The 278,257-nt window shown below is 37.6% G+C and overlaps 6 protein-coding genes across 14 annotated transcripts in view; 5 read left to right on the top strand and 1 right to left on the bottom strand.

Moving 5' to 3' along the window:
- The window catches only part of LOC121387108 (multiple epidermal growth factor-like domains protein 10), a 12,432-nt gene extending 440 nt beyond the window's left edge, over nucleotides 1–11,992 (top strand). The window contains exons 2-7 of the mRNA XM_041518131.1: nucleotides 339–580; nucleotides 1,746–1,961; nucleotides 3,081–3,278; nucleotides 9,643–9,771; nucleotides 10,958–11,064; nucleotides 11,945–11,992. Coding sequence (XP_041374065.1) covers nucleotides 339–580; nucleotides 1,746–1,961; nucleotides 3,081–3,278; nucleotides 9,643–9,771; nucleotides 10,958–11,064; nucleotides 11,945–11,992 — 940 coding nt within the window. The remainder of the gene's footprint in view (nucleotides 1–338; nucleotides 581–1,745; nucleotides 1,962–3,080; nucleotides 3,279–9,642; nucleotides 9,772–10,957; nucleotides 11,065–11,944) is intronic.
- A 973-nt stretch (nucleotides 11,993–12,965) lies between these two features.
- Nucleotides 12,966–38,328, top strand: LOC121387538 (receptor-type tyrosine-protein phosphatase epsilon-like). 2 transcript variants are annotated; one of them, XM_041518691.1, is made up of 23 exons: nucleotides 12,966–13,100; nucleotides 13,698–13,844; nucleotides 14,840–14,983; nucleotides 15,935–16,078; nucleotides 16,416–16,559; nucleotides 17,067–17,169; nucleotides 18,248–18,318; nucleotides 21,156–21,466; nucleotides 22,551–22,638; nucleotides 23,518–23,594; nucleotides 24,255–24,291; nucleotides 24,850–24,947; nucleotides 25,658–25,783; nucleotides 26,879–27,024; nucleotides 27,250–27,385; nucleotides 28,182–28,328; nucleotides 28,970–29,000; nucleotides 29,899–29,963; nucleotides 30,393–30,509; nucleotides 31,429–31,554; nucleotides 32,500–32,657; nucleotides 32,897–33,035; nucleotides 34,644–38,328. In XM_041518691.1, exons 1-23 carry the CDS (start codon nucleotides 12,992–12,994, stop codon nucleotides 34,713–34,715), a joined length of 2,736 nt encoding a protein of 911 aa, XP_041374625.1. In that variant the 5' UTR covers nucleotides 12,966–12,991; the 3' UTR covers nucleotides 34,716–38,328. The 2 variants fall into 2 exon arrangements, with proteins under 2 accessions (XP_041374625.1, XP_041374624.1); XM_041518690.1 differs by having other exon boundaries at nucleotides 17,064–17,169.
- A 41,570-nt stretch (nucleotides 38,329–79,898) lies between these two features.
- On the top strand, nucleotides 79,899–93,400 carry LOC121387441 (protein FAM207A-like). Of its 2 annotated transcripts, XM_041518555.1 has the most exons (6): nucleotides 79,899–79,930; nucleotides 82,255–82,379; nucleotides 83,777–83,975; nucleotides 87,517–87,667; nucleotides 88,003–88,059; nucleotides 91,084–93,400. In XM_041518555.1, exons 1-6 carry the CDS (start codon nucleotides 79,900–79,902, stop codon nucleotides 91,205–91,207), a joined length of 687 nt encoding a protein of 228 aa, XP_041374489.1. In that variant the 5' UTR covers nucleotide 79,899; the 3' UTR covers nucleotides 91,208–93,400. The 2 variants fall into 2 exon arrangements, with proteins under 2 accessions (XP_041374489.1, XP_041374491.1); XM_041518557.1 differs by lacking the exon at nucleotides 79,899–79,930 and having other exon boundaries at nucleotides 82,250–82,379.
- A 5,229-nt stretch (nucleotides 93,401–98,629) lies between these two features.
- Nucleotides 98,630–152,150, top strand: LOC121387396 (cilia- and flagella-associated protein 65-like). Its single transcript, XM_041518499.1, has 43 exons — nucleotides 98,630–98,742; nucleotides 101,545–101,797; nucleotides 102,904–103,042; nucleotides 103,970–104,100; nucleotides 104,817–104,931; nucleotides 105,683–105,767; nucleotides 107,284–107,429; nucleotides 108,251–108,364; nucleotides 109,494–109,602; nucleotides 110,174–110,289; nucleotides 111,319–111,468; nucleotides 113,069–113,197; nucleotides 115,173–115,241; nucleotides 119,970–120,065; nucleotides 120,606–120,686; nucleotides 121,059–121,113; nucleotides 121,956–122,041; nucleotides 122,407–122,533; nucleotides 123,638–123,806; nucleotides 124,502–124,640; nucleotides 125,258–125,397; nucleotides 127,317–127,401; nucleotides 128,526–128,684; nucleotides 129,354–129,516; nucleotides 130,111–130,245; nucleotides 131,042–131,198; nucleotides 132,678–132,746; nucleotides 133,133–133,261; nucleotides 134,868–134,952; nucleotides 135,880–136,038; nucleotides 137,115–137,225; nucleotides 139,421–139,498; nucleotides 140,055–140,168; nucleotides 141,251–141,409; nucleotides 142,131–142,274; nucleotides 142,937–143,053; nucleotides 144,656–144,796; nucleotides 145,247–145,324; nucleotides 146,363–146,565; nucleotides 146,990–147,109; nucleotides 148,180–148,471; nucleotides 149,605–149,735; nucleotides 150,424–152,150. Exons 2-43 carry the CDS (start codon nucleotides 101,559–101,561, stop codon nucleotides 150,599–150,601), a joined length of 5,442 nt encoding a protein of 1,813 aa, XP_041374433.1. The 5' UTR covers nucleotides 98,630–98,742; nucleotides 101,545–101,558; the 3' UTR covers nucleotides 150,602–152,150.
- An 8,845-nt stretch (nucleotides 152,151–160,995) lies between these two features.
- On the bottom strand, nucleotides 160,996–243,723 carry LOC121387641 (advillin-like). Of its 7 annotated transcripts, none has more exons than XM_041518818.1 (27): nucleotides 243,629–243,723; nucleotides 205,653–205,732; nucleotides 205,247–205,321; nucleotides 203,663–203,704; nucleotides 200,799–200,807; nucleotides 195,327–195,395; nucleotides 194,374–194,504; nucleotides 188,653–188,761; nucleotides 187,662–187,772; nucleotides 186,985–187,089; nucleotides 185,411–185,526; nucleotides 184,424–184,502; nucleotides 181,830–181,928; nucleotides 180,156–180,300; nucleotides 179,228–179,328; nucleotides 178,828–178,965; nucleotides 177,808–177,894; nucleotides 177,467–177,538; nucleotides 176,568–176,756; nucleotides 173,775–173,830; nucleotides 172,257–172,353; nucleotides 171,737–171,829; nucleotides 169,927–170,040; nucleotides 167,917–168,039; nucleotides 166,858–166,929; nucleotides 166,047–166,157; nucleotides 160,996–163,923 (listed from the first exon to the last, which is right to left on the bottom strand). In XM_041518818.1, the coding sequence occupies exons 2-27, from the start codon at nucleotides 205,722–205,724 to the stop codon at nucleotides 163,810–163,812; spliced, it is 2,529 nt and encodes an 842-aa protein (XP_041374752.1). In that variant the 5' UTR covers nucleotides 205,725–205,732; nucleotides 243,629–243,723; the 3' UTR covers nucleotides 160,996–163,809. The 7 variants fall into 7 exon arrangements, with proteins under 7 accessions (XP_041374752.1, XP_041374748.1, XP_041374749.1 ...); XM_041518814.1 differs by lacking the exon at nucleotides 243,629–243,723 and adding an exon at nucleotides 210,398–210,641; XM_041518815.1 differs by lacking the exon at nucleotides 243,629–243,723 and adding an exon at nucleotides 210,398–210,641 and having other exon boundaries at nucleotides 188,659–188,761.
- A 5,343-nt stretch (nucleotides 243,724–249,066) lies between these two features.
- On the top strand, nucleotides 249,067–274,174 carry LOC121387858. Its single transcript, XM_041519087.1, has 5 exons — nucleotides 249,067–249,212; nucleotides 251,533–251,652; nucleotides 256,253–256,366; nucleotides 258,022–258,106; nucleotides 273,188–274,174. The coding sequence occupies exons 1-5, from the start codon at nucleotides 249,149–249,151 to the stop codon at nucleotides 273,753–273,755; spliced, it is 951 nt and encodes a 316-aa protein (XP_041375021.1). The 5' UTR covers nucleotides 249,067–249,148; the 3' UTR covers nucleotides 273,756–274,174.
- The last annotated feature ends 4,083 nt before the right edge of the window (nucleotides 274,175–278,257 follow it).

Below are 278,257 nucleotides of genomic sequence, written 5' to 3'. Positions count from 1 at the left end.
TTAGCGCTCATTGAGTAAACTTTTTGTAATGAAGTACAACACCCGTTCTTGTTGACCCTCTAGAATTTTTCCTGGATTTAATTCAATATGTATTTAATCATCGTATGGAGTTAAATAAATTGTATATAATTTATATAGCTGTGTGTACTCTGTGAACACAAATCCTGAACAATACATTTATTGAGGCGACTTTATCCGGTTATGATTCCAGTACGCGTTCGTGGGCACAATACATACCTCAGTTGTAAGTTTGTTTTTTGTGGTTCATATTCACAGACAGTGGATAGAAAGAAAGCGCCGTTTGATTATGTTTTCTCTCTGGTGGTGCAATTCAAAAGGTGGACTTCTTTCAAAGGTGAAGTATTGTTATATCCTGAAATAAATCTTATTCATTTTATCTATACAACATTTCAACTATACAATATACTTAAACACATCTATTGTCTAGGAGCTTGCACAGCAGGAACGTATGGTTTGGACTGCAGCTACACCTGTCACTGTGGCACTGCCAACTGCGATGACATCACAGGATGTTCTGGTAACTGCGAGGAAGAATGGTCAGGACCAAAATGCAATAAAGGTAAACTAATTTGTTATGTGAAGTTCAGTCACTCAGTTGGGTCTCAGATGGAGGACAAACACAAATTTTAGTTATCTACATAATTAATTTTTCTTTCTGTTTGGTATTTCAGGTATGTCCGACAAACACTTAAGATATTTTAGGGTTGAGCATTTTGAAGGCAAAGAAAACACATTTTAGGATGTTTATTCTTTGGCACTTTTATTGTTTGAGGTAGTTTAGTACTTTCTATTAGTATTGTAATATATTTATACATAGTTAATCGTGTGCATAGTCCAGTCGCTGAAAGAGGTTGTGTGCACACGTTTTGCTACATACATACAGAGAGAGAGAGAGAGAGAGAGAGAGAGAGAGAGAGAGAGAGAGAGAGAGAGAGAGAGCAAGAGAATCGCATATAAAAAGAGGGCAGACAAAGTTGATATTCGAATTAATTTCCATCGAATATTCGAATACCATTTTCAAGTCGAATACCTAACACTACTATATAATTTTCATGTGATTGGTAGTATATAGTTTTACTAGCTCTCGTCTTGTTCAGAGTGCAACATGTGGTGCTCAGTTGTGAAGACGTGTTACTCGTCTGTATCTCAACACGACACAATGGCACTAGAAAGGTAGACAGTCACTAGCCGCTCGATTCGTACAAAGTAATATATACTTCGCATTTCGTAGACAGCATATATACCTATATTTGTTATTAAACCAATATCTTTCGAGTTATGTTTACCTGAGCTTACTCTATGCATAATTAAGAGTTTGCTGTAAATATATTTGAAAAATGAAAAGCGTATCAAGAATTACAAGTCATTTCCTTATTGGCTACAATCTTCTGCAGTTTGGCCACGAGTCGCCAAGTGGTGGATCCATTGATATATATAATAGTATTTTTGACCAACTGTTCACCTGTAGTTCCTAACAATTTCAGTTTTCATTTGATGTTTTTGTTAGTGTATAAATCTTATATATCAAAACAACCTAACCATTTTATATTCCATACATATTGTTCTTCATTTTCAGATATCACATTAGTCATATACATTATATTATTAATATCGTCAAAAACGCATGATCCTTACTATAGTAGGTTAACTGGGTGCGATCATAATTTGCTTATGTTGTACATACGTTTTGTAATGTGAATAATAAAAATTAATCTATATTTCAGGAAATATAGCTCTGAAGAAAACTGCCTACCAGAGTTCATTCTATAATGGATACACATCGTACCGACCAGATTTTGCGGTAGATGGCGATCTTACACAAGGATGGTATGCAGCAAATTGCATTTTAACTGGATACAGCCAGTCATACTCCTGGTGGGAAGTAGATTTACAGAGAGACTACTACATACATAATGTAGTTGTTCACTTCCGCACCGACTGTAAGTACCTGTTAAGACTTCGCAATAACTGAATCACCGGTAACATGCCTACTCGACCCTTATTACTTTTTCGAATTTCAAAATGTCTACAAAAGCAGAATGTACCTGAGAAAATAATCAACCATATCCGGTATACTGTAATTAATAATTATTTATTTTTGTTTCCTTCTCGCCCGCTATCCCTCAGTTCAAAACTAACTTTGACTGGCATATTATGAGGTATATTTATTAGGTACACATATTCTGAAACTCACTATAATATTATGTTCCCATGACATACAAAATTACTAAGACATAACTGATACCCTATCATTGGAATCAAAAATGCTTTAAAAGATAGAAACGTTTGTCCTACTACAGACATTAGGACACAGACACTATGGATGAATGAATGAATGTTTAACGACACCCTAGCACACAAAATACATCGGCTGAATTGAATTGTTAAATTGAGGTAAATGCATAAATGAATTCATAATCAACATCAATATAAAAATTCAAGAGTTAAATTAAAATACAATTTAAAGAACTGTGGACAGAGACACTAATTAAAACAAGACAATATACTAACATTATTTTTCCTTTGTGGAGAACGGGAGGGGGGGGGGGGGGGGGGGTTGCAATTATTGAACGTTTGCGTTACGGTTATCAAAGAAGTTGGAGCCAGATATCGCTGTGTCTGTTTTTCTCCTTAATAAATAGTGTATTAACTTTCCGACATGACGGGGCGGCATTTATCTCAGTCGGTAGAGCACTTGCCTGAAGTGCTTGCGTCGTAGAATTGAACCACTTATGTGGACCCATTCTCTTATTGGGCTTTTCTTGTCCCAACTAGTGTTCTACGACTGGTATATCAAAGGCCGAAAGTTCTTATAAAACATAAAACAACATTTTCTCCTAACGGGAAAATATAGCGAGTTTTCCTTAAAACTAAAAGTAAAAAAATACTAAATGATTGACATGTAATAATCGATGATTAATAAATCAATGTGTTCAAGTGGTATAATTAAATAAAACAAATCATTTCTTGTTAGCATATTTCAAAACGTGCTGAGCATTCTTAAGTAGTAATTTTATTTTCTACTTGTCAGGAAATGTCATTTATATTTGTTTGTACAGACACAGTTCGTAAAACTGGTGTACAGGTATACAGTTCTCTGAGAGAAAACCAGAGTAACGCAGGACACTGGTGTGGAAACACATCCTTCAGTAGCCCGGTTATAACAACCTTGACCTGCGATGACACCGCTAGATACATAACTCTCTACAGAAGTGCAGGTGACAGGGTAATGGACTTCTGTGAAGTCGAAGTGTTTGGTAAGACCAATTTTTATATCTACTATCAACACGTATTATCTTTATATAAGGGTTTGAATATCTCTGTCTCTCTGTCTCTCTCTCTCTCTCTCTCTCTCTCTCTCTCTCTCTCTCTCTCTCTCCTCCTCTCCCCTCCCTCTCTCTCTCTCCTCTCTCTCTCTCTCTGTATGTGTGTGAGTGTGTGTGTGTGTATATGCAGCATTTGGGTTAAATCCCTCTAATCAGAAAGACAACAACAATGCTGGTTAGGATTCGGTTTATTCGGCAACCGTCAAATAAAGGTCCTGAAAATAGTATATAAAATATGTAATATAATATAATTGGTAAAACACCGTGTCATCATCATACAATGCAAATGTTATACATCTCACAACTTGACAAAATACACATCGTCAAGGATACCAATTTATAGATTACTTAACAGTTATACGTTATCAGAATCAAACATGTATATACATCCAAAACCTCATCCGTGGACATAACCCACTGATTCGATACAACATAAATACACTACTGGTCCATCGATCCAGCTTACAAAATGACAAGCGCTGGCCAACACGCTTGTGAAACCAACAACACACAAAAAATGCGTGCGTTGTTACCAAAAAATGTACACACAAACACCTACAAATAGTTAAGTTACACACCTTGGCTGTGGGCTATGGACCGAACTGGTTGCCGAGTATTAATGACAATTCAATAATCCTATAAACAAACATCATAATATAAGCGAAAATATATAATGGTTAGACCTATATATATTTATCGTTATTGTATACAATATAATTACCCTAATAATTATTGTCTTTACAGTTAGTAAATTAAGAATATATATTTAAAAATACATTAAAATTACATTAAATATACTTTTAAATACTTATAACCACTACCTTTCCCTAGTGTCAACTACATTATCAATTTATATCTATCCATAGTTAATACAGATTATGATTTTATATCTATCAATAGTTAATACAGATTATGATTTTATATCTATCAATAGTTAATACTTAAATCATAATGGAACATAATGTGCACAATAATTATATAAATATATAAATTCATGTTAGTAAAACCTGTGTAACCGTCGCAGAAAAGATGAAAAAATAATCAAGAAATAGTTGAGAATTATGTCATGTGTTGATGGCTTGCTGTTCAATGTGAATGTGGCACGGACTAGCCGTGACCAATGTCACATTACACCAGAATAAAATATCATTGGCTAAACTCCAATTTGACGGGAAAGAAAGGTTAGGGCGTTGTCTAATAGGGTATTCTCTACGACGAATATCCTAAATAAAATAAAACATATATACATACAGTGCTATATATTTTTACCCCGTTACATACTCCCCCCAGTTTAAAAAATGACGTCCTCGTCATTTGACATCAAATTGTTTCGACACACTCAAAACAATTTGTAAAACAGCATTCACTGCGTCTGAAGGCATCTGTTCAAATAACCTGTTTGAAGCCATGTTATCCAGGAACCCAGCCCGATCTCTCCAATCATGATTCTGCATCATGGCAAAATCTCCCTGGGTGAACCACTTAGGAGGACGTCTCTCCCTCGTAGATCGCCTGGGAACCGGTATAGGGCTTCTTGAATTGGTATCAGATTCCAGAGTTGAATCAGAACAAGGAACATCTTCTGCTGGCTCTTTTTCAACAGGTCTGTGATCTGTATCAGCGTCTTCTAGAAATGATTCCCCATCTTCTACTGTAGAAGAGCTGCCTGAACGCACCGTACTAACAGATTCCGAGTCAGCAGCGGAAGAGGTGCTGACCTCTGTTAGTGGGACCGTTGACTCCATAACCGACACTACAGAATCCCCATAAAGATCAACATTATCTTCATCTACTGATGAGTCCAATTCGTCATCGGATTCTGGTGAAGGTATCCTTGCCGCAGGTATTGTTCGTGGTTTTGACTTTGGCTTAAGTGTTCCAGATTTGTCGTCTGCGGAAACCGGAAGAGATCCTATTGGCAACAACAGATTTCTGTGCAGTGTTCTGCATCGACCGTGTCCATCCTCTTTACGAACTACAAAGACAGGGATATCCTTATTCGGCTGGTTTTGCACAATATAAGGATCCTCTTCCCACTTATCTGCAATCTTGTGTTTGCCATCAAACGCCAAGCAACGAACTAACACTCTATCCCCTAACTGTAGGATTGAACCACGCATCTTGAGATCATAGTTTTTCTTTTGATGCTGTCGACTATGTTCTGCTGCTCTGACTGCTAACCCATAAGAATCCTGTAATCGTTTGCGCAAGCCTGCTGTGTAGTCACTCAGGTTCTTCTCACCCTGGATCGATTCCAACCCCAGAGCAACAACTACAGGAAGTCGTGCATTTCTGCCAAACATAAGAAAGAATGGTGAAAAACCTGTCGGCTCATGTCTAGTACAGTTATAGGCATGAACTAAGGGTGCTACGTGACTCTTCCAATCAACCTTCTTACCTGGATCTAAGGTGCCAAGCATATCCAGTAAAGTTCTGTTGCATCTTTCTGTCATGCTATTACCCATAGGATGATATGGCGTTGTTCTAGACTTATTGATACCTGCAATGTCACACACCTCTTTCAACAGTTTACTTTCAAAGTTAGCACTCTGGTCGGAATGTAAGCGCTGAGGAAAACCATAGTGAACAAAGAAATGATTGAACAAAACGTCTGCAGTGGTTTTTGCAGTCTGGTTCTTTGTAGGTACGGCTTGAGCATATCTTGTGAAGTGGTCTGTAATGACCAACATGTTTTGAAAGCCACCTTTGGACGTTTCTAGTGTTAAAAAGTCAATACAAATAAGTTCAAGTGGCTGACTGGTGGTTATGCTTACAAGTGGAGCTCTGCTGTTCGTTGGACCCTTACGTCGCAAACACCTACCACATCTCTTCACCCACTCATCCACACTCTTGGACATAAACGGCCAGAAAAAACGATCTTTCAAAAGAGAAAGAGTTCGCTCACATCCCATATGACCAATATCATCATGCAAACCTCGCAATGCTGTGTCTCTAAACTTTGTAGGAAGCACTAATTGCATCTTCTCTTCTCCCCTGACAGTAGTCGAGCGATAAAGAACACCTCTATGCAGCGTCAAGTGATCAAGCTCCCTGTGCATGGACACGGCTTCTGCTGTACGAGGTAATGCATGCAATGGTGGCCGTCTACCTTGAGTCATGCTTCTCAGGAAAGGTTCAATAGTAGAATCTTCAGTCTGGTGGCATCTCCAATCTCGGGACGTCATGCTGTTTATCGAGGCACCCTCTTCATCATCATCGTCAATGACACCAGCTGACATACAAAGACTCTCAACATAACAGGGAATTTGACATGCTGCAGAGATAGCTTTGATGGATTCTGCTGTAATACCAAATGTTGCATCACCTGTATCGTCTCTACCTGGAAGTCGAGAAAGAGCATCAGCATCCGAATTACTTTTCCCTGGCTTGTACAAAATAGAAACGTCATAGGATGCTAAAGCTGCTAACCACCTGTGCCCTGTGGAGTCGAGCTTGGCCGTTGTTAAAACGTATGTGAGGGGATTGTTATCGGTATACACCACAAACTTATGACCATAAAGATAATGACTGAATTTCTCTGTGACGGCCCATTTCAAAGCTAATAATTCAAGCTTGCGTGCAGGATAATTCCTCTCAGATCTGGAAACTCCACGACTTGCATAAGCGATAACCTTCTTCAACCCATCTTGTTCCTGGTAAAGAACCGCACCAAGCCCCGACGCACTTGCATCTGTGTGAAGCTCAAAAGGAAGAGAGTAATCAGCATAGGCAAGTATGGGTGGCGATGTTAAGGCTTCCTTCAGTCGTTGAAAGGCAATCTGCTGGTCTACACCCCACATCCACTCAAACCCAACTCGCTTCATCTTTGACTTTTTCTTCTGTTTGGTTCTGGTCGGTGGAAGAAGACTGTTGAGGGGTCGAGCTATTGCTGAAAAATTGGGAATATATTTGCGATAATATCCCATAAATCCGAGTAACTGTCGAAGTTGATCAGGATTTGATGGAGCTGGCCAATTAACAATCTTTTCCACTTTCTCTGGATCGACTTTAACTCCTTCAGCTGACACTATATGACCAAGACATTTCACTTGATCTTGAAAGAATGGGCTTTTTTTTTGTGCCAACTTTAGATTGTAGTCTCTCAGACGTTCAAACACCAGTTTGAGCCTTTGAAGATGCTCTTCAAACGTGGTTGAAAAAATTATGAGATCGTCTATGAAGATACAGCACTTCTGTAAATAAAGATCCCCCAGGCAATCCTCCATAAGACGCTGGTAAGTTGCTGGACTGTTAGTCTGTCCAAAACCCATCCTGTTATATTCATAAAAGCCAAGTGGTCCTACTGTGAATGCAGTCCTGGGTTTATGCTCCTCTGCTATCTCCACTTGGTGATAACCACTCTTCATGTCGACTACCGAAAAAAACTTAGAACCAGACAAGCAGTCGAATAGTTCTTCTGTTCTTGGCAAGGCATAAGAGTCTTTCACTGTGCGCTGGTTTAACTGTCTGTAGTCAACACACATGCGAAGTGAACCATCTTTCTTCTTGGCAATCACAACAGGGGAAGCCCATGGACTATGTGACTTTCGAATAATACCTGCAACCAATAATTGTCGAAGATGTTGCTTGACTTCGTCATACATAGATGGAGGTATCCGGCGATGGCGTGGTTTGATGGGCGTCTCATCAACCAAATTGATCCGATGTTGTACTTTTGTACAGTGCCCAATGTCAAGGTCGCCAGACGAAAATACATCCTGATACTCTAAAATCAGGTCTGTACCCCTTTGTAGTTGGCCCTCAGTAAGACCTTCCTTCGGGAGTGTCATCTTCTGGAGTAACCAATCACCGTTTGTATCATTGTCAGATGAAATATGATCTTCCAATGTTACCTCATGTAACTCGCATAACAAACCCTTGGGTGGTATAACAACTGTCCTGGTCGTAACATTAGACAATCTAACTTCTGTTGGAGCAACAGAGTTAAACTCGTAATTAACAACCACTGGAGCAACTTCCAAATCAGGTTGAACACACTCTCCGGCAGCTACCATCATAGCACAAGTACTCCTGAAAGGAATCTTCTTGTCTATGAAACCTGAAAGAGTAACACAAGAGTTTGGTGAGATGGCCATACTATTCCTCTGTGCACTTCGAACAAGTCCCAATCTTCCTTTACTTCTAGAAAGTCCTTTGTCCTGTAAAACAATACTACGAAAGGCTAGATACCATGGAGTGTGTAAGTTTGCAACCTGTAAAAACCTTTCGCCATGTTTATGACGGCAGTCATTCAAAGCTGGAATTAAAACATTAGTCCCCAATAAAACAGGCACAGTAGCATTGTATGCGCTGTTGGGAACCACTAAGCACAAACAACACATTGGTTTATTAGTAAACCCCTGTAAAACCAAAGAGAACTCCACATAACCACTATATGACAAAGACTCCCCATCTGCACATTCAACGTTCAAAAGTTCAGTAAGTGGGTGAATCTCTTCATCCGACAAATACTCACAGTAAAACCTTTCACTAACTGTAGACACTGTCGAGCCAGTGTCTAACAGAGCAGTGCATACGTGATCATTAACCAAAACTGATACCTCGTTGGCTTTTCCTAAAAGACCATCGGGTACAGAATTGGCAAATACAGTGGAGCTACTGTCCTTGTTTACCTTTGTTTGCTCCGCAACAAACGTTTTGTTCAGTTTAAATGAACGGACTCACTTCTGCAACCTCGGGCAATGTGACCTGGCTGACCACACTTGTAACACTCTATTTGTTGTCTGCGTCTCTGTCTTTGTCCATTGTCCACGGTAGACTGTCGTCCCACATCTTGTGAAATCGATGTAGATATCGGTTTGGCTGGAGAATCTTGATTTGTAGTCTTGGGCGCGGTGTCATTCAACCTGTTCTCAAGCTTATCAAATGGTGCTGACAGTTTGTACATCATAGCTTCCAATCTTTTAATACCATCTGCCTCGTCAATCGATGATGCATCTACAGCAACAGTGCTTCTCTTAGCGGGGATTGGTTTCTTGCTAGGAATAGATTTCTCTGTCAAAATAAACTCATGATGATTCTGTTCTACCCGACGTAACTCAACTCTTAATCTATCAAAGTCCTGAGTTTTATCGAAGATGTGTCCAAAAGATTTTTTCGTACGTATACAATTATTTGAAGACAAAATCCAGTTTGGGCTTCTTACAAATATTAAGACGACCTGAAACGCATTGAATATACAGACGCTGATATTCTAAAGAGGAAAATACAGTTAATATGTAAGACACCTTTCCTTCGTTTATGTTGTATATAAAAATGTACTTCTATATTTCAGTTTGTGATGCTGGAACTTTCGGTGAAAACTGCAACATGTTCTGTCACTGCCTGAATGGACCGTGTGACTACGTAACTGGACAATGTACTGGAGGATGTAAACCAAACTGGACTGGTGATACGTGTAATGGTATGATATATATAAATACATTTGATAACAATAGGCACACACACAAACATGTTGCGGGTGATTCGGTGCTACAGGTTACAGTCCCAGCAACGGTATGATACTATGTTTGAGGTCAAAAAGGATCTAATTATCCACTGCGCCAGTGCGTTAATATCTATGTATGTAGTAGCCAAACCCGACATACATACAATATATAGATATTCACACATCAATACATACTATCCAGTGCCAGGTTTGCCCACTGTTTCATACACGTAAGCGGGATCGACCGCGTAGCTTGTAGGCCCCATGCATATGGTTGAGTTAAAGAGCAGCCTTTTTAAGGCTGACTCAATAGCTCAGAACGTATCGTGGCAAGTCTGCAAGTTGCGGGCGATTCGGTGTCACAGGATTCCCAGTAACGGCATGAGAAAATATGTGAGGCCAGAAAGAATGTAATTATTCCCTGCGCCAGTGTCTTAATATCTATGTTTGTAGTAGTCAACCTGAACATACATACAATATATAGATAATCGTACATCAGTAAATACATATGATACATACATACATACATGCATACATGCATATGTGCATACACACATGCGTACGTACATACATAAATACGTACATAAAAAAAATACATGCATAAATACATACATACATACGTACATGCATACATACATGCATAAATACATACATACATACATATAATATTTGTATACAAAAAACAAACACAAAGTGTATAATGCACTTTGTTATAATTGTACCGGCCTCGGTGGCGTCGTGGCAGGCCATCGGTCTACAGGCTGGTAGGTTCTGGGTTCGGATCCCAGTTGAGGCATGGGATTTTTAATCCAGATACCGACTCCAAACCCCGAGTGAGTGCTCCGCAAGGCTCAATGGGTAGGTGTAAACCACTTGCACCGACCAGTGATCCATAACTGGTTAAAAAAACAACAAGGTTTTTGCTAACCTGCCTGTGGGAAGCGCAAATAAAAGATCCCTTGCTGCCAATCGGAAGAGTAGCCCATGTAGTGGCGACAGCGGGTTTCCTCTCAAAATCTGTGTGGTCCTTAACCATATGTCTGACGCCATATAACCGTAAATAAAATGTGTTGAGTGTGTCGTTAAATAAAACTTTTTTTTTTTTTTTTTTCTTTGTTATAATTGCAGTCTGTGATTCCAATCACTATGGTGAACTGTGTAGTGAAGACTGTTTCACAAGACATTGCGTGGGATCATCAACGTGTGACAGCATTGGACGATGTGACAACGGATGTACAGCAGGATGGCTTCAAACAGATTGCAAGACAAGTGAGACAATCTATAATATGTCTTCTCACCCCTTTGTGTATTCTGTATATGTGTATGATCCATATATTTCCCTAACACAAGTCTCTACACCTGAGAACCTACTCAACATAATATGTCGTAAGTTCTACTAATGATGGTCGCTTGTCGCACCATTTGTTTCACACATCTCATGTTTTTCTGTAATATTAACACTTCTTTGTTCCTTCGAGTGAAATGTTTGCCCCCCTCCCCCGCATCATTTCGAAATGTAATTGTTGTGTCCCCTGACAGCAGTTATGTGGACTATACGATAAGGGACTGTCTCTCCGATAAAAAAAAAAATGTTTTGTTTAACAACACCACTAGAACACATTGATTTATTAATCATCGGTTATTGGATGTCAGACATATGGTCATCTTGACACAGTCATAGAGAGGAAACCCGCTACATTTTTCCATTAGTAGCAAGGGATCTTTTATATCCACCAACCCACAGACAGGATAGCACATACAACGGTCTTTGATATACCAGAAATAGCCCAATGGGCCAACCGACGGGGATCGATCCTAGACCGACCGCGCATCAGGCGAAAGCTTTACCACTGGGCTACGTCGCGCTCCGTGTCTCAGATAATGGTGATAATGGTCGTACTATTTTCGTTTGAAGTGCTTTAGAAGGAAATCTCGACCTCTTAATGGCGAAAATAGATATCTAAGAAATGATAAAATGCTTATATGAAAACATTTCACTGTTCTGTATTGTATTTGTTTCAATTATACGCTATGTTAACTGTTTGACTGTTTTTCTTTTTGGGGGGATGGATGGGTGGGGGTATTATTATTATTTTAATTTATTATTATTATTATTTATTTATTTATTATTATTATTTATCCATTTCAGAATGTTCCCAGGGTCTGTATGGACAAGGATGTAGCGGTTCCTGTGTAAACAGACGTTGTCACGTAAACTCTGACTGTGATCACGTGACTGGAGAGTGTGTCGGTGGCTGTGACAGAGGATATAATTCACTCGACTGTACAATATGTAGGTGTTCAATATTAGTTGGTCAAGTGTGTGTTTTTTGGTTGGGGTTTTTTTTTTCCATTTTTGTTGGTGCAGGTAGATACTTGTTTGTTTCATGCCCTGATGTAAAACAATTTGTGGTGCTTGTTCACTGGATATTTTGGATGTTGGTGTACAATTCCATAAGTATATTCAGGGGCGAAATTTTGGGGTTTCCCAGTTGCACGCCCCCCCCCCCCCCCCTCCCCCCCGGCTAAAATTAATGCAAGTAACTGCATTAAGTAGCGCTGATGTACGCATCAGTTTGGAACAGTTCACAATAAACAGTCTCTCTCTCTCTCTCTCTCTCTCTCTCTCTCTCTGTCTCTCTCTCTCTCTCTCTCTCTCTCTCTCTCTCTCTCTCTCTCTCTCTCTCTCTCTCTCTCTCTCTCTCTTCAAATTTATTTTTAATCGCTCAACTAGACCCGAAAAAACCCTTTAGTTTACAGGCCCGTACGCAGGTCTGCCGAGGTCCGTCCGTGGATGTGTAAAAAATATTTTGAGGCAAAGAAACATTTGAAATTTACTTCCTAGAATGCAGGAATATGCATTCTCGATTTTAAAAAATTTCGGGGGGAGGGGGGGGGGTATCCCCTAGCAACTCCGGCCCTTTGGGCCATCGATTACGCACCCATCCCCCACCCCACTTCCTTGGTACTAAATATGACGTCATCTCGATTTGGCAAACATAATCACCTACTTTAATATGTCTGTAAGTTTTTAGTGTTAAATTTGTAATGAAGCGTTATTTTAATACAATCCATTACATATTTTTAATAAGAAATAAAGATACTTTTTTTTAAGTTACATGTGAACGTGAGTAAACTACATTAATTTATTGTATACATTTCAGCATGTGAGAGTACCTATGGTTTTAATTGTAACATGTCATGTGATGCCAGACACTGTCTTGGTAGTAAGTACTGTGACGTGGTTTATGGAAAATGTACAGGTGGTTGCCAAGCTGGCTGGGAGTTACCTGACTGCACAACTGGTAAGTGGTTCAGATAATTGCTGGTGTCTTTATTTTAATAGTTTATTTTATTGCTGCTATTATAGATATAGTTGTTGTTATTATTGTTATTATTATTGTTATTAGTAGTAGTAGTAGTAGTAGTATTCCTCAACATATGCTTGAAGTGTTTGCGTCGCAGGATCGAACCACCTCGATAAATCCATTCAACTGATTTAGTTTTTTCTGGTTCCAACCAGTGCACCACAACTGATTAAAGGCTGTAGTGTGTGATTTCCTTTCTGTGGGAAAGTGCATATACAAATTCAGTATTAAATATTCAGAATAATTGGTCATTGCATTTTTCACTTTTCATCTCGTTTTAATTATCGTTATTATTATTATTATTATTATTATTGTTACTATTATTATTATTACTGCTTGTAGTAGTAGTAGCAGTAGTAGTAGATCTTGTAGTAGTCGTAGTAGTTGTAGCAGTAGTAGTAGATCTCGTAGTAGTAGTAGTAGTAGTAGTAGTAGTAGTAGTAGTAGTAGTAGTAGTAGTAGTAGTAGTAGTAGTAGTAGTATGACAGCTGTTGTAATCATTTACTACCAAAAATATGTTTTATCTGTATACAGTATGTCAACGAGGTACATTTGGACCCGGATGTCAGTCAAACTGTAGTGAACGACATTGTAAAGGAGACGGTTCATCTTGTGATGTACAGAATGGAACATGTCAACACGGCTGTGGTCCAGGCTGGAAGAGTCCAAGTTGTAACATAGGTAAGTATTTTTAACAATATAAATTGTTTTATTTATTAACTTTCAGATATATACTTTCATTTCATGTTTAACAAAAACAATCAAACTGTAGACTCTTCAATGGTTACCTTGGCCTGTACTACGTTCTAATTACGTACTTAATTAGATTGTTCGGGAAACCATCACTTTGTAAAACATTTAAAAATAGTCACCATCAGTTTACAATATTAAAGGAACCGTCCTGAATTTTCTGCCATTACAATATGTTTTGGTGACTACAATTACATTTTAAAAACAGTTTCTTACTTAGTATGCCACTGTCTGTATCAAAAAGGCTCAATATGTTGTAAACATAGTACAATAGCACCAAACTCAGGAATGAATGAATGAATGAATGAATGAATGTTTAACGACACCCCAGCACTAAAAATACATCGGCTATTGGGTGTCAAACTATGGTAATGCAAATAAATAAAGTGATGATCAACATCAATATGAAAATTCAAGGTTTAAACAAAAACAGTGTAAAGAACTGTGCAATAATACAAATACAAATATCACAGAATTTTACGGATACTGAATTTTACTCTAAACTTCAAATTTGTGCTGTATTGGCCATTCTCAAAGAGAATGTTACACCCCTGCACCACGGTGAGGTTACAGCACGCGCAGGGGCCAAACTCAGGAAGTCCCATTAAATCTATTCAACACAAAAACCATTAATTGGAATATTGTCGTCATACCCTAAATGCATGTATTAGTTTCATAATAAATATTATTTTAACAATTCCTTTAATATTTGCTGACGACTTATTCTAGTCATGATTAGTTGGAACTTTACTGTTAGAACTATTCGATTAATTAATATTATATGCGAGTCATTAGTAGGTGGCATTCGATTTTTATTTTATATGTCTTTAGCAGACTCTATTGTGGTTCGTATGGCGTTGATTTTGAATTAATGTCTATAAAACGATGTCAACGGAATTAAGACTAGCTGTGACACTATATTCCAGCATGTGATAGAGGATCCTATGGCGCTGGTTGTAAATTCAGCTGTTTACAAAGACACTGCAAAGTGAGTACGACGAGCTGTAACAGTGCCAGTGGTTCCTGTGAAGGTTTGTGTCAGGACGGTTGGATGGGAGTCGACTGTACAGGTACACTGGCTTTTATTGATATAGCTGCTTTAAATTTTAAATAAAATCCAAAGATAAACGTTTGAAAACAAGTAACTGCTTGTGGACCAATATGGGAAAAGACTGTTTTATATATGTAAACAAAATCCAAAGATAAACGTTTGAAAACAAGTAACTGCTTGTGGACCATATTGAAAAGACTGTTTTCATATGTACAACAAAATATCAGTATAAACGTTTGAAAACAAACACTGTTTGTGGAAAATAAATAACATTTGATAAACTTATGATTTATACTAGTATATATTTATTTCAGGAGTCAATAAATTTACTTTTAAAAACACATGAACAAAATTACGTGGTTCTTCATTTTCATCTGGCTTATATATTGTACATATATGTATCACTATAATTAATGTGATTAAATGCCATACTGTAGAGCCAAACTTCATTATTCTATAAATGTGCATATGGTGATCTAGGCTATTGTGTTGTACGCAGGTAGTCTTAGTTCCCTTTTTCTCGAATGTAGTTAATCCATCATGTTTGGTATGAACATTATATAACACCAGAAATAAGGTTTTGCATTATACTTCCAGATTTTAAGCGACATATAATCAGTCATTCATGCAACAGTGAACTGGACGTATAACGACATTATTAGTTAACTAATATAAATAATATTATAATGTAGGGGAGGGGAGGGTTAGTTGCGACACCTACTGACAGCTTGTGACCTACTTTGTCCATGGCATATGGATGAATCATCTCGGTCATTTCTGTAAAGTTTGCGAAGTAAAAGAAATATTTTCACGTGTACTATATAAAACGTTTTTTTTTCATTGCTATATGTGTGATATGTTATTCGTATGCGTGTTAATGTCAGTAGCCTTGTTGAGGTTTGGTCAGTCTTAACAAAGAAATGACAACATCAGTTGCATGAATGAATGAATGAATAACTTTACAATACAGGATGTGATGGGAAATATGGACCAGATTGTTCATTATCGTGTGATGCCAGACACTGTAAAGACAACAAGGCACCGTGTGATCACATGACCGGATCTTGTGAAGGAGAATGTCTACCTGGTTGGCGAGGTGCTACATGTACTGACAGTAAGTACTGCGAAGACATTCATTTTAGTGGAATGTAGTGAAGCTCTCGAGTTTACTGCCAAACAATCCCATATATATATATATATTATAGTGGAAGTAATGGTTTATGATTTCCATCATTAATCAGGTTCTCATCTAGTCTTTATACTGACACCACATTATTAGCATTGCTGGCAACTTTGTGGGGTTTTTGAACTTTGTTAATCTTTTGTAGTGTTCTGGTTTGTTTTCTGTAGGCTTTAGTTGTTGTTTATTGGAGTTTTGCTGTTGCTTCATGTTTTGCTTATTGGTGCTTTTTTATTGTTCCTTAAAAGAAACAAAATGTTGTTCGATTCAGATTGCAATAATACGACCTATGGTGATAACTGTGCAATGCTGTGTTCAGACAGACACTGTAGTAACACGGACTCTTGTCACCATGCGACTGGTCTGTGTGTTGGTGGATGTGTATCTGGATGGAAAGGAACAACCTGCTTGAAAGGTATACACTATATATCATGCATTTAGTAAACATAGTACTTAACGGAAGTCAATATAATCTGGCTTACAGAATAACAGGTAGAGATAACTACGTTTGGCTGTGTGTATGTGTGTGCGTGTGTGTGTGTGCGTGTGTGCGTGTGCGTGTGTGTGTGTGTGATATGAATGGATTGAGCAATGCCAGCTGTCATTAATGTTTCTAGCCATCAACAAAGATATAATATTTAATGTCCTGAACAGATTTGATTCCATACCATACCTTACCTGTGGCTTAGGCACTGGTAGAGTTTTATTTAAAACAACCTGCCCCTAGGTAATGTAATGCGCCATTGACAACAAGGTCAAACATACTGTTTGGGGGATTGCTTGTTGTTGTTGTTGCTTGTTTTGTTTTCGGGAGTTCTGGTTGTATGATCATTACTGTATAAGATTATGCAATCAATACCTGTTAAATAATCCATTAGTGCTCTGAATGTGTGGTAATTACAGTTTGTGTATATTGTAGTAGAGTCTGCAGCCTCAACTGATTTCCCAGTCGGACCTGCAGTTGGTGGCATTGTTGCTGCATTGGTTGTCATAGCTGTGGTCATCGTTGTTATCGTATTTGTCAGGTAAATTTTTCAATTTGGTTGGAAATGTATCTTCAAATTGGAAATTGGAAAGTTTTTTATATTAAGATAATGAGATTGATAGGCAGTTGTGACGTTGTTGTTCCAAATTTGATATAAATCTGTACGTGCTGCTGTTATTCAATTCAAAACCTATTATCCAATTTCCATGGCTGGAGGCAGGAAGTAGATCGTAAAGCGCCCGCCTGATGGCCAACAAACCTAGGATCGACACTCCACAGTGGGGCCCATTGGACTATTTCGTGTCCTAGCCAGTGCTCCACCACTTGTGTAACAAAAGCCATTGTATGTACTATTCTATCTGTGAGGAGGTGCCCACACACACCCAAAACAATAACAACAACCAAACAAACAAACAAACAAACGAACGAAACAAACAATCCTATGTGTGCAGATAACCCTACATTTGACATTAAATTAATGGAAACAAGCCACGTTCCAATTATCGATTATAATTTTAAAAATGTATCGGTCTCTACCGATGTTATGATCGATAATAAAAGTCTATAATCTATGGTAACAAATGCGAACTGTAATTGTATGTTATCTTTTCGATGATGGAATGGATATAAATGATGATGTTGTTGTTTGCTTTCATGTTATAGAAGCAGATATTGAATAGATGTTAAAGCATATTTTTGACTATTAGAGCCGTTTTTGATAACTTGAAATCATACTTTACTTAGATTTTATTGTTTAGGTTATCCATTTCCGTACATTCGAAGTGTTTTTGGTCATCCTGGTGTTTTTAATATTACGAAATGCATTTCTCATATTTTTAACAACGCACGTGCGTCTGACAAGTATCAGCTATGGACTCAGCTATTTTTAGAGGGTATTTCACCATTTCAAAGTCATAGACCCATATTTTACTCAATTGTAACTTTTTCCAAATGTGTTACAGGTTTGTAGATTAACTAAACAGAGTGTTAATATTCACGGGTTGAAACTAGGGTCTGTTTCTTTAGAGATACGATTATCGATTTGTATGATCTATCCCGTTGAACACAACAACTGGTGAATGGTTTTAATCAATTTTAACTTTAGTATTTCATTTCAGGAGACGAAATCTGAACAAAAAAGATCACACTGAGCACAGACCTCTTCCAGAAAATACTGAAAACACACCAGGTAAAGTATTGTGTTGTTTAACGACACCACTGGAGCACATTGATTTATTAATCATCGGCTATTTAATGTCGAACATTTTGTGATTTTGACGTATAACCTTAGAGAGGAATCCCGCTACATTTTCCCATTAGTAACAAGGGATCTTTTATATACGTCATCCCACAGACAGGATACAACATACCTCAGCCTTTGATATACCAAAGGTGTACTGGCTGGAACGAGAAATAACCCAATGAGCTCTTCGATTGGGGATCGACCCCAGACCGACCACGCATCAGGTGAGCGCTTTACAACTGGGTTTCATGCTGCCCCAACACACGAGGTATGTCTCATCGACATTTATATTCACTAGAGACCTCAAAACAGCAAAACCACTGTCATGGTCAAACTAAACTTCTGTTTCTGCACAAGACAGATTTGCAGTACAAATACGCATTGTCCTTCTTACTTCATATGAATAAACGTCATTCCTAAAATTGCCATGACAAAGCTGTATCCCTGTATTCACACAACATAAAATATAGCTATACTTCGTCAACAGGATTTAGATCAGTCGGTTGAGAGCTCGCCTGAGGTTTTGCGTTGCAGGATCGAACCACCTCGGTGGATCCATTCAGCTGACTGGCTTTTTTCTCGTTCCAGCCAGTGCACCACAACTGTTCAAACGCCATGGTATGTGTTTTCCTGTGTGTGGGAAAGTGTATATTAAATATCCCTTGCTGCTAAAGGAAAAATGTAACGGGTTTCCTCTGATGACTACGAGTTAGAATTACCAAATATATGACATCCAATAGCCGATGATTCATTAATCAATGTGCTCTAGTGGTGTCGTTAAACAAAACAAACTTCTAATGACTACGAATCAGAATTACCAAATATATGACATCCAATAGCCGATGATTCATTAATCAATGTGCTCTACTGTTGTCGTTAAACAAAACCAACTTTAACATTAAACGTTCTTACTTCATCTGATTGAACGTCATTCTTATAATTGTCTTGACAATGCTGTATTCCTGCACATGACATGGAAAATGGGGTGTCTTTACGATATAGTTCAATGTTGCTATGTCGTCTACACTATAAATCATTGTCATTGTCAAATACGAGAACGCGTGCCTCTGGGGCTTTTACCTATCACAGCTTGCTGATCATATACACGTAAAACCGAGCTACGAACCAAACCTTGAGTGACGTTGGGATATCTTGTTTTATTTATATTGCTACATGTCAACATACACAGAACATACACTAACATACACCCAGGAACTAAGCAATCCACTAAAAGGAACATTAACAGGGCCCATTTTATAATAATAACATGCTTCGAATGTACTGCACAGATTCACATAGATATTTGGTCTTAAGTGGGCAGGTGAACTGAACGATTAAGACAGAAATCAGTATACCAATGAAGCATGTTTTTATTGTGGCTTCCGTCATATATTTGATGATAGTTTTGTATCTTTTATTAATTTGTGCGGAGTACATGTGACAAGAAGAGTGTTAACTATGTAAGCTCAAACCAATGATCTTTAATTAGGGAAGGCATATATTTTTGATGGAAAGAAGAAATGTTTTATTTAACGATACAACTCATTTTTATTTATGGTTTTATGGCGTCGGACATATGGTTAGGGATCTCACAGATAATGAAAGAGGGAACCCGCTGTGCCACGCCATATGCTGCTCGTTTTGATTGGAGTGATCTCATGCATGCCCCATTCCACAATAAGATATAATAGACTATGGCCTTTGTTACAGCAATTGTGGAGCACTGGCTGGAACGAGAAATAGCCCGATGGGCCCACCGACGGGCCCACCGACGGGGATCGATCCTACGACCCATTTCAATGACATACATGCTGTTATTTTTAAAGATAATGCTCTCTGAAAATGATTTGAGCAATATTTCTATAAAATATTCACAGTTCATTGCTACAGACAAAAAAAGAAGAAGTTTGTTTTGTTTAACGACACCAATAGAACATATTGATTTATGAATCGTCGATTATTCGATGTCAAATGTGGTAATTTTGTTTCAATTATTTGTTTATGTTACTTTGGGGTATTTTTTACTTCATGTTTGCAATTGCCATAGTTTGACACCCAATAGCTGATGCTATTTCGCGCTGGAGTGTCGTTAAACATTCATTAATTCCATTTTTTCTCATTAGGTTATTATTAAGAGGTTGATGGCTTATAAACTAATGATATAATTGTTCCAGAAAATGATACAAAGATAAAAGGTAATGTACCATCCATATTACATTTGTTCTAGTGGGTGTGGTTGTTGATTGTTTTTGATTGTTATTAGGGCCTCAACCAGTTCACAATAGTGGACTCGAGTACTCGAGGGTCAAACTCGACCCGGACCCGAGTACCCGACACTTACACTAGATGATAATGGGACTAAGGAATAAAGTAAAATAACATTATGCATCTTAATTCCAACGCTGAACATGGATAATCAATCATACCACCGTACGTATTGCATTCAAAACATTCGACTGTTCTTCCCTCTATGTCTCATAGCCCTATAATGGAACTGGCGGGAAGCATAATATGGCTAAATGACATAAAACAAATATAATTAAATGAGAGTGCTCGTCGTTGCACGGGTACTCGAGTCCTGTGAGCGGACTCGAGTGTTGCTAGACTTAACCTTGCCCGAGTACTTGAGTACTCGTGGGGACCCTAATTGTTAGTATCATTGTTGTTTTTATTATTTTTGGTCTTTTTTGTTTTTAAATATCAATACTACTGTAAGAAAAACGTAACATAGTATTGAGGAACTCTCATAATTCTATATATGAGAACACTATAATAATTTACAGAAGAAAAGCACGGTGCAGTTGAGGGACCTGTCTACATCAATGTTGAACCATCTGCAAGAAATTCAACTGAAAACCTTGAAGTAAATGAGACTAACGTCAGTGACGTAGTACCAGTCGTGGATGGAGGAGAGCCTGAAGACCAACAGACTGACGAGGAGGAGGAGGTTCATGATTCTAACACGTACTACAATGCTGATCAACCAGCTCCTCCTCCGTTCAATCTGCCAGAAGAAGGTTTTGACGTCTCAGACCTTGAAGGTATCATAGAAAACATCAGGAATCAGCCTGGAGGATTTGATGCAGAATACCTTGTAAGCCATTTTCAATTATTTGTTTTTGTTATTGTGTTTTGGGTATTTTTGATTTTTCTCATCAGTTTACTTCATGTTTTCAATTACCATAGTTTGACACCCAATAATCGTGCTAGGGTGCTGTTAAGCATTCATTCATTCCATTTTTTCATTAGGTTAGTTTTTATTCAGTAATAAAGGGTTGATGGCATATAGTAATGGAATCAGTGTTTATCTTCTTTAACATCCATAGGTGTCTGAAGATGATAGAATTTTTAGGGGTAGGAGGGATCAGCTGTATTTTAATTCGATTTCCAACAACAGATTCATTATCTTCCAACATGTGGGTCTATAATATTAGTATTAATAAATTGGTATGGTTGTGTCTTGAAAATGATGAATTAAAAATCACCAAATTACTTATTATTGACAGCACAAAGCGTAAATCGATTTTGAGTTAGCATGCATAATTAAAATATAGTTATTTCAAACATTAATTAATGACAAAGTATTGGTGTACGTAGTACACACTTGAACAACAAGCATTCGTGAATGACATAATAATATCATTACCTGCTCCGCCGGTTACGCATTTAGACATGGACTATTAATAATTAATAATTATTAGCATATGTGTGCATATTTTCTAGATCAGTCAAAACATGTATGTGTACATGGCTTTTTTGTTGTTACATTAATGTCTTTTTGTGCACATTCTGTCTCTGTCTCTGTATCTCTCTCTCTCTCTCTCTCTCTCCTCTCTCTCTCTCTCTCTCTCTCTCTCTCTCTCTCTCTCTCTCTCTCTCTCTCTCTCTCTCTCTCTCTCATATATATATATATATATATATATATATATATATATATATATATATATCTGTTTTGTACTTGTGTGTATATGCGTGTAGGTGTGTGTGCGTATATGTGTATGCATGTGTGTGCGTGCGTGCGTATGTGTGCGTGTGTGTGTGTGTGTGTGTGTGTGTGTGTGTGGCCTGTAATGTCTGTTCATGTACCTACCTATTTGTGAACTTACGTGTTTGTTTTGCAGGCTTCATCAGTATAGTAAAAGGTAAAACAAAACAGTAAAATCTTATTTTGATTCCAGAAACTACCAAGTGGTTTCAAGCATCCGTACACCGATTCACAGATTCCAGATAACAGGTGCAAGAACCGATTTGCTGGTTACTATCCATGTGAGTTCATGCTTTTTTGTGTGCTGACATATTAAAATATAGTTATTGTGTGCGTTGCTGGAAGATTGTTTTGTTTACACTTGTTTGAGGTTTTCATGTCGATTTTAGTTTGTCATTGCTTTATTAATCATCGGCTATTGGATGTCAGACATTTCGTAATTCTGACATATTGTCTTAGAAAGGAAACCTGATATATTTTGTGCATTAGTAGCAAGTGGTATTTTATATACACCATCACACATACGGGATAGCACATACCACGGCTTTTATCTACCAGTCTTGGTGCACTGGCTGGAACGAGAAATAGCTTTACTACTGGGCCGTGTCATTAAAATGGAGTAAGGAAATGAATATATGTAATTTATGATTTAACGATTTCATTATTGGTTCTTCATTAAACGTTGTACAATACAGTGTGTATATCGTACTCTCTCTCTCTCTCTCTCTCTCTCTCTCTCTCTCTCTCTCTCTCTCTCTCTCTCTCTCTCTCTCTCTCTCTCTCGGTCTGCGGCCGGTCTGGCTGGTCTGTTCTGTCGAAACTTAATCTCTATATATGTCTCTGTCTCTGTCTCTCTCTCTCTCTCTCTCTCTCTCTCTCTCTCTCTCTCTCTCTCTCTCTCTCTCTCTCTCTCTCTCTCTCTCAAAATGTAGCAGGTTTCTCTGATGACTACGTGTCATAATTACAAAAAGTATTACCAAATATATGACATCCAATAGCTGATGATACATTAATCAATGTGCTCCAGTGGTGTCGATAACCAAATTTGTTTTTATATTTTTTATATTTTATAAATTTATTATATCCATAGTGGAAGGGAATGTTTATTTGACTTTCCTCAACACCTTGTATTGATCATCTATTTTTTCTGTTTATTCTAGATAACAATAACCGTGTCAAACTATCTCTGCTGCCAAACAATTCACATTCCGACTATATCAACGCCAGTTACGTAGATGTAAGTGTTTACAGTAATATCACAATAATAATGTAGTCGATCTTTTGGGCTTCCATTCCACGTTGTAATGTAAAACTTATCTTCAGTTAATCGGGCTTCTATTTTTGTAGAAGAACCGATGACATTTGGTGGGGTTTTTTCTATTTTACATGTAAATTGTGATTACAAAATCACCAAGAATACACACACATCAAATAACTACCTGGTTATTAGCCTTAAACATTAATTGAATTAAAGGTTGATCAGATACATAATTTCGATCATTGTAGAATATTTTGTCTATTTGTAATAAAGCAATTATAATATACATAGTACATGTTTTGTTTTAAAATTTCCAGTCGTTTAGTAAAACTTTAGTAGTACAGCCTATTATGTTGATTACTTGAATTATTCAGATAAAACTACATTTTTTGTTAAACTAAATTGCATTTCACAATATTAAGATATTGTTTCACAATACATTTGACACCTCACCTTTATATAAATATTACTGATGAACATCTGAGCTACATTAATTCATGATATACCAATACGCTTTGTATTGCACGTATACTCACTCATTCTAAAGCACATGCTGTGTTAATTTCGATCACTATTCTAAACAATAATATTGAAACAGTAAATCAGTTCAGATTAATTTCTTTTATTTTTTATTTTCAGGCATACGGAAAGCCAAATTACTTCATTGCATCGCAAGGTAGGATGTATAAGTAACAGATACGCATCATTAATAAAACTGTTTAAAACAGCAAAACAGAAAGTGAAACTTAGAAAAACTTTTATATTTTGTATCTGTCTCTAAACACTGGCACTTGTACATATTAACATTACTGGTATATGTAAAGTTGTAGTATGCGCTATTCTTCGACTGTGAAAACAAAATATTACTTCTAAGACTGTTTTCGAGGAAGGCTTGTTCCGTTTTCTGTCTGTTTCACATACAATTATGTTTAATTACTATAAGCATCAGGATGACCAGAAACACATGACGTTTTCCAATACTGATACCTGAAACAAAATATTGTAAGTAATATGTAAGTTAATGGTACAAAAGCTGCCATAACTGAACATGAGAACTATGGTCTACAGCTTTAACAAAATAATTGAAAGTGACTGACTGATGTTACTGTTAGACATGTATTAATTGTTAACTTCGTGCTTTAAAATAAGTGTTATATCATAATACATTATTGTTCAATGAAGTTATGGACTAGAACAAAATTGTTAATATTTGGACACCATCATTATATTTCAGCTCCAAATAAAGGGACTTTACCAGATTTCTGGAGGATGATCTGGGAACAGGACTGTGGACAAATTGTCATGTTGACAAACCTAGTGGAGGCTGGAAAGGTTCGTGTTTGGTGTTTATTAAAGCGACAATCTAGAGTTTCTAGCCATTATTTTAGGCACTGGATTTCTCTACTCAAATGTAATATTATATTTCTGGGTTTAAGACTTAAAAACAAGCTTTATATCGAAATACATATTTAGGGCTCCCTCGTGTCCAACTGCTTTAAAATTATGTTGGCAGTTGATACAAAATCTGCAAAAGGTTACTGCAGAGAAAAAATTGCAATGAAATAATAAAATCAATATGATTATCACAAATGCATCTATACAAATATTCATATTCTAAGCAAAAATATCTGTGAAGTATATATAAATTTTAATAATTACAAAATGTTATATTGGCTGAAAACAAATTAGCGTGGCTACAAATTCAGGATAGTTCACACAATAATAAAATAACTGGGGGGGGGGGGGGTTCAGTTTTTAAGGAAGAGTCACTTTAATGTATGAATATCCAGCATTAATTAAACTGTATGCAGTATTGATAATCATTTCCACGATCTTAAAATCTCAACAAACTCGATGGGATCATTTGCATACTCTAAATTGTGAAACTATAAAACACTACTATTATTGTTTGAAGAAATACGTGTTGAATAAAACATTTTTGTCATATTTATGGTTACTAATAATCATGCATTTTTCTTCATAATCACAAAAACTTGTCTTTACAATAATGTATCACGTGAAAACTTTCATTTGTTCTTCAGCATAAGTGTGAACCGTACTGGAAGGATTTGGGGTTGATGAATGTTGGGTATTTTGACGTGGTAGTCAAAGACATCACTGAAAGAGCAGATTACACCGTAAGAAAGATAGAAATCACCCAGAGAAAGGTAAAGATAGTTTACGGTAAAGAGCGGTATGGGTCTTTATGGATTACTAACTATGTATATTATTTTAGATACATGTGCACACCTCATCCACGAGTGTTCGGGTCCAGGTTTTAGTTTCTGGGCGTTTAATTAGTACCACTCGATGGAACAAGTCATGTCGTAATGCAACAATTTTCATGTCATATTCACCGAAAACTCGCGAAACTTTGTGTCCAAAACATCAGGAATCTGAATTAATCAGGTGACACAATGTGTGGAACAAGGCCGCTAAAATATCTGCTCTTTTTAACTCTTCAAAACCCGGTCACCAATGTACCATGTGTTTATTGAGCTGGAGTTCAATTTTGCCTTCTGCAGTTAAGGGATAAATCATCTACAGCTTAAATACAGAAAATCTGAATCGGCAGGTTCCAGTTTACTCAGGGTTTTCATACATTGAGTACATAGCAAAGATTTGGGAACTGAGGAATTTTGGCAATTTTAATAAAAATACAGTTCTCTATAGATTTATGTTATGCATATTCTAGTGTATATAGTTTAAAATTAAGCAAAACCATTCAGCTCCATAATCAACTTTTCGTTCACATGATTGTAGTTGCCTGTAACTTGAGTACGCCACATTGTATGTAAGCGGTGTATCCGGAGTGCTACTGTAATGTTCAGTTTGGATTTATCAAGATTAACAATCTTTGTAGTACAGTGCAGTTGTAACTGTGTCCTGCTAAGTTGAAATGAGGGGCCACATTGGGTGCTGAAACAAAACCATTCAGAAATCTTTGGAGCACCTTCCTTTTTTGTTTCCATTAACGTTACCAAATATTCGTTCTTCTCAGAAAACATTTTATTGGTCCATTGTATACTAAACATTTAGACTTGTCTACAGTATACAAGTAGAGAGTATTTTTGCTTTCTTTCAGGGGTTTTGTTTTTGTTTGGTTTTTTGGTTGTGTTTTTTTTAAGTGACATAACAGTTTTTCATCTCAGAAAGTTTAATATTTATCCACATAATATATATATATTTTAAATATTTTTCAAAGTACTTAATTGTATTGTATTATTCTAATGTGAAATATTTATTTTGTGATTATTTCTCAGTCTAAGAAATGCAAGACATTTGACCATTACCACTTCACGTCATGGCCTGACCACGGAGTTCCTAAAGTGTTGGACTTACTGGAATTCTTCTGGTTGACAAGAGAGATACCCCCGTCCCGCCCTGGTCCTGTCCTGGTACACTGCAGGTAACGAACGCTTATTAATAGACACTTTGCTTACTCCGTCCCATTCTTTTCTGCGTTGCTGTGGAAATCAAAACAATAAAAATAAAATTGCTTCGTCTCTAGCTTAGCTTAGTAACTGGTTTAACGTGTCCATATACCACTAGGGTTTCGAACACGCCTATCCCGAGTCTGGCCTCCGATAGCTAATACAATTCTGACTGACTGAAACCATTTGTTTGTCACCAGTGCTGGGATTGGTAGGACTGGAACGTACATCGCTCTGCATATCCTGACAGACGAGATGAACAAAACTGGAAGAATGAACATATTGGAAATGATGTCCAAGATCAGAGATCAAAGAAAAAACATGGTCCAGACAAAGGTAGGTTATTAATATAGGACTTTAGCATTCAGAAATGAAATGTTTGTTACCTAATGCCAAAAAAAAATAGTAGTTGTGGTTCCAATTATCCGACCATCCCAAGAAAAATGCGTGCGACTCTAATGTTTTAAAAGAAAAGCACACCCCCCACCCCACCCCCATACCCCCCAAAAAACAAAACTAAATGCAGTCCGACTGAGTCTAAATAGATATCATCAGCAAGTGGATTTGTTATTTAACTTTAGCACAATATTCAACTAAGAAATAACTAGCGTTCAGTTTGACGTCCATCACAGCCGTGTTTTGAAATTCCAGAAAATACTGAAACCGAAAGGAGAAAATTGGTAGATTATCACCGTTACGTACTCTAAAACTGAATACTTTGTAGGACCTAAAGCTGAAAAAAATTAACAGCATGTCGGTGTACACATGGAAACATGCTTATCCATGTGACAATCTGTTTTCTTTGTGTGTATTGTAATGTTAATGTGTTTAAACTGTATTATATTATTGGGTGTCAAACTAGACATACCGATATAAAAAAAAAACGTTTCCATGGTGCTTAATTATTTTCCTTTATATCACACTATCTGTGTGATATATTAATATCTATATTAATCTTATGGCAAACTTTAACATCATATATTAATTTTAAAAACATTATATTAAATATAACTAAACTAAAGAAAAACCTTGCTCTGTTGATACATATATCTCAATATATAATTGTTCAGTCGTTAGAAAAGTTTATACAATGCCTACCTACGCTAAATAATTTGCCTCAAATGTTTTTCAGAGTCAGTATGAATGTATTTTCACCACAATGCTTGAGGTTGCAAAATATGGACAAACAGATATGACCACATCTGACTACACACAGAAATATGCTGAGTCGACAGGATCTTTGAGAATGGGTCATAAAACGCTTGATGAGCTAGCTGAGGTATTTTACCTGCTACTGTTTTTTTATCATTCTACAATATGAAATATCAAGTTCCTGATACTAACTGAAGGACCTCCTTCATTTTAGTTCTTTGCAATACATTCTGTCTGTAATTTCGGGAAATATATTTGCTTTTGCACATTCTTTTGTATCTTATTTTGTAAGCTGAAGTTTTTACCGTTATTTAATTTCGTCTACAGAACAGTGCTTTCAAACAAATTATGGTTTAATAATATAAGTGTTGAACACAAAACGTTCTGATGTTCTAAAGCTATGATATTGTAATATGCTATATTGCTGCACCCTTTGAGATGTAGCATCATATCTACTCATTTGGTGTAAGTCTTGGGGTAATTAATATATTAGTGGCATCAGTAGCACTGCCAACTCTTTTTTTTTCTTCTTTTTCTCTTTACATGTTGAACACAAATTATTTCTGATTTTCTTAATTCGAAAGATATAATTTTGTAATATGTCATATTCCACCCTTTCAGATGTAACATCCTATCTACTCGTTTGGAGTCAGCTATAGGATAATTAATATACTGGTGGCAGCAGTGGGATTATGAACATTTTATATTGGTGTTGATTTCTTTTTCATATTTAGATGTTTACTATTGTTTGTGAATTTGTTATTATAGGTCATTGCCTCCACTGACACCTCTGATAAAGGTATGTATGGTATCAATGCATGATCTAATAAAATTTACATATCTGAGAAAAGTTGAATGTTCTTCGCCTGGATTTTATATATGAAAAGTTCTTTTATGCAGCCCTCAGCATAATTTAGGAAACATACAAGTATGTTAGCAAAATCACAATATATTAATTTATTTATTTAAAATTGAGTAAAATTTAGTTTTAAGTAGATACTTCTAATACTTGTTTATGAAGGAAGGAAGGAAATGTTTTATTTAACGACGCACTCAACACATTTTATTTACGGTTATATGGCGTCGTACATATGGTTAAGAACCACACAGATATTGAGGGAGGAAACCCGCTGTCACCACTTCATGGGCTACTCTTTTCGATTAGCAGCAAGGGCTCTTTTATATGCACCATCCCACAGACAAAATAGCACATACCACGGCCTTTGATGTACCAGTCGTGGTACACTGGCTGGAGTGAGAAATAGCCCAATGGGCTCACTGACAGGGATCGATCCCAAACCGACCGCGCATTAAGCAAGCGCTTTACAACAGGGCTACTCTCTCGCCATGAAAAATTGAATGCAAACAATTGATAATGCATATATTATTTTATGCGGCCATGTGAATAATCTAAAAACATGCAAGTGTGTTAGCAAAATCACAATATAATAATTGATTTATTTAAAATTGAGTAAAATGTAGTTTTAAGTAGATACTTCAAATACTTGCGTATGAATGTATGAACGAATGGAGTGACGAGTGGGTGAAAAGGGAAAGGCAGTGAGGGATGAGTGGATGAAGATTCAGACTGGCCGATTATGAATAACTTTAGTTTTATATTTAATACACTAATACATATCAAGTGTTTAAACTGTGTAAAGTATTGTATATTTTAAAAATGCATTTCAACTCTCTAGGTATTCCATTGGCGAACAAACTGTGGGTTGGTGGAAAGGATGATCTTTTTGTTATGCAAGCTCCAGTAAGTTAAATTTCATGTCTTCAAATTGATTTTAAAAAAATGTAGTATGTAATAATAAGCTATATATCAGTATTAGTTACAACCAAAATATTTGATAATGATGTCTGTGTTGGATAATCATACTTTTTTCAATGTTACATTCATACAAAAATTATTTTTATATTTTATTTTTTATGTTTGTCAGGGACGTGCCTAGCCTAAAATAACATGGGATTCTGTAGAAAAAACAACCCGACTACTGTAATATTTTTTTTATTCTGGTAGAAAAATAAGGCCACTTTACCAGACTTTTCAGGGGTTGTAACTGCACTCCCTTGCCTTATTATCAGTATGGCCGAGTTTGACTTTGCATAATTAAAATTTATGTCCACTGTATCTTTAATACTTTTGTTATTTTTGAATATGTGTACTTCTCTTTTTCCCCTCAAGTCAAAGCTGCTGAATATAGGCTATCTGTTGGTTTACACTCCACAACGAACAGAGAATCTGCTGTGGAAACTGATCATGGAGAACGATTCGTTGACTCTCGTGACTCTGGGCAACAAGGTAAGTCACTGTCACTGGAACCATTGTTATTGGTATGACTAATTATAAAACAAATAACAGAATATTTCTCATACAGTTTTAATTCGATAATTCGTAAACTTGACACATATTCGAAGGTGATCTTTAAAAGTTGTTGAGCTATTTCTGCTTCCAACCAGTGCACCATGACTGACATATCAAATGTCATGGTATGTGCTATCCTGTCTGTGGGATGGTGCTATAAAATAGCCCTTGCTAGTAATGGAAAAATGTAGCATATTTCCTCTCTAAGATCAAATGTCTGACATCCAATAGCCGACGATTAGTAAATCAATGTGCACTAGTGGTCTCGTTAAATAAAACGAACTTTAACTTTACTACTGATAAAATTGAAAATTAAATAGTGAAGCTTTATAGTCTGATAGATCTCTTGTTTCCAAATAAAGTTACTGAAAAAGTATTCTTCCCAGAAAGCATGTTCTTTGTCCATTGTATATAGAGAATACTACATGAGTGGCCGTTAATTACCCGTTATGTTACAAAAAGTTCTTTAAAACGTATCTAACGAGCGGTATCTAACGGACACATATGTAGTATTATATTGCTTACATATCTTCAGAAAACAGTTTTAACATAACTGTAAACACCTTTTCCAAGTAAAACTTATGTACGGCCCTAGCGCTTATAGTCAACTTATACGTCACAGGTAAGTCAGTTTCAGATTAACTTGTATGTCACAGAGTGATCGATTCGACAGTAATTTCTTTCATTGGATGGCATTGGTCAAGGATCCAAGGATTTCAAATGCTATCCTGCTAATTATCACTTTTTGTTTTTTAATATTATGTTCACTTCCTTCCAGATGCCACAGCTTTAGGTATTTAAGATTTAAGATACAGAAATAGAGTTATATAACAGAATATAATAATTCGTATTGCAGAAAGATGCGAAATTTACCCCACGTACCAGCCATTCCAGTAGCTATGGAAACGCAACTGTGACGTCAGTGACTGAGACGTCTATCACGAAAGAAATAACATTGAGAATTCTCAATGTTGAAATGAAGGTGAGACATTTTAGAATAGAACACACTGTAATACACGAAAGGTTTGTGCTTTACGCAGAGTATCAAATCCTCATAGACTTGATAGGCAGACTGATAGACCGAGGGTCAAACACATCCATCTAGGTTGATCTACTGAGGGTTCAACACACCTGTCTTCATAGACTACAACCGGCCTCGGTAGTGGTGTGGTTAAGCCATAGGATTACAGGCTGGTAGGTACTGGGTTCGTAGACTGGTACCGACTCCAACCCAGAGTGAGTTCTTAAGGGCTCAATGGGTAGGTGTAAGACCCCTACACCCTCTTCTCTCTCACTAACTAACAACTAACCCACTGTTCTGGACAGACAGCCCAGATAGCTGAGGAGTTTGCCCAGGACAGCGTGCTTGAACCTTAATTGGATATAAGCACAAAAATAAGTTGAAATGAAATGATAGACTACGGGTAAAATGCACCTAGTGCTTATAGACATAGTGGAAAATACATCTGGTGTTGATAGTCAGATGATCAGACGTGCCTTTGATCGGTGCATAGTCAGACCTTCAAATATACATGGATTTGATATACAGAGGGTCAAATACACCTGGGGTGTGATATATGATTATATACAACTAGCACTGGTATATGGAAGGTTTACTGTGCCCGCAGATGACAAATGGATATCTATATAATAATGGTTTACATTTTTTGTATGAAAACATCTGGACGTTTAAAGAGATGAAACTAACTATTAAGTAGATGATATGTATGTAGATATTGATTCCTGGAAAGTCTCCCATACATGGTATTCTGTTGTGTACAAATTTATGACAGGATATGATACGAACTTTTATCGTATTTGGTTTATGTTATTAACAATTAGCTGCGTTAAATATCTGATCGTGATGTCTTTCAGGGATCAGAATACATGTCAAATAATTTAAAGGTTTGATTGTGATGTTTTACAGGGATCAGATGAAAAGAAAGAAATCGCCAACTTTTCCGTGCCATCTTGGAGTAACATGTCTAACACTTCCACAGTGATAAGTTGCCTGACATCTCTGACAGAACAAATCCTAGACAGACAGAACAATCTGAAATTTCACCCTGTCACGATCGTCTTCGAGTAAGTCACACAGTTACCAAATGATCTTGACAACGTGCTGGGGCGTCACTAAAAACTCCCATCCCTGTCCTTTATTATCTTAAACTGTAGACCACCTACTAATGACTGATTCCAACAAACACATCGGCTGTTGGGTGTGAATGAATGAATGGACGAATGGATGAATGACCAGTCTGGGTAATATGCCTTCAAGTGTCCGTCACAAATACACATACTGACAACTTTGATATCTGTTTCAGTGAATCTGACAAAAAGGAAGGTCTGTCATTGTGTATACTGAACAACATCATGTCTGCAGTTTCCCTTGACAAGCGAGTGGAGATATTTAACAACGTCAGAAGACTCCAGTCAGTTCTGCCAGGTGTTCATTTATCAGTGGTACGTAGTGAAGTCATCCATATTCACTTATCAGTGATATGTAGTGGAGTATTCCATGTTCAATTAATGGTCAGTGATATGTAGTGAAGTATTCTATGTTCACTTACCAGTGGTATGTACTGAAGTGGTCTGTGTTCACTTATCAGTGGTATGTAGTGACGTGATCCATATTCACTTATCAGTGGTATGTAGTGGAGTATTCCATGTTCAATTAATTGTCAGTGATATGTAGTGAAGTATTCTATGTTCACTTACCAGTGGTATTTATTAACATATACCAGTCAGTTCTTCTAAATGTTCACTTATCAGTGGTATAAATTGAAATAATGGTTTCTGATTCACGTTTGTTGAGATTATTTAGTATCTTATTGATATTAACTGCTTTCTTGTTATTTAAGTTACTCAGATAAACTACTAATAACGCTTTACTGATAATTGATTTCTCATTTTTCTTCATAGTAAAAGTTTAAAAGTTGTTTGCTGAATTAATTTATTTGTAATAAATGGTTCGTGATTTAAGTTACTTAGAATGATTCAGAATAATCGTTATTAGTTTAATTGGTTTCATGATTTAATGTATTGACAATATACAGTTTCTGGTTTACATTATTAAAAATAACTGATTTTTAATTTACGTTATTCCGAATTACCGATTTCTAGTTTAAAACGCAATAACTGGTTTCTGATTTCGGATAAGAGTCATGTATAGTTATTTAGAGTATCTGGTTATTGATACTTTTATAGTCAACAACTGGTTCAAAACATTGAAAATAACTGATTACCTATTTCAAGTTATTGAAATGACCAGTTACTGTTTTATATTATTTAGATATTGATAATTCATTTAAATTGATTAAATTAATTTATTGCTTTCTAAGACACTAAAGGCTAAATATATTTAAAGTCGCAGAACCTAGTTTTAGCCTGTAAAAGTGGATATTACATTTGGTTAATCTACAATCTACACATCTGTATACAGTTAGGCCAAACAAAATAAATTTCTGGTCTCTGGTCAGCACGCGTATCGATTTTGACTCTCACGCGTTAAAAAAAAAATTCTTCTGCGGTATGATATCGATTTTTGTCAGGCTTTTTTTGCTATGACGTAAAATTGTATTTGCAGTCTTCCGATTTGAATTTAAATATGCCCCTTATTTCGGTATCAAGTATACCCACCTTTTCTGTGTAATCCATGTTTTTGTTTTTTAAAATGGGGGAACAAATCGGCATCGCGTCATCAATTTTGGAACTTTGGTCTGACCAGAGACCGATCTTTTTTTTTCCTTTTTTTTGTGGGGTGGGGGTGGGGGTGGGGGGGTGGCTTACAATAAAGTGAAACAAGAGTCTGTGTATTTGAAACTGCGAAATACCATCTAAATATATAACTGTCAATTCTCATGGGTACGTCTGCTTTTAGAATTATAGAAAATACATTTCGTGGTATTACAAACACCAGAATGACCGGAAACACTCGGAAACACTTGGAATCTCCACAATAAAAATGTCTGATTTCAATCATCAAAAACTGATCATGAAAACTAAGGTCTGTCACAGTAGTGTTTCATAATCCTTCTACATTTGTCGTTTTACTTCTGTGTTATTTTTCAGGAGGACTTCAACTTGTTCTGTGATCTTCCATTCGCTCATCTCGAGTCCACGGGCGTGTATGCCAACATGTGAACTGACCAACGTCCATGGTGTCCAGTGGTCAACTAAAAGCAATAGTCAATACTGACCATAGTGGAGGAACGTTTAACACGGCACTTTGCTTGACACTAGTAAATGTAATTTGGGGGTCATTAAAATTGAAAATCCTTGAACACAGAGACACTTTTGATGGGCCTGATATATTGTTACAATACTCATCCATTTTTTATTAGGTGTTGGAAGATGCAATTAACTAGAGAGGACATCCACTTTGTGTTCGAAATAGAACGTAAAATATGGCCTGGTATTATTATTTTTTAAAACAGCAGGCCAAAAGACATATTTCCTACCAAAACAAATATATGGCCTGCTGGAAATAAGACAGCATGTGACATGGGGACGCTTTTGAAAAATTATGAAAAATATTGAAACATGAGGAAATTTCAGCTGTACTTTATAACACGTATGTGTGTACGTATGTCTTGAAATTGTTAACTCAAATGATAATAGTACTCATTATAAGATGTTTGGTAAGACAAGTTGGGGTGTAAAATACGAAAAATATTCTCCAAGTATAATATATCTGTTAGGCCTAAACAATGTGGGGTGGGGTGTTTTTACATTCATTCCTACGGGTCCAGATAAAATGGTGTGTGTATACATTGAAAAAAAGAACCACAACATTTTTAAGCCTTAAGTATCAATATGTTCAATGATCTTTATGTATATACAGTCATATAATAATCTTATACACTCGTTTAAGGGATAGAGAATAATACATGAGTGGCCATTACAACGAGTTGTTTTAAAATGTATCAAACGAGCGAAAGTGAGTTTGTAAAGTTTTTAAATCACGAGTTGTGAGATAAATGGTATCTAACGGATACGAATGTATCATTATATTTCTTACATAGCCTCAAAAACCACGTTTTAAGCATATTTTTACATATTTTTCGACTAAAAGTTATTTACAGCCGTTGCACTTGAAGCAAACATACGTGTTACAGACACATGCTTGTCAGGTTAACTATACGTCACAGTGTAATCGATTTTCACCGTGTTGTTGTTCATTGGCTGCATGGCACTGGTGACTTCGTCATCACCTAGGAGTAGCCAGTCGTATGTCTTGAAATTGTTAACACAGGTACGTGTGTTACCAACCCATGTATTATCAAAAATAATGCATGGTGTTCTCACCAACGGGTGTGTAAGAAATGGAGATAATCCATTGTACATTAATATTGTTTCCAACATTTGGAGACAACTTTTGAGACTTGTGACTGGTTGCTCCATGTTGTTTGCCATGGCCCGTTTATTATTAAGTTATATTAAACTTGGTTTTCAAAGATATGTAAGAAATACACTACTACATTCGTATCCGTTAGATACCATTTGTCTTGCAACTCGATATTTAAAAACGTATACAACTCATTTGTGTTGTAAACAACCCGTTGTAAGATGAATGGTATCCAATGGTAGGAAACTGATGTAATACCTGCAGGTGTTTCTTTTATTTCTAACTCTTGTCATTACCAATGATTGAAACAGAGATCAGCTTTCAAAACAGACTGCTTAGGAAACAACGTTAATGGCTGCACAACCTAACACCCAAATATGCCGAAAATGTGCACCTGCAATGCGCAGTATCCCCGTACACGTGGGTAGGGAGTCATCCAACGGTCACTCGTGTTGTATCTTCTGTATCAACTTTTGGCAATAAGAGTTGTGATAGTGGTTGCACCAATACGTTGTTGTATAAGTTATCTCTAAGTGTAAAATATCCTTATAAATGTATGTTAATGTATATATTAGCAAATAACAGGTTATACTATACTTAAGTAGTGTTAGCAGTGATTTGTAAACGCGAAAGAAGGTATGTTTTATATTAGATACAGAACTTCTATTGTGCACTATGCAGTTTCGTGTCTGTGTTGTGCACAATGAATGCGTGCAATATAAAGGAATAAAAAAAAACATACTGTGAAATCTTTTATTTTCATAGCCTTAAATTTGCATGGTGTTACTAAAATACACATTTCGTTGTGTATATAAATTCGTGGATCAAAAAGGTACTATCGTAACTTGTACACATGTACTATATTTTCGCTGTGATCTTAATTTCGTTGACTGCACTAGTCCACGAATAAACATGATTCCACAGTATGTAAAGTTCTGTATCATATGTACTAGTCAGAGTAATATGACCGATTTTCAGTGACACAAATGAGTATAATATTACATATCAAACACTAACATCTCGTGTGCGAAAAATATTTCTAACGCGAAGAGACGTGCTAGATTGGTGACATTTTTGTAAAATATCTAAAATACCACAGCCTGAGCCCCCTTGTTTATGAAAGCGATAGAAAGGTTTTTGGTGCCTGCAAAAGCATGCTGTAAGTGGCAGTCCTTATACAGATGAAGTTGGAATCTTATATCTTGGTCGCCATAGAGAAAGATTTTTAAAAGTGGGGGGGGGGGGGGGGGTAACAATACAACCAAAGCACATTGATGTATTTTTTTTCAGGTTCTTGGATGTCAAACAATGAAATTTTAGATAACACCAGACCCTTGAGTATGTCTAGGGCCCCCTGTTTCCCCCTGCTGGATCCATCCCTGGTAGTAGAGAGGAAAAGACAAATACAAAATACAGATTACACATAGGTAACTCCTACCACAAATCAGTAATGAAGTTTTATATGCATTCTCAAATACAAAGGACAGTACATACCATGGCTCTTGGTGTACCAATCGTGGAACACGGGTTGGGAGGAACAGACTATGAAAACTGTCCCTACCGATGTAGTAAAATATTTTCCTAACGATCCTTACTTACAAAACCGTTACACTTACTATCAATATTGAGTTTTTCGCTAATACTTCCTTTACACATTTACTCTATATTGTGACATGTATTTAGAAATTGTGCCATATGTTATTGCTCTACACATACCCAGAGCCGGTTTATCCTAGTAGCACATGTATCACGTGCTACAGACTCCACGCCTCGGGAGGCCCCGCAGTAATGTATACATTTATTTTCCCCAGGGGCTTGCAAAATATATATCCTGTAAAGGAGGTCCGCTGTTATTTGAGCTACTGGCCCCGCGGATCCTTAAACCAGCTCTGCGCATACATGATATATACCTTATTAAAGTGACATTATCTGGTTACGTGTTGAGGTGCTAAACGGTTATAAATACTGTAGTTTCATTTTTGTTTTGTTTCTATTTAAAACAAATTGTATGTTTTAATCAAAATATTTCAATATGAGGTCTACTTTATCAGTCAAATATGTAAGATGTATTAGTTATGTTTCTACTTATTTAAACTAACAATGTAAAATATGTAATTGAAAATCTAGTCTGTAGTAAACAAATCTGGTCAGATTTAAGAAAAGTATACAAATATTTCCTTAGTTGAATTAGTTACTTGTCGTAAGTAGAGTTCGACTTAGGTCTGTGTTAGGATCAGTGTAAAATGCTTTAAGAGACGAAAAATTAGACTAAAAATATGAATTATGTGCTGTATTTTATGCGACTATGGTAATGCTACGTTATCAGGTTATGCTTATTTTTTTTACATTTAGAATTATATTTACACTGTTTTATTTACAGCAGAATAAAATAAAAATGAAAAAATAAAATGTTTTGTTGTCTTTTATTCGATATATATATATATATATATATATATATATATATATATATATATATATATATATATATATATATATATATATGTGTGTGTGTGTGGGTAGATAGATAGATAGATACATACATACATACATACATACATACATACATATACATACAGATATAAAGATATACAGATACATACATGCATACATACATATAATATAAAAATACATATATAGCCAGTGCCAGGTCTGTCCACATCTGCATGTAAGTCAAACGTTGCCAAGCCATGGGGCCTTAGTACCGCGTGGTTGCTGGACCGGTACGAATATGGTCGACTAACGATCGGTCTATTTTTGTGGAACGTAGTTGGTCTGATTGGTAGCGTTCCGGCCCAACAATTGCGGGCGATTGGGTGCCACAGGTTCGGGTCTCGGTAACGGCATGAGTAAATTTGTGAAGGCAATAAAGGATTTTAATATCCCCTGTGCCAATGCGTCATTGAATATATGTATGTTTAAGTCAAAACCCGACATACATACAATAGAGATATTCAAAATATAAAAATACATACACATACACACATACATACATACATATATACAGAAACATACATACATACATATAATCATTGATGATAGGCATACCAATGTTCTCTGCATAGAATAATAATAGAATGAATGAATGAATGAACGAACGAATGAATGAATGAATGGATGTTTAACGACACCCTAGTACAAACATACACATCGTCTATTGGGTATCACAAACTGTAAGTATATGAAAATATTATTTATATAATTATGTAAACCAACAATGTAAGGAGCTGTGGGGAATAAATCAAGGTAAGTATATTTTATACTTTGCCAAATATATCATTTCTCTTCGGCTTGAGATGATGACACTCCACCAAAATATGGCGCACAGTCGGTGTACGCTGACAATGTTCACAATGAGGAGGAAGGTCCTTCTTTAAAATATATAAATGCGTTAAATACGTATGGCCGATACAGGCACGGCACAATACTACTTCATCTTTCCTGCACCGCCTGTAGGACTGCCACTCGCCCAGGACTAGCTTGAAAGAATGAAGCTTGTTCGCGTCCATACCGTCCCAATCATCTTGCCAAGTCGAAAAGATATATTGGTTAATATGACATTTAAAATCACTATTCGGTTTGTTCTGTTTAACGACACCACTTGAACATATTGAATAACTAATCATGTACTACTTTATGTCAAACATTCCGTAACTGTAACAGATACTGGTCTTCAGAGGAAAGCACGTACATTTATGCAAGGAATCTTTAATGTGCTCTTTCTCACAGACGGTATTACATTTCACCCATGATGTTAACATTATAATTCTGACTCGTTTATTATCCTCAATATCTACGCAGTTTACAAAGACAAACCAAAATACTAAAAATTAGTTAAAAATAGTTTAAAATAATTAATTTTGCTTATACTACTGCGCAAGATGGAAGCCAACGAATTGGTGTGCTACTTTAAAATTAATAATACGAAATTCATAAAACTATTATTTAACTCGCATCACATTTTGTTTTAAATTTACAAATGCATTTAAAACGAATGCCATGACATTTTGTGCATAAAATCTAATTTGTAATACAGGGATGTACAAAAAAGACATTAAAGTTTGTTAAGAAAAGTCTTTATTTACATTGCGTTTTTAAATAATTATGGGAATTGCTGTTTGATCTCCCGGATGTTAGAAAATTCTAAAACTTGCACTGGACAGTACAAAAAGTAAAGTTTGTTTTATTTAACGACGCCACTAGAGCACATTGATTTTTTTATCTTATCATCGGCTATTGGACGTCAAACACATGGTCATTCTCACACTGTTGTTTTAGAGGAAACCCGCTGTCGCCACATAGGCTACTCTTTTACGACAGGCAGCAAGGGGTCTTTTATTTGCGCTTCCCACAGGCAAGATAGCACAAACCATTGTTGAACCAGTTATGGATCACTGGTCGGTACAAGTGGTTTACACCTACCCATTGAGCCTTGCGGAGCACTCACTCAGGGTTTGGAGTCGGTGTCTGGATTAAAAATCCCAAGCCTCGACTGGGATCCGAACCCAGTACCTACCAGTCTGTAGACCGATGGCCTAACTACGACGCTACCGAGGTCGGTGCACCGGACAGAGTCACATTAGAATATGTACTCATGAATCATTGTCATAACAAAGATGGTATCAGGTGTTCGCGAAAGATGACCATATCCTGCCCCACCGGTGGCACCAGTCGTGAGTTCTGCCACCACAACTGTCAAGTTTGTTCAAGAGTTTCACCAAAGAGATGAAAAAGTATGCACACGTTCAAAATATGGAATGAGATCAGCCGTCATTCTGGTCAGTCATGATTCGTATTTAGTAGATTTAGCCACCAAATGTCTACCCTAAAACGTTTTGAATGCCCACAGGAGTCCATGGATATCATAATCCTGATGGAACAACATGAAATATGCATACAAGGTATCTTAGAAGTTATGATGTGTACACACCAAAATCTGGAGCAGAAGGTATATTGTTCGACATAAAGGGAAAATAGACTATTGCCATACAGCTCAGTTTGGAGACTAGTGTCGCTTTGAATCTATGCAAAGATCGAGGTAGGAAACTGATTCAATACCTCCAGATGTTTCTTTTACTTCTAACTCTTGTCATTACCATTGATTGAAACAGAGATCAGCTTTCCAAAATGACTGCCTGGGAAACAGCGCTCATGGCTGCACAACCTAACTCCTAAATGTGTCGAACATGTGCACCTGCAATACGCAGTAGCCCCGTACACGGTAGGGAGTCATTTGCGATTTTGACACTTCACAGAGCAATCGATAAATCTGTTTGAGTGATTAATACTGTTAATTGTGCTGAATCTCGTGATTAATTAACATCTGTTTATTTCATTTGAACTTATTTTTGTGCCTCTATTCAATTAGGGTTCAAGCACGCTGTCCTGGGCACATACCTCAGCTATCTGGGTTGTCTGTCCAGGGCAGTAGGTTAACCGTTAGTGAGAGAGAAGAGGGTGTAGTGGTCTTACACCTACCTGTTAAGTCGTTAAAACTCGCTCTGGGTGGGAGCCGGTACCGGGCTTCGAACCCTGTACCTACCAGCCTTATGTCCGATGGCTTAACCACGATACCACCGAGGCCGGTAAACCTTTGTTCGTTGCATTTTATGCATTGTTTGTCTTTAAATTAGTGATGTGGCGTCTATGACGTGAAGAACGTCTTACTACTATTGGCATGCTTGTGTGTGTGTGTGTGTGTATATATATATATATATATATATATATATATATATATATGTGTGTGTGTGTGTGTGTGTGTGTGTGTGTGTGTGTGTGTGTATGTATGTATGTATGTATATATATATATATTACACACACACAATAAAACACCTACTGGCCCTTGACTAATTTTGTTATAAATTATAAAAGAAACTGCTGACTTAAACAAAAACTAGTGAACGCATTAAGTAAAGATTAATACCAAGGCTTTATTGAGCTCATTAAAATTGTAACACAATGAAATGACAAAACGACAATGGAACACGTAATTATAACATGAAACATTGATCGACGTTTTGTTACCAGAACTAGCTGAAAACTGAGAGATATGAGTTTTAAAAAACGAAACCAACAACCAGATATAAAGCAAACAACAAACAATATGTTGGCACAATAAAGAAAAGAGTAGAGTTTGTTTTATTTAACGACGCCACTAGAGCACATTGATTTTGTGTATGTTATTATCGGCTATTGGACGTCAAACATATGGTCATTCTGACACTGGTTTTTTTAGAGGAAACCCGCTGTCGCCACATAGACTACTCTTTTACGACAGGCAGCAAGGCATCTTTTACTTGCGCTTCACACAGGCAGGATAGCACAAACCATGGCCTTTGTTGAACCAATTATGGATCACTGGTCGGTGCAAGTGGTTTACACCAACCCAATGAGCCTTGCGGAGCCAATAAAACAATGCCACATGGTTCGGTGTGATACATTACAGGTAACACTATACATCCTGTGTTCAGATTAGTGGCGTTTGTGACAGAACTTGTTACCATGAAGTGTTGTAACGTGATGTGAACTAGTGTCAGTGTGCTCAGTACCACCAATAGGCCTATTGTGCATGGAACGTGCGTGTTGCCAACAGAATTGGCATGATACTAGTAAATAAAACTGTTGCTTGGAACTTCCGGGGCACCTTTTTCTGGGTTATATTTATGGTATCTGTGAAAATGTCCATGACAGGCAATTTGAATGGAGAGTCTGGCAAGCTCGAGCCCAGACCAGTTTAGAAACTCAAAACTAGCACCGAACATAGGTCATTAGAACAATAATTCCGAGAGTACTGCTAAAGCAATACATGTCCCCTAATGGGTCCAACAAATTTTAGTATCTCCTAAATTCAAGGGACTTAACTGTGAAATATAGGCAAATCGCCATGAAAGTTAATGTGATCTGTAACAGTACAAAGCTATATACAATCTTAATATATTGAAGCATTACAAAAGCAAAGAAATTTTCTTATAGCCTACATTCATCGGTAATGTGCTCCAATGGTGTCGTTAAACAAAACAAAACTTTACTTCCTGGGCCAAAACTATGACAAAAAACTGTGTAAATCGTTTGAAAGTCAAACTTGACCTGGAAGAAACATCATAATCGTTATCTTCGTGCGATTCTGGCCTGTTTTCATCGCTCAGATCACTTGGACTGTTTGACGAGCCCGAACCTTCTGTTTTTCCTGCACGTTCAGAAAAGTCTTTTTCTACTTCCATATCAACATGTGTATCTGGAAATTTAGTAGCACTCATGGATTTTCCTGGTGCACATGCTTAGAATCTGCCTCCCTCTCAGTAGTCTTACTTGTCGAAAGGCGAAAAACATGTCTAATAAGTGCCATGGCTCTGCCGCCTTTGTCATTGCCACTAAGTTCATTTTGCAGCCAGCCATCGACCCTCTTGACTGTCCACCCGGTTGAGGTTGGAGAAGTCCACATACCTCGAGGATTTGTATCAGCGTTGAAATGGATGTCATTAATAGCAACCCCCGTGTGTGCAGAGCTTCATCCTCCGTCGCCTGAGTGCTACTGTTGTCCATATTGTATCTTCAAACATCCCGGATGAGCCCCCTAAATTGTTACCCAGGTCAAGGAGTAATGACCTAAAAAGAGAAAAACACAATAAGCAGCATTCAAATTTTAATGGCGACGTAAAACTGTCACGAATTGTCTTGGTATTTTGAAATGCGCTCGCTTCGACTACACAGTAAAATCACAAGTTACTCCAAGTTACATTGGTATCACTCAAAACATTATTAAATCTCGTTACCCTGATACTTTATAAAACTGTTGCATATATTTACATTACAATTACTATGGTATGGGGTTGGCAGCTTACCTAAAAAGAGAAAAACACAATATACAGCACTTAAATTTTAATGGTGACGTAACACTGCCACGTGACCATTCGTGTTTGCATGTGCTTCTCTGCTGACATTTACGAGTTGCCTTCCCTACACCATAAACCTATAAACTGACAATACAAACACTTGGAAGACTGAGTCTACCATAAATAAAAAATGTTGTGCCTATTAGACCACATCGTTGCATGTAACTAACATTTTACCTGCTAATTAATTGGGGGGGGGGGTTTGGGGGGGGGGGGGGGATGTAAGCCTACAAAAAATCCTGTTCGGTTCAAAACAGTTGTAGCCGAATTGTTTTGAAGGAAGGAAATGTTTTATTTAACGACGCACTTAACACATTTTATTTACGATTATATGGTGTCGGACATATGATTAAGGAACACACAGACATTGAGAGAGGAAACCCGCTGTCGCCACTTCATGAGCTACTCTTTTCGGTTGGCAGCAAGGGATCTTTTATATTCTCCATCCCATAGACAGGACATTTAATACCACGGCCTTTGATATACCAGTCGTGGTGCACTGGCTGGAACGAGAAATAGCCCAATGGGCCCACTGTTTTATTAGGCACCATACACACTGAGGAAAGTCCTGATGGGTTAGTAGTTTTAATATAGACTACCTAGTAACGTACTGATGACACAATACTGGTAATGAACATTTCCAGTTAGTCAATCCAACGTATTTAATTCCCCACACACAAAACAAAAATAGGCAGAAGTCGATAATGGCCAGTAGAAACAAAGCGAACTAGCGTAGCGTGAATAGCAAACAATGGAAAAAAACATGTGCTTAAATTACCGATTATAGCACGGGAATGCTATTCTACATAGCTCCTGTATGGAGGAAGGAAGGAAGGAAATGTTTTATTTAACGATGCACTCAACACATTTTATTTACGGTTATATGGTGTCGGACATATAGTTAAGGACCACAGAGATATTGAGGGAGGAAACCCGCTGTCGCCACTTCATGGGCTACTCTTTTCGATTAGCAGCAAGGGATCTTTTATATGCACCATCCCACATACAGGATAGCACATACCACGGCATTTGATGTACCAGCAGTCGTGGTGCACTGGCTGGAGCGAGAAATAGCCCAATGGGCCCAGTGACGGAGATCGATCCCAAACCGACCGCGCATCAAGCGAGCGCTTTACCACTGGGCTACGTCCCGCCCCATCCTGTATGGAGGATACGGGTACTCTTTTGACCCATAAAATTTGACGATTGGCCGAGTTCAAGACTAGAACAAATTTCCTCTTTTTCTTCTTTTTTTCACATGAATAAATATTTTTATTCCATGTATTTTAAGGCGTCTGGTCCATAGTTCAAGCAAAGCATTACAAACGAGCGCGCGCGCGCACGCGCACACACACACACACACACAAATTATTAAATACAACAAGTAAGCCTATATGTATTTAAAACTGTTTTAAAAGAAATAACACCCTTTGTTAAAGGAAATTATTTCTTTAAAACAATTTTAAAGATACAAACAAACTCGAACAATAGCCCTGTGTGTTGGAAAGATACATATACCCGGACCACCAATACATACTGACACTTTAACAAATGAAAAACGCGTAATTTTAGAGTTAATAAAAAAACAAGATTATTCCTGCTATCTGGGGGCAGCCATTTTGTTTCGTTTTTGTGACGTCCGGTGGTATAGCTTGGGGTGAAGTGACGTCAGCTCCGTCCATCTCCTCTATGCAAACGCTCTAATTTACGACAAGGCGCTTCGTTTTCATCAACCTGACTTGTAAAACAGGATAAATGACTTGATAGTATAATAAATTATTTAACTAAATATATTTCAATTTGCATCAATAGAACGAAATGGAGTTATAATATTTTCTTTTTAAAAAAAATCCAAAGAACCTGCCAATCAGGAACCACAGGTACAGGCCACGGAAAGAAAAGACCAATTAACCAAGAAACCACTCCGATTATTATTTCAGTACGTGAGTTAATTTACGTACAAAACATAATACAGTTATTTCAACACTTTGACAATGGTGGTTAATTTTGTATTGAAAAATAATATATAATTGTTGCTGGCTTACTGGGATGGCTATTATTACAGAACATTGCGATGCATCCGCAAAAATCAGGTATGGTTTGTTTCTTCACTTCGAAGACTAATTCCTGATTTGACACGTTAGGTATTACGTAACCACCAGCTCGCCATAGGGCGTATTCACTGGGACAAAATGGCTGCGCCCGTTATATATAATAGCCGTCACATTCAACCGTTTTATGTACATTATGTATCATTGCATATGCCTACCATCCCAAAAGCCTTGCTTAAGCATCCCTTTAAATACCCCATATATATATATATATATATATATATATATATATATATATATATATATATATATATATATATATATATATATATATATATATATATATATATAAAAGGTGTTAAAAGTCCAATAAAAAAACCAGTTTCTCTCGCATTACCCCCCCCCCCCCCCCCACACACACACACACACACACACACACACACACACCAGGGGAGACTGATACAAAGCTACGGAGACTTACTCGAGTACCGCATCGCGTACACCGGGTCACGGGCAACCGTGACTTTGGTGTACGGCGACGCGGTCGAGAAGACGAAGAGGAGGAAGTGGAGGAAGAGGAAAAGTGCGCCAGGGGCGGCACAGGAGGGGGTGGCAAAACAGGCGGCGGTCCTTTCTGCGTCGCCGCCTCCGGCTCGGCCCAAGACGAAAGGACCAGCTCATCCGGACCCGCCGTCAACACCGAGGGATGCTCTCAACGTGCCGATGTTCGAGACGCCTGCAGACGGACCTCCATCTCCCTCTACGCCACCGCCTACACGTAACTGGCCACTGTCACCAGTCTTGCCAGTTCGGAAGGCGGTGGTCCGGACAGGAGCCGTTGCGAAGAAGAAGGCCGTCGCTCAGCCGAGCGACCAGCCTGACAAGGCAAGGTCTCCACCTTTACAAGCACCGTTCCCCTCCGACTTGGAAGCCGTCTGGAAAGTTCAGATCGGGAAAATCAGGTCCGGCTTCCTGAAGTTCGTGCAGGGGGACACCTCGGATCCGGCATCACTGATGGGCGGACTAGTGGAACCAGAGCTAAAACAACTGCCTGATGGAAGCGCTTACGAGCTACACACCATCAAGTCTACAGCCGGCAAGACGGGGTTAGTACTAACTCAGCGCCAAGAAGGAGTCTACCGACAAGCGGTCCTGGTTAGAGAGATGGATAGCCACACCATCCAGAGGATCGTCAAGGCCCTTTTCGGCAACGACTACTGGAGTGTTATAACCATCCTCGCCGACCAGAGATGGAAGCACTTCATCCCCGCCTTTGCCGGTTCTCCACTCATCAGTTCGCCGTAGGCCAATCTCCACACCCTAACAGCCTTAACGAGGCCACTCACATGGACATATGGAATGGACTTTAAACATTTAGACCTTCGTTCAAAATTTTATGTCGAAATTACTTCTTTTTTTTAATATTATTAAATAGTCCGATCCTCACTTCTTTCTCTTATTTCTTTTTTGACTGTCCTTCTATAATGCTCCAAGTTATATAAATATTCAGCCGAGCAGTCAATTCTTTTTATTTTTGGTTTGTAATTTTTTTCTCTTTTTTTTCCTTTATTCTATTATCCTTTTTACTAATTGCTATTTTCAAAATTCTGCCCGTTTTCAACACTACCCCTCCCCCCCTCCCCCCTCCCCACCACACACACACACACACACACACATCCCGAGTCAGGCCACCGATCTTATCGGAGGTCGGACTCGGGATGGGCGTGTTCGAAACCCTAGTGGTATATGGACACGTTAAACTAGTTATCATCAATATATTGTGTGTGTGTGTATCATCGCACAAAACACGTGCGCACACACAAACATACATACATATATACATACATATATACATGCGCATGTGTTTGTGTGTGATGATAATGATGATCGTGATGATGATGATGATGATGCATATTACATGTACGAGGGGACGGAATTTAGCTCAGTCGGTTGAGTACTCGTTTGAGGTGCTTGCGCCGCAGGATCGAAGCACCTCGGTGGATAGTTAATTGGGGGTTTTCTCGTTCTAACCAATGTACCACAACTGGACAAAGGACATGATATGTGTTTTCCTGTCTGACATCCAATAGCCGATGGTTAATTAATCAATGTGCTCCAGTGGTGTCGTTAAACAAAACAAACTTTCTTTCTTATTACATGTACTTGTTGAGAATGCAGTGGACTGAATAAAACGCCTACTTGACTAATTTTGTTGTAAATTATAAAAGAAACTGCGGGTGTGCAGACTTAAAAACAAACTAGTGAACGCATTAAGTAAAGATTGAAAACAAGGCTTTATTGAGCTCATTAAAATTGTAACACAATGTATACGAAATGACAAAACAACAATGGAACAACACGTAATTATGACATGAAATTAACATTTATCGACGTTTTACGAGGGTTTTTTTACCAGAACTAGATGAAAACTAAGAAATATGAAAGATTAAAACAAACAAACAAACAAACAATATATCGGCACAATAAAACAATGTCACATGGTTCGGTGCGATATATTACAGGTAACACTATACAACCTGTGTCGTGTTCAGATTGGTGGCGTTTGTGACAGAACTTATCATGAAGTGTTGTAACTTGATGTCAACTAGTGTCAGTGTGCTCAGTACCACCAATAGGCCTACTGTGCTTGGAACGTGTGTGTTGCCAACAGAATTTGCATGATATATAAAAGTGTTGCTTGGAACTTCATGGGCGGAACATGACCGTATCTGTGAAAATGTCCATCACAGGCAATTTGAATGGAGAGTGACAAGCTCGAGCCGTACCACCAAATTTAAACTGTGCAGCCCCTCAACTATATTCTTCGATTACGTTCAAGGGACAGTATTTAAATTATCTGTTGATTATTGTGTATAGTATGTTGATTGCAATATTGTAACTAACACTGAAAAAATTAACTTAATAACAATAACATAACTACTACTAGACAGAAAAACATTTATCTGTTAAAGAACAAAATAGAAATGACTTGCTGTGTCTTATATAAAACTAACAGTCGTTTTGAAAACGTTACATAACTGGAAACAGCATCTATCCTCTATTCTGAAGTAATGTTCCGTATCGCGTCCCATGACACACACCCTGAGAGATGCAATACAAATGTTTATAGGCCCGTCGTCACGGTATTGAAATAGATTATGACATAATTTTTGTTCAGAATTGTCAAAGCTTCGCGTAACAATAGCTCGGACACTTTCAGTTTTATAATCATCTGTCTATTAATAAACGCACCGTTCATTTTTTATAGTTTTCGAAACACATCTAATAATAATCAGCACATTTTTCAGATAGATTTTCACGACTATTCAGTAATGAGTAACAAGGTTGTTTTGGGGGGGGGTTTTCTTTCTGTGTTCATAGTTTGAGAGGGAGAGACGAAGGTAGAGAGATTATATGGAAATATGGAAATACAGTGGGCTGAGAGAGAGAGAGAGAGAGAGAGAGAGAGAGAGAGAGAGAGAGAGAGAGAGAGAGAGAGACGAAAAGAGAAAGTGCGAGATTGAGCGATAGAGGGCGAGAGTAGGGATGACTATTGCGGTCAGTTTTACTATTGCAATAGTATTGCGATAGTTAAACTACTATTGTGATAGTATTGCAATAGTAATAGTACTATTACAATATTATTGCGAATTCTTAAATCGCTTGATAACAGTAATATAGATATTTCGCAAAACGATTTACTTCAATCTTCCAACATATACGTAAATATTGATATATGTATGTGTGTGTTTGTGTGAATGTACGTGCGTCTGTACGTATGTCTGTGTTTATGTCTGTGTTTGTACTTAGTTATTTGTAATAATGTCACAAGGTAGAGAAATCAAATTTAATAAATTTATAATATAAAGACCCCACATTTTTGTGATTATGGTTTATTTTCTATGATGTCCAATGTCTTTAGCTGAAAGATCAACTTATTATTAACTATTTATTTATGGTTTCTGCAGAAAACATTAAAAAATGTATGGGGGGGGGGGAGAGAGAGAGAGAGAGAGAGAGAGAGAGAGAGAGAGAGAGAGAGAGAGAGAGAGAGAGAGAGTCTGGAATGGACAGAGATGGTGAAATTGAGAGAGAAAGAGAGTGAGTGAGTCATATAAAGAGATAGTTTGTTTAAAGAATAAGTTTCAGACGTTTCAGGGTTGTCGACTCTCCCTTCAGATCAACTCTGTCGATAAACTGGAATGGTGTACGATGCGCAAACAATTGAACATATCGACTACCGAGATACACCTTGAATCCTTTCGTTGTCTCCACAATTGTAATATTCCACTCCTGTCCAACTTTAATGTCACTGTTCGGCACAACAATATGTTGACCCCATTTCGACCCTATTTTGTTGTTAAAAGTGATTCCTCTCTTTTTAATCGTAATCATTCCAATTTTCTTGCTTTTTAAATTCACCACCATGTGGAAAACCATAAGTTTCTCTCCGCGATGCAAGGTAATACCGATGATGTTTGTTGAGCGGCCAGTAAGTTCCAACACAAACCCAGCTTTCAGGTGGCACTGTGGATACACAGAAGACTCAAGTCGTGGACTGATCCAAACAAGCTGGTTACAGACATCGTTGAAAGATTCCCAGCTGCCATTGGCCAAACATTCCACACTCTTAACCGACTGGCCATCGCAGTAGCCGCTAGACTGGTCTTTGCACGAGTAGTTCGCTTTGGAACCAGGCAGCAGTGAACTGTAGACAACTGTGGAATTGGCGACGTCAAGTGGGGTGGGACACAGGGTCATCTTCTTTGTGGTTGTGAACACGTAGCTACGGTGGTTTGGCGAGTCCGTTGATTTCTGCTCCGCCAGTATCCAAAACTCTGTTTGGGATTTGTCCAAAAGTCTCTGTAGTTCTTCGCTTTCAGCTTTTGGTGACGCCGGAAATCGAGGATGACAATCTCCGTCGGAAATGACGAACAGTCCGAGATGACGTTCTGATGTGAGATATTCAAGAGCGCAAGAGATACGGCCAGCTGATGCGCCGTGAGTTCTCTTGCGAATAGCCGTTGATGCCTTTGTCATCACAAAGCCAACGATGACCAAATGAAACATAACAGTGCTTAAAATGTTCACTGCGTATGTCATCATCACTTGCTGTTCTCAAATGACTAATCTTTTGAAGTTAACGTCAATTTAAACATTCAGAGACGTTCACCGTTTATGTATTGGTTACGATTGCGCTATTGTTTTGATTTCTAGATTGTTGATATCAGTAAATGATCGATCCCATGAGCTTAGCAAACAAACATGTTTTTAAAACATATTGCAAGATAAACCATTAAATTGTAAATGTCACTCGAGATATAGCTGATAGAGTGAAACCGCGAAGTGCGTTCAAACTCGATATCTCCTAAAAGTAAATATAATCTCAATGCCGGTAGTTTTAAAGATGTAATCTAACAATATGGATAATGACGGCTTATTTATTTATTAACTTTTACTTTGAAGAGAAAACATTACACCTTCAACTATATTTCAATAAAACAATTACCACTAAATAATGAATTCACAGTGGTCTCTCCAGTATTCAGGAAAGGGATGGAGGGAATCGGTAGAGCTGGTTCCATTTATTGGAAGGGATGGTACCTAAGATTTGCAGGGTACAACTACTTCGAAAATGTCTTGTAAACGACGATGATCCTGGTTACTCTGGTAGTTCAAGACGATGGCATGACTTGTGATTTTGGATGGCGGCCTAAATAAACGGATGATGGATATTATTATCGCTGTTAATGGATGACGGGCATATTGGAAATGAGTCTTAAGAGATGGCGGGTCCGCCATTGCTTAAGACATGTAACGAGACCCCTGCTTTACTATTAGGGTATCCGCGCGTACTCCTTCTGGATACACCATTTCTGTTGTTCAAATAGGTTTGTCAGCTGTCGGCACTACTGATACAAATATGTCTCGTGTGTTCTGCCGTAAAGAGGACTGCCACCTCAGACCAGTTTAGAAAATCAAAACTAGCACCGGACAAGGGTCATTAGAGCAATATTTCTGAGAGTACTGCTAAAGCAATACATGTCCCCAAACAGGCCCAACAAATTTTAGTATCTCCTAAATTCAAGGGCCATAACTGTGAAATATTGGCAAATCGCCATGAAAGTTAACGTGATCTGTAACAGTACAAAGCTATATACAATCTCAATATCTAGAAGCATTACAAAAGCAAAAATTGGAAAACAAATTTTCTTATGTCCTAAGTTCATAGGCAATGTGCTCCAGTAGTGTCGTTAAACAAAACAAACTTTACTTCCTGGGTCAAAACTATGACAAAAATGTGTAAATCGCTATGAAAGTCAAACTTGAACTGTAAGCGTATAGCTATACACAAAACGTTTAGCTCAAGGTATTATGAAAATGTTTGGGACAGACGGGTGACCAGCCAGCCAGCCAGGACGGACGGACAGGAAACCTTTAGTCCCCTCGGAGAAGAACGTTATGGGACTAATAAATACAGCTGTCATGACTTGCAGTCATGAATCACTGTCATAACAGCGGTGATAATATCAGGTGTTCGCGAAAGGTGAGCATATCCTGCCCCACCGGTAGCACCCGTCATGAGTACAGCCATTACAGCTGTCCTGCCCCACCGGTAGCACCCGTCATGAGTACAGCCATTACAGCTGTCCTGCCCCACCGGTAGCACCCGTCATGAGTCCTGCCATTACAGCTGTCCTGCCCCACCGGTAGCACCCGTCATGAGTACTGCCACCACAGCTGTCCTGCCCCACCGGTAGCACCCGTCATGAGTCCTGCCATTACAGCTGTCCTGCCCCACAGGTAGCACCCGTCATGAGTACAGCCATTACAGCTGTCCTGCCCCACCGGTGGCACCCGTCATGAGTACTGCCACCACAGCTGTCCTGCCCCACCGGTAGCACCCGTCATGAGTCCTGCCATTACAGCTGTCCTGCCCCACCGGTGGCACCCGTCATGGGTACTGCCACCACAGCTGTCCTGCCCCACCGGTAGCACCCGGCATGAGTCCTGCCACACCGGTAGCACCCGGCATGAGTCCTGCCATTACAGCTGTCCTGCCCCACCGGTAGCACCCGTCATGAGTCCTGCCATTACAGCTGTCCTGCCCCACCGGTGGCACCCGTCATGAGTCCTGCCATTACAGCTGTCCTGCCCCACCGGTGGCACCCGTCATGAGTCCTGCCATTACAGCTGTCCTGCCCCACCGGTGGCACCCGTCATGAGTCCTGCCATTACAGCTGTCCTGCCCCACCGGTGGCACCCGTCATGAGTCCTGCCATTACAGCTGTCCTGCCCCACCGGTAGCACCCGTCATGAGTCCTGCCATTACAGCTGTCCTGTCCCACCGGTAGCACCCGTCATTAGTCCTGCCATTACAGCTGTCCTGTCCCACCGGTTGCACCCGTCATGAGTCCTGCCATTACAGCTGTCCTGCCCCACCGGTAGCACCCGTCATGAGTCCTGCCATTACAGCTGTCCTGCCCCACCGGTAGCACCCGGCATGAGTCCTGCCATTACAGCTGTCCTGCCCCACCGGTAGCATCCGGCATGAGTACTGCCTTCACGACTCTCAAGTCTGTCACTTCATCTAAATCGATGGAAAAAAAAAATGTGCAGGAGTCTTGCGAAAAAGATGAAACGGTATGCACCAATTTATTACTATTATCCTGTTCAATTATTTAGACCCAAAGTTTTTTGCAAATGTTACGTTTATTTCCTATTCGATATTTGTTTTCTTTGCATTTACATGAAAACAAACCCAAACCACGACAGGTTTTATATACAAATCATCATATAAAATGCACGAAGTTGACTTAATTCCACTTTTTAAAAATCTCTGTGTCTTTTGAATGCACGTTATTTCTCCTATAAATAACTACGGTCATTTGCATATCAAAAGCATCATTCTATAGTGCGTTTCAAACTAATGTTCGGTTCTATCGTCCTATCCGCACACATCGTAGTATATATATTTAAGAAAATATCTGTAAACATGAAGCAGGCGCGGATTCAGGTGGGGAGTTCAAGTGACAAAACCTCAGTTTGAAAAAAAATATGTATCAAATATTATAATTATATTGAGGAATACACAAGCGCGCGCGCTGAAGGGAGAGACAGACAGAGAGAGAGAGAGAGAGAGAGAGAGAGAGAGAGAGAGAGAGAGAGAGAGAGAGAGAGAGAGAGAGAGAGAGAGAGAGAGAGAGAGACGTCATTTATGTAACGACGCACTCAACATATTTTAATCTATGGTTATATGGTTATAGGGAGAGAGAGAGAAGAATATGGTATGCATGCGATTGGTGGAGGTGTGACCCTCTGCACAACCCCAACCCCACTTAAGGCTTCTTTTGTATATGGAGCGGGACGTAGCTCAGAGGTAAAGCGTTCGCTCATGGTAGGTCGACTGATCGATCCCACATGGTGGACCCATTGGGTTGTGTCTAGTTCCAGCCTGTGCACCACAACTGATGTATAAAGGCTGTGGTATGTGCTATCCTGTCTATGGGATGGTGCATATAAAACGTCCCTTATTGTTTATCAAAATTGCTTATCGGAAACAGTGGCCCATGTGGCGGTAGCGAGTTTCTTTCTCACTGTCATAATGCTCCTTAACCGTTTTGTCTGACGCCACATAAACGTATATCAAATGCGTTGAGTGTGTCGTTAAATAAACATTTCTCTCGTATGTATGTGTAGTCTATATGCATTTCTAGTCGATTAGTTTATAGGTTGTTAGGTTGTTTGATAGTGAATGATATGGAAATAAATTGTTTTTGGTGTTAAAGAGTTCATGCATACATTAAAGTAATACTCCTGATGGGTATGGAGAAATAACTTAATCAGTCGACGAACTCATTTCTTCATCACTATCTTCGTTAAGGGGGACTATCACAGGGGGTATTTTATTTCTTATAAAACTATTTTGTTTTCTAAAATCTTCTTCGATCTTTATTACATGTTTAACTGCGTCAGAGAAGTGTGTAGGTGTGACAGAGTTCAATGCATGTGCAAGTTCTCTCCGCACCGTGGTCTTTTTACCATCATTATGACGAGCTATGTGCCCTTTGGCTTGACTCCAGATCAGTTCTATCGGATTGAGTTCAGAATGTCTTGGCGGCAGTCTTAGACACAAGTGCCCATGGCGTTCAGCAATATCATCAATAACAAATTGCTTTGCACATTTGTTACTTTTCACAAGTTCATAAAGAACTGGCTTTGTCATGTTACTCTCAAAAGGTATATTTTTGTTTCGTAGCCACGACTGAATTTCTTCCTTTTTAGCGTTTAGTGCAGGACATCGTGTAATCTCAGTTAATTTGTTGTGGTAGCTTGCGTTATCCATGACGATAACAGAAGGTTCTGGTAGAGAAGGCATAAGTTGTTCTTCAAACCATTTGATGAAATTTTCATGATGCATCTCACCATGATAGTCTCCGTCTGTTTTTTTAGCCTCAAAGATCAATTCACAGCCATCTATCAATCCATATTTATCACAGCCAGCATGACAAATAATAAGTCTTTTTCCGTTCCCAGTCACCGAACAGAGTTTAGGAACTCGATTAGCAGCGTCTGTTTCCGGCAGGTGATTGGCGGTACTTGTGCCCGGGTGGATATCTGTCCAGTGGTGGGATGTTGTGTGGTTGACATTCACCCAGGTCTCATCTTGATACACTATTAAATAGCCTACCCCTGTTCTCGTAAACTGGCTATTTCATGGAGATAGGACAGTCTCCTGTCTGATATATTGGCGTCCTCAAAAATCACTTTTCCGGTTGTAGACATATGTTGGTATTTAAAATCGAGGTCATGGAGTGTTCTTCGTAAAGTTGATATGGATATGTTGATTCCACATTCCTCCCTTAAAACCACGTTAATCTTATGTAATGTAGGTAATTCGCCCTCTCTATAAAATCTGTATACTCGTCGTCTAATAACATCTTTATCAAATAAATCGATGAGTTTTCCGTCGCGTTTTTTAACAGTGATTTCTGTGCTTGGATTCGTAGAGCTTAGATTTTTCACAGTTCTTTTTACTGTTGAAACCGAAACTTTAAGTGCAGCGGCAACTCGATCGACAATTCGATAAGAAGCATACCTAGGTCTACCGCGCTGATATTATCTTCAAAATAATTGAAAACGTTCTTAATACACGATTTTACATCAACTGAAGTGTTTTTCGATTTACCCATATTTTTCCTCAAATAACAATAACAAGAATGTCGACTAATACATTTTCAATGAATTTATATACCCTACCTAACTTGTATTTTACGTGGTTTACACATTGCTACAATAGCACGTGCAGTCATAGATCGAAATAATGATGTTATTGACCAAGCAATGCTATCGTATTTTGAACATTTAGGGCTGTGTCTGCGGGATGAAAAAGTGGTTGAACCCATACGAGTCCGAACAATAGCCCTTTGGTTTTTCGCATTACAAATGTAACACCCAACCCCCAAACCCCAGCCCCTAGCACCACCCTAAATAATATATATATATATATATATATATATATATATATATATATATATATATATATATATATATATATATATAGGTATGAGTTCCCAATTTAGAGGCAAATTAAATAACATTTTTATTATTATTTGATGTTGGTGGCCTTTGACATTTTATCTCCCCCCCCCCCCCTGGTCTTCTGGGTCCGGCCCTGCATTAAATTTATTTATAAATTTGGAAAGCACATTCCTGCGGTGTGTGAGGTGATTTGTGTTTATTACTGTGCTACACCTCAGTTGTGTTAGGTTAGGTATGGTATGCTAATATATAATTGATATAATAAAATAAAAATACATAATACATTAGCTAAATGTATTAAATATATGCACCTACAAGAAAGGGTTACATGTTCTGTTTGTTTACATCTATGTTTAACGGAAAGATTAGACAATGCTGTTACACACTGCAAAACAATAATAACCTTGATTTAGTGAAACAAGCTATAATGGCCTTCACGTAGCCTCAGATCCCAATGTTTTGATATGCAAATGACCTTAGTTATTTATAGAAGAAATAACGTGCATTCAAAAGACACAGAGATTTTTAAAAGTGGAATTAAGTCAACTTCGTGCATTTTATATGATGATTTGTATATAAAACCTGTCGTGGTTTGGGTTTGTTTTCATGTAAATGCAAAGAAAACAAATATCGAATAGGAAATAAACGTAACATTTGCAAAAAACTTTGGGTCTAAATAATTGAACAGGATAATAGTACTAGCCATCATTTTGGTCAGTGATGCATTGTATAATATAACCTCCAAAACTCTACCATAAAACTTTTTGAATACTCTGAAGAGAGCCTAGATTGCATAACCCTGATGCCCATTGGGCTATTTCTCGTTCCAGCCAGTGCACCACGACTGGCATATTAAAGGCCGTGGTATGTGCTATCCTATCTGTAGGATGGTGGGTATAAAAGATCCCTTGCTGCTATTCGAAAAGAGTAGCCCATAAAATGGCCACAGCAGATTTCTTTTCTCGATATGTCTGTGGACCGTAACATTGTCCGACGACATATAACCGTAAATAAAATGTGTTGAGTGCGTCGTTAAATAAAATATTCCCTTCCTCCATAACCATGATGGAACAATTTCTGTGTCAGAATGATATGGCGCTGTTTGGAATATGCATGCCCTAAGGTTTCTTGGAGACACCAAAAGCTGCAGCAGAAGGTATATTGTTCGACATAAAGGACACAATTATTGACTATTAAAATTGAAGTCATCCCTTTTGTCATACTGCTTAGTTTGCATAGATCGAGGTAGGGGTTAGACGTAGCCCAGTGGTAAAACGCTCGGTTGATGCTCAGTCGGTTTGGGATCGATACCGTCAGTGGGTCCATTGGGCTATTTCTCGCTACAGCTAGTGCACCACGACTGGTACATCGAAAGCCGTTGTATGTGCTATCCTGTCTATGGGATGGTGCATATAAAAGATCCCTGGTTGCTAATCGTAAAGAGTTGCTCATGAAATGGCGACAGCGGGTTTCCTCCCTCAATATCTGTGTGGTCCTTAACCATATGTCCGACGCCATATAACCGTAAATAAAAGGTGTTGAGTGCGTCGTTAAATAAAACATTTCCTTCCTTCTTCCTTCTAGATCGAGGTAGGAGACTGATTCATTACCGTCGGTTGTTTCTTTTATTTCCAAGTCTTGTGAGTAAAACAATGGAAGGTAATCTGTAATTCTGCTATTATTGAATGATATAAGATAATCAGTATAAGCGGAAAGTAAAGTTAAACGTTTTAGCCAGATTCCTTTGTTTTGATTTAACCAGATTAGTCGGAAAGTCTAATTCATATGCATAGAGAAACAAATCGGCCAATAGTGGAGCACAGCTGGTATGTGCTATCCTGTTTATGGGATGTGCATATAAAAGATCCCTTGCTGCTGATGGGAAAAAAGTAGCGGGTTTCTTCTCTAAGACTATAAGTCAAAATTACCAAATATTTGACATCCAATAGCTGGAATTCAAATATTAAGTGTCAGGTGGACGGACATGTGTAGTCATTTACCCCAAATGTATGCAAACAAAACCACAAACAAACCCCCACAAACAAACCCAAACAAACAAACAAACAGAAAAAAACTACAAAAAAAGAATAAAAACAAAAAGAACCCCAATAACCAGCACTTGCAACTTTGGGAACGCACCTTAATGTGATTATTATTGTTTTGTTGTGGTTGCTGTTATTATTATTTATAATCTATTCTTATTTGAAAAGTGTTCAGTTTCAAACCAAGAAACGAAAACTTCAAAGTGTATTTTTATAATAATTAATAATTAACTGTTTTCTTCTCTCTCTTTTATTCTCTTAATGTGCATTCAGATCCATTATATATTAAATATTAAATATTGATCTTAAGCTAGATAATTTAAGTTTTGGATCAACAATAAGATAAGTTCTACAAAAAATCAGATCTTCAAAATACATCTTACATCATTAAATTTCACATTATTCTTACGTATTTATTTTATCAATATGCGTCAGTTGTATTTTGCATACCTGTATATTCTGTTATGAAATAAAACAATAATCATGATAATCATAAATTAAAGAGGCATGCCCTAGTTTCAACCCGTGAAAATTAACACTAAGTTTAGTTAATCTACAAACCTGTAGCACATTTCGATAAAGTTACAATTGAGAAAAACAAGAGACTGTGACTTTGAAATGGTGAAATACCCACTAAAAAAAAGAGACTGAACTCGACTTCATAACTGTTATTTCTCAGACGCACGTGCGTTTTAAAAATATGAGAAATGCATTTTGTGATATTAAAAACACCAGGATGATAAAAAAAAAAAAAACTTGATATTTGAAATTGATAATCTAAACCATAAAATCTAAGTAAAGTATAATTTCAGTTGTCAAAAACGGCTATAACAATAAAAATATGTTTTAGTGTTTAAAAACTAAGGTATGTCCCTTTTAATAACAATACACTTTTAAAATTCAAAGCACTTATAGGCGTACAGGCTCTCATCTTCTAGGGAAACAGGCCGATTTTTGCACGAATTTATCGACAACATTGATTCCCGAATCAGGACAACAACATGTATTCATATAGTTAGCATTACTGTCAATACTATAGGGGCGCAAATGAATACTACGCATTTTTACATGGATTACAATTAATATTGTGGTTACAACGATGGAAAGACATGGTGAAAAGATCTCAGGCCAGCTCATTTTCCCCGAATATCTATCGTTTTTGCCCGAATTTGAGGCTTTTCTCCTGCACGAGGTGGTAAGGGGGGTGGCATAGGGGTGGGTGAATAGGGGCAGTTTCACTCATCAAAATGGGAGTAACTTTAACACAAACTGTCATTAATATTAGTACGTTTTGGGGTATTTAAAGTTTGTTTGTTTGTTTGTTTGTTTGTTTTGTTTTAACGACACCACTAGAGCACATTCATTTATTTACGAATCATCGGGTATTGGATGTCAAACATTTGGTAATTATGACATATAGTCTTAGAGAGGAAACCCGCTACATTTTTCCATTAGTAGCAATGGATCGTTTATATTCACAATCCCACAGACAGGATAGCACATACCACGACCTTTGATATACCAGTCGTGGTGCACTAGCTGGAACGAGAAATAGCCCAGTGAGCCCACCGAGGGGAATCGATCCTAGCCCGACCGTGCATGAAGCGAGCGCTTTACCGCTGGGCTACGTCCCGCCCCTTTGGGGTATTTAAAACAGTATCCAAAAGGTTCGTTACATTCTCTCTGTATCGAGTTTATTGAAGATTACTCTGATTTATATTTGTGGCATATTTCATACCAGGCTGGGGGGGGGGGGGGGGAGGCACATTTTATAAGGGTGTCGAGACTATGGAGAGCACATTTTATAAGTAAGGTGAAAGTTCGAGACATGTTTACGAACCTGTCGTACTAAAATGGCTTCCCCATTTTTTATTGAAAAATACACCAATACAAGAGAGACATTTGTATAATGAGAAAGGATGGGATTTAATGTATCTCTTTTTTTTCTTCTGCCAACCCCCCCCCCCCCCGCCCCCCCCCCCCCCCAGTAAACGTGATTTTGTGGATTCGGGCTAGAAAACCAAACCAAAACCAACATTTTAAAGTAATTGGGGCAAAACCAAAATTTGAATCATTCAGTTTTTACCGTAATCTGAACTCTTTCTGAAAAGTTCAAATGGGTTTTGTTTGACTTTTGAACCTGTCGTACTAAATATGGCTCTTAGATAAAAAAACAAACACTATCTAACATGAATATTTTTGTATGAATCCAGTTTCGAATATCCACCCAGATAGAGTTGACTAATGTGTATTCCCAAAACAAATGAGTCATTGTTCCAAGTTCTAAATTACAAAAACTAAACATTGGAGAAGAAATATCACCAATTTTGTATAGATATGTATTTACTGAAAGTATATTATGGATTATTTTAAACTGAAACCAACCTAACTCACTGCTTTCAGTGTATAGTAGTGGAATTATATTTATCATTTTCCATTCAGCATAAGAAAAAGTACAATTTAATAAAATAAAAAAATCATTTTAAGTTACATGCTAATTTTGTAAAGGTTGAACTTAATCATTTATTATAATAATATCTATTTCCTTTAACAGTTGTATTTAACCGTCTCATATTGTATGGTAGAGATAATTTTGTTAATCTGTTTAATTATGAAAAATTCAACAGTGAAGCCGTCAGTTTTAATACTGTTAGTACTTCAGCATAGGTTAATTCCCCTTCAAGTCTTCCTGCATCATCTTGAGTAAGTTTGGTAAAATTATGTTCTTCAAATAATTCATTCAAATTTATGTAATGTAATATATCTGATGGGGTTTTTTAAAATAATTTTGCCATTTTGAGTTTCCATTTCATTAAATGATTTGTTCAAAACATTTCTTAATTCCAAATTTAAAAAATATTGTGTGGTTTTCTCACCTTTTTCTATCCAGCTTTAGATCTTATAAAGTTTCCTTTTGCTTTTTTAATACTAATATCTTCCAATTTATTGTTTATGTTTATTTCAATATCATTTATTGCATCTAGTTCTTTTAACTTTTCAAGTTTAGAATTTAGGTTAATTTCATCTTCCACCTGAATCTTTTTTTGAGTTGAAGAATAGCATATTGTTTTTCTGCATATCGTAAATGATAATGTTTTCAACAGTAACTGGTCATCTATAGTGAACTCTGTGTGTTCATGATCAGTATCTGTTCAGGAGTTTCTTTTATTGTTTCTTTAATTAAACTTAACATATTTATGGTCATTTAATAATGAGTTGTTAATTTTCCAAAAACCTTTTTCTCTTTCAATTATATTTAATTTTAATTTTAAAATAATTGGTGAATGATCAGATCTAAAACTTGTTAGAATATCAGTAAGAGAAACTGCAGATAAAATATTATGTGAAATAAGGAAAACATCTAAACGAGATTACAACCCAAACTGGGTTCCCATAGCCTCAGTTTCGATTCGTCACATGACATTTCCGAAAATGAAAAATGGAAATGGGAAATGGCTCAAACTGGATACTGTAAACAGACAATATAATGGCAATCTAATATAAAGTATGTAGCACACAATTTGAAGCCTTACAGGCAATGCTGTTCTTTCCCATTCCCATGATATTCTGTCTATCATCCATAAATAAAATTCTTTGCACAAAAGCACTGTTTTCACTTAAATATATTTTACCCAAGGTTTGTTATTTTCTTTCACTTCCAAAATAACTTTAATGTCATCAACACATATTCTTGTTTTCCATCCTTTTTCTGTTCTGATTTTGTATGCCGTTGCTGCTAGTGCACCTCGTTCAGCTTTTAATTTTCTGGGTAAATCGATTCGGATCGTTATCCTGGGTTTTTCAAGTTGTCAGACGTTTGAAAGAATTAGTTCTTTGTCTCTCGACTTCTCTGACAACACGCGATGAAGCTGGACGTATGTTCATGTGCTCTCGACTTCCCCCCTCCCCCCGCCCCCACCTGGGGGGACTGCTTGTTAGTTACGGGAAGCTGTTAGAGTACCGCGTCGCTTACACCGGATCACGGGCAACTGTGAGTATGGCGACGCGGTCACTCAGAAGAGGAAGGGAAGAGGGACAAGAAGGAGGAAACGTGCGCCAGGGTCGGCACAGGGGGGAACATAGCTGGCGGCTCAACCGCCAACGGCGGTCCTGTCTGCGTCGCCGCCCCCACCCCCACGACCCGACAAGCCAGTTTCAACGCAGACTGACCAGCTCGACGAGTCGATCCCAGTGTTGGACACCGCCATGTGCGAGACTCCACGGCCGGCGTCTTCCATTCCAACCCCTCCGCTTGTGTCCGCGTCGAGACCCCCACCCCCGGGGGACTCCGCAGCGACCAAGCCAGATGTTGGTGTTGCGAAACGGAAGGCCGTCACTCCTCCGAGTGACCAGCCAGCCAAGGCCCGGCCTTCCGCCTCCGCCCGAGGCTGGGACTTCTCCGCCTGGAGTCTCGCAATGTCGAAGATAAAGGGCCAGTACTCGAAGTACTTAGTCGGGGACACACCACACACGGCCTCACTGCCGGGAGGCGTCATCGAAGGATCCTTCAAGCGCTTCCCAGACGGCACTGAGGTCGGGATCCACGACATGGAGTTAGGGGACGGGACGTTTGGACTTGTGGTGACGTCGCGCCGGGATGGACTCTACAGACAAGGAGTTCTCTTCAGAGAAATGGACAACAACACCGTCCATAGAGTCCTGAAGATCATCACCGGCGCCCATTACGTCCAGCTAGCCAATACCTTGCTAGCCCACCGGTGGAGGAAACTGGTGCCGCAGTTCAACGCGAAGCACTTCATCTCGTCCCCGTAGTTGCCAACCGTTCCAAGGGTTTAGTTGGACTTTAAACATTTTGGCCGGCATTCAACATTTTATTCCATTTTATTTTTTAATTTAATTTTATTTATTTATTTATTTATTTGTAAACAGTCCGACGCACTTTATTTTGGCAGCCCGTCTAAAATGCTCAAATCACCGTAAAACCCTTTCGGTCGAGCACTCTAATTTTATTATTTGGACTTAATTTTTTGTCCAAACATGAGTAGTATGAAATTAGCTCATTTTGGCTTTAGGTCTTCGACCTAACAACTAAATTCGTATTCCAAATTCCGCCCACCTTAAATCCCCCCCCCCCCCCCCCCCCCCCCCCCCCCCCTGGCCTGGACCATATAGATTGGACTTTAAACTTTTAGACCTCTCGTTCAAAATTTTATGTCGAAATTACTTTCTTTTTTTTAAATATTATTAAATAGTCCGATCCTTTCTTCTTTCTCTTATTTATTTTTGGACGGTCCTTCTAAAATGCTCCAAATTATATAAATATTCGGCCGAGCAGTCAATTCTTTTTATTTTTGGCTTGTAATTTTTTTTAATTTTTTTTAATTCTATTAACGTTTTTACTAATTTTTATTTTCCAAATTCTGCCCATTTTCAACTCTATCTCTCCCCCCCCCCCCCCCCCCCCCCCCCCCCATCCCGAGTCAGGCCACCGATCTTTTCGGAGGTCGGACTCTGGATGGGCGTGTTCGAAACCCTAGTGGTATATGGGCACGTTAAACTAGTTATCTATCTATCTTTGTCTCTCATATATTCGAAATGACCGATAATCGTTGGTGGCGCAGATGAATCGTAATAAAACTTTCGCAATCGGTGCACATTTCTGAAACGAATCCGGTCATCTCGGTCTCTATGATGCCAATCTGCAATGTATCAACAAATAAAGTACGAAGAATACTTTCTGTCGTTTCAGCATTCTCTCGTGTATTTGTCGTAGTCGATATTGGCAAACCGTAAAACAACAGGTTGTATTGTCTGTTATGGAAGTCACGGCGTATCAGTTCATTCTAAATCGGTTTTATTTTAGCATCTACTTCAGACATCGAATTGTTTTACGTGAGCTCTCTTCAATAAATTCTGTTCTTTTTTCATGCATCTCGATACTCATTGTGTGAGCTGGTAGGGTACAATCAATCTGGGTCAACTGTTCCTTTAACATTTCGCCAATGTCTGACTTCATCACCAATAACTTTTGATTAAAACTATTTTCGAACTTTTCAAAAAATTTCGACAAATATTCATAAGATATGTCTGTATGAACCAAATCACTCACTGTATTGTTGTCATTTTCTAGTTCACTGGAGGTTTGTTTCTTGCACGTGCTACGTATTCCACTAATTCAAGTTGTCCAACATGGCGTCCTCAGCAGCGTGCTCTTCACAAAAACTTATCAATGTACTTTGCTTTTTCTTTTGTTACTTTGGAGTGGCGATTCTTTTTCACGGAGGCATAGTAACTCGGTTGTAAATTAATTACCGTAAATATAAACTTTTCGCCATAATTATGGTAACATTTTAATAACGCAGCCCGAAAATAACAGAGCGACTTTTTATGCGATTTTCTCGCACCGCGTCACACCGGAAGTCCACCATCTATAAATATGACCAAATGATAATCATTGAATCAATAAACAACAGTAGTAAACCCGGCACTTGTTAAGTGCAGGGTCTACTACTAACAATAATCAACGAACACTTCCCAAACATACTTTTCTGAGGTAATGTAAACAAACAAATCATATTTAAAGTTTAGTTTAGTTTAGCTTCAAAGGGACAGGCCCTAGCTTTTAATCACTAGGGCATGTTTATCACTATTAATTAGAGCCGTTTATATTCAATGAAATCAAATATTACTCATATCGTATTATTTAGATTATCCATTTCCGTACAGCTGAAGTGTTTTCGGTCATCCTGGTGTTTCTAAAACCACAAATTGCTTTTTTTCTTCATATTTTTAAAAACGCACGTACGTTTGAGAAGTAACTGTTATGGAGTCGCGTTTTAATCTATTTTAAGGGTATTCCAACGTCACAGACTCTTGTTTCACTCTGTTGTATCCAAATTTGTTACAGGCTTGTAAATTAACCAAACTGAGTGTCCATTTGTACGTGTTGAAACTAGGCATACATTTTATATACAAATAAATAACATTTGACAATTGGAGGATGGACAATTAAATATACCAATTTATTTATTTACCAATATTACATTTATAATTTGTTCCTGTTTTAAACAGACAATAATTGTACAAGTTTAAACAAAGCTTGTTTGCGCCAGTACTATTTCTTAATAATATATTGAACGTAATTGCATGTACAATGGACATTTCAAAATAAAGTGATATTCATCTTCTATATCATTCTGATTACATATCTGACCTTTCCGTTGCGACCGCCATGTAAAATATTTTTGTAACAGGATACTGGGAATTACCGACTCTGGAAAGTCCGTTACCATGTAAACAAAACGTTTCAACGTCACAAACGATGTAGAGATCATTGTGATTCGCTCTATATTGGCCCTCCCTAAAATCAAAACTTATATTTGTAAAACAATTCCCACATTTAATATATATATATATATATATATATATATATATATATATTACATGATGAATCTGCTAACCATTAAAACTAAAAATCCTCTTTCAACATGACATCTATTTTCAACAAGTCGGTAACAAATATAAACAATATGTGATCAATTTTGTTTCAAGAATTGTTTTATTTCTCTGTACAAATATAGGCTACTGCCAATGGTTTATATCGAAATTAGTTTTAAAAAGTAGTGATATCTGATTTATCAAATACAGTTTTTTTGTTTTAATATGAAAGATTCGTTACCAAATATAACGAACATTTCCATGCTATAAACAAGTACATTTTATTTCGTTTTCTGCAGATAATCTAAATTAATTAATCCGAAAGCAAATTCGTTCACAAAATAATCATGCCATACACAACATGTATTGAAATGAAGTTTTGTTCAAAAACGTACATAAATGTTCTTTGTTCCTTACATCCACACATTTCTCCCAGTAGCAAAAGCGTCTGTAACATGTGGTTTGCTATAAAAATCGGAGTTGGTCCTTTCAAAATGCCGTTTCATATTTAATGGTATTTGGTAATTATCGAATCTTTCTGTACATAACGAACATTTCACCCTCTAAATATAGGTCTGAAGCATTATGTTTCGAAGTTTATGGTAACGATCGAATCTTTCCCGGACAAGCCCCCAGAATTGTTACCCAGGCCAAGGAGTAATGACCTAAAAAGAGAAAAACACAATATGCAGCACTTACATTTTAATGGCGACGTAAAACTGTCACGAGTTGTCTTGGTGATATGTTGTTAAACGAACACTGTAGTTACAATAGATTATTTGACTACTGCATCAAAGTACACATAGATGATATTGAAACCTTACACCTAGGCATGTCAACAGTCAAATAAAATAATTATTGCTAAAACAAAATTACATGCAATTTACCATTCAGTGACTTTATCACATGCCGTAACTGGTTCTTGTAGTACACTATATTACTCAATAAATTTAACTACAGGCCACACACATAAATGACCATCATTAACTAGACAAAATTTCTTAAATTAACTATTCTAGAATAATAATTAAGAAAAGAAAACAATTTCATGTTACCAAAAACAAGATTTAAAGCAAAAGGAATGGTTATAGTTTTAGCCAAATTTTAGTGACTCAATATTTCCTTAAAACTTATTAAAATGGTTAATGACAAAACTCCACTTGACTAATTGCCAAATGTTGGAGTCATTCTATACATAAAAATAACGATTGGCTGATTCGGCTACGGGCAGGGTAAGGGGGCATACTTTTAGTACGTACGCATTTGGGGGGGGGGGGGGTGGGGGGGTTGAAAATTTAAGAGCCATTTTGCGTACGCTTGCGTACGGCGGGGGGGGGGGTTATTAGGGTAAAATTAAAAAATATATATATAGTTAATTTGATTATTTACTGACGTTCTAGATCGTCGGCGCCTGTTTTGTTCGCCATACTAACCCTTTGCGTCATTCCACTGTAAAGTGCGCCTCCGTCGGTTGCTGTGGGGAAATGCGTACATCGTGGACGGACATATTCCCTGGTCGTTTCCTGCCTGCCCCAGTACCAAAAAGGTCTTCTAATTCAGGGCCAGTTATTCCTGATCCGAAAGATGTCCGCCCAACAGATATGTATCCAAATCTATGGGAGAGAATGGCTTTGACATCGCGTGTACCCCAAGTACTCAAGATATACAAGGAGATCCCGTACGATTCATACTGCCCTACAATAATGAAGGACATTGATGGGCGTGTGTGCAAGAAGTGTGGAATCTATTTCCCATCAATAGCGTCAGTGACCAGGCATCGCCGTGGAGGAGGGTGTACGGTTGAAACAATGGATGAAGGGCCGGATGCCTATGAGGCCATTCATGATGATCCTGAACACCTCAACGGCGACGCAGTCTTAACTGAGGAAGCAGAGCCTGTATTTGCACCGCCGATCTACAGAGATATTTTTGAGGCCCTTGGTGTACCTTGGGAGGCATTGGATGAATAACACTACAAATTCTCTCGTTGATCTAGGCAGTCCTATTGTTTATCAATATTTTGTTGTCATGTGCCCCAAAAAGTTGTACCTACTGGTACTAAGTTCCGACTTTTAGGTTTATAGTTCCGAGTTAGTTCCAGTTTTATAGTTTTGTGATTAAATCATTAAATATGATTTGAATTTTTTTGTAATTAAAACAGAGCAGACGTTCCGGTTTATAATACATTTAGAAACATTTTATTCGTTGTCAAGCGTTGTTTAATACATTTGTACAATGAGCAGTATTAATTAATTATAGTATACCATGATGACATCGACGGTGGCATTGTCTACATTTACTGGTACTGACTGACGATCTTTTGCGTATGTACGCAAGGGGGAGTATGGGCACTGGCGTACGCATGCGTACGGGGGGGGGGTGTGCAAAAAATCGGAAAATTGTGCGTACGTACTAAATGGATCTAAAATATATGAAGACTTCAACAACTTATTTCCAAGATTGACTTAAAATATTTCAAAACCTACAAAATACTACATCAGTATTCATACACACTGTAATTTCTCCTTAAAATTAAACTATACCGGTATCGAATTTCCAAGTCTACTTCTCAAAATAAAAATGAATTATATATTCAATAATAAATGCACGTGGATTTGTTTACATATATAGAAGTTGCCATATTGACAGATGCATTTTGGATGTCACGTGACCAAATGTTTGCAAAGTTACTTTTCTACATTATACAATTAATCTACAACATAACATCCGTTTTATTGATTAATAATCTAGTGCTTAATAATAATCTAAATAGTATTCTTGATTAATTTACCTATTAATATTGTCCTAAAACACTGGATGTTAATACAAATAATAATAAAAACTTGACAAATTTAGTAGCACGATTCAGTGAATTTGACTGAAATTCGCTCGCTTTGACTAGAAAATAAAATCATAAATTACTCCAAGTTACATTGATATTACCCAAAACATTAGATATCGTTACCCTGATCCTTTATAAAACATGTTACATATATTTACATTACAATTACTATGGTATAGGGTTGGCAGCTTACCTAAAAGGAGTAAAACACAACATACAGCACTCGTATTTTAATGGCGACGTAACACGGTTACGTGACCATTCGTGCCTGCGTGTGCTTCTCCGCTGACATTCACGAGTTGCTTCCCCTACATCATAAACCTGTAAACTGACAATACAAACACCTGGAAGACCGAGTCTACCATAAATTAAAAAAAATGGGATGCTTATTAGACCACATCGTTACACTCTCCCCCTACAAAAAAGATATATATATATATATATATATATATTGAGCCAGCATTTTACAAATCTGCTCAATATTAAGGCGAATCTACAATATTTATTTCGACAATAGGTCACCATGGACCTCGTAGACAAATGAAATACATACTACATTACATGAACCTCCAGGATCATTTCCTTCACTTAAAATGACCTTGGCAACATGCCTGGAGTTAACTCCTGTTATCTACATTAACTCATGTGATCTATAATAACCTTGTCAGCCATTTTGTTTCGTTTTCGTGACGTCCGGTGGTATAGCTTGGGGCGAAGTGACGTCAGCTCCGTCAATCTCCTCTATGCACAGTATAAACAAACGCTGTAATTTACGACAAGGCGCTTCGCTTTCATCAACCCGACTTGTAAAACAACATAAATGACTTGATAGTATAATAAACTATTTAACTAAATATATTTCAATTTGCATCAATAGAACGAAATGGAGTTACAGTATTTTTCTTTTCTTTTTTTAAATCCAAAGAAAACATGCATATTATTAGGCTATTGGTAGGGTACGTTCGAGCAAAAACGACCACTCACGATACCCAAGTGATACTTTTCTTTTCTTTGGGACGACGTAATTGGTCAGTTTTGTGATTTTAGATGGGAAAGTCTACTTTATCAAGGGTTTTACCGAATTACTTACAATAATAAAGCAGGACAGCTGATAATGTCCATTACGATTTGAGGGGTATCCGTGCTGTTATCACACAATACCCTGTGATCTTAATAAAAGAGGCACGTATTTTTAGTGTGTCTAGACACAGTGTCTGAGGACCGTCTAAATATACACCTGCCAATCAGGAACCACAGGTACAGGCCACGGAAAGAAATGACCAGTTAACTAAGAAAACACTCCGATTATTATTTCAGTACGTGGGTTAATTTATGTACAAAACATAATACAGTTATTTCCACACTTTGACAATGGTGGTTTATTTTGTATTAAAAATAATATATAATTGTTGCTGGCATACTGGGATGATTATTTTTACAGAATATTGCGATGCATCCGCAAAAATCAGGTATATTTTGTTTCTTCAGTTCGAAAACTAATTCTTGACGTGGCACGTTAGGTATTACGTAACCACCAGCTCGCCAGAGGGCGTATTCACTGGGATGGTACAAAATGGCTGCGCCCGTTATATATAACAGCCGTCACATTTAACCGTTTTATTAATTAACTATACGATTATACCTGTTGATGTTAAGCAATAATGTACAATATGTATTGTTGAATATGCCTACCATCCCAAAAGCCTTGCTTAAGCATCCCTTTAAATACCCCGCATGTTAATAGTCCAATAAAAATAACCAGTTAAAGATAATTACAAATAAATGTTTTGTTACTTACACATTATTCATTGTTCATTTACGTTGGAATACGGCTACGGCTATCATCTTCAAAGAAATACACTCTCAGCTTGACTCACGATGAGATTAGACGTGTCATCAGTTTCTCTCGCATTACCACACCCTCACACACACACACACACACACACACACACACACACACACACACACACACCTGGGGAGACTGATACAAAGCTACGAAGACTTACTCGAGTACCGCATCGCGTACACCGGGTCACGGGCAACCGCGACTTTGTTGTACGGCGACGCGGTCGAGAAGACGAAGAGGAGGAGGTGGAGAAAGAGGAAAAGTGCGCCAGGGGCGACACGGGGGGGGGGGGGGGGGGCAAAACGAAAGGAACAGCTCATCCGGACCCGCCGTCAACACCGAGGGATGCTCTCAACGCGCCTATGTGCGAGACGACTGCAGACGGACCTCCATCTCCCTCTACGCCACCGCCTACATGTAACTGGCCACTGTCACCAGTCTTGCAAGTTCGGAAGGTGGTAGTTCGGGCAGGAGCCGTTGCGAAGAGGAAGGCCGTCGCTCAGCCGACCAAGGCAAGGCCTCCATCTTCACCAGCACCGTCCCCCTCCGACTCGGAAGCCGTCTGGAAAGTTCAGATCGGGAAAATCAGTTCCGGCTTCCTGAAGTTCGTGCAGGGGGACACCTCGGACCCGGCATCACTGATGGGCGGACTAGTGGAACCAGAGCTACAACAACTGCCTGATGGAAGCGCTTACGAGCTACACACCATCAAGTCTACAGCTGGCAAGACGGGGTTGGTACTAACTCAGCGCCGAGGAGTCTACCGACAAGCGGTCCTGGTTACAGAGATGGATAGCCACACCATCCACAGGATCGTCAAGGCCCTTTTCGGCAACGACTACCGGAGTGTCATCACCATTCTCGTCGACCAGACATGGAAGTACTTCATTCCCACCTTTGCCGGTTCTCCGCTATCAGTTCGCCGTAGGCCAACCTCCGCACCTTAATGGCCTTAACGAGGCCACTCACGTGGACATATAGATCAGACGTTAAACATTTAGACCTTCGTTCAAAATTTTATGTCGAAATTACTTCTTTTTTTTTTTTAATATTATTAAATAGTCCGATCCTCTCTTCTTTCTCTTATTTATTTTTGGACTGTCCTAAAATGCTCCAAATTATATAAATATTCGGCCCAGCAGTCAATTCTTTTTGACTTGGAACTTTTTCTTCTTTTTTGTTTATTTATTCTATTAACTTTTTTTTACTAATTGCTATTTTTAAAATGCTGCCCATTTTCAACCCTACCCCCCCCCCCCCCATCCCATGGGCGTGTTCGAAACCCTAGTGGTATATGGACATGTTAAAGTAGTTATCATCATCATCATCATCATCATCATCAAAGAAATAAACCAAAGAGAAAATCGCACTCCGCTGTTTTTCCCTGAACTCGGAATACTTCGGCCGATCGTTCAAAACACCTCGGCCAATAACCTATGGTTCGCTCGATCTGCCGAAACATTGCGACTCAATATGATGATGATGATAACTAGTTTAACGTGCCCATATACCACTAGGGTTTCGAACACGCCCATCCCGAGTCCGACCTCCGATAAGATCGGTGGCATGACTCGGGATGGAGGGGGGGGGGGGGGGGGGTGAAAATTGGCAGAATTTTGAAAATAGCAATTAGTAAAAAAGTTAATAGAATAAATAAAATAAATAAAAAGGTTACAAGCCAAAAATAAAAAGAATTGACTGCTCGGCCGAATATTTATATAATTTGGAGCATTCTAGAAGGGCAGTCCAAAATTAAATAAGAGAAAGAAGAGAGGATCGGACTATTTAATAATATTTTTTAAAAAAAGAAGTAATTTCAACATAAAATTTTGAACGCAGATCTAAAAGTTTAAAGTCCGATCGATATGTCCACGCGAGTGGCCTCGTTAAGGCCGTTTGGGTGCACAGCTTAAAGGGACTAGATGGGTTGCATCCCGTCAAGAAAACCCCTAGATTGACAGTCGATAGGCGTTGAAGGTGTAGTGCTGTGTTGAAATACAGATCTTGAGAAGCCGGATCCGTCTGAACGAGAGAGTAACAGACTAGGGTATAGTCCAGTCGTCATGGTTTGGTATAGTGGTGCGGACGGGCCCGACTCCGGAGGATACGAGATGGTATCACTATAAAGCAAGGTAAAGTCGAGAAAAAGAGTAGTAGGGGCCGACCCCGCTTCCTATTTCTTCTTAGAGTGGGGCGGTCAATCTTCCAGTGCTGCTAGGACAGGCTCGGACATGTAGAGACTAAACGCGAACAACCGTGGCGTTCTGCAGAATGGCCGTCATACGAGTCACGAAAAAACCCCAAGTCGACAGTCAGACGGAGAAATGACGTGGAGGCAAGGAATCTTGCTAAAAAAAGAATCCAACCCGGTCATGCAGGCTGTCGAAACGAGAAGCGTTCCAGCGTTCAATCAGTTCCAATGGCCGCATACATCCCAGTACAAAACTTCATTTCGCTGACAAAAACAATGAAATGAAGGACCCCCAAGTCAAGCACACGAAAGCACGTGCAGTGTGCACACGCGAAACAAACACGTCTTACCGCGTGGAGCTCCAGACTGGGTAGGCCGGCGACTCAATACGTACATTTCTGTGTCAAGCGAGCCCGATAGTAAGGATTTCCGAATGTGACAATTTAAAAATAGTTTGACACCGTCACACCGGTGTTCAAGTAGACTAGTATTGTGTTAAAAAATAAAAATGACCAAGAAGAACATTATGCTACTAATAAATGTCATGGTTTATATAATCATTTAGGTCTATGATGCATTCCCAGTCTGGAGCTCGACGCGGTAAGACGTGTTTGTTTCGCTTGTGCACACTGCACGTGCTTTAGCGGCTCGATTTGGGGATCTTTCAAAAACAAGCGAAGTGAAGTTTTCTACTGGGATGTATGCGGCCATTGGAACTAACTGAACGCTGGAACGCTTCTAGTTTCGACAGTTTGCACCACCAGGTTGGATTCTTTTTTAGCGAGATTCCTTGCCTCCACGTCATTTCTCCGTCTGACTATATTGACTTGTTTTTTTCGTGACTCGTATGACGGCCATTCTGTAGAACGCCACGGTTGTTCGCGTTTAGTCTCTACATGTCCGAGCCTGTCCTAGCAGCACTGGAAGAGTGACCGCCTCACTCTAAGAAGAAATAGGAAGCGGGGTCGGCCCCTACTATTTTCTAGACTTTACTTTGTTTTATTGTGATACCATCTCGTATCCTCCGTAGTCGGGCCCGTCCGCACCACTATACCAACCCATGACGACTGGACTATACCCTAGTCTGATTCTTTCTCTCGTTCAGATGGATCCGGCTTCTCAAGATCTGTATTTCAGCACAGCACTACACCTTCAAAGTCTATTGACTGTCAATCTAGGGGTTTTCTTGACGGGATCCAACCCATCTCGTCCCTACAAGCTGTGCACCCTAACGGCCTTAATGAGGTCACTCACGTGGACATATAGATCGGACTTTAAACTTTTAGACCTTCGTTCAAAAGTTTATGTCGAAATTACTTCTTTTTTTTAAATATTATTAAATAGTCCGATCCTCTCTTCTTTCTCTTATTTATTTTTGGTCTGTCCTTCTAAAATGCTCCAAATTAAATAAATACTCGACTGAGCAGTCAATTATTTTTATTTTTGGCTTGTAACTTTTTTCTTCTTTTTTTTAAATTCTATTAACTTTTTTACTAATTGCTATTTTCAAAATTCTGCCCCCATTTTCAACTCTACCCCCCCCCCCCCCCCATCCCGAATCAGGCCACATATCTTATCTAATTTCTTTTTGACCACCAGATCTAATCTAGCGACCAAATTTAATTAGTAGAATTTTCTTTATTAATTATATTAATTAGAGATGCGCATCAAAATTTTAAAGGCCCACTATTTTTGGATGTAAATTTCAAAATTGTCCCCTTAATTTTTTTCTATCCCGGGACAAGCCCCTGGCTATCCAGAGACAGGCCCCGGGACGGACATGCTCGAAACTCTAGTGGTATATGAGCATGTAAAAATTATTCGCACTCGCACCATCACACCGGTGTTCAAGTAGACTAGTTATTGTGTTAAAAAATAAAAATTACCAAGAACATTATGCTACTAATAAATGTCATCGTTTATATAATCATTTAGGTCTATGGTGGAATCAATATTACAAATATTTCGATTTATATACTTAGTATTACTTATTTAACTCAAACTATTTTACTTTTATGCACGAATAACGCGTGCAACAATCATTTAGCAACTGACCATCAAAAAAACGCCGACGTGTTTGATGTTTCTGATGATGCGTTTGATGTTTATGATCTGAAGTTCCGGCATCTTTAATTCTTTGCCGATCGGTCTACATAAATATTAAATTTAAATAATATCAACTATATTGCAATACGGTTTATTATATCGCAATATATCACAATACGGTTTTGACCGTATCGTTGCAGCCCTAATATATATATATATATTGTGTATGTGTGTGCATGTACACACACACACACACACACACAAACATACATACATGCGCATGTGTTTGTGTGTGTGATGATGATGATGATGATGCATATTATATGTACGAGGGGGCGGAATTTAGCTCAGTCGGTTGAGTGCTCGTTTGAGGTGCTTGCGCCGAAGGATCGAACCACCTCGGTGGATACATTCAGTTAATTGGGTTTTTTCTCGTTCTAACCAGTGTATCACAACTGGACAAAGGCCATGGTATGTGTTTTCCTGTCTGTGAAAAAATACATATAAAAGATCCCTTGCTGCATTAGAAAAAAAAATGTAGCGGGTTTCCTACGATGACTTTGAGTCAGCATTACCAAATGTTTGACATCCAATAGCCGATGATTAATTAATCAATGTGCTCCAGTGTAGGGCCTCCACGAGTCCAAAATATTGGACTCGAGTACTCGAGGGTCAAACTCGACCCGGACTCGTGTACCCGATACTTACACTAGATGATGATGAGATTAAAGAATAAAGTTAAATAGAATTAGCATTTTAATTCCAGGGCTGAACATGGATGCCAAATCATGTCGTTGTATTGCATTTAGAAATCGGTTGATATATTTAGTGTTATGATGGATGGACGGCCAGTTTAAAAAAAGAAACTAGCGCATGATCTTATAATTATTGTGTCACTTATATCGTTGATTATCTAATCCTGAAATTATTGTCCTACATTGTCCAGTGTATTATAGTTGATTCCACCTTGTACGGGTACTCGAGTCTTGTGAACGGACTCGAGTCCTGTGAACGGACTCGAGTCTTGCTAGACTCAACCCGTGCCCGAGTACTCGAATACTCGTGGAGACCCTACTCCAGTGGTGTCGATAAACAAAACAAACTTTATTTATTATTACATGTACTTGTTGAGAATGCAGGGGACTGAATAAAACGCCTACTTGACTAATTTTGTTATAAATTATAAAAGAAACTGCAGACTTAAACACAAACTAGTGAACGCATTTAAATAAAGATTGAAAACAAGGCTTTATTGAGCTCATTAAAATTGTAACACAATGTTGACTTGTTTTAAACGATCTATAGTACCGACAACGAAATGACAAAACAACAATAGAACAACACGGAATTATGACATGAAACTAGCATTTATCGACGTTTTACGAGGGGTTTTGTTACCAGAACTAGCTGAAAACTGAGAGATTTAAACAAAAAATAATAATTATATATATATATATATATATATATATATATATATATATATATATATATATATATATATATATAAAGCAAACAACAAACAATATATTGGCACAATAAAACAATGTCACATGGATGGTTCGGTGCGATATATTACAGGTAACACTATACAACCTGTGTCGTGTTCAGATTAGTGGCGTTTGTGACAGAATTTATCATGAAGTGTTGTAACTTGATGTGAACTAGTGTCAGAGTGCTCAGTACCACCAGTAGGCCTATTATGCATAGGACGTGCGTGTTGCCAACAGAATTGGCATGATATATAAAAGTGTTGCTTGGGACTTCATGGGCGGCACATTGCCGTACCACTTTATTTACACTGTGCCGCTCCTGAACTAGATTCTTCGATTACTTTCAAGGGACAGTATTAAATTATCTGTTGATTATTATGTCTAGTATGTTGATTGCAATATTGTAACTAACACTGAAAAAATTAACTTAATAATAATAACATAACTACTACTAGACAGAAAATCATTGATCTGTTAAAGAACAAAATAGAAATGACTTGCTGTGTCTTATATAAACAAACAGTCGTTTTGAAAACGTTACATAACTGGAAACAGCATCTATCCTCTATTCTGAAGTAATGTTTCGTATCGCGTCCCATGACACACACCCCGAGAGATGCAATACAAATGTTTATAGGCCCGTCGTCACGGTTTTGAAATAGATTATGACATAATTTTTGTTCAGAATTGTCCAAGCTTCGCGTAACAATAGCTCGGACACTTTTCAGTTTTATAATCATCTGTCTATTAATGAACGCACCGTTCATTTTTTATAGTTTTCGAAACACATCTAATAATAATCAGCACATTTTTTCAGATAGATTTCACGACTATTCAGTAATGAGTAACAAGGTTGTTTTGGGGGTTGGGGTTTTCTTTTCTGTGTTCATAGTTTGAGAGGGAGAGACGAAGGTAGAGAGATTATATGGAAATATGGAAATACAGTGGAGAGAGAGAGAGAGAGAGAGAGAGAGAGAGAGAGAGAGAGAGAGAGAGAGAGAGAGAGAGAGAGAGAGAGAGACAGACAGACAGACAGGCAGACAGAGAGAGAGAGAGAGAGAGAGACAGACAGACAGACAGAGAGAGAGACGAAAAGAGAAAGTGTGAGATTGAGCGATAGGGGGCGAGAGAGTAGGGATGACTATTGCGGTCAGTTTTACTATTGCAATAGTATTGCGATAGTTAAACTACTATTGTGATAGTGTTGTAATAGTGATAGTACTATTACAATGTTATTGTGAATTCTTAAATCGCTTGATAACAGTAATATAGATATTTCGCAAAACTATTTACTTCAATCTTCCAACATATACGTAAATATTGATGTATGTATGTGTGTGTTTGTGTGAATGTACGTGCGTCTGTACGTATGTCTGTGTTTATGTCTGTGTTTGTACTTAGTTATTTGTAATAATGTCACAAGGTAGTGAAATCCAATTTAATAAATTTATAATATAAAGACCCCACATTTTTGTGGTTATGCTTTATTTTCTATGATGTCCAATGTCTTTAGCTGAAAGATTAACTTATTATTAACTATTTATTTATGGTTTCTGCAGAAAAAAAAATAATGTTTATGGGGGAGAGAGAGAGAGAGAGAGAGAGAGAGAGAGAGAGAGAGAGAGAGAGAGAGAGAGAGAGAGAGAGAGAGAGAGAGTGTGTGTGTGTGTGTGTGTGTGTGTGTGGAATGGACAGAGATGGTGAAATGGAGAGAGAAAGAGAGTGAGTGAGTCATATAAAGAGATCGTTTGTCTAAAGAATAAGTTTCAGACGTTTCAGGATTGTCGACTCTCCCTTCAGATCAACTCTGTCGATAAACTGGAATGGTGTACGATGCGCAAACAATTGAACATATCGACTACCGAGATACACCTTGAATCCTTTCGTTGTCTCCACAATTGTAATATTAAACTCCTGTCCACCTTTAATGTCACTGTTCGGCACAACAATTTGCTTACCCCATTTCGACCCTATTTTGTTGTTAAAAGTGATTCCTCTCTTTTTAATCGTAATCATTCCAATCTTCTTGCTTTTTAAATTCATCACCATGTGGAAAACTATAAGTTTCTTTCCGCAATGCAAGCTAATACCGATGATGTGTGTTGATCGGCCAGTAAGTTGCAACACAAACCCAGCTTTTAGGTGGCACTGTGGATACACAGACGACTCAAGACGTGGACTGATCCAAACAAGCTGGTTACAGACATCGTTGAAAGATTCCCAGCTGCCATTGGCCAAACATTCTACATTCTTAACCGACTGGCCATCGCAGTAGCCACTAGACTGGTCTTTGCACGAGTAGTTCGCTTTGGAACCAGGCAGCAGTGAAATGTAGACAACTTTGGAATTGACGACGTCAAGTGGGATGGGACACAGGGTAATCTTCTTTGTGGTTCTGAACACGTAGCTACGGTGGTTTGGCGAATCCGTTGATTTCTGCTCCGCCAGTCTCCAAAACTCAGTTTGGGTTTTGTCCAAAAGTCTCCGTAGTTCTTCGCTTTCAGCTTTTGGTGACGCCGGCAATCGAGGATGACAGTACCCGTCGGAAATGACGAAGAGTCCGAGATGACGTTCTGATGCGAGATATTCAAGAGCACAAGAGATACGGCCAGCTGATGCGCCGTGAGTTCTGTTGCGAACAGCCGTTGATGCCTTTGTCACCACAAAGCCAATGATGACCAAATGAAACATAACAGTGCTTAAAATGTTCACTGTGTATGTCATCATCACTTGCTGTTCTCAAATGACCAATCTTTTTGGGTGAACGTCTATTTAAACATTCAGAGACGTTCTCCGTTTATGTATTGGTTTACGATTGGGCTATTGCTTTGATTTCTAGATTGTTGATATCAGTAAATGATCATCCCCGTGAGCTTAAAATGTAAATGTCACTCGAGATATAGCTGATACAGTAAAACCGGGAAGTACATTCAAACTCGATAATATTAAGTAAATACAACCTCAATGCCGATTGTTTTAAAGATGCAGTCTAAAAATATGGATAATGACGGCTTGTTTATTTATTAACTTTTACTTTGAAGACTAAACATTATACCTTCAACTATATATGTCCACAAAACAATTACCACTAAATAATGACTTTATTAGCAGGGTCTCCGCGAGTACTTGGGCACGGGCCGAGTCTAGCAAAACTCGAGTCCATTCACAGGACTCGAGTGCCCGTGCAAGGAAGAGCACTCTCGTGTCATATTTTTGTTAATGTAATTTTGTCATTATGCTTTCCGCCGGTTACTTTATAGGGCCATATGAGACATGGGTGGGGGGGGGGGGGTACAAAAGTAGATTGTGCGGAATGCAATATGAGGGCATGATTTGGTATCCATGTTCAACGCTATTTAAATTATAAATGCAGCGGTTGAGTGAAAAAGAGAAATTGTAATTTTTAATAATATAACACTACTTTAATTGTCGAAAGCGTTTTGAAATGGCTACGAACTGAGGATTAGCTCGAGTATCTTCTAGCTATAGCCTGTTTATTTTATGATATAAACGACAAACAGTCCACCTGCAGCTAGCTCTAGGACACTCGATCTGACTCAGGGTATTAGTCTCTTTAGTGGATGGTTCTCCAAAACTAAGAAAGGAAATATAAAAACGGAATGTACACGTGATAACAAAATGGATGCGCCCACAAAATAGTAAAATTTACAAACGTAGGTTACTCAGTTATTAATTTTATTTTGGATGAATTGGTGATGGAAGTGCCGTACCTAGTGGGTAGAAGGGAGGACAATCCTCCCCCCAACGAAAATACATTTTTAAAAAATTTGTAGACGGCTTACTCTGTTTTCTGGAATGGCAAATTAATAGAATTTAGAAATTATCGAAGATCATGATGCTACATAATGATAATCGTACATCTATTATTTAAAACTGGAAATATTCCTTAAATTAACCACTTTTTAATAATGTTCAAGGAAATGCTCTTTATATCTAAATATTTGCTAAACCAAAACTATTTTCAGTGGGAGCCCTGTTTATTTTATTTTATTATTTTTAGCGTAAAACTGCTCTAACTTTTTTACCAAAAAGTTAGTTCACCAAGGTAAACATCTGCGGTCCGTTTTTTAACATTTTGACATTTATAATAAACGTCACAATAATAAATATTGTGCCGTTTATCTTGATGAACTACAGTCGAGTCACCTCCAGCCCTCCCCCATTAATAGGGATGTTCGCCGTGACGTCACGAAAAATCACGTGACTGGACTGGTTGGCAAGACGGTACTTCCGCATGGCCGACTGATTCCTTTGTTATTATTTTATCTGGTAATCTCGTTGAAAGCAAAATGGTTGTATCTTGTTGTGTGATCGATTGCCAACCAGTTTTACGCGCATGTGCCGTACTGCGTCATTTCCTGCTTCGGCGAACATCCCTATAATAATATATATTTTTTTATTTTTATATTGACGCATGTAGGAGAAGGCAACAGGAACAAGGCTCACCCTGGATCAAAAATACCTGTAGCCAAAATATTAGCCAAATGGAATTTTTATTAGCCATATATTGAAAATGCTTTAGCCAAATTTGTTTTACGCAGTCAGGTCAGGTCATAGGGTTTTACAAGCACATTCAGAACAAGCTGTTGTAGTGCATGCCTGTCGTGGGCACAAGAGCCGGCCTTGGCCGGCTCCTCCGTCCATGACAGGAAAGGTGGGGGGAGGGGAGAGGAGGGACCGCCTGCACTGGCAGGTGCAAGGGAGCACTAGCAGCCCGATCGAATCGGTAGCAGGCGGAATGGGGGTGGTGGTGATGCTATGGAATTTTGAATGGAGCCGTTAATGCCAAAGAGAAAGGGGTGCGCAATTTTGATTGAGGAAATTTGGCGCAATTTTGAACGGTCAGTCGAAAGGTAAATGGCCGAGCTAATATAGGTTTTGATATTAGTGAATCGAGAGTTGCTCGTTAATTATAGACCTTTATGACGCTGGGTGTCTCCCTAGGTTGCCCATAGGGCCCTTAAAAGGACCTGACCGCTGTTGGTCGTGGCATGACAACCCAGGGGAGACTCGTGCAATTGTGTAGTTGGCACTGGCAGGCAAGGCAGTTGTTCCGGGTTGGTCGACTTGATGTTTGTCGCCAAGTACAAGTTACACCAGCAGCAAGTATTTGGGGTTTGGGTGGGGGAGGTAGTACTGTATAGAGTATTTATATATGAATATGAAAATGTATCTTTTTCAGCTAATTGTGTACAAACTGGAATAAATAGGAATAACAAAACCTCATTGGGGGTAGGGGCAGTTAATATATTACTTAGATTTTTCCGCAGAGGTGGGGTTGGAATGGAGTTATGCAATATCTTCAGTTTGAAGCCAGTACCCCATACACCCACCCCCACTTGTAAGGCCTATGACATTAAATTAATAAACATACAGAAATATGGGTGTGGGTGGATGTTGTTTTTTCTTTCCTCCTTTTTTCCCAAATAAAAATTTGAGCCCTTTTTTTTTTTTTTATAGAGCTCATTGTTTCTTTAAATAGCAATCTTTATGTTAGTTTGAATTGCTTTTTCGTAGTTTTTTTTAAGTGACCCATCAATTCCCCACCCCAAACAATTTCGTAATTTGTGCCATGTTGTTGCTGTTGATGTCAGCGTTGTGATTACTGCTTACAAAATACCTCGGCTAAGAATGCCGACTTCACAGTATACTCCATACATGTTGAATGCATGCTGTTAAAATTAATAACCGTGATTATTAAAATAAGCAAACATTATAAGGCCTACGCTGTATTCTGTATGACACCGTTTCTCGTTTCCAGTCGCGAGATCGCTATTACGCTAATTGAATATTTGGTATTATTATTATGTTTGAGGTGTCAGATAGATTATGTAACCGTTTGTTCACATCAGAAGATAGAAATGGCTTAGCCAAAATTTTAGCCAATTGCTAATTTGGCTACCGACAGCGCGAGCCCTGAACAAATGTTCATAAATAATTATAATTTTTTTTCTTTCTTTTTTCCTTTTAAGAACAGAATTTCAATTAATTGACGAAATGGGAAAATTGAAGAGAAAGAAGCAGAGACTCCATGTGTCAGCTGTACGACAAAGTCCACTGAAGGGGTCCACGACACCAGTTCAGTCACCACCAGAAGAGCAGGTAATGTGAAATGAAATGGTTTATTTAATGACACACTCAACACATTTTATTTATGGTTATATGGCGTTGGACATATGGTAAAGAACCACACAGATATTGAGGGAGGAAACCTGCTGTCGCCATTTCATGGGCTACGCTTTTCGATTAGCAGCAAGGGATCTTTTATATGCACCATCCCATAGACAGGATAGCATATACCACGGCCTTTGATGTACCAGTTGTGGTGCACTGGCTGGATCGACAGGGATCGATCCTAAACCGACCGCGCATCAAGCGAGCGCTTTACCACAGGACTATGTCCTGCTCCCAGCAGGTAATGTGGGCGACAACATTTCAATATATTAACAAATTTATATAATAATACGTGGAAGCAGGGATTCTAGAATTTTTATAAAATCCACTAGCCATGGGATCAGTGATTTTAAAAAATGTACTAGCCACGATTAAAAAATAATTAGTCCTACTTTACTTTTAAGTTAATACAATTTAAATAGTAATAATCGGATATCTCACCTAAAGAGGGAGATAGAGCTCAAAAACACTAAGATTGAGGTTGAGGTTTGGGGCAGGATATTCATATTTACAAAATCGACTTCAATGCACGATTTGACAACTTTTTTCACTGGCCGTCCGGCAACATTGAATATCAGTAGCCATGGGAGTGCGGCTACCATAATCTAGAAATCCTGCTGGAATTTTGTCCACTTAACTTTTATCTGCACGTAGGAATCTGTTAGTTTTGAGAAGTAGAACGTGTAATGATTCACCATGGGGGTGGGATATAGCTCAGTGGTAAAACGCTTGCCTGAATGATGTACGGTCAGTGTTGGATCTATTCTAGTAAAATGCAGCTTGACCTCCTACAAACATTAAAATGACGGGAAACACCTACTGTGCTTAGACACTGACTAGGAAATGGCTTCTGCTTATTTCTAAGGCCTAATCCATGTTTTTTCTTGAATTTCTAGGTATTTTCATTTAGCATCCATTAAAGGCTTTTGTAGGAGATATCGCTGGCACTATAATTTGCGATATTCCCCTAGGATATATTGCTTCGTTTTTTTACATCACTGTGTATGTTTCAGCGCTAAACCTATCATTAGTGACATCACGCCACTATCATTCTGCTAGTTAACGAGTCTAAAGCTGCCAAATATAGTGACATTCGACCCACATTACTGATGTTGTTAACCATTGTCACAAATAAAAAGAATGATAATGGATGATAAAAAGAATACTCCCACGTGTCTTGTGGTATCATAATTTATCAGCACTTGTTGACAAAAGTTTTATCAACCTGTGCTGATAAATTATGATATTACAAGACACTCGGGGATTATCCTCTGTATAATCTACTTCTAAGGTGTAACTAACAAGCATTCCTTTTGTTTCCCCAGGACACTAATGAAGTCAGTACTGTTAATGTTACACGAAGCAGCAACTTGTTTTCCGGTTTGAACATCGATCCACAACTTCTCTCGAAGAAGCTGCCAGCCGATTTCGACATGCGCAGCACGATCACCAACAAATCTCTGAAGGGTCTCAACCTGAAGAAGAAGGAGAGGAAGAAGATCAAACATGACACGTGGATGCACAGTATGGACACCTGCAGATACTTGTTTAATACCCAGCTGTTGTCATCACACTATTTGTTATTTACACAGGGCCTGCAATACCCAGCTTTTGTCATCACACTGTTTCTTATTTACACAGGGCCTGCAGATATGTGTTTAATACCCAGCTTTTGTCATCACACTGTTTCTTATTTACACAGGGCCTGTAGATATGTGTTTAATACCCAGCTTTTGTCATCACACTGTTTCTTATTTACACAGGGCCTGCAATACCCAGCTTTTGTCATCACACTGTTTCTTATTTACACAGGGCCTGCAGATATGTGTTTAATACCCAGCTTTTGTCATCACACTGTTTGTTATTTACGCAGGGCCTGTAAATACGTGTTTAATACCCAGCTTTTGTCATCACACTGTTTGTTATTTACACAGGGCCTGCAATACCCAGCTTTTGTCATCACACTGTTTCTTATTTACACAGGGCCTGCAGATATGTGTTTAATACCCAGCTTTTGTCATCACACTGTTTGTTATTTACGCAGGGCCTGTAAATACGTGTTTAATACCCAGCTTTTGTCATCACACTGTTTCTTATTTACACAGGGCCTGCAGATATGTGTTTAATACCCAGCTTTTGTCATCACACTGTTTGTTATTTACGCAGGGCTTGTAAATACGTGTTTAATACCCAGCTTTTGTCATCACACTGTTTGTTATTTACACAGGGCCTGCAGATATGTGTTTAATACCCAGCTTTTGTCATCACACTGTTTCTTATTTACGCAGGGCCTGCAGATACGTGTTTAATACCCAGCTTTTGTCATCACACTGTTTGTTATTTACGCAGGGCCTGTAGATACGTGTTTAATACCCAGCTTTTGTCATCACACTGTTTGTTATTTACGCAGGGCCTGTAGATACGTGTTTAATACCCAGCTTTTGTCATCACACTGTTTGTTATTTACACAGGGCCTGCAATACCCAGCTTTTGTCATCACACTGTTTGTTATTTACACAGGGCCTGTAGATACGTGTTTAATACCCAGCTTTTGTCATCACACTGTTTGTTATTTACACAGGGCCTGCAATACCCAGCTTTTGTCATCACACTGTTTGTTATTTACACAGGGCCTGTAGATACGTGTTTAATACCCAGCTTTTGTCATCACACTGTTTGTTATTTACACAGGGCCTGCAATACCCAGCTTTTGTCATCACACTGTTTGTTATTTACACAGGGCCTGTAGATACGTGTTTAATACCCAGCTTTTGTCATCACACTGTTTGTTATTTACACAGGGCCTGCAATACCCAGCTTTTGTCATCACACTGTTTGTTATTTACACAGGGCCTGTAGATACGTGTTTAATACCCAGCTTTTGTCATCACACTGTTTGTTATTTACACAGGGCCTGTAGATACGTGTTTAATACCCAGCTTTTGTCATCACACTGTTTGTTATTTACACAGGGCCTGCAATACCCAGCTTTTGTCATCACACTGTTTGTTATTTACACAGGGCCTGTAGATACGTGTTTAATACCCAGCTTTTGTCATCACACTGTTTGTTATTTACACAGGGCCTGCAATACCCAGCTTTTGTCATCACACTGTTTGTTATTTACACAGGGCCTGTAGATACGTGTTTAATACCCAGCTTTTGTCATCACACTGTTTGTTATTTACACAGGGCCTGTAGATACGTGTTTAATACCCAGCTTTTGTCATCACACTGTTTCTTATTTACACAGGGCCTGCAATACCCAGCTTTTGTCATCACACTGTTTCTTATTTACACAGGGCCTGCAATACCCAGCTTTTGTCATCACACTGTTTCTTATTTACACAGGGCCTGCAATACCCAGCTTTTGTCATCACACTGTTTCTTATTTACACAGGGCCTGCAATACCCAGCTTTTGTCATCACACTGTTTGTTATTTACACAGGGCCTGTAGATACGTGTTTAATACCCAGCTTTTGTCATCACACTGTTTGTTATTTACACAGGGCCTGCAATACCCAGCTTTTGTCATCACACTGTTTGTTATTTACACAGGGCCTGTAGATACGTGTTTAATACCCAGCTTTTGTCATCACACTGTTTGTTATTTACACAGGGCCTGTAGATACGTGTTTAATACCCAGCTTTTGTCATCACACTGTTTGTTATTTACACAGGGCCTGCAATACCCAGCTTTTGTCATCACACTGTTTGTTATTTACACAGGGCCTGCAATACCCAGCTTTTGTCATCACACTGTTTCTTATTTACACAGGGCCTGCAATACCCAGCTTTTGTCATCACACTGTTTGTTATTTACACAGGGCCTGCAATACCCAGCTTTTGTCATCACACTGTTTCTTATTTACACAGGGCCTGCAATACCCAGCTTTTGTCATCACACTGTTTGTTATTTACACAGGGCCTGCAATACCCAGCTTTTGTCATCACACTGTTTCTTATTTACACAGGACTTCCAAATACGTGTGGGGCGTTACATAACCTAGTGGTTAAGTGCTCGCTCAATGCACGGTCAGTCTGGGATCGATCCCCGTCAGTGGCCCCATTGGGCTATTTCTCGTTCCAGCCAGTGCACCACGACTTGTATATCAAATTTAGATGGTGCATATAAAAGATCCCTTGCTGCTAATAGAAAAGAGTAGCCCATGAAGTGGCGACAGCGAGCTTCCTCTCAATATCTGTGTGGTCCATAACCATATGTCTGACGCCATATAACCGTAAATAAAATGTGTTGAGTGCGTCGTTAAAAAAAACATTTCCTTCCTGTCAATAGACTGGATCTTTTTATCCGATGGACGTGTTTTTATTGCCAATATGAATCATATTAGCATTAAAAATTCATCCATTGGATATCACTGATAATAAGTACTATGTACAAATTTTAAAATAAGTACAGTCCTTATGATTAGACAAAAGCTAATAATGCTACCACTCACATGTGCTAGTGAAAAAATGCAAATATCATTAATTTATTTACTCAAAATTACGGTGAATTTGTACACTGAGCACTTTTATGAAATCAGTTTCTTGCTCACATTTTTTATTTCATTTTAACTTATTTTTGTGTTCATATCCATTTAAGGTTCAAGCATGCTGTCCTGGGTATACACCTCAGCTACCTGGGCTGTCTGTCCAGCACAGTGGGTTAGTGGTTAGTGAGAAAGAAGAATGTTTATTGGTGTTACACCTACCAATTGTGTCGTTAAAACTCGCTCTGGGTGGGAGCCAGTACCGCACTGCGACCTACCAGCTGTATGTCTGATGCAGGGGTGGGAATTCTCCTCAGATCAGCTGTTTTCCTCTCAGGGAACATTGCATTTCCTCACATTTTAATCGTCCTTTCCTTCAAAATGTGTCAGATGGCACAGATTTTAACCTAGGATTTCAAGAATTTCCGGGACTCCTCTAGATTTCCTCTTTTTTACAGTTCATCAATTCCCACCCCTGCTGATGGCATAACTATAACACCTACTAGGCCGGTTCTTACTAGGCACTGCAAATGCGAAGTTTTTTAGGGGTTTTTTCTTTGGTGAATTGTAGAAATCAACAGTATTCAGGTGGCTAAAAAACAAGAAAAGGAGAAGAAACGGAGACAGAAAACTGTTATTGTAGGTGACATGTCAGTCATTGAAGATGCGCTGCCAACACTGGAGCTCTTGATGAAAGGGTCGGATTCAAAAACAGATAAAAGGTGTGCAATCTTCATAAATGAAAAGTTTATTTAATATCTAGAACACATTACTCGGAATTGTATGAATCCTGGAAAACTTTGGAAAATGTGCTTTCAATTTGGGAAGTCCTGGAAAAGTCCTAGAATTTTTTTTTATTGTACCCCCCATTTGTTTTAAATTCTCAAAAGAAACAATATATGTAAATTGTGGTAGAATACTTTACTTATTCCCGACTAAAAATTCAAGTTTGTCTCCCGTTAAAAACTTCACCCTCTCAAAAGTGTCAGAGAGAAGTGACTTCACTCTATGATATTGACTTAGCATTTAAATGTTTTTTTAATTTTTGTTTTTGTAGTGACAAAGTGACAAAGGTTCGTGGCATTGCAAAGGAAAAGACACGCCAGAAACAAATGTAAGTGGGAAAATGCTACAGATGTATGTATGTATGCCAGTATGAACAAGGGGGGGGGGGGGGGGATATCAGCTTTCCACTTAAGACCCAAAACGTTTATAGCCAAATTTACAAAGCTTGTGGTTTTTAAAAGCAGATGTTTAAGCATTGTAAATACATGTAGTTAGAGGCTTTGTAAATTTGGCTCTTACGTTTTTTGTTGACTATTAATATATTCAATAGGCCTATATATATATATATATATATTTAGACCAATGACTGTGTCCAACAGCATGTCAAGAAGCTTTGAAATAAATATGTATGGGAATTTTGACATTCAGTTTATCAGTGAAAGGTAACATGTGATACGCTAGCAGTTACATGGCCCATCCCCCCCCCCCCAATCAAACTTTTCTAAAAACTGTATTACATTTTATAAAATCATACATACATACACAGGGGACACTATTTCGAAATCTGAGGTAACCGGAAGTCAGTTCACATGGTTTTTACCTAGGTAACCAATTGTTCGGTTACGTGAATTATATTTGCGTAACCTGTGGATTACCTGATCGGTTACCTCAAAGTTACATTGAAATTATATTTTAAATACATAATTTTTAGCTCAAACATGAAGTTAAAACAAAATACAAAAGAAAGCATTTTATAAAACAGTTTCTTCAATACTTGCAAATCGAAAGAAGTGACCTGTAGATGTTTCTTTTGTTTTCGTACTATCGCAGTGTTGTAGATTAATTATTATTATTGTTATTATTATCATTATTATTATTATTATTATTATTCACCACTTGCCATCGGGATCGCAAAAAGTAATCTTTAGTTGCCCGAATCTAAAAAACCACTGTCCTCGGGCATCGGACCACCTTATTCTAGAACCTCTGTGCAGCTTGCTGAAGTTAACACTATTAGCCCAGTACTGAAACAAAATAGAAAGAAAAAAGAAAGAAATGTTTTATTTAACGACGCACTCAACACATTTTATTTACGGTTGTATGGCGTCAGACATATGGTTAAGGATCACAAAGATTTTGAGAGGAAACCCGCTGTAGCCACTACATGGGCTACTCTTCCAATTAGCAGCAAGGGATCTTTTATTTGCGCTTCCCACAGGCAGGATAGCACAAACCATGGCCTTTGTTGAAACAGTTATGGATCACTGGTCGGTGCAAGTGGTTTACACCTACCCATTGAGCCTTGCGGAGCACTCACTCAGGGTTTGGAGTCGGTATCTGGATTAAAAATCCCATGCCTCGACTGGGATCCGAACCCAGTACCTACCAGCCTGTAGACCGATGGCCTATAACGACGCCAGCGAGGCCGCTAAAAACAAAATAGATACATTTGGAGGATAATGCAAAACACTCAGTCACTCACAGAGTCACTGGTGCATGATTAGACTAATAATATTTTTATATATAAATAACAAAGGCAGGCTACCATTTGTCACTGATAATATGTAAAATTTAGTATACAGCAGATTAAAAAAAAACCCACCAAAACCCCAAACAACAAATGTCCAGTTCCTCTGAACTATAAAACAGGCTACTCATTGGTGCATGATTAGATTAATAAAAATAAATCTTTACTAACATAAAAAGAAAGACCACAATTTGACACTGATATTTTGCGGTGGCTATGCTACTTTCACTTTATGAATGGTACTTCTGTACTACAGTGACATTCCAAATGTTTGTTATTTAAAGCTCATTATGCGATGTTAGTATTTTTCAGCTTTTGCGACATTTGTGGATTTTTTTTAACGTTAAAACCGTTTTCAACCTTTGTAAAATTATAGACAATCCAATATTATGTCTACATATATTCCTTTTGAGATAAAATAGCAGCAGGTAATTTAGGTGTCTTAGCGGACCGTGCACATTTCTTTAAAACGTTTGGCTCGTCTCTATTCGGTCGCAAGTTACAACCGATGCAATATACTGATGCTGATTTTTGCGTATACTAGTATCCTGTTGTCTACCAGATTCAGACTCAAGTTGTTGAATTTTGCGTATGCATTTCGTAATCTGTTCGCCACATGAAAACGATAACTTTTATCTTATGGGCGCATCCATTTTGTATCCCATAATCCTACTTACAACAATGGCGCCCTTTCGGTCATTTCCGTGAAATATATTTGCGAAAATTGCCGGCAATATCTCGGTTATATCCGTGAACGGTATTAGGGAAGGTGGTAGAGACCGACTTTGGGGTATCCAATCGCATAGCACAGTTGTTGTCGTCACTGACAAATTGAACTCCGCCAGATCTGTGATCAATACAAAGTACCGTAACTGCCTTGAACATTTTCGACCTCAGATATCGGCACTTGATCAGATGATTGCGAACGTGCAGGTGCGTTACTCGTGTAGTTGACTCGAAGTCAGCCAGTGATTATTTCAATCGCAACTTCTTGTCGAATTCCGTAGGCTAATTTATATTATACCAACAGATCTTATCGAGTTAAAAAAGTTGATAACTTGCTTAATACAAAACACAAATATTTGTACGTTTTTGTAATAGGCCTATTATAGATTTCTGTACGGCGTTTACGTTGGGTTAAATTTTCAAATTTGATCAAGAATCAGTAATAAACGCAGTTGTATAACGTTCCGGTACTGTTAATAAATAAATATAGGTATTGCCGAATAATTCTGAATAGCTTCGTATTAAAAAAAAAATCAACACTGTAATCAAGGTAAATAAAATAGTATTTTCCTCATTGTTAACAGGATTTACCTTATTTTTGGTGCATGCAGAATTTTAATGGTGCATGTAACTTTTTTTTCAGCATGCACCTGCATGTAGATTTTTTTTTTTTTCATTTCTAGCCCCCCCCCCCCCCCCCCCCCAATATAAAATCCTGGTTACACCAGTTTACCCTGGTATCCTTAATTTTTTATAAACTTGGCTGAATATCATTGATAAAGCTGAGTGATAAGCCCTGACAGTAAACAATTTAATTAATAATATATATACATGCTTCACTATGAGTTACTTCTGTTGATTATTTGTTCCATTTTGCAGGTTGAAGGACATATCTATGTTCCAGGAAGTTCTCGAACATCCAGCGTTCAAGGAGAACCCGACTGCCACGATCGCTGAACACTTGAGAAATAAACTCAAACAGGAAGAAGAAATGGATACGTGATGCGCAGAATAGGGCCTCCATGAGTACAAAATATTGTACTCGAGGGTCAAACTCAATCTGGACCCAAGTACCAATGATTACACTTGATGATAATGAGACTAAGGAATAAAGTAAAATAGCATTAGGCATCTTAATTCCACTGCTGAACATGGATGTCAAATCATGCCATTATAATACTGCATTCCAAACATTCAACTTTTGTTTTCCCTTCATGTCTCATAGCTCTATAATGTAACTGACGGCAAGCATACGTGTATATGGCAAAATGATGTAAAACAAAATATAATTAAATGAAAGTACTCTTCCTTGGACAGGTACTCGAGTCCTGTGAATGGATTTGAGTCTTGCTTCACTCGGCCTGTGCCAGAGTACTCGTGGAGACCCTAACACAGTAGGGACAGATGCCCGGTGTTTCTAAGGAAAGGGGTGTATTTCCAATAAAATGCACCTACTGTATTCCAAAGTACACTATTATCGTGCTTATATCCAATTAATTTCAAGCATGCTGTCCTGGGTACACAACTCCACTATCTGGGCTGTCTGTCCAGGACAGTGGGTTAATTGTTAGTGGTTAGTGAGAGAAAAGAGGGTGTAGTGGCCTCACACCTACCCATTGAGTCGACAAAACTTGCTCTGGGTGGGAGCCAGTACATATTAGCCTTGTGTCCGATAGCTTGACCACGACACCACCGAGGACGGTAATATGCATAATGTATAGGCAAGCTTTTAACACAAGTGACCAGCCCAGTAAACCTACACCAGACAACATACACGTGGAAAAAAAACGGCTTTAATTTTCAAGAAGACTTTTTACCCATAGGCATAGAGGCTCCCATTTCTGTACAACCACATTTATTCATATTAGCATAACTTCCAAACAGCTATATAGCATTGCAAACGAATCAGTAAGCATTTTGCATGGTTTATAACTAATTTTGAGAGTAGAATGATAGAATTCCATAGTAAGAAGGTCTCAGATTAGCACATTAAATTTTTGCCTAAATATTTGTATAATTTTTTTGCCTGAATTTGATATTTTGATTTTGCTCCAGCACTAGAGTTTGGGGGTGGGGGTGGGTGGGCAACGTTATATAGCTGTTTGGTAGTAATGCTAATATGAATACATTTTAACGTTTTCGTTTAATTCTGGCGAAAGCCACCCCTGTCTTGTACGCTTATGTTTCTACCAAGTGTCATCTCTGAAGAACAGGACTGATTGCCCATTGCCAAATTAGCCAATTGCTTTTTTTATTATGCAAATTGGCTACTATATTTAGTATTTGCTAATAAAAAATGTTTGAATTAGCCAGTTTTTAATCATTTTCAAACAGATACCCTATATATTGAAAAATTGGCTAAAACAAAAAGTTAAAGTTTGTTTTGTTTAATGACACCATTAGAGCACATTAATTTATTAATCATCAACTATTGGACATCAAACATTGGTAATTCTGACATAGTCTTACAGAGGATATCTGTTGCATTTTTCTCTAAGATTAGTAGCAAGGGATCTATTACATGCACCATCCCACAGACAGGATAGCACATACCATAGCCTTTGATATACCAGTCATGGTGCACTGGCTGAACAAGATATAGCTCAATGGGCAACTTCTATAATGTTTGCCAGGAATACAAATGCTTAGTTACTGATGACCTTGTTGCTCAAGCGTATTATGTGTGTGTTTTTGTTTCTCTCCAAGTAAGATTAAGGAAAAGAGTGGCAGGGTAGCATATACTATGTATAGCATTTTCTGTTACCAGTTGTAAATGGAGCAGTCATTGGAATGGGAGAAAAAAATCTCAATAGTCAACAGAGGCGAATTGATATTTCAACAGCATGAATCTTATTCTTAATGTGTTTATTGTTGAGACAGATGACAGTCACAAGCTATTATAATAAAATGTCATTATTATGCATGTACATTAAAACAACTCATGCAGTCACCTTCATTCTATGCCAAATCATCTAACTCCATACATTTCAGTCATCTGATATCAAGCAGCCGTGTGTACCCTTGTTTCCTTGGGTTGCTGCTTAAAATGAAATTTGAATCATATACAGATATTTCGTATTTGTAATTTACCACAATTACCTGCCATAGACGGGCTGCATGTTAATATTTCGAACCATGATGCTGTGTGTACATTTTGTTTTGTACATGTGTATAAATTAAACTACTGTGTTTTTGGCATCTTTGTTGTTTACTTTTCATGGCTGTACCTAACCTAAAATAATTGGTGTGACTGTACAAAACGAATTGTGATCGTGGGGCGCCATGGTCTGGACCTGGGGTGATTAGTATCAATTGGAGATGGGGATAGATCCTCCATAAGTCTAAAATATTGGACTCTAGGGTGAAACTCGACCCGGACTCGAGTACCTGATATTTACACCAGATGATAATGAGACTAAGAAATAAAGTAAAAAGCATTATGCATCTTAAAGGCATACTGTCACGGATTTAATGACCTAAGAATTATTTCTCTAAAAATGGATAATAAATAAAAATTGCATTAATTGTTGGAAACCAAATCTAGCTATCGCATCACTTTAACTGAACCATGATGGAGTGAAATCCATGCCATTTCTCTCAGCAATTTTAGTTTTTGAGTTATGGACCATTGCCATAATTCAATTATTTTTACAAAATGTCATTAATAAATGGAGTATGATGGTTATGAAGATGGTTGAATAAAGTACATTTAGGGACAAATTAAATTATTTTTGTTCAGGTTCTACTTTGTTAGACCATTAAATACATGTAGGTCAGTGGTCTGTGACTATATGCCTTTAATTCCAGCGCTGAACATGCATGCTAAATTGTATTGCATTACACACATTCAACTTTTGTTTTCCCTCCCATGTCTCACAGCCCTATAATGTAACCGGTGGAAAGCATGTATGGCAAAGTGATGTAAAAAAACTAAAAACTAAGTGAGTGTTCCTCCTTGCAAGGGTATTCGAATCCTGCTAGACTTGGCTCGTACTCGTGGAGACGATAGATGGGGAAGGAAAAGAAAGAAGTGTTTTATTTAACGACGCACTCAATACATTTTATTTACGGTTATATGGCGTCAGACATATGGTTCAGGACCACACAGATTTTGAGAGGGAAACCCGCTGTCGCCACTACATGGGGCTACTCTTCCGATTGGCAGCAAGGGATCTTTTATTTGCGCTTCCCACAGGCAGGATAGCACAAACCATGGCCTTTGTTGAACCAGTTATGGACCACTGGTCGGTGCAAGTGGTTTACACCTACCCATTGAGCCTTGCGGAGCACTCACTCAGGGTTTGGAGTCGGTATCTGGATTAAAAATCCCATGCCTCGACTGGGATCCGAACCCAGTACCTACCAGCCTGTAGACCGATGGCCTGCCACGACGCCACCGAGGCCGGTAGATGGGGAAGGGGCACAGTAATAAAGATATTCTTGGAGCAGACAAAACATGACAGAGCAAAAGGGGCATTTTTCATATTTCCTCGTCTGTCTTGTATTATTGGCAAGGGAGAAACATGGTCTGGACCGGGGGGTGGGGGGGGGGGGTCTGGAAGGGGAGAAACATGGTCTGCTGGGGTGGGGTGGGTCCGAATATGAAACTAGTGGACCCCTTTGTCATCATTTTCCCTAGACACACATGGACTGCACTGTAAACATGTTTTATTCTTGGGGGAAGCAGAGAATTTCGTCCGAACACCGAGAACCCCCAGCCTATGCCCCTGATTTGTCATGTAAATTATATTTTTGTGAGGGTAGCTCCAGACATTTTTTTTTTAAGGGGCCTTGATAGTACTGATGATTAACTTGAATATTGAGGGGCGAGATTTAGACCAGTGGTAAAGTGCTCGCCTGTCAGTTTAGGATCGATCCCCATCAGTGGGTCCATTGGGCTATTTCTCGTTCTGGCCAGTGCACCACAACTGGTATATCAAAGGCCGTGGCATGTGCTATCATGTCTGTGGGATGGTGCATATAAAAGATTCATGTAGCGGGTTTCCTCTAAAACTATATGTCAAAATTACCAAATGTTTGCAGAGCCGAATCACTAAATGTTGCGATAGTTATAATTTTATTATATATCCACCAGGGAGGTTTGATCCTACAACTGGAAGACCAAGATGATCAGAAACAATTATACTGTGAGTCTTTTTGTTTTCCTTCTGGAATAGGGTTGTGAAATGCATTAAATATTAAAGTCTGGAAAGCTGAATCACTGAGACCTTTTTAAAAATCAATTAAAGAAATCGGACAAAGCTGTTCCAGATATTTTTATCTGGGCTCTAGACTTGAGCAGATACTCTGTAAACTCCGTCTAGACATCAGTGATCTTAATGGTCATAAATTATTTCGATATATCTCAGATTATCCGTCTTGTTCGTGTGGGCGTCCTATAGAAGATACTGATCATTTCATTCTCTACAGTCCCCGGTACAATGAATCGAGAAACAATTCCATGTGAAACTATTTACATCTAAATTATATAATATAAAAAAGATCTTATTGGGAAATCAAAAATTTAGTGAACAAGAAAATGAAGAAATTATTAAAACTACTTTAAAATAAATAACTGCTACTAAACGTTTTTGCTAAAGTTTGCACTATTTTTAGGCTATAAATTCCTCAATTCAATGTAAACGTTCTACAGTCTTCTACTCACTATACTCACACTTTTTTTACCCTTTCTCCTTTCTTCCTCTTTGTTCAAATCTACTATGCAAGTATGTGGTATTTAAACATGTATACGCATGTAAATTTTGGGAGAGGGCTTAATATAGGCCTACATGTAGGCTAAGCCTGTTGACCGATCGCAATATGTTTTTGTAAAATAAATATTGTTTAAACCAACAGAAACACTCTGAACTTTCAAACGTCGCAGGGCAACCCAACCCATTAAGTGATTGGTTTGGCGCAGGAGTTTTAAATTAACTGTACTACTGCTAATTAAATAAATAAATATAACATAGGCTATCATATGTATCAAACTTTACAATAATTGTGTGTGGTTGTGAGGGGCAGTTGAACTGTTAGGGTTCTAACTGTGTTATAATTGTATTCTTGTGGCAAGAACACACCCAGTCCCTACGTCAGCTCCAAATTTAACCAATAAATGTTTAACACACCAATAGTGAAGGAAATAAAGAAGGAAATATTTTATTTAACGACGCACTCACCACATTTTATTTACGGTTATATGGCGGTGGACATATGGTTAAGGACCACACAGATATAGAGAGAGGAAACCCGCTGTCGCCACTTCATGGGCTACTCTTTTCGATTAGCAGCAAGGGATCTTTTATATACACCATCCCACAGACAGGATAACACATACCACGGCCTTTGATGTAACAGTCGTGGTGCATTGGCTTGAGCGAGAAATAGCCCAATGGATCCACTGACGGGGATCGATCCTAAACCGACCGAGCATCAAGCGAACGCTTTACCACTTGGCTATGTCCCGCCCCCACCAATAGTGAAATAAGTCAGGTTGACACTGTCCTACTCGGGCTCTGGATCAGTTAGTGAATAGGACTAGCGTTCTTATTCTGCATCCTCTACCTCTTAGAGGTCTTTCTCCTTAAACATTATGTACACTATATATTAACCATATATAAAAGTTCAAACTAGACCATAACATCAGATAGCCCTATCATCACAATCAGTAATGCATTATATTCAGAAATAGCGTCTAAATATCTACCATAATACTTTAAGACCGATTCAGGGGTCCTTGAAATTTGTATTTCTAATGAAACATATGCCAAAATCAGGCCCGTAGCCAATGGTGGGTCGGGGTCCCCCCCCCCCCCCCCCCCCCCCCCCACACACACACACACCGGTAGCTCTTTTTTCTCAATATGCCCCCGGACCCCTCTAGGCTAAATCTCACCATAAGCCTAAACGATCCCCCATCTCAAAATCCTGGCTACGGGCTTGAGAATGACATGCATTGTTTGAAATCAGCATATACTGAACATGCACTATTATTTATACGAGTAGTTAATACATAAACAGTGAAAATATGCTGCTCGACACAAGTAACGTTGACTTTTGAAAAGGTGAAGTCATATTTTGAAATACACCAGCAGTATTTAATATTTTATCCTGCTAGCTGTTATTGAATAATATAAAATCAACATTATATAGCGGATAGTAAACTTATACCGTTTAGTCAGATTATTATGTTTTATTACTATTTATTTAACTACTAAGAATCTAGGCCTATAGTTAAGGCAGGGTTTCCAAGGGAGAATGATGAAGAGGATTAAATCAACACCAGATCAGGAATCACAACATCAAGTGAACCTGCTGCTCAATTATTACAAACCCTGTGTCCCATGACCACCTTCTTCACTTGACCATGGATGGCACACGATGAAGGTGCAAGGACACAAAGCCTATATGCTTCCCAAGACATTAACTAGTAGCATATCAAAATACAGTAGGCAATAGATGATGCAGAACATGAAACTTGTCCGACTCAATAACCGATTCGGAGCCTGAGGAGGACATAAATTGTCATTAATAAAAGTTTCTTTTCTGTGTATCCAAATCAGTTTAAGAGCAAATAAGAATAATACAGCAACTGTCTGTGTGACTCCTAGATGAGTAATGTAAAAAAGAAAAGCAAATTATTAATTTTGACAACTATTATTTTGGATTTTCGTCTGAAATAATTTTATTAGCTATCTAAAACTGTTCTAGTGTATAAAATTGAATTCTTTGACCACCAAAACATTTATATATCGAAATTATTTTTATACAAGCAGAAGCTGAAAAAACATGTTTTGATAATTTTGGCGGCAATCTTGGATTTCGCCACCTGGCGGAGTCACCCCCCCCCCCCCACCACCACCACCCCCATACACACACACTTTTATTCAGAAGGCTTTGAAGATATGAAAAACACATTCAAACTTTTGTCCCCGTAAATTGGTCACGGAACTGTATTATTTTGCCCACGCTATACTACAAACTAGTCGAATATAAATTTATGATACAGATGGAGGCCCCTAGAGCTGCTCCTGGCAATCAAAAATATTTTGTTTCGTTTTGAAATGTAAAATTACAACATTCTTAAAATTTAAATTAACTAAATTTTGTCATAAATAAATAAACTATTAATAACATATTAAATTAACGTAATTTAAAAATCGTATTCGTTTCCTGTTATTTTCAATATTTTCTTGAAACATTTTGTTAAACATTTGCAGCCATGTTATGTAGCCTAATTCTTTACAATACAGGGACATTATTTCATTAATTGAGTGACTGACTGATCGATCGATTGATTGATTGTTGATCGATCTAATGCTTTGTCCTATGCCTATGGTAGGCCCTACTCTTTTTGGAAAAGTTAAATTGCATTTTAGAGTATAACCGCGTCCGGATTTTAGCACTGACCGTTGCTTAGATACGCCATCCGCCATGTTTGTTTATGTTGTCAAAATGGAGGCTATGAAAATATCACGCGTTAGGTAACGGAATGTTCTACGCTTTTAATAAAGTGCAGCGCAGAACCAGACACATATAGTAAGTAAAATGTACATGCCGACAGTTGTAACATTTATGTGAAATAAGTTTACATTATGGAAATCAAGTGCAGGGCGCACAGTAAATCAGGCAGCACATTAAGAACCACACTTTCTTAGTTTCTACGTCCCTTCGGACTAAAGGAAATCGACTGATTCTTTGAAGCCAAATGGCAAATATATTCTGGTTCTGTCCGTATTTCAGCCCTCGAAATAAAGGCGAACGCTTATTGTGCTAAACATTGACACCATTTTAATTGAATTAACATCTGTGAATTAAATGAATCCTACTAAAGATATAAGCACTGGAATTTACTGACAAACAATTTTCAATATTAAATAGGCCTACCATCTTTTATAGTCCTACCCACAGGAAACACACTACAAGTTATTTATTTCTGAGCCAATTGTTTTCTAAATTGCACACAAATATATATATATATATATATATATATATATATATATATATATATATATATATATATATATATATATATATTTATTATTATTATTTCCAAAACACTTTTACTTTTCTTCATATATCAAACTAGCCTGAGTGCAGTGAGTACTCTTGACAGTAAGAGAGCTATAGTCCATCACATCATCTTACAAAAATGTTTTATGTAAATAATTTTAGTTTGGTTTGATGTCAGAAGAAAAGTAAAAGTGTTTTATTTTTGTGTGCAAGTTACAAAACATTAGGCTCAGAAATAAATAACTTGTAGTGAAGTCCATAGTATCAAAAAAGGTGTTCACCGTGGGATGAACTATTTGGATAGTTATCACATTCTCTAACTATCAGAGACCAATCTATATCAATATTGCACAATTCTGCCTACCAAACAGTAGTAAAATATTCCCCCTCAAATACAACAACAATCCTATGTTTGACAATCATTTTCGAACTCGCTGATAAAAAACATTTCACATATTAATCACTAATACACACTACAGGAAGAAAACTGACAGCATCCTCTTTCAGTGATGTTCCTGTTAAATACATATTTGCTGATGGGGCCCATATTTTCGAAGCCATCTTAGCTACGACATATCGTAGCTAATTAAGAGCAAAATATGAATGTCATAGAATTAAGATACAACAGATCTTCGAAAGTATCGTAAAGTTCTCTTAAGCTGTATCCTAACCGCAAGCGTGCGACGCGACAGATAAATATGTTGCGTCGCACGCGTCTGGTTAGGATATGATAACTGAAATCAATGTTTTCTAAAATAATCGCTCGCGTTGCCCGCGGCCGGTTAGGATACAGCTTTAGTGTGTCATGATTTACGATATTTGTTGTAAATAAAAATGGGAACTCTCATTAAATGGAAATCGAAAAGATTGGGTATTTCTTGGTGACTTCATCAAGGAAATTGCCTCTAAATGTCATCTCGGTACAGCTGACTTTCCAGAATGGATACTATGCAAGTGTTCAACAAAAAGGCCCTGTAAGGGAAACTAATGTTCCATAGAAGTGGAAATTTTAATATCGGATGTAAGAAAGAAATCCAGCATTCTTTTCTCTTCATTTGGCTGGTTAACAGTGATTTTAGGCAACATTAGTCCCAGAATACAAAGTACTATATATATACACATAAATTAACTTTTAAAATTATTTCATTATGAATATTTTAGACGAGTGGTAAAGCCCTCGCTTTATGCGCAGTTGCCTCATTACAGCTAAACCATTTGCACTGCTGGTGACAAACCAATTGTCATTTTAAAAAGTAACTCCTTGTTTTTACTTAGGCGTCAGACTGTACATCAACATGTCACGTCATTTGCAGTGACCAGTAGGCAGGGGGGGGGGGGGTGATGAGGGGGAAGCCCCCCCCCCCTAAATTTTGCAATAGTTATAATTTTATTATTTATTAATTTTCATTTACGATCCCCGTCCAGACCTCCACCAAAGTTCCCTTGGCATTCCACCTCATGTCACTGGGACCCCACCTAAATGGATTTTCTGGATCCACCACTGAAAGTAATGCCTGAAAATAGTAATTATTTCTTTCATTTTAACATAATGACACATTATCAAAAATTTAATAATATCATGTTTTTAATGAAACAAACAATTGTTTTGTTTAAATTTTATCACCAGAACTAGTAGCATTTTATATTGAAATATTACGATTAGATATGCGTGTATAATTCAGAATTTAACATTTCAGAGGGAATGTAATATTTAAAATGACATCTTCAGTATTCAAAACTACACTAACATGTATTTATCTATATGGTAATTATCCTTCACAGAAATTTCCATGATATTGTATGCTCTCCAGTGAAAAAAACATATTACTCTGCTAAATATCAGGCCACATATTTTCAAAGCTATCTTAAGTGCTATGATATTGTAAAACCATCATAGACTGACATGACTACAACAAATGTCATAACTTCTGGCAGTATTACCATGTCATAGCACTAATATAACTTCAAAAATATAGGCCCCAATGTTTGGGGGCACTTTAAATTTGGTGCCTGTGTGTGTGTGTCTGTGTGTGTGCAGGGCTTGCTCTGGCACTCACCAAATTCGCCAATTGCGAATTTTGAAAGCAGTTGGTGAATTTTATTTTAATTTGGCAAAATAATTTCAGGTAATAGTTGACATTTTAAAGAAAATATCTGTTGATTTCTGCAATTTTTGAAGTTTAATAGATAATTTGGTGAAATGTTTTGCTCACCCAGAGCTAGCCCTGTGTGTGTGTGTGTGTCTGTAACCAACCTCCAATATCCTCCAGGTTCCTCCTCTAAGATTTGTATTCATTATTAAAATATATTTATTTTGTTTTGGTACAGATTTTTAGATTAAAATGGCAACAACACAGATGACCCCACTGCCTTCGACTTTTGGCAATGTGGGTCACATGATGCAGAAAAGTCCCAAGTCGTATGCTGCGGCTGTGGGCGCCAGTCCACACAACCGCGTTAATCACTACGGGATTGAAGTCGTCGACAAGATAGTCTGGCAGGGCTGGGAGCCGGGCAGGGAGTACACCAAGAACATCGTTCTCAAGAATGTCAAAGTGAAGACGGAAAAGATCAGATACAAGTGAGTACCTGTATACGTAGTGGTGTTCTGCAGGGCTAGTTCTGGCACTCGCCAAATTCGCCAGTTGTGAATTTTGAAAGCAGTTGGCAAATTTTATTTTAATGTGGCGAAAAAATTGCATTTGATAATTAACCCTTTTTTGAAAATAACTTATATTTGAAAGTTTTCAAGTTTAATAGACAATTTGGCCAAATATTTTGCTCACCCAGAGCTAGCCCTGGTTGTGATTATCAGGGGATGGGACATACATATATCATCCATTAAAGGCTTTTGTAGGAGATAATGCTGGCACTATAATTTGTGATATCTCCTGCTATATCATAGGAGATATTGCTGGCACTATAATTTGTGATATCTCTTGCTATATCATAGGAGATATCGCTTCTTTTTGTTACATCACTGTGTATGTTTCAGCGCTAAACCTATCATTAGTGACGTCATGCCACTGTCGTTCTGCTAGTTAATGAGTCTCCCGCTGCCAAATATAGTGACATTCAACCCTCATTACTGACATTGTTTACAGTACTTGTCACAAATGAAAAGAATGATAATGGATGATAAAAAGAATACCCCCCTTGTGTCTTATGATATCATAATTTATCTGCACTCGGATTTCATACTTTTATCAACTCGTGCTGATAAATTATGATATCACAAGATACTCGGGAGTAATCTCTATGTAACAACTGCAGGATTCCATGCTTCTGAAAATCCCAGATTTTGTGTCAGAAGTGAAAGATTATGAGATTGAATCTCAAAATAGACTATATTACATCGCTTTTATGATTGCAGCGAAATTCTAAATAGAAACATCCTCAAGGTCAATGACTGAGTTATGCCTTTTATCGATCTGTATAAACTATATAATTGTATATATTACAGGTTACATCAAAATCACTTTAAGTTCACCAATGTCTGGCACTTTGTTGATAAACAAATGTATTGGTATGAAAGTGTGTACTTAACTATAGATGTGATATACAGTATTTTTACTTGAATTTAATGTTTATAAAGCATGTTTTAACTAATTAAAATTTGTGCAAAGATCCAATCAGATTTGTTCTTACAAATTTGTTGAACTAGAATATTGATCATGTTTATTACAGAGTTCCTGAATCGAGATTCTTCACGACGCTGTACCCGAAGCCGATCATTCTGAGTGCTGGAACAAGCTTCACTCTCCCCGTCACCTTCAGACCACTGGAGAAAAATGTGTATGAGGACAAGATACTCTTTAGAACAAATGTGAGGTTTTTTTTTTACATTAAGGTTATGAGGTTTGTGGTTTCAGCATGTTTTTTCCACATCCCAACCAGTGCCTCACAGCTAATACATCAAAGCCTATGGTATGTACTGTTCTGCCTATGGGAAAGTGCATATAAAAGATCCCTCGATGTGGTGGGTTTCTTCTCTTACTTTCTCTCAATGATACTGAAATAACCATATATTAGATACCATATACATGTAGCCATATAGTTTAAAATGTTCTGAGATTTCATTAAACAAACATTCCTTTCCTTTTCCTGATGTTTGCACACAGATAGCATGCGGACGGTGGACTATTAGTTGCTTCATTACTGGCCCACCATCGTTTTGGTCGGTTGAGTTAACATTTGCTAGTCACTGGTATTAGTTATATCTTAAATTGTGCCGCTGTTGGTCTGTCCGGCATGGTGGCAGTCTGTGATTTGCTAACCATCATTGGTGTAACAACACTTTGATCTTAATCAAAAGGCCGAGAAGCAATGTAGTTTAGTGGTAAAGCATTCGCTTGATGTGCGAACGGTTTAGGATCGATCCCCGTCAGTGGCCTATTGGACTATTTCTTGTTCTAGCCAGTGCACCATGACTGGTATATCAAAGCTTGTGGTACATGTATGTGCTATCCTGTGGGATGGTGCATATAAAAATCTCTTGCTGCTAATGTAGCGGATTTCCTCTCTATAACTACACATCAAAATTACCAAATGTTTGATATGGTGTCATTAAACAAAACAGACTTTAACTTTTATTTTGTATAACCTATAAATAGGTTACTCATGGTTCGCTCCAATTTTTAATTCTTAGAGGCCTGACTGACCACCATCTACATGTAACTTTATTGTTGTTGTCCAGGCATTCTCATCTGTCACTGGGAATTACACTAATTGTAATTTAATTAATTATTTTCAGGAGGGAGATTTTGAAGTCCCGATTAAAGCGATCCTACCACAGACTGAAATAAAACTTCCAGACATCCTGGATTTCCAGATGTGTGCAGCCAAAGACTCGGTCCAGTTCGAGTTTGACGTGCAGAACATAGGGTTTGTATTTATACATTGTTTTATATAGTTAATCAGATGTATCATGTAAATGTCATATATCGGCTTTTTTTTTTTTTTTTTTTTTTTTTTTTAAAGGCATACAAATGAAAATGTTTGAATCTAAATAATAACATTTATTCATCTTTGCATTACTACCCAAAATCTATACAGGGTTTCAAACTAAACACTACATATTTTTACATGAATTACATCTAATATTGTCAATAATATGATGGAAATACATGGCGAAACATGTTCAGAATAATTCATCTTGCCCTAATTCGGCATAATTTTTGCCTGAATACAAAGATTTGCACCAGTAAGGGAGTTGATACCCCTGACCTCCTCCCACCCCCTCTTGTATGGCTACGTATTTTTCTTTCCACTCATTTTTAACTAATGGCTACAAATTAATTGATTTCCTACAAAATATTTGCAGAATTAACTCAAGAATATCTTTGTCTTGTCTGTCCATCCTATCACATAATTACTCAAGTTAACTTGCCATAAAAAAAATCAATGTGCCCCTGTTTTTTAACACTTTGTTTACAATTTCAATTGAAGTTCGCTTTTTAAGGAGTTAGTCCATGTGACCATTTGCCCTTGTTCCCGTCGTTAATGTATTTCCTTTATCTGCTGCCACTAATAAATCATGTCTGCCTCGTTTCATTAATGCTTGACTAATACATAATCTCTCCATATCATACATATTTCAGTGATGTGGAAACATACTTGTTCTGGGACGTAAAAGAACCGTTCACCATCCTGCCGGCAGATGCTAATTTACCATTCAAAGGAAGCTGCCAGTTCAAGGCCACATTTAAACCTACAGTAAGTTCTCTTAACTTTTAACAACAGCAAGCCAAATAGGCTGTATGTATCACAGTAGAGGTGTTGGGAATGGTTGGGGGTTCTTATCATTGAAGATTATGTATTACGAACAGACACACGCACGCACGCACACACACACACATACATACATACATAAACACACACAGACACACACACACACACACACGACCTCAGTCAAAAATAAAATTAATACATAATTCTTTGCGATCACCACCATTCTTCTCTGCTATTTAGGATAATGTTAGCATACTTCCGATATACAGGTAGATAGTTCAAAATGTTCCTTGTGTTAAACAACAAAACATTACGGCATTGATTAAACAATATACTGGGTTGTTCCTTTCTTTCACTTCCTACACTGTATTTAATGATTAGCCCTTATGTTGAACAGCTAATGCCAGGCTCGGTTACGCCACAGGATTTAGGTCTGGTATGTACTGGGTTCACATCCCAGTACCGGCTCCCACACATAGCAAGTTTAACAACTCAGTGGTTACATGTAGGGCCACTACACCAACTTCTGTATCACTAATAACTATCCGCTATACCAGTCCTGGTCAGACAGTCCAGATAGCTTAGGTGTGCTTGAACCATAATTGAAAATAAGCAAGAAAGTTACTAGGTGAAATGAACAGCAAACAGGCACTGATTAAGCAATGTGCTGGGGTGTCAGTAAACAAACATTCTTTACCTTTCCTAATATCATGATTGTATGGTGTTTTTTTTGTAGGGTGCCATCATGTACAAGGCAGAAGCAGTCTGTAGATACGGCAAGGATGGCAAGTTGTCAAAAGTCATCCATTTTCAAGGGATAGGTGAGTCAATTAGCCCAGAATTATTACTTTATTATATACAGACACTGATATTCTAAAAAAACAAAAAAGGTATTTAATATACTGATAGAAAACAGTAAGAGAACACATAAATAATAATAACACTGCTACCAAAATCCTCATCCATAGTATCAGGAAGTTTACTGTATTATTGATGTTCAGTGCAATGCAACAGTACTGACATTCAGTCCCACGTTACATCTCTGTATTTTTATACAAGCACGACTACTCTAATAGTGGATTAAATTTCATCTCAAATACCATGTGCCTTTTTTTTTCTTTTCATCAGTATTGTATTTTCCCATGTATTATGCACACGTTTTTTCCAGAAAAATACAGGTTAAAAATGGGGGTGCACACTATACATAACAATATAAAAAATGTCCAGCAATCACCCATTAAAAAAAAATTGTCGATTGGTAGTTTACGGTACTTTACAGGTTATTGACAGTGTTCATTACAACAAAATGGCAAAACACTCATAAAAATCGCTTTGCACTTGTGATGGTTGCAATAAATGTAAAATAAATGTCCAAAAGCATCCATACCTTGCCAAAAAGTGCACAAAAATGACAAAACTGGACCGTTTTATTTCCATCAAACCGGTAATATATGACGCTACTATAAATTTATAAATCTTGCACATTCACGTTAGGCACAATAACCAAATGTAATATGTTATATTTTTGTTTTCATTTATTTATTAGTCATTTACAGTGTATGGGTATATATTTTGTTTTGATTTATGCATGTGTGAGTCTGTGACATGTAAGTATGCAAGTACTAGGCTATGTTTAATGTGACATGTAGGTCTATGTACTCAAGTACCTAACTTAAGTTTTGTTTCTTTAATATACCACTGCTTTCGCTTTTCATTAATTTATTTTGGTGACAGGGGAAAAAGGTACATCTTGCATTCACCGTTGATTTTGTGGTTTAAAAAAACGGTGCACATGATATTGTGGTGCATGCTTTTTTTTCTTGGAATAAATGTTCAAAGTGAGGGTGTGCATTATACACCGGTGCGCATAATACATGGGGAAAATACGGTATGTGTAATTTTAGTCATTGGAATGACTGATAGCTGGGAATGTCAGAATGGTGGCAAACTTAGAACAGTCCGTTTAATATGTAATTTTGATTGTTTAAAAGAACTCTGTTAGTTTGAAATATGCTAGAGTATCAGCAGACTCTGGACAGTCTCATTAATGTGTGTTTCCCACCATTTAGTAAAGCACTAACAATATATCTGAAATGCAAAATAGCTGAAAAGAAGAGAGAGATGAGGGCCTTGTGTGTAGAATTTAATTTTATTTAGATGAAATTAGTCAGTGAGACTTAACTCGGGCATGCATTTAAAGCCGAGTATACCACAAATACTGCTCGGTATTGCATCAATACCGAATACTTTACCGATACTGAGGTAAATCACCCCAAAAGTACCGAATCTGAAATTTCAATACCGCCCAGCTCTAATATTTTGGTTTAAACTTTCCAGGCAAATATCCGCACCTCTTGGTATCTCTTCCGGGCAGGCCTGCCAGCAGCATGGACAAAGAAAATCTCGAAGCTGTCATTCAGTTCGGAACACCACCCATCGGAACCATGGTTACCAAATGGGTGGAGCTTCACAATTTGGTTCCGGTATGTCTGTCTTTATTTAATTGTTTTTCATTTTTAATGAAACTCATAAAATGTGACTGTCAGTAAACCAGAATGTCCTCAAAACCTGATGGGTTTTTTCACGATGTCTTTTAAACATTAGCACAGAACATAGCCTCTCTAAACTGGATACTCCTAAAGCCAGACTTTTTGATTGGTGAAAGAGTGACTGATTTAAAGAGGTTTCACTGTATTTACCTTTGTTTGATTGACACCCAATTGCTGATGTTTTTTTCATCCTGGGACATTGTTAAATATTAATTCTTAATTTAATTAGGGTGGGCGGTGGAGGAGATATACCTCCAGTCAGTAGAGCATTTACCTAAGGTGCATAAGTCATAGGATCGAATCGCCTCAGTGGAAATTTAAATTATGCTGATGTTGGATTGGACATGTATTGTATTACTGGAAAGTAGTAGCATTTGATGCTGAAATATTTTTTCTTTTTGAACTGAGGGTATAATTCTGAACCTTTCCAAATGAACACAGAACATGGCAAAACTTTACAAAATGTTCACTTTACCTATTTTTCTAACCAACCTATTTCCTTTATCCTGGGATTGGAGAAGTCACTTCTCTTCCTTTTTTTAATTCTGATTAGGATTAGGGCCTAGGTGGCCTTTTTGTCCAAGTCTAATTCCATGATTGCTGTATAAGACATATTGGTGTAATTATTCGTATTTAGAATCGAAGAGACAATCTCTTTAAAAACTTCCCTTAATTTTTGAATGCATATTTATAGCAGCCTGTTTATAGTTATTTTGCTGTAAGGAATAAAGTCATGATATTTGTTTGACTCACAGGTGAGAGTTCCGTTTCACGTGGAGCGTATAGGACCTCCCAGTCGGATTGACATGGTGTTCAGCTGTCCACAGAAAGAAGGGATTGTGCCCCCAATGTCGGCCATCAAGATCCCTGTAAGTAGAAATTATATCTTTATTTTTCTTTTCACATTACCTGTCCTCAAAACAAGTGCACACCCCCACCCCCCACGGCTACTAGTCTGGTCCAAACATACCAACAGCCAATGGGATGGCCTAAATTCACGGACCAGACTACTAGCCGTGGGGGGGGGGGGTAGTGCACTTGTTTTGAGGACAGGTAATGTATCCATAAAAGAAAACACTCAGAGTTTTCTCCATTTCAGCTCAGTCGTAGAATATTCATTTAAATTGATGAATCGTAGGATCTGTACCTCCATATTCATATGTTGAGTTATTTTCCCATTCCAGCCAGTACTCTATAACCACTATATCATGTATCTATAATAAAACAAAAGTTTATTCCAACAGCTAAGATCATTGGGTTTTTTTATGTATCATATCTTTTCTCCTTACTACAACCATTAATCTTACATATTCACATTTCCTCTCAATCTGACTGCCCTCCAAAACTGACCTATAATAAAATAAGTGTCCGTTTCAGCAAGTGAGATCATTGTTATCTTATGTATCATATCTTTTCTCCTTACTACAACCATTAATCTTACGTATTCACATTTCCTCTGAATCTGACTGCCCTCCAAAACTGACCTATAATAAAATAAGTGTCCGTTTCAGCAAGTGAGATCATTGTTTTCTTATGTTTTATTTCTTTTCTCCTTACTTTTAACCATTCATCAAACATATTCCTTCTGAATCTCACAGTACTGTTACTATTCATCGTAGATGGTATATATTTCCTCTGAATTGCTCCACAACTTCTATATCATATATCTATAATAAAACAAATGTCTATTTCATTAGATGAGATGAAAACATTAATTTCTCCTTATTTCATTAGATGAGATGATTCCTTCTGAATTGACAGTACTGTTACTATCATCGTAGATATTTCTTTTTTCCTTACTTTTGACCATTCATTATTTATATTCATATTCCATCTGAATCTGACTGTACTATAACTATTCATTGCATATTATCCCTCTGATTTGCTCCACAACTGCTATATGAAATGACGTGGTATGTGTTTTCTTGTGTTTTGAAATGCCCCTTTTGCATTAGATTTCTTCTTGTATTATCTAAATAATCAATTGATGTTTTCCAGCTGCTGTTCCGCCCTAACACCGTCGGAACCACCAGCATCGACTACTTCAACATCGCTGCCATTGGCAACATCAGCAAGAGCATCATCAAGTGTGTTGGCTCATCCAAAGGTGACAAACAAGTGGTTTAAAATCCATCATTTTAATCTGTTATGTTTTTAAAGCAGTGATTAATTATTCCATTAAAGTTGAAATTATATACATTTTGAATTTCCAGTACTGAGGTAAATGTGTTTAATTTTTTGCTACACGATGACCATTCAGTATACACTGTATTTTCTTTCTACATTAACAGTGGTAAAACCCCCGCCTGATGCGCGGTCAGGTCTAGGATCGATCCCCGTCGGTGGGCCCATTAGGCTATTTCTCATTCCAGCCAGTGCACCACAACTGGTACATAAAGGCCGTGGTATGTACTACCCTGTCTGTGGGATGGTGCATATAAAAGGTCCCTTGCTGCTAATCAAAAAGAGTAGCTCATGAAGTGGCGACAGAAGGTTTCCTCTCATATCTGTGTGGTCCTTAACCATATGTCTGACGCCATATTACCGTAAATAAAATGTGTTGGAGTGCATTGTTAAATAAAACATTTCTTTCTTTCTTTCTACATTAAAAACATTTATGATGATTGATCAGGTATGTGAAAATATTCTAAATCTTGCTTGTTTTTGTGTCGCTCTAGGTCCGCAAGTGCAGCTGACGGCAAAAACCGTGAACTTCATGCAGATTGATATCGGTCAGTGCGGAACTCGCACCATCGACATTGTCAACAATTCTGACATGGACGCTACATATCAGGTACTTCACTAAATTTAATACACAAAGTCATCAACTTTAAATTAAAAAAATTAATGCTCTTTTAAAGAATTATATTTATTTGAATTTCAAATTTAGCTTAATAATTAATGTATTTGCCAAATTCTTGCTTTAAACATATTTTATTACCATAAAAATACTTGGTTTTGGAATTGGCCAAATAAATGAACAGTGATCCATGAAAAATGGTGATGTACAGATGACACTCTGTTTTTAAATAATTAATTTTCTTTGCAAATTAGTAAAGTAATTAAAAACATATTTACGTTATTAAAAACCTTTAATTTGCATTTGGCAATTAGGCGAGCAGTTTTTAAATTCTATTTTTAACAATGTGCAAAAGTGCCTTAATTAAAGGGACATTCCTGAGTTTGCTGCACTTTTTAAGATGTTATCGACTAACAAAGACTTTTTAACGATTGTAATTACATACCAAATATATTATTCTGCATACAATATCAGTGGCTGTATATTAAACATGTTTCTGATCATTCTAATATTTGTACTAGGTTAAATTTTATTTTATTTCCAAAAATATAATTTGTTCGTATGTACGAAATTATTTGAAGACAAAATCCAGTTTGGGCTTCTTATAAATATTAAGACAACCAGAAACACATTGAATATACAGACACTGATATTCTAAACCAGAAAATATATTTAATATGTAAGTTTAATCGTAGAACTATTTTATTAGTCGGAAACATCTTACAATGCAGCAAACTCAGGACTGTCCCTTTAAAGCATCTGTTTGTTTCAGTTTCAGTTTCAGTCTGCCCCGGAGACAGGCCACTGGCCATGCCAGATACTGGACCCGGTGTGGACATGCCTAAAACCCTAGTGGTATAGGGGCATGTATAACAAGTTCAAGCTTCAGTTCAGTTTGAGATTTCACGTGCTAGAATGAAACGTATATTGTTATTTGTTGCAGTTTGTAATAAAGATTAGTAAGAGAATGTTCAGGTTATATGTTAGGGTTGAAGTTAAAATTGTTGTTGTTATTTGTTTCAGTTTGTGATAGACTGCAATGAGAGTGTGTTCAAGTTCGACAATGTGTCTGGTGTACTGAAACCTGAATCCAGAAAAACACTGATTCTGAAATTCTACCCACAACACCCCATCAACTACTACAGGAGGGTTACGTGTTTAGTGCACAATCAGGTATTTTGGTGTCTTAAGGGGCCTATATATCAACATTGCATAATTGTAAAAATGACCAGTTCTACATTGTTATCGATCTTCAGTATTATACCTGCAGTTGTGATAATGTTTTAAACTATATTTCCATGTGGATGTTTTCCAGGTACGTGTTGCATAAAGCCGTGAATCCGTGTCAGTGTAGGGTGGGACGTAGCCCAGTGGTAAAGCGTTCACTTGATGCGCGGTTGGTCTGGGATCGATCCCCGTCATTGGGCTCATTGGGCTATTTCTCACTCTAGCCAGTGCATCATGACTGGTATATCAAAGGCCGTGGTTTGTGTTATCCTGTTTGTCCGATGGTGCATATAAAAGATCCCTTGCTGTTAATCAAAAAGAGTAGGCCATGAAGTGGCAACAGCGGGTTTCCTCTCTCAATGTCTGTGTGGTCCTTAACCATATGTCCGACGCCATATAACTGTAAATAAAATGTGTTGAGTGTGTTAAGCAAAACATTTCCTTCTGTGTCAGTGTTGGTCGTTTCCATACCCGTGCATGTACATCCATCCATGAAGACACAATGACAAAAATTCATTTCAAAAGGACATGATAAGTACATCGGTAAGTTTAGACTTCTTGCCTGGATGCTTTCTTCTGTATGATATCATTTCTTGTTCAAGATCCGTATATCCATGAAGAATTGCTTGAAAAGTTATTCCAAATTCATATACAGTCAAACCTGTCCTAGCGGTCACCTGACTTAAGCAGCCACTTTTTTCCCTCCCAAACGACTATAACGTAAATGCACCTGTAATAAGCGGTCACCTGTCTAACGTGGCCAGCGGCCACTGAAATCAGATCCCAAATTGCTTAGCTGTACAGACGTTAAAACAAGAAATAACAACATATGTTTTAAAGATTATATGTTGCAACCTGTAATTACCGACCACCTGTCTTAAGCGGCCACTTTTATCTACTCCCTTGTGTGATCGCTTAAGACAAGTTTTGACTGTACATGGATCACGCATGGTTCGCAAGGAAGCATGAAAACACAGATATGGCAGACACATTATTTCGATAATTCACAGATTTATGTGTTCACGGATTCACAGAAAATGGACAGACAAAACGTACATTATGGAAACATACATGTAGCCTTGATTAAGAATCTTTGTACTGTATACAAACATTATGATGTTACTAGTATTCACTTCTTTCTCTCAGTATATATCTTTTTTAAATGTTCTTAGTTTAATTATCTGGGCTCGAAACGGCCTGTGGCCATGTCGCCAAATGCGACCAATGTCCCCTTTGAGCGATTTAAATATTAAAAAATAATGGTGTTGTTGCCCAAATTATATTATTTGGGCGATCTTTTTTAGAGCTATAACATATGAGCCACTATTAATATTTGTATTGCATATATTTATTTCACAGTAAAATCTTGCTTGTGGTTCATGGTTTGCTTACCTTAATTTGTCAACATCCATTATTATTTTTTGGTCCACCATATTTTTTGGCAAGTTTCGAACCCTGATTATTAACCATATATGCAGTTCATACATGAGTGTGTGTATAGATCACCTACTGAGATCTTACATGCTACTTCTTTTATTTCATTCAGGATCCACTATTTCTCGACCTGCTGGGGACGTGTCACTCGGAAATGGTGAAACCAGCGGTGTTGTTAGCGAAACATGTCAGTCGGTATCGCGTCCATGTCGAACAGGGATTCACGATGTACCCCCCTGAAGTGAGTCGTTGCAAGAATCACACAACCATTCGTGGTGTCATTACTTGTTTTAGCAGCGTAATATAGTCCAGTTTAGGAAATAGTTCCTCACAAAAAAAATAATAATACAAAATTCTGATATCCGTTTTGAAATCTTTCTTTGATGATTACAAGTAGGTTGTCTTCTGTAGTATTTAAATAGCCCATTCATTTGAAGTTACTTGTAATGTATAGTACTAACTTATAACAACTGTGCAAGTGGTATACTGACACTTGTGTAACAGTAACAAGAGGCAGTGCTCTGACATGAGGGTGGCTAACTGAAAATGTTTGTGGTTGGCCTGTGTTGAATTTTTATACGGTACTTGTCAAGGAAAAGCACTTCCTAAAACTAGCTGTCACATGACTCTCTTAATAGTGTGGTATTTTTCACAGAATATATTCTGACACAGAAATTATATTGGACTGCATGAAGTAATTAATGGTGGTACAGAACCTGCAAGTTTAAATATCATTCCATTGTCATATCTTCTGTATGGAAACTTTAAAAAGTTTTGCTAGCGATTCTTGACACATTACATTTAGAAGGTAATGGTCATAACAGGTTGTATAAGAGTATGATTTGTGTGCCTGTGCAAATATTTTTAAATTCTACCAAATACATGTGTATCGAATGTTGTTTTGGTATTTTAAGAACATTTCTTCTTCTAACTGCTTTATTGTTGTGTGGTTTGGGTCATTGTGCTCTGTGCATGTTGATCACTGGAATGCACTTTCTTTTTGATGTTTACCTTTCCACGTTGCATGTTTTTTACTTTCTTATAGTCACAGACCTTGGAATGATGGTGACTATAGGAATGTTGCCAGGCTCTCTGGAGAATCTCTTTCAAACGTGACTTGCATGCAGTCGTTAATGAGAATATGTTTGTTTCAGACTTCATTAACTTGTACATGACCAATTTTAAAACTAGTCAATGTATTATCCTTGAATTGTTTAGAATTAGGGGCTTTTTTCAGATGGGGGTAGGGGGGTGTCAGAACCGCTATAGTGTTATACTTAACAGCCATAACATAATTATATTCATAGTCATAACATTCCTTTCTTTACATATCTAGATATTTTTTTACAGATTAACAGGCCTTAGTATTCTAAATTTATTGGTTCCATGCCTAGTCACCACCAGAACCCTTCGAAAACTGTTTTTATAGTACTCATGGCCGACATTTATCCAGGAGCATATAAAAGATCCCTGTCTACTAATGGAAAACTGTAGCAGGTTTCTGCTCTAAGACTATGCCAGAGGTACCAAATGTTTGACATCCAATAGCCGACGAGTAGTTAATCAATGTGCTCTAGTGGTGTTGATAAACAAAACAAACTTTATCAAGGAGTTTTTGTCAGAGACCTAGGTCTGATGTGATTGGGAAAATTAGCAGCATCTAATCGCAACTGGGATGTTTTTCAGGCCACTGAATGATCCAGTGCACCATTGTTAACTAGGCCTAAATGTTATCAGAACCGACAAACATATTCACACATCACATGGCTAGCTCTGGATGAGCAAGCGAAATAGTTTCCCAAATTATCTCTTAAACTGCAGAAATCCGATTTTCTAACAAAATGTCAATTATTACATGAAATTATTTCAACAAATTGAAATAAAATTCATCGATTGTTTTTTAAAAAAATTTGCAATTGCCGAATTTGGTGAGTGCCAGAAGTAGTCTCCTGCAACAAATAGGTAATTATCAGTGCCGTTTACTGTTGGGAAGAGGCTTGTGTTCAGTACCGAAGAATGCCTGGATAGTTTCCTGCATTGTGGTAATGCCGGATTATGTCACATTGTAATGGGTAATCACAAATGGACTTTTCGCTCAGTGGTTTTGAAGTACATGCACCTGTGAAACCTTGATAACAATTTATCGTAGTCATTCCAAAAATCTCTGTTTGGGATGTACATTAACAGCATGAGTGTTAACTTCTTCTTTCTTTTAGCAACTAAATGAACTTGTTCGAGACAGAAAGCTGGCAGTTGATAAATCAGGAACACTACTAATACCAAAGGTATATAATGTTCGAGATAAATCTCCTTTCAAAGCTGTACACAGTGGTAGGCAGAGTTAGAATTTTAAAAAATTAATGTTCTAATAGTTACTAATGCTTTTTGATGCTTCTTAAAATCTAATGGAAATCACATTTAAAACTGATTTTTTTTCTCACCTTTACGTAATTAAAACATGAAATATAAGTATTACGTTTCTTGCGTACATTATGATGTCAAATTTTGTGTTTGGCTCAGCATTAAAGTTTTGTGTTTAACTCCCATCTCTCACAATGAAACTTGGTTTATAATTGCATCTATAGATATTCATCACCATTGCATGTTAAAAAAATAAATTTAAAATGTAAAATAATTATTTTTAAAAATTATTTATTATTATTATTTCTTTTTTTTTAATTAAAAATAAATTTAAAATGTAAAAAGAAATATTTTTTAAAATTAATTGTGTTATTATTATTATTATTATTATTATTATTTTATTTATTTTTTTAACATGCATTGAAATTTGAGATGTAGATCTATGGATGCAATGCCAATTACTTTGATTAAGGCAAAACATTTAATTCTGCAAAATTATTGTTTGATCTTTTCTTTTTAATTTAAAATTGTTTTTTAGTTTTAATTTTTTTTAATTTAAAATTGTTTTTTAGTTTTTAATTTTTTAAAATTTTGTTTATAATGCAAAAGATAGGACTCTAATCAGAAATGTTAAGAATGGACATCTTGTTTGAAAAAAAAAAAAACCCAGAACTTTAAAAAAATATAAGACAATTTACATAATTTAACCACTATGATTCTGTTTTGTGATGTGGTTGTGGAATGCAATCCAACTGTTATGCAGTGTGTAATTAAACTATAACCTCGAACTAATTGTGAATGAGCTTTAATAAACATATCATGATTTTAATTTTAATTTAACTACAAACTGACCGGCCTCGGTGGCGTCATGGTTAGGCCATCGGTCTACAGGCTGGTAGGTACTGGGTTCGGATCCCAGTCGAGGCATGGGATTTTTAATCCAGATACCGACTCCAAACCCTGAGTGAATGCTCCGCAAGGCTCAATGGGTAGGTGTAAACCACTTGCACCGACCAGTGATCCATAACTGATTCAACAAAGGCCATGGTTTGTGCTATCCTGCCTGTGGGAAGCGCAAATAAAAGATCCCTTGCTGCTAATCGGAAAGAGTAGCCCATGTAGTGGCGACAGCGGGTTTCCTCTCAAAATCTGTGTGGTCCTTAACCATATGTCTGACGCCATATAACCGTAAATAAAATGTGTTGAGTGCGTCGTTAAATAAAACATTTCTTTCTTTTTAAACTACAAACTGAATGTTATGTTCATGTAAGATAAGTTCCACTAACTACAGGTTGTGTTGTGAATTTATTGTGAATGTTATTGAATTGGGTCTTGTGATTGCCTGATTGATATTTCTGGATTCTGTGTGGTGAATGCATGTGTGAATGTTCCGAATGTTACAAAATTTTGTGCCATGAATGTTGTGATTGTGTTATGGATGTCACTTTTGTTTGAACATTATGGACATTATATAAATCTGTTTTGTGAATGTTACTAATGCTACCAAGTTCTGTTTAGTAAAATATGTTACTGTGAGCAGTGAACACATTCATTTGCTATGCAAGTGTAAGTATGTAAAGAAAACAAAAAAGGTTGTGTACAAATTGATAGATATGAATACATTTGTTTGGGTTTGTATATGTTCACACATTTCAAAGGGACTCCTATTGTAAAATTTACTTGACTAACACCCTCATTAGTTTTTCTAGTCGTTCTAATGTTTGTAGTATCCCAAAGTGGATTTTGCATTCCAATAATTTCGTACATATGAAAAATTAGACATTGAGAAGTAAAGTAAAGTTTGAAGTACTACAAACATTTTGGATAACTTGAAACCCATTAGTTAAATAGACACTGGCATTAAGAGGAAAGCCGGTGTGCCACAACTGGTATATCAAAGGCCATGGTATGTACTATCGTGTCTTTGGGATGGTGCATATAAAAGATCCCTTGATACTAATAGAAAAATGTAGCGGGTTTCCTCTCTAAAACTATATGTCAAAATTATCAAATGTTTGACATCCAATAGCCAATGATTAATAAATCAATATGCTCTAGTTGTGTCGTTAAACAAAACTATCTTCTTCTTAAAGGGACGGATCCTAGTTTTTAAACAGTAAGGCATATTTTTCACCTTAAACCCTAGTTTCAACCTGTAACAATGGACACTAAGTTTGGTTAATTTACAAACCTGTAACAAATTTGGATACAATAGAGTTTGTGACTTTGAAATACCCTTAAAAATAGCTTAAAGTGCGATTCAATAATCATTACTTCTCAGACGCACATGCATTTTAAAAAATATGAAAAATGCATTATGTGATATTAGAAACACCAGGATGACCAGAAACACTTCGGTTGTGTGGAAATGGATAATCTAAGCAATAAAATATAAGTAATGTTTGATGTCAGTGATTATAAACAGTTCTAATAATGAAAAATATGCCTTAGTGTTTGAAAACTAGGGTATGTCCCTTTAAGAGAAAAATGCATTTAATTTGTAATTTTAGATGTAAAAAAGATGTATTAGTCGAAAATATTTTACACTGGCCGCAAACTCAGAACATTCTCTTTAGTTTGTGCTGTAATATTTTTAAGCACGAGAATAACACATATATGCAAATGAGTGTGTTCGCTGCTTTAATTTCCTTTTTATGAAGTGTGTGAGCTGTAATCATCACTAAAACTAACACTAACAGTCTTGTGTTCACTAATACTGTTTTTCTTTCATGCACAGCGGACTTGTCTCAGACTGCTATTGCCGGATATGGTACACAGCTTAACGTGGCTTTTTTGTTGTGTTGTGACATACATGCACTGCTAGATATCCTAGATATCTGGGGCCTAATTCACTAAACTCTCACAACTTTGCGATCTCGCAGTGCAATCCTAAAAGACTTGCAAAGAGGATGCTTTGTTGTCTAGCAGAGCCGAAGAGACCTTTGTAAATTAGGCCCCTGCTAGATATTCTATTTAGTCTGTTAGTACATTATGATAGACCTCTAGAATAGACTTAGACTTAAACTGTATTTACATACATGCCTACTGTATATCCTTTCAAGGTTCCGGCTCCTCTAGAATAAAGTAGTGATTTGCTTTTCTATAGGGTATCAGCTTTATTAACAAATGAATCTACAAATGTAGGTTTTTGGGTGTTTTTTTTTTACAGGTTTTCATTAAATGTTTCATTTGTTATATCTTTGTTTTTATATTTATAATGATTTTTTGACTTTGGTTTAATTTCGCAAACTTATTTTTGTTTATAGATGCTGTGCATCTGAAACCATATACATGTACATGACAGTGTATGCATTTTAGAAATTGTATTGCATGTACTACCAAAATTTTATTGCATACATATCATGTAGGTGATGCTTTGTTTCCTTTTGTTTACCTTTGTTGTTTCCTCGGCCTTGTACATTTCGTTTACTTTAAATATTTATGTAGCCTTTATTTATATTGTATTTCTGATTTCAATAATTTAATTTGTTGATATATGTACATCATTTAATATTATTTTGTATAATTTAAATGGGTTTTTTTAATGTGTTAATTTCTTATAATTGTGGGGGGGTTTTTGTACAGCATTTAATATTATTTTGTATAATTTAATTATTTTTTTCAATGTGCTAATTTCTTATAATTGTGGGGGTTTTTTGTACAGCATTTAATATTATTTTGTATAATTTAATTTTTTTTTTCAATGTGCTAATTTCTTATAATTAATTTTAATTATTATTTCCAAAGTCAATGTTTTTTAAAACATCTTTTTAAATTATTATTATTTGTTTATTTTGATTATCAGTTTGTACAGAGATGTACATATACATAACCACAATATCTTTATTTATATGTAGTACCAGTGATACGACCAGGTTAATACATATGTAATTAAAATAATCAGAATTACATAATAAACATCTAATCAGTGAAAAATCTGAATTTAATATACATGTAGTTATCAGACTTTATGCCAGAAAATAATTTGAAGGTATGTAATAAAGACAAAATAGTAAGTGCCTCTACTATATGGTTTTGGGTTTGAAATGTTTCGAAATTAGACACTGCATGCCAGGCGCTTTGACAATGTTAAACAGCTGAGTTCTCTTACCATCATCTATCTGAAAAATTATAAAAATACATGTAGTACTTTCCAAGATTTTATGACCAGAAACACTTTGGTTGTACGGAAATAAATAATCTGAGCAACACAATATAAGTACTGTTTGATTTCAATGATCATAAATGGCTCTAATAGTGAAAAATATACCTTAGTGTTTAAAAACTAAGGTGTGTCCCTTTAAGCACCAAAACCCATCAGCAATAACTTTATAATGCCATGGAATGCTGACATTAAATGAACAGGTACATGCAGTTATTTCCCTTCTATATATCTTATATTTCTTTTTTATGCCCATTAGTGATTGAGTCTCTTGGTATCTTTAATGGTGGAGGTGGTGGTGGGTGGGGGGGATTGGTGTTTTTAAAAAATAAATCGAAATGAAGGCTGTTTTTAGTTGTTGGTGTGTTCGTGTTTTTTGTTTGTTTAGAAAAACAAAACATTTTAAATGTTAAGAAAAATGTATCCTCCCAACCCATATTGTGTTCAGTCACAAAAAAGATTATAAGTTTTACTTTTTTTTTTCATACAGACGGACAATGCATTAAAAACCGAGTTTGAAGGGCAGTCTCTGCAGATTTCACCCATGAAGGAGTACTTCAACGATGGCTTCCATTGTGATGTTGTCGTAAGTTATTTATGATCAGACATCAGTTTGCGTAGCAGTTTTCATCATGTTTTCAGGAGTTATTAACTGAGGAACCCTGAGAGTTTGTATTTCAGATTCTATTCTGCAGAACTTCTATACATGTATATTAAGAATTGGTTGTCATTTTTCATTTTAATTTATCAGTGTACAATAATCACAAAATGTAGAAATCGTTAAAATTATATAATCTAGAATTTTGACACTTCTGACCCATATTATATCTGGCAAATATTATACTCAAATTGCTTATGTTGAGAACATTTTTTAGTTAATTTTTCTAATTTCAGTCACTAAATGTCCTATACATGTTTTAATAAAATGAAGTATATTCACAAAATTAAATGTCCATTTGTATGTAAAGTCTTTATTTATTTACTTTTAATTTATTTACTTTTAATTTATTTACTTGTTTATATATTTATTTATTTACCTATTTATTTATTTATTTATTTAGCTATTTATTTATTTATTTATTTATTTATTTATTTATTTATGTTTATTGTTTATTGTTTATTTCAGGATACTGTACCCCATGTAAGCACAGACATCAATATGGCCGACTTTGGAAACTGTCAAAGTTTGAAGTTTATTGAAGACAAGGTATGAAAGATGAGTTGCAAAACAAACAGAAGTGTTGGGTTTTCTTCTAGCATTTTTTTTTTAATTATTATTTTATTTTAACCATTTTTTTTAACAATTATTACAAAACAACCTTTAAAAAAATAATATCTTTTATTGGGAGTTTGGGATTGTAATTAATTGTGTATTGTGATTTTCTAAATATATTGAAAAAACAACAAACAAATAAACTCCAGAAAGTGAATACTGATTGGTTTATATCATTTTTTTTTTCTTTCAGGTTGGACAGGAAATATGTATCTATCTTTTTAAATGTTTTTTTTGGGGGTGGTTTTTTGGTATATCTTTCATTATTTATATATTTTTGGTTAATGTAAATTTGTATTATTTCAGACTGTAAATTTGACCAACCACACTAAAGGAAAGATCACAGTGCAGTGGATGGGAGGTACGTAATGTAGGAAGGAAGGAAGTGGTTTATTTAACGATGCACTCAACACATTTTATTTACGGTTATATGATGTCGGACATATGGACCACACAGATATCGAGAGGAAACTGGCTGTCACTACTTCATTTGACTGCTTTGTGCAGAGATACAAATTTTGAATATATAATGGTTTTGTCATTCAAGGGGAGGTGGGGGGAACTTAGTTATGTTGGTTGAGTGCTCGCCTGAGGTGCTTGTGTCACAACATCAAACGACCTCTGTGGATCCATTCAACTGATTGGGGTTTTTCTCATTCCAACCAGTGCAGCACAACTGATCAAAGGTCATAGTATGTGCTTTGTTGTCTGTGGCAAAGTGCATATAAAAGAACCCTTGCTGCTAATGGAAAAATGTAGCGGATTTCCTCTGATGACTACGTGTCAGAATTACTAAGTGTTTGACATCCAATAGCCGCTGACGCGATATAACCATAAATAAAATATGTTGAGTGCGTCGTTAAATACAAATTTGTTTTGAGTGAAATGTTGCAGTTAAGTCTATTTTGTAAATATGGATATCCTGCCCCATCCCCAACCCACCAATATTAGTGTTTTTAAGCTCTATCTCCCTCTTTAGGTGACATATCTGATTATTACTATAATTTAGGAAAATTGTATTAACTTAAAGTAAAGTAGGGCTAGTGAATTTTTAATCGTGGCTAGTAAATTATAAAAATCACTGATTCCACGGCTAGTGGATTTGATAAAACATTTTTTAGAAGCCCTGCCTTTAGGTACCTGTACCAGACAGTCATTTATCTGCCATTGTTATGCAATTTGTCTGATATTTAATTATTTCAGATGCTGACCGGGTGTTTTCTGTGTTTCCCTCCACCATGGACATCCCTCCGCTCAAGAGCTGTTCTTTCAGGGTGTCTTTCAAACCGGTATGTCTGTCGAAGCTACTGCTTTATCATTTAAATAATATCTCAGTACATAAGTAGATAGGTCATTGTACATTTACAATTGTCCAAACAGGTATTGAAATATACAAAATGTGTGGTTATCCATGTACAGGACCTGGTAATGATACAACAAATTTACAATTTCCTTTTAGTTATATTACTTTTTTCCATTTCTACTAATTTATATAAAAACCTTTTCTTCTTTTTTCTTTCTCTTTTTTTACAATGCTCTTTACAATGACTATTTTAGTGTGGTCTTACAATACTAAAGACATTTAGTTGTTGTAGAACGTGCCATATCAGTTTTTTTTTTTGCTGAACTGTACTGTTTTGTTTTGTTGTTGTAGAACGTGCCTAACCAGTTTTTTGGAGCGGAACTGGAGTGTTTTGTGTACTACAAGAGCCTGCGAGACTACCGTCTGGTGGAAGACTCGACCTTCTGTCCTCCCTGGTGTGTCACAGTCACCTGCACTGGTAGGTTTTATCACAATCAATGAATCGATCAATGATTTATTTGCATATATGAGTTATACCTCGTTCTAGTCGGGTGATAAATCCTTTCTGTTGACCCATTCTCTGATTGTTATTTTTCCTCTTCTCAAACAGTGGCCCACATCTGGTATATCAAAGGTCATGGTATGTGCTGCCCTGCCTTTGAGAAAGTGCATATAAAAGATTCCTTGCAGCTGATAGAACAAAGTAATGGGTTTCCTCTAAAGACTACATGCCATAATTATCCAATGTTTAACATCCATAGCTGATTACTAATAAATCTGCTCTAGTGGTCTTTGTTAAAACAAAACATTAAGTATGTGGTATGTTGAGTTACAGAAAGAAAACTCAGGCTTTACATTTGGCCAAAATATGTGCTTAATTCACCTTACCATACTTACCTTGGATACTCAGTAACTGATATCTTTTTTTTTTTGTGCTGGAGTGTCCTTAAGTATTCATTCCATCATTCCATCATTCATTCCATCATTCATTCATATATTTTTTAATTATTTTATAGTACAGGGTACTAAGAAAATACAGTTGAAAGAACAGACATATAATTTGTTCTTGCAGATTATAACTACTCAACTCATTGTTATTCTTGCAGATCATAACTATACTCAACTCATTTTAACTCATTGTTATTCTTGCAGATCATAACTGTACTCAACTCATTGTTATTCTTGCAGATCATAACTGTACTCAACTCACTATTATTCTTGCAGATTATAACTACTCAACTCATTGTTATTCTTGCAGGTCATAACTATACTCAACTCATTGTTTGTTCTTGCAGATCATAACTATACTCAACTCATTGTTATTCTTGCAGATCATAAGTGTACTCAACTCATTGTTATTCTTGCAGATCATAACTACTCAACTCATTGTTATTCTTGCAGGTCATAACTGTACTCAACTCATTGTTATTCTTGCAAATCATAACTATACTCAACTCATTGTTATTCTTGCAGGTCATAACTGTACTCAACTCATTGTTATTCTTGCAGGTCATAACTGTACTCAACTCATTGTTATTCTTGCAGGTCATAATTATACTCAACTCGTTGTTTGTTCTTGCAGGTCATACGTTCATGCCGCACAATGAGAGCTTCCTGCCGCGATACACGTTCGACAGTCCACATGTTATATTCCCTGCCGTCAATGCAAAGGAATCGGCATACCGAACAATCTGTTTGACAAACACTGGAACGACACCGATACAGTTTGACTTCGAAAAAGATACAACATGGTAAGTATTCTTCCATCACAAGACAATGTAACATAACATGTATTGATTGAGAGAGAGAGAGAGAGAGAGAGAGAGAGAGAGAGAGAGAGAGAGAGAGAGAGAGAGAGAGAGCAAGGGACGTGGAGAGGGAGGGAGGGGGAGAGAGAGAGAGAGAGAGACAGACAGACAGACAGACAGACAGAGGGAGGGAGAGACAGAGAGAGGGAGGGGGGAGAGAGAGACAGAGAACTTGAGGGAGGTGGGGAGACAGAGGGAAAGAGAACACATTTTTTTAGCTATAACTTTCCGTTTGAATATGATAGAACTATGCATTAATAGTGTCATGTCTAGCATCATAACCAGTAATAAAAATGTTACCAAATCTTGTTAAAATGTATAAATTTCAGAAACAATAATTTAAATATAAGTAATTTCTGTTCTAAAAACCTTGTCGATGGGATATCCATAACTTACGGAATAACATTCACCATAATAATTATGCTTTGATATATCAGTCATGGAACTCTCCTTTTGAACTACATCTCTTTTGTATTTAACTTACAAATATTAAATTTTTTAAAAAGTGAAGCTATCTGTATTGGTAAAATAAATTGGGAGATTTTCCTGCCAATTATGAATATTAGTAGATTTAAGGAAGTGTTGGAACTACTTTTTGGGCGAAACAACTTTGATTTTGATTTTTTTTAAATTTCCAGCACATTTGCAGTGAAGCCGGCCAAGGGATTGTTGAAAGAGAAACACCAGATATTTGTTGTGAAGTCGACACCAAATGATGTGAAGACCTACATACAGAAACTAACTCTCAGCTTGAACGACAATGAAAAATACAACCAGGTAGCCATTTTGCTTTGAAATCACAGACCCTAGTTTCAACCCGTGTAAAATGTAGGGAGAGGCCTTAATATAGGCTCTTGCCTGTTGGCCAATCCCAAACCGCATTTTGACGGCAATAAATATTTTTTGAACTAACCCGTGAAAATGGACACTAAGTATGATTAATCTACAAACCTGTAACACATTTGTAATAAAGTAACAAATGGGGAAATACTGTTCAAAAATGGATTAGAGCTCGACTCCATAACTGTAACCCCGTCGGTGAGCCCATTGGGCTATTTTTCACTCCAGCCAGTGCACCACGACTGGTATATCAAAGGTCATGGTATGTACTACTCTGTCTGTGGGATGGTGCATATAAAAGATCCCTTGCTGTTAATCAAAAAGAGTAGCCCATGAAGTGGCGACAGCGGGTTTCCTCTCTCAATATCTGTGTGGTCCTTAACCATATGTCTGATGCCATATAACCGTAAATAAAATGTGTTGAGTGCGTCATTAAATAAAACATTTCTTTCTTTCTTTCTTGTAGGCGATTGCCTGTTCCCTATTCCCATTCCAAAAATTGGAAATTAATATTGTTTGAAAAACATTTCTTCTTGTTTATTTTTTCTCTCTAGGTTATCCAGTTTTCTGCATCTGCAGAGTCGGCTGAGGTACTGTTGGATACTGACGGTGTGATGTACTTCAAACCAACGTGTGTCGGGACCGCGTCCAGCAGGGCTTACTCCATCCGAAACATCTCCAGAATACCTCTCAGGTGAGAACAACATTTATTATCCATATGGTTCAACATAACCGAGTTAATAATAATCATACGAAGCACACGTGTAATAACAAGTGTAATGACGTAATGTTGGGAAGTTCTCCAGTCCTAGCTCGTACGGTGCATTTGAAATATGACGTCATTTCGTCGATTCCTAGTTGTGGCTGAAACATTTTGATTTGGGTCTTGTTATTCTTAAAGAAAACAACAATAATAATGTGGATTTTAAAGAAATTATTACACTCGTGTGTGAATCGTAATGATTTTACGAAACTCGTGTCAGGCTTCATGTATTACCTTTACTCTCACTCAGCAAATACAAAAATCCTGACACTTGTTTCTTAAAACCAGTACGACACACAAGCTCATATAATAATCTTCATTTATGTCAGGGCTTACTCTATCAGAAACATCTTCAGAATACCTCTCAGGTGAGAACATCATTTATGTCAGGGCTTACTCTATCAGAAACATCTTCAGAATACCTCTCAGGTGAGAACATCATTTATGTCAGGGCTTACTCTATCAGAATACCTCTCAGGTGAGAACATCATTTATGTCAGGGCTTACTCTATCAGAATACCTCTCAGGTGAGAACATCATTTATGTCAGGGCTTACTCTATCAGAATCATCTCCAGAATACCTCTCAGGTGAGAACATCATTTATGTCAGGGCTTACTCTATCAGAATACCTCTCAGGTGAGAACATCATTTATGTCAGGGCTTACTCTATCAGAATACCTCTCAGGTGAGAACATCATTTATGTCAGGGCTTACTCTATCAGAATACCTCTCAGGTGAGAACATCATTTATGTCAGGGCTTACTCTATCAGAATCATCTCCAGAATACCTCTCAGGTGAGAACATCATTTATGTCAGGGCTTACTCTATCAGAATACCTCTCAGGTGAGAACATCATTTATGTCAGGGCTTACTCTATCAGAATACCTCTCAGGTGAGAACATCATTTATGTCAGGGCTTACTCTATCAGAATACCTCTCAGGTGAGAACATCATTTATGTCAGGGCTTACTCTATCAGAATCATCTCCAGAATACCTCTCAGGTGAGAACATCATTTATGTCAGGGCTTATTCTATCAGAATCATCTCCAGAATACCTCTCAGGTGAGAACAACACTATTTTAGTCTGGGCGTGATCTAGCTCAGTCGGTAGAGCACACATCTAAGGTGCTTGCGCTGTAGGATCGAAACACCTCAGTGGAACCATTCTCTGATTGGGGTTTTTCTCGTACCAATCGGTTCTCCATGACTGGTATATCAGAGACCATGGCATTCATTGTCCTGTCTATGGGAAAGTGCATATAAAAGATCCCTTGCTGCTAATTGCAAAAATGTAGTGGATTTTCTTTGAAGATTACGAGTCAAAATTACCAAATGTTTGCCGGGGATTACTCTGTTAGAAACATCACCAGAATAACACTCATGTGAAAAAACTATTTTAGTGTGGGCGGGATTTAGCTCAGTCGGTAGAGCACTCGCTTGAGGTGGTTGCCTGATGTGTGGTCGGTTTAGGATCCATCTGCGTCAGTGGGCCCATTGGGCTATTTCTCGTTCCGGCCAGTTCCCCACGACTGGTATATCAGAGACCATGGTTTGTGCTGTCCAGTCTGTGGGAAAGTTCATTTAAAAGATCCCTTGCTGCTAAATTTATTGGGTTTTCTCTGAAGATTACAAGTCAAAATTACCAGTAGCTGATGATTAATAAATCAATGTGCTCTAGTTGTGTCGTTAAACAAAACAAACTTTTAACTAGTTTTGTCTCACCTTGATGAAATCAGAAAGTGGGATTTAGGATTACTGATGGAAAGAAATAGGTTTTAATTAATACATTTATTTTTAAATATTTGTTTGATGTGTGTATACTGTATGTGGATTTGTTTTTTTTTAAGGTTTGAATGGAAACTACGGTATGCTGATTCTCATCTGCTCCGAGTTCATCCAGACTCAGGTATCATCCAACCAAACGAATCACAGGTATTATTTTATTTACCTTCATTAAAAAATCACAGGTATTATTTTATTTACCTTTTTTTCAGAAATCACATATATTATTTTATTTACCTTCTTTCAAAACTCTGGTGTCATTCAGCCAAATGAATCACAGATATTATATAGAGCTTGGCGGTATTGAAATTTGAGGTTCGGTATCGGTATCGATATCAGTATTTTTTTGGTGATTTACCTCGGTATCAGTACGGTATTTGGTATCGACACAATGCTAATTCCGATACCAATATCGAGCAGTATTTTCGGTGAACTCTTGTTTTAAATGCATGCCTGAGTTGAGGCTCACCGCCAAATTTCATCCAAATACAATTAAATTCTATACACAAGGCTCTCGTCTGATTTATATCCAACCCATTTTGTATTCGTGACATATATTGTTAGTGCTTTACTAAATGGCGGGAAACATTTTTGAATGCAGAAATTTTGGCATTAGATGGTTTCACGATGTTATACTACTTGTAGTACCTATATACATGTAGGTGGCGTACTGGTATGGACAGGGTAACACTAGTTCACATAGCAAGACTTACGTGTATTTATTATGGTATGGGGGTCATCAAACCACCTTATGACACTTGGGTTCTTTTCCTGTCATTTATCTCTGTACAATTGTCTTACTTCAGAGCCAGATTTGGTCATTTGTGCCAAAGTTTATACGTATTCATTATGGTGTGGGGATCATGAAACCATCTAATAACACTTCTTGTTTTTTTGTCTAACGTCATTTTTCATCTTTGTACAATTGTCTGACTTAATTCAGAGCCGGGGACAGGACGTAGCCCAGTCGTAAAGCATTCAGCTGATGCGCAGTCAGTTCAGGATTGATCCCCATTGGTGGGCCTGTTGGGCTATTTCTCGTTGCAGCCAGTGCACCATGACTGGTATATCAAAGGTTCATGTATGTGCTACCCTGTCTGTGAGATGGTGCATATATAAAATCCCTTGCTACTAATGGTAAAATGTAGCACGTTTCCTCTCTAAGACTATATGTCAGAATTACCAAATGATTGGCATCCAAATAGCCGATGATTAATAAATCAATGTGTTTTAGTGGTGTCTGTAAACAAAAAAAACATTAACTTTTACTTCAGAGCCAGATTTGGTCATTTGCACCGAAGTCTCAGGAGAAGTTTGTGATGAAGCCGAGTCTTGTTGTGTGGGGCCAGGGATTCAGCAGCGAGTCATCGGGGGGCAAGAAGCGACTGTTTTCGGTCCGAGCCATTGGCCAAGGCGCTGTAGGGGAAATAAAGGTTAGTGTTGCGAAAAAATCATGTTAAACAGCCAAGAATTACTTTGACTTTATGTTTTAGTAGTTCCATACAAGTCCAACAGAGGGGACTATAAGTTTCATCTCCGTCCTTCTGTCTGTCTGTCCAATTGTCTGTACCACAGATTGTTTTCTGGATGTGTTTTTTGACAATGCATCGAGATATTGAGCTGAAATTTTGTATATAGGTTTATCATGTACTGCTACAGATCACGTTTGACATTCATGACAATTTCCCTATTTTTAATACAGTTGTAGCCCTTGAACATAGGAGATATAAAAATTATTTTTTTCCAGATTTTGTTTGCAATGCTTTAAAATATTGAGCTGAGATTTTGTGTGTAGCTTTATCATGTTGTGTTACAAATCAAGGTTGACTTTCATGGCGATATACCCATTTTTCATAGAGTTATGTCCCTTGAACTTAGAAGATATAAAAATATTTTGAGCCCTTTAGGGGACATGTATTGCTTTAGCAGTACTCTAAGAATGCTTATTAACAGATTTACAAAAAGATAAGAATTATATTGAATGTTTCATTTACAGATAAATAGGAGTTTGTTTGAATGTTTCATTTACAGGTAAATAGGAGATGAGAATTTTTTTAAACATTTCATTTAAACATAAACAAGAATAACGGTTTTGTTTACAGGTAGATCAGAATTATTTCGACTTCGGAGACATTGTTGTGGGCAGTTCGAACAGTCACATGCTGACGATTTACAACAACAGCTCATGCAGCCTGTACTATCGCCTTCTCGTGAATGCCACGATTGACGGGGTTGACCCACAAGATGCTGAACTCAAAGATGCAGGTACTACTTAGAGAATAACTAACGAGCTATGAGGAATTACAGACTATCTGTCCGAGTTAATCAATGTTGTAAACCCGAGTCTTTGGTGAGGGTTTTACAACATTCATTCATGAGGGACAGATATTTCTAAATCCTGCACCCTGCAATTATCCAAAAAATATTACCCTGTATATTTGAGTCCATATTTTGTAATAAAGACATGTTTCTGAGGTGTGCAATCACATTTTTATGAGCCCTCAAATTAAATCTGAGGTATGTGAAATATTGTGCCCCTTGTCTGAACAAACTGTACTGCTCTTCTAACAGCTCATTAAAGTGTTGTAATTTCACTTTTGAATTTTTATTTTCATGTTTTCATCAATTCATTGATATATTTGTCATTTTGTTTGGCATCCAATGGCTGATGTATTCTTCATGCTGGCTTGTCATTAATTCTGATTATTTTTAAGGAGTGTGATTTTTCACTCTCATGGGTGTTTTAAATCAAAAGAAATTATTTAGGTATTGAGATTGATGCTTGATGTGTTAGTTGTGTTTCTCTATTTCGTATGTCACCAAACTGTACAAGACTTTACTATCCATTTCTGTTTTCAGTCAAGTGTCTGGAACTGGACACAGAGGAGGGCGTGTTAGCGGCGCGGTCAAGACAGAGGATGATGGTTACCGTGAGACCCATCAGTCGTGTGACGTACCAGTTTACACTGTCCTACCAGCTCCTCACACCAGAAGGTAACTAACTGTACAGTATAACACAGTGTTACATTTTCAGACAGTCGGTTTAAGATTTTCAGTTGTGTGACATACCATTTCACACTGTCATATCAGCTCCTCATACCAGAAGGTAGCTGTATGAAATAACACTGGCTGACAGTCAGTTTAACATTTTCAGTCATATGACATACCAGTTCACGCTGTGCTACCAGCTCCTCGCGCCAGAAGGTAACTGTGTAGTATAACATAGTGTTACACTTTTAGACAGTCAGTTAAAGCTCATGTTTATATCCAGCTCATGCGTATATTCAGCTCTCATCAGAAGGTACATTGTAGCTGTATAGAGTAACACTCTCATCAATCAGTTTAAGATTTTCATAGTTGTATCCAGCTTATGTCTATATATGTAAAACTCATGTTTATAACAAAGTCGTGGTTATATCCAACTTGTGTTGTTAATCCATTTATCATAGAATTTGTATGCATTCATATATCCATGTATATTACTACTGTTGTAATATGCTATAATTATTGTATATATCTATATTATTCATATTTTATAGAATCATTAGTTATAACAAGACTGTAAGGTAGTGATATCAGGGCCCATCCCTGGCACTATCATATTTGTTTCTGTGGTTGTTAAACCGTATCGTGTCTTGATGGATAAATATTCAGTCCATGTATCAAGATTCAGATATTTATTCTTTTGTCTTTTCCCTAGTTGATGGGTCTCAGAATTTTGTATTGATTTTTTTCTTTTCCCTACTTGATGGGTCTCAGAGTTTTGTATTGATTTTTTTTTTTTCCCTAGTTGATGGGTCTCAGAGTTCGGCCAGTGAAGCACAACACCTGTGCCACGTTTTCGTGACGGGTGTCTACCCAGTGATGTCGATCACGGATGCGCGCTGTTTCGGCAGTGCCGTCGGAATCAGCAAGAAGCTGCTCTGGAATCTCTTTTCTTTAGACAAGTATATAATTAATACCTTTACTTTCTTGTACACTTAGCATGACCTCTATCAAAAAAGAGGTTGGGATTTAGCTCAGTTGTTTGAGTGCTCGCTTGAGGTACTTGTGTCGCAGGATCGAACCACCTCAGTGGATCCATTCAACTGATTGTTTTTTTCTTGCTACAACCAGTGCACCACAACTGGTCAAAGGCCATAATATGTGCTTTCCTGACTGGGAAAGTGCATATAAAAGATCCCATGCTACTAATGTAAAAATGTCTCTATGACTATATGTCAAAAATACCAAATGCTTGACATCCAATAACCAAATATTAATAAATCAATGTACTTTAGTGGTGTTATTAAATAAAGCAAACTTCTTCAAACAAACAAATTGCATTTTTCCGCTTTGATAGTAGACTGGTCCGAACATCCCAACAGTCAGTGGGATGGCTTAAAATCTTCCATTGAGTCCTCTGCTTCCTGTTCTGGTCAAATGACTGAAGCTTCACTTTTATCTTGCCTTGATAGTATCAGCATTTGTGTTAGATTCAATGTTCAGTTAGTGTATCTATAATTTATATACCTTACACAGGGTTTAAGCTGGATTCTAGGTGAGCTCTGTGGTCTAGACAATCAAGCTGACGACAGTGGTTCATATCCAGTCAAAGCTAGTTCACGCTTTCATTCATCTTTCTCATTTATCATCCTCTGCCTACCATATAAAAAAAAATCAAATTTCTCCCACGATTTCAATCTGTTTCGACCCTTTCTGTCAGTATCCTCCAGCTCTGTCTTCTGAGCTATCCACACTATCGCCTACCTGTCTCAACTTCCTCCATGGGTGCAGTCTCTGTGTACTTCCCTGCACCCACCTGGCAACCTCGTCTACTGCCACTAATAAAGCAGGTCTGACCCACGGCACTAACAGCTGCCAGTAGTAGGTGAGTATAGTAGGTCATTACATGTGCCTCTTAACAATGCCAGAAGTAACTTTTGAACACTTTCCGAAGTGGTCAGATTAAGCCCACAGCTGAAAACTGATGGGGAAATGACAGGTGTGTGGCACAGATAGTCACAAGACACAAGCACGGCACATTTTGAGAGACAAGGACTGGGATGTGGAGGTGGACAGCAAAAGAAGTTGAAAGATAGGAGTTGCCATATCAGGAAGAAATGAGATAGAATTCAAAGGAGTAAAAGGAAAGGGGCCAGTGGGATGGAAAAAAAAGAAAGTTGAACCATAAATTCACAGTTTAAACCACTCACAAATGTTAAGTTTTAATGCATTTCAAAATATTCCCACACAGAATTGTTAAGTTCTAATTCATCTCCAAATATTCCCACTCAGAAATGTCAAGTTCTAATGCATTTCTGAATATTCTTAATACTTAAGCAGCTAAAAAGACCTCCCTCTTCTTAGAACATATAAAACAAAACCTGTTCTGTCCAAATTCTCGAGATCTAAAACCCTATTTTTTTGTCTGGTTTGTATTTTAGGTTGAATGTTTTCCTTGACTCTGATCCATCCTCGCAGGAACTGAGATACAACATGGCAACCAGACACAGGTATTACCCATGAGCTAAATTATCCAGAATAAAACAATATGCAGATTGCTTCTACAGCCACTGATTGACAGTTTTTATAATTACAAACAACAATCTTTTTAGTTCAAAATACACATAAATCAGTTTTTAACATCCTTTTCATTATCTTTTTTATTTAAACATGTCCCATTTTACACAATGACATCATTTTGTGCATTTTTCCAAATGATAAAAAAAAAATCTTCAGTAACACCAGCCAGTCAGAATGTAGTAAATTTTATAACAAAAAGTTTGTAATTGTACATAAAAACATATTCACCAAAATGGGGGGAAAACAATAATTATGATAAAAAAAATTGATTTATATAATCCCTTGACTAATAATTGTTTTGTGTCTCATCCTGCAGCCATCAAAGACGTCCCTCGGTTTATACTCGGGCTATCCTAGACTTCAATTTTAGTGCAGCACCACTAGGCACTGAGGCATGTAATGTGACCTTGATGTTTGAAAACACAGGAACAGTACCAACAACCTGGTATGTAGCATGTTTGTCAAATTGTGATGTGAATGAATGTATTTAATATCACGTGACCCTGATGTTTGAAAACACAGGAACAGTACCAACAACCTGGTATGTAGCATGTTTGTCAAATTGCAATGTGAATGAATGTATTTAATATCACGTGACCCTGATGTTTGAAAACACAGGAACAGTACCAACAACCTGGTATGTAGCATGTTTGTCAAACTGCAGTGTGAATGAATGTATTTAATATCACGTGACCCTGATGTTTGAAAACACAGAAACAGTACCAACAACCTGGTATGTAGCATGTTTGTCAAATTGTGATGTGAATGAATGTATTTAATATCACGTGACAAGGGAACAGTACCAACAACCTGGTATGTAGCATGTTTGTCAAATTACGATGTGAATGAATGTATTTAATATCACATGACAAGGGAACAGTACCAATAACCTGGTATGTAGCATTTTTGTCAAATTACGAAGTGAATGAATGTATTTAATATCACATGACGTGGAAACTGTTCTAACAACCTGGTATGTAGCATGTTTGTCAAATTGCAATGTGAATGAATGTATTTAATATCATGTGACAAGGGAACAGTACCAACAACCTGGTATGTAGCATGTTTGTCAAATTGCAATGTGAATGAATGTATTTAATATCACATGACAAGGGAACAGTACCAATAACCTGGTATGTAGCATTTTTGTCAAATTACGAAGTGAATGAATGTATTTAATATCACATGACGTGGAAACTGTTCTAACAACCTGGTATATAGTGTTTTTGTCAAATTATGATTTGAATGAATGTATTTAATATCACATGACCCTGATGTTCAAAAACACTGGAATTGTACGAACAACCTGGTATGTAGCATTTGTCAAATTACAATGTCAATGAATGTATTTAATATCACATGACCCTGATGTTAAAAAACACCCGGAATTGTACCAACAACCTGTTATGTAGCATTTGTCAAATTAGGATGTGAATGAAGGAAGGAAATGTTTCATTTAACAACGCAGTCAACACATTTTTATTTACGGTTATATGGCGTCAGAATGATGTGAATGAATTAATTAGTGTCACATGACCCTGATGTTCGAAAACACTGGAACTGTACCAACAACCTGGTATGTAGCGTTTTTGTCTAATTACGATGTGAATGAATGTATTTAATATCATATGACCCTGATGTTCGAAAAGACAGGAACTGTTCCAACATCCTGGTATGTAGCGGTTTTGTCTAATTATGATATGAATGAATGTATTTAATATTACGTGACCCTGATGTTAGAAAAAACCCGGAATTGTACCAACAACTTGGTATGTAGCGTTTTTGTCTAATTACGATGTGAATGAATGTATTTAATATTACGTGACCCTGATGTTCAAAAACACTGGAACTGTTCCAACATCCTGGTATGTAGCGTTTTTATCTAATTATGATGTCGATCAGTATATTAATGTCATATGACCTGAAGCTTAAAAAAAAAACACAGTCACTTTTGTTTTGCACTTTTGTCAAATTATGGTGGTGTGAATGAATGTATATATATTTTCACATGTTTTACTGATTTTTTAATTTAATTTTTTTTTTTTTTCCAGGGCCTTTTTGTTCCCATGTGATCTTCAGCTGGAGTTAGAGTATTGGTCAGAGACGGGAGAGTATGACGAAGATGAACTTCACGAGGTTAGAACAATAATTTCTGAAATAATCATTGTTTAAAGTATACAGCATATTTTAAAGGGAAATCATTAAATATGCAAAATTTATTTACTTTTCCAGTGGCAGCAACTTTGACAACAACAGGGTTAATTTTTGCATTGAAGTTTAGTGTTAAAGTTTTGTGTTTAGATCAGTTTCTCACAAACTATAAATAGTAAGGGCTTTTTTGTTTAACAACACCACTAGAGCACATTGATTTATTAATCATTGGCTATTGGATGTCAAACATTTGGTAATTTTGACATATAGTCTTAGAGAGGAAACCCGCTACATTTTTCCATCAATAGTAAGGGATCTTTTATATGCACCACCCCACAGACAGGATAGCACATACCACAACCTTGGTACATTGGCTGGAACGAGAAATAACCCAACGGTTCCACAGACAGGGATCGATCCTAGAGTGACCGCACATCAAGTGAACACTTTACCACTGGGCTACATCCTGCCCTTACTCTCTGAGATTGTAATTTTCTAAAGTGTAGTTGATCAGCATTTTTCAAAGCAAAATCATTGAATGTGCTCAATTCATTTACTTCTAGTCCATCACTAGAAAGTTAAAGTTTAATGTTAAAGTTTTGTATTTACATCAGTCCTAGGTCAAATCAACTTGGTTTGTAGTTGTACCTATGAAAAGGTTTATGGTAGGCAAAACATTTAATTCTGTAGAATTATTCTGGATTTTTAAAAAGTATAGCTCAGTATTATATTGTCCTGTTGGTTGATGGACTGGTTGAAATTTTTCACTGTTACTGGTCTGGCAAAGTAATCGGATATATTTTTAATTTCTCCACCCCTAGTGTAACTTTAGTCGTTAAAAAGACTGCTAGTTAGAAATACCTAATATATTTTGAAATACACTAGTTAATATTAAGACTGTTTATACTTCAGATGAAGGTGATGGACAATGGACTGTTTAGTATTGAACCCAAACAAGGGAAACTGGCCCCCGGAGAATGCCGCAAGGTCACGCTGACCTACCGCCACACCATGGCGGGAACCGACAGATTGCCCGTCCTACTAAAACTGGCAGGAGGACGAGAAATACTGGTTAGTTGTTGTTATTGTTAGCGCAGTTATCTACCATGAGTCTTGTGCTGTGCTTGCCATTAATAGCATATTGAGTCTGTCTGGAAGTATGTTCCACTGTGTGTTATTTCCAAGAATGCAAGATAATCCAGAATGTTTATTTTAAGTCTGCAACGAACCCTAATGTTCATATTGAGTAAAGCATCAGCACCCAGTAAATCAGCCCAAATAATTTATACCCAGAACATTTCAATACTTTATATATATATATATAGAGTAAAACTCCTCTAAACCGGACTCCCTCGGGTTCCAAGTAAAAATTCCAGTTTTAAGAGGTATCCAGTTTACAGAGGTTCTCTTCTGCACAAATATTTAAAAAGGGACCATGAAAAATGTCCGGTTTTGACCGGTTTTACTGCGTGTGTGTATATATATATATATATACAGTAGAATCTTGTTGGGTTGAACTCGGAAGGGTCGAATGCACTGCAATGCTCCAACCAAAAACAAAGTCCCGAGTTACACTATTCAGGTTGAACTATGCAATGGGTCGAACACTTTCCTGAGCACTGACAGGGTTCGAGCCAACTGGATTCAGCAGTGTATAATATATATATACAGTGACAAACCTGCTTAAGCCAGATCATGCCAGACAAGATATTGTGTTTTGAGGGTTGCGTTTTAAAATTTATAAAGTTTGGGACGATGGAATTTGGCCGGTTTAAAAAGACAAATAATATGACCGATAAGTAATGTGATGCACAAACGTTGATGCTTCAAAATAACATTCTTTAATAACTGTTAAGTCATATTAATGAGGTTTTTTGTGGGGAAGGGGTCAGAGAGAGTTGGGCATTTGTTTTTTGTGGTTGTTTCTTTGCCTTTTAAATCTCATTGCCATCTTTCCTTTCTCCATTTTGAATTTCATCTTGTTTCTTCACCATCTGACTGCCAGTCCTATTTTTTAAACTGCTTTTTGCTATCCACCTTTACATCCCAATCCTTGTCTTTCCAACTGCATCATGTTTGTTTCTTGTTGCCATCCATGCCACACACAAAGTAAACAAATTATCATTGTTATGTTTTGATGTTTTTAGCTGAACTTCATTGGAGTGACTGTCGAGTCAGAAAGACGGTACATCCACTTTCCGAGTAACAAGCACATGTTCACCCCGGTGCCTATCGGAGAGAAGACCAGTCCTAAACAGGTACAGCTATCTTTACCAGGCATTCTCAATAATAAACTCATGTTCTTACTTGGTGGACTCATTCTGTGGGCCTATCCTTATAAAACTTTTAAGAGTCCAGACTCAATCTCAAATGATGTCGCACACATACAATTTGTATGGCGTTGTCATGACATTAGTGTCTCAGACTCTATTAGAGTCTCGAGACTAGACTCTAAACATTTTATAAGCACCAGGCCTGGTGTGATCACAAATGACTTAAGTAAAATTTGATACATGAAAATAAAATTTGAACATGGTGGCTTTTTAATATATACTACTCAAAAGAATTTAAGGGTCAGACGATATTTTCGACATTATTTTCTGAATGTCAATTATATTAGCTAGACCATAATGTCACGCGTGGTATTGTTCCATTTTGACGAAAGTGGGTCTAAGCAACCCATAAATGAATTAAAATCCACTGTCATTGACACTGTTGACTAGTTCTAATGGCGAAAACATGCTTACATTTGCACGTACATTAGGGCGAAAGCGAAAGGTCTGCTAAGTGCCCATAACTTGCTTTTTCACAAAGCGCTTCATTTGCACGCTTTACACGTGTATTCCATGTTCCCAATGCTGAATTTCCGTATAATTGGAGCTTGCGTTTGTGTACGGTGCACACTCCAACTGACTATCGAAGATCGAGGAAGGGCTATTGCTTGGCTTCAGGATGGCAATACGCAAAGAAATGTTGCTCTGAGACTTGGTGTCAGTCAGAGTGTCGTTGGCCGACTGGCAACGGTACCAAGCAACGAATTCTGTTCGAAATCGTCCACGTTCGGGAAGACCCCGAAGCACTACAAATAGAGAGGACCGCTACATTACCAATATGGCTCTACGTCAACACACAACCACTGCACGCCGATTACGTGACAATCTGCGGACTGCGACTGGAACTCGAGTGTCTGATCAAACCATACGCAATCGTCTGAGAGCCAATAATCTACGCTGCCGTCACCAGGCTGTTCGACCACCACTCCTACCACGTCACAGAACGGCCAGACGTCACTGGTGCACGCTTCATCTGCGGTGGCAACATGTTCAGTGGGGTCGAGTGATGTTCACTGATGAGTCCAGGTTTAGTCTCCAGTTCAACGACGGTCGGGTTCGTGTCTACAGACGTCCTGGGGAGCGCTCCGCTGACGTTAACGTTAGACAACGTCACCGGTTCGGTGGTGGCAGCATCATGGTGTGGGGCGTCATCTCTATCCACCACAGGACCCCCCTCTATGTGGTGGATGGCAATCTGAATGGAATCCGCTATCTGAATGAGATTATCTGGCCGTTGGTTCTCCCAGGCCTTCAGCAGATTGGCGGCGGGGCAGTTCTGCAGGATGACAATGCCAGACCCCACCGCGCCAGGGTGGTAACGGACTTTCTCAGACAACAAGGTATCACCAGGATGGATTGGCCAGCATATTTGCCTGACTTGGCCCCAATAGAGCATGCCTGGGACGAATTAGGCTGGAGAGTTCGGGATAACCATGCCCCTCCGGCCAACCTTCATGATCTGGGTCAACTTCTTATGGCAGAGTGGCAGGCCATTCCCCAAGAGTTCTTCAGACATCTGATCAACAGCATGAGGCAATGATGTGTCGAGTGTATTCGCGCCAGGGGTGGATTCACACACTATTAAACGAATGTTCTAATGTGTAAAATCCATGTTTGACAACCTTCAACTTTGACAGCATGTCATGTGACTTTCTTGTATACAGTGACGTTTATTTGTGGGTTTTTGTAAATATGGAACAATAAATAAAAAATTTGGTGTAGTTTACATCATCAATCTAATACACTCTGAAACTTATTTGGTTATAAATGTTTGACCCTTAAATTCTTTTGAGTAGTATATTTATAAAAACGACCAATATGTGCATTCACTTAGGATTCATTGAATATTGGTTCATGATGATACTTTTCATTTTGTTCGCTGTACATTGTTTAAATCATTAAGTTTAAGAATGAGCAACAACATCGACACTATACAACAGAAGAATTTGTTGTTTCTTTTACCATAAATTTTAAAGAAAAATGCTAAAAATACATGAATCTACTGGCCCTTAATTAATTTTGATAAGTATATTTCTATGTTAGTTTTAGTTTCTGTATATTGCTTGTGATGGTGTTCATTGTTCTAAGATGTTTTACACACAGCTCTATCTGATTTACAGATTTATGAGCTGTACAATGGTGGAGCAGCTCCAGTGCAGTACGAGTTTGACTTGACATCTTTGAAAATCATACAACAGGTAATTTGACATCATCTTTTTCAGCCAATGCCTTATGGCTAGTATATTAGATTCAGTACAGTTCGAGTTTGACTTGACATCTTTGAAAATTGTACAACAGGTAATTTGACATCATCTTCTTTAACCAATACCTCACAATTTGTGTATTCAATTCTCTGGTACATGTATGTATGGGAAAATGCATATAAAATATCCCTTTCTACGTTTTTGATAGTTTTGTTATCATTCCAAACTTGAATTTAATTTCTTTTGCCATCTTCAAACTTGGATATTTTTTCCCCATACTGTTCAAGCACAAAGCTGCATGTAGTACTATGAAATACTGGAGGATAATTCTGTAAGCTTTCTTTTATTCAGGCAATTGTATTAATATTTCTATAACCATATTTATTCTTGTTAAAATTTATTTTAAAATTTGTAACATTATTTGATAAAACTTAAGTCTGTCTAAATCACAAAATATATTTGTTTACATTTTCTCAGAATATTACTGACATTGTGAGGATTCAATAATTAAAAATACTTATGCTGTTTGTATTTCATTTTGCTCTAACAGGAGAACTTTGACCAGCCAGTCTTTGAGTGTCTGAACCCAAGTGGTGAAATTCTTCCTGGCCGTACAATATTGGTGGAGTGGAGGTTCTCACCACTGGAAGCAAAAACATACATGGTAAGATGGTTGAAGGGGGTATATACCACCAAATCAATTCCCATAGATGACAATAGTAACATATGTGGCTAAAACTCCTACCTGCAGCGTATCAATCGACATATACACCGCAGATATAAATACTACCACCCCTCAGCCTAAAAGTGAATTAGAAAACACTGGGGGTGAAGCTGCTAATTTCAGAGATAATGGGTAGTGTCTATGACTACTCTAGTTCAGCACAAAATTTTAATACTTTTTTACAGGTACCTCATACATGTTTCAAGCACAAGGCTACTTGACACAGTGGTACTAGATGAAATAAATTTAAAAAATTTGGCCAGATGAAACAATGTTTTTTGTACAACCAACACACTCACATTTATCACCAATCACAGGACTTGTGGTGTTAACTGCTCTATCAAAAGTTAGGTTCCCCTCTAGTTTTGTCCCAGCCGGAAGTCATTTGGTTTAGTACTACCTGAAGAATTTTTTTTATATCTAGGACACTGGCTAATTTAACGTTTGCTGTAACTGTAATGCTAGTAGCCTATTGACTTTGGAAATTTGGTAGCCAAAACACCCCAAGACTTTTACTGAACTCATTTTAAAACCCTCAAGAGCATTTAAAATCAAATCTTAAAAAAAAAAAAGTATGTTGAGCTGTCATATTAAAACAATTAAGCCACAGTCACATATAAGAACAACACCTACAATGGATTTTTTTTTTTTTAATTATATAACACAGACCAACACTTCTATTGAAGTCATTGTAAAACATTTAAGAGACACTGATAATTGTGTGCTGTATTCACCATTCTCATAGGAAAATTCCACATAAATGCTGCCACCGCTATACCAGGGTGACGGGAGAATATTTTATTTTTAAAATTTTGATTAGCAACTACTGTTTAATGTTTTTAAAATGTGTAGTAATCTCTGAAACTTGTGTAGTGAATCATGACATGCCACAGAACAAAATGTTCCCTTGATGAGGAACAGCACTTGTCTGGGTATGTTTTTAATTTTAATTACAAATAAGCAGTTGAATAATATAATAATGTGCTAAGTTGTGAACACACATTCCTTTCTTCTCCTGCTAGGTGGATGTGCCTATACGTATCGCTGACGGTGACACGGCTGTGATAACATTCACCGGGGTCGGCTTCGACAAGCGTGTGATGGGTGATACGATGCCGTTAACAGACCAGCCCGACTTGAGTGGTGTGCCCAGTGTACAGAGTGTCACTGTGCCAGGACAGGTGTGCTTTTAGTGTGTTTATTTACCTGTGTAATACAGGAGATATTTAACTGTGACTACAAACTTTTTTGCTGTTATATGATTTACTGTATTTAAAAATGTTTATTTGGGTTGTTTTTTGTTTTGTTTTTTACGTTAAGAAAGTTAATTGTCCCCAGAAAACAAACACGGTAGTGCCATGGTTGGGGCCCTGGTATCACTACCTTACAGCCATGTTATAGGACAAACTGTGTCTGTTCCACATAAAAGTTTCCGGACTTTGACTTTAGTGGGGATTTGCCCATTTTTAACAGAGTTATAGCCCTTGAACTTAAGAGATATGAACATTTATTGGCCCAGGAGGGAACATGTATTGCTTTAGCAGTACTCTCAGAATGCTTGTTAATATTTCACATTTAATGGTAAGGATTGTCTGTTAATTCTTTTAGTTTAATGGTAAGGATTGTCTGTTAATTCTTTTAGTTTAATGGTAAGGATTGTCTGTTAATTCTTTTAGTTTAATGGTAAGGATTGTCTGTTATTTCCTTTAGTTTCATTAGATATAAAAAAAAAAGAAAAAAAAAAAAAAACATGCACATTTTTGTGATAATCAGCTGTTCTGATTTACACATTTTGCGTATGATTTTCTTTTGTTCATACCACAATGAATATAAAGAAGTAACAGATTATCCTTCCATAATATTATGTTTTTAAAAAGCAACGATCGTGATTTTGTCTTGCAGCTGCTGTACCTGTCTCACGAGCGCGTCTCGTTTGGTAACATGCCGCTGTACAGCAAAGCCCGACAGATGCTCTTCTTGATGAACCGGTCAACCAAGCGACCCGTGTCTTTTGAGTGGCATGTTTCAAACCAGGCCGACAGCAAGGTAAGTCATGCTCATCAACACTGTTGATTTTTGTCTTAACACTACATTCTTTTCTGTCCCCTTTTTTTTTTTAACTTTAAATTCATGTACTGACATCAACCTCTGCAGTTGCCCTTGGCAATCAGTAATGCCGTGGACATTGATGTGCAGGTTTTAATTCTCTGCAGCACCTTTTTTTTGCTGTAGACTGTATGATTTTGTTCTTTCCATGGCATGTTTTTTTTGCATGGACATTTTTAAATTACTGCGGTTGCCCAGAGAGTAAATACCTCGCATATGAATATATTGTGTACAGTCAGTTGTTATACTCCAGTTTGTACTGATTCTTAAGTGGCCCATACATAAGAAATATAATTGCACAATATTGATGGTATTACTGACTGTTATTGATGGTCTGCTTAGAATACTGTAGACATCGAATTGGGTTCATTTGTATTTGACAGTTGTTCAGTCAAATCACAGATACTATCCATAGTCCAGGAATCCCTATTTTCACCTTGTAAATATGTAGTGCATACACTACTAATGAATACATTAATGCACACTGATGTTGTTGATCCATTATTGGCTGACTAATTTTGATAAAGTATTGATAACAAAATATGCAGACTGAGATGTGTTTAGGTATTGTTCAGCAAACATTCCTTTCTTTTAACTTGCAGGTATTACACATTACACCAATACGAGGTCACCTGCAGCCAGGCGAGATGTCCATGTGTCGCGTGCTCTTCATTGCCATGGGCGAAGCATCCTTCTATGACCTTGACCTCATTTGTGAGGTAAGTCTGTGTCAAAGGAACTGTTACAGTATTAGCCCAGGTCTTTACATTTCCGCAGAAAGAAAGCAGTAGCTATTGGATGACTGGGATAGGAAGGGATGGCTCATTGGAAGATTTTAGCCATTGATTGGCTGTGGGATTTGGGTGGAAAGTGTCATTGGCCAGAGGTCAGGATAAGTAATTATGAGAAGATAAAATGATCAAAAGTTTCTTCAGTTTGGTTTGATGGATGGGTGGGTTAGATGTAAAACAGAAACTGAGGGATGGAGAGATTTTCTATGTGTTGAAGATTGTTATATACAGTCGAACCTCGATAACCCAGACTCCGATTATCCGGAAACCCCACTTTCCGGACAGATGAGCGACAAAATGAAACGGCTACTTTACAAATTTATTCGTTAGTCCGGATATTCAGCTTTCGGATCTGGATGGTAATAATCCAAAACAAAGTGTCAAGAGTAAAGGAAATTCGCTTCATTTAACCAGTTACTGCTAAAACAACAAATCCCCTGCCTTCAATAAACGCGACCAGTTAAGACCAGTCAGGCAATCCACACACGCTCTAATGGCTGCAAGGGGTTTTACACCTCTTGTTTGTTTTACACACTTATCGGTTCGGTGCACTGCGTTAGATATACCACTCTATGATCCTGTTGTGTTTTATAATTTTTAGAACAGTCAATTAAGGGTAATTAACTTTCAGTTACTGTTACAATTGGTCGACAAAAGACAAATGGTCAGAGTTAAGGGATATCACATGGGTTTTTTAATACTTATCGAGAAATGCACATTTTGTAAGAAATTTCCTTTGATCGATGTTCCATTTAATTTAATGCTTCTTATCTTAACAATGTCCACTCAATTGAGGATAATCAATTTTGAGTTACTGTTGCCATCTGGTTGGGGCATAGAGATCAAACTTTTAAGGTTTTGACACCATTTTTTGACACCTAACTGTCGTTTTGAGACCGTGGGCGATGAAAACAATCTCGAACTTGTTCTTAAAATGCAAAGCTCTTTTATGTCAAACTGTTCTATTAGACAATGCCGTATTTCAGATTACTTTGTGAAATATTGACCCTAGGTTTGTGCACGTGTGCATGTGATATTGAAGATTCAACAAATAAGTGATTGTATTTCATGCTTTTTTTTGTTTGTTTTTTAAATCTTTTGTAATCAAAGGGAGACTACTCTGGACATGATTCAGTAGTCCGGAAATTCGTTTATCCGGTCAATTTGTGGGAAAACCATTCTGGTCGGATTAATGAGGTTCGACTGTACCCAGATTAGTTTGAGAAAAGGAAGTACAAACAGAAACTGAGAGAGTGGGTGATTTTCTATTTTATTTTGACATCATTATATACTTGGGTTATGGATAAGTTCGATGGGGAAGTACAAATAGAAACTCAGGGATGGGGAGATTTTCTATATGTTGAAGATTGTTATATACTTTGGTTATGGATGAGTTTGAGATGGTGGGAGATTTTCTGTATGTTGAAGATTGTTATATACTCAGGTTACTTATGAGTTTGATATGGGGAAGTACAGATGGAAGCCGAAGAATGAAGAGATTTTGTATACATTGAACATTGCTATACTCAGGTTACGGATGAATATGAGATGGGAGAGTACAGACGGAAGCTGAAGGAATGGGAAGACGAAAAGGAGAGACAGAAGGTCGAATTCATTATCACCGAAGATGACTTGGATGCAGACAAAAGAATTCCAAATGAAGTGGAAATCGTAAGATTAAAATCTACTTCAGTTCTAGGGACATTTGTTTTCCATAGTGCAGTGTATGAGAATTAGAGAGAAATTTGTTTATACTCATGTGCATAATTGGTGATGAAGAGTACTGAGATGGCAAATAATGGGCTGGAATGTCATTAAAATTGTGCACAGGCATCATTAAATATCAAGTCTTTGAACAATGGTTTGAGATGTAATTAAATGATGTACTTAGGTGTCATTAAGTAATGATGGCTTATGGTGTTATACAGTGTACTGAGATGGCAAATAATGGGCTGGGATGTCATTAAAATTGTGCACAGGTACATGTATCATTAAATATCAAGTCATTAAACAATGGTTTGAGATGTCATTAAATGATGTACTTGGGTGTCATTAAATGATGGCTTAGGGTATTATACAGATATCATATATATATATGCATGTATTATTTTTTTTCTCTAGACAAGACCAGACTCTCATCTGTCATCCAGGGAACGCAGCCGAGGAAGCTGTAGATCAGAGAAGCTCACCAGATACAAGGTAACTCACTTGTCTTTAGCTACATTTCCAGATATACCTTTTTCCTGACCATTTTCCATGAATACACAAATCCGTGAATTACCAAAATATGTCTGTGTTTCCGTGCTATATCTTAAACCATGCGTGATCCGTGTTCGTGAATTTTTGACGATTTTTCATGGATACATGATCAAGGAAGCTTGGAATCCCACAACAAATGACATCATACGGAAGAAAGCGTCATCATCAAAATCAAAGTCTGAAGTGACCAACGTTCATACTGTGTCCTGTTGAAATTAATTTCTGTCATTCTGCCTTCATGGATGGGTATACACACACGGGTATGGAAACGATCAACATGGATACATGATCAAGGAAGCTTGGAATCCCACAAGAAATGACATCATACAGAAGAAAGCGTCGTCATCAAAATCCAAGTCTGAAGTGACCAATGTTCATACTGTGTCCTGTTGAAATTAATTTCTGTCATTCTGCCTTCATGGATGGGTATACACACACAGGTATGGAAACAATGAACATGGATATGAATTTGTGGCTTCATGCAATATGTACACGGGAAAACGTACATATAGAAATGTAGCTTTACTCACAGTTACTGTCAACACACTTAACTTTATTACTGACACACTCAACTTGATTAACAACACACTTTTCCCACCTTCATCAATTACACTGTACATATACTTTCATGCAACATGCTAGTTCTGTTGCCATGTGTTTTGTTTTTTTTCTTCAGTTTTTGTTTGTTTGGGGTTGGGGTTTTTGTGGGGGGTTTCTATCCCACTGCCCCCTTTCCTTTCTCTCCTTTTAATGCCATCTCATTTCTTACCGATCTGGCAACTCCTCCTTCCTATCTTTCAAATTCTTTCGCTGTCCACATCCACATCCCAGTCCTTGTCTGTCCAACCGTGACATGATAGAGACTTGTTTCTTGTGGATATCCATGCCACACACCGGTCATATCCCATATGAGTTTTATTATCACACACACATTAACAGAGAATCTAAATAATCTGATGTATTATTTTGCTTGTACAGACACTGCCGCCCATCCAGGTGAAATCGGCTGATGAAGAGAAGTGTGCAGAAGAACAAAGGAAGAAAACCGAGAAGGAATTGTGGGTGAAACCCGTACTGCCACGCCCCTTCCTTCTCCACCTCGGCTTGACGGTTCGAACCCACGACGTCGAGGATTTCCAGAGCAACTTCCCAGACGAGTACAACAACTTCTATATTGACAGGTACTGGTCACTCATATGGATCATTGTCCTTAAATGTTCATGCATTATTCATCACCTTGGGTTTTTTAAAACAATATTAATTAACTGTTAACTGTCACAGTTAGCTTGGCATTAAAATTTCACATTTTGTTCCATTTCTTATAAACTATAAGTCCTACATGTACATCAATGAAACTTGGTTTAAAGTTACTTCTATGAATGTTCATCTCAATGCATGTTTTACAAAAATTAAAATTAATTAAATTAAAATTTTACTTTTTAAAAAAATGTTTAATTCATTAAGCTGTTGGTGGGGTTTTGGGGTTGGGTTTTTTGCATGCATTGAGATAAATGTCTATGGATACAACTATCATCTACACTGAATACCCATTAAGTTTATGATAGGTGAGACATTTCATTCTGCTGAATTCGTGTTTCATTCTAGAGTGCTGAGTGAAAGTCAGGAGAAATCTACTGAGAAATCAGAGGAGAAACCTGCCACGACGTTAAGCTGTAAGCAGGCGGAGGCGAACGTAGTGGGTCTTGTGCTGAGTAACGTTCTGAGGTAAGTAATGTTGTCGGAGTTTTTAGCTCCAGCCAGTGCATCATGACTGGTACATCAAAGGCTGTGGTATGTGCTATCCTGTCTGTGGGATAGTGCATATAAAAGATCCCTTGCTACTAATGGAAAAAATGTAGTGGGTTTTCTCTCTAAGACTTTTTGTCAAAATTACCAAATGTTAGACATCCAATAGCTGATGATTAATAAATCAATGGGCTCTAGTGGTGGTGTTCGAATAAAACAACCATTTCTTTGTTGTTTAAAATGCAGGTTAAATATATGCGGCTCTATTTCACTCTAAAATGTGTTATCGTCACTGTAGAAAGTGTTATCTTCACTGTAAGAAAGCCGGAACTATTTTGCTGCTGGCATTTTAAAAATAAAAGTAAATTGCCAAAAGTTTTATAATGAATAGAAAATTTCATGTTTTTTGTCAAATATGATTTTTATCTCACCGAGTGAAGTTTGCAATCATATCACACTCGTCACGCAAGCGCGACTCGTGAGATATGATTGCAAACTTCACTCGATGAGATATAAATCATATTTGACAAAAAACATGAAATATCCTCTATATATTATTTAAATTAATTTTCAAAACTGGACTGTCTTTGTGTTAATTACTTAAAATGACAATGATTGAATTCCTATCGTCAACTTTGGCCTGGTTTTCTCACAGATTGAAATTTTCACTCTAAAATGTGTTATTTTCATTGAGTGACTGATAACACTTTTAGCTTACGAAAGATATAAGAAATCATGGATATTCTGAAAGAAGTAAAATATGTTTGTAGCCTTAATCACTAATTAGTAAATCCAGTTTTGCTGAGACAAAAGCAAAAACAATATCATTTACTTTATTATTAAAGACTGAATATAATCCTTTTGTCTGTGCATTTATATGTTACGGGTCAGAAATATTTTTAAAAATAAGTAATATGTTTTTGTGTCTTAGAATTTTGGCATTGTTCAACATAGTTTCATCCCATTTCATATCTGTTCTTCTTCAGTACAAACGGGCTGTAAACAATTTATTGAGTTGTCATCACACAAGCCTTTTGTTGTATTTTCAGAGGTCTGCTGGACGACTCAACGTTTTGCGAGGCTGTGAAGAAAGTGATCGTCGAACCAATTCCCTATTTCTGCCAGTTCCGCTCGAGTCCAGAGTCGGTGCCACCATCAGTGATATCGATGGCATCACTGGTATCGCCAGTGTCGCCACACCATGCCCCACTTACGGTCGAGTTGGCCCTGGCAGGCGGGGAGGTTGCAGAGGAGACTAGTGATGTTCAAGAAAGCCCGGAAGGCAGCGACAGTGACAGAAGATGTCTGTCCAGTGTGAGCTTAGACTCTGGGCAGGTAAAGGTGTGTACCATAGGAGTTGCTTTGCTTATTATTGTAGGCCTCAAATTCGGCTAATTTGACCGCAAGGCCATTTGGCCTAGACCGATGGAGATTTTTTGAGGGCATTACGGCCAAAAAGACCATGCAACAATGCGGAATTCTAAATCTGTCTTTATATAACACAACAGTATACCCATTCAAAATAAAGAAGCTTGAACGGTTTCATGTTTTTTGTAGTAAACCAACTTGCAGAGGTCGCGTTTGAATATGACCAGCAATTAGTAACATGCAAAATAAGGCACAAATAATCACTAATAGCTAACCACTAACCCACTGTCCTGGACAGACAACCTACATGTATGATGTGTGTGCCCAGGACAGTATGCTTGAACTTAATTGGATATAAACATAAAAACATGCATATAACTGAATAGAAATTATTATTAATACATTTTGTCAGTAGTCGAAACTTCATTTATGTTATGGGAAAACAGGTCTTAAAACATGCAGACCCGTTAACTGGAAATAACCAGGCAAAAGGGACATTCCTGAGTTTGCTGCAATTTGTAAGATGTTATATTTTTTAAAGATTCTAATTACATATCAAATATATTTTTCTGCATAAAATGTTAGTGGCTGTATATTAAACATGTTTCTGATCGTTCTAATATTTGTATTAGGTTAAATGTCAGTTTATTTCTTAAAATAATTTTTTTTGTACGTACAAAATTATTTGAAGACGAAATCCAGTTTGGACTTCTTACAAATATTAAGATGACCAGAAACACATTGAATATACAGACACTGATATTCTAAACAAGAAAATATATTTAATATGTAAGTTTAATCGTAGAAATATTTTATTACTCGGAGACATCTTACAATGCAGCAAACGCAGGAATGTCCCTTTAAGTGTAGGTGTTTAAGCAATGTAAATACAGGTGCATGTGATTACATGTATGTAAGTCAAAAACAGGCTCTAAAAATTCAGCCCATAAACATTTTCATTGACTAAAAAAAAAAGAAAAAAAAAAGAAGAGGAATAACTTGTCTTTCTTGATTAAATGATTGATCACCACCCCTACTCCCAAAAGCATTATGGAATATATTTAAAAATATTTTATTATTTTAAGTATTGTGTGTTTATGTTGCAGTCTCCAAGTGTTGGCGCGACCTCGTCGGCCCGATCTCTTCTTGTACCGTCCTCCACAAAGTCACGGTCTGAGGTACCAGCCAAAGAGATTTACTCAGAAACTAAGCTCAAACGGAAGAACTTCATTAAAAAGTGAGTTGTGCCAACACGTTGCCTCTCCATCAGTGGAACATTTGTTGAACAACAGGATCCGAGATGGCAGAAATATTTCTTTTTTTTTTAAATCTCTCTGGTGGACCAGTGCCAGTAAAACCAGAATTTCAACTAATCCATCAATCTATATGACAAGATAATATATTTCTAATACAAAATTCAAATTATTATTTATTAAAAATAAACATTGAAATCTCCTTTTTGTTGCAGCTTTTTTTGTACTCTTTATATTGATATAATTTAAACATTTACAGACTAAAAAATAAAATAAAATTACTGATGGTGTATAAACTTTTAAAGATGGTGTATAAACATTTCAATATGGTATATAAATATGTAAAGATTTTGTTTAACCATAATGAAATTTTGTTTCAACATTAAAAGATGGCGTTTAAACATTTAATAGACTGTTTAAACATTTAAAGATTTTGTTTAAACATTTTGTTTAAACATTTTAAAAAATAGTGCAGAACATTTAAATATTTTCTTTAAACTTTTAAACATTTGTTTAAACATTTCAAAAATAGTGCACAACATTTAAATATTTTGTTTAAACTTTTAAATATTTGTTTAAACATTTCAAAAATAGTGCACAACATTAAAATATTTTCTTTAAAACTTCTAAATATTTTGTTTAATGTTTTCAAACTATGATTTTATTTTTCAGATCACCTGACTTTGGAAACGTTGTGGAGTCCATTTTTGAAAACACCATCTTAAACATCATGGCCGAATCCTTCGGGGGCGAGTTCAGCATCACATCTCGACCGCGATTTGTTGCTCTTCCCAAGCGATCGAACACCAGTCAGAGTGCCAAACTGAGCTTGGCACAGCTTGAACACTGAACATCACCATACTGCCCAGACTTGGAAGTCGGACATCATTCTTCATGTTCTTTTTATTAGGGTTACTGGTAACAACCAGCAGACACTATTTATCCCGAGTCTATTGTGGTGTGCAACACAATGAATAACGAGTTCTTTTAAATGTGCGATTGATGGTGAAAACGGTCTGTGATATAAAACAAAAAAATCTTAGAAAATTGTTGGAAATATTACTTATAAATATGTGTGAATTGTTAATGGATTGATGTTGGATTTTGAAAAAAGAAAATCCGAAACAGATTGACGTACTTTTTAATTTGTGTTATTTTGGACTGATCTTAGGAAAAAAATAATCAGAACAGTGAGCTTCAACAGTATTTAAAATACAAACCGTCCTAAAACCCAGCATTACAGCTGTTCAAGATCAATGTGATATAAACATTAGTTAAAAATGTACAATATTATTGACATGATGTGTGTGATATGGAATATTTCTTAAACATCTATTGGTGAAAATACTGTGCGAGATTTATAATATGACATACCATGTAGTATTCTAGAAAGGCTGGAGATCGATTGGCTGCTCCATCTTGACACCCTACACACCAAGTCCAAACCATTCACTAAAATTAACACTACTGATACCATTGGATACTAATTGTCTTACACATGGCAGTATTCGATAAATGTTGGATATGGATTGGCTGCTTCACGGCAATAACTTACACACCAAAATGTACACTAATGATGCCAGTACATACTAGTTACCTTGACCATGGCAGATTCAACAAACACTGGAGATCCATGGCGATCACACATACACATTAAAAGCACATTACATTCCAAAACAACTTTCAGCTTAAAACCAACATGTCTTTAATAATTTCATTGGAAATACATGTATTTGGTATGAACAGTACTTTTATTTTCATGCATATGAAGAATTAAAAAAAATTCAGCTTCCTGTAAATAGAGTTCCATGAATTGTCAAAATGACCAGCATTCTGATAATAGTTGAGGTGGGGGTCGGTTCAGCCTGGTGAAATTCTTTCTTTATGGAATTTTAATACAGGCACTAAAATGATATGTTTTGTGTGTGGTGATAAAATGTGTCTTTTGTTACTATATGGAATAAATCTGTAATGACATTTGCCTTTATGAATATGTATAAAGAAAACATTGGCCAAAATTTAAGCAATTCAAAGACTTGTGTGGAAATAAAAAGATACAAAAAACACTTAAATTTCTTCATATTGATGTGTATTATGTAGAGGAAATATTGGTAAACAAATAGCCGATAATTGTGTTACTAGTTCTTTTTAATTATCACACCATGTACATCTGTATTCAACAAATGACATATAGTATTTTAAATATATATATATATATATATATATATATACAGATGTAAATCTTGTATAGACAACGATATGCGGTAATATGTATGTATATGTTATATACATGTAACTTATTTTTGTAGATGAATATCCATCCTATTGTACACACATTTATGTATATGTATTAAATCATGAGTGAAATGTCTTAAGTTTAATAAAATATTTAATTGTAATATGTTTTAAAATGTTATAACAGTACTACACAGGTTTTTAGTAAAAAAAAAAAAAATATATATATATTTCTTTTTTTTAAGGTTTAAAATATCATACAATTGAGAATTAAAATGTGAACTGTCCTAAACCTAGCACTACAGCTGTGTATGAGATTTGTGTGATCTACATTAAAGATCAGCTGGGCCTGAATGCATACAGGTTGTTTAGTGGGAGTTTAGCTTAAACCAGGGATAGCCTTACACTTACACCACTGTTGGTATGCATACAGTCGGTTTAATGTAAACTGTTGGTTAATGTTAAACCGGTGTTAGATGTCTGAATGCATACAGGTTGTTTAGTGGGAGTTTAGCTTAAACCAGGGATAGCCTTACACTTACACCACTGTTGGTATGCATTCAGTCAGTTTAATGTAAACTGTTGGTTAATGTTAAACCGGTGTTAGATGTCTGAATGCATAAAGGTTGTTTAGTGGGAGTTTAGCTTAAACCAGGGATAGCCTTACACTTACACCACTGTTGGTATGCATACAGTCGGTTTAATGTAAACTGTTGGTTAATGTTAAACCGGTGTTAGATGTCTGAATGCATAACGGTTGTTTAGTGGGAGTTTAGCTTAAACCAGAGATAACCTTACACTTACACCACTGTTGGTATGCATACAGTCGGTTTAATGTAAACTGTTGGTTAATGTTAAACCGGTGTTAGATGTCCGTTTGCATAAAGATGGTTTAGCCTAAACTGTGGAACAAATAACCCCAAATGAGTTGATTAAATTAAACCTACTCATAGGTAGGTTTAACGGTGGTTTAACATGAAACTGGTGACATGGGTTGTGTTTCTGAATGTTCTATACCGTCAAATTGTCACATTAATTGTATATATTTTATTAATACATTGTTGTAATATGCATCAGGACCGTACATGGAGAGGGTGTTTGGGGAAGAGTATCCACCCAGTGGGAAGAAGGTGTTTCTTTCCGATTCATTGCCACCAAAATGTTCTGCAATTAACCTCGCACATATTCTCACACCTTGCACGGGTTCCATAGCTACATGATCATTTGGCGGGTCCTCGGCTAAGTCTCCCTCAAAGTCTGATCTTTTCTAATGTATTTACAGCAATGTTTTGCAACACTACAGTTGCAATTTAATAGCAAAGCTAGTTTCTTATTTCAGCCTAAGCGTGTAGTGAAGACGCAAATCGTTGCTTCCAAACACCAAATATCCTTTCAATGTGAGATCGTGTACGTCTTTGGGCACCATTATATTTTCGCTCAGCTTGTGTGACAGGGTTGCGAAGAGGTGTCATTAGCAGGGCTTCTAGAATTTTATAAAAATCCACTAGCCATGGGATCAGTGATTTTAAAAATATACTAGCCATGATTAAAAATTCACTAGCTCTACTTTAAATAAATACAATTTTACTATTACATGTAGTAATAATCAGATATATCACCTAAAGAGGGAGATAGAGTTTAAAAAACCCATTATATTGGGGGTGGGAAGAGGGGCAGGATATTCATATTTACAAAATAAGACTTAAATGCAGCATTTGATAAGATTTTTTTTTGACTAGCCTTCGGGCTAGTTATAATAGTTAATTACTAGCCCAACACTGAATATAACTAGCCATGGGAGTGGGGCTATCATAATCTTGAAGCCCTGCATTAGATCAGACACCTCCCATATGATCAGTTATGGGACTGCCCCTAAGAAAAGGTTGGATCATTGCAGTACAAAGAATTTATTATTGCACATGTGGAGAAAAGTTGATCGCACAATAATACTTGCATGATGTGGAATGGACCATCCCATCTTCCTACATGCATGTGCTATTGTTCTCACAGTCATTTTTTGGTGCATCCAAACTGGTACATAGTGCTGGAATCTTATCAATATACACTTTTAGTTCGATTTTCTTTTATCATAAAAATAAAAGCAAAAAAATAGTATGCTAACATCAGTCAAATTATGTATAACGCAGGATGCACTCGCCTTTTGCGAACACCTATCATCATCATTATGATTAGTCCCCTACCGGTCCATCTGGAAGGGACTATAGGTTTCATTTTGTGTCTACAGGGTGTATACTACCAAATCAAATCCCATAGACGACAATAGTAACATATGTGGCTAAAACTCCTACCTGCAACGTATCAACCAACATAAACGCCACAGATATAAATGCTACCACCCCTCACCCTTAAAGTGAATCACAAAAAAGTGGGTGTCAAGCTGCTCATTTCTGAGATAACAGGTAGCGTCTATGACTACCCTAGTTCCGCACAAAATTCGAGTACTTTTTTTTACAGGTACCCCATACATGTTCCAAGCACAAGGCTACTTGACACAGTGGTACTAGATGAAATAAAATTGCATACATTTTTAGCCCAGATGAATCTTCTTTTTTTTTACAACCAACACACTCACATTTATAACCAATCGCAGGACTTGTGGTGTTCACTTCTCTATCAAAAGTTCGGTGCACCTCGAACTTTGACCCAGCCGGAAGTTATTTGGTTTAGTACTACCTATAAGGTAGCTTTATCATGTACTGTCACTGATCAAGTTTAACTTTCATGGTGATTTACCCATTTTTCACAGATGTTTGGCACTTGAATTTAGGAGATAAGAAAAATTGGTGGGGACATGTATTGCTTTAGCAGTACTCTTGACAATGTCTAAAAGATAAGTATAAAAGATAAGTATAAAAGATAAGTATAAAACATGACTACCTGCTTTCTTTGTTAAAAAACATTACACTAAACTAAGGATTAAGGCTATATGATAGTTTATCTTATTCTTAGTTTTGTTAAAACTACTTGAGTATACCATTTTTGTTAATCCACAAACAGTAGATTAACTAAACTGAGTTTAGGATAAACCAGAGTTTACTTAAACAACCTTTGTGCATTCAGGTCCAGGGGCCTAATTCACTAAACTCTTGCAACTTTGCGATCTCGCAGTGCGATGCTAAAAGACTTGCAAAGAGGATGCTTTGCAAGTCTTTTTGCATTGCAGTGCATTAACGCAATGTTGCGCGAGTTTAGTGAATTAGGTCCCTGAACGACAAAACCGTAATAGATGATGAAGGCCACATCTCTGCACAATGCAGAGTCAAATGGGTATTTCACAAAATAGTGGTCGATTCCATTATTCTCCATCTAGTGTCTCGTCTATAGGGAGACCGCCACTCCTGAGGAGATCCTTTACTGAAGATTTCATCCCTCTTGTACTGCCCAGAGGACTGCCAATCCCAGACTAGTTTACTAAATCAAAACTAGCACAGGACAGAGCTCATTGGAATAAATATAACTGTGATGATATGCACTCATGAATCACTGTCAAAATGGTGATATCAAGTGTTCACGAAAGGTGAGCATATCCTGCCCAACCAGTGACGCCAGTTACGAGTACTGCCACCAAAGCTGTCAAGATGTTATATATATATATATATATATATACACACACATATATGTGATATGCATAGCACATTATTGACATTGAGAGAAAAGGGAAACCTGCTGCCATGTCATAAGCTACTCCTTTTTATAAAGTAGCAAGGGTATATATTTTATATGCACTTTCTCATGGACAGGGCAGTACATACCACAAGTATGATGCATATGCATACAGGCTCCCATTTTTGTTTGGGAGGGGAGGAGGTAGGCTGATTTTTGCCCAATTTTAATGAAAATGCCTGAATCTGGATAACAACATCCATTCATATTGGCATTACTGCCACACAGCTATTTTGGGTTGTAAAATCACTGCATTTTTACATGAATTACAACTAATATTGTGGGTAGAATGATGGAAATTCATGGTAAAAAGGGGTAAGGGACGTAACCCAGTGGTAAAGTGCTCACTCAATGCGCGATCAGTCTGGGACCAATCCCCGTCAGTGGGCCCATTGGGCTATTTCTCGTTCCAGCCAGTGCACCACGACTGGTATATCAAAGATTGTGGTATGCACTACCCTGTCTGTGGGATGGTGCATATAAAAAAAAACCCACCTTGATGCTAATCAAAAAGAGTAGCCCATGAAGTGTGGTCCTCAACCATATGTCGGACGCATTATAATCGAAAATAAAATGTGTTGAGTGCGTCATTAAATAAAACATTTCATGGTAAAAAGGTTTCAGGCCAGCTAATTTTTCCTGAATATTCCTATCGTTTTTGCCAGCATTTGAAGATTAGCTCCAGCTGTGGGAAGGCAGTTGCCTTCCCCATCTTGTACTCTTACACTTTGATGAACCAGTCACTGTTCGAGTTCATAGTGGGCAGTCGATCCATCAACCCTGATATATAACACAGTTCAAGATATACAGGAAAATATAACCAGTACCACACACGTGTCATAATAATTTCACGTGATTTTGGCTTCCCCAGTGTAACCGATTATCAAAATGACTTATATTTTTGGAAAGTGAAGTTTCATCATCTCCTGGTTAAAACTGAAACATTTTCACATGGACCTTACTAGCCTATTCATAAAAAAAAAATATATATTAATTATGGATAATAAAGAAACTATTACACTCGTGTGTTGTACTGATTTTACAAAAAGTGTGTCAGGATTATGTATTGCCCTCACTCTCACTCGGGCAATACAAGAATCATGACACAGGTTTCGTAAAATTAGTACGACACACAAGCTTGTGTAATAATCCATATCTACATGTATGTATATATTAATATTCAACTGGAGCAGCCACTGCAATATCTTCAGAGTTGGGAGGGCCAATGGCTCCCTGCATCTTACCTGTTTCCGATTGCTATAATGCCCAAAGCTAAGAGAAAAACACAACACTATAAATCTGCTTATATGAAAAGTTTAATAATTATTATCTCAGATCTACATAATACTCTGTGTCAACTAACCACAGACCCATTCTGTTGTTACTGGAGTAATAACTATTCTTGTAGTTCACACAAATCACAGATTTATTTTTATGTGAAACCTTTCTGCCATTTTAAGATGAGCAATAACTGTGTTCGACAGTAGACTAATACACATATATCATCAATTCAATACAACAATTCAAATGTAATGAACAAAGTTAGCCAACTGTTATCTGTTACTTTATGGGGTAAATTAATTTTTAAAAAAAATAATAATAATTAGAAGAAAAAACATTGAATCCATAACTGTTTTAACATATATGTAGGGTGGCAGGTAAAATTTTAAAAATAAATATTTGTTAATTTATTTTTAAATCAATATGCATGTACATCTTATTAAAAAATATAAAAATTAAAGTGATAACCAAATAAGCAACTTCTTCAGAATGTGGTGGAATTATTAGAAATCTTGCAGCAAAAAAAAAAAAAATTATTTTTATATTTATACATTGAAGTTTTAAAAAATGGTGATCCCATAAACCAACAAATAAAATTGGTATCAATATCAATTACATTTTTTAAGTAACAATGTTGTAAAATGTTAATATTTCCAACTATACAATATATAGATCTCAGAGATACTCCTTGGTGACTACAATAACAAATTAAATGTTTTAAAAAAATGTATCTGGAAAAACAGTTATGATACACAAAATAAACACTTTGTGTCTAAATTGTTGTCAATTTGTCATACAAATCTACCATAACTATGTTTACATTAAAGCGCAAAATGTGTGTTAAAAACTGTCAAATTATAACTCTGGTGTACCTACTATTATTTAAATATACAGAAACACACTACCTCTTTAAGCAAACACTATCACAACTATTTGCAGACGAGTACCAAGGGTAATTGCACAAGTACAATTTTCCACTGCTTCATATGATAAAATTGTGTAGCAAATGGAACATGTATGTCAATTTGTTTTCAAAAACAAAATACACTGAAATTTTAGTGTTTTCGATCTTATTATTACTTAATAATATCAAACTTTTTAATCTAAATCATTTAATTTTTTAATCAAAGTATTCATTGCCAATTAATGTTTGGGGTTTTTTCCTCCTTTTATCTTGGTTATTGGTCTGTTTTCCTCCTTTTATCTTGGTTATTGGTCTGTTTTCCTCCTTTTATCTTGGTTATTGGTCTGTTTTCCTCCTTTTATCTTGCTTCATGAAAGTGTTGTAAAGTAGTACTAGTGAAAAATAATGATCATAATTAACTGATAATAATAAAAATAATGAAATTCTGGATTTAAAAGAAATTATTTTGGCAGCATGATTGCAATCATTATGAAAGTCAGCAGCATATTCATAATCACAAAATTACCATGACAACTGTCTGCATGCAATTTCCATGGAACCAGATTATGCAATGTGAAAATGTAAATATTTTGCTAAAACTATGAAATGTTATATAATTATACAACATATATGTAGTATATATCAACAATGCACTATTCATAGCAAATCGTAAACAACACACTAGTCAAAGCATATTGTAAACAATGCACTAGTCATAGGATCCATAAACAATACACTATTCAACAATATTGGAATGATCAAATGTTGCTATAATATCTTTTTCTGAAATAACAAAAAAAAAAAAAAATCTATATAATAAACCCAGCCACCTTTATGCAAAAAAAACAGTGTCCACTTTTAAAAAGATGAATAAATTAGGTCAATTTTATAGAGCAGTTACATTTAATCTGACTATATCTCTACTTTCAACAATAATATTATTATATTGTAATAAAAATAAAATAATTTTATTTATTCCATTAAAACAATTGAGTTTATTTGGTCATTGCCAAATGTGTTTGTTTTAATGAAATAATTTTTATTTTTTTTATTTTTTTATTTAAATCAATGTTGGTCTCAATATGGTTCTTAACATATCTTTTTTATTAAACATGAAACAAATTGATATCTTTTTATTTGAGAATATAATAGTCACCTATGATATTTATGAATCTGAAATGATCACCATCAAAGAAATGATTCTAGTTCTAAGAAAAGATAATATTTACATAAATGTTTTTACAATGTTGCATTGTAAACAAGTTGTGAGATTCTTTAATATACCGTAAATCTTATAATAGACACTTGGTAACCCAGAACAATGTACACCAGAGAGCAGTTTGTTTCGAATATCATATATATTTAGAAGTGTACATGTACATGTATATACACAGATTATTCTGCATTGTCCAAAAATATGACGACAGCCATGTTAAAAACATACGAGGGCTGGCATGTGCAAAAATACTGTGTGCAAAAACTATGAGGACTCTTGCCGTGTGCAAAAATATGAGGACTCTTGCCATGTGCAAAAATATTAAAAACTCAAGGATGACCAAAAACATGCTGGATTTGCCAAAACTGATGATTTAATAAAGTTTAAAGTTCAAATAAAATTCAATGCCAGAACACTGGTCTCCAACCATGACCACATTTCAGAGGTATTGCAACACAGAGGTTACAGATGTCTATTCACAGATATACAGTAATTTACCCTGTTGTAAACCTAATAATATATTATCTATTTTGGATATCTAACCTATAATAGACACACCGGAGAAAACTGTTATTGTTATTCGCTATGCAAGTCTGACATCATATAACGTCATGTAAATAAAATGTGTTGAGTGCGTCGTTAAATAAAACGTTTTCTTCTTCTTCGCTATGCAAGTCTCACAGACAGGTATACAATTCTGAGACATTAAATAGTAGTCGTTGAATAATTTTCAGTTGACTAGAAATGTCACTAATAAAGAATTTTAAAACATGATTTTCTTTTGAGATTCAAATATTAAATAACTACTGTATATCATGTCCTTCAAAACAGATTACAAGAAAAATTAAAAGTAATCAATAAATAAATATTTTTCAGAAAAGTCAATTCAGATTCATAAAGATGCAAGTGTTATCTCGTTTCATGACTATTATTGTTCTATTTCAAGATATAAAGAATGAGAAAAATGGTAAAAAGAAAAGATTACAAAAAAACGCAGTAATGTTTACAATCATTAATATTTTAGACTGACAACTGACAAAATTAAGTCGGTGACCAGTAGAAAGGAAAAGATTTCAACCTCTGCATTTTTAAAACCATTTTCCCCTTTAACTTCAATATACATGTATATTGAAACAAAATGTTAACAAAAATGTTCTCTTCACCAACCATAAAATATGCATAACATTGAAAAACATATTTATACTGATATAAAACCACATTTAAATGAGCCAATGGACATTTGTATAAGGGAAAACCACATTTAAATGAGCCAATGGACATTTATATAAGGGAAAACAACATTTAAATGAGCCAATGAATCAGAAGTTTTTATCAGGTCATATTATTTGGAACATATCAAAGATTAATAAATTGTTGAACTATACATATAAAGTGAAATAAGTTGTATATATAAAAATTATATCTACACTGAGGAATGTGAGACAAAGATATTCTTTGTAAATGCAATATAAAAATAGAAAACAAATTGCACAAAAACTAATATGACAAAGATATTTTTCTGTGTACAAACACAATCTTGTATTAGGCAATCATAAAAGAAAATTGTTTTTCACTTGAAAAGTTTATATTGTAAATTGTCAACAGTAATTTGTGTGTTTCTGTGATCATTAACATATAACATTATATATATATATATATATATATATATATATATATATATATATATATATATATATATATAGTCAAATAAGTCTAATAAGCAATTAACAGTTTCAAAAGGTTATTTTGCTATTTTCAAAATTATCTTATTACATTTTATATATTTATTATATTTAATTAGGAATCCACCAATGTTTTTTATTATTATTATTTTTATTTTGTTTGTTTGGGGGTTTTTATCTGAAAATTTATAAAAACAAATTTGGTTTGATTTACTAACTTAATGTTATTAAAAAAAAAAAAATTATCTCATTTGTGATCACAAATTTATGTATATAAAAATCATTCTCTTAAATCTTGAGATAAAACAACATATCTTTACACATATAAATACATGTAGGTCATTTTGTATATTTGTTATGCTGCTGGGTTTTTTTTCAACTACGACTTCTATCAATCGTGTCCTAAGAAGTGCTTACATTACAAGTATGATATGAAATTGCCATCTTCATGAGATGAGATATCAATAATATTTTAGCAAAAGCATGAAATTGTCTATATTTTGTATATAACAATCATCATTTTAACTTTATTCTAAACTAAAAAACGAGAATATGCCACAAAACTGACCAATAAAGTCCTTTTGATAGTCTATTTAACTAAGTTAACATATTGTAAACCATGTTACCACCCAATGATGTTATTTTAACAAGACTTCATTTTCAGAGAAATAGCAGTTTCTACTGAGAAGGTATTCACTATTATTTGACTGAACATTTTTTAAAAGATATTTTACTGAACATTAGATAAAAACCGTTAACCTGATGAGTGTCATTTACATTGAAATAGCAGTTTCCACTGAAAGGTTAACAACTATATATATATATATATATTACTGAACATTACATGTTATATAATAAATAAGTTTAACCAAATGACTATTTATATAACCCAGACTTGCTTGCAAGACTTTCCTTACGACGGAGCCGACATGAACAACTGCATCTCTGGTTTGCTCTTAGAACATCAGCACTGAGCCACTGTAAATGTTTTTATTCATCACCACAATAAGAAATCACTCACAAGTCCAAGATTAGGTGACAGCAACCACATCATATTGTTTGCTTTGGGCCTCACACACCTTCAGAGATAGCCGTACTTATATGCAGGATCTTGTAATGCTTACAAGTGTGGGTGATTCCTGAGAATGGCCATTTACTTGTTATAAGCAAAGCATTTTAGACAGGTTCGATAATAGCCATCACATATTTTTACCTCAGTAGTTTTTAGTATAAAATGTATGTCAAATATTTTTTTTAAAATATTAAATTGGTATTAATTAGTGATTTCTAAGTGGCGAACACTTTTATGGTAATGCAAATTAATAAACTAGAGAAAAAAATCATTCCATTTATTTTCTTAGCCTAGTATTTATCTTGGCAATTATCAACAGGAAATACAGGATCTCAAACTGTTGAGTCACCAAATTGTGAAATCTAAATTTAATTTGAATGTGACAAATATATTTCATTGCCAAAAACCCAATTATAAAACTGTCCGGTTTTTAATGTACTACTATTTGTGCACTTTGGCTAAATGAAATTTAAATTTCGCTACAGATTTTGACAAAATTGTCCAAATTGTTAATAATTTTGGGGTCTACCTTAATCTCTGCTTTAACAGGAACAAGACAATATTAAAGTAAAATCTCTAAAAAAAATCAAGCCGATTTAAAGCTTTAAAATGTCAAAGCAGGACTGAAACATATGCAGAAGTAAGAAGCCTTGAGACAAATAACTGAAGAAATAAAATGACAAAATACCATAAGCTCACCAAAACTGATAAAATATTTTTTAAAGCTTCAAAATACTGGTTCTTTATATAGAGCATATAATCTAATTTTGTTTATACAGGGGGAGGTAATTCAAAATGAAAATGTGAAGCATCATAATATCCCCAAAAAATAGTTTGGTAAAACAATTTATAATTCAATTACTAGTATTTATTTTGGGTGATCTATGAAATGTACACACTCAAGTATTGAACATTATTCCAATTGTTTCAATTGTTGAACAATATGTCACATTCATTTTTGTTTCCATCCAGTAATTTTCCAGATTTGAACAATCTGTCCCAGTTCTACCAATTATTTCTTGTGGTGTCATGATTTCTTTTTACTTAGCTATCATTTTTCAACAGTTTAATGAAAAATAACAACTGTAAGATATGATTTACAAAATATGTTAACTTATATAAAAGCAATTTTGGAACAGGTACAGACAATTCCTGTTCTTAGTCAAAAATATAATCAGTTAATTATCAACAAATAATCTAATAGTTCCGCATCTCCCAGTTTTTTATTATTTATTTTTAATAAATAAATAAAAAAATTCTCCATTTCAACTATTTTCATTTGATATTGGAATAACAATTCTAATACTAATAAAATCCAAGCCCAACGATTTTATGGAAAACACTTTTTCAGCTCAATTCCCAGTGATCACCAAAACTAATTGAAATGCCGCTGAAACATAGGATCAAATTATAACAAATGTGCATTAAATTTTTCCTATGATTAGAAACTGTTTTTCAATAATTGTGGTAATGGGGGATTATTTCACATGATAATGGGTAACAATCCTTAGTTCTGTGATTTTATACGCAAGCTGCCAACATGGTACTGTACAGGAAAAAAACCTCTGTTGCCACGAAATCTGAAGGCCTGAAAATCTGTTTTCAATCAACAGACATCTTTAATTCAGTGATAAATGTTCAATGGTAGAATGATGAATCCCATAACAACAACAATCATCATTGTTAGGTGAGAAAATAAATTGTATGACAGGTCAATAAAAATATCAATGATGCATTTCGAATTTTTGGTCAATTCTGTACAAATTTTATGCCTGAGAAAGAAGGAATGTCAACTATTTGTACATTAATAAGCATTTCATACCAAAATTCTATTGGAAAAAAAAATGAAAATACTATTTTCATATTAACAATTACTATGAATGAATAGTTCAAGACAAAGTAATTCTTGAACATCTTCTTAATATTTGTACATCCTAAAACAATATTTCAAGATAATCAGTTAAATGCAGCTCCTAATGAATTTTCAAAACAATTTTAATTCTTTTTTAATCTGCACTTGTTTCCATGCTGGCTTTCTCATGAATGATTCATATGACATTTTGAACAGTCTCATGAACTCTTCTTGTTCCAAATGCACCTAAAAGATTAAAAAAAAGATAAAACATTTACTTTCCATTAACACAGGCCCTAATATAGAATTGAAAAAATAGAAGTGACTTCTCCCTTCTTAGAAGAAGTTTGATAAAAATAGGCAAAGTGAACATTTATTGTATATTTTGTAACATTTCGCCATGTTCCGAGTTCAATTGGAAAACATTCCAAGTTATTAACTGGGTTCTAATCCTAATATTTGTATATAAAATACTACCACCGGTAATAAAATTTAAACAAAACAATTGTATGTTTTATTAAAAAACATGATATTATTAAGTAACTGATAATGTGCCTTGCATTAAAATCAAAGTATTAATTAGTCTTTTCTGGCATTACTGAAATGAATGTCCGAAGATTAACAATGTTTGACTGGTCACAACAAACTGCACGACATGTGTCGATGTACAGTCTGGTGCCAATGTAAAAACATGGACTGACATATGGCGACTAAGTGCCAAATGTGCTATGACATTCAACAACTCGGGGTCTTGACGTCTGTTGAGTAATTTTGATTTTGAAATCAGATTAGGTCTAAAATATTATGGCGACTTAGACCTTTCACTACTGCTAATAATTTTGTGCAACTTGAGCAGATTTTCAGCAAAAAACAAAATGCTCATTTTGCCATCTAGATTAGGGCCTTGTTAACAATGGAAATTTAACATATAATCTGAAATAAAACAAAAATATGTAATATAATTGTATGCCATGATAAGGTATGACATACATTTATGGGCTTGCTCTAGATGAACAGAAAACAATTGCCAAATTAAAACTGTTATATTTCAAATATTGCAGAAATCCAGTTATTTTCCAACACAACATCTATAATTACATGAAATTATTTTGCAAATTAAAATAATCAAATTTCTGTTATATTCATTACAATGTAAAGGCATCCCATTAGACCAGCCATAGCAATGTGACTTTTGTTCATTTCTCGATCAACATTAAACATTAAATGGTCAGGTAACATCAGATGACATCACTTTATATAATTGTTGTACTAATGAACATTGTCGTTTTAGAAACAAAAAATAAAAAATAAGATATAATCTAGTTTGTAGTATTTTTATTAAGTATAATTCAACACTTAATTGCAAGGGTTGTCTGTTATTTCTTATAAATTAATCTAGGTATGAACAAAAAAAAATCAGCATGACAAACTTTCGCATTAAAGTGAGTTTGTTTTGTTTAACACCACCACTAAAGTACATTGATTTATTAATCATCAGCTATTGGATGTTAAACATTTGGCAATTTTTGTATTTAGAGCGGACACACTACATTTTTCCATTACCAGCAAGGGATCTTTTATATGCACTTTCCAACACAGGACAGCACATACCACAGCCTTTGATACACCATTTATGGTGCACTGAATGGAACAAGAAATAGCCCAATGGATCCATAAACAGTGATCAATCCTAGACCAACTATGCATCAAGCGAGCGCTTTACCACTGGGATTCGTCCCACCCCAACCCTACAAGAAATGGGGGCAGGACGTAGCCCACTGGTAAAGCTCTTGCTTGATATGCAGTCAGTTTGAGAATGATCCCCATCGGTGGACCCATTGGGTCATTTCTCGTTCCAGCCAGTGCACCACAACTGGTATATTAATGACCATGGTATGTGCTATCCTGTCTATGGGATGGTGCATATAAAAGATTCCTTGCTACTATTGAAAAAATGTAGTGGGTTTCCTCTTTAGAAGTATGTTAAAATTACCAAATGTTTGACATCCAATAGCCAATGATTAACAAATCAATGTGCTCTAGTGGTGTCGGTAAACAAAACAAACTTAACTAAAAGAAGGAAGGAAATGTTTTATTTAACGACGCACTCAACACATTTTATTTAAGGTTATATGGCGTCATACATATGGTTAAGGATCACACAGATATTGAGAGAGGAAACCTGCTGTCGCCACTTCATGGGCTACTCTTTTCGATTAGCAGCAAGGGATCTTTTATATGCACCATCCCATAGATAGGATAGCACATCCCACGACCTTTGATATACCAGTCGTGGTGCACTGGCTGGAGCGAGAATAACTAAAAGAAATGATGGACAAATTTACCATTAGACAATAATTGTATCTCACCTCTCTTGCTTCAGCGTTTACGCCCGGTGGAAGGTCTTCTACATCGACTGTTAGCTGTTCATAGGGGAACTTTGACACCTCGTTAAAACTCGGCGCTGATCCATTAACAGCCTAGAAAATAATAATAACAGCAGTCATGTTACAATAATATTAGTGTTAATTTACACATTTCAATTTACAGTTCAAAGAGAAACTTTGATACCTCATTAAAACTTGTGAGTTGATACATTAACAGCCTGGAAATACAATAACAAAATGGCAATAATCATGATGCTACATAATATTACCATTAACTCAGACTCCAGTTATATTATATATATTATCATATTATTTATATTATTGAAAGTTATTTACTGGCAAAGTAAGCAAACTTCTTGTAATCTGGATCCCCCTGAAACAGATATCCAGAATGGGTGGGGTGGATATATTCAGGGTATAAATCTACAGTTTTGTATCACATTTGATAGCGACTACTATTTCTACTATATTTTCTTATTTAGAATACCAGTGTCTGTATATCATGTGTTTGCGATCGTATACAAATGTTTGTAGCACTCAGTTTCTACTTTAATTTATAATATATATGTTTTTGTACATATGAAATTATTGGGAGGCAAAATGCGGTTTGGGCTACTCAAAGTATTAAAACAACAAACACCTTGTAAATACAGACACCGATATTCTAAAAAAAAAAAAAAAGTATTTAATTTGTATGTTACATCATCGAAAAGGCTCTATTGGTCGGAAACATTTTACAATGGTTGTAAACTCAGAACTGTGGATACATGTAATAAACAAGAGTTGTGCTTACATCTTGTACAAGTGAAAATGACACAGCATCAGATCCTAGCTCTTCCTTCATTTGTTCATAAGTCTTTCCTTTCTGAAAAGACAAATTCAACTCATATTCAACATACTGAAAATATTGCCATGTACTTTTCATGATTTAAGTTTACATACCTCACTGTACTCAGTAGGCATGGTGGAGCGGGGGCTCTAGCCGCCCAATAATTCTGAATAAAAAAAATTACTGGTAGTAAATCTCAAGGCAGAGATGAATTTTACTTGTAGAATGCAGGAAATTGCATTTCAGGACATCTAGTTTTCAAACATCCATTCTTACTTGCTTCCTTGCTTCCGCTGTGCCTGCTAAGTAGATATACATGTAGGACCTGGTGTCTACTTTTCTCAAACAGCCTCGTTTCAAAGATTAATGAACACCTTGATTCTATCATGTGAAAACAACAATTACTTGAAATTAAAGGTCTCTTTGAGTTGTTGACTAAAGAGTTAATTTTTGATATAACATTCAGGAGTAATTGAGGTCTTCAAAGTAAAAATAAAAATTAATTAACTTTTGAAATAAAAAAATAAAAATTAGTTTTAATTAATTTTTAAAAATTAAATGTATTGAGATGAACATCTGTAGATACAACTATAAACCAAGTTTTATTGATCTGGGACTTGAGCTAAAATTTAATGCTGGAGCTCAAACAAAAGTCAATGCCATCATCAATGCCATCAAAATTAAAACTTATCCCTGTGTGCAGCAACAGCAAGCAACACTAACATTCGCAAACTATTTTACTGGTCCCCGATGTGGTCATTTGGTTTACCTTGAAACAGATAAACCAGTTCAGGGACCGTTTCTCTACTTGGTCCTAAACCCTGCAATTAAAAAAACATCTGCAGCCAAAACAACATGCTGTTGAAACAATTATATGTAGGCCAAGGCAAAAACAAATTAAAACTCTATAGCAATCTTCAAGGGATTGTTGATTGCAGCAGGCAATTGCAGATTTGTAGGTCTGGCTGAACTCGGCCCAGTGTTCTCCTTCAGAATTTGACAAATAAAATCAAAGCGACCTACATTCCACAGATCGGTGTCCCACACTCCAAAGAATCCCGTAAAAGATGGTGGTTCAAATCCCTGTTTGATGCGACAGATTGGAGTGTCGGTGTCTCTCCCGGCTGGGTCAGTGGCCAGGTATTCCTACAATAAAACAAGCAGAAAGTAGAATTATTACCCATATGGCTAATAATATCCTGGTACATATCAAAGTGATAAGTCCCACTAGAATGCCAAGTGGGACATAACACTTTAATGGTAAACAATAATGTCATTGATTGGCACATGACAACCTTACAGGAACGTCAACCAAACGAGTCGAGTGATATAAATTAAGATCAATTATTGGTAATAAATAGGATATTAAACTCATGTTTTTGTCCCTCGTGAAATAATTTTCATTGTTACTCCAGGGTGCGAACTTAAGAATTTGTCTCCCACAGCAAATTTTTGTTAATAACTGCCATGTGTGAAATGGCTCACCAACGGCAATTTTTTTTAAATTGACATTTGCAGCAAATAAACATGACTGAAAGGTTAATTTGCTGTATGTACACATGTCAAATGTGCAAATGTTAAATATTGGCAGATAATGTACACCAGGACCCATATTCACGAAACATCGTAAGCCTAGTTTTACACATAAACGTAAATCTACGACTGACGAGCTATTCACGAAACATCGAAAACGTAAGTTACATGTAAAGTTGGACGTAAATATAAGAGTGCCTCCAGTTACAACTAACGCAGCACGTAAGTCGTGTTCATATAATAAATCAAGCACGATCGCCGTTATTTACTATTATTTACGAAAACTGGTAGCAGTTCCAATAATTGTAGGGGTTGCGATGGCGAACGCCCACGGATTTAACATATTTTTGTTAGTGATCGAACAGATGTTTTCGACTCGGCCAATTTCTCCTGAGTTATCTTTTCCTTTTTAAGAAATATCCTCAAGTTCGTACCAAAACGCAGATCCTCACCAATACCAAAATGTCATGGTTCGCCATTCGCGATGTTATTGTTAGCAGACGACAAACGAAGTTGAGTTTTGTGCATTTGTTATTTACCCGGTAGCCATCGTTTCTAATCGGTTTTTTTATTTTATTTCTCCGGTGAGAGTGTTAAATCGTAGATTTACGTCCAACTAAGTTACGTTTACATTTACGACCGTCTTTGAGAATAAGGTGCTTCTTGCACGTATACGTAAATCTACGGCAGACGTAAGTGCTAGTCGTAGACGTAAATTTACACCTTTTTGTGAATATGGGTGTCCAGGTGTATACATTTTGCCATTGTTGAGGAGCTTTACCAGTGGCACAAAAGTGCTATTGGTGATGCTCTCTACCTACGGCAATAAATCTCAATAACAGCAGCTGCCGTCGATGCTGTCATTAAGGTCGAGCCCTGTTGATTTCACTTGAGACAAACATAATAGGAAACGGAAGCTCGTTTAATATCCTATGTCTTACATAAGTGATGAAATTGCCATATACCTTCAAGTTGATAAAAATACAAATGTATTTGTCATTCATTATGTCGGACTACAGCATTCAAAATAAGCACTGCTTGGACCTGCAAAATGTAGTCCCATGGTTCTCCAGTGGACAAGTAAAAATGTTCCCATGCGAAAAGCTGGTGCGACTAATCACATAATAAGAATGCTGCTATAGTTAAAAGTTTGTTTTGTTTAACGACACCACTAGAGCACATTGATTTATTAATCATCAGCTATTGGATGTCAAACATATGGTAATTTTTACATACAGTCTTAGAAAGGAAACCTGCTACATGGTTTTTTCATTAGCGGCAAGAGATCTTTTATATGTGCCATCCCATAGTTAGGTTAGCACATATCATAGCCTTTGATATACCAGTTATGGTCCACTGGCTGGAGCAAGAAACAGCCCAATTGTTCTACCGACATGGGTCGATCCCAGACTGACCGCACATCAGGCGGGCTCTTTACCAATGGGCACGCCGTTTTGCAGGCATGAGAATCATGTGTATTTATAAAATTATTTTTAAAACCTTTGCCATCCTGTCTGCTTCTGCTCTCTCATCTTTGTTGGATCCCTTCCCAACCCAGATGTAGATTTGATCCCACACATCCAGGATCATGATGTCTTCCTCTATCAGGTCCGTCTGGAAAAGAAAGGAATGTTTCATTAACAACACATCAGCATATTTTTTTAAACTATGGCTATTCAGACAGATGAAAGCAGGTTACAAACAAACAAACAAAAAAGATATTGGTGGTCTAGTATTGAGATTAGCCCTAGAGTTAGGGTTCAACTTTCCCACAATCAGAACAGTACAAACCATGAACTTTGATGGAACACTGGTTCGAATGAGAAAAAAAACATTTTACCATGAAGGGTGATTGATCCTGCAATCTCATCTACCCCAGGTTTTTCTGTAACATCATAGCAACAAAATGACAAATGTGTGCATGGAACGCTCGTCTCCAAAGGTTTGACAAATCAACTAGACCTCAGTCACTGCTAGTGAATTGGTTTTTGGTCTGGGCTAGTGGAGATTATCAGCTGTATTACTCTAATACACCTGACATTAGTCAAAGCTTCTGTGAGGGTTAGTGACTTTCTCAAACATTTGTCGAACACCGACAGAGTACTATCTATCAGATCAGCCTGTAACAGTGTAATGTAACAGCAACAAAACTAGAACGTGTGCATCGAATATATACAGTGAAATGTCTCTAAACCGGACATGCTAGGGACCAAGTAAAAAAATCTGGTTTTAAAAGGTATCTGGTTTACAGACATTCTCTTCTGTACAGATATTTAAAAAGTGGCTGCAAAAAACGTCACTGTACATGTATCAAGGCGTGACAACCATAACTGACTGTATCCCAAATCATGTTTTTCATAACAAACAACACTATTATCATTTACTGACTATTAAAAATGAAATCTTTTAATTTATTTTTACAAATTATATGCATTTTCAACACTCATATTACATACGTGTCCTCCCTAAAAAAATTACAATAAAAGCGAAAAGGGGGAGGGGAAAGAGAAGAAAAAATAAGAAGGAACTTTGATAAATTTAACAGTGAAACCCGCTACATTATTCCACTAGCAGCAATGGATCTTTATACACTTTCCCACAAACAGGACTACACATACATGTATCAGTGTTGGATATACCACAAACAGGACTACACATACATGTATCAGTGTTGGATGTACCACAAACAGGACTACACATACATGTATCAGTGTTGGATATACCACAAACAGGACTACACATACATGTATCAGTGTTGGATGTACCACAAACAGGACTACACATACATGTATCAGTGTTGGATGTACCACAAACAGGACAACACATACATGTATCAGTGTTGGATGTACCACAAACAGGACTACACATACATGTATCAGTGTTGGATGTACCACAAACAGGACTACACATACATGTATCAGTGTTGGATATACCACAAACAGGACTACACATACATGTATCAGTGTTGGATATACCAGTCATGGCACAGTGATTAGGATGGAACAACACAAAGGGTTCACCAATAGCAGGCCCATAGCCAATGGGGGAGTCGGGGATTCAGTTGACCCCACACCCCACCCCCACCAGTGGCTTTTTTTTTTCAATATGCCCCTGGGACCCCCCTAAGCAACTCGGGTTCTTCGCACCCTCGTGTGAGGCACTTCACTTCGTGCCTCACCATAAGCCTAAACGACCCCCCCACCCCTATCAAAATCCTGGCTACGGGCCTGAATAGGCTTCAATCCTATGACCTAGGGTGATACTGCAACTAAAATTTCAATATAATATACAGTCTTTTATATCAACTCACTTGGACAAAGTCGGGGATTTCTTCTACGCTGAATCGCCCAGCAGCGTTCGACAACTGGAACAGTCTCGGAGCATGAGCACAATTAGCGTCTTCCTGTGAAAAATATAAATAAATTTCAAACAACATCAGTTTGGTTTATAAAACTGACCAATCAATACATTTATCCTGCTGGGCTATTAATGTTATAAAAAATATGTATTTGCAGAGCTTCTAGATTATGGTAGCCCCACTCCATAGTGGCTAGTAAATTTTTTTGACTGATCCCATGGCTAGTGGATTTAAAAAAAATTCTATAAGCCCTGGTATTTGCAACACAAAATATACTAAATAATGAAAACACTTTTTACAGTCATTTGAAAGGAAAGGAAAGGAAATATTTTATTTAACAACACACCTATACTTGTTCTGTGTGAGACTGTTTATATTACAACTTGTGATGTACAATTGAAAACACACCCGTTGTAATATAAACGGTCTTACGCAGGAACTCATTTAGCATTCTCTATTTAGTATCACTGACCTGTAATCTCTTGTCGGATGCATAGGGCTCCTTTCCTCCATCAAAGACATTCCAAAAGTCCTCCTTCTCCTTACCTTCAAACACCATCGTTACAGTTCTGAAATTGAGAATATCATCATTAGTTAAAGTCTCTTTCCCGTAACCTCACCACTAGAGCACACTGATTTATTAATCGACTACTGGATGTCAAACATTGGGTAATTTTAAGATACAGTCTTAACAGAGGAAAGAAAGAAAGACATGTTTTACTTAACAACCCACTCAACACATTTTATTTATGGTTATATGGCATCAGACATAGGGTTAAGGACCACACAGATACTGAGAGGAAACCCACCATCACCACTAAGGGATCTTTTATATGCATCATCCCACAGACAGGATAACACATACCAAAGCCTTTGATATACCAGTCATGGTGCACTGGCTGGAGCGAGAAATAGCCCAATGGGTCCACCGACGGGGATCGATCCCAGACCGACCGCGCATCAAGCGAGTGCTTTACCACTGAGCTACATCCTGCCCCCACCCAAGAGATCCAGTTCTAACAATAATATATTGATGTATATACTCACAGAAAAATGTGTTTTGTGCATATGTTGTAGTAGAAACCCGCTACATTTTTCCCAAGGGATCTTTTATATGTTTGTTTTGTTTAACGACTCCACTAGAGTACACTGATTTATTAATTATCGGCTATTGGATGTCAAACATTTGGTAATTTTAACATATGGTCGGTCTTAAGAGAGGAAACCCACTACATTTTCATTATTAGCAAGGCATCTTTTATATGCACCATTCCAAAGACAGGATAGCACATACCACGGCCTTTGACATACCAGTCGTAGTGCGCTGGCTGGAACGAGAAATAGCCCAATGAGCCCACCAATGGGGATCGATTCTAGACTGACCATGCATCAAGATAGCACTTTATCATTAGGCTACGTCCCCCTCCTACCCCACCATTGATAAAGTTCTGAAACTGAGAATACTTGTTTTAAAGGAACATCTCCTTCATAATGAAATTGTCTTGTTTTCCTAAGAAGATTGATGATAATATGTCTTAAAATTACAAACACTAGTTTTTAAACACTAACCACATATTTCTCCTTCCTCTGTTAACACTTTAACCAAAGGTGTTGCAGGTTTTGTAGATTAACTAACTTTAGTGTCCATGTTCACGGGCTGAAAGCAGAGTCTATACCTTTAAGGTGGCACCACATGATACAACTGCCTTGTATGAGAAAAGCTGATAGTGTAGCAGCCCATGAAAGCACAATGATGTCTTTTCACAATCAGCTATTCGTTTGGCTATGCCAGAACACGGTTCTCACATCGTGTAACATTGCCTTTTGTTATTTTGCCCATACAATTGTTATTTTAAGCAAAGTATGGCCCAGAACATTCAAATCTTTTTTTTCATTTTACGAAAAGTTAAGGACCATACAGTCATGTACCTTTAGTTGGTATAACAAAAAAACAAGCAAATACAAGCATGTACATTAAACATCTAGTTACCGTGGTGATTTTGAAGCAACAACTTTGGCCATTTCTCGTTCATCCCCTGTACATCCCTGAAACAAACAATGATAGTGCAAATTTTTTTTATATATATATATATATGTTCATTATGGAATTTTTACCAACCTAAGTGATCATGTATATAAGTCTAGTAATTTCTACCTATAATTCATATCTTACTCAGGGCTTCTATAATATGGTAGCCCCACTCCCATGGCTAGTGATATTCAATGTTGGGCTAGTAAATAACTACTATTGCCACTCCCCATGGCTGGTGAAAAAGTTTTCAAATACTGCATTTAAGTCTATTTTGTAAATATGAATATCCTGCCCCCCACCCCCCCACCCCCCAATCTTAGTGTTTTTAATCACTATCTCCCTCTATAGGTAACATATCTGATTATTACTATTAGTAAAATTGTATTAAGTAAAGTAGGACTAGTGAACTTTTCAAGTCACTGATCCTATGACTAGTGGATTTTATAAACATTCTAGAAGCCCATCTTACCATGAAAAGAAAGGAAAGTAATATGAATTTAATGACACCTCAGTACATATTAAACTACATAAAACATGGGTTATTGTGACACTTGGTCGAGAGTGAGAGAGGAAAGGAATGTTTGTTTCATGACACCTCAGTACATATTAAACTACATAAAACATGGGTTATTGTGACACTTGGTCGAGAGTGAGAGAGGAAAGGAATGTTTGTTTCATGACACCTCAGTACATATTAAACTACATAAAACATGGTTATTGTGACACTTGGTCGAGAGTGAGAGAGGAAAGGAATGTTTGTTTCATGACACCTCAGTACATATTAAACTACATAAAACATGGGTTATTGTGACACTTGGTTGAGAATGCGAGAGGAAAGTAATATGAATTTAATGACACCTCAGTACATATTAAACTACATAAAACATGGGTTATTGTGACACTTGGTCGAGAGTGAGAGAGGAAAGGAATGTTTGTTTCATGACACCTCAGTACATATTAAACTACATAAAACATGGTTATTGTGACACTTGGTCGAGAGTGAGAGAGGAAAGGAATGTTTGTTTCATGACACCTCAGTACATATTAAACTACATAAAACATGGGTTATTGTGACACTTGGTCGAGAGTGAGAGAGGAAAGGAATGTTTGTTTCATGATACCTCAGTACATATTAAACTACATAAAACATGGGTTATTGTGACACTTGGTCGAGAGTGAGAGAGGAAAGGAATGTTTGTTTCATGACACCTCAGTACATATTAAACTACATAAAACATGGGTTATTGTGACACTTGATCGAGAGTGAGAGAGGAAAGGAATGTTTGTTTAATAACACCTCAGTACATATTAAACTACATAAAACATGGTTATTGTGACACTTGGTCGAGAATGCGAGAGGAAAGGAAAGGAATGTTTGTTTAATGACACCTCAGCACATTTTAAACTAAGGCTATTTGGTGTCTAACATATGGTTATTTTGACACTTGGTCGAGAATGCGAGAGGAAAGAAAAGCAATGTTTGTTTAATGACACCTCAGCACATTTTAAACTACATAAAACATGGTTATTTTAAACTATGGCTATTTGGTGTCTAACATATGGTTATTTTGACACTTGGTCGAGAGTGAGAGAGGAAAGGAATGTTTGTTTAACGACACCTCAGCACATTTTAAACTATGGCTATTTGGTGTCTAACATATGGTTATTTGACACTTGGTCGAGAATGCGAGAGGAAAGGAAAGCAATGTTTGTTTAATGACACCTCAGCACATTTTAAACTACATAAAACATGGTTATTTTAAACTATGGCTATTTGGTGTCTAACATATGGTTATTTTGACACTTGGTCGAGTGAGAGAGGAAAGGAAAGGAATGTTTGTTTAATGACACCTCAGCACATTTTAAACTATGGCTATTTGGTGTCTAACATATGGTTATTTTGACACTTGGTTGAGAATGAGAGAGGAAAGGAAAGCAATGTTTGTTTAATGACACCTCAGCACATTTTAAACTACAGATATTTGGTGTCTTACATATTGTCATTTTCACACTTGGTAGAGAGTGATAGGAAAAAAAGGAATGTTTGAACAACACATCAGCACATTTTAAACTACGGCTATTTGGTGTCAAACCTTATAATTAACAACTGCTGCCCATAAGATGTTACAGTTCTGACACCCACCTTGCCTGCCCACAAGATGTTACAGTTCTGACACCCAACTTGCCTGCCCACAAGATGTTACAGTTCTGACACCCACCTTGCCTGCCCACAAGATGTTACAGTTCTGACACCCACCTTGCCTGCCCACAAGATGTTACAATTCTGACACCCACCTTGCCTGCCCACAAGATGTTACAGTTCCATTACCCACCTTGCCTGCCCACAAGATGTTACAATTCTGACACCCACCTTGCCTGCCCACAAGATGTTACAGTTCTGACAACCACCTTGCCTGCCCACAAGATGTTACAGTTCTGACACCCACCTTGCCTGCCTACAAGATGTTACTGTTCTAACATCCACCTTGGCTGTCCACAAGATGTTACATTTCTATGACCCACCTTGCCTGCCCACAAGATGTTACTGTTCTAACATCCACCTTGGCTGTCCACAAGATGTTACATTTCTATGACCCACCTTGTCTGCCCATAAGATGTTACAATTCTGACAACCACCTTGCCTGCCCACAAGATGTTACAGTTCTGACACCCACCTTGCCTGCCTACAAGATGTTACTGTTCTAACATCCACCTTGTCTGCCCACAAGATGTTACAGTTCTGACACCCACCTTGCCTGCCCACAAGAAGACAGATGACTTTGTGAATATGACGAAGACGTCATTGGAATTGAGAGACGATGCCCTCATCGGGACTTGAACCGCCTTCGTGTTGAGCTTTGTCGTTCCCCGCACGTGCAACATGTACCTGTCCCCAGGGCCGTTCTTCTCATCTCCCCCTGCCCAGCCAGCTTTACCGCCCTGAAAACAATCATCACAAGTCAAAGTAGTATTTTGTATATATTTATTTTTTACTTTTCTTCCGGACACTGATTTGTGACACCAATCATAGCACAAATATAGTGACCAAGAGATCTAAGCCTAACACAATAATATATTGATGAATATACTCACAGAAAAATGTGTTTTGTGCATGTGTTGTAGTTGTACAAGGTGTACGTTTAATGGCAAGGAAGAAAAAAATCAAATAATAATTTTATGTAAATTTAAACTAATTTTTTTTTTCTCTTTTGATATCTAATTTAATATTTGTCATCATAATGTCTTTACATGGAAAGCAACAGCTGCTTGTGAAACTGACTGTTACAAAGCATTATAATATGTTGGAGCAATTGCCTCCAAGCATGGATCGATGATTTTTTTGCGACTTAAATGTAACTTGCATATTAGCAGTGAATGTGCCTTAAAATATGTGAGAATTATTTTAGTTTTTTTGTCATGAGCAGGGTGGGGGGATATAGATCATTACCCCCCCCCCCACCTGGATCCACACCAGAGGCCTAATTCACAAAGGTCTCTTAGGCTCTGCTAGACAACAAAGCATCCTCTTTGCAAGTCTTTTAGCACTGCACTGCGAGATCGCAAAGTTGCGAGAGTTTTGTGAATTAGGCCCCTGGCCTCTTACACCGTCAATTTCGAGCTTTGTGTACATATACATATAAAGTACTCACCTCAAAGATGACCATCATTCCTCCAAACATAGACATGAAATGGGGCGGCTCTTTGTACTGGACAACACGCACCTACAAAGGAGAGGATTGTAAACCAATTAAAAACATTATTTCATAATTGTTTTTTTCTAACAGGTGTCGAAATGAACAGTTATAGGTGTGACAACAAATCAAGTTTCATTGCTGTAGAACTTCAAAAAAATTTGAGAAATGGAGCAAAACATGAAACTTAATGCTAAAGACAACGTCATCGCCTCCACCACTGAAAAAGTAATATCTATTTTTTACCAAACAGGTTTCCCAATAAATGTGAACTCTAGTGTGAGACCTAACATACGAACCTGAACGGCACTTCCTCCGACTTTATCATCCAGTTCAACGGCTTTCAGAGCAGCAGTCCCCTTCTCATCAGCTGTTGAATGCAAGCCCTGAAAAATAACATAATTTATATAAACTACAATAATAGAAGAGTTCATTTCCAAATCACAATAGAGACCAACACAGAGACAGTTATCAAACAAGCAAAGTGTAACTAAGTCACAACTAAAACAAGATACAGGTGTTAACACTAGAGATCAAACTTTAAAAAAGAACAACATCTATATGGACGGAAAAATAAATGTATATTATGCACCACTTACAGAACTTATATTGAACATTTTAAGAGTTAAAAGTTTGTTTTCTTTAATGACACCACTAGAGCACATTGATTTATTAATTATCGGCTATTGGATGTCAAACATTTGGTAATTTTGACAGTCTTAGAGAGGAAACCCGATACATTTTTCCATCAGTAGCAAGGGATCTTTTATATGCACCATCCCAGACAGGATAGCACATACCATGGCCTTTGATATACCAGTTGTGGTGCATTGGCTGGAACGAGAAATAGCCGAATGGGCCCACTGACAGGGACTGATCCCAAACCGACCGTGCATCAAGCGAGCACCTACAATCAGCTACATCATGCCCATTACGAATAATGACTAAATTACACCAGCTTGAATCATTCTTTTAGTTTTAAAAGTATTTGTAACAAAGAGTGTGTTCCAGATGGGACTACAAGAAGACCTTACCCACAGAAACATTTATTGATTAAAACACAGTGCATGGAGCTGTGGTGAATTCCATTCCAACAACCAACCTGTGACCAAACCACATCTAAAACAGCATTCACCTATTAACACTACAAATCAAACATTCACAAAGAAAATTAGTATAACGAATGGCAAAATAAATGCAAATACATCACAGGTCAAATGCTTAGAGCACTTTGTTTTTAAATTTAAGAGATACTGATGACTGGGTTCTGTATTTGCCACTTTTATTAGAAGTCCTTGCTGGGAAACCAGAGCACTCACCAGCCAGAAGTATACTATGTAGTTTTCTCTCTTGTTCACTTTGTAGGTGTACTGAATCACGTAACAGTCTCCACCGAAGAATTCTCCATGGTGCGCACTCGGAACTTCATGAAGCTCAAAGTTATCAACTCTCCACACCTACAATCACAAAATGTTCATTATCAGTGTTAGCACAATACAACATACTTTATTTAAACTAGTATTCTGAGAGTACCACTAAAGCAATAGATGTCCCTACAGGGCCTAACAAATTTTCATATTTCCCCAAGTTCAATTATTCAACCAATGTTCAAAACAAAGTTACATCTGTATAATGTATGACTGCACAATACAATATTTTACATAGCAATGCTTTCAATTAACCCCCCGAACCCACACCATACATAGCTGGATTACTTACCTCCACCTTACCACTTCCATCATCTACCATCTGTGTCTCTGCTGCCAAAGCATGGTTGCTATGGAGAGTGGCGGCATCAAACTTGGTCTGAACGGTCTTAGCTGAAGAATTCAACATGGAGCAGTAATTAATATTTTGAGATAAAAACAATTGCACATCATAACAATAATGCATATATCTGGGTTGTTTTGGGGTTTTTTTTGTAAATTAAAGGTGATAAAAAATCTAATTTAAGTTTTAAAAAATATATATTTAGTGACACCACCAGAGCACACTGATTAATTATCATGTACTGGATGTCAACATTTGATAATTCTGTCAAGTAGTCTTTGTAGGTATGAATGAATTAATTAATGTTTAACGACACCCCAGCACAAACAATATATCAGCTGTTGGGTGTTAAAGCAACGCAGATGTTTAAATGTCTTCTGAGAAAACCTGCAACATTTTTTCCATTAGCAGCATGGGATATTTTATATATACTTTTCCACAAGCAGGACAGCACATACCATGGCCTTTGATGTGGGGCACTGGTTTGGATGGGGGAAAAAAACAATCAGAGAATTTGACTACTGAGGGGATTTAATACTATGACCCAAGCAGCTCAGGCAATATTGGTGAATGTTGAATGTGTTAATTTGTGTTAATTGGGGCTATTAATGCAGTATAATGTAATGACAAGATTGTGTTTTTTTGTAGTCATCAAAAATAAATATTTTCCTCATGTTATACACACACATTATGGCCCAAAACACATCGCACCTGGGTCTGGCAAGTTATGCCAACAGTCGAAAACAAAAAGCACTGAAATGAATATAACAAAACACAACACATCTGAGAGTAGACAACATGCACAGACATTACCAGACTCTCCCAACTTCAGTGCGTTTTAGGCCTAACTAAAGGAACCATTAACACAAACCCTTACCTATTCTGCTGTTAGTGTAAACTTTTCCAGGTGGAGTTGGCTGGGGCCAGTCTTTAAACAGACATTTGAAATCGACTGGTTCCCCTCCGTCTATCACTCGGGTGACCGGTGTACTCTTGTTGTACTGTTTTTTACTAATAAATCCCTGAAAAATACATAACAAAATTTTTTCAAACATATCTTAGTCATACCTTTTTTTAATGTTTAAAATTTTATCAAATGAATTCAGAAAAGTGAACTTTAAAGAGAGTGCTGTATCCTGTACTATATTTAATGTTTTTCTGCAACACATTAGTCAATATGTTTATATTTTGTATATAATGTAACAGTGAAAAAACATAATAATACAGATAAAAACTTGTATGGCTTATTCTGCATTACTTCAACAGATTAATATATATAAAAAAAAAAATCTGCATCAGCATGTGCATCTTTGCTGCAGACTAACTGCATATCTAAAGATAATGAAATGTTTTATTTAATGATGCACTCAACACATTTTATTTACGGTTATATGATGTCGGACATATGGTTAAGGACCACACAGACATTGAGAGAGGAAACCCACTGTCGCCACTTCATGGGCTACTATTTTTTATTAGCAGCAAGGGATCTTTTATATGCACCATCCCGTAGACAGGATAGCACATATCACGGCCTTTGATATACCAGTTGTGGAGCACTGGCTGGAACAAGAAATAACCCAAGTGAACGCTTTACCACTGGGCTACGTCCCGCCCACATGATCTAAAGAGTTCACACATTAAGCTATGTTAGAATAAATGGGTTCTTCAGAATTTTGTTTTCACTCTATGTTCAATCCATGGTGTGTGGAAAATATATTGTGTCTTTACTTTGAATAAACCGCAATTCTAAAATAATATAATTTAGTACATTCAATTTGGTAGTCGTCATAAAGTGATAGGTTAACCCTGTGCTAGCTGATTTGGTTGTCACTCAAGACGTTATAACAATTTATCATTCTTGGCAGGTAATTTTTGTGACAATTCAAGAAGTGTAATTTTTCCCTGCCCTAACATTTTCCTGAGTGGATTGCCTTGCCATCTCCAAAGCATTTAAATTTTAAGGACTGTGGTTTTTTAACACTCCTGGTGGTTTTTCAAAACCGGAAGATTTGGGTTAAGTTCAGCCAACTGTTTGTCGCTAACGCTTGCCACGATGGTTTTTATGCCATACATTAAATCTAAATGACTACTTTGGAAACAAATCAAAATATATTGACATCCAAAACAAACTTTACAAGGTTTGAAATTGTATTAAAGAAAACCAACAAATGGTATGGTGGGATGTAAAAGTATCACAAGTTCAACATCTAAACGTCATAATGAATTTCATCATACATGTACATGTAAGGATGTTTCTATATTGGATTTTGTTCAATTGGCAACAATATTTATCAAATTATTCAAATTTTATCTATGTAAAGTTTCTTTTGGACGTCAGCATAGGCTGCTAACTTTTATTCCTGTCCCAAGTCAGACCCCCGATCTTATCGGAAGCCGGATTCGGGATAGGCGTATTTGAAACCATAAAGGTATATGAACACGTTAAAATCCTAGCCAAGCCAAGCTAACTTTTATCGAAAAATGGCTGGCTGCACGTAGGCCTGGTTTTCTTAGATGTGTTACCATTGAGACAAATAGAAACACTTACGAGTCCATTTCTCATTGCTTCTTTCTTCTCGCGAGGCGACGCCTTCTTACCGATCCACACCCAGATAGCCACTCCGCCGCGGTCCACGATAAACGCATCCTGCAAATGAAAGAAAGGAATGAAAAGGAATGAAACATAAAGGATTGATTTGTGTATCAACTTCGCTAAAACACTGGCTTTTAGGAAAGGAAATGTTTAACGACACCCCAGCACATTGTTTAATCAGTGGCTATTAGGAAAGGAAAGTAATGTTTGTTTAATGATACCCCAGTGTCTATTTGGAAACGAAAGGAATGTTTCTTTCATGACACCCCAGCATAAAGTCTACTCGGTTACAAAATAGTTTAATATTACGTATGGAATGTTTGTTTAATGACAGCTCTTTAAATATTTTGAAGTAGAGCACTCGCACAAGGAGCTTGGGTTGACTCATATATCAAAGGATATGGTATGTGTTGTCCTGTGTGTGAAAAAGTGCAAAGAAATTATAAAAATATCCTTTGCTGCTAATGCAAAAATAAAGCGACCATATGTTCAAATTACCAAATATTTGAGATCAGATAGCCGATGATTAACAAATCAATGTGCTCTAGTGGTGGCTTTAGAAAAAAGACGCTTTAACTTTAAATGTTTCACTCACATCAGTGTGACAGTTCTATTGTGTAGAGCTGACAATGGTTCAGAGTGGAGTTTATTTTGCATGTTGTCTGATCCACCAAGTTACAAAACTGGCAGAAATTCCACATGCTGTCATGGCCAGAGAGACAAGGACTGGGATGTGGTGAAGGACACCTAAACATTTTAACAGATAGAACCTGACAGAATGGAAAAAAATGCTTTGCCCCAAGAGAAAGAAAGAAATGTTTTATTTAACGACGCACTCAACACATTTTATTTACGGTTATATGGCGTCAGACATATGGTTAAGGACCACACAGATTTTGAGAGGAAACCCGCTGTCGCCATTACATGGGCTACTCTTCCGATTGGCAGCAAGGGATCTTTCATTTGCGCTTCCCACAGGCAGGATAGCACAAACCATGGCCTTTGTTGAACCAGTTATGGATCACTGGTCGGTGCAAGTGGTTTACACCTACCCATTGAGCCTTGTGGAGCACTCACTCAAGGTTTGGAGTCGGTATCTGGATTAAAAATCCCATGCCTCGACTGGGATCCGAACCCAGTACCTACCAGCCTGTAGACCGATGGCCTGCCACGACGCCACCGAGGCCGGTTTGCCCCAAGAGAGTAAAAAGAAAAGGGACAGTGAATTATTTAAAGGAGCTACACGAAAGATAAGGACTGGGATGTTGCAGAATTTTCAGAATGGGGGGAAAAAACCAGGCCTCAGAAATCAGAAAAAAGGGACAGTAGAAGAAATAGATTGAAAGTTTGTTTTGTTTAACAATAACACATTTGATTTATCAATCATTGGCTATTGGATGTCAAACATTCGGTAATTGTGACATATAGTCTCAGAGAAAACCTGCTACATTTTTTTCAATAAGCAGCAAGGGATATCTTAGTTGCAGTTTTCAACAGACAGGACAGCACATACCATACTTTGCTATGCCAGTCATGGGGCAATGGTTGGAATGAGACTTTTTTTCAAAGAATGGGCCCACCAAGATGGTTCAGTTTGAACCCCAGCACCTCGGGCGAGCACTCTGCCCACTGGCAGATCCTGCCCATAGACTCAGGTAGAAGATTATGATAAATACACCTCGGGCGAGCACTCTACCCACTGGCAGATCCTGCCCATAGACTCAGGTAGAAGATTATGATAAATACACCTCGGGCGAGCACTCTACCCACTGGCAGATCCTGCCCATAGACTCAGGTAGAAGATTATGATAAATACACCTCGGGCGAGCACTCTACCCACTGGCAGATCCTGCCCATAGACTCAGGTAGAAGATTATGATAAATACACCTCGGGCGAGCACTCTACCCACTGGCAGATCCTGCCCATAGACTCAGGTAGAAGATTATGATAAATACACCTCGGGCGAGCACTCTACCCACTGGCAGATCCTGCCCATAGACTCAGGTAGAAGATTATGATAAATAAATAAAGGATAATAAACCAGTTACCAGTTGTTATCAAAATTATTTCACGAGGGACATAAATTTGATAATAACTGGCAGAGTTTGTTATTCTATTTATTACCACAGCTATTTTTTCTCTCTAAAAGCCTTTATTTCCACACACATGCACGTACGTGTATAGAAACCACTTTACGCACTGTTCTGAGTATTGCTATAACTTTGTAGTTTAATCACGTTCATAGATAATTTTCGAAAACAAAAGTTCTCTTTATTCTGCTAAAAAATCTATAACAAATTTCATTCAAATTACATTTTGTTATAAATTTAAATGCAAACTCTTTAAACTACATGACATCATTTTGTGTCTTTGCCAAATCGTGATGACGTCATATTTAGTACTGACAAGGTCATTGGTTTGTAAGCATCAAATCTTCCAATAGTATTGTTCGTTAGACCAATGCAGAATATTTCCAACTGAGAAAATATGGAAAATATTTTCCCTGTTATGAGTGACCGCTGGGGTAATTAATTAACATATTTCATACCTGAGATGTCAGGTCTTTCCTAGACAGTGGTCCACTCTTTACTTCAGAAATCTTTAGTGTTCCACTCTCTTCAGAACATCTGAAAATAACCAGAAATAAAAATGGCTTTTAACTCTTGCTACATGTAATTAATCATCAATGTCGACACAACAATACTTTTCCAGGCATCCATTAAAATCCTAATTTTGTTGAGGAAATTAAGCACCGACTTTTGAATCCACTGAAATTCTGTACCAAAATTTTTATTTCATATGTAAAACATATTTTAAAAAAAGGATCTTTTTCATAACCTGACCTCTAACCTATAGTGTTTACCCCCGTTTTACATAGACTGGTCCAAACATCCCAACAGCCATTCAAATGGCTAAAATCTTCCAATGAGTCAAAGGCCCATACTTATAAAACTCAAATATCTAATGACAATTTTTGTTTAACAACACCACTAGAGCACAATGATTTATTAATTAGTAGCAAAGGATCTTTTATATGCACCATCCCACAGACAGGGTAGTACATACCATGGTCTTTGACATGCCAGTTGTGGTGCACTGGCTGGAATAAGAAATAGCCCAATGGGCCCACCAACAGGGATCGATCCCAGACCGACCGCGCATCGAGTGAGCATTTTACCACTGGGCTAACTCCCGCCCCAAATATCTAATGATGTCACCCGCATACAATTTGTTTGCACTGTCATGGCATTTAAATGTCAGATTGTTATAGTGTTGAGTCTAGTAGACTCTATAGGGTGGGGCATAGCTCAGTGGCATTTCCAATCAAATCTAGTCCATTTTGTGAAAATTACTTTAAGCAAAAAAAAAGAGCTGAAAAATCACATCCCTGATAAAAGATATAAGTAATTAAAAAGGCTTAATTCATTGGAAACCTGTTTATAATGGTAGTAAACTCAGGATATACTCTTTAAATAATACATTATTTGCTTATATTTTTTCATCCCTCCCAACAAAAAGCCCCATATATACTTACGAGTACAGTTTAAGCTGCCCTGCTTGAGTGGTTTCTATTTTTTCATCTTCCCCGGCCTGTTCTTTACTCTTGATCTTCCCCGATTTGTCTTTCAAAGCCAGGTGCTGCTCAAACGCCTGTTAAAAAATATAAATAATAATAGTAATAAAAATAAAAATATAAAAACATGTTTCAGTGAAAGTTAACGATTTGTTTTTGTTTAACAACACCACTAGAACAAACTTTTATTATCACTGGCTAATGGATGTCAAATGTTTGATAATTCTGACGTGTAGTTTTAAAGGAAACCTGCTGCATTTTTCCATTAGAAGCAAGGGATTTGTTATATGCACCATCCCACAGACAGGGCAGTACTTAAACCTTTAAACACTAAACATTTTTTATTAATTCCCTCCACCGCTGCCTCCAAGCTCAGGTGCACAGGGTTAACAATGGTGAGTCAGAGGCACTGGTTGAGATAGGAAATAGATCCACAAAGGGGAATATTTTAAAGAAGCACTGATGCTAGAATAAGGATATGCTCACCTTTCGTGAACACCTGATATCATCACTATTTTGACAGTGGTTTATAAGTGCACGTCATCCGAGCTATATTTATTCCAATGAGCTACATGTATGTCCTGTGGTAAAGTCGACGACAGTTACTTTTCGTGCCCTTGTTTTGGCTTCGTACACAATAAATATAGCATATCTTCCGCAATTTCACTTGAAATCCATATTTCTTAAACAATACAATTTTTTTAATCACAAGATTTTCTTCAAACACATTCAGGTACATTAGTAATGTTCAAACATACAAAAATTCAATAGCAATTTTGCATTGGAATTTTTCCAGCATTCTTATAAAGGAAACATCATGTACTTAATTTATGGTTATTGTAAGGAGATGCAAAGTGACATCATTGGAATACTGACGTCATTCAAATTCAAAATTAGCTATATTATTACAATGCTTCGCCACATTAAAATAAAAATGGTTTACTTACCTTGACCAGTCACATTTCTATAACAAGCAGACAATGCTGTTTACAGGTCGGTATTTTTTTATTTTTCGTAATTCTGGACAAAATATTAAGTTTAAATTTTAAAAGATGAAAGAAATAAAAAGAACATTTTGTTAAATATATTATATCAAAAAATTACCATTGGATATGCTATATTTATTGTGTACAAAGCCAAAACAAGGGTGCAAAAAGTGACTGTCATCGATTCAGTGAACTAGTCTGGGAATGGCAGTCTTCTTTGTGGCCATCATTAAAGGGTCTCCTTGGGAGTGGCTATCCTCACACAGATGATGCACTAGATAGAGATTCATGGAATCAACCACTATTCTGCCAAATTCCCTTATGGCCTTGATTACGTATTATGGTTTTGTTATTCAGATTTCATAACATCATTACCAAACAGTTGCCTATCAATTAACTTGGGTATCAGTGACAGATAATGTTCTGTGCTGTGAGACCGCAACAACTGACTGTCAGTGGTGTAGTGAGATTTGAACAGCTGACTATCAATTAACCTGTGTAGTGAGACCAAAAATGTTGGCCATCTTTAAAACTGTAGTGAGACCTCACCTTCTTGACGTCTCCCTTCATGGCCTCTTCCTCTCCGTCCTCGACAACAATCAGAGAGGCCTTCCCGCCTCTCTCGTCCCTCAACTGACGGCTCACCTCCATGGCCTGGGCAAATACAATTTAATATTAATTGCTGGTAAAACAAAAGTTAAAGTTTGTTTTGTTTAACGACACCACTAGACCAAACTGATTTATTCATAATTGGCATGGATGTCAAACATTTGGCAATTTTAAAGAAAGAAAGAATTGTTTTATTTAACGATGCACTCAACACATTTTATTTACGGTTATATGGCATCAGACATAGTTAAGAATCACACATATATTGAGAGATAAAACCCACTGTCACCACTTCATGGACTACTCTTTTCGATTAGCAGCAAGGGATCTTTTATATGCACCATCTCAAAGATGGGGCAGTACATACCACGGACTTCGATATACCAGTCATGGTGCACTGGCTGGAACGAGAAATAGCCCAATGGGCCCACCGACAGGGATCGGTCCCCCACTGACGGCACATCAAGCGAGAGCTTTACCACTGGGCTACGTCCCACCCCATGCAAAAGTATAATGCAAATGTTGACACTGTCGCCATTGATGCAGTCTGAAAAATAATACCTATATTTCACGTTTACTTCATAATGACAAAAAAATATATATATATATACACAAACCTTAAGTCTCTCTGATCTGCGACATTCTTTCCCAATCCAGACGAACATGAGGTTTCCGATATCGAGGACAAAGCAATCTCCACTGTTCATATTCTCCCAGCTAATCGGAACCTGTGGAACAGAAACAACAAAACAACAATCTAGTTGTGGTAAACATGCATTTAGTTTGCTGCAGTCATGGCATATTTTTAACCCAAACTATCAAAGATGAAGGTATAGATATTTTCAAATTTAACAAGCATTCTGAGAGTACTGCTAAAGCAATACATGTCTCCTACCAAGCCCAACAATTTTTCGTATATCCTAAATTCAAGGGCCATAACTCTATAAAAAGTGGGTAAATAACCAAGAAAGAGATGGATGGACAGATAGACAGAATTACAGAGATGAAACATATAGTCCCCTTCAGTTGGACTGGTAGGGGACTAAAAATTAACCATTTCCATACTGGAGAAAGGAATGAAACAAAATGAATGCTGTGTGTGTTTCTGGCTTATGCTATCCATCTATTGATCCATCCATCCAAAGCAATTACAACCCCACCCACCCACAAACCCATCAAATCATCTATTCATACAAAGTCATCATAGGAACCCCGCTACATTTTTCCATTAGCAGAAAGGGATTTCTTATATGCATCATCCCACAAGACAGGGTAGCACATACTACGTTGGAACAAGAAATAGCCCAATGGACCCACTGACTGGGATCGATCCAAAACCGATCCCACATCAAGCGAGCACTTAACCACTGGGCTATGTCCCGCCCTTCCACACACCGATGTATCCATCCAACCATCCATCCAAAGTGTTGTTTCACACAAATATGAGTGCAAGCATGCATGCACAGATTAACAAACACAAGTAAAAATAAAAAGAATGTCTGAATAAAAACCAAAACATTCATAAAACACTGTTTCAAAGTTTGTTTTATATTTTTGCATGTTCACGCTTAGCCACAACTTTTTTTTCTTCTTTTTTTTTCATCTTACCCTTACCTCCATGATACGTGGAATACGTTTTCCCTTGATGTGCAGCATTCTCACTTTAAACACCTTCTCTACGTGACGGAACCCAGAGGAGGCACCCCCTTCCATTATTCTGCAAGAAAACAAGAAAGAAATGTTTTATTTAACAATAGATTCTGCACATTATAATGTACAGGTACATGTATATATCGTCAGATGTATGGCCAATGACCACATACAATGCAGATAAAGAATTTGTTTTTTTGACACCACCACTCAGGGCTAGCTCTGTCACTCACCAAATTCGCCAATTGCGAATTTAAAAAAAACCAGAGGTGAATTTTATGTAATAATTGATATTTTGTTACAAAATAATTGGGTTTCTGCTATTTTTGTAGTTTAATAGATAATTCGTTGAAATTTTCTGCTAACCCAGCGCTAACCTGACACTAAAGTAGTTTGTTTTATTTAACGACGCCACTAGAGCACATTGATTTTTAATCTTATCATCGGCTATTGGACGTCAAACATATGGTCATTCTGACACTGTTTTTAGAGGAAACCCGCTGTCGCCACATAGGCTACTCTTTTTTACGACAGGCAGCAAGGGATCTTTTATTTGCGCTTCACACAGGCAGGATAGCACAAACCATGGCCTTTGTTGAACCAGTTATGGATCACTGGTCGGTGCAAGTGGTTTACACCTACCCATTGAGCCTTGCGGAGCACTCACTCAGGGTTTGGAGTCGGTATCTGGATTAAAAATCCCATGCCTCGACTGGGATCCGAACCCAGTACCTACCAGCCTGTAGACCGATGGCCTGCCACGACGCTAACCTGACACTAAAGCACATTGATTATTAATCATCGGCTATTGGATGTCAAACATTTGGTAATTTTGACATAGTCTTAGAGAGGAAACCTGCTACATATTTCCATTATTAGCAAGGGATCTTTTATATGCACCATATCCACAAACAGGATAGCACATACCACAGCCTTTAATAAGAAAGGAAATGTGCTGCTACTACTCCATGGAGTAATCTTTTTGATTAATAGCAAGGGGTCTTTTATATGCACCATCCTACAGCCAGGATAAAACATACCATAGCCTTTGCTACACCAGTTGTGGAGCATTGGCTGGAACAAGAAATAGCCCAATGGGCCCAACCCACTGTGTATCAAGCAGGTCCCTTACCACAGGACCACATTCAGACCAACAAGAAATAGCCCAATGGGTCCACCCACTGTGTATCAAGCAGGTCCCTTACCACAGGACCACATTCAGACCAACAAGAAATAGCCCAATGGGCCCACCCACTGTGTATCAAGCAGGTCCCTTACCACAGGACCACATTCAGACCAACAAGAAATAGCCCAATGGGTCCACCCACTGTGTATCAAGCAGGTCCCTTACCACAGGACCACATTCAGACCAACAAGAAATAGCCCAATGGGCCCACCCACTGTGTATCAAGCAGGTCCCTTACCACAGGACCACATTCAGACCAACAAGAAATAGCCCAATGGGCCCAACCCACTGTGTATCAAGCAGGTCCCTTACCACAGGACCACATTCAGACCAACAAGAAATAGCCCAATGGGCCCACCCACTGTGTATCAAGCAGGTCCCTTACCACAGGACCACATTCAGACCAACAAGAAATAGCCCAATGGGCCCAACCCACTGTGTATCAAGCAGGTCCCTTACCACAGGACCACATTCAGACCAACAAGAAATAGCCCAATGGGCCCACCCACTGTGTATCAAGCAGGTCCCTTACCACAGGACCACATTCAGACCAACAAGAAATAGCCCAATGGGTCCACCCACTGTGTATCAAGCAGGTCCCTTACCACAGGACCACATTCAGACCAACACGAAATAGCCCAATGGGTCCACCCACTGTATATCAAGCAGGTCCCTTACCACAGGACCACATTCAGACCAACAAGAAATAGCCCAATGGGCCCACCCACTGTGTATCAAGCAGGTCCCTTACCACAGGACCACATTCAGACCAACAAGAAATAGCCCAATGGGCCCACCCACTGTATATCAAGCAGGTCCCTTACCACAGGACCACATTCAGACCAACAAGAAATAGCCCAATGGGCCCACCCACTGTATATCAAGCAGGTCCCTTACCACAGGACCACATTCAGACCAACAAGAAATAGCCCAATGGGCCCACCCACTGTGTATCAAGCAGGTCCCTTACCACAGGACCACATTCAGACCAACAAGAAATAGCCCAATGGGTCCACCCACTGTATATCAAGCAGGTCCCTTACCACAGGACCACATTCAGACCAACAAGAAATAGCCCAATGGGCCCACCCACTGTATATCAAGCAGGTCCCTTACCACAGGACCACATTCAGACCAACAAGAAATAGCCCAATGGGCCCACCCACTGTGTATCAAGCAGGTCCCTTACCACAGGACCACATTCAGACCAACAAGAAATAGCCCAATGGGCCCACCCACTGTGTATCAAGCAGGTCCCTTACCACAGGACCACATTCAGACCAACAAGAAATAGCCCAATGGGCCCACCCACTGTGTATCAAGCAGGTCCCTTACCACAGGACCACATTCAGACCAACAAGAAATAGCCCAATGGGCCCACCCACTGTATATCAAGCAGGTCCCTTACCACAGGACCACATTCAGACCAACAAGAAATAGCCCAATGGGCCCACCCACTGTGTATCAAGCAGGTCCCTTACCACAGGACCACATTCAGACCAACAAGAAATAGCCCAATGGGCCCACCCACTGTGTATCAAGCAGGTCCCTTACCACAGGACCACATTCAGACCAACAAGAAATAGCCCAATGGGTCCACCCACTGTATATCAAGCAGGTCCCTTACCACAGGACCACATTCAGACCAACAAGAAATAGCCCAATGGGCCCACCCACTGTATATCAAGCAGGTCCCTTACCACAGGACCACATTCAGACCAACAAGAAATAGCCCAATGGGCCCACCCACTGTATATCAAGCAGGTCCCTTACCACAGGACCACATTCAGACCAACAAGAAATAGCCCAATGGGCCCACCCACTGTGTATCAAGCAGGTCCCTTACCACAGGACCACATTCAGACCAACAAGAAATAGCCCAATGGGCCCACCCACTGTATATCAAGCAGGTCCCTTACCACAGGACCACATTCAGACCAACAAGAAATAGCCCAATGGGTCCACCCACTGTGTATCAAGCAGGTCCCTTACCACAGGACCACATTCAGACCAACAAGAAATAGCCCAATGGGCCCACCCACTGTGTATCAAGCAGGTCCCTTACCACAGGACCACATTCAGACCAACAAGAAATAGCCCAATGGGTCCACCCACTGTATATCAAGCAGGTCCCTTACCACAGGACCACATTCAGACCAACAAGAAATAGCCCAATGGGCCCACCCACTGTGTATCAAGCAGGTCCCTTACCACAGGACCACATTCAGACCAACAAGAAATAGCCCAATGGGTCCACCCACTGTATATCAAGCAGGTCCCTTACCACAGGACCACATTCAGACCAACAAGAAATAGCCCAATGGGCCCACCCACTGTGTATCAAGCAGGTCCCTTACCACAGGACCACATTCAGACCAACAAGAAATAGCCCAATGGGCCCACCCACTGTGTATCAAGCAGGTCCCTTACCACAGGACCACATTCAGACCAACAAGAAATAGCCCAATGGGTCCACCCACTGTATATCAAGCAGGTCCCTTACCACAGGACCACATTCAGACCAACAAGAAATAGCCCAATGGGCCCACCCACTGTGTATCAAGCAGGTCCCTTACCACAGGACCACATTCAGACCAACAAGAAATAGCCCAATGGGTCCACCCACTGTATATCAAGCAGGTCCCTTACCACAGGACCACATTCAGACCAACAAGAAATAGCCCAATGGGCCCACCCACTGTGTATCAAGCAGGTCCCTTACCACAGGACCACATTCAGACCAACAAGAAATAGCCCAATGGGCCCACCCACTGTGTATCAAGCAGGTCCCTTACCACAGGACCACATTCAGACCAACAAGAAATAGCCCAATGGGTCCACCCACTGTATATCAAGCAGGTCCCTTACCACAGGACCACATTCAGACCAACAAGAAATAGCCCAATGGGCCCACCCACTGTGTATCAAGCAGGTCCCTTACCACAGGACCACATTCAGACCAACAAGAAATAGCCCAATGGGTCCACCCACTGTATATCAAGCAGGTCCCTTACCACAGGACCACATTCAGACCAACAAGAAATAGCCCAATGGGCCCACCCACTGTGTATCAAGCAGGTCCCTTACCACAGGACCACATTCAGACCAACAAGAAATAGCCCAATGGGTCCACCCACTGTATATCAAGCAGGTCCCTTACCACAGGACCACATTCAGACCAACAAGAAATAGCCCAATGGGTCCACCCACTGTATATCAAGCAGGTCCCTTACCACAGGACCACATTCAGACCAACAAGAAATAGCCCAATGGGTCCACCCACTGTGTATCAAGCAGGTCCCTTACCACAGGACCACATTCAGACCAACAAGAAAAATCACTGGAGAATATCATATAACATAATAAATATGAACACAAACTATTGATTAAGATACCTGTTACATTGCTTTCACATTTAACTGGAGAACATCATATAACATAATAAATATGAACACAAACTATTGATTAAGATACCTGTTACATTGCTTTCACATTTAACTGGTTTTTCTTAAAGATATTTTCTAAATTGTATAATTCTTGATCACTGCACTTAAAGGAGCTCTATTTGCTCAGAACAGACGAAACAAAACCCTGTTGTGCCCAAATTAGTGAGATCTAAAGATCTGAAAACTCGAAATATGGATTATTGTAATTATTATTGTAAAATATATATATATTTTTTTTCTTCTTTTGAAAACCCACTGACCCCTTTCCTTTCTCTACTTTGAATTCCATCTCATTTCTTCCCGATCTGACAACTCATCCTACATGTATTTTAATTGTAAAATCTTAGTGGATTCCTTTACTTTTAGTATTTAACAGCAGTATTAACTTGAACATCAATGTGTAGCTAACACAAACTATTGGTTAGATACCTACATGTATTACATTGGTTTCACATTTATCTGGGTTTTTTTAAATATATATTTTCTAAAGTGCACAATTCTTGAACACTACCAATATCACTGCACTAAAAAGACCCGAGTGCTCAGGACAGGCAAAAAAAAAAAAAAACCCCTAGTTGTGCCCAAATTACTCAGATCTAAAGCCCTCAAAACTGGATTATTATTATAATTGTAAAATCTTACTGGATTCCTTTAATTTTAGTATTTAACAGCAGTATTAACTTGAACATCAATGTGTAGCTGGGTGCACCAGGTAATATTTCTAGAAATACAAGTACTTATGTGAAACTCCAAGACTGGATATTTATGAAATCTTACTGGATTCCTTTAATTTTAGTATTTAACAGCAGTATTAACTTGAACATCAATGTGTAGCTGGGTGCACCAGGTAATATTTCTAGAAATACAAGTACTTATGTGAAACTCCAAGACTGGATATTTATGAAATCTTAATGGATTCCTTTAATTTTAGTATTTAACAGCAGTATTAACTTGAACATCAATGTGTAGCTGGGTGCACCAGGTAATATTTCTAGAAATACAAGTACTTATGTGAAACTCCAAGACTGGATATTTATGAAATCTTACTGGATTCCTTTAGGGAAGTAGGACAGGAAGACTGGGGATTCGAACCCCTCCGTTTCTCGATGCTGGACCGGGGATCCACCGAGATAGTCGTCAAGTTCCACCGACTTGTAGGCTGCAATACCAGCCTCATCCTGGATACGAGATACAAGATTGGTTAATGGAAATTAATGGAAAGGAAAGGAATGTTTGCTTAAAATTGAAGACACTAGTTTCAACTCTTAGAAAAACAAAGTTAAATAGTTTGTTTTGTTTTGTGACACCACTAGAGCACATTGATTTATTAATCATCGGCTATGGTATGTCAAACATTTGGTAAATTTAATAGCAAGGGATTTCTTATATATGCACCATCCCACAGACAGGATAACACATACCATGGCCTTTGATATACCAGTCATGGTGCACTCAATGGAATGAAAAATAGCTAGACCGACTGTGCATCAAGCGAGCACTTAACCACTAGGCTACGTCTCGCTCCCAACTGGTGAAAATGGACACTAACTAATGACTAACTTTGGTCAATCTACAAACCTGTAGCACATTGGGATAAAGTTACCCAGTGAAAGGAGTCTGATGTTGAAATGATAAAATACTCTTTAAAATAAACTAAAGAGCTCATCTCCATAAAATTTGGAGCAACATTTACTTGAATATAACAGGTTATGGAAAAAAGAAATGTTACTTTGATTTATTTCTGCGTAACCGATAAATGGGTCACGCAAACCTAACTAGAAAGAGATGAGTAAACAAAGTCATTTTCCGAAATGACTTCATTTTGGTGAGCGATTATACAGAGCTAAGACTGGGGAAGCCACTTTATGTTATGACGTCACTTCCCAAATTTACGTCATTCACTGTGCATGTGAAATCATTATGACATACGTGTGTCATACTGGTTATATTTCCCGGTATATCTTGAACTATGTGGATAATAAACACTAGCTGTTACATACCTGTGACGTTTCTGATCCGAGCCAAAAGTGAATATGAGATTCCACTGGCGATCCTTTCATATCCCGTATCTAAAAAAACACAAATACATCATAATAAAATATATGCAGCCAAGCCTGGTCTAGCTAGTGGACACCTGCATCTAGCAGTCACCCGTGTTAAAAAGCCACATTTTTATTCTCCAAAATCATCTAATAAATATAAACTGACCTGTATTAAGTGGCCACCTGTGTTAAAAGGCCCCATTTTTATTCTCCAAAATCATCTAATATAGTACAAAGCAACCTCTATGTAAAAGGCCACTTTTTTATTTTCCTTAGCCAGCTGGGTAATTTGTTTTTAAAAATCAAAATCGTAACACTTTAAATACGTTTTTAAATGGTTTACAGAACAAATACACACACAAACTTGACCAAATTGCTACATTCAAAGGATATCCCTCATTACAGACACTATACATGTACATCCAGTTACCAATACTAGGTGTTATATTTACTTAAATAGAAATCAAAATAATTATTCTAAAATGCATTATCGCTCAATTAATTATTGAAAAAAAAATGAAATGTCATTTCAATCTGGATTCTTGAGGTCTCACTACACAGATACTATCTTCCATCATAACCCATAGTACATTTCCAAACTTCAAAAATCAAATATAGGTAACTAATAGAATGGGTTCTTGTTAGCACTAATGATATACAGATAGCTACATTGTGTATGTGTATCAAAGTCTACCATGTCAAACTGTGGGTACATACATGTATGTTGTCATTTATTTTTACTTCAAAACTGAGATAACTTAGGGGTTTCTAAAGTTTGCTTTATTTAATGACACCTCTAGAGCACACTGAATTATTAATCATCATCTATTGGATGTCAAACATTTGGTAATTTTGATATATAGTCTTAGAGAGGAAACCTGCTACATGTTTCAATTAGTAGAAAGGAATCTTTTATATGCATCATCCCAGACAGGATAGCACATACCAGTCGTGGTGCACTGGCTGCAGCGAGAAATATCCCAATGGGCCCACCGACAGATCGATCTCAAACCGACCCTACATTGAGAGAGTGCTTAACCACTGGGCTAAGTCCCTCACATATGGCTTTCTCTGCCATACAACCCCAATCTGGTTGTAGTAGCTATCTTTAAAGGTAATGCAGTAATTGATTCGTACCAGTTAGATATATTCTATTGTACATCTATGTCCCAAAAGCATTTCAAAACATGAATCACTGCAGTTCATTTCCAGTTACTTTAAGTGAATATATCCTCCTCTGTGTCACACAACTTCACACATACTACCGGCAGTCATGTATGTATGGTGTACATGTACAATGATGATGAACATTGACCCAGACGCAAACTGTGTAGTGAAACCTGAAGAGTTACAGTTTGGTTCAAAATAAAGTCCCTGGCCATGCCAGAGACCAAACCTGGGCTAAACATGGCTAAAACCCTAGTGGTATATAGGGGCATGCATGTACAAAGAGTTTTCTCTCCTTCAAAATAAAGCAATATTAAAGGAACATATTTCTTAACATAAATTTCTGACATTATTATAATGGGATCCAACTTAGGCCATAATAAAATAAATGTTAGATTTTCACTGTACCCACCCATAGGATAATGCCCCCCCCCCCCCCCCCCCCAAATTTATTATTTAAAAACTTTGTTTTGCTCATATGTGCAGTATTTCAAATGTCTTGAGAACAAAAATCAGATGAAAATCTAGCATTTAGTTTATTATTAACTTAATTTTTTTTTTTTTTTTTTTAAATCAACACTGGTTAGGGTACTGAAGGGTTTTTAATGTATACATGTACATTTCTAGCTATCTGGTAAAATATTAAAACAAAAACAAATTAAATATCAAGTCAAATTACTACTTACTACTTATTGTTCATTGTACCATATTCAAGGTAACAAAATTTTCCTTACTTAATTTATAAGAGCAGTGGAAAACCTCTATACCAGACCCTCAGTAAATTGGAATTCCCTCAATTAACCAAACATTTCTGGCGGTTCCTTTTTTTAAATATCACTACAGACCATAACCTCTTGAGCCAGAAACCCCTTAAAACCAGAACGTTTACCTCCTTCCTTGGGTGTCCGGTTTAGAGAGTTTTCACTGTATTTTGTACATATCTGAATAGAAAACATTTCTCTTCTCTTTTTTTTTGGACTTTGTTACTTATTATCGTTGGTGTTATTAGTTTTTAATAATTTTTATCACAAAACGAAATATTATTACAAAAAACCCACACTGTACATGTACCATAAAATAGTTTTTATATAAGCTAGACCATGCAACTGTAATACAAGTATATAAATCTGTCATGCCTTCAACAACACTATTAGCATAATTACTTTAATATCATATAACTTGCTTCTCAGCACATACATTTGGCACTGAATACATATAATACGGAGACATGCACATTTAACATGCATGCATGAAGCTGGAGAAAAAAAAGAGACAGAAGACTTGGAAATTGGACTCCTAAATTGGACTCTTAGAACAGAGAATAGCTACATATAATTACAGGTATAATAATTTATGCTTTCCAACAAAGGAAAATCTAAGGGGATACAAAAATATGTTTTAAAAAGAAAGAAAAAAAGTTGTTGTTATAGTCCTATTTTACCTATTTCCCAATTATGATCCACTGCCAATTTATCTTTTTTATCTTTTGTATCTATTTACCAATTCTGATCTACTGCTATCCTTTGTTTTTAATCCACTCAAAACAAGTGTTTTTCTTACTATTTTCACATTTGATTGAGAGAAAGAGACAGGAAAGCTGCTGCCAGATATTATCTTTTTAATGTAAGCAGTTTTTTCCATAGACAAGGCAGTACATACCATGGCTTTTAATGTTCCAGCCATGAGACACGGGTTGAGATTAGGGGGAGAGGGGGGTGAATCTGAGTCATTTGAGGGCAATCGATCCTGCTATCCATCACACCTCAGGTGAGTACTTCACCACAAACCTACATCACCCACCCACCCACCAAGCCAACCCCCCACCCACACACACACACACACACACACAAACATGTTCGTACATGTATACACACACACACATGTGTACACACACACACTTTGAAATACTGACAATAAATCTGGTTATAAATCACACATATTGTAAGCAATAGAAAAGGCAGTACTACCATGACTTTTAATGTTCTAATCATGAGACACGAGTTGATTGGGGGAGGGGGGGGGGGGAATCTGAGTTTTTTGAGGGCAATCGATCCTGCGATCCATCACACCTTGAGTTTCACCACAAACCTACAAACACCCACCCATGTTACAGATGCATACTTCATGTTCTACATGTAGACAAACACACACATACACAACACTTTGAAAATTGACAATTTTGCATATTTAAAAAAACTACATGCAGATACATGTAGGTCTGTTTTTTGTTTTGTTTTTCTCTTAAACAAGTCATGTTAAAGATGCAGCTTCTTTCTACTGGTCTCTCATAACAGTTTTTTTGTTTTAAACTGGTGATACAATAAATATATACTGGCAAATGTAACACATTTCATGAACACAAGGAAAAAAGTACCATTTGTTTAATGATGCCTAAGAACATTTTAAACTACATTTGTACACGTATGACAATATGACATCTTCACAATGTTATTTTAACATTTGGTAGATAGATAGAAGGAAAATGTGCTGCTGCAACACAGGCTACTCTTACAAATTCAAAAGGAAATAAATGTGTTTTTGTTCAAGTTTTCTCTCTTTTTTTTGTTGTTGCTAGTCTCTGGGTTTTTTTGTGTGGGGTTTTTTTTTGGGGGGGGGGGGGGTTGGGGGGTACTTATCCGTTTGCCAATTCCATTCCAATTGGATATATATATTTTTTATTTTTATTTTATTATTATTATTTTTTTTTTATTAATTTTTAATAAAATACAATGTATGATTCTATTGCATTAAACTTTAGCATTTTCTTAATTTTAATCTGTGCACTATTTTTTTGTGGCCAGTATACACAACAGTGTTCATTCCACACCAAACCTGATTATATAAGTAACAGTGTAGAGTATAAATACACAAACACCACATACAGATTTACACAGGAGAGGATACGTCACTCAGCCTGATCAGAGTTATTGGTCATACCATGGAGTCAGAAAATTATGCATGTTTCAATTAAAATAAAATGTAATGCAATCTTGCAATATACTGCTTAAATGGCAATGTCAATAGCAATAAAAATTAGTTTACTTCATGAATTTAATCTTCTTAGGCAACTGGAAGGGAAAATAACTTTTTTTTTCTTCTTTTTTTTTACTGAACAAAAAAAGTTAAATTTGTTTTGTTTAACAACACCACTAGAGCACATTGATTTAATAATCATTGGCTATCGGATATCAAACATTTGGTAATTTTGAAATATAGTCTTACAGAGGAAACCCTCTACATTTTTCCATTAGTAGCAAGGGATCTTTTATATGTACCATCCCACAGACGGGATAGCACATACCTCGGCATTTGGTATACCAGTCGTGGCCCACTGACGGGAATCAATCCCAAACCAACTGCATATCAAGCAAGCGCTTTACAACTGGGCTACGTCCCACCCCAACAAAAAAAAGAAGAATGTATCGAATGTCCTGTTAGTCATTAAAAGGCTTGTTAATCAGAACTATCTTAATAATGCCCACCTACAAAATAAGTTTGTTTTTGGAATTATATATAACTCACTGGCAAATGCCTATATATTAAGGTTTCTCCCCTTAGATTTTACTAAACAAATACTTGTTTATAAACAAAATGACAAAAAATTAACACTTTTGGTATTTCTAAATTGTATAAATTATATTTATGCATCATCCATGGTATGACCAGGCACATTTACGCACTCACTGAAACCTAAAACCATTACACTAAATAATTTTTACCACTGCAAAATCATAAAGCTATAATTATTTGCTGTCCGTCATTCGCAGGTTTAGGTAACTCAATCCACTTTTGAAGCAAAAACAATAGCAGCGAAAAAAGCAGGTTTTAAATTTAAATTTGAATGGTCTTAGGTGTCCACTGACAAGACAATTAAGGCATATGAAACAGTCAACATAACAGGCCTGTACCCAACTCTAATTTACAGTTACATACAAAATTTGGTTTTCAAATATTATTTTCATTTGGTGGGGAAGGGCTTATTATCATAACGCCAAAATATATACCTTTCCAACTTAATCCCCACCCCCCACACTCCTTCAACCCCTATACTAATGTGTGGAATAGCACCAAGTACAGTTAATGTAAAATTGATTTCAAAAATTAGATTATTTAATTTAATGAACATGAAATCATTAAAAACATTTATCTTTAAAAGTGTTTGACACTCAGATAATGTATTTCAGACCCCGACACCACCCCCAACCTTATGAATATTCACTGGTTACAGGCCTGCATGGTAACATGCCAAAAATAGAACCTGACACGTTTTATCTGGAAGAAAGAAAAAAGGAAAGAAAGAAGAAAAAAACATACATTTTAAAATTTATACAAATACTCTTCCTTTAAAAACACACATGTGTATGTATATGAAAAGTCAAAAACAAGTAAACCAATCACAATAGCCATTTCTAAATAACCAATCATGAACACTGTTTTAAAATAACCAATCAGAAAGAAAAAATTGTTTTCAAATAACCAATCACCAAGACTGTTACAATATAAACTAATACATGTAAAAGCCATTTTCAAATAATCAAACACAGAGATTGCTATGAAATAACAAAAACTAATATGTGAATAAAACAAATGTCATTTAGTCACTTCTATTTAGCTGTTTGACATAAATATACTTAATGTTTTAGTGTTATTGATTGCCATTTGCCAGAATTTACATAACACTGAATCTTTGTACGTTTATTAAACTGTATTGTCTGAATGTCTAACAATTTAGACATTTTGAATCATAATGAAATTTATACTTGATAATAAATTTCAAAAATATATAATTTAGTATGACTAGAATGTAGATTTTTAAGAAATGTATATTTCATATTTTTTTTTTTTTTTTTTTTAAATACCACAAAGAGCTTAAAATAATGTTCATTCCTAAGATCCATGCAGAAACATAATACAAAATACAGAACTCTTGGTCGAGAAAGTATTATCATACTAGTATTAAAATAGTATATATTTCAAATAGTAATGGTACATCTTAATTCACTCAGTGAGGTGCCTGTGTAATCGTCAACTGCAAAAACAAACTCTAAATCAGAAACATAAAAAAGAAGAAATACCCAAAGCATTCTGTTCAGAAAGTAGTACTATATGTTGGTGACCTATTTTAAACTGTGATTTAACCAATCAATAAGGTGCAAAGTAAAGTTTGTTTTATTTAACGACACCGCTAGAGCACGTTGATTTTTTATCTTATCACCGGCTATTGGACGTCAAACATATGGTCATTCTGACACTGTTTTTAGAGGAAACCCGCTGTCGCCACATAGGCTACTCTTTTTACGACAGGCAGCAAGGGATCTTTTATTTGCGCTTCCCACAGGCAGGATAGCACAAACCATGGCCTTTGTTGAACCAGTTATGGATCACTGGTCGGTGCAAGTGGTTTACACCTACCCATTGAGCCTTGCAGAGCACTCACTCAGGGTTTGGAGTCGGTATCTCGATTAAAAATCCCATGCCTCGACTGGGATCCGAACCCAGTACCTACCAGCCTGTAGACTGATGGCCTACCACGATGCCACCGAGGCCGGTCCAATAAGGTGCATGTATAATATTACATTAATTAATCAGATAAGTCTTTAATAAATTGCTCTTTGTGAATAAAGAAGAAAAATATATTCCCAAAACATCATTTTGTTTTGAAATTAATCCAATAATAGTGAGCAAGCCCGCAATATTTCATAACAATGAAAAACAAAACATTGTACTAAATTAAAAATGGTTTGGACCATAAACAAAAACCACTACCACATTTCAAACTCTACAAAATATTTTTAAAAACTAAAACCCCCAAACCAACAAACCAAATAAATAAAAATTGGGAAAATGTTAGAATATTAAAACCAAAAATCACACAAAAATAAAACAAGTAAAAGATATGACAAAAACATCTTCTGGGTGTAAATATTCTTCAAACAAAAGTTGAATTTAAACACAAGATTTCCAACACTAATTCCATTTTAGTTAATTAAGAATGCAATGGGAATTACGAATACAATGTTGTAGAATTTTGAACAAGGAACTTATGGCCTCATGCTCATAGAATCTTTTTCGAGTATAAACTCAAAACTCTAGAGTCTGAGACTTGCCATGCAGATTATATGCGTGTGACATGAAAGGTCATTAGATATTTGGGACTGGACTGAAATATTTCAATTTAGATTTGATTTTTACTTGATTTAACAAAAAATCATGTTTAGACTTTAGTTTAATGACATGTAGTAAACTGTTTAATTAACTGCTTTAAAAAAATTGTTTTGTTTAATGATACCACTAGAGCACATTGATTTATTAATCATTGGCTATTGATGTCAAACACTTCGTAATTTTAAAACATAGTTTTAGAGAGGAAACCTACTACATTTTTCCATTAGTAGCCAGTGGTGGATCCAAAATATCCATTTGGGGGGGGGGGGGGCAGTGACATGAGGTGGAATGCCAAAGGAATTTCGGGGGAGGTTTGGAGGGGGATCGTAAAAAAAAAATGAAAATAAATATATAATAAAATTATAACTGTCGCAATATTTAGGAGGGCCCGGGCCACTGAGCATCCTAGATCCGCCTCTGGTAGCAAGGGATCTTTTATATTCACTATCCCACATACAGGATGGCACATATAACGGCCTTTGATATACCAGTCGTGGTGCACTGGCGAGAAATAGCCAAATGGGCCAAACATTAGATATATGTGATATAATAAAGTCGATGGTACCAGTCACAATTGCTCTGTGTATGGCTGTAAATATCACTGAATCATGTTTAGGATTTTGATACCAGTTACTTGCTAGACTGGCTTTTGCATCAAAAATTAGATGAAAGTTGAGATAGAAGATGATGGTACCAGTCGAGCTGTTCATCGTGAGTGCTTGGCCACATGAAAATACCATTGTCAAATACAGAAATATTGTGAAAATATTAACTTAAAAAACCCTGTAAAAACCTTTTTCTTTTCTTTTTCATATTATTTAGGAATTAGTGTTGTAAATTCACACCTAGGATCTCTTTGCACACTGAGCAAAAAGCTCTAATGTAGTTTATGCTCTATTACCAGTGATCAGAAATGGTACATAAAAGCTGGTCAGGTGAACAAAACTGGTTTCAAACCATACCTGCATGTCTTTTCCTTTTGGACTTTGTCCAATAGCAGTTACCTGTTGTTTTTAATGGGATTTATTATTAAATATAAAAACGTTTCTACTAATTCTAATCACAAAATGCTCAAACTTGATGTTTTATAGCAGCAAAAATATCCAAGACTAACAAACAGAACTGGTTATGTCCATTCTTTAATGTGAAAAAAAAAAAGGTCTACAATTTGTTTTGTTTTTTCATCTTTTTTTTTTCTTTAAATTTAATTTAATTTGTTGTTAATGTGTTGTGGGGGGGGGGGGGGGGGGGGGGGGAGTGAAGAGGTTGGTGTTGGTTAATAAATGAAATTGATTTTTTTCTTTTCGATTTTTTTTTTTCAAAACGTTAAATATTAAAACTTATTTTTGTAAAATCCACAACTTTGGACATAATCAATTCTGGTTGTCAGTCAACAAAATGTTACATGTAAGCTTGAAAAAGTTAAGTTTGATGAAAATGTGAAATTTTTTAAAATGTTAATTTAAAAAAGTTCAGCTTGCAAATTGTAAGTTTGAAAAAGTTAAATCTGGAAAAGCGAGGTTAAGTTTAAAAAAGTTAATTTTATTAAAGTAGAAGTTGGGGGGATGCTGTTTAAAATAAATTAATCACATTGTGACATTTGTGCAAAAAAAAACAGTTGCAGTAATAACTCATATGAATTATCAATACAAACATATATACTAGGAATGTCAGCCCACATCATCTACAAACTTACAAAATTAATCGTTTTGAAATGCTAATTAAAAAATAACAAAATAACAAAACATTAATTTTCAGGCAATCAAAATGATTTAAACTAAATGCAATTACGCAGTAAATAGTAAACTGATTTAAATGACAACATGTATAAAAACAATTTAATAATAATTCACCCTTGATTTACATGTAAATCTGATAATTACGCCTACATACAATGTATAGATAGATCATCAACATATAACTTGATATAATTCTCCAAGGGCATTACATTAGGTTTGAAAATTAGCAACAACCAGGTAACTTCCTTATACTGTCAAAAGGCAAATACACATTTTATAAAAGCAGTCCATCAGCAACCATCAATTTCACATATTCCTGTCAGATATTCGTTCTGGCAAATTACATATTCTGCTGGCCTGAATCAAAACCTGCCAGATATGATTGACTCAAACTAATATGTGAATATAAAAATAAAATAATTGCCGGTTTGACTGAACGATAGGCAAAAAAAAAAAAAATCCCCCGGCCCATGGTGATGTTTATTGGCAAAAACCAGTTTGGACGGAAATATTTCAACCCCTGACAAAATATATTATATAATGAAAATGCATAATGAAATCTAATGAAATCATTTGAAGGCTAATGAAAGTTGTTAAGAGGTAGTAACAATCTGGTTTAAATGGTACTGATGATCCACAATGAATTTTGAAGTGAAGTTTGAAGCCTGTTATATTTAAGTTACATATATAATGCATTGAAACCTTTATTATTAAGTTCCATTAACTGTTGCATGGTAAGTGGGGAAAAACCATGTCTAAGTATACATGATTGTATATACAGTGAGTAAGTAACAAAATGATTATTACCGACAGAATGATGTAGGAATCACCCCGGTAGAACTGTCCATAGAAATCCTTTGGGACAGCCACAACCTGCATTTTCTACAAGAAAAGAAAACAACAGACCATCAGTAAAAAAAAAAATTTGAACAAAGGAATACAATTTCATTTCATTTCATCAAACTGCTTACTTTTTAATATACATTATGAATTCATTATTGATTTAACTTGACATAAAAATTAATGTAATAAATAGGTAGTCTTCAAAACTTAAATATACATGTACAATTTGTTAGGACACTCAGTTGTTTTGTTGGCGGTAAAATGTAAATTATTAAAAAAATACAAATTCTGCTAATTACCAGACAAAAAGATCTAAGTATCTTTTAAAAATCTGGAATTATATCTGTGATGGAATAATATAAAATCTTACCTCTATCCGCCATATGTGAAAGGCAGACCGGTCTTTGTCGATGGGCTTAAATGCTGGGTCCACACTCCCCATTGCTAAGCCTGAAATAAAATTTAAAAAAACAACATTAGACCAATAACATGTACACTCATAAACCACTGAGTCTCAAGCAATAAATACGCTGGCTAATACAGACTGTGTTGTTCAAGGAGAGCTATCACTCTCGTTCTCCATCACTCCCCTGAGACTAGTTCAAGAAGAGTAATTTTTAGCTCCCCATAGCATGTGAATTTATATGGTATCATTATGGTAATATCTGGCCATAGGATTTCAAATTTCAAGGGAAAAACGTTTTCGGTTCCGTGCTTTGTGACCATGGGAACCCATCGTAAACTGTTTTTAGGTTCTGTTTGAATAGTCATACACAATATAATAATTATGGGAAACAAAATTTTGTTTCCAAGATTTTACCGACACGCTACTGATACAGTACCAGAAACAATAATTTTCCGTGAAATATGAAGGCCCGTAATATTTAAAATTGCTTCCGATAATCTAAGTTAGGGGAGCAATTAATCACTCCCCTTAATTTTTTTCCAGGTCTAAGTCTGCTACTGTTTTCCATCATTGATAATATAGTGTTATAAATGACTCAATCAGACTGTATATATATTATGATTAAAGAAATGTTTTATTTAACGACGCACTCAACACATTTTATTTATGGTTATATGGCGTCAGATGGTCTATAAATCAGCAGTCAGTTACATTACATCATGTAGTTCTGCTGTTCACTGAGTGTCGTAAATGATGATTCAGAATAAATCACTGGGTTGAACAAAGCTGTTACCTGATATTTCTGTTCGGTCTCTAGTTCAAATATTCAACACAGGAACATATATTGTATTTAATTTTCTTCTCAAGTTGAGAGTTTTTTCAATGAGTCGGTGAAAGTTTGTCATCATTTTGAAAGAGATAAGGGAGGGGGGAGGGGGGAGAGAGAGATTTAGGCACACACAGACACACAGAAAGAGAGAGGAAAAGAGACAAAGATTGAGTGAGAGAGAGAGAGAGAGAGAGAGAGAGAGAGAGAGAGAGAGAGAGAGAGAGAGAGAGAGAGAGAGAGAGAGATATTGATTTAGGCACACACACACACAGAAAGACAGAAAGAAAGAGGGAGAGTGAGGAATAAAGATGGAGAAATGGATGATATCACCACATCGGAAATAACTGAAAATACACCATAAGTTTTAATATTATCCAGCGATGTGCATGCATGTGTTTTGTGTGCTTGTGCGTTTGTGTGTGTGTGTCTGTGTGTTTGTGAGTGTCTGTGTGTTTGTGAGTGTGTCTGTGTGCTTGTGCATTTGTGTGTGTGTCTGTGTGTTTGTGAGTGTGCATACGATAATATACTAGCATATATATGTTATTATATATTTGTAAATTTGGTAATATTTACAAAATCTGACATCATAAAGATTCATATTATCTTGGTGCATATATATTAAATACATGGAGATTATACGAGGTTTTATGAAACTAGTGTGATGATTATTGCATTGCCTGAGCGAGAGTGAGGGTAATTATATGAATCCAGACACTTGTTTTGTAAAATCAGTACGATTCAGACGCGAGTGTAATCATTTCTTTATTATCCACATTATTCAAAATATTATTTTTATGAATAACAAGCTAGGACCATGTCAAAACATTTCAAAAGTAACTAGGAAGAGAAGACAAAACGACGCCATTTTTCGAAATGATGTCCTTTTGGTAAGCGTTTACATAGATCTCAGACGGGGAAGCTGCATTAAGTTCTGACATCGCTTCACAGAAATACGTCATTTGTTGTGCACGTGAAATCATCATGACACATGTGGGTCATACTAGTTATATTTCCCTGAATATCTTGAACTATGTGGATAATAAATTTGTATTATACTATTTTCTTACTCGTTGGTGAGAACACTATGTGTTATTTTTGATAACACATACTTGTTTTTACATGTACGTGTGTTAACAATTTCAAGACATACGACTGGCTGCTCCTAGGCTATTTGTTTACCTTGAAAAATATTGCTGTTATTACAAGAAAAAATATAATTAATGAAAACATTTCTAAATTTAACAAAAGTAAATAAATAAAATGTGTCGGTAAATAATAAAAATTAGTTTTTATGCACATTACCTTATCTTATTTTTATTTATTTCCCCCCCCCCCCCCCCCCCCCCCCCCCCCCCCCAATATAATGTATTTCTACCTCTTTTTAAAAAAAAGAGTTCCACCGGATGTTTATAAACAGGAAATACTTCCTTAACGACCACTGACTTAAGTTTTTCTCTCTGACTTACTTAAGTTTTTCTTAAGTTGTTTGATGAATACCAACTTAAGTTATTGACTTAGATAAGTCAATTTCAAAAACTTAAGTTCCTTGATAAATACGGGCCCAGGTCACCATGTAATGCCATATATCAAATGAAAAACAACACAATGGAAATCGATTACACTGTGACGTATAGTTAACCTGACAATCATGTGTCTGTGACAAGTAAGTCAGCTACAAGTGCAAAGGGTTGTAAATATCTTTTAGTTGAAAAAGATGTTAATATTTGCTTAAAACCTGGCTTTTGAGGATATGTAAGAAATAGAATAATATATTTGGGTCCGTTAGATACCATTTGTCTCACAACTCATTGTTTAAAAACACATCAAACTCGCTTTCACTCATTAGATACATTTTAAAACAATTTGTGAGATAAATGGTATCTAATGGCCACTCAGGTATTATTCTCTATTTCTCCTATAAACCCAATCTTGTCACGTGCTACAAAATATTGTGTTACATGCTCCTCATATGTCACTGTATAGAGGCATCAGTGAAATAAAGTTGTTCTGTTGTGTACATATACTGTAACATGTACATACATATAAATTACATAATATTGCACACAGGCTCAGAAAACTGCGAGAGAACTATCATTTCGTTCACGCGTTGCTCGGACAAATCTAATTTTACATAACCCATTTTCTGTTTGTGTAAAATTTGGAGCACCATTAACTTGGATATATAACGGGTTACGCAAAAATTAAATGGGTTACCTGGATTTATTTCTGCGTAACCGATAAATGGGACATGCTGATTTTGAATTATCAGAGGCCTATATACAAATGAAGAGCTTCATCACAAAACGCGATAACGCCATTTTAAAAACCATTGTGCGAACACCACTCAAAACACTGTTCACACGTAGACAAAACACAAGTTCAAATTCAGTTTTCAGCAAAACGCGATACGATTGTCCGAGGATATATCGCAGATTGCAGAGAAACTGGCGTAGTGTTTATGGTTGTTTGGAATAAAACGTTTTTAGGATTGGGTGTGTATAGTGGCATTTATCGCATTTTGTGATGAAACCTTCAAATACATCTACCTGAACATGTCACATGTACATGTAACACGTGTATATATTAAACTGTATATTATACATCTACCGGAACATGTCACATGTACACGTAACATATGTATATATTAAAGGAGGGAACAATTAAGGCATTTGGCCTGGTATGCATATTCAACGATATATAATGCACATTATTGCTTAATATCAACAAGTATAATCGTGTAGTTATTAATAAAAGGGTTAAATGTGACGGCTATTATATATAATGGGCGCAGCCATTTTGTATCATCCTGTGAATACGCCCTCTGGCGAGCTGCTGGTTACGTAATACCTAACGTGTCACATCAGGAATTAGTCTTCGAACTGAAGAAACAAAACATACCTAATTTTTGCGGATGCATCGCAATGTTCTGTAATAATAGCCATCCCAGTAAACCAACAACAATTATATATTATTCAATACAAAATAAACCACCATTGTCAAAGTGCTGAAATATATGTATTATGTTTCGTACATAAATTAACCCACGTACTGAAATAATAATCGGAGTGTTTTCTTAGTTAACTGGTCTTTTCTTTCCGTGGCCTGTACCTGTGGTTCCTGATTGGCAGGTGTATATTCAGACGGTCCCCAGACACTGTATCTAGACACACTAAAAAGACATGCTTCTTTTATGAAGATCACAGCTGTGCTGTGTGATGACAGCACGGATACACCTCAAATCGTAATGGACATTACCAACCGCCCTGCTTTATTACTGTAAGTAATTCTGTAAAACCCTTGATTAATTAAGTAGACTTTGCCATCTAAAATCACAAAACTGACCAATTACGTCGTCTCAAAGAAAAGAAAAGTATCACTTGGGTATCGTGAGTGGTAGTTTTTGCTCAAACGTGCTCTACCAATAGGCCTAATAGTATGCATTTTTCCTTTGGATTTTTAAAAAAAGAAAAATACTATAACTCCATTTCGTTCTATTGATGTTACCTGAAATATATTTAGTTAAAACGTTTATTATACTATCATGTCATTTGTCATGTCAGGTTGATGAAAGCAAAGCGCCTTGTTGTAAATTAGAGCGTTTGATTACACTGTGCACAGAGAAGATGGACAGAGCTGACGTCACTTCACCCCAAGCTATACCACCGGAGTTCACAAAAACAAAACTAAAAATGTTTTTTTTTATTAACTCCAAAATTACGCGTTTTTCATTTGATAAAGTGTCAGTATGTGTTGGTGGTCCGGGTATGTATCTTTCCAACACAAGGCTCTTGTTTGAGTTGACCCTACCTTTAAACTACATAGTATTATACATCTACCGGAACATTATAAAACAATCACACAACGGTAACCACAAACCTACCATTATACGGCTTATACGTCCCTCTGCCAAGTGTGAACATTTTTTTTTTAAATCACAAAAATGTCTGCATTACTGAGTCAGAAACAAAACCCCAGATTTCAGTCAGTCGATCTGCCGGAAAAAACAAACTGTCAAAGTTGCCAGTCGTTGAACGTTCCCATGACACATGTGTATAACCAGCCAGTGCAAACTGCAATGTGTGTGAAACCTCCATTCTCCAACTGCTCCACTGGTCAGCCACCAGCGTGGCATGACTAAATAATTTAATCCACGAACCTTATGTACAGGACGTGACAATAGGTAAGACTCTTCTCATTTCTTACCTCCAGCAGCACATCAACAATGGACTTAGTGGCATTGTGCCCCTGTACGTAATACGCCTGCAGCGTGTCACAGCTTGAATCACATCCAGTCTGTTCTGATGTTACATATATATATCTATATCTATATATATATATTATGTGTATCACATACAAGTGTGTAACTGAGTTGAATTATACATACATACATACATACATACAGACAGACACACACACGGATGCCTCAGCTTAGAGTTCATCGTGGTTAGTCTTGCAAATTGCGGGCGATTAGGTGCTGCAGGTTCGAGTCCTAGCAACGGCATGGGACAATTTGTGAGGCCAGAAAGGATTAAGTGTGTTAATATCTATGTATGTAACAGTTAACCTCTATATACATAAAATATATAGACGTTCATACATCAATACATACATACATACACATACATACATACATACATACACACACATACATACATACATTACACACACACACACACACAAAATAAATTACATATCAACAGGCCTCACTGTTCAACGAGTCCCATTGGGCTATTTCTCATTCCAGCCAGTGCAACACAACTGGTACAAGTGGTATATCGAAAGCTGTGGTATGTGATATACACTGCTATCCGGTCTCTGGGATGGTGTATATAAAAGATCCTTTACTATACTGGAAAATTGTAGTGGGTGTTCTTTATATAACCATTGGGCTATTTCTCATTCCAACCATTGCACCACGACTGGTAAATCGAAGGCTGTCTTATGTTATCCTGTGTGTGGGATGGTGCATATAAAAGCTCCCTTACTACTAACAGAAAAATGTTGTGGGTGTCTTCTCAAAGACTATAAACATTGGGCAATTTTTCGTTTCAGCCAGTGCACCACGACTACATATCAAAAGCTGTGGTGTGTGCTATTCTGTCTGTGGCATATGTGTGCATATATTAAAGATCCCTTGCTATTAAGGGGAAAATGTAGGAGATTTCTTCTAAGACTACAATGTATATGTCAAAATTACCAAATCGAATAGCCGATGATTAATAAATCAATATGCTCTAGTGGTGTGATAGAAACAAAAAATGTTACTTTTTTTCTTTCCAGATGGGAGATTGACTATTAATAATTATACACGGTCAGTTAAATATTGTTATAATTTCTTCTCATCTCCTTTTATTGCACAGCTCTATATTTATTACCCATATGGGCAGATAGAAGTGAGGAAAGAAAAGTGATCTTTCCCCAAGGAAAGAAAAAAACTATATTTTCCCCTAGATATGTTTTAATGTCATAAACAGTGCTTCGCTATATAAGTGGTTAACTGAGTGTAGGAATAGTTTCCATGGTGGAAGTTATGCCAACAACTAACTTACATCATCAGTGATATGTACATCACAGCCACGACAACACTGTCTCTTGTCCTCAACACTTACAAACTTATTTTCAACAAGAGTATCATTCGAAAATCTTCCATAAAATCATAAATATTCAAAATGGGTAATAAAGAGAATACCCAACGAGCTACTCGTCAATACTGTTTATCTTGCACAAGTGAATTGATGTTGTCCTTCCCTAGCCTTTGTTGTGTATTCTATAAATCAGACTGGCATGTTTTCAGTGGAATTCAGTATATTTACACTATTACACAAATGTACATACATGTACATGTACATTAAGTGTTACAATGAAAACTAGCCATAAAAAAATATTAAAATGAATAAAATATAAAAGCACTGACATCTTATAGCACTAAATCTCACAGAAAGGCCAGATATAGGTCACACTTCTAACACTGTTTTATGGTATTACAATATGAACAGCCAACACAACTATACCCATATCTATTGATCTTAGTGCAGGTTTGTACGTCTGCTTTTATCCCTAACAAAAATTTAACACTTAATCAACATATTACTCCAAAGTGTTTGTTTTTCTTAATGACACCACTAGAGCACATTGATCTATTAATTATCACCGGTTAGTGGATGTCAAACATTTGGGTATTTTGACATATAGTCTTAGAGAGGAAACCAGCCACATTTTGTTTAGTAGTAGCAAGAGATCTTTTATATACATTGTACATGTACCATCCCACAGACAGGACAGCACATACCATAGTGCACTGGCTGGAACGAGAAATAGAACAAAGGGTCAACCAACAAGGATCGATCATCAAGCGAGCTATGTCCCGAGCCTATAAAGCACACAGAAGGGTCAGAAAGGTCACACTTCTAAACTGTTTTATGGTAATACGATATAAACAGCCAACTTCATTATACCCATATCTAATCAACTTAGCTGGCCTTCAGATGAACCCCTGAAGGAGAAACTCTTTAGCCCCTTGGAGAACCTATGGAATACAGCAGCTTTTGTAACTTCCAGCCACTGGTGTGATTTTTATGTCTGCTTTTATCCCCAACAAACAATTTAACAATTAATCAACATATTATACATGTATGTACATACATGTACATATACGTACAATCGAAAGAGTGACATAGCAATTTATGGGTTAATGCCTGTATGAATAATGAAGTACCCATGTATGTACACACTCGAAAGAATGATATAGCAGTTTAAGGGTTAATGCCTGTATGAATACTAATTGCTCATGGCAGTGTTATGTCAGATTACACAGATTTACTGGGGCTATTGGGTACTCCAGGCATTTACTAGTTGTAACTTTGCATAAGAAGTTTTAACATTATATAATATTGCACAACAGGCAAACACACACTCTGTTTGAAGGGCAGTACACACCGCGCAGTCACCGTGTACACGTTAACAAGCAGATTTAATGTACAGGCAGTTGGGTTTGATTGACAGTTCCCAAGGGTTGGGTAATCCAAACACGGTTTAGTCTTTTATTATATATATATATATATATATATATATATATATATATATATATATATGCATGTGTATTGTAAATGTACCGGTATGTGATATATAGAACAACATTAATTAAAGGCACTGTCCCAAGTTTTCCGCTACTGTTAAGATGTATCTGAGTAACAGTCTTTTTAAACAAGTTAAAAAAGTTAAACTTTGTTTTGTTTAATGACAGTATTCTATTAGAGCATATTATTAATTAATCATCGGCTAAAGGATGTAAATAATTTGGTAATTTTTACATATATAGTCTTACAGCCGAAACATGTTATATTTTTCCATTAGTAATAAGGTATATTTTATAAGCACCATCCCACAGACAGGATAGCACATATCACACCCATTGATACACCAGTCGTGGTGCACTGGCTGGAACAAGAAACAACCCAATCGGTCCACCGACAGGGATCGATCCCAGAATGACCGCACATCGGGCAAAAGCTTTACAACAGGGCTACGTTCCACCCGTAACAAGTTAAGAAATACATGTATTCCACTGGTCTGGGAGACTGTATAGTAGCAGCCTATAGAAATGTTAAGAAATACATGTATTCCACTGGTCTGGGAGAATGTATAGTAGCAGCCTATAGAAAAGTTACTGCAACTTCCCCAGAAAAACTCCTACTTTTGGCACATCCTATTCTAAGATGATGACATATGCGTAGGTTCTAGCAAGCCACTGACAGGACAGCATAAACCATAACCTTTGGTTTACCAGAGAATGGGTCCACCAAGGAGGTTTGATCCTATGACCAAAGAACCTTGTGTGAGCTCTCTACCAACTGAGTCTGATCCCACCCGCGATTTCATAAAATATGGTGCTTACAAAACATTAATTATATTATAAATTCCCTTCAATATACATTGTGGCATTTCTAGTTCTGGAAAAGTTAATAAACTTAGATACATGTGTAACAGTTTGGGTTTGTTTGGGGAGGTGTGGGGATTGGTAGACATGAGGTGGAATTCTTAAAAAGAAAGTTCAAATTGTTTGCTAAAACAAATAATTATTTTTGAAAAGCTGTGAAAATTATATCAACCCAAAACCAGTTTTATGTAAATGTTTGCTACAGACAAATTAAGTTGTTAAATTATTTTAGTATTAAAAGCCTGGAAAAGAATATAAACTTAAAACAATTTTCATGTAAATATTTACATTAAAAATTAAGCAGTTAAATTGTTTTAGTATTAAAACTAAAATAAAAGCCTGGAAAAGAATTTAAACATAAAAACAGTTTTCATGTAAATATTTTCTTCAGGCAAATTAAGCAGTTATATTATTTTAGTATTAAAACTTAATAAAAGCCTGGAAAAGAATAACATAAAACAGTTTTCATGTACAGTAAATATTTTCTTCAGGCAAATTAAGCAGTTAAATTATTTTAGTATTAAAAACCCTGAAAAGGAATATTAAAACCATTTCCATGTAAATATTTTCTGCAGACAAAGCAGTTACAATTATTTTAGTTTAATCCTGGAAAAGAATATAAACTTAAAACAATTTTTATGTAGCCTCCTCGGCTCCTGCCAAGCACGGAACAAAATCGGTGAAGCTTGGTAAATTGGCGTGATAAAAACGAAACATAATCAATACCAGTGAACATATCTACTTGTCTTTTCGCAAGTTTTTTTGACTTGGCACGGCACCATGCTTCAATAGTCTAGCACCAGCTTGCCTTAATCAGTGTCATGCTGCCCTGAGATTAAACTAGCCTTTTTCAAAAAGTAATTCTAAAATTACTTTATAAAACCATCAGAAAATGTATATGCATTATTAATTAATAAAGTATCATTGTTATAGTTTCAGTTACTTTATTTGTTTTTAATGGGTGGTGGGAAGTGCCCTGAAAATGGTGAAAATACCTCAAACATAGTCTATCATGCTGTGTCAGATTTCTATGGAAAGCACAATCTACAAAAACTATTTTGTTAGGCCTAAAAAAAAAAATGTGTTTCAGGTTTAAATCCTTGAAAAAAAATAGGGTAGGTAGGCAGAAATATATATTTTTTAAATCTAATCAAGCCAAAAAAACTGAGGGGTTCTGAATTTTGTTTGCTGATTTTTAATTTTTTTTTTAGCTACAACACATTTCTGGGTAGCTACATATAAAATTAGGGCAAGTCAGAAAACCAGAAACATACATATTTCCTTTTTAGCCTTACTTTCAAGCCATTCTTCAATGTCATATACATAAACAGGTCTAGCTTTTAGTAGGAAGAATATTTCACAACCCTATCTACAAATTTTAAAAATTGCAGGAACCTATCTTTTCCTCAATCTCTTTTCCTACTACAGTGAAACCTGTCTAAACTCGACCCTGAACAAACTGGAATCCTATCAAAACTGGCCAGTTTATAGTCCTGAATTTTCTAAATTCTACAACCCTCTAAATACAGGATCCTGTCTAAATCAGACAAATATTAGGTTTCCAGAAAAGATCCAGTCTAGAAAAGTTTCACTTCATTTAAACCTTTGAAAATATTTATATTACTGCAGTACTTTCTTTGTCGCGTTTATTATTTAATGTTTTATCAAAAAATCTACTTCTCATATTACAAATACTTAATCTTAAAAATACCCTGCGTCAGTTAGACATGTACATGTACCTGCCCTCAAAGACCCATGCCCTGTCCTATTTTCAGTCTGATAAAAATGGGGGTGCGGGGGTTATGCAGGGGCATACATTGTAGCTTGGGATTTTCAGGTGGTACACAGACTTTTTCGGCGATGGAATAAAATGCTATTGGCTGTGCCCCCTACCCCTATACATGCACATCATCATATATTTTAATTTAAACAAAATATCTGTAATATCAGGTGGTACACAGCTGCGTACCTGCATAAAAGGAAGCTAGGCCTCTGTTATGGGCATGTGTATCACACCTAATAACAGCCATCTGCTGCTTAGAATGTAGTGGCTAAATTGTCTGTTAGGTCACAAAGGAATCTGTTATTTTGGGTTATTAATTTTGTAAATATACCATATTTTAACCAATTTATTTTCAATACAAATATATAAATTAATTTAGTTAATTTTGCAATCACATTTAAAAAAATTTATGAACAACACATGTAAATAAAGTTGGAGAAAAAGGTGCAAAGCGCGGATTCATGAAAAATAATTACGCTGCCTCTTTAGGGTTCATGAATTATTTTTCACAAATCTACACTTCCTTGTACATTCTCCACTATGTGGCTATATGTTTAAAATAGCCCTAACAATGACCAATGACTACAAAATTCTTTGTATAAAATATTTATTGAGCCTGTTTTTCTTAAACACACGTGTTTAAGCACTGTAAATGCACGGTTACACTAGTGTAAGTCAAAACAGGCTTTATAAATTTGGCCTATAATATCCCCGTGTATATAACCTTATATGACTATAGTATTGCTGGCGTAATACGCTCTGTATCCTATCTGGCATTCAAATCACCAAGAGTGTTTGTGAATGACCAGGTTTATGTTAATGTAGTACAGGAATACATTGGCAAGAGGAACTGGTTTTACACGTACAATACACACATATTTTTAGAATGACAAGACAGGCGAGTGTGTGTGTGGCAATATAAAATGATCTCGACCCAAATATTAGTGTTTAATTCATCTGCCTGATTTCTAAAATCTATGTGCATCAGATTAGTGAAAAATTACCGGTTTCAAACAAGACTGGGTTGTAGCCCTGTGGTAAAGTGTATGTCTGATGCACAATCAATATCTATATGTATCTTATGCTAGGACCAGACTACCAACTGCCTGCAGAAAGTCGGCCAACTCGACGGTTGTGTTGTAATTTTCTGAACTCCCCACTTACGATGTGTGCACTCAGATTAACAATGAGTTGGTTATAAATATGACGAGAATAGAGTTGTAAGAGCGTTCAGACTAGCAAGTGGACAGTTGTAGAAATCGTGACAGCAGAAAGTTGGCCAACTTTGTTGTGGCAGTTGGTAGTCTGAGCCTAGCAATATGTGAGAGCAGCAGGTTCCCCCTTCCCTCCTCCCTCCCCCCAAATCTCTCTCTTTCTTTTCTCTCTTTTCTCACTCTCCACCTCTCTGTCTCTCTCTAGAAACTACCTGCAGCAAAACCTGTAGTCCAATATGAAACTATTTTAAGTTTTAAAAAAAATTGTGCTACCTAATCGATAGCAATATATGCAAAAAACAGAACACTATCAGCCCTCTACAATGCAACAATTTGTTTCCATTTGGCACCTACATTTCATACTAACTGGCTGTAAATAAAAAAATAAAAGGTGCCATCCAGCTCTTACTAGTCCTAGATGGAAAGGTTAACAGAGGGCTGTATATCAATGCATGTACATATTTGTCCATTAAAAACCAGGGGCTAATTCACAAAGCTCCCATAAGCTTCCTTAAGCGACATCGCATAGTGTTAAAGACGCAGACTCTAGTTTTAACTCATAAATATGGACACTATAAGTTTAGTTAATCTACAAACCTGTAGCACATTTGGATAAAGTTGCATCAGTAAAGTAAAGTAAAGTTTGTTTTATTTAACGACGCCACTAGAGCACATTGATTTTTTATCTTATCATCGGCTATTGGACGTCAAACATATGGTCATTCTGACACTGTTTTTAGAGGAAACCCGCTGTCGCCACATAGGCTACTCTTTTTACAACAGGCAGCAAGGGATCTTTTATTTGTGCTTCCCAAAGGCAAGATAGCACAAACCATGGCCTTTGTTGAACCAGTTATGGATCACTGGTCGGTGCAAGTGGTTTACACCTACCCATTGAGCCTTGCGGAGCACTCACTCAGGGTTTGGAGTCGGTATCTCGATTAAAAATCCCATGCCTCGACTGGGATCTGAACCCAGTACCTACCAGCCTGTAGACCGATGGCCTGCCACGACGCCACCGAGGCCGGTTGAAGTTGCATCAGAGTGAAAGAAAAGTCTGTGATGTTAAAACCGGGAAATATTCTTAAAAAACAGACTAGAACTCGAATCAATAACCCCTACTTATGAGATGCATGTGCGTTTTTAAAAATATGAAAACGATTTTTTGTGGTATTAGAAACAACAGGATGACTAGACACACTTCGGTTCTACGGAAATGGATAATCATAACAATAAAATATAAACAGTGTCTGATTTCAATGATCATAAACGGCTCTAACAGTGACAAATAAACTGTAGTGTTTAAAACCTAGGGTCTGTCCCTTTAACATGTCTTTTTACTGTTTTACATTCACCGAAAGATCGCAAAACTGCAAGAGTTTGGTGAATAAAGGCCCCAGTTATCTTAGACCTTATTTGTATCCAGTTTGCTTCCAGGGGTGTGTATATACACAAGTATGTTTTAAGATGACCTATAAGATAAATTCTATATCTCACAGCCATTACATACATGTAGTATTGTCCATCTCCACAGTAACACTGATAAGATGTTACACCAGTACATGTATCAGTGCCTCTCTTTAAACCCAGCATCAGAGCAATTCACAATTAATGAACTTATGTATCCACTAACCACATGGTTATTTCTGGCCGGTAATTATATCGATAACTCATTCTCTGTGACATTAAATGTCTAATGGTAATGTATACTACAGACCATATTGTCTACAATCAATGACTACATCGACTTTGAAGATGATTGTGTGAGACTTTTGTCCGGAGAGGGACAGGATGTATAGCCAGTGGTAAAGCGACCGCTTGATGTGCAGTCTGTCAGTGAGCCCATTGAGCTATTTCTCGTTCCAGCCAGTGCACAACAACTGGTATATCAAAGGCCATGGTATGTGCTATCCTGGCTGTGGGATGGTACATATAAAAGATTCCTTGCTACTAATGGAAAAAATGTAGCGGGTTTCCTCTCTAAGGGTATATGTAAAAGAATTACCAAATGTCTGACATCCAATAGCCAATGATTAATTAATCAATGTACTTTTAACTTTTTCACACATCTCATTATTCAATCACACAACGATCCTGTGTGAGTTGGACTCACACACAATCAAATGTTGACAAGTTATTTCCAGTAAACTACTTTTAATCATACTTTTTGTCATTTGTTTATTTAATCCTGCATGATTTGTAGTCATTTATTTGTTGTTTAGTTACTGTTATATTTCAGCATTACACTTAGCATCCGATTTTTCTCACATCTGTCAGTGATGATGATTCGATTATTCAATCACAGAACGACCCTGTATTAGCTGGAGACTCGCACACAATCAAATGTTGACAAGTTATTTCCAGTAAACTACGTTTTTCCCCTGCTGTCCTGCCTACTTGTGTGATAGTGGCGACTGGAGAATGTAGAAAGCCTGAGGAATGTCGCTAGGCTGACGGGCCGCGTGCAGTGAACCGGAGCTAAACGCCGCGCTCCGTAACACCAGGTAAAACACTCAGATCAGCAAACGATGTTCCTACCTTTCAGGTTTGTGTGCTCGAAAATTAAAACCACTTACGGAGATCGGAAAGGAAATCAGAGGAATGTTTGTTCAAGGACAGCTCTGTGACCCCCTCCTTTCCTCTTCCCCTCCCTGCACATTCTTAACCTGCAGCTTTTTTTCTTGTTTCTTTTTTTGATAATGGTGATTGTAGCATGGCCCAGTATATGTGAAAAGGAAAGGAATGTTGAAGAACAGCTCTGTCCCCCACCCATTTCACATCTCTGCACATTCTTAACCAGCAGATTTTTTTTTTTTTGATAATGGTGATTGTAGCATGGGCCAGTATATGTGAAAAGGAAAGGAATGTTGAAGAACAGCTCTGTCCCCCGCCCATTTCAAATCTCTGCACATTCTTAACCAGTAGATTCTTTTTTTATTTTATAATGGTGATTGTAGCATGGCCCAGTATATGAAAAAGAAAGGAATGTTTATTAAAGAACAGCTCTGTCCCCCGCCCATTTCACATCTCTGCACATTCTTAACCAGCAGATTTTTTTTTGATTTGATAATGGTGATTGTTGCAAAAGAAAGTAAGAAATGTTTTATTTAACGACGCACTCAACACATTTTATTTATGATTATATGACGTCAGACATATGGTTAAGGACCACACAGATATTAAGAGAGGAAACCCGCTGTCGCCATTTCATGGGCTATTCTTTTCGATTAGCAGCAAGGGATCTTTTATATGCACCATACCACAGACAGGGTAGTACATACCACGGCTTTTGATACGCCAGTCGTGGTGCACTGGCTGGAACGAGAAATAGCCCAATGGGCCCACCGATGGGGAGCGATCCTAGACCAACTGCGCATCGAGCGAGCGCTGTACCACTGGGCTACGTCCTGCCCCGGGGATTGTAGCATGGCCCAGTATATGTGAAAAGGAAAGGAATATTTGTTCAAGGACAGCTCTGTGACCCCCTCCCTGCACATTCTTAACCAGCAGGTTTTGTTTGGGGTTTTTTGTGTGTTTTTTAATAATGGTGATTGTAGCATGGACCAGTATATGTGAAAAGGAAATGAATGTTTGTTCAATGACAGCTCTATTCCCCTATCCATCCCTCGCTCTTCTCCTCCCTGCACATTCTCAACCATCATCTTTTTTTTTTTTTTTTGATAATGCTGATGTAGGGTGGCCCAGTATATGTGAAAAGGAAATGAATGTTTGTTCAAGGACAGCTCTGTCCCCCACCCATCCCTCCTTCCCTCTTCTCTTCCCTGCACATTCTTAACCAGCAGGTTTCTTGTGTTGTTGAGATAATGGTGATTGTAACATGGCCCAGTGTATGTGTGTAAAGGAAAGAAATGTTTGTTGAAGAACAGCTCTGTCCCCCACCCATCCCTCCCTCCCTCTTCTCCTCCCTGCATTTTCTTAACCAGCAGGTTTCTTGTGTTGTTGAGATAATGGTGATTGTAACATGGCCCAGTGTATGTGTGTAAAGGAAAGGAATGTTTGCTTAATGACACCTCAGCACATTTGAAAACAAAATAAAATGTTTGTTTTGTTTTATGACATTTACAAGAAGTAGTGTACCGGTACTGTTAATTGTCTCTTACATTTGGAAGTTAAATGTTAAAAGTGTCTGACACTACTAGAGCACATTGATTTATTAATCATTGGCTATTGGATGTCAAACATTTGGTCATTATTGACTAGTCTTATTCAACTTACATATAGTCAGAGAGGGAAAAAAAGTCTGCTTTGTTTAACACCACTGGAGCACATTGATTTTATTAATCATCAGCTATTGGATGTCTAACATTTGGTCATTATTGACATATGAGCCATCACATGGGAAAACCTACAACTTAGCAAAAAAAAAAAGTTTATCTTATTTTTTGGTAAATAAAAGGTAATAACCTTACAAAACTAAATCTCAGGTATTTGAGCTCTATCTTAATTGTATCTTGTAAAAATACAGCATTAATGACGTCACATTTTCAAAATCAAAGTTGATGGCATCAAAATGAAATTTCAACGTTATTACTTTATTTTAGGTTACTTCCCACCCAATTTCAATGAAATCAATTGATTTGGAATCGGTACTTTGTTATTTTATTTTTACCCAGTATTTTAAGTTATATATTCCGATTTAAAAAAAAAAAAATTTAAAGCGATATATTCCAATTAATTTTTTTTTAAATTTAAAGTGATATATTCCAATTAAATTTTTTTTTAAATAACTCTACAGATCCCATACATGAATGTAATACTAATAATATGAAATTTAGCAAACTACAATATTTCGCAACAATGTTTTTCAATTTCTGTTACATATTGCACCCCACCCCACTTTATTCAGATTCCTGTATCCACTATAGAGTAATTTCACATTTTGTTGGTGTCGTACTGTCGAACGATATCGCATGTTGTAACTTGGTACTTGGGACAGACAAAGGGTTGAATGGTTTTATATTTAGTTTTGTTTATTTTGACAAGTGTTCTCGCTGCTCCATTTAAGCGGGGCAGCTGGCCCGCTATTGCATTTTGCCTCCCCACTTTCGTGTTTTGTCGCCCCCTTTATTTTTCTCCATCCCTCTTTATTTTCCCGCCCCCTTTATTTTTCTCCATCCCTCTTTATGTTCCCACATCCTACTATATTTTACAGAACCCAGCTCTGCTATTTCATATTGAAAACATTTTTCATGATGAAAAATAAAATTGATCAGTCAGCACACTCGACATCAAAGAAAACAAGATGCGGTGTAGAAAAATTTCAGTAGCTTACGATAGTTACCGTAACATAATTTAACACTATTTTAACAGCCTCGGTCAATCAGTCTTTTGTGTTCACTAACTTTCGTCTGATATTTTGTTCTCAATTGCAGATGTAGTTGGTCGTAACCGATGATTTTTAATTATTTATAAAATATTTGAAACTTTTAATTTTGCAGTTTTTATCATGAAAAGTATTTTTCTTGGACGCAAAATTATATATACACCGTCTTTACATAAACGAAACTACTTTTATCACCTGGTGATATTAGTGCGACCGATTCATTCGATGAAGAAATAAAAAGAACACAGACATGTTATCCCAATTATGGGGATCACCTTTTTTTTTTTTTTTTAGATATCTTGAAATCTTTATTAAAATAATATTAAAACAAGGGGTATGTCTTTTGGCAAAGTCGACCAATACCCAACGATAGGCCTACACGTAGCCCAAGTACTCGGACTAGCCTATACGGTAACCCATGTTTCCCACCTTTCTTTTTCTTTTCTGGTTTCTTTTTTAGGGGGCGGATGGAGGGGGCTTCCGCCCTCCTTTAATTTTTACCCAGCGAGAATATTATGTAGACCTACATTTCCTTCTGCTCTTTTACCATTTCCCTCAACTAAATTTGATTTTCAGATTATTTTCTAAAAGACAATCCACTGCATCCTTTCTGTAACATGTGCTAATTGGATCAGGTTCAGGGTCATTCTGCTCACTGGTATTATCACCAGATAAGTGCTTGATTCTATGTTCAGTATTATTGTCAACATCTACTGGACTGTATTTATCATATTCGTCCAATACAGTTAAAGTTTAAGTTAGAGAACATTGAGTTATTAATCATCGGCTACTGGATGTCAAACAATTGGTAATATTGACCTATAGTCTTACAGAGGAAACCCGCTACATTTTTCTATTAGTAGCAACAGATGTTTTATATGCACCATCCCACAGACAGGATAGCACATACCATGGCCTTTGATATGCCAGTCGTTGTGCACTGGATGGGACGAGAAATAGCCCAATGGCTCCACTGACGGGGATCGATCCCAGACCTATCGCGCATCAGGCGGGTACTTTACCACTGGACTACGTCCCGCTCGTCATCTAATACAGATACTGTTTCTTCTGTTTCTACTGTTCTTAGTCTTGCTTTTCTATTTTGAATTCCAAAATGTGCCTCAAAGAGTAGGCCTTGTAAAATTAAAATATACATCTGTAAGGAAAGAAAACCAACTCCTTCTATACAAATGATGTGAAGTGAGTAAAGTGAACAGATATTATAATAATTTAATAATTATCACACACACGTACGCACGCACATACACACACAGTAATAATAATAATAATAATAATAATAAAATTAAAGCTATGACTTCAAATGCAGAAATGTTTTGTTGACGGAAGTATTTTTTATTGATAAGAATAATGCAATGTTTTCAATTTGCCAGTCTGCGGTAAGTATAAACAATTAAAAATGCCATGTAATTAAAAGTATTATTTTCCGTAAGGCACTTTTTAAACATACATAAACATCCCTCTATTTCCAAATTTTCTTAATGAATTTTACTCACCTGCTGCACGAAACATTGTCGTCTGCTACTATTGAAATAAACACAAGACAATTAGATCATCTCTATGTCAATCTATTTTTATGGATGTCCGAATGAATCCCCTGTCTTTATTTTATATGCACTATACATAGAATTATACTGGATCAGGATTAAATGACGTTCAGGTGTATATTACATCTTAAACTAACATCTATTTCACATCAAATGTAAAGTGGACATTGTTTTGAATAATACTAATAATAAACAAACAAAAACATCTCGAATGGCTGTCAGATTTACTCCCACCCTATCAAGGTACAAGTATTGACTATGTTTGCACTGGGCTATATGGTTTACAGGTGACAATCTGGTTAAAATGTATTTAATTGTGTTCTTTTTTATGTGTCTTATTAATATGGAATTTATGGACCACCATCAATCGTTTCCAGTTGTTTGGAGTTGTTTTTCTTGAACATTGGTCATTCACAACTTATCTGGATGTTCTGCATCAAAATACATACTGCATCAAAAAGGTTACAATATTACAGTATATGCACATGTAAGCTGAAACAAAAATCTCACTATATATTGAATTTAATGTTTATTTTTAATGATATATATCAGTGCTCAATTTTAAGGATTTTGGTTGCTTGCCCGGAGGGCAAGTATGGGTTCACATTGAGGTTGCCCCTCCAAAAATTTGGTTGCCCTGATTTTATCCGTATTTTGAAACTAGAGTTATATTTATATTCCAATAAAACAGTAACCAACAGGTTTGGAATTAATATGTTGTCAATGTAAAATGTAATATGTACTGTCTGACAATAAAATACATTACTTTTTAATAATGTTTTTAAATGTTTGTAGTTATACACATGTACACATAGGGCCTAATTGCTTAAGATTGTTGTGATTTGGCGACACATCAGCTATTTTCTAATCTAATGCACTCTATGTTCCAATGGAATGCACTGGAATGTTTACTATTCGGAATACTTCAGCTGATTACGATTTTTCCTGATGTCTCACAGAATCGGCCGAGGAGTTCCGAGTGGCAAACAAACCCACGTGATTTCGACTGATACTTTAGTAGAGGGGATGATTTTCCGTTTCAGATTTTGCCACATTCCGTTTCAGATTTTTGCAAATTCTGTGTGGTTTTTTTTTCCTTTTTGTGTGTTAATTAGTGTCATGTTTTATTATTATAAACTATATCCATTTCAGGGCTAGAAATGGAAAAAAAAATCTACATGCACCAGGTGCATGCTCAAAAAAAAAGTTACATGCACCATTAAACTTCTGCATGCACCAAAAATAAGGCAACTTCGTTTTTTGTTTTTATACGATGCTATTCGGAATTATTCGGCAATACCTATATTTATTTACTGGAACGTTATACAACTGCGTTTATTACTGATTCTTGATCAAATTTGAAAATTTCACCCAAAGTAAACGCCTTACAGAAATCTATAATAGGCCTATTACAAAAACGTACAAATATTTGTGTTTTGTATTAAGCAAGTTATCAACTTTTTTAACTCGATAAGATCTGTTGGTATAATATAAATTTGCCTACGGAATTCGACGAGAAGTTGCGATTGAAATAATCACTGGCTGACTTCGAGTCAACTACGCGAGTAACGCACCTGCACGTTCGCAATCATCTGATCAAGTGCCCATATCTGAGGTCGAAAATGTTCAAGGCAGTTACGGTGCTTTGTATTGATCACAGATCTGGCGGAGTTCAATTTGTCAGTGACGACAACAACTGTGTTATGCGCGTGGATACCCCAAAGTCGGTCTCGACCACCTTCCCTAATACCATTCACGGATATAACCGAGATATTGCCAGCAATTTCTGCAAATGTATTTCACGGAAATGACCGAAAGGGTGCCATTGTTGTAAGTAGGATTATGGGATACAAAATGGATGCGCCCATAAGATAAAAGTTATCGTTTTCATGTGGAGAACAGATTACGAAATACATACACAAAATTCAACAACTTGAGTCTGAATCTGGTAGACAACAGGATACTAGTATACGCAATACACAGTACTTGAAAAATATTAGCATGCACCACGTGGACCCAGTTTTAAAAGTTACATGCACACGCAAAAATCAGCATGCACCGGTGCATGTACTAACACTGCATTTCGAGCCCTGCATTGTGTTTTATTGTTCCAGCTCTGAGCTTGTTGGCTATTGCTATTTTTTAAATACCTGTAAACATTTTTGTTGACACAAACTTAAAAAAAGAAGAAGTTAAGTAATGTTTACTTGCCACTAATAAAGACTAAAAAAGTGATGTACCATATTTTCTGGCCTATTACACGCATTGGTGTATAAACCGCACCACTTGGTTTTAGACAAAGTTTCGACCTTCGTCCGTACATAAGCCGCAGATAAAACAAAGTTACAAACTTAATTACTGTTAATTATTGTTTGTATTTAATAATAATAAAGAGATCCATTCTCCCTTAAATTCAAACAATACATAATTGTTGATTGTGTGGCTTTCAGTTTCATTTCATTTAATGGATTATGGTTAAGATTCATAAACAAAACACACATTTGACAAACCCCGCTATTTTCATGAAAATATTAACAAGAACTTGGTAATGCATTGTTTGTAATCTTACATTAGTTGCCAAAAATATATAAATAAATAAATACATGATAACATTTTATTTGGTCCAGTATGATTACAAAACGTGAACCAAAAAAAAAAAGTGCACAAGTAAGAATTACTAGTACCCACTCGATTACACATGTATGTTTCTCTGTAACCTAACTAGCGTGCCGTGTGCACAAATTACATATTCAAACGTGGTCGGGTCAAGCTGGATATAGGCCAGCGGTAGTGAACCGACACTAAGCACTGTTCTATCAATCGTTTACAGTTTCGACATTGTTTTATAACTTTTAAATGAAGGCCTTTAAAAAACCAAAAAAAACCCAAAAAAACAACAACAAAAAACAACAATTGTTTAGAATTATGTATTCAGAACCAGTTTAAGGATTCGCGGGGCCAATAGCACAAATAACAGCGGGGCCCAATTCCCAAGATATATATTTTTCAACCCCTTTGGGGAGAGGGGAAAAATTACCTGGGGAAAATAAATGTACACAATTACTCACCGCGGGACCCCCTGAAGCGCGGGACGTAGCATGTGCTACATGCTATTTTTGTGTGCAATTTAGAAAACAATCGGTTCAGAAATAAATAATATGTATTAAATTCCATAGCATGAAAAAAGGTGTTCTCTGTGGGAGCGACTATAAATGTGAATTGCTTCTGTACAGACAGATTAACGAATATGCCCAAAGGTTTACGAAAATTATGTTTTCCAACGAAAGCGTTGTGTAAATCGGTTATGCTTACGAATCGTAATAAGTATTATTAAAAAATAATGAAATTGAACATACTAGAAATCTTGTTATATAAAAATAAACATTCTAAAATTGTATTAGTTTATGTTTATTTTTATATTTCAAATTAAATTTTACTGTGTAAAGTGACACGGGTAAACAGTCAACATGCTTTGTTACAAGCTTACAGCGTAACTTCCGAGAATGAACGGTTCTGGTAGTGTTTAGGCATACGAAAGTTGGCATACAAAAACACTATATGCGTATATTATTAATATTGAATCTTAAAACTACCAAAAAGATTTATAATGGTGCTTGAACCAGAAATACAACTTTTGAAGTTTTTTTTTTTTTAAATCACGAATACCGTTTCAGTTACTGAATTCCGCGATTCCGTCCGTGTTTTTCGTGATCGCGGAAAATCATCCCCTCTACTTTAGATAATGACAGCTTAAAAGCGATTGTGGGCAAGGAAACTGCACATTATTATGCGACACAACTCCTTTTGGTGTTTAAACAAAAGTCAGTCGTTCGACGGGCAATTAGTATCATAGAATTAAGTTGCCCGACTGAATATTAGGTCGTCACAGACGACCGGACGACCGTAAAAATTGAGCGCTGTATATACATTAGGTTATGTCTCTGTAAATAATATCAAGAAAAACATTGTTATTTTTACACTACCTGAGATCGTTGCTTATCTGCGTCAAAACCCATACCGCGAGGATATATATATTTTGTAGGAAATGATTTAGTTTTCATTATTTAGATTATAAACAGAAATAGGAGTAGAAATAGTGGTGTTGATTGTAGTTCGCAGAACAGGTAGACCCATGCAACCCGATACGATCCTAATTTGATGTTTGGTCTAACTTATGAATATTGTATATAACTTCTGGAAAAGTTGCTAAACTTTATGCTATGTATAATCATGTACGTTATAAAAATGTGCAATACTCGCATACCATATCGATATATAGGACTTCTCCCTATGCTTGTATATGTGTATCAAAGTACTAATGGTATCGCTAACATCTCGACCAATGTTCTCAGGTACAAAATACAAAATAGTAACCAAACACTATTGTACATACAGATACATGTTTACTTCAAACTAATCTTCATGTAAAGAAGAAGATGTCATCTTCTAAATTCTTCAAAACAAACAACGCAAAAGCATGTCAAATTTTACTTCCGCGTTTACATGTGACGTCAAAACTTTGCGCAGTTTCTGACGTCATGCTAAGTTGTAGGTTTTCGCGTGTGATGGTTCATAGTCTTAGAGAGGAAAAAACCGTTTGTTTTCTTTAACACCACTAGAACACATTGATTTATTAATCATCTGTTATTCGATGTCAAACATTTGGTCATTATTGATGTATCTATAGAGAAGAAATCTGCTACATTTTCCTATTAGTAGCAAGGAATCTTTTATTTGCACCATCCTACAGACAGGACAGCACATACCACAGCCTTTGATATACCAGTCGTGATGCACTAGAAATAACCCAATGATGGGGATCAATCCTAAACAGACCGTGCATCAAAATTGCCATGAAACTCAAATTTGATTTATAACGGTTACAGTACATGATAAAGCTATATACAAAATTTCAACTCAGTAACTTGTTACACTGTGAACCAAAATCCGGAAAACTGTATTTGGAACACTGTCTGACAAAAGTACATGTATTCCTCTCTGGTTGGACTGGTAGGGGACTAATAAATAAATAGATCTGAATGAGATGCAGCAATCAACAGCAGATGTTATAATATATACAAGGCTTCTAGATTATGATAGCCCCTCCAATGGCTAGTGATATTCAAGGTTGGGTTAGTAAATAACTACTATTGCCATGCCAGATGGCTAGTGAACAAAATTTGTCAAAGGTTGCAGTTAAAGTCTATTTTGTAAATATGAATATCCTTCCCCAATACTCAATGTTAGTGTTTTTGATCTCTATCTCCTTCTTCAGGTGAAATATCTGATTATTACTATAATTACTATTATTTAATAAGATTGTATTAACTTAAAGTAAAGTAGGGCTAGTGAATTTTTAATTGTGGCTAGTAAAAAAAAGAAAAAATCACTGATCCCATGGCTAGTGGATTTTATAAAAATTCTAGAAGCCCTGATATACATGTAGAATTATACCACTCTCGAAGCAATTAATGTGTACGTGTATGTAGAATTATACCACTCTTGAAGCAATTAATGTGTACGTGTACGTAGAATTATACCACTCTTGAAGCAATTAATGTGTACGTGTACGTAGAATTATACCACTCTTGAAGCAATTAATGTGTACGTGTATGTAGAATTATACCACTCTTGAAGCAATTAATGTGTACGTGTACGTAGAATTATACCACTCTCCAAGCAATTAATGTGTACGTGTACGTAGAATTATACCACTCTCCAAGCAATTAATGTGTACGTGTACGTAGAATTATACCACTCTCCAAGCAATTAATGTGTACGTGTACGTAGAATTATACCACTCTCGAAGCAATTAATGTGTACGTGTATGTAGAATTATACCACTCTCGAAGCAATTAATGTGTACGTGTACGTAGAATTATACCACTCTTGAAGCAATTAATGTGTACGTGTATGTAGAATTATACCACTCTTGAAGCAATTAATGTGTAGGTGTACGTAGAATTATACCACTCTCCAAGCAATTAATGTGTACGTGTACGTAGAATTATACCACTCTCCAAGCAATTAATGTGTACGTGTACGTAGAATTATACCACTCTCCAAGCAATTAATGTGTACGTGTACGTAGAATTATACCACTCTCCAAGCAATTAATGTGTACGTGTACGTAGGCCAAGTACAAACCCGGTGATTCACACCGACTCAGTTATGGTAACTTCACTTATTATAATTTAATACAGGCTAGCTAATACACCTGCTGGCCAATCCCAAATATGGCATATATTTGACAGATAATAAATTGTGTTTAAGCCAACCCTATTTATATTGCTCATAACCAATCATACAAAAAATTATTCATTCATTTATTCTTTAATTTTTCTGCATTTTCATCTTACTTCCTCCTCTTCGGTTCGGTTTTTTTTTCTTTTTTCTTTTTTCTTTCTTTCCTCCTCAGATCAAGACTTACTCATGCACAAGTAACAAAAATGATATGTATGTGCATGTATGCATATATGAGTGTATGGATATGTATATGTATATACATGAGTATGATACAAACACGTCAATGATTCAAGGCTCCCCCATCCATGACATTCTCACATTGATCTGGGGTTTTAAAAACATAAAAAGATTTTTAAAAACATATAAAAAACATACTAAAAAAAGAGTTTGTTTTATTTTGTTTAAAGACACCACTAGAGCACAATGATTTATTAATCATCATCTATTGGATATTACAAATTTTATGTTAACCAGACAGCATGTACACTACATACATGTACTACAGAAGAAGTTTGTTTTGTTTAACGAAACCACTAGAGCACATCGATTGATTAATCATCAGCTATTGGAATGAATGAATGAATGAATGTTTAACGACACCCCAGCACGAAAAATACATCGGCTATTGGGTGTCAAACTATGGTAATGCAAATAAATAAAGTGATGATCAACATCAATATAAAAATTCAAGACTTAAACAAAAACAGTGTAAAGAACTGTGCAAAAACACAAATATCACAGAATTTTACTGATATTGAATTTTACTCAAAACTTCAATTTTGTGCTGTATTGGCCATTCTCAAAGAGAATGTTACACCCCTGCACCACGGTGAGGTTACGGCACACGCAGGGGCATCAGCTATTGGATGTCAAACATTTGGTAATTCTGACTCGTAGTCATCAGAGGAAACCAGCTACATTTTTCTTAATGCAGCAAGGGATCTTTTATATGCAGTTTCTCACAGAAGAAAGCACATACCACAGCCTTTGACTAGTTGAGATGTACACATGTACTGGATGGAATGAGAAAAAACCCAATCAGTTGAATGGATCCACCGAGGTGGTTCGATCCTGCAGCGCAAGCACCTCAAGCGAGCACTCAACTGACTGAGCTAATCCCGTCCATTGTAGGAAAGAATTTTGATCATGATAGTGAGTATCCATGATGATGATAATAACAGGGCTCAAAACGGGCTGTGACCAGGTCGACAAATGTGACCAATCGCCTGTTTGGGCGTTAAATATTAAAAAAATAATGGCGTTATAGTCACCCAAATAATATTATCTTCTTTAGAGCTATAACATATGAGCCACTATTAATATTTGTATTCCACATTGAAATCTTGCTCGTGGTTCGCTTACCATAATTTGCCAACATGCATCATTATTTTTTGGGCCACCATATTTTTGGTGAGGTTCGAACCCTGTAAAAATGTACTATGATGGTTTCATTGAACGATTCCATAATCTGCATCTTACTGTCTTTGCTACATATTTTATGGTAGCCGAACTTGATACCGCATGTACAGTACATATACTACAGAGTATATATACAGAAACTGACAGCACCAGTCAGTGTACACAAAGTCACACAGTTGTTAATAAAAATCCTCGCATATTCAAATATTGCTAATGCTTAAGCAAACACTGTCAGAGTTCACTGAGACATGGATAACGGCCGCATTAGAAATGATCATCCGAGTGGAAGGAAGTGTTTTTACACCCACTACCCATAAATTAAAAAAATCTCAGTCTTTGTTACAAAGTTTGTCTTAAAGAAAATTCCCATAAATCTGCACACAGAAGTGTTTTTATTCAGCACATCCCAGGAGCCCATCCTAGTCTTGGGTGGGATTTAGCTGTTGTTTGAGCGCTCAACTGACAGGGGTCGAATTTTACGCTATTCCACTATTCCGAAAATAGTAAATTTCCAAACGGAATAGTAAAACAATTTTTCCAATATTCCGTCATGAAAGTTAAAATAAAGCACGGAATACCGAAAATCGCCTGCGACTATTCCGCTTACGCTTTTTCTTCAGCTACATTTTTCTGAAGAACAAATCCTCGCGCTACTAAGACCTTTCTCATGTACTTACCGGTACAAAATAAATGTCTTTTTGATCAAGACTAATATTTGGAGTGAGTTCGTTTGTAATTCCAGCTAGTATGCAATAATGCTTAGACTGGTATATAAACAATTGTTTGTTATGCAATGTGGTACAGGGCGACGTAGAACAGTCAGGAAAACTAGTGGTACATTAATAATTGAAGGGATAGTACATTTTTAGACGGAATAGTGTTTTTTGAAATTCACTATTCCTTTGGGATAGTGGTAAAAAAAAAAAAAAAATTCAACCTCTGACTGAGGTGCTTGGATCCTAGGATCAAAACTCCACAGTGGACCCATTGGGATCAGGTGACATGTGATTCACCTCGGCCAATGACGGAACCGCATGAGATGTTCAATTAAAAGAGCATAGGTCCTTCGGAAAAACCTCAAGCAAATCAGGAAATATATCCTTGACCTTTATACGTAGTCCAATCAATGACAGACATTCTGCTATCAAATTAGGTCTCACAGACCAATCAATCTTTTATATGCACTTTCCCATAGACAGGAAAACACATATCATGGCCTTTGTCCAGTTGTGCACTGGTTGGAACGAGAGAAAAAAAACAATCAGCTGAATGGATTCATGCACGAGGTGGTTTGATCCTGCAACACAAGTACCTCAAAGCGAACACTCAACAGATTTGAGTTAAATCCCACCCCTATAATCTTAGAGAGGAAACTCCCTGCATTTTATTTGTTGTTGGTTCAAGTGACACCACATTACCCATCACATGTCAGTGCACGCTGAAACCCAATAGCCGATGATTAATAAATCAAAGTGCTTTAGTGGTGTCAAAAAAAAAAAAAAAAAAATTCTCTTCTTTTTTTTTTCAAGTCAGTAGCAAGGGATAAATATAAAATATGTACTTTTCCACAGACAGGGAAGCACACAACAGGGCTTTGGTATCAGGCACAGCTCTAGCCCCCTTCCCACCTCAGGTGTCACTGATATCTACTTACTTGCCCCACGCCTGGATATTCCAGTCATGGTATACTGGTTAGGAGTGGAAAAAAAACAGCAATCATAGATTGTGTCCACTGAGGTGATTTGAACCTACAACGCGAACACCTCTGGCAAGCACTCTACCGACTAAGCTAGATCCCGACCCAATATGACAGCTAAGAGTATTAACTTATAAATGAGTGACCTGGCAGAGCTGACGGTACAGGTATTCAAGCTGGAGTTAAACCAAAACACACAGAACTGCCCCACTGCTGTAAAGAACACAGTTTCCAAACAAGGACAATTTACAGAATTCCTTTTTTCATGTGAACTTCGGGATGGAGAAATTAGTTTTCCTCTGGAGTGCAAACAGGACTCATTTACAAGCACGGTTTGGCAAATATTTGACAATGTCATTAGGCTGCAAGATTCTGGAGTAACATGTTCAGGTATATTCACAGTGTGTAGGTTTACTTTTCTGGGTTTTTTTATATATCACTACATGTATAACGTGTGTGTGTCCGAGTGTCTGTCTGTCTGTATATATGTACGTACAGGTAGGCCTACATCACACAGTTCACAGGGTTGGACCTATAGCTCATCCTCCCATCCTCAAACACTTCCCCATGACTAGCATTTCAAAGTTAATGGATTGTGCTATCCTGTCTGTGAGAACGTGCATATGAAAGATCCCTTGCTGTCAATGGAAAAATGTAGCAGGTTTCCTAGAAAATTACATGTATATGTATATGTATAGATATGTCTGAATTATTGAATGGTTGACATCAATACTACAACAGCTGATTATTAATAAATGTATCGGTTTAACACATCACATATAATGCACACATACATTTAAGGATTGTCTGCTATTTCGGTTACGTTCATTTGGGTATGAACAAAAAAAAGTATCCGCAAACTGTGTGAATCAGATGAACATAAAAGAAATAACAGACAATACTTATAATTAAATTATTTGTTCACTTCCGTCATTTTGATTTATCAAATTTATATACATGTGTACATGTACATGTATGTGTTAAATTTAATAACACCAATAGAGTACATTGAATAATTAATTATCGGCTATTGGATGTCAAACATTTGGTAACTATGACACATAGTCACCAGAGGAAACCCACTACATTTTTCCTAATGCAGCAAGGGATCTTTTATATGCACTTTCCCACAGACAGGAAAGCAGTGATAGAAATAAACAATGTTTTACTAGTCCACCATACGAATACATCAAGAAATCTACTTGTCCGCCAATATTTTCCTTTGTCCAAATAAATGGCTTGTTTTATTCAAGTACCAGGATGATGCTTGTGATTGCTCAAAACGAAACAAATGGACAAGTGCTTATTTCGAACACTGGAAAGCACATACCACATTGACCAGTTGTGGCACAATGGTTAGAACGAGAAAAAACTAATCAGTTGAATGGATCCACCTGGGTGGTTAGATCCTGTGACACAAGCACCTCAGGCGAGCACTCAACCGACTGAGTTAAAACCTGCCGTGTATATACTGACTGTAGTAAAAAGGCCTTAATATGGACATCAGTCTGGCCAATCCCAAACCGCTGTATATATTTGCTTGCGGAATAAACATTGTTTAAACCAACCTTTAAGGTGTTTACAACATGAATACCTGTCAAGAGTGGAAACACTAATATGTTAGTTATGTACTGATGGCCTAAGGCAATACTAACCTTCAAGATAATCTTGACAGGTCAGCTAGAAAAAACCCAGTTAAATGTCTTGACCTAATTCGTCTGATTTCTTCTGTTTAAATCTGTTTGGTTTTCTGACATAAATGTTTAGTTCAAAAAGATAAAATGTCTTGACCTATAGTTTGTCTGATTTCTTCTGTTTAAATCTGTTTGGTTTTCTGACATAAATGTTTAGTTCAAAAAGATAAAATGTCTTGACCTATAGTTTGTCTGATTTCTTCTGTTTAAATCTGTTTGGTTTTCTGACATAAATGTTTAGTTCAAAAAGATTAAATGTCTTGACCTATAGTTTGTCTGATTTCTTCTGTTTAAATCTGTTTGGTTTTCTGACATAAATGTTTAGTTCAAAAAAATAAAATGTCTTGACCTATAGTTTGTCTGATTTCTTCTGTTTAAATCAGATTTGTTTGCTGCATAAATGATCAGTGTTAAAAGATAAACATCTTGATCTAGTTTGGTCTGATTTCTTCTTGCTGTTTAAATTTGATTTCCTACACTGACATAATGTTCAGTGCAAAAAGGGACAGGATTTCAATAGCAGGGTGTTCTTTATCTTTGAAAAATGTTGTAGGAGGCTGGAGAAAAGTAGGTGGTTCAATCTTACAACACAAGTTAAAAGTTTGTTTTGTTTAACAATACCACTAGAAAACATTGATTGATTAATCATCGGCTAGTGGATGTCAAACATTTGGTAATTCTGACACAGTCATCAAAGGAAACACTGTATTTTTCTTAATGTAGTATGGGGTCTTTTATATGCACTTTCCAACAGACATCATATGCTTACCATTTGTGACACCCAATAGTCGATGTGTATTTTGGTGCTGGGGTGTCGTTAAACATTCATTAATTTATTCATTTCCAACAGACAGGAAAGCACATTCCATGGCCTTTGACCACAGCCTTTGGAACGAGCAAAAAAACCAATCAGTAGAATGGATCCACCGAGGCAGTTCGATCTTGTGACGTAAGCATCTCAAGCGAGTTTCAACCAACTAAGCTAGATTCCACCCCCTACCACTGTCGTAGGGTCCACTCAACAATTATGTAATGCTCTCATTGGGTGAGGTGGCATCATGGGATGCATTATCAAATATTATGGCAGAGGAATGAAGGTGTTTGTCAGGAGTTATTTAACATTTTCAAAACAATGTTTCATTTTATCCATGAATAGAATTAAATACATGAATAGAATCAAATACAGCCAGTCATTGTATTTGTGTTCGCTAAGGAGGTTTGTTCCAGAAATGTGAATACTGGAAACGATGAAAGAAAAAAATTATTGATTTATGTTTCCAATATTTTTAATCATGGATTTAGTTTCCTAGTGTTGCATAATACACACGGTTTCTGCCAGAGAGTAAAATGGGTATGGCACCATGACCAAACTTAATTTTTTTTTAGTTAACATTTTAACAAAATTAATGACTCATCATTACTGTATGATTTTCTTAACCCTAACCCCATACCCTGTTGACAAAGAAAACACCCAATCAGTTGACTTTGGTTGCAATACAATGTTGACCGAATAGTTAGGTGAAACTACCCGATGGGTCAAACACTTTCTCGAGCACTGACTGGGTTTGAGCCAACGGGATTTCAACTGTACATACATGTAGGCTATATAGATATAAATGTAAATTACCAAATGAATGATAAACACTACAAAATAATATACAGGGTTTGACAAATCCACCAGCCATTGGTTGTCCAGTGAATTTTTGGTCTTGGTTAGTGGAAATTATCAACTGTATTGCTATAATACATAGTTTACTAGCTAAAGCGTCTGTGAGGGCTAGTGACTTTCTCATGCATTTGTCAAACACTGTAATACAGTTCAAAATGTGCTTAATTATTAAATTACTTTCTTTTGTCATAATAACTTCCACAATTTTCTTCACGGAACAGAAAGAAAGAAAGAAATGTTTTATTTAACGACACACTCAACACATTGTATTTATGGTTATACATGTATGACATCAGACATATGGTTAAGAACCACACAAATACTGAGAGAGCTAACACCGCTGTCGCCACTTCATGGGCTACTCTTTTCAATTAGCAGCAAGGTATCTTTTATATGCACCATCCCACAGACAGAATAGTACATACTACAGCCTTTGATATATACCAGTCGTGGTGCACTGGCTGAAACAAGAAATAGCCCAATGGGCTCACAGACCAGATACAAAATACTTGTAAACATACAACTAGAAATTGTAAACGTAACGATGAGGTGTTTGGTGAATCTGTTTCATGGACAGATAAGCCAGACAGATAATGCGGAGGTGTGTACTTGCTAAGACAACTTAACACATTGGTTCCAGGTATCGATCAGCCAGCAGTTCTTCACATGCAATTACTACAGAACAAGAAGCCAAGAAACACATACTTGCACAACTCTCAGTAAGTATACAGTACGGGGGTTTTATCTTCAAAGATTTTATCTGACACCCAAACCAATGGCCTTGTGAATTTAAAATAAATAAATAAATAAATTCAAATCATACATCCGATGTTAAAGTTAGTTTCTAAGTTTATTTTGTTTAACAACACCACTAGAGCATATTTAGTGTTTTCCCAAGCTTGTTTTAGCATGGTGCAGCACCATGCCTCAATAGTATAACACCATCTTGCCTTAATCAGCACCATGCTGCCTTGAGATTAAACATGCCTTTTTCAGTAATTAATTCTAAAATTGCCTTTATAAAACACCAAAAAAAGGTATTATTAATTAATAAAATATGCCTTTTATATCTTTTGCCATTCATTTATTAAAGCAAGCACATAAATTACATTAATGTTTATTTCAATTAATTTTTGTGTATTTTTAATAATAATAAAAAAAAGTGCCCTGAAAATGGTGAAAATGCCTCAAAAGTGTTTGGTCTACCATGCCTTGCCTAATTTCTAGGGAAATCACTAATCATGTTACAAGAATTCTTCACTTAATTGGATTTTTGTCCGCTCAACATGTACATGTACTTTTATGTAATAAAACATGGGTGTCTCCACATTTCCTTTTTCATTGTGTAAGCATTGAACGCTATTCACTTTCCGATTCACTGGTATAATATTGTTACCATTGTGTCCCCTACAGGCGTATACTGCTCTACGCCTTAAAAGCACATGTATATAAAAGTAATAAAGCCACATTCACTCTGACAAGCCTGATGTTTTGTCAAGAGTCATCAAACCACCCATTCAGCGTTACGGTATGAGACTATTGTAGAAATTCAATATAAACATGTATGTATATATCACTACACTGGAACAGGGGCGGGACACGGCCCAGTGCATGGTAAAGCACTAGCCTGATGTACAATCCATCTAGGATCCATTCCCATCGGTGGACCCATTGGGCTATTTCTCATTCCAGCCAGTGCACCATAAGTGGCATACCAAAGGCTGTGGTATGTGCTATACTATCTATGGTATATTGTCTGTGGTATGGTACTACTTAACAGCCAGCTTAGAATCGATCCCCATCAGGCATTTTATCATTCCAGCCAGTGCACTACGGCTGGTATATATCAAAGACTGTAGTATATACTATCCTGTCTGTGGTATGGTACTACTTAACAGCTTAGAATCGATCCCCATCGGGCAATTTATCATTCTAGCCAGTGGACCACAGCTGGTATATATCAAAGACTGTAGTATATACTATCCTGTCTGTGATATGGTACTACTTAACAGCTTAGAATCGATCCCCATCGGGCAATTTATCATTCTAGCTAGTGGACCACAGCTGGTATATATCAAAGACTGTAGTATATACTATCCTGTCTGTGGTATGGTACTACTTAACAGCTTAGAATCGATCCCCATCGGGCAATTTATCATTCTAGCTAGTGGACCACAGCTGGTATATATCAAAGACTGTAGTATATACTATCCTGTCTGTGGTATGGTACTACTTAACAGCTTAGAATCGATCCCCATCGGGCATTTTATCATTTTAGCCAGTGGACCACAGCTGGTATATATCAAAGACTGTAATATATACTATCCTGTCTGTGGTATGGTACTACTTAACAGCTTAGAATCGATCCCCATCGGGCAATTTATCATTCTAGCTAGTGGACCACAGCTGGTATATATCAAAGACTGTAGTATATACTATCCTGTCTGTGGTATGGTACTACTTAACAGCTTAGAATCGATCCCCATCAGGCATTTTATCATTCTAACCAGTGGACCACAGCTGGTATATATCAAAGACTGTAGTATATACTATCCTGTCTGTGGTATGGTACTACTTAACAGCTTAGAATCGATCCCCATCGGGCAATTTATCATTCTAGCTAGTGGACCACAGCTGGTATATATCAAAGACTGTGGTATGTACTATCCTATGGGATGGTGCATATAAAGATCACTTACTGTTAATGGAAAAATGCAGAAGATTTCCCCTTTACAACTACATGTCACAATTACCAAATGTTTAACATCCAATAGCCACTGATTAATAAACCAATGTGATCTAGTGGTGTCATTAAACAAAACAAACATTCCTATGCTGCTACATGTACTCACTTCATAATGGGACAGGAAGGAAGGAAGGAAGGAATTTGATATTTAATGATGACTTAACACATTTTAATTTATGGCTGTATGGCCTCAGACAAACATGTATGATTTCAAGGATTACTCAGATAATGAGAGGAAACATGTTGCCATCAAGCAATGGGCTACTGGAAACAAGACTGACCCGAGTGAGAGGAGGGCTTTGGAGTGTGTGTGAACAATATTTTAGTGTATTATGTAACAGGGCTCCAACTTAACGATGGCAATTGCCGTCATTAAGATATAAATTGCTGCACATAGAGAGCATCACCTACAGCACCGTTGTGCAGTCGATAAAGCTCCTGAACAAAGACAAAATGTATACACCTGGTGTACATTATCTGTCAATATTTAACAATTTGCACACTTTATAAATATGTCTACATATAGCAAAATAACCTTTCAGTCATGTTTATTTGCTGCCAGTGTCACTTTTTAACAAAAAATGCTCTAGTCAGGCTGAAAAATGCCATCAGTGAGCTGTTTCGCCCAAAGCAATTATTTTAAAATTGCCGTGGGAAACAAATTCTTAAGTTCGAGCCCTGATGTAATTAAAATAGTAATTACAGAGTCATACAGAACAGTGTTCGAGATTAACAGTATCCCGATATCCCGGGGATACCAGAATTTAATTTTGGATACCAGACTTCAAGAACCCATTCTCAGGTGGGACACCAGATTTTGAAATGTTAGTATCCAACTGGGATACTGCCAACAAATTTTAATCTCGAACACTGTAGAATGGATGTGGCTTACACGTGTATGCAGTCCAGCACAAAAGATATTGAAATACATCACATTCAATGAGAGACATCTAGACTGAAGGTGTGTGATGTACATGTCTCAGGGCTAGCTCTGGGCGAGCAAAACAATTCGCCAAATTGTCTATTAAACTTCAAAAATTGCCGAAATCGACAGATATTTTCTTTAAAATGTCAATTATTACATGAAATTTATTTCGCCAAATTAAAATAAAATTCGCTAACTGCTTTCAAAATTCACAATTGGCGAATTTTACGAGTGCCAGAGCTATAGCCCTGTGTCTGAAAAATGCATGCAGCCAGTCACAAAGAAATACGTGTGTCCATTCTACAGTGTTCGAGATTAAGAAATACTTGTATATGGTGTATGCCTAAAATGCAGAAGCATCAGTTGAGACTGCATGCAAGTCTATATGACCCGTAACATAATCACACGGTAAACAGTAGATGAGATAATCATACATACATACATAAGATATATACTCTCTTGAAAAAGGGGCGAGACGTAGCCCAGTGGTAAAGCGCTCGCTCAATGTGCGGTCGGTCTGGGATTGATCCCTGTCGATGGGCCCATTGGGCTATTTCTTGTTCCAGCCAGTGCACCACAACTGGTATATCAAAGGCTGTGGTATGTACCTTGCTGCTAATCGAAAAGAGTAGCCTATGAAGTGGCGACAGCGGGTTTCTTTTCTCAATATCTGTGTGGTCCTTAACCATATGTCTGACGCCATATAACCGTAAATAAAATGTGTTGAGTGCATCATTAAATAAAACATTTCTTTCTTTCTCTTGAAACATTATCTGCAATTTTTTGTATGGTTTTAGCAGGTGGATTTCTTTCATTTGCTAGGTCTAACAATGGACTGCCTTTTGCAGACTGGTATTTCGAGCCATGACTGTTGTATGTATACCGGTCATAATGATAAGCGACAGTACTAAGTTAAAAAAAGTATTATTTTCACATAAAAATACCCAGTAACAATGTACAGCTTACAAACTAGCAAAATTAATACATACGTATGCATAATCATAAATGTATAACAAACATGTAGAAAATAACAACCCAATATGAATACAGGTATAGAATTTGTATTGAATGCATAATGGGTAATGCTGTCTGATTTCTTTTACTCTAGAATAATCTAGAAAGGAAAAGAATCGCGGTGTTGAATATAACGTACAAGCACATTTTAAACCATTCTAAACTGTAAGCAATCACCTATAACAGTATCTAGGTCCAGGGTAGCCAATGACTGTAGTAGCATGTTCCCGAAACCCCTATAGAGATTGCTCCTGTAGCATTGTATTAAATTCATTATCGTCTAGTGTAAGTGTCGGGTACTCGGGTCTGGGTCGAGTTTGACCCTCAAGTCCAATATTTTGGACTCGTGGTGGCCCTACTGACAATGACGGCCCCTACAAAGTTAAACAAGTATCTTTGAATAATATTTTGAAATAGCCTGGTCAGCTATACACAGTTTGGACCCCACTGTTTATAATGCTAGTCTTAGACTACCAACTGCCAGCAGAAAGTTGGCCAACTTTCTGCTGTCATGACTTCTATAACTGCAGGCCTTCGGACTTTATGGAAACGGTCATTTTCGGTACCATGTTGATAAAATCTCGGAAACGAAATTTTGTTTCCCATGATTATTATATCGAGTACGACTATTCAACAGAATCTAAACACAGTTTCTGATGGGTTCCCATAATCACAAGGCATGAACCGAAAAAGTGTTTCCCATGAAATCCTATGACCTGCAAATGTCCAGTTGCTATAGTGCTCTTACAACTATTATTGTTGTATAACCCATTTGTTGTAAATCTGATGATAGATCGCACCTGTCTTAAGTCGGGAGTTGGGGAAATTATAAAGCAACTGTTGATGGACAACTTTCTGCTGACAGTTGGTTGTCTGATCCTAGCATAAGTTTTACATATATACATACATGTATAACACATGATTTGTTCTGTTGACCACAATGTTGTTTTTGTGTTGGGTTTTTTTACCAGCATAGTCATGGGAGACATGATCTCCCCTATATCATACTTCTTTTTACACCTACCACTTCTCACATTTGACCAGTGCCGTGTAATTGACCTGTGTAAATACAGAGTTGGTGGCCCCACCCCCAATATCAAAACCTGGCTACATATTTTTGAAGTTACAAGTATATCATTTATGTATGTATCTTAGGACTATGACATTATAAAACCATTCATGGTTGGCTATGACATCATTACGATATTACATAGTTTTAAAATATTGTAGGCATACTAGCACTATGATACCCATAGGCCTAATAAATAATCATAATGACTAGGTTATTTCAACTATTTTTCACTAATAAATTTCAGACTGAATTGTAAACATATATTTATCTATAGGCCTATTATAAATGTGTTTCAGTTTTAATTTAAAAAGAATAAATAAATAAATAAATAATAAAAATTGTGACCCTGGATTGACTTGAAGGTTGTTGTAATGATGTTAGTATATATACAGAACGGCATTCCTGTACTAGCTTCCAAACGGATAATCGTATTAGGTAAATATACACGTAATCAGACAACTATTTTACCGGACCGTGGCTAAATCTATGCGGCTAAAATACATAGGAAGATTAACCGCTACACCATGAAAAACGCACCCCCGCCAATAAGAACACCAAACAGTCATTAACCCACTTCTAAAGAAGAAAAAACTGTCATCTGCTAGCGACTATTCATTCGCACCTGATAAACAGGTATGGCATTTCGCCATGTTTTCAATCTTGTTTAGAAAACCGGATTTGGAGACGAAATTAATGCAAACAAATACACTTTTTTCGTATATTATACAATTCAGCAACGGCCAATATCTTCTCGACTAAGCAATTTAAGGTTTAAAAAACTGACTTACCTTTGCACGGAGGTTAAATTTACAGATCTAAATTCACTCGGCTTTCACCTGTTTGGTGGGACACGCTTGCAGTTATCGTACTTGGCAAATTTCAATGTGAAACGTCAGCTAAAAATAGATGAAAGTAGCCGCGTCACACCTGTCATCTTTGCGAATGCGCGACGACGGATTTCTCATGTAGTTCTGCCATCACACGAACAAACGTGCTTGTAGTAGTTTAAGCTGAGATTAACGGCCCTAAAATAGTAATTGTTTTTGTTTTGTTTCTATTTTATCATTAAAGAAAAGTCACTGGTCGCTGTCTCATAAGTCTAAAAATACGATGTAACTGTTTTGTTTTCTTTTGTTGCAGCGCCGACAACAGAAACTACATTTTGCATATATTTCACAGGCGTCGGAAGAGGGGAGTGTGTGTGTGTGTGGGGTGGGGGGGGGGGGGGTGCAGAGGGTTCCTGCTATCAGACAAAAAATAATTAATTCGTTGCTTAACCCAGTTGAAAATCAAATTTATATGTAGTTCCCTTCTCCCAGTTGCATGTGGATTTAGGGCCTATTTTAGTTTTAATTGAGAAGTGTATTTTTAACATTACGTTTGCGTTTAATAATTTAAAATTGAATAATATAACTGATCAAAGACAGTACTTATGCAAATAAAAATCACGAATAATCATATTTAAATAGATAAAATAAATAAATGCATCCACTAAACACGGGGAATTCACGGCACTGCTTACTTCGAGGAGTGCAGACCCCAGCAACTGCCTGGATATGCGCCTGAGACCTAAGGAACAGGGACATGCTAGGCTCGTAGGAATCGGAGAAGCGGTGGGGTAGGGGGCGTGTCCACAACACTCAGATAAAAAATTATTGTTTCTTTTTTGTTGTCTCTGTGTGTGTTTTGGTCCTATTTTATTTTAATTTGTTTTCAAAGTTTAAAAAAAGGGCTTGTGCCCCCCCCCCCCCCCCCAATTCCAGGCACGGCGGAAGTATGTAGACATTGGAGGGGCTGACAGATCGAGGGCGCAAAGTTTTCTGTAATATTTTGAAAACTAGATGTCATGAAATGCAATTTCCTTCCTTCAACAAGTAAAATTCATCTCTGCCTTAATTTATTACGGTACCAATTTGATTCAGAGCTAGAGACAAGCCACCACACCCCACCCACCCCAGCCGTCCCTTGCTCCGCCGCGCCTGAACTCACTAGAGATTGTGCCCCATTCTAGATATTGGATGGAATTATTATTTAACGTGCACATTCAGAGCAAGCTGTTGTAGCGCACGCCTGTCCTGGGCACAGATGCCGGCCCCGCCCGGCTCCTCCGTCCAGGACAGGAAAGGTGAGGGTGGGAAGGAGGGGGAACCGCCTGCACTGGCAGGTACAAGGAGCACCAGCAGTCCGACTGTAGCCGGTAACAGGCTGTGGGTGGTATGGTGCTATGGAATTTGGAATGTCCTGTAGGATTAAGCCAACGAGAATGGGTGCGCATTTTGATGGAGCTTAGGCGTAATTTTCAACGGTAGAGAATATCTTCCCTACGGACGTATATGTCTATAATAAGCTTTATGCAGCCCATCTATCCTGACCCTCTACGTTCAGTAGGCTATTTGACTGCAGTGTTCGTTTGGAAGAGCCAGAACTTAGCGATCATTTGTAGAGCGCTTTCCTAAGGTACGATGAGTCGCAGGATCCATCACCGTCAATGGACTTGTGTAATTTTTGTTTGGTTGGTTTTTGTTGGTTTATTTCGACCAGTCTCAACAAAAAAAAGTTCAAGTTTTGTTGTTGCTATTGTTGTGGTGTGTGTGTGTGTGTGTGTGTGTGTGTGTGTGTGTGTGTGTGTGTGTGTGTGTGTGTGTGAGTGTGTGTTGTTTTTAGTGCGGGTTATGTTTTGTTTTTGGGGTGGGGGTGTTTTGTTTGTTTGTTTATTTAACGACTAGAGCATGTTGGTTAATTAATCATCTGCTATTGGATTTCAAACATTTGGTAATTTTTACACATTGTCTTCAGAGGAAACCCTCCAAAACAAATTCAAGTAGCAAGAGATCTTTTATATGCACTTTCCTACAGACAGAACAGCACATACCGCAGCCTTTGATATTCCAGTCTTGGGTCACTGGTCGGGACGAGGAAAACCTAATCACAGAATGGAAGGAAGGAAATGTTTTATTTAACGATGCACTCAACACATTTTATTTACGGTTATATGGCGTCGGACATACGGTTAAGGACCACACAGATATTGAGAGAGGAAACCTGCTGTCGCCACTTCATGGGCTACTCTTTTCGATTAGCAGCAAGGGATCTTTTATATGCACCATCCCACAGACAGGATAGTACATACCACGGCCTTTGTTACACCAGTTGTGGAGCACTGGCTGGAACGAGAAATAGCCCAATGGGTCCACCGACGGGGATCGATCCTAGACTGACCGCGCATCAAGCCCCTAATCACAGAATGGGTCCAGTGACAGCCGGTTTATCCTAATAGCACATGTAGCACGTGCTACGGGCACCGTGCTTTAGAGGGACCCGCGCTGATGTATACATTTATTTTCTCCAGATCATTTTTCCCCCTCTCCACGAGGGGGTTGAAAAAATATATATCCTGGGAAGGGCGCCCAGCTTTTAGGTATTTGTGGTACAGGCCTCGCGGATCCTTAAACCGGCTCTGTCCACCAAGATGAACTGATCATTGGACCTACGCACCTCAGGCGGATGCTCTACCGACTGAGGTAGATCCCTTTCCTGCAACTAGACTAAAGTAGGCCTATATAAAAGGGCATGGTATTTACTGTCTATGTGAAAAAACCCAAACTCGACGGCCTTGAGTTTAATACACGACCCCAGTACTAATAACACGATCCCACTAGCTCGAGTACTCTGCCGTCCGGTCAGTGCACCACGACTGGTACACAAAGGCCGTGGTATGTGCTATCCTGTCTATGGGATGGTGCATATAATAGATCCATTGCTGCTAATCGAAAAGAGTAGCTAATGAAGTGACGACAGCGAGTTTCCTCTCTCAATATCTGTGTTGTCCTTTACCGTATGTCCGACGCCATATAACCGTAAATGAAATGTGTTGAGTGCGTCGTTAAATAAAACATTTACTTCTTTCCTTCCTTCTCCCGTCTGAACGCCAGACGAACATTTATTTGGACGGTTATGATCGCTCTCCCAGCCAGAGATAAAACTCTATAGCAAAACAAATGTGTTAGAAAACAATAGAGTGCGCCGTTAAATAAAAGATTTCCTTCTTCTTCTATAGCAAAAACACGGAATGCCTACTACTGAGTAGACAAAAATTCCTTCTCTAAAGCAACAACAGCTCTATGTTTGACCCTAAATACCATTTTCATTTCATTTTAACTTATTTCCATGCTTATATCCAATTAAGGTTCAAGCACGCTATCCTGGGCACACACACCTCAGCTATCTGGGCTGTACGTCCAGGACAATGAGTTAAATTGTTAGTGGTTAGTGGGAACGTAGAGGGTGTAGTGGTCTTACACCTACCCACCGAGCCGTTAAAACTCGCTCTGGGTGGGAGCCGGTACCGGGCTGCGAACCCAGTACCTACCAGCCGTATGTCCAATGGCTTAACCACGACACTAGAACAGAACAGAACAATAACTACAAATAGGTTTTCAGGGAAAACACGCTTTGTTTATAATATTGATAAACTGACTTTTCTTATTGTGCCAGCATTTTTGCATTTAAACAGCTGTGCGAATTTAATGACACTGGGCCGAATAATGTAGAATTTCTTTAAATGTATTTGTCTTTCATCGTTAAACTTTTCACATATCAATAAATAGTGAAACTCATCTCCGATGTCGTTCGAGAAGCATAATGAACATATTCGATTTTCACGTGGTATATTAGACCATCGCCGTTTTTTAAGAGGTAAAAAATTATTGGAAAAACGAAATCGTAAAAGTGTGATATAATTCTTCCTGCTTATAATATATTAAAGTAAGCTTCAAACTCTGTGTTTTCTTTAATGTCTATAATATGTTAAGCTTTTAGTATTTTGCATCACTTCATTGTGCCGAGGCCGGTAAATACCATTACACTGACCCTGACCGACCAAATGTCCGTCAAGATCTCGATCAATAAATAAATAAATAAATCCACCAATCAATCCACCAATCAATCAATCAATAAATCATTCAATCCACCATTTGACTCCATCCGCTGACATCCACTAAAGGTTCAAGAACGACTGTTTTGGGCACATACTCTGAGATGCCCCGTATACATAGGTAGCAGTATACAGTTAGCTCCCTTGTGCGCAAAGAGTTCGCTTGTTGGTTTTTCACAGATCCATGTTTGTAGGCTAATTATTTTCAATAGGAAGTAAATTATTAAGCTTAGTGATAGCCAAGGAGTTATTTTTAAAAATGACAATTTATTTGTTACCAGCATGTGCAAATGGTTTAGCTGTTATGAGGCTTGGTATTCATACACCGGGTGACAAAAGTGGGGCGCGATAATTTTGGGTAATTTTCAAACAAGCTGATTTTGTAAAAAACTGAATAGCTAAACCTTTATTCAAATGAGGGTTTTTGTAAGGTTTGGTGAGCAAAGTTTCCATAAATATATGTGTGGTATCCGGCAACTCTCGCTTGGGAGGGGCGAGACGTAGCCCAGTGGTAAAGCGCTCGCTTGATGCGCGGTCGGTTTGGAATCGATCCTCGTCGGTGGGCCCATTGGGCTATTTCTCGCTCCACCCAGTGCACCACGACTTGTACATCAAAGGCCGTGGTATGTGCTATCCTGTCTGGGATGGTGCATATAAAAGATCCCCTGCTGCTAATCGGAAAGAGTAGCCCATTAAGTGGCGATAGCGGGTTTCCTCCCTCAATATCTGTGAGGTCCTTAACCATATGTCTGACGCCATATAACCGTAAATAAAATGTGTTGAGTGCGTCGTTAAATAAAACATTTCCTTCCTTCCTCCCGCTTGGGTGTGGTTTGTATGGGTGTGACCATTGTCAAAAATGCACTTCAAAAGCATGCAGTTTGGACACATTATGATGAAAGGAACACAACTAATTTATCTAAAAATATATGAAATAAGTCCTCTTTATAATTATGACCCTTTTTGTAATTTCCTTGAGACTAAAAATACTCGTATCTTTATTTATTTTTAAACCATAGGTGGGCATTTAGGATGCCATGAGCTGATATACATAAATCTCAGCACGAGCGTAGGAAGGTGCCAAAAAGTGTGTGTGTGTGTGGGGGGGGGGGGGGGGGGGGGAGCACACTTTTATATTTATACACTTTTACACTATTATAAAGCAAATATAAAGCAAAATATCTGAAAAGTGGGAGGCACATGCCTACCCCCCCCCCCCCCCCCCCCCCGTTTCCTACGCCAGTGCTCAGCTGAAGATGCACAAATTCCATAAGTCTGCTAGTCGGACTACTGGTCAGTAAAGATACTGATGACGTCAGCCCATTGTTTATTGTTTTAATTATAAGACCTACTAATAATAATACAGGCCAGTATCATGCACACACACAATGGCCTGTTTCTGATTCTCATATTTTCTTTCGTGATAACTTGTATCCCAGGTGAGCTTTTTTGTTGTTCGTACATGTATACATTCATTCATTTCATTCATTGTAATTTGGGTAGAATACCACAGTTATTTGTGAATCTTCAGCTGAGATTTATGCATGCCAGCCCCTGGCATCCTAAATGACCAATAAAGAAAGATGCAGGTATTTTTATTATCAAGAAAATTACTAATATGGTCATAGGCCTAATTATAAAGAGAACTCATTTTAAATATTTTGAGTTAAATTATTGTGTTACATTTCAAAATGTGTCCCAAAACTGCATGAAACTGGCTGCATATTTGAAAATGTTCACACCCATACAAACAACACCCAACCGTGGTATGTGTTGTCCTGTCTGTGTGATGGTGCATATAAAATATCCCATGCTACTAATGGAAACATGTAGCATGTTTCGTCTCTGAGACTAAATGTCAAAATTACCACATGTTTGACATGCAATAGCCGATGATTAAAAAAAATCAATGTGCTCTATTGGTGTCGTTTAACAAAACAAACCTTTTTAACTTTCCGAGTACACAAGGGAGCTAACTGTATACCACTACCTATTTTCGTTCTTATATCCAGTTAAGGTTCAAGCACGCTGCTTTGGGCACACATGCACTTCAGCTATCCGGGCTGTCTATCCAGCACAATGGACTAGTTGTTTAGCGGTTGTTGGTCGGTTAAAACGCGCTCCGGGTGGGAGACGGTGTCGGGATACAAACTCAGAGCCTACCATCCGCAAGTCCGATGGCTTAATCACCACACAACCGAGGCCGGTTTTTCGTGTATATATAATATATATGTTTATGTTTGAAAATAACAAGAGGGTTAAGAGTTCAAAGAAAGTGTGCAAATCCATTTTGTACTGCTAAGGTAGGCCTAACCTACTATATTTGACTAAGCCTAAGCCCCAAATAGTTTTCTGTACATTTTTGATTATTATGATTTATTTATTTATTTTAATATTATTATTTATGTATTTTTTATTATTATTATTTTTTTTTAAATGGGGGATGGGGTGGTGGTGGTGGTGGTGTCTAAATATCGCCTGTCCCATCAGCATGGAGATAATAATGGAGATTTTATATAGAGACAGAGAGAGAGACAGACAGAGACAGAGAGAGAGAGAGAGAGAGAGAGAGAGAGAGAGAGAGAGAGAGAGAGAGAGAGAGAGAGAGAGAGAGAGAGAGAGAGACAGAGACAGAGACAGAGAGAGAGAGACAGATAGAGAAAGAGACAGACAGACAGACAGACAGACAGAGAGTGAACATGTATTTGCAAATTAGTCTCACATAGGCCTACACGTAGATATAACAGAGTCCAGAGAGTGTCCATCACGGTTGTTTGCTTGGTTCGGGTTTAATTTGTTGGGTTTTTGTTGTTGTTGTTGTTGTTTGTTTTTTGTTAATGCCCGGCGCAGACGAGCGTTTTTTTAACGCATGCGTCTTGCGTTAAAAAACGCATCCGTACGAACGCAGTAAAAACGCATCGTGTGCGACCCCTCTGGGTTGCGTTTTTTAGCACTGCGTCGATTTTTCAAATATCAAACATGTTTGATTTTAGACGCATAAACGCATCCGTCACCTGCCGCATCCGTCTAAAAACACACGCGTGCGCCTACTTGCGTCTGCGCTGCGTTCACATTTTTATATTAACCAATCATCTGTCTATATATCTGTATATAACGAAATTAACAATTATTGGTTTCAGTGATGAATAGAACTGTGAAAACAGACCCGACCATTAAAAATGACTTAACATGTAAATGTTTTAACACAAATAATTTCCAACTGCTCATCTTTAAAACAAAGACTAGGCATGTGTAATTAATGACATTTCTAAATAGATGAAATTAAAAAATATAAATTATTGCATTCATTGTACTATGCCTAATAATAATAATTAAAACAAACAATTGTGAAATAAGAAAGATTTATATCGTAATAGTATATTGTACATGTTTTAAATAAAGTTTATTATGTTTTAAATTGTATTAATAAATTACATTTAATTTTTGTTATTTTTCCTAGAGTAAAGTATAAATAAATTAATTAATAAAAGAAATCGTCAGTGGATCGCAGGAACGCATCGCAGGTAGGCGCACACGAGACGCATCCGTCTGCGTTGAGTCTGCGTTTTTTTTACCACAGACGCATGCGTTAAAAAACGCTCGTCTGCGCCGGGCATTAGTGGTGCAGACACCGTAAACCCATTGTGTGTTTTTATAGATTGCTCACTAAACATTGTGGACCACTTTTATCGAATTGCAGTATCTGCTCCTAACACTATATAAACTTACAAAGAGAGATAACTCTGTACTATTTTACAGCTTCTGGAAGTTGTGCAAGCAATCCTTGTCTGAACTACGGCACGTGCACGAATGTGAAGGGGACGAGCGATTACCAGTGCAAATGCGCGGAAGGATACACTGGAAAACGCTGTGGAAAAGGTGTGTCATTAGAATTTTTTCTAGGGAATTCGAAAACAAGACAGATGGGCTTAATTCTTCAAGACTGCCCCCAACAACCAGCCATGCCCTTTTAAGGGCAGAACCGGATAACGATCACCCGAATCGATCAGCCTGTTGGAGGGCTAAAACTAGGCGGCAGCCATATGAGACCAACCGCAACCACGACGGCCCCCAATAGGCAAGGTTCCAGTAGTAAGATCTAAAATGCGGCAAACTAAGTCACAATTACTTAAATAGCTCCTCAAATTTCATTTTCGATGAACCGTTCCAAATCATGCGCCAAGTTACCTCATGAAAACTGCGCAATCTCTTAATATTTTGGACTTAATCCAATCTAATTAAAATTAGCTCCACTATTACATGTGGGTCTAACAGCAGCCCGTTGGAGCCCATGTCCAGTTGACCTTTCATTCGACCAATCAAAACCTTACTTGCAAAATCATGCCAGTGATTTGAAAAGAATTTGAAAACATTCGGGATTATGCCGAGGGTATACGAAATGATTCGGGTGAATTACGAAGTATGCCGGAAACTAATTTCAATATAGAATTTTATTTAAAATTCGTTTCAAGACGAAAACCCCCCAGACGTGATGGTATAGCCATAAAATCTGTTTATACTAGTATATAATCCAGAGTTTATAACTGCACTTTCCCCCCTGTTTTTTCAATTTTGAAATAGACCAACAAGTTCGCCTATTGCATAGATAGTCTCGCCCGATATTTTTAGAATTTGTATGCTCCCGAATAACGCTATAAAAGGCGAAGTGTAATTGGTCGATATAGCACCCCCCCCCCCACCCCCACCCCACCCGCCTGCTACCGATTTGATCGGGCTGCTGGTGCTCCCTTGCACCTGCCAGTGCAGGCGGTCCCTCCTCTCCCCTCCCCCCACCTTTCCTGTCATGGACGGAGGAGCCGGCCAAGGCCGGCTCTTGTGCCCACGGCCAGCTCTTGTGCCCACGACAGGCATGCGCTACAACAGCTTGTTCTGAATGTGCACGTAAAACCCTATGACATGACATGACATGGTCGATATTAAAATTGTTATTTATAGATGAAATGTCACCTGGACATGGGAGTCCAAGCAATGCTGTTAGATCTACTGGTATATACCAGTAGAGCTAATTTTAATCAGATTGGACTTAATCTAGCCCGAGTATACTGAATGTAAGAGAGCTCGACGGACATTTGGGCGGTTATCGAAAAACCTTCCAAATGTCCGTCTAGCTCTCTTACAGTCAGAGTAGACCCTACTCGGGCTAGACTTAATTCTGCCGGACATTCAACATTCAGTAGCACAACAGATATCCCAGCCCGCTACCGGCCCTGGTCAGACTGCTGCTGGAGCTCTCTTGCACTTCTCAGCGTCGGCGGTACCCACTCCCACCCATATCAAGCCTTTTCCTGTTCTGGACGGAGAAGCCGGCGTAAGGCCCGTAGTTAATGGGGGGGGGGTCGGTGGATACCCCCCCCCCACCGGTGACTTTTTTTTAAATTTTCGTCAAAGCAAAATTGCACCTCAAACGTGGCAAAATAATTTAATTTGATGTGTCGTGCCTCACCATAAGCCTAAACGACCCACCCCTCTTAAAATTCTGGCTACGGGCCTGCTGCGCTCATGACACGCATGAGCTCAACAGCTCAACAGCTTGTACTGAATTAGCTTGAGTCACCTCCAGCCCTACCCTCTCTTATTGATATCGATATGTAGGGGAAGGCTAGAGGAAACTCTATATATGTAATGCTTAGTCAATCGTCGACAACCAAATGGTCGCAAGCTATACAGTGTCTAAAATATACATTTTCCACAGAGCTTTAGTTTGATTATTCTCGAGTCCAGTCATGACATTAAACTCACATCTTGTTAACCAGTACCAACGCTACACGCTAGAGAAAAAGGCGGCCGCGGTGAATAGGTTCCTATACAGGTGGTTCGGACCGGCACTACAGCCAGATACAGTCATATAGCACCCCCCCCCCCCTCCAAAAAAAAAACCCACCCCCAAAAAACACAAAAAAAACAAAAAAAAAAAAACAACAACAACAAAACAAAAAAATCCAACAAAAAAACAAAAACAACAAAAAAAAAAAAAAAAAAAACAACCCCCCAAAAACAAACAAACAAAACGACATGAGACGGAAATGTTCTCAATTTCTTATGACCAACTGATCTGCAGTTAGTACTAAATGTGATACTAGTCCTGACACATTTTTCTCTCTTTTAAGAAATATATTAAAGTTTGTTTTGTCTAACGATACCACTAGAACACATTGATTTATTAATCATTAGCTATTGGATGTGAAACATTTAGTAATTTTGACATTATAATCTTAGAGAGGAAACCCGCTACATTTTACCATTAGTAACAAGTGATCTTTTTTATGCACCATCCCACAGACATGATAGCACATGCCACGACCTTTGCTAGACCAGTCTTTGCGTACTGGCTGGAACGAGAAATAGCCCAATGGGCCCAACGATAGGGAGAAATATATTAATGAGACACAACGAAATGATACGTAAAACACTGTTCGATTACATTATTAATTGAATTTTGTTGTGTAGAATCTATACAAGTAAACGGCCTCGGTATGCGTCGTGGTTAGGCCATCGGTCTACAGGCTGGTAGGTACTGGGTTCGGATCCCAGTCGAGGCATGGGATTTTTAATCCAGATACCGACTCCAAACCCTGAGTGAGTGCTCCGCAAGGCTCAATGGGTAGGTGTAAAGCACTTGCACCGACCAGTGATCCATAACTGGTTCAACAAAGGCTATGGTTTGTGCTATCCTGCCTGTGGGAAGCGCAAATAAAAGATCCCTTGCTGCTAATCGGAAAGAGTAGCCCATGTAGTGGCGACAGTGGGTTTCCTCTAAAAATCTGTGTGGTCCTTAACCATATGTCTGACGCCATATAACCGTAAATAAAATGTGTTGAGTGCGTCGTTAAATAAAACATTTCTTTCTTTCTTTGTATACAAGTAATTATGAACAATTATTAATTATATATATACAAATGTACTTTCATTTCTTTCTTTTTCTTCTCTCCTTCTTCGTTCACTTTCATGCACACATTGACATTCACATTATTTGTTTATCTGAAACCATTCGCACGTTTAGCCAGTCGATTTTTTGGTTTTTTTTTTTAATGCAATCATTTGCAAACTGTTTTGACTAGTTCCCAAAATGGCCATTCGATTTAATGTGTAGCGTAATAACAAGTCTACGACAAACGGCTGGCTGAACTTGCCCTTGTTGTGTTTTTTTTGGCTGATTTGCACTTTAATGTTTTTGTCGCTTAAGCGAACTTCTCATTAGGCGACTTGTCCCATGAGATTGAATCGTTCTGTGAGAAAACCGACAAATCACATGCAAGAAAGAAAGAAATCTTTTATTTAACGACGCTTTCAACACATTTTATTTACCGTTATATGGCATCAGACATATGGTTAAGGACCACACAGATATTGAGAGAGGAAAATTGCTGCCGCCACTTCATGAGAGACTTTTTTCGATTAGCAGCAAGGGATCTTTTATATGCACCATCCCACAGACAGGGTAGTACATACCACAGCCTTTGATATACCAGTCGTGGTGCACTGGCTGGAACGAGAAATAGCGCAATGGGCCTACCGACGGGGATCGATCCCAGACCGACCGCGCATCGAGCGAGCGCTTTACCACTGGGTTACGTCCCGCCCCTCGCATACGAGAAGTCTGTGCGACTAATCATGGATGAGGAGGAAAACTCTATTAACGTGCTCATATCCACTGGAGGTTCAGGCACGTCTATCCTGGACACAATTTCTGATTGCGCCAGATCTCCTGTCCTGCACAGAAAGAAGGAATTTTAATTGAAGGCATACATTTAATTTGGAATAAATTAGTAAATTAAAAATATACTGATGGAAAGAAATAAAGGATCACACATATAGCAACAAGAAATAATGACTGCATCAAAAATCAGTTCATATTGTCAGAAGTTGACTGGGAACATATAGGCAGCACATTCAACACTACAGACATTCAGTCCCACATTACAACTTGGTATGAAATACAGACATTACTATGCTAGTAGTGAATTAAAATTGGTCTACAATTTGATGTGTTCCCGTATTTCTTTCCATCAGTATATATTAATAGTAATTTAAGCCAAAATATGTTATTTAAATTACTTGCGTAGTACGAATATAAATATAGTAGAATCTCGTTGGGTCGAATTCGAAAGGGTCGTATACACTGCAACGCTCGAACCAAAAACGTAGTCCCGAGTTACACTTACACGATATTAACCGAATGGATAGATCGAATTACTCGATTGGTCGAACACTTTCTCGAGCACCGACGGGGTTCGAACCAACGAGATTCAACTATTAACTACACGCCATTTTAGAGGGCCAGCCCAAAAATAAACATTACTCAACCTATTGGCCCAGTAGTCATCCCCTGGAAGACAATGAATGGATGAGACTTTGCATCCAGTACAGAGAAGAGGTTAAATGAAATAATGTTATCGACCTAATCGCAGAATGAGAACGTCGCTTTATTAATATAAATTGGATGTGCACTATTTTTCAGTCATTAACCACTGCGCCAGCGTTTCCTGTTTGAATTCTGCTACGTGTGTAAATAGTCTGCATACGTATACGTGCAAATGTGCGGAAAAATTCTATGGACCGTATTGTGAATATGGTAAGTAACACTCTAAAATATCCAGCCAACCGGTTTTTTTACACACCCGTTGGCAGAACACTATTCGTTATTTATGATAGCACACACCAATAACACACATGCATAAGACATACGATTGGCTGCTCTAAGATGATGACCCGGTCGCGTCAGCCATATTATCCAATCAAATAGGCACAATACATATTGACAGCTTTGTGAGGTATTAAAATTAACATGAAACTGTTTACTTTGTGACACATAAGCGCAAGCGTCGTAAATATGATTAAAACAAACAAAAAAGACATTTAAATTTGTTTTAAAAATGTTATCTTTTTATTATTATTATTATTTTAAAAAAATTATGTAAGAAATAGAATACTACGTTCATGTCCGTAATGTTTGTATCAGACTATCAGCTGTCACGATGAAGCTGACGAACTCAACGGTTGCCTTGTAATTTCCCCAACTCCGTCCATACAACAGTTGCGCTCAGAATAACAATTAATGGATTATACGACGAGAACTGAGTTGTAAGAGCGCGCAGACTAGCAACTGGACAGTCGTACAAGTCCAGCTTTGTGCTGGCAGTTGGTAGTATGAACCTAGTATTAGATACCATTTTATATTTTTATCTGACACCTGGTTGTTTAGAAACGTGTGGGGGTGGGGGTGGGGGGGGGGGGGAGCGTTGGCACAGAGGCCATGGTCCCCCAATTAATGTTTTGTAAAAAGCTGTACATTACATTTTATAAAATCGTACATTCCACAGAAAAAGGGAAAAATTCTGATTTTGTTTTTCTTAAAAATAAAACAACTTTAGTCTATTTTTTACTTGCAGCACTGTATTCAATATATATTTCTGCGCATGAAATGAAGGTTTGGCATGCTAATAGCCATTTTAATTTTGTATGTGTTTTTTTTTTTAAAACTATCACCGGTAAGACAAATAGTGCCCACTAATTTATGGACAACAGCAATATCAAGCATTGCACTAAACATACACAAGGGGAATGATATTTGGTACTACAATTTAGGCAAGCGATCCCTTTATATGAATTAATATCACTTTGTTACAAGGTAAGGATATATTTTATGTAATCACCTAAATGTTTACTCTTATCATATATTTTTCTTACAAACTATTATTTATAATTTGGAAAATATTTCTATATGTTGCAAGAAGTAGTTTTGCTATATATCAACCAGCACGGCCTTTTACTGCCCTTGTAAATATATGCTAATATCCATTAACAACATATATTTTCATTACAAAAATAATGCGGTAACGTACTGGACCGGGTTTAACTTCTACTAAGTTACTTATAATAACCATCTAATGGACTAACTGACTTACAGTAAAAACTCTGATTAGCTATATGTAGTGATGAGAACAGACTGATACAATAATAAGAATGCACTCCACCTGAATAGTAATGGACAACAATTTATATTTTTTTGGTAAAAATCTAGCACGTGCCCTCATCCCCCCCGTCCAGATGACGTTCCTACAGGCCTGGAAGCTAGGACCTCCAGTTACTGTGCCCCGATTCTTCTTGCAGTGCCCCCCCCCCCCCCCCCCCCCCCCCCCCCCCCCCCCCCCCCCCCCCCCCCCACACACACCTCCCTTATGTTAGGCCAGGTTCGTCCCTGCATGGATTGGTTTCCTTGTTTTCCAGATGATGTGCCTGATACCACAGCTCTGGCAACATTGATGGGATGTAGTTTGGTGTGCTTAGCGATAGCAATCGCCATCATTTGGAGGTAAGAGAGAGTACCTTTAACACGCCTCTATACAATCTGGAGGTAAGAGAGAGCACCTTTAACATGCCCCTGTACCATCAGGAGGTAAGAGAGAGCACCTTTAACATGCCGCTATGCCATTTGGAGGTAAGAGAGAGCACCTTTAACATGCCGCTATGCCATCTGGAGGTAAGACAGAAAACCTTTAACATGCCCCTATGCCATCTGGAGGTAAGAGAGGGCACCTTTAACATGCCGCTATACCATCTGGAGGTAAGAGAGGGCACCTTTAACATGCCGCTATACCATCTGGAGGTAAGAGAGAGCACCTTTAACATGCCGCTATGCCATCTGGGGGTAAGAGAGGGCACCTTTAACATGCCGCTATGCCATCTAGAGGTAAGAGAGAGCACCTTTAACATGCCGCTATGCCATCTGGAGGTAAGACAGAAAACCTTTAACATGCCCCTATGCCATCTGGAGGTAAGAGAGGACACCTTTAACATGCCGCTATACCATCTGGAGGTAAGAGAGAGCACCTTTAACATGCCGCTATGCCATCTGGAGGTAAGAGAGAGCACCTTTAACATGCCCCTATGCCATCTGGAGGTAAGAGAGGGCACCTTTAACATGCCCCTATGCCATCTGGAGGTAAGAGAGGGCACCTTTAACATGCCCCTATACCATCTGGAGGTAAGAGAGAGTAACTTTAACATGCCCCTATACCATCGGGAGGTAAGAGAGGGCACCTTTAACATGTCCCTATACCATCGGGAGGTAAGAGAGGGCACCTTTAACATGCCCCTATGCCATCTGGAGGTAAGAGAGAGTACCTTTAACATGCTGGAGGTAAGAGAGGGCACCTTTAACATGCCGCTATGCCATCTGGAGGTAAGAGAGAGCACCTTTAACATGCCGCTATGCCATCTGGAGGTAAGAGAGTGCACCTTTAACATGCCACTATACCATCTGGAGGTAAGAGAGAGCACCTTTAACATGCCGCTATACCATCTGGAGGTAAGAGAGGGCACCTTTAACATGCCACTGTGCCATCTGGAGGTAAGAGAGAGCACCTTTAAGATGCCCCTGTGCCATCTGGAGGTAAGAGAGAGCACCTTTAACATGCCCCTGTACCATCAGGAGGTAAGAGAGAGCACCTTTAACATGCCGCTATGCCATCTGGAGGTAAGAGAGAGCACCTTTAACATGCCGCTATGCCATCTGGAGGTAAGAGAGAAAACCTTTAACATGCCCCTATACCATCAGGCGGTAAGAGAGAGCACCTTTAACATGCCCCTATGCCATCTGGAGGTAAGAGAGGGCACCTTTAACATGACCCTATACCATCTGGAGGTAAGAGAGGGCACCTTTAACATGCCCCTATACCATCTGGAGGTAAGAGAGAGTACCTTTAACATGCCCCTATACCATCTGGAGGTAAGAGAGGGCACCTTTAACATGCCCCTATACCATCGGGAGGTAAGAGAGGGCACCTTTAACATGCCCCTATGCCATCTGGAGGTAAGAGAGAGTACCTTTAACATGCCGGAGGTAAAAGAGGGCACCTTTAACATGCCGCTATGCCATCTGGAGGTAAGAGAGAGCACCTTTAACATGCCGCTATGCCATCTGGAGGTAAGAGAGAGCACCTTTAACATGCCGCTATGCCATCTGGAGGTAAGAGAGAAAACCTTTAACATGCCCCTATACCATCAGGCGGTAAGAGAGAGCACCTTTAACATGCCCCTATGCCATCTGGAGGTAAGAGAGGGCACCTTTAACATGACCCTATACCATCTGGAGGTAAGAGAGGGCACCTTTAACATGCCCCTATACCATCTGGAGGTAAGAGAGAGTACCTTTAACATGCCCCTATACCATCTGGAGGTAAGAGAGGGCACCTTTAACATGCCCCTATACCATCGGGAGGTAAGAGAGGGCACCTTTAACATGCCCCTATGCCATCTGGAGGTAAGAGAGAGTACCTTTAACATGCCGGAGGTAAAAGAGGGCACCTTTAACATGCCGCTATGCCATCTGGAGGTAAGAGAGAGCACCTTTAACATGCCGCTATGCCATCTGGAGGTAAGAGAGAGCACCTTTAACATGCCACTGTACCATCTGGAGGTAAGAGAGAGCACCTTTCACATGCCACTGTACCATCTGGAGGTAAGACAGAGCACCTTTAACATGCCCCTTTACCATCTGGAGGTAAGAGAGGGCACCTTTAACATGCCGCTGTGCCATCTGGAGGTAAGAGAGGGCACCTTTAACATGCCACTGTGCCATCTGGAGGTAAGAGAGGGCACCTTTAACATGCCGCTGTGCCATCTGGAGGTAAGAGAGAGCACCTTTAACATGCCGCTATGCCATCCGGAGGTAAGAGAGAGCACCTTTAACATGCCGCTATGCCATCCGGAGGTAAGAGAGAGCACCTTTAACATGCCGCTATGCCATCCGGAGGTAAGAGAGAGCACCTTTAACATGCCACTATGCCATCCGGAGGTAAGAGAGTGCACCTTTAACATGCCGCTATGCCATCCGGAGGTAAGAGAGTGCACCTTTAACATGCCGCTATACCATCTGGAGGTAAGAGAGGGCACCTTTAACATGCCACTGTGCCATCTGGAGGTAAGAGAGAGCACCTTTAACATGCCCCTGTGCCATCTGGAGGTAAGAGAGAGCACCTTTAACATGCCCCTATGCCATCTGGAGGTAAGAGAGAGCACCTTTAACATGCCGCTATGCCATCTGGAGGTAAGAGAGAGCACCTTTAACATGCCGCTATGCCATCTGGAGGTAAGAGAGAAAACCTTTAACATGCCCCTATACCATCAGGCGGTAAGAGAGAGCACCTTTAACATGCCCCTATGCCATCTGGAGGTAAGAGAGGGCACCTTTAACATGCCCCTATACCATCTGGAGGTAAGAGAGGGCACCTTTAACATGCCGCTATACCATCTGGAGGTAAGAGAGGGCACCTTTAACATGCCCCTATACCATCTGGAGGTAAGAGAGGGTACCTTTAACATGCCCCTATACCATCTGGAGGTAAGAGAGGGCACCTTTAACATGCCCCTATGCCATCTGGAGGTAAGAGAGAGTACCTTTAACATGCCGGAGGTAAAAGAGGGCACCTTTAACATGCCGCTATGCCATCTGGAGGTAAGAGAGAGCACCTATAACATGCCGCTATGCCATCTGGAGGTAAGAGAGAGCACCTTTAACATGCCGCTATGCCATCTGGAGGTAAGAGAGAGCACCTTTAACATGCCCCTATACCATCAGGCGGTAAGAGAGAGCACCTTTAACATGCCCCTATGCCATCTGGAGGTAAGAGAGGGCACCTTTAACATGCCCCTATACCATCTGGAGGTAAGAGAGGGCACCTTTAACATGCCCCTATGCCATCTGGAGGTAAGAGAGAGCACCTTTAACATGCCCCTATACCATCTGGAGGTAAGAGAGGGCACCTTTAACATGCCCCTATACCATCTGGAGGTAAGAGAGGGCACCTTTAACATGCCCCTATGCCATCTGGAGGTAAGAGAGAGCACCTTTAACATGCCGGAGGTAAGAGAGGGCACCTTTAACATGCCGCTATGCCATCTGGAGGTAAGAGAGAGCACCTTTAACATGCCGCTATGCCATCTGGAGGTAAGAGAGAGCACCTTTAACATGCCGCTATGCCATCTGGAGGTAAGAGAGAAAACCTTTAACATGCCCCTATACCATCAGGCGGTAAGAGAGAGCACCTTTAACATGCCCCTATGCCATCTGGAGGTAAGACAGGGCACCTTTAACATGACCCTATACCATCTGGAGGTAAGAGAGGGCACCTTTAACATGCCCCTATGCCATCTGGAGGTAAGAGAGAGTACCTTTAACATGCCCCTATACCATCTGGAGGTAAGAGAGGGCACCTTTAACATGCCCCTATACCATCGGGAGGTAAGAGAGGGCACCTTTAACATGCCCCTATGCCATCTGGAGGTAAGAGAGAGTACCTTTAACATGCCGGAGGTAAAAGAGGGCACCTTTAACATGCCGCTATGCCATCTGGAGGTAAGAGAGAGCACCTTTAACATGCCGCTATGCCATCTGGAGGTAAGAGAGAGCACCTTTAACATGCCACTATACCATCTGGAGGTAAGAGAGAGCACCTTTAACATGCCACTATACCATCTGGAGGTAAGAGAGAGCACCTTTAACATGCCCCTATACCATCTGGAGGTAAGAGAGGGCACCTTTAACATGCCGCTGTGCCATCTGGAGGTAAGAGAGGGCACCTTTAACATGCCCCTGTGCCATCTGGAGGTAAGAGAGGGCACCTTTAACATGCCGCTGTGCCATCTGGAGGTAAGAGAGAGCACCTTTAACATGCCGCTATGCCATCTGGAGGTAAGAGAGAGCACCTTTAACATGCCGCTATGCCATCTGGAGGTAAGAGAGAGCACCTTTAACATGCCACTATGCCATCTGGAGGTAAGAGAGAGCACCTTTAACATGCCACTATGCCATCTGGAGGTAAGAGAGAGCACCTTTAACATGCCGCTATACCATCTGGAGGTAAGAGAGGGCACCTTTAACATGCCACTGTGCCATCTGGAGGTAAGAGAGAGCACCTTTAACATGCCCCTGTGCCATCTGGAGGTAAGAGAGAGCACCTTTAACATGCCCCTGTACCATCAGGAGGTAAGAGAGAGCACCTTTAACATGCCGCTATGCCATCTGGAGGTAAGAGAGAGCACCTTTAACATGCCGCTATGCCATCTGGAGGTAAGAGAGAAAACCTTTAACATGCCCCTATACCATCAGGCGGTAAGAGAGAGCACCTTTAACATGCCCCTATGCCATCTGGAGGTAAGAGAGGGCACCTTTAACATGCCCCTATACCATCTGGAGGTAAGAGAGGGCACCTTTAACATGCCCCTATACCATCTGGAGGTAAGAGAGAGCACCTTTAACATGCCCCTATACCATCTGGAGGTAAGAGAGAGCACCTTTAACATGCCCCTATACCATCTGGAGGTAAGAGAGGGCACCTTTAACATGCCCCTATGCCATCTGGAGGTAAGAGAGGGCACCTTTAACATGCCCCTATGCCATCTGGAGGTAAGAGAGAGTACCTTTAACATGCCGGAGGTAAAAGAGAGGCACCTTTAACATGCCGCTATGCCATCTGGAGGTAAGAGAGAGCACCTTTAACATGCCGCTATGCCATCTGGAGGTAAGAGAGAGCACCTTTAACATGCCACTGTACCATCTGGAGGTAAGAGAGAGCACCTTTCACATGCCACTATACCATCTGGAGGTAAGAGAGAGCACCTTTAACATGCCCCTTTACCATCTGGAGGTAAGAGAGGGCACCTTTAACATGCCGCTGTGCCATCTGGAGGTAAGAGAGGGCACCTTTAACATGCCGCTGTGCCATCTGGAGGTAAGAGAGGGCACCTTTAACATGCCGCTATGCCATCCGGAGGTAAGAGAGAGCACCTTTAACATGCCGCTATGCCATCCGGAGGTAAGAGAGAGCACCTTTAACATGCCGCTATGCCATCCGGAGGTAAGAGAGAGCACCTTTAACATGCCGCTGTACCATCCGGAGGTAAGAGAGAGCACCTTTAACATGCCGCTATGCCATCTGGAGGTAAGAGAGAGCACCTTTAACATGCCCCTTTACCATCTGGAGGTAAGAGAGAGCACCTTTAACATGCCCCTTTACCATCTGGAGGTAAGAGAGGGCACCTTTAACATGCCGCTGTGCCATCTGGAGGTAAGAGAGGGCACCTTTAACATGCCGCTATACCATCTGGAGGTAAGAGAGGGCACCTTTAACATGCCACTATGCCATCTGGAGGTAAGAGAGAGCACCTTTAACATGCCCCTGTGCCATCTGGAGGTAAGAGAGAGCACCTTTAACATGCCCCTGTACCATCTGGAGGTAAGAGAGAGCACCTTTAACATGCCGCTATGCCATCTGGAGGTAAGAGAGAGCACCTTTAACATGCCGCTATGCCATCTGGAGGTAAGAGAGAGCACCTTTAACATGCCCCTATACCATCAGGAGGTAAGAGAGAGCACCTTTAACATGCCCCTATGCCATCTGGAGGTAAGAGAGGGCACCTTTAACATGCCCCTATACCATCTGGAGGTAAGAGAGGGCACCTTTAACATGCCCCTATACCATCTGGAGGTAAGAGAGAGCACCTTTAACATGCCCCTATACCATCTGGAGGTAAGAGAGGGCACCTTTAACATGCCCCTATACCATCTGGAGGTAAGAGAGGGCACCTTTAACATGCCCCTATGCCATCTGGAGGTAAGAGAGAGTACCTTTAAACATGCCATCGGAGGTAAAAGAGGGCACCTTTAACATGCCGCTATGCCATCTGGAGGTAAGAGAGAGCACCTTTAACATGCCGCTATGCCATCTGGAGGTAAGAGAGAGCACCTTTAACATGCCACTGTACCATCTGGAGGTAAGAGAGAGCACCTTTCACATGCCACTATACCATCTGGAGGTAAGAGAGAGCACCTTTAACATGCCCCTTTACCATCTGGAGGTAAGAGAGGGCACCTTTAACATGCCGCTGTGCCATCTGGAGGTAAGAGAGGGCACCTTTAACATGCCGCTGTGCCATCTGGAGGTAAGAGAGGGCACCTTTAACATGCCGCTGTGCCATCTGGAGGTAAGAGAGAGCACCTTTAACATGCCGCTATGCCATCCGGAGGTAAGAGAGAGCACCTTTAACATGCCGCTATGCCATCCGGAGGTAAGAGAGAGCACCTTTAACATGCCGCTATGCCATCCGGAGGTAAGAGAGAGCACCTTTAACATGCCGCTATGCCATCCGGAGGTAAGAGAGAGCACCTTTAACATGCCCCTATACCATCCGGAGGTAAGAGAGAGCACCTTTAACATGCCGCTATGCCATCTGGAGGTAAGAGAGAGCACCTTTAACATGCCCCTATACCATCTGGAGGTAAGAGAGAGCACCTTTAACATGCCCCTTTACCATCTGGAGGTAAGAGAGGGCACCTTTAACATGCCCCTGTGCCATCTGGAGGTAAGAGAGGGCACCTTTAACATGCCCCTGTGCCATCTGGAGGTAAGAGAGGGCACCTTTAACATGCCGCTATGCCATCTGGAGGTAAGAGAGAGCACCTTTAACATGCCGCTATGCCATCCGGAGGTAAGAGAGAGCACCTTTAACATGCCGCTATGCCATCCGGAGGTAAGAGAGAGCACCTTTAACATGCCCCTATGCCATCCGGAGGTAAGAGAGAGCACCTTTAACATGCCCCTGTACCATCCGGAGGTAAGAGAGAGCACCTTTAACATGCCCCTATACCATCTGGAGGTAAGAGAGAGCACCTTTAACATGCCCCTGTACCATCTGGAGGTAAGAGAGAGCACCTTTAACATGCCCCTGTACCATCTGGAGGTAAGAGAGGGCACCTTTAACATGCCCCTGTGCCATCTGGAGGTAAGAGAGAGCACCTTTAACAGCTATGCCATCTGGAGGTAAGAGAGAGCACCTTTAACATGCCGCTATGCCATCTGGAGGTAAGAGAGAGCACCTTTAACATGCCGCTATGCCATCTGGAGGTAAGAGAGAGCACCTTTAACATGCCCCTATACCATCTGGAGGTAAGAGAGAGCACCTTTAACATGCCCCTATACCATCTGGAGGTAAGAGAGAGCACCTTTAACATGCCCCTATACCATCTGGAGGTAAGAGAGAGCACCTTTAACATGCCCCTATACCATCTGGAGGTAAGAGAGCTGTGCACCTTTAACATGCCCCTGTGCCATCTGGAGGTAAGAGAGGGCACCTTTAACATGCCGCTATGCCATCTGGAGGTAAGAGAGAGCACCTTTAACATGCCGCTATGCCATCTGGAGGTAAGAGAGAGCACCTTTAACATGCCTCCGGAGGTAAGAGAGAGCCATCTGGAGGTAAGAGAGAGCACCTTTAACATGCCCCTATACCATCTGGAGGTAAGAGAGAGCACCTTTAACATGCCCCTATACCATCTGGAGGTAAGAGAGGGCACCTTTAACATGCCCCTATACCATCTGGAGGTATGCCCCTGTGCCATCTGGTAAGAGGGCACCTTTAACATGCCCCTATACCATCTGGAGGTGCACCTTTAACATGCCGCTATGCCATCTGGAGGTAAGAGAGAGAGCACCTTTAACATGCCCCTATGCCCGGAGGTAAGAGAGGGCACCTTTAACATGCCATCTGGAGGTAAGAGAGTACCTTTAACACCTATGCCATCATGGAGGTAAGAGAGAGCACCTTTAACATGCCCCGGTAAAAGGAGGCAGAGGGCACCTTTAACATGCCGCCATCTGGATGGTATGCCAAGGTAAGAGAGAGCACCTTTAACATGCCACTGTACCATCTGGAGGTAAGAGAGAGCACCTTTCACATGCCACTATACCATCTGGAGGTAAGAGAGAGCACCTTTAACATGCCCCTTTACCATCTGGAGGTAAGAGAGGGCACCTTTAACATGCCGCTGTGCCATCTGGAGGTAAGAGAGGGCACCTTTAACATGCCGCTGTGCCATCTGGAGGTAAGAGAGGGCACCTTTAACATGCCGCTGTGCCATCTGGAGGCAAGAGAGAGCACCTTTAACATGCCGCTATGCCATCCGGAGGTAAGAGAGAGCACCTTTAACATGCCGCTATGCCATCCGGAGGTAAGAGAGAGCACCTTTAACATGCCGCTATGCCATCCGGAGGTAAGAGAGAGCACCTTTAACATGCCCATGTACCATCCAGAGGTAAGAGAGAGCACCTTTAACATGCCGCTATGCCATCCGGAGGTAAGAGAGAGCACCTTTAACATGCCCCTTTACCATCCGGAGGTAAGAGAGAGCACATTTAACATGCCCCTTTACCATCCGGAGGTAAGAGAGGGCACCTTTAACATGCCGCTGTGCCATCTGGAGGTAAGAGAGTGCACCTTTAACATGCCGCTATACCATCTGGAGGTAAGAGAGGGCACCTTTAACATGCCACTGTGCCATCTGGAGGTAAGAGAGAGCACCTTTAAGATGCCCCTGTGCCATCTGGAGGTAAGAGAGAGCACCTTTAACATGCCCCTGTACCATCAGGAGGTAAGAGAGAGCACCTTTAACATGCCGCTATGCCATCTGGAGGTAATAGAGAGCACCTTTAACATGCCGCTATGCCATCTGGAGGTAAGAGAGAAAACCTTTAACATGCCCCTATACCATCAGGCGGTAAGAGAGAGCACCTTTAACATGCCCCTATGCCATCTGGAGGTAAGAGAGGGCACCTTTAACATGCCCCTATACCATCTGGAGGTAAGAGAGGGCACCTTTAACATGCCCCTATACCATCTGGAGGTAAGAGAGAGTACCTTTAACCAGACCTGTCAACCCTCCCGGATTCCGCGGGAGTCTCCCGGTATTTGATCAAATCTCCTTTCTCCTGTGCGGGAGACAGTTTCTCCTTTTAAATGACATTTTTGTAAGTATAAAAAAAAATCGATCCTCTTTTGTCAAAATAACAGAAGGGAAGTAACTCTGCCTTTTTTTCTCATTCGGCAAATGTCGACTACTTTCGGCTTCTGAGAATGTAACAGGCCGAATTGTCCCGACTGTTTAACCTTTGCCGAAGTGAAAATTGTGGGATAGCCTATTTATATTGTTAAAAAAGCACATGGAGTTTATAAAATGACATGTAATTATAATGTTTGTTGTCATCGTAATGGCTACAATGCGTGTTGCCGCTAATTCAACAGGCTGTGTATTGACATTCAGTGTTGTAAAAAAAAAAAACTATCCAATTTAGTTCTAATAACACCTCTGAATTGTAAAATGTCTTCCCACTGGATTACATAATGCAACTATGACGAATCTGAACTGCCAGACTCCGAGTTGACAGCGATACACACGATGCATGTTAAAATCACATGTCACAGCAAGACAACGAAAAGACCAATTAGCTGTATAAACATACTTGTGTCAGTTAATTTTGTATGTTTGTGCAGTAAAATGTTGGTTATAAGGGTACACTTCAAGAAATTATTTTTGTACAATTAAAAATGTTGTGTTTGACATTGACATAAAGTTACTCACGGAAAGGGTATAACCTATATTTTACACGATGTCCGTAATGAGGTTTTACCATTAATGGAAATACAAGTTTATTGCATCATTATAATGATTTTACATAAGTACCACGCCACCGTTCCTCATTATAGTAAAAACTGAATATTAATTTATAAGATTTATATAAATTTGTCTTTGGTACTTAGGTACACTAACCACAAATGATAATGTAACGCAACCTGTAAGGCTGTAAGTGTAATACCGTAAATGTACTAATTAAATTTTGTATTTCTTGTTCATGTTCTTAACATTTTTGGATAATTATTTTTTTTTTTTTTAAATATGTATTAAATCATAATAATATTTAAACTTTAAAAAAAAAAAAAAAAAAAAAAAAAATTTATATTTTTTTATTTTTTTTAATGCCAAGATCTAAGGTTAAGAAGTATATATGACATTATAAAGTATTCATATAACTTATTGTAATAATGTTTTTTTTTAAATCTTGCGATTTTGGGTTAAATTGTGTGAATTTAAAAATCTCCTGCTTTTTGACAAAATCTCCTGCTTTTTCAACACACACCTCCTGCTTTCTCTTGTCTAAAGGTTGACAGGTCTGCCTTTAACATGCCCCTATACCATCTGGAGGTAAGAGAGGGCACCTTTAACATGCCCCTATACCATCGGGAGGTAAGAGAGGGCACCTTTAACATGCCCCTATGCCATCTGGAGGTAAGAGAGAGTACCTTTAACATGCCGGAGGTAAAAGAGGGCACCTTTAACATGCCGCCATGCCATCTGGAGGTAAGAGAGAGCACCTTTAACATGCCGCTATGCCATCTGGAGGTAAGAGAGAGCACCTTTAACATGCCACTGTACCATCTGGAGGTAAGAGAGAGCACCTTTCACATGCCACTATACCATCTGGAGGTAAGAGAGAGCACCTTTAACATGCCCCTTTACCATCTGGAGGTAAGAGAGGGCACCTTTAACATGCCGCTGTGCCATCTGGAGGTAAGAGAGGGCACCTTTAACATGCCGCTGTGCCATCTGGAGGTAAGAGAGTGCACCTTTAACATGCCGCTATACCATCTGGAGGTAAGAGAGGGCACCTTTAACATGCCACTGTGCCATCTGGAGGTAAGAGAGAGCACCTTTAAGATGCCCCTGTGCCATCTGGAGGTAAGAGAGAGCACCTTTAACATGCCCCTGTACCATCAGGAGGTAAGAGAGAGCACCTTTAACATGCCGCTATGCCATCTGGAGGTAATAGAGAGCACCTTTAACATGCCGCTATGCCATCTGGAGGTAAGAGAGAAAACCTTTAACATGCCCCTATACCATCAGGCGGTAAGAGAGAGCACCTTTAACATGCCCCTATGCCATCTGGAGGTAAGAGAGGGCACCTTTAACATGCCCCTATACCATCTGGAGGTAAGAGAGGGCACCTTTAACATGCCCCTATACCATCTGGAGGTAAGAGAGAGTACCTTTAACATGCCCCTATACCATCTGGAGGTAAGAGAGGGCACCTTTAACATGCCCCTATACCATCGGGAGGTAAGAGAGGGCACCTTTAACATGCCCCTATGCCATCTGGAGGTAAGAGAGAGTACCTTTAACATGCCGGAGGTAAAAGAGGGCACCTTTAACATGCCGCCATGCCATCTGGAGGTAAGAGAGAGCACCTTTAACATGCCGCTATGCCATCTGGAGGTAAGAGAGAGCACCTTTAACATGCCACTGTACCATCTGGAGGTAAGAGAGAGCACCTTTCTTATGCCACTATACCATCTGGAGGTAAGAGAGAGCACCTTTAACATGCCCCTTTACCATCTGGAGGTAAGAGAGGGCACCTTTAACATGCCGCTGTGCCATCTGGAGGTAAGAGAGGGCACCTTTAACATGCCGCTGTGCCATCTGGAGGTAAGAGAGGGCACCTTTAACATGCCGCTGTGCCATCTGGAGGCAAGAGAGAGCACCTTTAACATGCCGCTATGCCATCCGGAGGCAAGAGAGAGCACCTTTAACATGCCGCTATGCCATCCGGAGGTAAGAGAGAGCACCTTTAACATGCCGCTATGCCATCCGGAGGTAAGAGAGAGCACCTTTAACATGCCGCTATGCCATCCGGAGGTAAGAGAGAGCACCTTTAACATGCCCATGTACCATCCGGAGGTAAGAGAGAGCACCTTTAACATGCCGCTATGCCATCCGGAGGTAAGAGAGAGCACCTTTAACATGCCCCTTTACCATCCGGAGGTAAGAGAGAGCACATTTAACATGCCCCTTTACCATCCGGAGGTAAGAGAGGGCACCTTTAACATGCCGCTGTGCCATCTGGAGGTAAGAGAGGGCACCTTTAACATGCCACTGTGCCATCTGGAGGTAAGAGAGGGCACCTTTAACATGCCGCTATGCCATCTGGAGGTAAGAGAGAGCACCTTTAACATGCCTCTATGCCATCCGGAGGTAAGAGAGAGCACCTTTAACATGCCCCTGTACCATCCGGAGGTAAGAGAGAGCACCTTTAACATGCCCCTGTACCATCCGGAGGTAAGAGAGAGCACCTTTAACATGCCCCTGTACCATCCGGAGGTAAGAGAGAGCACCTTTAACATGCCCCTGTACCATCCGGAGGTAAGAGAGAGCACCTTTAACATGCCCCTGTACCATCCGGAGGTAAGAGAGAGCACCTTTAACATGCCCCTATACCATCTGGAGGTAAGAGAGAGAGGGTACCTTTAACATGCCCCTATATGGAGGTAAGAGAGAGAGGGTACCTTTAACATGCCCCTATACCATCTGGAGGTAAGAGAGAGAGGGTACCTTTAACATGCCCCTATACCATCTGGAGGTAAGAGAGAGAGGGTACCTTTAACATGCCCCTATACCATCTGGAGGTAAGAGAGAGGGTACCTTTAACATGCCCCTATACCATCTGGAGGTAAGAGAGAGTACCTTTAACATGCCCCTATACCATCTGGAGGTAAGAGAGAGGGTACCTTTAACATGCCCCTATACCATCTGGAGGTAAGAGAGAGTACCTTTAACATGCCCCTATACCATCTGGAGGTAAGCCGACCTCTGTAGTTGTAGTCATGGGGCGGGAGTTAGCTCAGTCGGTTCAGTGCTCGCTGGAGGTGCTTGCATCGCAGGATCGAACCACCTCGGTAGATCCATTTAATTGATTGGGTTTGTTCTCATTCACCACAACTGGTTGTATGTGCTTTCCTGTCTGTGAGAAAATGCATATAAAATATCCTTTGCTGCATTAGAAAAAAAAAATGTAGCAGGTTTCCTCTCTAGTGGTGCCGTTAATCCAATATAAACCTTAACTTTAACTGTAGACATAGAGGTGATTCGATGTTCGCAAGTCAAGGTACCATTCCGTACAGTACTGCATTCAGTAAATACAGTATATACACAGAATGGTACCTTTATTGGCTTGCGATGATGGGATGATCCATGAGGAATTATTTTATTAGGAAATTTAGATTTTCTCTCCGTCCTGTTCGTCTTTCCGTCTGTATGTCCGTCAGTCTGTCCCACATATAGTTTTTCTGTGTTTTTAAAAGATAAAGTTTATTATGTTTAACGACACCACTAGAGCACATTGATTTAATTATCATCGGCTATTGGGTGTCATACATTTGGTAATTTTGACATATAATTTTAGAGTTAAAACTCACTACATTTTTCCATTAGTAGCAAGGTATCTTTTATATGCACCATCCCACAGACAAGATAGAATGTGCCACGGCCTTTGATATATCAGTCATGGTGCACTGTCTACAAATATAAGTAGCCCCAATGGGCCTACCGACGGGGATCGATTCTAGACCGACCATGCATCAAGTGAGCCCTTTACCATCGGGTTACTTCTCGCCCCTGGGTTTTTTTCCCACAATGTCTCGCGATATTGAGCTGAAATGTTTTATAAAGCTTTATTTTGTACTGTTACAGATCAAATATGACTTAGCGATTTATGCAATTTTGATAGAGTTATGGTCCTTGAACTTAGGGGATTCGAAAATTCATTTCAAACAAAGAGAGAGAGAGGAGTGAGAGAGAAAGAGAGAGAGAGAGAGAGAGAGACAGAGAGAGAGAGAGAGAGAGAGAGAGGGAGGGAGAGCGAGAGAGAGAGAGAGGGAGGGAGGGAGGGAGACAGACAGACAGACAGACAGACAGAGAGAGGAGTGAGAGGAAAGGAAGGAAAACTACGGCCTTTGTCTAATATGGTTATTTTAACATGAGAGAGACAGAGAGAGAGAGAGACAGACACACAGAGAGAGACACACAGAGAGAGAGAGAGAGAGAGAGAGAGACAGAGAGAGAGAGAGAGAGAGAGACACAGAGAGACACAGAGAGAGAGAGAGAGAGAGAGAGAGAGAGAGAGAGAGAGAGAGAGAGAGAGAGAGAGAGAGAGAGCGAGCGTTAGAGAGAGAGGGAGAGAGAGAGATTCTAGTATTTTTTTCTGCTTTAGACCTATTATGCAGTAGCCCAGTGTTTTAACCAAATTATTTATATATTCAGTCGTTTGAGACGTGATACGTTCCCAGAAGATTGAAGCACATGTCGTGGGTGCATCCTCTGAGTGACAAACATACATTTATACTTTGTTTTATTTAACGACACATTGATTTATTAATAATCGGCTGTTGGATGTCATATATTTGATGATTCTGACATATAGATGAAACCCGGTACATTTTTCCATTAGCAGCATGGATTTTTTTTTATATGCTTTTTTTCATCGGTTAGGGCAGGAGATACCTCGGCCTTTTATACCATCTTTGGGGGCACTGGTTGGAATGGGAAAAAATAATGGGTTCACTGACGTGGTTCGATCCTACAATGTAAGCACCTCAGGCTTAGTGCTCTACCCAATGAGCTAGATTCTGCCTCCAGAGTGACAAATAGCTACTTCAACAAATAGGGCTACTAACAAATTACATCATTTTGGCACCATCTTATGACGCCATCATGTTTTTGTTTTACCCGCAGATTAACACATCGTCTCCAGAAGATATCTGAAAATGGGTACGAGTCTGAAAGTCTCAATGGCGATACTGAATCACCAAATTACCAGGACAAGCCTGGGTTGTTTGACTCCCATGCCGGTGACTCTAGCAAATTCGAGCATGACCCTTTCAAATTGGACCACGAGTCTTCCAGATTGGAAAATATGCTTTCCAGAAACCACGGCGTATCCACTATCGATGCGTCCATGATTGGCGTATTGTCCACCTATGAAGATGGGTCTTTCAAGGAGTACAGAGTGCCCACCGATGGAGTTGCGTCTGTCAAGCCTACAAGGATTGATACGTCGTCCATGTTTGAGGTGGCATCTTCCATGCCATCTGTGTCTTCAAAGATCGATCAGTCTTTAACATATAATACATATTACAAATCTGCTGAGACTTGCAAGGACAATGATTGCACCAGCTACGCAACCGATGATGGGATGTACTATTTTAGACTATTCCAGTTTGATGCTGAATCTACCATGGCAGATGTGAAATCGGTGTCAGACTACTCGCCAGTCATCGCCAAACGCAAGATTAAAATATAGCGTACTATTGCCACACGACTGGCTGTTACTTAGCTTAGTAACTGGTTTAGCATGTCCATATACCACTAGGGTTTCGAACACGCCTATCTAACGAGTGAAAGTGAACTGGATACGTTTTTAAAAAACGAGTTGTAAGATAAATGGTATCTAGCTGACACGAATCTGTCCTATCATCGGAATGGCCATAATGTAAAATAAAGTGTCGTTTTACTTCCTCAATAAATAAAGCTGAAACCACTGCACTATCCTAGCTAAAATTACGTAACATTCTTCATCATCCCCACGCCCTTGGCTGTGTTAAATCTAATTACAGTTGTGCCATTGGATGGTTTGATCAACGTTTAGTAATGTTTTAAGGTTTATTATTTATTTACATTTGATTATTTTGTAACAAATAAAAATGTTTGGTTTCTGAGGTTTTTTGTTTGTTTGTTGTTTTGTTTTGTTTTTCAGCATGGTAATTACATCTTGAACTAAAATTGTAAACTTTTGATATTCTGCTATCATGATGTATCCCATCAAATTGAAATGGTAAAATATACCTTTATCACTTGTCTTCAATGAGTGTGGGATCGATCCCCATCGGTGTGCCCATTGAGCTATTTCTCGTTCCAGTGCACCACGACTGGTATATCAAAGGCCGTGGCATGTACTACTCTGTCTATGGGATGGTGCATATAAAAGATCCCTTGCTGCTAATCGAAAAGAGTAGCCCATGGAGTGGCGACAGCGGGTTTCCTCCCTCAATATCTGTGTGGTCCTTCACCATATGTTTGACGCCATATAACCGTAAATAAAATGTGTTGAGTCGAATGCTTATGTCGATAGTTTTCTTAAATGCACGACAAACCCAACATATGTTCAAGGATTAATTATATATATGCAGTCAAACGTTGTTATCTCGATGTTGAAGGGAACGAATAAAATGGTCCAAGATTTGAGGTAACTGTGGACTGAGATGAAACTAGCCTGGGATAATGAGTTTACATAGGCCGAGATAACGAGGTCCTACTGTATAGATCTTTTTAATTTATAATGTCCATATGTTGTGGGGGTGGACTTTTTTTTCTCTGTATTTTGAATACTGCTTTTAGGACTTTGTTTAAGGACAGGACTAGTATTGATATTGTTATTAGTATTTTGTGTATACATTTCACATTCATATATTTATTTATAAATATTGGATCTGTTATGTAAAGTTATTGTATTAACTGTATGATTATGATTTTTTATTTAGAAAGTTAAATAAATAAAAAAACATGTAAAATTGTCGTGTATCACGATTCAAATTTTACTGAAGCAATGTTTGCAAATCGTCTGTGATCAAGTGGTTTTAATAATAATAATGCGGCAATTAAGGGTCAAGCACGCTGTCCTGGGCACACACCTCAGTTATCTGGGCTGTCTGTCCAAGACAGTGGGTTTGGGGTTAGTGAGAGAGAAGATGATGATATATTTAATGTGTTTCTGGTCGTCTTGATATCTGTAAGAAGCCCAAACTGGATTTTGTTTTCAAATAATTTCGTATGTAGACTAAGAATTTTTTTTTTTTTTAGGAAACAACATAAAATTTAACCTAGTACAAATATTAGAAACATGTTTAATATACAGCCACTAATATGTTATGCAGAAAAATATGTTTGATATGTAATTACAAGAACCCCCCCCCCCGGAACAAATTAACTTACTTAAAAAAACCTTACAGAAAAAGAAAATTCTCATCTTAACCATTTAAGGAGTTTTAGACTATTAACTATTAACTATTCACCCCCCCCCCCCCCCTCCCCACACACCAACCTAGGCTACGGCCCTGCCTCTTATACAATTAGTCACATGCGGCTAAATCGGAACGACTTCAGTTTTATACGTTCCGATTTTTGTAGTGCCGACTAATCGCAGAATTTTTCCCAAAGGATCATTGTAGGTTGCATAGTACCAAAGAAGAGAGTACCGTGTCAAAGTAAGTTCGACGTGCACCGTCAAATATTTACGGAGTAAAAGCAGCTGTGGGTGTGATTGGTAGTAATATGTGACATGGACTATTTGTGCAAATACTATTATCCATTGACAATAAATAAATACACTTTTATTTGTTATACAGTTGTTATGCAGTATATACCAGAAGTTGAAACTAATGCGGGGTACCCCCAAAAATGGAACTGCAATTTTCAGCAAAAATGACGGTTGCTATTAAAAACATAAATTAAATCTCTTAAATGATACGTGACCCCCCATTTTCTTGCAGCTAGATTAGATGGGAGGTGCCACACTTTCTATTGCTGTACTTCCTGGGTGTGTTGAAACGCTGCTTATATCAGTTTTATTAGTAAACGTTAACATTATCGGCAATAGGAATTGATTTGGTCTAATGGAACCTGTACAACAAACGTCAAGGGCCTTAACTCTGTTAAACATGGATAAATTCCATTTTTGAGTTATGGCCCTTGAATCTGATCTATATAGGTTGCACTATACCAATTAATTTCCGGCTGGGTCGAAGTTCGAGGTGCACCGAACTTTTGATAGAGAAGTTAACACCACAAGTCCTGTGATTGGTTATAAATGTGAGTGTGTTGGTTGTAAAAAAAAAAAAAAAAAAATTTCATCTGGGTTAAAAATGTATGCAGTTTTATTTGATGTAGTACCACCGTGTCAAGTAGCCTTGTGCTTGGAACATGTATGGGGTACCTGTAAAAAAAAGTACTAAAATTTTGTGCGAAACTAGGGGTGCTGCAGAAACATCTGGTTATACCAAAAATGAGCCATGAAAGGTACCATTTTCTGCAGTTAATACTTTGAGGTAGGGGTTGTAGTACTGATATTTATGGGTCACAGTTTGGTTGATATATTGCATATAGTGTTTTTAAACACAAACGTTAACATGGTCGCCTATGGGATTTGAATTGGTATAGTCCAACCTATATTATGTATCTGGACGACAAAGCCACAGGGCGGGACGTAGCGCTCGCTTGATGCGCAGTCGGTCTGGGATCCACTCTCGTCGATGGGCCCATTGGACAGTTTCTCGTTCCAGCCAGTACATTATGACTGGTATATCAAAGGCCGTGGTATGTGCTATTCTGTCTGTGGTATGGTGTCTATATACCGTGCTACTAGAGAACAAAATAAGCGGGTTTCCTCTCTAAGACTAAATGTCACAATTACCAAATGTTTGACATCCATCCAACAGCCGATGATTATTAGATCAATGTGCTCTAGTGGTGTCATTAAACAAAACATACTTTTAACTTTTAACAAAACCGTAATACGTAATCAGTGCCGTATCTGTGCACAATGCAGATTTGAATGAGTGAGAACAAGACTGGAAGTCTGAGCATGGCCTTGGGAACGCACAAGAAGAAGAAGAATGAGTATTTGGCAAGATGGTGGTTGATGCCTCGTTTAAAGGACAGCTACTCAAGAGGAGATACTTTTCATCCGTCTTGCACTTTCACAAAGAGGATAGCTACCCCATACTAGTTTACTAAATAAAAACTAGAACCGTGGAGAGCTAATGGGTATAAGTACAGCTATGATGACATGCACTCATGAATCACTGTCACAATAATGATGACATCAGGTGTTCGCTAAAGGCGAGCATATCTTGCCTCACCGGTGACACCCGTCATGAGTACTGCCGCCACAGCTGTCAAGACAGTCACTTCAACTAACGATGGTAAAATAATAAATGTTCGAAATTTCGCCAAAAAGATGAAACAGTTAAAGTTTGTTTTGTTTAACGACGCCACTAGAGCACATTGGTTTATTAATCATCGACTATGGGGATTCCTACTTCCTGTTTACATGCCCTATCCCCAAATTTGACATACATGTGGTCAGTGAGGACATCCAGCATATCACGTCTCAGTATACAGGCACATAACTTAGTCTGGACTCTCTCGAATTGTTCAGATCTGTGGATTATAGTTCAGTAGTTATATCTTCGTTCACCATTCTTTGTATCAAATACCCCACTGATTAAGGTATGGAATTTTTTCCTTTTTACATTTGTCGTGTAGGATTGTGTATAATGTTCAAAATCAAATATTTTAATATTAGTGATCTTTGAGAGTGAACGATTTCAAGTAAATCTTTGGAATTCTTCGGAATCTTCATGTGATAAATAACACTGGTCTTGAAACTACTGTATACAGGTCAACATCTTGAGACACTGAAAAAAAGACAACAACCGGAAAACTATAAATGGGACAGACGGACGGATAGACAGACAGAGGCGAAACCTATAGTCCCTTCCGGTTGTACCAAATCCACCACATTCACATGTAATACGCACATCAGTTTGGTGAACTTTTAATTTTATTTTGGGGAAAGTGGCAGTGTATCCCAGTACCTTGTTCTTGAACACACGTTTGTCTTTTTAACAAGCTAGGGAGCTAACTGTATACTGCTACCTGAATTTCATGTTTGACAGAGTTATGGCCCTTGAATAAATCCTCATAAACGTCAAACTTTACCTGAGGTTCTACATGAAAAGTCTATAC

The sequence above is a fragment of the Gigantopelta aegis genome, chromosome 13 (assembly GCF_016097555.1).
Source record: "Gigantopelta aegis isolate Gae_Host chromosome 13, Gae_host_genome, whole genome shotgun sequence".
Taxonomy (NCBI): Eukaryota; Metazoa; Mollusca; class Gastropoda; order Neomphalida; family Peltospiridae; genus Gigantopelta; species Gigantopelta aegis.
Note: the sequence above shows the minus strand (reverse complement) of the source record. Positions and strands in the feature narration are given on the sequence as shown.

Excerpts from the sequence above, each read along its gene's own strand:
- LOC121387538 (XM_041518690.1), top strand. The coding sequence starts at position 12,992 with ATGTCATGTGATGCCAGACACTGTCTTGGTAGTAAGTACTGTGACGTG. Across the intron at positions 13,101-13,697 it reads GTTACCTGACTGCACAACTG|TATGTCAACGAGGTACATTT; the intron begins GTAAGTGGTTCA and ends ATCTGTATACAG. Across the intron at positions 23,595-24,254 it reads TCAACGCCAGTTACGTAGAT|GCATACGGAAAGCCAAATTA; the intron begins GTAAGTGTTTAC and ends TTTTATTTTCAG.
- LOC121387441 (XM_041518555.1), top strand. The coding sequence starts at position 79,900 with ATGCGCCCACAAAATAGTAAAATTTACAAAC. Across the intron at positions 82,380-83,776 it reads AGTCACCACCAGAAGAGCAG|GACACTAATGAAGTCAGTAC; the intron begins GTAATGTGAAAT and ends TTGTTTCCCCAG. Across the intron at positions 83,976-87,516 it reads ACATGACACGTGGATGCACA|AAATCAACAGTATTCAGGTG; the intron begins GTATGGACACCT and ends GGTGAATTGTAG.
- LOC121387396 (XM_041518499.1), top strand. The coding sequence starts at position 101,559 with ATGGCAACAACACAGATGACCCCACTGCCTTCGACTTTTGGCAATGTG. Across the intron at positions 110,290-111,318 it reads ACATGGACGCTACATATCAG|TTTGTGATAGACTGCAATGA; the intron begins GTACTTCACTAA and ends TATTTGTTTCAG. Across the intron at positions 144,797-145,246 it reads TTCCAAATGAAGTGGAAATC|ACAAGACCAGACTCTCATCT; the intron begins GTAAGATTAAAA and ends TTTTTTCTCTAG.
- LOC121387641 (XM_041518814.1), bottom strand. The coding sequence starts at position 210,437 with ATGTTCACACTTGGCAGAGGGACGTATAAGCCGTATAATG. Across the intron at positions 205,733-210,397 it reads GACGTATAAGCCGTATAATG|GCTTAGCAATGGGGAGTGTG; the intron begins GTAGGTTTGTGG and ends ATTTTATTTCAG. Across the intron at positions 172,354-173,774 it reads GTTGCTTCAAAATCACCACG|AACTGTAACGATGGTGTTTG; the intron begins GTAACTAGATGT and ends TCTCAATTTCAG.
- LOC121387858 (XM_041519087.1), top strand. The coding sequence starts at position 249,149 with ATGCACACACACAATGGCCTGTTTCTGATTCTCATATTTTCTTTCGTG. Across the intron at positions 249,213-251,532 it reads CGTGATAACTTGTATCCCAG|CTTCTGGAAGTTGTGCAAGC; the intron begins GTGAGCTTTTTT and ends ACTATTTTACAG. Across the intron at positions 256,367-258,021 it reads TGGACCGTATTGTGAATATG|ATGATGTGCCTGATACCACA; the intron begins GTAAGTAACACT and ends CTTGTTTTCCAG.